The sequence below is a fragment of the Schistocerca gregaria genome, chromosome 2 (genome assembly GCF_023897955.1).
Source record: "Schistocerca gregaria isolate iqSchGreg1 chromosome 2, iqSchGreg1.2, whole genome shotgun sequence".
Classification (NCBI taxonomy): Eukaryota; Metazoa; Arthropoda; class Insecta; order Orthoptera; family Acrididae; genus Schistocerca; species Schistocerca gregaria.
This window is the reverse complement of record NC_064921.1, coordinates 809,636,445-809,924,802: the sequence shown is the minus strand read 5'-3', so window position 1 is coordinate 809,924,802 and position 288,358 is coordinate 809,636,445. Positions and strand designations below refer to the sequence as shown.

The window sequence follows — 288,358 nt, the reverse complement described above, 5'->3', positions numbered from 1 at the left end:
AAAAAAATGGTTTTAACCATTTAAGAAAAGCAACCATTAAGAAAAATAACCATTTAAGAGACATAAATTTTTAAAGCAAGCTTCGAATTATGTATGATTGCTTTAAAATGTTAAAGTCTACTTGATTCCACGATACTTAATAATATCTCGTAATTTCTTTCAGTTAAGAAACAACAACAAAATTCTTAAAGTATCAGTCATTTGAAAAAAAGAGAAAAAAACCTTTAGAGAGCCCGCGCCCAAAGCACACCTTCAAGGCAAGTTTTCAGTTATGTACTGTGCTTTACGTAACTCTACATTTCGTCAGTGTTCTTTAGCTTCAACTCATGTATTCCGTGCATTTCTATATACCGGGTGATCAAAAAGCCAGTATCAATTTGAAAACTGAAGAAATCACGGAATAATGTAGATAGAGAGGTACAAATTGTCACACATGCTTGGAATGACATGGGGTTTTATTAGAACCAAAAAAATACAAAGCAAAGATGATGTTCTTTACCGGAAATGCTCAATATATCCACCATCATTCTTCAACAATAGCTGTAGTCGAGGAATAATGTTGTGAACAGCACTGTGAAGCATGTCTGGAGTTATGGTGAGGCATTGGCGTCGGAAGTCGTTTTTCCGCATCCCTAGAGATGTCGGTCTATCACGATACACTTGCGACTTCAGGTAACCTCAAAGCCAATAATTGCACGGTCTGAGGTCTGGGGACCTGGGAGGCCAAGCATGACGAAAGTGGCGGCTGAGCACACGATCATCACCAAACAACGCGCGCAAGAGATCTTTCACGCGTCTAGCAGTACGAGGAGGTTGTAATAAAACCCCATGTCATTCCAAGCATGGGTGTCAATTTTTACCTCTCTATCTACATTATTCCGTGGTTTATTACGTTTTCAAATTTATACTGACTTTTTGATCACCCAGTATTTTGATATTAGAATTTGTAATGATTCTACGGCAGTATTTTTAAATTTAGCTGTTTCTGGTTACAATTCTCTGGTTAGTTACATTTCATTTTTGTCCTATGCAACCGTTTATCTTTCTATATGTAGTAAATGCACGTAGAATAGGTTTCTTCCTGTTAATATTTCTCTATGTCTAACCTATACTGTACTAAACTGCAGTCCGCCCTCGGTAGCTGAGTGGTCAGCGCGACAGAATGTCAATCCTAAGGCCCCAGGTTCGATTCCCGCCTGGGTCGGCGATTTTCTCCGCTCAGGGACTGGGTGTTGTGATTTCCTCATAATCCTCGTTTCATCCCCATCGACGCGCAAGTTGCCGAAATGGCGTCACATCGAGAGACTTGCACAGGCGAACGGTCTACCCAACAGGAGGCCCTAGCCACATGACATCATCCACTAAACTGCACATGTTTGTACCGCTCTTGGTCAGATGCTCTAAAAACACGAAAACAAATACTTGTCGGCGTATAACTGGAAAGTTGCACAAGTCACACCAATATTCAAGAAAAGTAGTAGGAGTAATCTACTAAATTATAGGCCCATATCATTAATGTCGATATGCAGCAAGATTTTGAAACACAGCTACGTCCTTACACATACGAAGTGTTGAATGCTATCAACAAGGGATTTCATGTTGATTCCCTATTTCTATATTTGCAGAACGGTTTTGACACTGTACCACACAAGCGCCATGTAGTGAAATTGGATGCTTGTAGAATACCGTCTCAGTTACGTCACTGGATTCGGGATGGCCTGTCCGAGAGGTCACAGTTCTTAGTAACTGACGGAAAGTGATCGAGTAAAACAGAAGTGATTTCTGCCGTTCCCCAAGGTAGTGTTATAGGCCCTCTGCTGTTCCTTATTTATATTAACGATTTAGGAGACAATCTGAGCAGCCTTCTTAGGTTGTTTACACATGATGCTGTCGTTTATCGTCAAGTAAACTCATCATAAGATCAAAATATATTGCAAAGCGATTTAGAAAAGATATCTGAATGGTGCAAAAATTGCAAATTGCTCCTAGATAATGAGAAGTGTGAGTTCATCAACATGAGTGCTGAAAGAAATCCGTTAAACTTCGGGTACACGATAAATCAGTCCAATCTGAATGTCATAAAATCAACTAAATACTTAGGAATTGCAATTGTAAACAAATTAAATTGGAAGAACATAAAGAGAATGTTGTGGGGAAGGCTAACCAAAGAGTGCGTTTTATTGGCAGAACATTTAGAAAATGTAATAGATGTACGAGTACTAAGGAGACTGTCTACACTATGCTTGTCAGCCCTCTTTTAAAATATTGCTGGCCGACCGGTGTGACCGAGAGGTTCTAGGTGCTTCAGTCTGGAACCGGACGACCGGTCGCAGGTTCGAATCTTGCATCGGGCATGTATGTGTGTGATGTCCTTAGGTTAGTTAGATTTAAGTAGTTGTAAGTGCTAGGTGACTCATGACCTCAGATGTTAAGTCCCATAGTGGTCAGAGCCATTTGAACCATTTTTAAAATACTGCTCCGCGGTGTCGGATTCTTACGAGTTAGGATTGACGGAGTTCATCGAAAAAATTCAAAGAAGGGCTGCACTTTTATTATCGCGAAATAAGAGAGAGAGTGTCACTGAAATGATACAGGATTTAGGGCGGACATCATTAAAACAAAGGCGTTTTTCGTTGTGGCGAAATCTTCTCACGAAATTCCAGTCACCAACTTTCTCTTTCGAATGCGAAAATATTTTATTGACGCTGACCGACACAGGGAGAAACGATCACTATGATAAAATAAGTGAAATAAGAGCTCATAAGGAAAGATATAGGTGCTCGATTTTCCGCGCGCTATACCAGATTGGAATAATAGAGAATTGTGAAGGTGGTTCAATGAACCCTCTGCCAGGCACTTAAATGTGATTTGCAGAGTATCCATGTAGATTTAGATGCAGACAATTACGTTTCCCTCGCTCTCTTTGCATGTGGAACAGGTAACGAAACGGCTAGTAGTGGCGCAGGGCAGCTTCCTCCATATACCACACGGTCGCTTGTGTAGTACGTATGTAAATGTAGATTTAAGACTCCTAGTTTTCTACTACAATGTCCGTAAATTCACATCCATCCAGCAACCTCACTGTCCACTCTTCGGCATATTGTGAGGCTATTTTGGTGTTTCGTTCTTTGTTGTAGGTGGTATCAGAGATTCTCGTTCGGTTCCAAACTCTCAGATTTCACGTGCTACTTAAGCCGTGAAAACGTCGTTTTACGTTCGTCGCACCAGATATTCACAATTTCAGACTTGTGAACGAGAGACTGGTTGTACCAGAAGACGAATTTTGGTGATAAGAATCTCAGTAAATTAGCTTACTATGCCTACTTTCATTCACTGCTTTCGTATGGCATCATATTCTGGGGTAATTCATCGTTGAGTAGAAAAGTATTCATTGCACAAAAACGTGTAATCAGAATAATTGCTGGAGCCCACCCACGGTCATCCTGCAGACATCTATTTAAGGATCTAGGGATCCTCACAGTAACCTCACAGTATATATATTCCCTTATGAAATTTGTTGATAATAATCCAACCCAATTCAAAAGTAATAGCAGTGTGCATACCTATAACACCAGGAGAAAGGATGATCTTCACTATGCAGGGTTAAATCTGACTTTAGCACAGAAAGGGGTAAATTATGCTGCCACAAAAGTCTTTGGGCACCTACCAAACAGCATCAAAAGCCTGACAGATAGCCAACTAACATTTAAAAATAAATTAAAAGAATTTCTAGATGACAACTCCTTCTACTCATTGGCTGAATTTTTAGATATAAACTAAGTAAAAAAAAAACTTAATCATTAGTGTCATGCAATATTTTGTGTAATGTAATTTCTTGTACAGACATCTTTTATTAACCTGACACGTTCCACATCATTACGAAGTGTCGTATTCATGATCTATGGAACAAGTATTAATCTAATCTAATCTAATCTACAAAGACGACCTTGCGCAGCTGGTCGATTTAGCCCTTGTAATCTCACTAAAACAACGCGTAGCTGTATCACCCACAGTCGCAGTTTCTTCCACGTTGCAACTTTATATGTAAATTGAAGGGGATCACTGCTGTCATCTGGAGTACGATATTACACGGAATCAGCGGCGACGCTCTAAAATGTATACTTGACCGAAATTCAAACCTGGGACCTCCTGCTTACTTGGCAGGTGCGTTAACCACTGCACCACTCGGGACACAGCGTTATCGAACTGCGCGGACTATCTCGACACGCTCAAGGCCTATCTACACTCCCACCGAGCGCCACCTATCCGTAGTGCCTGTTCGTTGACTCTTGTTCGCTGCTCTGAGATTCCCATAGGGGATCGGACGTATTTGGGAATCCGCACTGAAGAAAGTGAATCCACTGCCCAGCTAGGTGTATCATTAATTTTGCTTTTCACAATATGGATGTGTGTGATGCCCTTAGGTTAGTCAGGTTTAAGTAGTTCTAAGTTTTAGGGGACTGATGACCTCAAATGTTAAGTCCCATAGTGCTCAGAGGCATTTGAACCATTTTTATCGACGATCGTCTCCACAAACGTCAGCGCACCACGGACGCAGGCTGGTGGGAGCAGTATAGGAGACATTGGCCTGCGCTTGCATGGGACCTGTGGTACTAATGGTGATGGCTGCGAACCACCTGTCTCCCTTCATGCCTGATGTCTTCACCGTCGGCGATTCATCTTGCAGCAGTATAATTGTCCGTGTCTCCAAGCCAGATACGTGCTATTGTGGTTTGAGAAGCACTACAGTGAACACATGCTGATGTCTTGGCGACAAATTTCGCCTGATGTAAATCCAATAGAACCCATCCGCGTCGCTATTGCGCGCTATCACCGAGTATGCAGATCAGCGCCCCGTTATTTACGCAAATTACACGACCAGTGCTTAGACGTTTAGTGCCACATAACTGCACAAACCTACGAAGAAAAGATCGGATCCCCCAGCGGAGTGTTATGGGACCATTCCTTTTCTCTCTATATATATTAATGACCTAGTAGATAGTGTCGGAAGTTCCGTGCGGCTTTACGCGGATGATGCTGTAGCATACAGAGAAGTTGAAGCGTTAGAAAATTGTAGCGAAATGCACGAAGATCTGCAGCGGATAGGCACTTGGTGCAGTGAGTGGCAACTGACCCTTAACATAGACAATTGTAATGTATTGCGAATACATAGAAAGAAAGAGCCTTTATTGTATGATTATATGATAGCGGAACAAACACTGGTAGCAGTTACTCCTGTAAAATATCTGGGAGTCTGCGTGCGGAACTACACTCCTGGAAATTGAAATAAGAACACCGTGAATTCATTGTCCCAGGAAGAGGAAACTTGATTGACACATTCCTGGGGTCAGACACATCACATGATCACACTGACAGAACCACAGGCACATAGACACAGGCAACAGAGCATGCACAATGTCGGCACTAGTACAGTGTATATCCTTTCGCAGCAATGCAGACTGCTATTCTCGCATGGAGACGATCGTAGAGAAGCTGGATGTAGTGCTGTGGAACGGCTTGCCATGCCATTTCCACCTGGCGCCTCAGTTGGACCAGCGTTCGTGCTGGACGTGCAGACCGCGTGAGACGACGCTTCATCCAGTCCCAAACATGCTCAATGGGGGACAGATCCGGAGATCTTGCTGGCCAGGGTAGTTGACTAACACCTTCTAGAGCACGTTGGGTGGCACGGGATACATGCGGACGTGCATTGTCCTGTTGGAACAGCAAGTTCCCTTGCCGGTCCAGGAATGGTAGAACGATGGGTTCGATGACGCTTTGGATGTACCGTGCACTATTCAGTGTCCCCTCGACGATCACCAGAGGTGTACGGCCAGTGTAGGAGATCGCTCCCCACACCATGATGCCGGCTGTTGGCCCTGTGTGCCTCGGTCGTATGCAGTCCTGATTGTGGCGCTCACCTGCACGGCGCCAAACACGCATACGACTATCATTGGCACCAAGGCAGAAGCGACTTTCATCGCTGAAGACGACACGTCTCCATTCGTCCCTCCATTCACGCCTGTCGCGACACCACTGGAGGCGGGCTGCACGATATTGAAGCGTGAGCGGAAGACGGCGTAACCGTGTGCGGGACCGTAACCCAGCTTCATGGAGACGGTTGCGAATGGTCCTCGCCGATACCCCAGGAGCAACAGTGTCCCTAATTTGCTGGGAAGTGGCAGTGCGGTCCCCTACGGTACTGCGTAGGATCCTACGGTCTTGGCGTGCATCCGTGCGTCGCTGCGGTCCGGTCCCAGGTCGACGGTCACGTGCACCTTCCGCCGACCACTGGCGACAACATCGATGTACTGTGGAGACCTCACGCCCCACGTGTTGAGCAATTCGGCGGTACGTCCACCCGGCCTCCCGCATGCCCACTATACGTCCTCGCTCAAAGTCCATCAACTGCACATACGGTTCACGTCCACGCTGTCGTGGCATGCTACCAGTGTTAAAGACTGCGATGGAGCTCCGTATGCCATGGCAAACTGGCTGACACTGACAGCGGTGGTGCACAAATGCTGCGCAGCTAGCGCCATTCGACGGCCAACATCGCGGTTCCTGGTGTGTCCGCTGTGCCGTGCGTGTGATCATTGCTTGTACAGCCCTCTCGCAGTGTCCGGAGCAAGTATGGTGGGTCTGACACACCGGTGTCAATGTGTTCTTTTTTCCATTTCCAGGAGTGTATTTCAAGTGGAATGATCATATAAAATTAATTATTGGTAAGGCGGGTACCAGGTTGAGATTCAGTGGGAGAGTCCTTAGAAAATGTAGTCCATCAACAAAGGAGGTAGCTTACAAAACACTCGTTCGACCTATACTTGAGTATTGCTCATCAGTGTGGAATCCGTGCCAGATCGGGTTGACGGAGGAGATAGAGAAGATCCAAAGAAGAGCAGCGCGTTTCGTCAAAGGGTTATTTGGTAAGCGTGATAGCGTAACGGAGATGTTTAGCAAACTCATGCGGCAGACTCTGCAAGAGAGGCGCTCTGCATCGCGGTGTAGCTTGCTGTCCGGGTTTCGAGAGGGTGCGTTTCTGGATGAGGTATCGAATATATTGCTTCCCCCTACTTATACCTCCCGAGGAGATCACGAATGTAAAATTACAGAGATTCGAGCGTGCACGGAGGCTTTCCGGCAGTCGTTCTTCCCGCGAACCATACGCGACTGGAACAGTAAAGGGAGGTAATGACAGTAGCACATAAAATGCCCTCCGCCATACACCGTTGGGTGGCTTGCGGAGTATAAATGTAGGTGTAGATGTAGATGTAGATTCCTATGACCCTGCAACTTACGATCTTCCAGATGCGGAAGTCTTCTACCCTCATCACAAACACCCAGAAGACAGTGGAGCAGAGTTGGTGTGGGGGCTATTCATAAATTACCCTCTGGATGGATCTTAAAAATAGTCTAATGCTTGTAGCCCCCTGGCGCTTGCCTGACTGGAAAAACTTAAGATCTCTTCAGGTCAGTCGGTTCTCTGTATGTCAGGTTGTAAGCAGCAAGCGACTGAAATGGACGGGGTTATTGTGTCTGCCACCAGCTGCGAGGTATGGTCTCCCATTTGCTTCCTGCAGGCAGACGAAGTCAGTGCCGCCGAGATTCATCGTCGGTTACGTCTTGTGTTGGGGGATGGGGTCATGAGTGAATGCCGAAGAAAATTCAAAGCTGGTCGCACAAATGCGCAGGCTGAAGACGATCGAGGAAGACATTCAGATGTCAATGATTTCCGAACATTTGAATATGAGCCTCAGATTTCAATTGCTACCTTATTTAACAATGTCCCTGAGTGGTTTGGTGAGCATGATGGGTACCACAATATCTACCTGATGTTCAGAACGCCTTTGACGCTGACATTCCTTCAGAACTGCCATGAAAACAGGGAGAAATCTTTTAACAGATTTGGGACTAGACATGGGCGGAATAACGAACTCAAAGTAAGGAACAGTCCAAACAGTGTTTGCGCGCTTATTCTTCCAATAAGCCCAAAAGATGCAATCAGAGCCGGCCGGATTGGCCGAGCGGTTCTAGGCGCTACAGTCTGAAACCGAGAGACAGATACCGTCACACGTTCGAATCATTCCTCGGGCATGGATGTGTGTGATGTCCGTAGGTTACTTAGGTTTAAGTAGTTCTAAGTTCTAGAGGACTGATGACCTCAGAAGTTCAGAGCCATTTGAACAATTTGATGCAAGCAGACGCTTTCATAACGCAGAATGATGGTTACAAATTTTTAGCAACAGAAAAGAATTTTTGCAGCAGATTTCACGAGAGTAACGTGTAGGAATACTTTGGCGTCAACGGTTTATTATGGGACTATTTCCAAACTCCCAAGGTCCCTCCAAAAGAAACGGTGCGAGATCATTACAGTAGGGCCGATTCTTCTTCACAACATTGCGCGACCCTGTACTCAGAAGAAGGGAGTTCTCAGACTTTTTGGCATGGAGGTTCATACTGCTGTTTTCGCACCAAGAGATTCTCATCTCTTCCGCAAGGCAGAGGCCTGGCTGGTTCCTCAGCACTTCACGACCGACGATGACCTCAAGGATACTCCCAACAACTGGCTGAAGCACCAGGCGCACGATTCTTGATGAAGGGATACAGAAGCTGGGTTCACGGTATGACAGATGCTTGAATCGGAATGGTGGCATTGTGGGGAAGTACAGATTGCACATAGTGGATGAGATAGTATATACAGGATGACTGTTATTAAGCTATATGAGAAAAAAAAACGTAAATCAGTTACAAATTACGGCGTGCACAACCTTTATTCAACATGTAGACGTAACTTACAGATATTTGGATTTAGGTTATGACATGTTCGATATGCCTGCCATCATTGCTGATGATGTGGCGCAGACGAATAGGGAAATTCTGAATGACCTGCTGAATTGTCGGAGCATCGATGCTGTCGATGACCTCCTGAATGCCGTCTTCAGTTCAGTGATGATTTTGGTGTTATTGCTGCCAATCGAGGACTACGCCAGTGGCTTCTGAGTACCCCTCAGCCGGAGTGCGGTCCCCAGGACATCTAACACTCTCCTGCTTCGATAAGGCCGAGCTCCGTCTTGTATGAACGACATTTCGTCGACATTGGGGTCCCTTTCGATAATGGGGATGAAATCATCTTTCAAAACCTTCCCGTACCGTTCGGCAGTCACCGTGCCACCAAGGAATATCACAACGGTTATTCCGTGACTGGACATTGCACACCACACAGTCACCCTTTGAGGGCGAACAAAATTCTCAGTCCTCCAAACGCACCAATTTTGTTTATTGACGAAACCATCCAAATGAAAGTGGGTTCCTCCGCTAAACGAAACCATGATGCGCATACAAATCCCCATCATGCCCCGCGACCAAGCGTGCAGTTCCAACGTCCTAACACAAACTGAACAGACGTTATGACGATTTTATTTCATATGTTTCAATAAATGTCAACCTGTAGACATTTTATCCGTCTTTTTTTTCGTTTTTAACGCACAATAGGAGGTTAATTTTTGCATAACCGTCGTATCTGTAAGCGGACAGTTTTGCGGGCCGGAATGCCATAGACTCTCTTATGGACAGTTCTGTATAAAACATCAGTGTGGTACAAATCACTCCGTAGTACTCGCTCTAAAGCTACACGCCTGGGAGCAGTGGTGACGTGTTGCACTAATTCCTGCCTCGTGAAAAAGCAACTGTTACCCATCAGCTGCGGTCCCAGCCAAGTGTGATCATCTTCCAAACACGAGATGGGGCGAGAATCCCACAGAGACAGGGTTGTTTGCGACTTTAGCTAGATCCGGAGCGCAGCGCACTTGCGAAACCTGCAAGAGACCTCAGAGGCAGCCGTCCGTAACGCCTCCAGAAGCCGCAGCCCTTGTGTGGCCACTTGTGCGGATCTCTGAGCCTCCCATCTGCGCAGAGGTTGGCATCTGCCCCGCCCGCGATGACGTAGACGGCCCGTCCGAGCCGCGACCTCTGCTCCAGCTTTTTAATTGTCCCTCTCTCAGCACCTCCCCCACATCGTCTTCACACGGCCGGCTTTGACGCGCTAATTCCCGCCAATTAAGGCAGCCGCTCTGTGCCCGGGACAAACAATAGAGTCCGGGCCGAGACGCACTTAACGGCACGTGTTAGTGTGGCCAACCGGCACACACTCGTATCGCGTTGCCAGCAGCCCTGTCACACGCCGCGGTCCGTCCCATAAAACTGCTCGTCTTTAATGAAACTTCCTGGCAGATTAAAACCGTGTGCCGGACCGAGAGTCGAAATCGGATCTACATCTACATGATTACTCTGCAATTCACATTTAAGTGCTTGGCAGAGGGTTCATCGAACCACAATCATACTATCTCTCTACCATTCCACTCCCGAACAGCGCGCGGGAAAGACGAACACCTAAACCTCTCTGTTCGAGCTCTGATTTCTCTTATTTTATTTTGGTGATCATTCCTACCTATGTACGTTGGTCTCATCAAATATTTCCGCATTCGGAAGAGAAAGTTGGTGACTGAAATTTCGTAAATAGATCTCGCCGCGACGAAAAACGCCTTTGCTTTAATGACTTCCATCCCAATTACGTGATAATACAAAACGAACTGCCCTTTTTTGCGCCCTTTCGATGTCCTCCGTCAATCCCACCTGGTAAGGATCCCACACCGCGCAGCAATATTCTAACAGAGGACGAACGAGTGTAGCGTAAGCTGTATCTTTAGTGGACTTGTTGCACCTTCTAAGTGTCCTGCCAATGAAACGCAACCTTTGGTTCGCCTTCCCCACAATATTATCTATGTGGTCTTTCCAACTGAAGTTGTTCGTAATTTTAACGCACAGGTACTTAGTTGAATTGACTGCCTTGAGAACTGTACTATTTATCGAGTAATCGAATTCCAACGGATTTCTTTTGGAACTCATGTGGATCACCTCACGCTTTTCGTTATTTAGCGCCAACTGCCACCTGCCACACCATACAGCAATCTTTTCTAAATCGCTTTGCAACTGATACTGGTCTTCGGATGACCTTACTAGACGGTAAATTACAGCATTCTTTGCTTTTTGCAGGCAAGTGCTCTACCATCCGAGCTATCCAAGCACGTCTCACGCCCCATCCTCACAGCTTTTACTTCTGCTAGCACCTCGTGTCCTGCCTCCCAAACTTTACAGAAGGTTCGCAGGAGAGCTTCTGTGATGTCTGGAAGGTAGGAAACGAGGTACTGGCAGAAGTAAAGCTGTGAGGATGGGGCGTGAGCCGAGATTGGATTCTCAGATAGCAGAGCACTTGCCCGCGAAAGGCAAAGGTCCCAAGTTTGATGCTCGGTCCGGCACACAGTTTTAATCCGACAGGAAGTTTCATATCAGCGCACACTCCGCTGCAGAGTGAAAATTTCATTCTCCTCATCTTTGTTCCTTCTTTAATTGTTATTTTCCATCCTCTGCTGTCATGGTGAGGGTGCGCTGGCAGCGTTACAGCCCTGCTTTTCAATCGAGAGAATCTGAAAAATACGCAATAATACTTCCTAAAAATGAATGAAAATTTACGTGTGTTAAAAATGATTAAAACAGGAGCTTGTATCGTAAAGATGTCAAGTAAAATATTGTTGTGTCTTTTTTTTACTTCTAAATACAATTACTCGAAGACAGCCTTTATAAAAAAAAAGGAGGATTTAACTTTACCGGAAGGACAAATAGCAGTTCAAGGGGTGTTAAGTTATTTATTGTTACTGCTGGGTACCCAAGATCTAATGAGTTTATACGAAGAAATTAAAAATACTGACCCAGTAGAACATATGTTTCTCACTAACAGTCATTTTTCCACTTTGGGCTTCTGACTGGTTTGATGCGGCCCACTACGAATTCCTCTCATGTGCCAACATCTTCAGGTGTGAATAGCACTTGCTACTTACGCCCCCAATTATTTGATGGCTGCATGTCAATCTCTGTCTTCCTCTACAGGTTTTTCTGTCTACAGCTCTCTCTAGTACGATGGAAGTTAATCATTGCTCTCTTAACAAATGTCGTACCATCCTTCCCTTCTTCTTGCCAAGGTGCTCCATATATTTAGTTCCTCGTCGATTCTGTAAAGAACCTCCTCATTCCTTACCTCATCAGTCCACCTAATTTTCAACGACGTCTCAGAGGCTTCACTTCTCTTGTTTTCTGGTCATCTCACTGTCCATCTTGCACTACCATACAACGTCGTGCTTCAAACGTACATTCTCAGAAATTTCTTCCTCATATTAAAACCTATGTTTGATACTAGTAGACTTCTCTTGGCCAGGAATGCCCTTTTCGCAGGATGGATTTTTTTGCTGCCTAGATAGCATAATTCCTCAACTTCATCTACTTCCCTATTCATCAACCTTGATGTCAAGTTTCTCGCTGTTCTCATTTCTGCTACTTCTCATTACTCTCATCTTTCTTCGATTTACTCTCAGTCCATATTCTCTACTCATTAGACTATTTATTCCACTCAACAAGTTCTGTAATTCTTCTTCACTTCAACTGAGGATAGCAATTTCGTCAGCCAATCTTATCACTGATGTCATTTCACCAAGAATTTTAATTCCACTCTTTTTATTCCCGTCATCGCTTCTTCGACGTATAGATTGAACAGTAGAACTGAAAGACTACGTCCTTGTCTTATACCTTTTCAATGCGAGCACTTCGTCTTTAACTCCTATTGTCCCCTCTTGCCTCTTGTACATATTGTATAATATGCATCTTTCCCTATAGCTTACCTTTATTTTTCTCAGAATTTCGAAAGTCCTGCATCATTGACGTTGTCGACCGCTTTTTCCAGGTCGAAAAATCCTATGAACAGGTCTTGATTTTTCTTTAGTCTTACTTCTATTATCAACTGTAGCGTCAGGAATAGCTCTCTGCTGTCTTTATCTTTCCTAAACCCAAACGGATCGTCATCTAACACTATCTCAGTTTTCTTTTTCATTCTTCTGTATATTATTCTTGTCAGCGACTTGGATGGATGAGCTGTTTAACTTGATTGTGCGATAATTGTCGCCCTTGTCAGCTCGTTCAGGATTCGGATTGGTGTTGATGATATTTTCAGGAAAGTCAGATGGTATGTCGCCAGGCTCATACATTCTACACACCAAAGTGAATAGTCGTGTTGTTGCCACTTCCCCAGTGATTTTAGAAATTCTGTTGGAATGTTATCTATCCCTTCTGCTTTATTTGGTCATAAGTCCTCCAAAGCTCTTTTGAGTTCTAATTCTAATACTGTATCCCCTATCGACTCCTGTTTCTTCTTCTATCATGCCATCAGACAAGTCTTCCCCCTGACAGAGGCCTGTAATGTACTCCTCCCTCCTATCCGCTCTCTCCTCTGCATTTAACAGTGGAATTCCTGTTGCACTTTTTATGTTACCACCTTTGCTTTTAACTTCACCGAAGGTCGTTTTGACTTTCCTTAATCCTGCGTCAGTCCTTGCGACAATCCTTTCTTTTTCGATTTGTTCACATTTTTCACACAGCCATTTCGCCATAGCTTCCCTATACTTTCTACTTATTTCAGTCCTAAGTGACATGTATTTCTGTATTCCTGAATTTACCTGGACATTTTTGTGCTTCCTTCTTTCGTCGATCAACCGCAGTATTTCTTCTGTTACCTATTGTTTCTTCGCAGTTGCCTACCTTGTACCTATGTTTTTTCTCTCCAGCTTCTGCGACTGACCTTTTCTTAAAGATGTCTATTCCTCTTCAACTGAACTGTCTACTGAGCTATTCATTACCTGAAATAAAACGCTCCATTTCCGTCCGTGGCGTCACTCGTGATAAAGCATCCCTCTGCCCTCCGGCGTAATGAATAACGCACCCTTTGAAATATGCCCGGTTGTTGTACCTCCAGGGACGCATTGAAGACGCGACCCTTTAGTGTCCGTACATCATTGATTGGCGTGTCGTAGAGCAATTCCTTCAAGTGCCCCCATAACCAAAAGTGTAGGGGTTTAGGACTGGGGAACGTGCAACCGAAGGTTTGGGGACCTCCCAATCAATCCAGCTGCCATGAAATGTCTCCGTCCAATGTTCCCACACATTGTGACAAAAGTGTGCTGGTGCGCCATCACGCGTGAACCACATTTGTATTCATTGTTGGAATGGCACTGCTTCCAGAAAGGTAAATAATACATTAATGAGAAACTCCAGATAATGCGTCCCAATTAACCTTTGTAACAACACATATGGCCCTATTAATCTATCACAAAATACACCTGACCATACGTTGATTGACAATCGGTGTTGATGGCCTCTTTCCTCAATTGCTTGGGGAGTTACATCTGCCCATACATGCTGGTTATGGAAATTCACAACACCATCTCTTGTGAATCCTGCCTCATCGGTAAATAAAATCTTTGATACGAACAGTGTATTTGCAGCACTCTTCTGCAACAGTGATTGACAGAACGGCCGTCTACCATGATGATCCTGTGGTCTTAGGGCCTCAACGCGATGTAGATGGTACAGGTACAGCAATTGTTCATGAGGTGCCGCCCAGATAAAACAGTGAGACACGCCTGCTGCTGCTGTTAACCGTCGCACACTGGTCAGCGGGGTTTCTTCCACCTTACGTAGCACACACTCCTCCATGACAGACGTGCGGACTGTGCAGGGCCTTCCACTGTCAGTCTTCCGATGTGCAAGGTTACCTGTGTCCATCAGGCGCTGGAAAAGACTGCAGAACATCTTTTCAGAAGGCGCTCTGCGCTGTTCGTATTTCTCAGCGTAGAGAGCTGTGCTCGCAGGCTACATCCATTTGCTAAACCATAGCAGAATATCATATATTGGCGAGTAGAAGGCTTCCATTGCTAACAAGTAGTAGAAGAGAGAAAATGTAAGTATACTTCACCATTTGTAGTACAATCAGCTCAGTAACAATAAACGCATAAGTGAATCCCCGTGTAAAAGAAGGTAAAATGCTACGAGACGTACCGAGGGTTTACAGTACTGTACAGTAGGCACACAAACGCGAAGCAAATTAACGTAGCCTGCAACACGAATCGAACTACGCAGCCGACTGCAGACCACCTAATGGTAGGTAGAGTACGATGAGTAACACACAACACCCTGCCGACACCTCTGACGGAGCGCCAATGCTGCCACTGCGCTAATATCAACAACCAAGCGTCGCGCAGCCCTTCCTATAAACACAGACAGTATGCGTTTCCGAACCCATGTTTACTGAACTTATTTTTCTTGTTTCGTTGACTTAAAGCGCTTCTCAAAGTATTCGACTCTTTTTTTAAACATCCTGTATGCTTTCTATTATTATTGTTATTATTACCGTAATTATTATTATTATTATAAAAGATCGTACTTTACTAGGTCTCTGCGGGTTCACTTGATTCGCTGCGTGCTTCAATCCGGCACTGAGCCTTTTTATGGTTTTCAAAAATGTTGCGAAAGGAAAATTTTAAGGTTTGTAACAATCCGTTACACACATTTAGAATCGCGCATGCATCCCTATATATGCTAAAGAGGTCCTAAGAAGAAGAAACACGCTGTTAATAAAAGATTAAACTTCAATCAAGACTGTTTTCATTCAAAAACTTTTATTATTATTATTATAACACAAATTTCGGTTACTTACATTCTGGCCTATATACACTGAAGAGCCCAAGAAATTGGTACACCTGCCTAATATCGTGTAGCGCCCCCGAGAGGACGCAGAAGTGCCACAACACGACGTGGCATGCACTCGAAATTGTCACCATGAATCCTGCAGGGCTGACCATAAATCCGTAAGAGTATGAGAGAGTGAAGATCTCTTCTGAACAGCACGTTGCGATGCAGCTCAGATATGCTCAATAATGTTCATGTCTGGGGAGTTTGGTGACTAGGGGAGATTCTTAAACTCAGAAGAGTGTTCCTGGGGCCACTCTGTAGCAATTCTGGAAGTTTTGGGTGTCTCATTGTCCTGCTGGAATAGCCTAAGTCCGTCGGAATGCACAATGGACATAAACGGATGCAGGTGATCCGACAGGATACTTTCGTACGAGTTACCTGTCAAGAGTCGTGTCTAGACGTACCAGGTTCCCATATCACTCCAACCACACGCGCCCCACATCATTACAGAGCCTGCACCAGCCAGCTTGAACACTCCGCTTTTGACACGGGGGGTCCATGGATTCACGAAGTTATCTCCACACCAGTACACGTCCATCCGCTCGATACAATTTTAAACGAGACAATTGCGACCAGGCCACATGTTTCCAGTCATCAACAGTCCAATGTCGGTGATGACGGGCCCAAGGGAGGCGTAAGGATTTGTGTCGTGCAGTCATCGAGGGTACACGAGTGGGCCTTCAGCTCAGAATGACCATATCTATGATGTTCCGTTGAGTGGTTTGCACGCCCAGCATTGAACTCTGCAGTACTTTGCGTAAGCGTTGCACTTCTGACACGTTGAACGATTGTCTCCAGTTGTCGTTCGTCCCGTTCTCGCAGGATCTTTTTCCGGCCGCAGCAATGTCGGAGATGTAATGTTCTCCGGATTCACCTATTATTAAATGAAATTTACGCAAGCCCTAACCACCCTAGATATAGAAGAAAGGTAAACTACATCTTCGTAGTATATGCTTGCTAGCCTATAAACTGTGGAAGACAGGAACAGATGAAGGTATACATTTGTCACCCAAATGTGTTAAATATTGAGAGTCCCAAAACACTCACAGCAACAGTTCTCTCGAGTCAATGGAACCGACGGCACAGTCACAACTCATTATCACCAAAAAAAAAAACTCTGGAAAAACCTGCTAACATTACGCAGCGAAGATCCGATTAACTCTTGAAATTTAAGAGCACTTATGAACGCTAAATGAGCCGCTACAAACGGACTGGTCACTTGCTGTTCAAAAAATTTATATGATGGTACTTTTCGGGGGCTGCCCATCTTCAAAACGTCTACCAAACAAAATACAAAAGTCATAAGTAGAAGAGTCATTTACAAAAGTCATTAGGAGTAAAGTTACGGAAGCTATTACAAAAACGTTCAAAAATAATCCTACCAAATATAGCAGCCTTCATACAAAGAATGACATCGCATGCGTCCGCCCTCAACATCTCATTTCTAAAGACCCTTTTAGCTTTGAAATAAGCTGAAGAGCCGAAAAAACTGGTACACCTGCCTAATATCGTGTAGGGCTCCCGCGAGCACGCAGAGGTGCCGCAACACGACGTAGCATGGAAATAACTAATATCTGAAGTAGTGCTGGAGGGAAATGACACCATCAATCCTGCAGGGCTGTCCACAAATGGGTAATAGTACGATCGGATGGAGATTCATCTGAACAGCACATTCAAAGGCATCACAGATATGCTCAATAATGTTGATGTCTGCGGAGTTTGGTGGCCAGCGAAAGTGCTTAAAGTCGGAAGATGTTTGTCCTACTGGAATTGCCAAAGTCCGTTGAAATGCACAATGGACATGAATGGATGCAGGTCATCAGACAGGATGCTTACGTACGTGCCATCTGTCACAGTCGTATCTAGACATATCATAGGGCCCCTTTCGCTCCAACAACACACGCGCCACACCATTACAGAGCCTCCACCAACCCACACCATTACAGAGCCTCCACCAACCTGAGCGGTCCCAAGCTGAGATGCGGGATCAACTGTTTCATGAGGTTTTCTCCATACCCGTACACGTCCATCCGCTCGAAACAATTTCAATCGAGACTCGTCCGACCACGCAACATGTTTTCAGTCATGACCAGTCCAACGTCGGTGTTGATGGGACCAGGCGAGGCGTAAAGCTTTGTGTAGTGCAATCAGCAAGGGTACACGAGTGGGACTTTTGCTGCGAAAGCCCATATCGATGATATTTCGTTGAATGCTTCGCACGCTGACTCTTGTTGAAGGCCCAACATTGAAATCTGCAGCAATTTGTGGTTGGAGTTACGCTTCTGTCACACTCAACGATTCTCTTCAGTCGTCGTTGGTCCCGTCTCATTTTTCCGGCCGCAGTGATGTCGGGGATTTTACCTTTTACCTGATTCCTGATATTCGCGGTACACTCGTGAAATGCTCGTACGGGAAAATACCAACTTCAGCGCTACCTCGGAGATGCTGTGTCCTATCGCTCGTGCGCCGACTGTAACGACACATTCAGACGGTGCTGCCAAAGCAGAATTACTAAACACAGCCTTCCGAAACGCTTTCACGAAAGAAGACGAAGTAAATGTTCCAAAATTAGAATCAAGAACACCCGCCAACATGAATTACGTAGAAGTAAATATCCTCGGAGTAGTGAAGCAACTTACATCACTTAATAAATGCAAGTCTTTTGGCACAGACTGTATACCAACTAGGTTCCTTTCAGAGTGTACTGATGCATTAGCTCCATACTTAACAATTATATACAACCGTTCACTCTACGAAATATCCGTACCCAAAGACTGGAAAGTTGCACGGGTCACACCAATATTCAAGAAAGGTAGTAGAAGTAATCCATTTAATTATAGACCCATATCATTAACGTCGATACCCATCAGGATTTTACAACATATATTGTGTTCAAACAGGAACTGTGCGACTGCTACGGTTGCAGGTTCGAATCCTGCCTCAGGCATGGATGTGTGTGATGTCCTTAGGTTAGTTAGGTTTAAGTAGTTCTAAGTTCTAGGGGACTAATGACCACAGCAGTTGAGTCCCATAGGGCTCAGAGCCATTTTTTGTGTTCAAACATTATGAATTACCTCGAAGAAAACGGTCTATTGATGCACAGTCAACGTAGGTTTAGGAAACATCGTTCTTGTGAAACACAACTAGCTCTTTATTCGCATGAAGATGGATTCCGTATTTGTGGATTTCCGAAAGGCTTTTGACACTGTACCACACAAGCGGCTTGTAGTGAAATTGCTTGTTTATGGAATATCGTTTTAGTTATGTGATAGGATTTGTGATTTCCTGTCAGAGAGGCCACAGTTCGTAGTAATTGGCGGAAAGTCATCAAGTAAAACAGAAGTGACTTCTGGCGTTCCCCAAGGTAGTGTTATAGGCCCTTTGCTGTTCCTTATCTATATAAACGATTTGGGAGACAATCTGAGTAGGTTGTTTGCAGATGAAGATGTCATTTATCGACTAATAAAGTCATCATAAGATCAAAACAAGTTGCAAAGTGATTTAGAAAAGGTATCTGAATGGTGTGAAAATTGGCAGTTGACACTAAATAACTAAAAGTGTGAGGTCACCCACATGAGTGCTAAATGGAATCCGTTAAACTTAACTTAAACTTACACGATAAATCAGTCAAATCTAAAGAACATAAATTCAACTAAATATCTAGTAATTACAATTACGAACAGCTTAAATTGGAAGAAACACACAGAAAATTTTGTGGACAAGGCTAACCAAAGACTGCGTTTTATTGGCAGGACACTTAGAAAATGTAACAGATCTACGAAGGAGACTGCCTACACTACGCTTGTCCGTCCTCTTTTAGAATACTGCTGCGCGGTAAGGATGCCAATCCTTACCAGCTAGGGCTGACGAAGTACATCGAAAAAGTTCAAACAAGGGCATCACGTTTTGTATTAAAGCGAAGTATGGGAGAGAGTGTCACTGAAATGATGCAGGATTTGGGCTGGACATCATTAAAAGAAAGGTATTATTCGTTGCGACGGAATTCTCTTGCGAAATTCCGATCACCAACTTTCTCCTCCGAATGCGAAAATATTTTTTGACACCGACCTACAAAATGAGAAACGATCACTAAGTTTATTGTAATAGAGCTCGTACGGAAAGACATAGGCGTTCGTTCTGTTCGCGCGCTATACGAGACTGGAATATTAGAGAATTGTGAAGGTGGCTTGATGAATCCTCTGCCAGGCACTTAAATGTGATTTGTAGAGTATCCATGTAGTCGCAGATGTAGAAACTCACTTAAATTTCGATAACCTGCCATTGCAGCAGCATTGTCCGATCTAACAACTGCGCCAGACACGTCTTATGTAGGCCTTGTCGACCGCAACCCCGTATTTTGCCTGTTTACGTATGTATTTCAAATGGTTCAAATGGCTCTGAGCACTATGGGACTTAACATCTATGATCATCAGTCCCCTAGAACTTAGAACTACTTAAACCTAAGTAACCTAAGGACATCACACAACACCCAGCCATCACGAGGCAGAGAAAATCCCTGACCCCGCCAGGAATCGAACCCGGGAACCCGAGCGTGGGAAGCGAGAACGCTACCGCACGACCACGAGATGCGGGCTGTCTGTATTTGAATACGCATGCCTATAGCAGTTTCCTTGGCGCTTCGGTGTACTTCCCCCGTCTTGCTAACACTTTTGTGTCTACGTTTATTGTAACACGCAAAGTAGTAGCAAGTAATTTCGTTTGCGACTGCGGAATAACTTGCTTTATTTTGCATTGTAACGAATTTCAGCTCAGTGCTCGGTGTCGCCAATATTTTGCATTGCAACGAATTTCAGCTCAGCGCTCGGTGTTGCCAAGAAGCAAGTAGCGGGTTGCGAATAGTCGCGGAATCGCTATTCCTTCCCGGCGTTGTCACCCGATCCGGCAGAACGGTGGGCGCCGTATCTCGCTGGTGTGGCGACCGTCATCTGAGACTCGGGTCTGTCTCAGGTAGGCCTACCTGTTCTATCCTGCGCGGAGTACTGCTACAGTAGCCCTTTCTTCAGCCAGTTCTGTGTATCGCTCGAAAGTTCTGCACCCTGGCTGGAAATTAGTCTACACTCACTCAACAGAGGTACCGGACGTTCCTAAGGGAAGTGCAGATCACCAGCACCGCCAGTGTTACATGTTATTTTACTGAGTAGAGGATCCACCGAAAACTTCTCGGGAGAAAGAAAAAAAATGACAGTCGTGTGGTATTGTTGGCTAGGGAACCGCGAGGGCTTTTATCGTCGCCTAACTGGAAAACTCTTCCTTGCTCCGTCCAATAGCCCCTTTCCTTGCGTTGTGTGGGACTTTGAAATGGATCGCCATCGGTCAAAACGGTAGTCACCCAAGTGTGCACGTGCAGATGATTCGTTAAGTCTTCACAGCTGGCGCAGCAATCGAGTAACGTGTTCAGTCCCCAGCACACTGCCTATACGTAAGCATAAGGCAGTATCGATCGGTGAGACTTTCCTTCCGGCCGGTGTGGCCGAGCGGTTCTAGGGGCTTCAGTGTGGAAGCGCTCGACCGCTCCGATCCCAGGTTCGAATCCTGCCCCGGGCGTGGATGTGTGTGAAGTCCTTAGGTTAGTTAGGTTTAAGTAGTTCTAAGTTCTAAGGGACTGATGACCTCAGATGTTAAGTCCCATAGTGCTCAGAGCCATTTGAACCATTTAGACTCATGTTTCACATGAACAGGGGTGAATATATGCACGTGACAGTGTGGCAAAAAGATGCAGTCTGTTTGTTATAACATTTCATAGCATGTAACACTATATGAAGATGAGTCATTTCTTCTTATTTCGCTGCATCACGTGTGACTGGTTTGAACTTTTACCGAACCCTCGAAACTGATGCAGCTGACTATGACTTTAAAATCAGCTCCCAATCTCCACTATTACCTTAAGTTCGGTAACACATTATAATGTAACTAATCAATACATTAAATTACTATTATCACTGTCAAGACAACACATTTTTAACAGACGTAACTATACACTCAGAAGGTAAAGGGAAGAACTGTCACATCGCAGCTAAACCAAATTTCCATCTCTTGTTTCTTCCATTAAATACACTTTTCATCTTAAATTACAATACATTCACAACCTATTATGTATGCCATTACTGTCATTACCTAAGTTAGCAACAAGTTTAAACACAATTGCTTATCTGTGTATATATATTATTTGTTTTTTTTTCAATTTTTTTGGATAATTTTCAACAAAAAAGTATTTTTACGACGGAACATGTAAAATCACACAATGTATGATCTGCTATGTAATAACAGGCAGCAGGTCTTTAATTAAGAAATAAATAAGTGCATAAATAATAGGCGTGTTTGACCCTGTCCACGGCTGTAGGGCGTGTCAACTTGCTGGATGCGTTGGTGTTTCGCGGCGGACTGTTCAACGGTCTACCAGCCAGCAGTAGTGTAACACATGTTGCAAGAAACATGACGTCAGAATTGTGGTTGGACGACGATCCTGACTGAAAGTAACCGGAGACACGTTTCACGGCTCGTAATTCAAAATGGCATCCTAACTCCACAGGAATTGCTCCAGGCGGTGACTTCATATCCATCGCAACCTGCTAGAATGGAAAAATGCATGCAGTGAACATTTGGCGTCGGTCAACTCGCAGGAAGCCATTGTTCACTCAGGCAAAGTTCATCGGACAGCGAAGTTCAACGCACTGGAAGAATATGAAACTGGTTTTGTGGACACTCTCCCCACCCTACTGCACCTCGATTGGCCTGTAAAATCACTTGACTTGAGTCCCATAGAAAACCCGTGGGACATATAGGAACTGCGGGTAAAACGACTCATCATCATCCTCATAGTTTATTGGAATTGCGCGATCAAATCCTCAGCGAGTGGGTTAACCTGATTGCGACGTGCCTGTACTGCCTTGAGGATTGACTTCGTAATCGAATCCAAACGCCTGTCAAGTTTCAGGGTCGGAATTACACTGTATTACATGATGATTGCAATTATTTTTCCACAGGTGACTAAATTTGTCGGCTGAGCTCACCTACTGACTGTAGGTTAGTGTAACGGCTGCGGGTACAGTGTCACGTCATGTTTGTGCCGCTTGATGGGGGACAAGCGAGGGGGGTAAAACCCGGAGCCCTCACTCTGCGTACTGCTCTCGAACAACACCGAGGGGGACGCCGAGCTTCACGTCCCCATCCGACGGTCAGATCACCACCAAGTGTCACGCGACTTCACTTTACGAGGCAGAGACAGAGATTTGAAATTTTGAACAAAATGTTAGCTGAAAATCTTATACCACCAGCCCTCCTGCCCTTGCCGGGCCAATACCGGCGGGTGCAGTTTCTCCACCATTAGGGTTCGAAGCGGCTTACCACCAACCCTAACTCCATGGCACAGGCGTGCATTAGCGACCTCAGCTACGGTGGCCAGTACGTAGGAAAGAGCGCTATGTGCTTAAAGAAAGTTACTGATATCTATTAGATCCCGGCAAAAGATCTGTATGGTGTTAATACTTACTACTTTCCCTTATCGCCCTGTGACTTGCTAGGTATGTAATGAAACATAAAGTTGTGTGCTACATGCAACATGTTTACGAATATTTAGTCTCGTGGAAGCAGGAAGTTGTGGATATACACTCCTGGAAACTGAAATAAGAACACCGTGAGTTCATTGTCCCAGGAAGGGGAAACTTTATTGACACATTCCTGGGGTCAGATACATCATATGATCACACTGACAGAACCACAGGCACATAGACACAGGCAACAGAGCATGCACAATGTCGGCACTAGTACAGTGTATACCCACCTTTCGCAGCAATGCAGGCTGCTATTCTCCCATGGAGACGATCGTAGAGATGCTGGATGTAGTCCTGTGGAACGGCTTGCCATGCCATTTCCACCTGGAGCCTCAGTTGGACCAGCGTTCGTGCTGGACGTGCAGACCGCGTGAGACGACGCTTCATCCAGTCCCAAACATGCTCAATGGGGGACAGATCCGGAGATCTTGCTGGCCAGGGTAGTTGACTTACACCTTCTAGAGCACGTTGGGTGGCACGGGATACATGCGGACGTGCATTGTCCTGTTGGAACAGCAAGTTCCCTTGCCGGTAAGGAATGGTAGAACGATGGGTTCGATGACGGTTTGGATGTACCGTGCACTATTCAGTGTCCCCTCGACGATCACCAGAGGTGTACGGCCAGTGTAGGAGATCGCTCCCCACACCATGATGGCGGGTGTTGGCCCTGTGTGCCTCGGTCCTATGCAGTCCTGATTGTGGCGCTCACCTGCACGGCGCCAAACACGCATACGACCATCATTGGCACCAAGGCAGAAGCGACTCTCATCGCTGAAGACGACACGTCTCCATTCGTCCCTCCATTCACGCTTGTCGCGACACCACTGAAGGCGGGCTGCACGATGTTGGGGCGTGAGCGGAAGACGGCCTAACGGTGTGCGGGACCGTAGCCCAGCTTCATGGAGACGGTTGCGAATGGTCCTCGCCGATACCCCAGGAGCAACAGGGTCCCTAATTTGCTGGGAAGTGGCGTTGCGGTCCCCTACGGCACTGCGTAGGATCCTACGGTCTTGGCGTGCATCCGTGCGTCGCTGCGGTCCGGTCCCAGGTCGACGGGCACGTGCACCTTCCGGCGACCACTGGCGACAACATCGATGTACTGTGGAGACCTCACGCCCCACGTGTTGAGCAATTCGGTGGTACGTCCATCCGGCCTCCCGCATGCCCACTATACGCCCTCGCTCAAAGTCCGTCAACTGCACATACGGTTCACGTCCACGCTGTCGCGGCATGCTACCAGTGTTAAAGACTGCGATGGAGCTCCGTATGCCACGGCAAACTGGCTGACACTGACGGCGGCGGTGCACAAATGCTGCGCAGCTAGCGCCATTCGACGGCCAACACCGTGGTTCCTGGTGTGTCCGCTGTGCCGTGCATGTGATCATTGCTTGTACAGCCCTCTCGCAGTGTCCGGAGCAAGTATGGTGGGTCTGACACACCGGTGTCAATGTGTTCTTTTTTCCATTTCCAGGAGTGTAGGACGTGGAAAATTCATCTTTACTGGGTTGCGATTAGAACGAATCGCAAGAACGATTTATTGCTGGGGGGATTAGATACTTCACTTTATGTACGAAACATATTACTTACCATACATGTGTGGCCCAGATGTGAGTAATGCTCGAGAGTATGAAGTTGAATTAACATAGAACGGTGCGAATCTTACAAATTTTACTGACGGAAGAGCTATGCAGATGCCCTGACAAATCCCAAATGTCTGATATTGAAAATTCGCGAAAGACTAGAAACTGTGAAAGGGAGGTTATCAGGGAGGAACGTTCTAAAATTCATGGTGGTGTTTGTTCTATATTGTGTCTCCCTGCCACTTTCGCGCAACGACGCTATGAGCGTGTTTTTTAGGGAATTGATCAGTTTGAACCTGGGACCTGTTGCTGGTAAGGTGACGCCAGACCACACATGACATGTAGAATTCAGAAGAGTTCAGTGAGTCTAGCGAAGATATAACCAAATACTTAATGATTTCAGCGTCAGCTCCACTGCACTCCCTGTAAAAGAATCTTAATACTAAATACATTTAGTGGAAGGGGTTCAAGGCTTTCCTATTTTTAGTTAGATGGTAAAATAATGTCGAAAAAGCAGTTAAGTTTACCATTGGAAATTTTATTCTAGTCACAAAACATTGTTTATAAATTGCACTATTGATAAAAGGAAGTGTTTTAATACAGGTTGGTAAAAACCAACTGCGTTTAACAAAAATATGAACGAATATTCCCTGAGTGGGTTTCCAAGTTCTACAATGGATCGAAGGATGACCTATGCCATATCACAGCTATAATCTAGGTTTAAATTAAGTTTCACAAGAGAGAAAACTATCAAGATGGTTTACAGTGACCCTCAATTATCTTTAATAACTTATCTAACTTGTCGTAAATTACAGTGGCTGATGTGGCTTCTCAATAATTATATAACAGAGAAATCATCGCGTTTCAGATTTTTACTTCAAGTGGCAAATGTGAACACCATGAACTTTAATTGACGATCGACACTAGTATTACGCAAAAAGGGGGTGTAACAGATGAGACATCTGCAGTTCTGAGTGAAGCTTTATGCGCTCAAAAATGCGACATCGCGCGCGTTCATTACCTTGTCGGTGTTTAGGCAGCGTCAGGGCTCCGGCGGGCAGCACAGCTCCGCTCACCACGCCATCTCGGAAGCAACTCACTTCCTAACTTCTCCTTACGACCACTTACCGAAGTTGGTTTTAAAAAAAACTATCTGGCTGTCTTTTCATCTGACCAATCAGGGTCTCAATGTTAACCTTAAGCTCCGCCTACAAAAATTCTGTCTATCCAATGAGAAACGTTTACTTTTCGTGGTGGGGCAACGTAACAGAGACGCTAAAAAGTCTCACGCTAAAACCTGTAGCTGGTGTGGTCCTTTTAGCGTTATCATAAGATCTATACTGTTCTTCTGGAGGGCTCTATCTTTTAACATGGGCTGGGGGTGGTCCTAACGTAACAGACACGCGAAAAAGTCTCACGCTGCAACTTGCTGGTAGTGTGACCCTTTTTGTGTTATCGTAAGATCTATACTGTTTTTCTGGAGGTCTCTAGCTTTTAACATGGGCTGGGGGGGGGGGGGGGGGTGGTCCTTGACGTAACAAAGACGCGAAAAAGTCTCATGCTAAAACTTGCCGCTGGCGTTGTCCTAGTGGTTAACTAGCAACGTGGGTGTCCAGTCCGTCCCTTATCGTAGGGCCTTCTAGCTTAACACGGTTCTGCTCTCGGCTTCTGTTCTCGTTTCTCCCCTCGGAACTGCGTCTGTCTCACGGTGGGAAGGTATGACATGCATTTAGGCATTCTTGTGTTAGTCTGTGGTATTCCATTTGCTCACTCGTTACTCTTATTACTTTGGTTAATTTAATGTCACGATTTATTCGTAGCTATGTGACATGCTACTGGATTTGCTTATCATGTCAGGTTTTTCATGGAAGGTGTTGGATTTGCCTGACACCTTACAACGTGTCAGACTTCTTTCGTCCCCTAAGTGTTGCTTTGATAAAGACCCTAAAAACAGAGTAAGACAAATGCTATCTCGAGTAAAAGCTTCCCATTCCACTCATGAATGGAACGCGAGGAAGCTTGAAAACTAAAAAGTACCTTCTCGAACACGCTTCGTACTAATTCTAAGAGATTAAATTAATTTTATCGCGTTCCGTCCGACCATCTGTGCTAATGCTGTTTAGTTACTACACACAGGGAGAGCCTCCAATTATTAAGAAGATATTTTTGCGCAAAGTGCATTAAGTGTGGGCCAAGAGAACCTTAAAGTTTGCATTTGTAGGTCGAGGGGCTTTCACTCACAGTTTTCAATTTCCCTGGAGATCGTCTGGAAATGCAACTTGTGAAATATTACACGCCCTCCAGCAAATGGTCAATGAAGCGTTACATCAGTCAAATTGTATTCCTACCTAGCGTTCAATGAACGAATACTTTTAAAGCGGTCAATATTCTGAACCTGACTTACGGGATGGCTTCAGCAGCGGCCTACACAAAGTTCCCGAACTGACACTGCAGAACCTTCTGCTCGACGTTTTCTGGGCTGAGAAAATGCTTTGACATTGCTCTAAGTCTCCCTGAAACGCAGAAACAACTGCACGTATCCATCACTGCAACGCGTGCAGTGTGACACTACGAGGAGAACGATGTGCGTCGGCGGCAGAAAATTCGTATGTCTACCTCTGTACATACACAGATAGCGCGGGTAGGCACGAGCTCTTATATAACACACAGCCCCAAAATGCGAGGCGAAATGCGCTCTGTCCGGGCCGTCTCTGGCATCGACCCATGGTGGTCGTGCAGCTCTGCAGAAGGATAACGCCGGAAATTCCGTCCTCCGACCCAGAGGAGATGTGGACCATGGCCGCCCGGGGAGGTAGCTTGTGGTGAACTGGCAATGAAGCGGAGAGCTGTGAGGAGACAAGCTACGGGTAGAGATTTCTGGCTCTCTGCCAGATTTACACATCGCCTCACAGTCCAGCTCAACAGTACAACAATCTGCAGTGGCTATAAGTGCTAGAGACAGGATGCGCGTCACTTGGGCAGCAACTGACACTGACAATGGGATAACCCAGTCCTACTCTCAAATTTTTCGGTTAGGAAGAATACACCGAAATAAATGCACTGCCCTAACTTTACCTACTAAGGCGCACTGTAACTATTTTTTAAAAAAATTCTACAGGAAGAACGGCTTATAAATGGGGTTTGTACAGCCCTTCCCGTCTAGCGCACCAATCAGGGATTAAGCAAAGGCAGCCGTGACAAGATGACGTAGCGCCGCCGAGTCCAAAGTGCACACACACACACACACACACACACACACACACACACACACACACACACACACACACACACGAATTTTTGGCACCTAAATCGTACCACAAAGTCTCAAATCACGAATTTTTTGAGTAGCTTCCACTTCACATAGACATCTAAACTCTTGGAGCTGTGATTTTTACACAAGCGACTAGCAGAGGAAAGAAAATCGAGGCAGCGTATGATGTTCCATTAAGGACGATTTCCATCAATAGGGACTTCAATTTTTTGACATTAAATTTTTTATAACAATTCCTGCAGAACAGTTCTTACGACAGTATTTGAATAATGTGTATTTTGCTAACAATGAAACAGTGCCTTGCTTTTTCCCCATAGTCATCACAAAAATGCGAAGTGACTAGCGGATGACGAAAATAAACATTTTTCATACACCAGGCACCCCTGATAAAAGACAGATTAATGAATTCAGGCACTTCACTGTCACTGCAAGTTTTATTTAGACGTAGCTGGAATGTTGTACAAAATGGCCGCATTGGTTGTTCAGCATACTGTGCTGCGTATCAGGCATAGTTGACCAAATTCGTAAAATGTGATAATACAAACAGACAATACAGAAATGACTGAAGTTTAAGAATACTGTTCAGACCAGGCCAACAAAAGCGATGAATTATTTTCTGCAAGTAGACCTTACAGGTGTAACATTGAACATTTTTCTCTACAGATTTTCCATATTTCATTATCTTTAATTTTTTGTCCTAATACGCCTTGATATTCTTGAACATAGATATAAATCTGCGGAAACAGTAATCCACTGGCAAGTGCCATGGTAAAAGCGACACTGCCTTTTTTTCGCTCGAAATTCGGTTGCACGACACCAACTACCTGGCTTTATACGCGACATTTTAGGGGATGACTGACCTTTCGTCTTCATGTCAGCTACGAATTTGTCAACGCGGTGATTCAAAATTCATATCACCTGTTCTAGGGGTAGTAGAGGGGACTTAGTAGGTGAAGTTCTGATGAGGAACCCATGCCCGGAAACTTAGCATTCGGGTATGAAATAAGTTTGAAAATCGAGTAACTTTCAAATCTTCCACTTTGCGGTAGGCACACGAGCAGAGAAGAGGACGGCATCGTCAGTTTCGATAGTAGCTTTGATGTCACGCGATACTTTCATCCGTCTACAGCAATGGCTGCGAGAAACTGGTGTGTCCGAAACTAGGAGGGTTGGCTGTGGTGGCCCATGCACGCGCTGCACTTTTGACTATGGACGTCCTTCGTCTCGCAGAACAGAACCTGAGGTCAAGTTCTCAAAACACTGACCATGCCATGTGATCCTACAGCACGCAGGTCAGAGTGCACTGTCTCCGTTGTGTGCGTACCGTGAAGCGGGGGATTTGAACGCGATGCGGTCCTCAAACTGATTGTAAAGTCAAATGATACATTTCTGGACACAGGTTCCTCATCAAAACTACATCTACTAAGCCCCCTCTACAACCTAGAGGACTTTAATAGGGTTCTGAACCACCCTGTATAGCATTACCTCTTAATGACTTTTCCTCTACAAATTTACGTGAAGTTCAATGCGTAATTTTTGACTTCCTTCCTCCATATAATTTCCTGAATCTGTTAAACCAGGTCTAAGAAGACTGGAAATCAGTGATGTTCATCTCACTTGCAATTCAGAGCTCCAGCCTCGCAGATTCGCCTCGGTATCAGTGTATTGACTCTGTTCAGAATCTTTCCAATAGTTTTTATTTCACATTTCTGATAGTACCATTTTGGTACATATTTCGCGCGCCGTGTAAATTTTTCTTGCTCTTATACAATTCGTGCTCAGATTTTGCGAAACTAAACCGTCTTTGCACACAACTAACGTTTAATTGTTTTCTCTTTCCTTCGTTTAACCAGATCTACAGTCTTACTGGGTCACTGAAAGCTCTTACTGTGTTTGTTTTCTTTGGGATAGGGAGGTACCACATTTTTGTTCTGGGCTCTAATGAGCTCAACAGTAATGGTTCGAACCACAATCCATTGAATCGTCAGAGTTATTTCCCGCTTGTTCTCATGTTTCCACAGTTCCTAATTGATTGTCAACATCATTCAAACAAATTTCCAAGAAATTAACTAATATATAACAAACATGTACGTATTCAGGAGAAGTAGGTGATTTCGACTGCATAGGACGATCTTCATATTTCATTTTGCGAACCTGTAAACATTAATTATTTCACATTACTGTTAAACTATGGTAACTGCACAAAGACATATACTAGTAGTAAGTATATGTGAAGAAAATCACAGAGGAAATTAATTGAGTTTTATTACCATTCTTAACACTTAGGCATAACACAAAGGCGACAGCTAATTATTATGGATATTAAAGGAGTTACTAATTCGAGTGAATAGTAAGTGTGAACAATCAGAGTAACTATCAAGGGAAACTGGAATTCTCTTGACAAACAGCGATCGCATTGTGCCGTGCTATCTATTTATCCATGTGCCATCAATCAAGGATGTGTTCCCCCTAAATTGAACATGCTCTCTCTGCTACAGCCACAGCACGCGTGTACATTCTCCAGCTTCCTGGCGAGGTACGAAATTGGCAATTTTCAACATTTTTTAAATAGCACTTGTAGTGTGTCTTAGCAGCTAAAATTCTGCATTGTGTTTCTTCTGCTATATTCTTTCTGTATAAAAAAAAGTTAAGATAGGTTTCGACATGTCTAACAGGACTATTCACTTTGAGTGCCAGGTATTGAAACATATACCTCTTCAGACCCCTCACGTGTCTTATAAAGAGAGTGACTGCATATTACAATGCTAGATGGTGAATATTACAGAATTATTAAAATGTGATTTCTGACGTTCCACAAGGTAGTGATCTTTATCTTTTCCTGCTGTTCCTTATGTATATAAACGATTTAGGAGACAATCTGAGCAGCCGACTTAGGTTGTTTGCAGATGAGCGTATTGTCCAGTAAATTGTAAAACGACTTAGAAATGATATCTGTATGGTGCAAAAAATGGCAACTGACCCTAAATAACGAAAATTGTGAGGTCACTCACATGAGTGCTAAAAGGAATCTGTTAAACTTATGTTACACTTCGAATCGGTCAATTCTAAACGCCGTAAATTCAACTAAATATCTACGAATTACAATTACGAACAACTTAAATAGGAAAGAAAACATAGAAAATGTGGTGGGGAAGGTGAACCAAAGGTTGCGTTTTGTTGGGAGGACTCTTAGAAAGTGTAACAGATCTATTAAAGTAACTACCTACACTTCGCTCGTCCGTCGTCTTTTGGTATACTGCTGCGCCGTATGGCATCCTTATCAGATTGGATTAACGGAGTAAATCGAGAAAGTTCAAAGAAGAGCAGCGCGTTTTATATTATAGCGAAATACGGGATAGAGGTCACAGAAATGATACAGAATTTGAGGTGGACATCATTAAAACGAAGTCGTTTCTCGTTGCGGCGGAATCTTCTCACGAAATTTCAATCACCAACTTTCTCCTCCGAATGCGAAAATATTTTGTTGCCGCTTGCCTACATAGGGAGAAACGATCGTCGTAATAAAGTAAGGGAAAACAGAGCTCGCACGGAAAAACATAGGTGTTCGTTTTTCCCCCGCGCTGTTCGACACTGAAATAACAGAGAATTATTGTGAAAGTGATTCGATTAACCATCTATCAGACACTTAAGTGTGTTTTACAGAGTATCCACGCGTATCTTGATGTATATGTACATATACAATAGAGAATAGACCACCATCACAAAAACACTAGTGATCCCCAGGTTTCATCATGCTACCACCGTGTAATACTGCGTCTAGCATCAATAATGGCTTCATTTCAGCAATGAAGAAAGTCCTCAAGTTTCTCCAGGTGTTCCACATCCATCTGAATCCAACCATTAATGACACATGCTGTACCAAAACAACAGTACCAGGTCCACTGAAGAGCCAAAGAAACTGGTATAGGCATGCTTATTCAAATACAGAGATATGTAAACAGGCAGAATACGGCGCTGCGGTTGGAATTGCCTCTATAAGACAGAAATCGTCTGGTGCAGTTGTTAGATCGGTTACCGCTGCTACAATGGCAGCTTATCAAGATTTAAGTGAGTTTGGACGTGATGTTATAGTCGGCGCATGAGCGATGGGACACAGCATCTCCCAGGTAGCGATAAAGTGGCGATTATCCCGTACGACCATTTCACGAGTGTGCCGTGAATATCAAGAATCCCATAAAACATCAAATCTCCGGCATCGCTGCGGCCGGAAGAAGATCCTGCAAGAACGGGACCAACGACGACTGAAGGTAATTGTTCAGCGTGACAAAAGTGCAGCCCTTCCGCAAATTGCTGCAGATTTTAAGTGCAGGGCCATCAACAAGAGCCGGCTTGCGAACCATTCAACGAAACACGTCGATGTGGGAGTTCGAAGCCGAAGGACCACTCGTGTACCCTTGATGACTGCACGACACAAGGTCTTACGCCTCTCCTGGGCCCGTCAGCACCGACACTGGACTGTTAATTACTAGAAACATGTTGGCTGGTCAGACGAGTCTCGTTTCAAATTGTATCGAGCGGATGGACGTGTACGAGTATCGAGACGGCTTCATGAACCCATGAACCCTGCATGCCAGAAGGGGACTGTTTAAGGTGGTGGAGGCTCTGTAATGGCGTGGGACGTGTGCAGTTGGCGTGATATGCGACCCCTGATAGGTCTAGATACGACTCTTGACAAGTGACACGTACGAAATCATCCTGTCGGATCACCTGCATCTATTCACGTCCATTGTTCGTTCCGAGGGATTTGGGCAATTCCAGCAGAACAATGTGACACCCCACACGTCCAGAATTGCTACAGAGTGTCTCCAGGAATACACTTCTGAGTTTAAAGACTTCCGCTGGGCACCAGCCTCCCCAGACATGAACAGTATTGAGCCTTTCAATGTGCTGTTCAGTAGAGATCTCCACCCTCTCATACTCTTACGGATTTATGGACAGCCCTGAATGATACATGGCGTCAATTTCTCTCCAGCACTACTTCAGACATTAGTCGAGTCCATGCCACTTCTGTGGGCTCGCTGCGGTCTAACACGATATTAGGCATGTATATCAGTTTATTTGGCTTTTCGGTCTATGATCTGTGGGGTTGTGCCAAGATAGTTAGGCGCATTAACGCGACAATTCCGTGATCTGGTGAGGCAAATTTGCCCCGGACAGAATCCGCCTCGTGTGTTAATGACGGGATCTGCTGAGCCGCACAATTTGAATCCGGTTTTTAGGCTGTTTTCCACATCCAGATAGCTGAATACTGGGCAGGTACCCATGCACTGCGTCAGATCACGCTACGTGAACAATGTTAGTTCCCAGGACCTTCGTAACTGTTAATTAGTTTTCTAGCCCCTGCAGACTTATCATCAGTTGCACGTGTTACAGTAACATCATTACAAAATCAAAACACCGTTACGTTTTGTGTTACTTACACGACATTACCTCACAGTATCCGGGACAAACAGTCTGACGGTGCACATTTTGCCGGCGTGTTGCCAGTGGTAGGACTGCGGCGGCATTCACCTTGCCCGCTGGAGCAGCAAGGACGGTTTCTCCAGCTCCAGCTCGCGTGGCTCAGCTGATCTCATGGCCGCAGCTCGCCTCACACACCTGCGGCTGCGGCCAGATGCTGGCTAACGGCAACTCCAGCGCCGAAGTCCTGCAATGAAAAAGAAGAACGGCGCGTTTCGTCACAGGGTTATTTGGTAACCGTGATAGCGTTACAGAGATGTTTAGTAAACTCAAGTGGCTGATTCTGCGAGAGAGGCGCTCTGCGTCGCTGTGTAGCTTGCTCGCCAGGTTTCGAGAGGGTGCGTTTCTGGATGAGGTATCGAATATACTGCTTCCTCCGACTTATACCTCCCGTGGAGATCACGAATGTAAAATTAGAGAGATTCGAGCGCGCACGGAGGCTTTCAGACAGTCGTTCTTCCCGCGAACCATACGCGACTGGAACAGAAATGGAGGTAATGAGAGTGGCACGTAAAGTGCCCTCCGCCACACACCGTTGGGTGTTGCGGAGTATGAATGTAGATGTAGATGTAGATGTAGTACCCTCGAAACCGGCGGCAGCTACTTAGACAACGAAGACAATGCAAGCTGGAATCCCACAATGTTATGTAGCAACGGCGACTATTTACAACATTTATAAATAATAACATACCACGAATGTAGTCCAGTTACAGAAACAAGTAAACATTATCACCACAAGGCATAGAAAAAAGGTAACACTAAACAGTGAAATTACTGACCCTTCGTGACAATATAGAAAGTAACAATCGAAATATTCCGCGGTTACTTAATATCAAATATCTCGCTATGATGCTAAATCATCTACTCTTTTTGAAACACGATATCAACTAACAAAGGTGAAATGGCTCCAAATGGCAAAAGCACTTTTTCATTAGCACAGAACTCGAAATTTAAACAAAACTACGGCTGTTACTGTGCCACGCCTAAACACACATCATCTGTAAACGTTGTACTTAACACCTAGTTGACGACGACTTCCAGTCAGGTACGTACAACAGTTCGGATTGACCGAATGTAGTCCAGTTACAGAAACAAGTAAACATTATCACCACAAGGCATAGAAAAAAGGTAACACTAAACAGTGAAATTACTGACCCTTCGTGACAATATAGAAAGTAACAATCGAAATATTCCGCGGTTACTTAATATCAAATATCTCGCTATGATGCTAAATCATCTACTCTTTTTGAAACACGATATCAACTAACAAAGGTGAAATGGCTCCAAATGGCATAAGCACTTTTTCATTAGCACAGAACTCGAAATTTAAATAAAACTACGGCTGTTACTGTGCCACACCTAAACACACATCATCTGTAAACGTTGTACTTAACACCTAGTTGACGACGACTTCCAGTCAGGTACGTACAACAGTTCGGCTTGACCGTTTGAGTGTTCCCTTCCAGAGCTGTGAGACTCTACGAATTTGAATTACGTTAAAAAAGTAGTTGCATTAACTTTCTTCAAGCTCGGAAGTAGAAGAAGACAAAATTTCAATCGTTTTACCTATGACCAGTTCCAAAAAAGTTCCTTGCCTTCACAAGAATTAACAACTGGTTTATTATCTCTACCAGTGCTTTTAACTATCGATCGGTTATACAATTTATAGCGACCCTGCTTAGTCTTATTCCACAAAGAGATGAAAGAACAGGCTTCAGAAGACTATAATTATTTATTTTCCTGATCGCAAATACAAGACTGAAGGTAGAACGTCAAACTCAATGAACAAAACGATAATCGAACTCTCAATGAATAACGTAACTGTCACAGCAGAAGCTCCGAGGAATAAACTGCCGACGTTCACTGTGTGCTTTTAAGTCGCGTGACAGCAACTCCCACAAGTTCAAACATCAATAACTCCAAAATTCTCAACAATATTTATAAATTTATAAATTATAGAGCGCAGCAACCAGTCGTCCTTTTTTTGCAGGTTTTATTTGGCAAATCCAGAACTCGGCTAGTGCCTAGCCATTATCAATGCACTGTTTCCTAGCCTCGACGTATGACTGAACCCTGTTGTTTGGGCGTCAGCCACAGTTCTTTGAACAATACTTGATCATTAAAAAAATCAATTATAAAATCATATTCAGATTCAAATTACTGTTCCAGATATGCGTTAAGTTTAGAAAATCTTGATGGATGAACAAATAACTTGTCACTTCCACCGATACATTTCCAGACAGCGTAATTTTTACATGAACGTCGATGTTAGTTGTATGAGGTCAAACGAGAACTAATAAGTTGGTTGGTATGTGGGATTAAAGGGACCAGACTGCTACCGTCATCCGTCCCAACTAATAAATCATCATTACATTTTCCATTTACAACACTAAACGTCCATTATTATGTTTATTACAAACAATTAATCCCATTTAATTTTATGTAAAGCAGAGGGTGACAACAAGCCCACAGAATTCTCCTCCGGGCAATGGCCTTCACTTTGTCAACAACAGCGATCAGCTTTTTGTTTGGCGGCAGCACCGAATATGCTGATACGGTGTCTCTCTCGACGTGAAACAGACACAAAAAGACATTTAAATACACGGTTCATACTTTGCAGCCACACAAATAACATTGACAATAATGTCAGTAGATATTTGACGTCATATACGTGTAATACAGAGTGACAATTATTGCGCTGTATGAAATAAAGTCGTCATAACATCTGTACGGTTTGTGTTAGGACGTCCAAACTGCACGGTTGGCCGGTGGACATGATGGGCATTAGTACGTACATGCATTGTTCAGTTTAGCGACGAACCCCAGTTTCATTTGGATGCGTTCGTCAGCAAACAAAATTGGCTCATTCGGAGTACTGAGAATCCCAATTTCGCGATCGAAAAGTCTCTTCGCCCTCAATAGGTGACTGTGTGGCATGCAACGTACAGTCACGGAATAATCGGTGCGATACTTTTCCCGAGGGCATGCAGCTTTACTGTATGATTAAATGATGATGGCGTCCTCTTGGGTAAAATATTCCGGAGGTAAAATTGTCCCCCATTCGGATCTCCTGGCGGGGACTACTCAAGAGGACGTTGTTATCAGGAGAAAGAAAACTGGTGTTCTACGGATCGGAGCGTGGAATGTCAGATCCCTTAATCGGGCAGGTAGGTTAGAAAAATTAAAAAGGGAAATAGATAGGTTAAAGTTAGATATATTGGGAATTAGTGAAGTTCGGTGGCAGGAGGAACAAGACTTCTGGTCAGGTGACTGCAGGGTTACAAACACAAAATCAAATAGGGGTAATGAAGGAGTAGGTTTAATAATGAATAGGAAAATAGGAATGCGGGTAAGCTACTACAAACAGCATAGTGAACGCATTATTGTGGCCAAGATAGATACGAAGCCCATACCTACCACAGTAGTACAAGCTTATATGCCAACTAGCTCTGCAGATGACGAAGAAATTGAAGAAATGTATGATGAAATAAAAAAAATTATTCAGATAGTGAAGGGTGACGAAAATTTAATAGTCATGGGAATTCAGTCGTAGGAAAAGGGAGAGAAGGAAACGTAGTAGGTGAATATGGATTGGGGCTAAGAAATGAAAGAGGAAGCCGCCTGGTGGAATTTTGCTCAGAGCACAACTTAATCATAGCTAACGTTTGTTTCAAGAATAATAAAAGAAGGCTGTATACATGCAAGAAGCCTGGAGATACTGACAGGTTTCAGATAGATTATATAATGGTAAGACAGAGATTTAGAATTGTAAGACATTTCCAGGGGCAGATGTGGAATCTGGCCACAATCTATTGGTTATGAACTGTAAATTAAAACTGAAGAAACTGCAAAAAGGTGGGAATTTAAGAAGATAGGACCTGGATAAACCGAAAGAACCAGAGGCTGTACAGAATTTCAGGGAAAGCATAAGGGAACAATTGACAGGAATGGGGGAAAGAAATACAGTAGAAGAAGAATGGATAGCTTTGAGGGATGAAGTAGTGAAGGCAGCAGAGGATCAAGAAGGTAAAAAGACGGGGGCTAATAGAAATCCTTGGGTAACAGAAGAAATACTGAATTTAATTGATGAAAGGAGAAAATATAAAAATGCAGTAAATGAAGCAGGCAAAAAGCAATACAAACGTCTCAAAAATGAGATCGACAGGAGGTGCAAAATGGCTAAACAGAGATGTCTAGAGGACAAATGTAAGGATGTAGAGCCTTATCTCATGAGTGGTAAGATAGATACTGCCTACAGGAAAATTAAAGAGACCTTTGGAGTAATGAGAATCACTTTTATGAATATCAAGAGCTCAGATGGAAACCCAGTTCTAAACAATGAAGGGAAAGCAGAAAGTTGGAGGGAGTATATAGAGGGTCTATACAAGGGCAATGTACTTGAAAACAGTATTATGGAAATGGAAGAGGATGTAGATGAAGATGAAATGGGAGATACGATATTGCGTGAAGAGTTTGACAGAGCACTGAAAGACCTGAGTCGAAACAAGGCCCCAGGAGTAGACAACGTTCCATTAGAACTACTGACGGCCTTGAGAGAGCCAGTCCTGACAAAACTCTACCATGTGGTGAGCCAGATGTATGAGACAGGCGAAATACCCTCAGACTTCGAGAAGAATATAATAATTCCAATCCCAAAGAAAGCAGGTGTTGACAGATGTGAAAATTACCAACAGTCAGGTTAGTAAGTCACAGCTGCAAAATACTAACGTGAATTCTTTACAGGCGAATGGAAAAACTAGTAAAAGCCGACCTCGGGGACGATCAGTTTGGTTTCCGTAGAAATATTGGAACACGTGAGGCAATACTGACCCTACGACTTATCTTAGAAGCTAGATTAAGGAAAGGAAAACCTACGTTTCTAGCATTTGTAGACTTAGGGAAAGCTTTTGACAATGTTGACTGGAGTACTCTCTTTCAAATTCTAAAGGTGGCAGGGGTAAAATACAGGGTGCGAAAAGCTATTTACAATTTGTACAGAAACCAGATGGCAGTTATAAGAGTAGAGGGACATGAAAGGGAAACAGTGGTTGGGAAGGGAGTGAGACAGGGTTGTAGCCTCTCCCCGATGTTATTCAATCTGTGTATTGAGCAAGCAGTGAAGGAAACAAAAGAAAATTCGGAGTTGGTATTAAAATCCATGGAGAAGAAATAAGAACTTTGAGGTTCGCCGATGACATTGTAATTCTGTCAGACACAGCAAAGGACTTGGAAGGGCAGTTGAACGGTATGGATAGGGTCTTGAAAGGAGGATATAAGATGAACATCAACAAAAGTAAAACGAGGATAATGGAATGTAGTCGAATTAAGTCGGGTTATGCTGAGGGAATTAGATTAGGAAATGAGACACTTAAAGTCGTAAAGGAGTTTTGCTGTTTGGGGAGCAAAATAACTGATGATGGTCGAAGTAGAGAGGACATAAAATGTAGGCTCGCAATGGCAAGGAAACCGTTTCTGAAGAAGAGAAATTTGTTAACATCGAGTATAGATTTAAGTGTCAGGAAGTCATTTCTGAAAGTATTTGTATGGAGTGTAGCTATGTATGGAAGTGAAACGTGAACGATAAATAGTTTAGACAAGAAGAGAATAGAAGCTTTCGAAATGTGGTGCTACAGAAGAATGCTGAAGATTAGATGGGTAGATCACATAACTAATGAGGAAGTGTTGAATAGGATTGTGGAGAAGAGAAGTTTGTGGCACAACGTGACTAGAAGAAGGGATCAGTTGGTAGGACATGTTCTGAGGCATCAAGGAATCACCAATTTAGTATTGGAGGGCAGCGTGGAGAGTAAAAATCGTAGAGGGAGACCAAGAGATGAATACACTAAGCAGATTCAGAAGGATGTAGGATGCAGTAGGTACTGGGAGATGAAGAAGCTTGCACAGGATACAATAGCATGGAGAGCTGCATCAAACCAGTCTCAGGACTGAAGACCACAACAGCAACATTTCTTGATGACACGGTGGCTGCTGAATGATACGTGAAAGTTTTGGAAGATGATTTCATTCCCATTATTCAAAATGACCCTGATGTCAACAAGATATGATTCATGCAAGACGGAGCTCGACCCTATCTAAGCATTGCTGGCACGGTGACTGCTGAATGATACGTGAAAGTTTTGGAAGATGATTTCATTCCCATTATTCAAAATGACCCTTGATGTCAACAAGATGTGATTCATGCAAGACGGAGCTCGACCCTATCTAAGCATTAGAGTGTCTGATGTTCTGGGGACCGTATGCTGGCTCTGGGGTACCCAGGGGCCAGTGGCATGGGCCTCGATTGGCCGCCATACCCTCCGGACCTGAACACATGCGACTCCTTATTGTGGGGCTGTATTAAAGACAAGGTGTACAACAATAACCCCAAAACCATTGCTGAGCTGAATGCAGACATTCAGGAGGTCATCGACAGCATCGATGTTCCGACTATCAGCGGGTCATGCAGAATTTCGCTATACCTCTGCGCCACATCGGCAATGACGGCAGGTATATCGAACATGTCATAACCTAAAGTGTGTGCACGCCGTAGTTTGTAATTAATTTGCATTTTTTCATGTAGTTCAATAACTGTCACCCTGCATATGACTCCTCAGTGAAAGGTATTTCCTCGACAACTCAACTAAATAAACAGTCTGACGAAAGAAGTGAAACACCGAAAAGACACGGTTGGGTGTAAATGTAGCTTACACATCACTGGCAGGTAATAAAATGATTAGAGTTGCAATTCTTTATGACAGGTGTAAAGAGGAACAGCATTAGTGTTGTTGCCATGCCTGGAAGGCCATATAAGGGGGAATACAGCGTCACATATTGAGTGATCACTGTAGACGATACGGCGATGCCGTGTAAACGTGTGGAACAGCGTTACCAACAGGTCACAGAGTGTGAGACGCACGTTGTAGCCGCGCGGCCTGAGACACCTTGCCACAGTCCGCGCGGCTCCCGTTGTCAGACGTTCGAGTCCTGCCTCCGGCATGGATGTGTGTTTGTTTACAAATGAATCTTCTGCTAGTGTGATGATTTTTCTTTATCTTACTTTTCGCACAACGTGTTTGGGGAAATGATTCCCATTTTCAAGTGCGTTTTTGTCTCTATTTAGCCATTTCTGTTGATGTTGTCAATTTGTGAGAGTGTGCTTCATTTCGTTGACTTTTACTGCAATATTTAAAAAAACACGCGATTTTTTAGTTGGGTATCGATTCTTTTGGTGATGTTAGTGGCGAAATTTAGAAGAATTTGTACTTACAGATAAATAAGCTCTGTACAAAAGCATATCATAATCTGTGGAAGATCAATAATGTTATCTCTGAGGACTACCAGTAAGAAGATCCTTGTAACTGCTTTGTTTATATAAGATATTTTCGATGCGTAAAGTGTACAACAAGTTGTGTGTGTGTTTAGTGTGTGTGAGACTCTGCATAAATGGATTGTAACTACAAATTCTTCTAAATTTCGGCACTAACTTCACCAAAAGAATCGATATCCAACTAAAAATTGCGTGTTTCTTATATATTGCAGTAAAAGTCAACGACATGAAGCGAACTCTCACACATTAACAGCATCAATAGAAATGGCTTACTACACACAAAGAACGCACTTAAAAATGGGAATCATTTCCCGAAACGCGTCGTGCGAAATGTAAACTAGAGAAAAATAGTGACTAGTAGCAGAAGGTTTATTTTTAAACAAATCTATTGTTTTCACAATGCAGGCTTTCGAGGACCCTTTAAAATGGATCTAATCACATGGATGTTTGTGTTGTCCTTAGCGTAATTTAGTTTAAGTAGTGTTTAAGTCTAGGGACCGATGACACCAGCTGTTTGATCCCATAGCAACTTACCATCAAGACAGAGTTTGAAAGGGCACCATTATTGTTCTCCAGTTGCCATTGCTAGCCGAATCGTGCAGTGTCCGTCCATACTTGCGGGGCATTTGCAATGCCAGCGGCATATTCTGATGTTACACGGCTCGGGCACGTGAGGGCGGCAGTACTCCTCGTCGACATCCCCGTCAACTACGTCTGGCCATCGCAATGAACGATCGTCGTACTGGGCCCCTAGCAGCAACCGAACTAGAGAACTACCGTCGAAAGCGTAGGCTGCCGTTAACTCCACAACAGAAGCGGCTGCGTCTGGAGCGCTGTCGTGACCGGGAAGCATGGACTGCCGACGCACGGCGCCACATTGTGTTTAGCCATCAGTCGCTGTTCTGCGCTACATCGGTTAACCGACCCGTCTCTAATTATCTCGATTTCGGCGGGACGTTTACCTCTAGTCTTCCTTCCTTCCTTGGGAAGACTAGCGTCCGCGAGTATACCAACGGCCTGCGGAGAGGTCTTATTCGTCCAAAGCTTTGAAGAGGCGCCGTGGTGTTACTGCTGCCGTCACAGTGCGGGAACTGTCGGTTCTGACTTCAGGTCGCGGTTGGTACAGATCGAGGCGTCTACGGTCCGTCACGGACATCCTGCGTACTCGTGTGTCACCTCCCCATGCGACAGTATACTGATGCCACTTTTCAACAGGACAAGTATCGCCCAAAAGTGGCAGTTGTATCTAGGAACTGTCTGCATGATGTTGAGGTACTGCTTCGACCAGCAAGATCCCCAGACCTACGACCAGAGGAACATGTTTGGGACTGCCAGTATTGAGGATATCACGGAGCAAATTGCAACAGCTGTGGGCCAGTTTGCCTCAGGAGAGGATACGACGGCTGTATGAAACCCACCCCAACGGAATCAGTGCATGCATGCATGCATGCCAGACGGGGTGCAACGTCATATTGACAAGCACGTCCCTACTGGCCATTGTAAAACCATTGCATAAAAAGGGCGATACGTCGGATGTCAACAACTACCGTCCAATCTTTCTTCTGACAGCTCTATCAAAAATTTTTGAGAGAGTAATGTATTCAAGAGTAGCCTCCCATATTTGTAAAAATAAAGTACTAACAAAATCTCAGTTTGGTTTTCAGAAAGGCTTTTCAACAGAAAATGCTATATACGCTTTCACTGATCAAATATTAAATGCTCTGAATAACCGTACATCACCCATTGGTATTTCTTGTGATCTCTCAAAGGCCTTTGATTGTGTAAATAATGGAATTCTTTTAGATAAGCTAAATCATTATGGTTTGAGGGGGGCAGTGCACAAATGGTTTAATTCAAACTTAACTGGAAGAATGCAGAAAGTTGAAATAAGTGGTTCATGTACTGTTAAAACAACAGCTGATTCCTCAAACTGGTGGGCTATCAGGTACGGGGTCCCAGAGGATTCGGTCTTAGGTCCTTTACTGTTCCTGATATACATTAATGACTTACCATTCCACATTGATGAAGATGCAAAGTTAGTTCTTTTTTCTGATGATACAAGTATAGTAAAAACATCCAAAAATCAAGAACTAAGTGATGTAATTGTAAATGATGTTTTTCACAAAATTATTAAGTGGTTCTCAGCAAACGGACACTCTTTAAATTTTGATAAAATACAGTATATACAGTTCCGTACAATAAATGGCACAACTCCAGTAATAAATATAGACTTTGAACAGAAGTCTGTAGCTAAGGTGGAATTTCCAAAATTTCTTGGTGTGTCCATTGATGAGAGGTTAAACTGGAAGCAACACACTGATGGTCTGCTGAAACGTCTGAGTTCAGCTACGTATGGTATTAGGGTTATTGCAAATTTTGGTGATAAGAATCTCAGTAAATTAGCTTACTATGTCTACTTTCATTCACTGCTTTCGTATGGTATCATATTCTGGGGTAATTCATCGTTGAGTAGAAAAGTATTCATTGCTCAAAAACGTGTAATCAGAATAATTGCTGGTGCCCACCCACGGTCATCTTGCAGACATCTATTTAAGGATCTAGGGATCCTCACAGTAACTTCAATATATATATATATATATATATATATATATATATATATATATATATATATATATATATATATATTCACTTATGAAATTTGTTGTTAATAATCCAGCCCAGTTCAAAAATAATAGCAGTGTGCGTAGCTATAACACCAGGAGAAAGGATGATCTTCAGTATGCAGGGTTAAATCTGACTTTGGCACAGAAGGGGGTAAATTATGCTGCCACAAAAGTCTTTGGTCACCTACTAAAAGGCATCAAAAGCCTGACAGATAGCCAACTAACATTTAAAAATAAATTAAAAGAATTTCTAGATGACAACTCCTTCTACTCATTGGCTGAGTTTTTAGACATAAATTAAGGGGAAAAAACAACTTAGACATTAGTGTCATGAAATATTTTCTGTAATGTAATATCTTGTACAGACATCTTTTAGTAACCTGACACGTTCCACATCATTACGAAGTGTCGTATTCATGATCTATGGAACAAGTATTCATCTAATCTAATCTAATCTAATCTGGCAAGTTCTTTATAAATTTGACTCACAATTGTAACCACTAAAATATCATCAAACTCTTTCAACTCGTGACGTTTCATTTCGCGTTCCTCTCTCCTTCTGGGTGCTTGACTTCTTTTGCCACTAAGTAAAGTTCTCAGAAGTATTCTGGTTGCACGTGCTTGGGAAACATTAACAGTCATTTATGAGGCTTCAGACGAAAAAAATGCAATGAGCGTGTGGTATCGTTGGCCGGGAGGATCCTATCCGCGGAAGTTCGGCCACCAAGTGCAAGTCTTATTTCAGTCGACGCCACACTGGGTGACATGCGCGCCGGTTATGAGGATGCAAAGATGATGAGGACAACACGACACTCAGTCCCCGAACGGAGAAAATCTCCAACCCGGCCGGGAATCGAACCCGGGCCCGCTTGCATGGGGGGCGAGTGCGTTACTACCCAGCTAAGCAGGCGCACAAGGCTTTACATACTAGATGATATTTAAACAGCTATTATAAAAAACGTGGAAAAGCTGTATAACAAGACGAATTCCAGTATTAAATGAAATTTAAGCAATATCTAACCATCCTAGAAACAGAATACAAATGCCTCTTAGTATCATAGAAGAAAGGCAGACTAGATGCTCATAGTATATGCTTGTTAGCTGACAAAATGTGGAAGACACGAAAAGACGAAGGCCCACATTTGTCCTCCAGATGTGTTAAATAATGAAAATCCCGAAACACTCATAGCAACAGTTCTGTCGAGTCAAGGGAATCGACGGCACATCCACAACCCCCGACCGTACAAAAAAATCTCTGAACAAACTTACTGACATTGCGCAACGAAGATTCTGAGTAGATCTACAAATTTGAGAGCACTTATCAATGCTAAATGAGCCAATAGAAACGGACTGGTCACTTGCTGTTCAAAAAATTTGTATACTGCAGCGTTTTGAGGGCTGTCCATCTTCAGAACGTCTGCAAAATAAAATATAAAAGTCATAAATAGAACCGTCATTCACAAAAGTCATTAAGAGTACAGTTGCGGAAGGTTTTACAAAAACGTTCGAAAAATAAAGAAATCATATCAAATGTAATAACCTCCACACAAAGAATGACATCGCATGCGTCCATCCTCACCACCTCCTTTCTATCGACTCATTTAGCGTTGAAATAATAATTACTTTCAAGTTTAATCAAGGTCGGAGGCCGTCAGTTACCTCTTCAAAATTTTCGCTACGATAACGAGGCGATTCTTGCGGTCATAGTGGGTTATGGCGCAACATAAACTGAGGCTGCTGGTAGAGAAGCTGCGTGTGTGGTGCGGCCACAGTGCGCAGGTCTGCTCCGCTGCTAGGCTGCATCTGGTCGACACCCGCCGACACCTCGCAAGTAGTGTTTGGAGTGCTGCCTCTCGATCGGCTCCACGTGAAGCCGAAAGAGCCGCCATCTCGTGAGTAAAGGGAAAAGGATGTAACGTAAAGTGCAAGTGGAAGAAACTAAATGAATCTTTACGGGTCCAGAGTGTGTGTGATTTCCTTCGGTGGTTACAAAATCGAGTCAATTTTAAAAAGAACTTGGTAACTGAGCACGCTCCTCACTGTGACGATTCAGCCCCTCTGGCCTGGATGCACGCACTGATTCGATTGGGAAGGCTGTCACGAAACCGTTCCATACTCTACTGACGAACTCTCGGCCACAGCTGCTGTACCAGCTCGGAATTCCGCGCTTGTTACCAGCACGCGTAGTAAGCCCGTTTCTTTCACGCGGCGGACTGGGGTTTCCGCAGTGTGGATACCGTTTCTAAAAGCTAGCGTTTGATTTGTTTCTACGAGGGTCACTCCAAAAGAAATGCACACCATTTTTGTAAAAAAAATGCATGTGTGAAATTTTACAGCGTGTAGATCATCCTCCCGCTTGTTTTCAAACTTAATTCAACCTGTTCCAGTGAGTGCCGCTGTCACAGCATGTCTTCAAGATGGCTGCTACACTTGACGTTCGTCAGAAGCAACGTGCTGTCGTAGAATTCCTGTGCTGTGAAAACGAGACAATGGGAAACATCCACAAGAAGTTGAAAAAATTGTATGGAGATGCTGCTGCCGATCGCAGTACAGTTAGTCGGTGGACAAGCAGGTTACGTGATGAAAGCGGGCACAGCAATATTGACGATTGTCCTCGCAGCAGCAGGCCTCGTCCTGCAAACACTCCAGACAATGTGCAGAGAGTTAACGAATTGGTGACTGCTGACAGGCGCATCACAGTGAAGGAATTGTCATGCTACGTTGTGATAGCGGAAGAAAGTGTTTGCAGAATACTGAAAGTGTTGGCGTTAAAAAAGGTTTGTGCCAGATGGGTTCCCAGGATGTTGACAGTGGCTCACAAAGAAACAAGAAAAACTGTATGCAGCGAATTTGGAACAGTACGAGAATGGTGGAGATGAATTTCTTGGAAGAACTGTGACAGGTGGCAAATTCACTCAAGAAAAAAAAACAATTCAAAACCACACCTTCTGCTGGAAAAGTTATGGCTACAGGGTTTTTCGATTCCGAAGGACTCTTGCTTGTGGACATCATGCCAAGTGGAACCACCATAAATTCTGATGCATATGTGACGACACTAAAGAAACTTCAAGCTCGACTGAGTCGTGTTCGACCACATCAGCAAAAGCAGGATGTTTTGCTGTTACACGACAATGCACGGCCACATGTCAGTCAAAAAACCATGGAAGCGGTCACAAAACTCAGATGGACAACACTGAAACATCCGCCTTACAGTCCTGTCCTGGCTCCATGTTACTATCATCTCTTTGGGAAACTGAAAGACTCTCTTCGTGGAACAAGGTTTGAAAATGATGACTCCCTTTACCGTGCGGGTATACAGGCGCTGGTTCCAAGATGGCGTAAGACAGTTGAGAGGTATGGAAATTATGTAGAGAAATGAAACTGTTGTTCTAATGGATGTATCAACACACTGGAAGCTTTCAAACATGTAGAATAAAAGATGGATTTAAGAAAAATAGTGTGCATTTCTTTTGGAGCGACCCTCGTACTTGTCACGACTAAGTGGAATGACAAGTCTTTTAGCAGATCCTTAACAGACAGCGCTACTTCGTACTTCGGATTGTCTATCACGCAAGCAACATGCCGGGCAGGATGAGAAACTATTAACTCGTAATTTAAGCGTTTATTTTAAACACAAAGAACAAGAATACATTCCTAATTCATATAAAATAAAAGTGAATGCGTCATTGGACGTTGTTACAAGATGATAGGAAATAGCTTACGTATTTTCATTGTTCCTCAGATTACAAACGTTACTACTTCTGTAGTGTGTTTGTAAGTTTTCATATCAAGAGCACTAGACGTCCTTATAGTGAAACCTGGAAAATGAATTATGTAGTTAAAATGTAGAAGGTAGTGGCAGTGATTAACTGATTTCTGAAGTATATTTCGGTGTGCCCTGTCACGTGTGAGATGTCGTCGTCAATTTGTCTTTGTCATTGTGTTGTCGAAAGGAAAACTGTAGGTTGTCTAACATTTAAATCATTATCTTGTGGCCGGCCGCGGTGGTCTCGCGGTTCTAGGCGCGCAGTCCGGAACCGTGCCACTGCTTCGGTCGCAGGTTCGAATCCTGCCTCGGGCATGGATGTGTGTGATGTCCTTAGGTTAGTTAGGTTTAAGTAGTCCTAAGTTCTAGGGGACTAATGACCACAGCCGTTGAGTCCCATAGTGCTCAGAGCCATTATCTTGCAACGCATGGCACTGCTGACTACCTCAAACTGTCGCGGACGGGTTTATTTCATTACAAGATCCACAGAATTTTTTAACTGAAAGCACTTCATTCGGCTCACTTCTTTCTTTGGAAGATAAACTCCTGGCGAAAGAACGAAAGCCGACGCCAAGTCTGTCTCTTAAAAAATCTCATGGAAACTTCACAAGACATTTTCCAACACAATGCTACAATTTAAAACCGTGGATAAGCGGCAGCGTTGTAACGAACAAACATTTTTTAGTACTATACTGAAGAGCTAAAGAAACTGTTACACTAGCCTAATATCGTGTAGGGCCTCCGTGAGCACGCAGAAGTGCCGCAACACGACGTGGCATGGACTCGACTAAAGTGTGAAGTAGTCGGGATTTGATGTTTTACCGGATTCTTTACATTCACGGTACACTCGTGAAATAGTCGTACGAAAAAATTTCCAATTCATCACTACCCCTAGATGCTGCGTCCCATCGCTCTTGCGCCGACTGTAACAATACGTTCAAACTCACTTAAATCTTGATAACCTGCCATTGTAGCAGCAGTGACCCAGCTAACAACTGTGCCAGACCATTGTTGTCTTATATAGGCGTTGCCGACCATAGCGCCGTATTCTACCTGTCTACATGTCTCTGTATTTGAATATAGCATTTTATTTGGCGCTTCAATGTGTCTGGAATGGGTAATTACGATTCTGAATGGCATAACTGGGGAGTAAGCGAAGAGGGTCTTCAAAATTTCCTCTGGGAAGCTAAAAAGCATGAGTGTACTATTTCACTTGTCACAGCAGCTGTTGAATACAACCAGCTGGCACAGTAAGAATTGACCATGCTGTTTCAGAGAAACACGCCTGGAAGCTTTGAAACATAACGAGAAGGTTGACAGAAACAGAAGTATACTGAAGAGACTTACTTTGACTGTCTGCTTTTTAGCATGGCAATAGTAACCTCTTCGTGGTAATGACGAATCTGAGGAGTCAGCAAATAAAGGAAGTTATTTGGAACCTTTGGATTTTTTGGCAGAAGAAGAACCGTACATTAAACATCACTTAACATCCGATGGAGTATGTAAAGGCATTTCCTCTTACATACAGAATGAATTAATAGCTTGTATTACCGAGGTCGTTAAAGAACAAATTCGAGGTAAAGTTAAAAATAGTCGTTTTTTTATGAGTACAACCCGACGAAACAACGGATGTCTCAACTACAACTCAAATGAATGTAATTCTTCGGTTTGCAGCCAACCAATCGGAAGAAATACAAGAGAGATTCCTAGGGTTTTATGACGTATCCAAAGACCGGAGTGCACACGGTTGGTTGGTTGGTTGTGTGGGGAAGGAGACCAGACAGCGAGATCATCGGTCTCATCGGATTAGGGAAGGATGGGGAAGGAAGTCGGCCGTGCCCTTTCACAGGAACCATCCCGGCATTTGCCTGGAGTGATTTAGGGAAATCACAGTGCACACGGCATAGCCACTGTTTCCTTGCAAGTGCCAAGCAGTTGGAATATGGACAAAAACAAATTAGTATCACAAACATACGACAGCTGCAGCGCAATAGCAGGGAACATTATATGGTGTCCATTTTACTGTGAAACAAGCATATCCTCATACTCTCTCTATACACTACTACGCACATCAGTTGAATCTAGTCCTCCTCAATGCTTGCTAAAAAAAAAAAAAAAAAAAAAAAAAAAAAAAAAAAAATTACACAAGTAAAAATTTTTGTGACAAAACTGTCAGTATTTCACGTATTTTTTTGTCGTTCCAGTAAAAGAAGTGAACTTCTGAGGAAAAGGGTATTGAAACAATCAAGTCCTTGTGAAATGAGGTGGAATTTTCATTCCTGCGCATACAAATCATTATTCTCCACTGTACACACCTGAGAGCAGCATTTAATGATAAACAATGAATGGTGGGATGATAATTTTTTACGTCAAGCAATTGGATACTGGATGATCAAACTTTACTTTTTTCTACTGGAGCTGTACAATTCGATTCTCCAGCATATCAGTTTCTTGTTTGACATCTTGCAAAGTAAAACTGTGGAAATAAGACCGTAAGTTCGAAATTGGAAACTGCATTAAGGCTACTGAAAAATTAAGATGTGAGGAAATTATTCCGAAATGTATAGTGTAAGCTAAGAGTCTTATAAATTCAGCAGGAGTATCTAAAGTTAATTTTAACTGAACTCATGCAAGTGTTCATAAATTTAGAATGCAGTATTCGATATAATTGACACAACAGAATTAAAATTGGGAACTACAGTTCAGGACTTTCATGTAACAGATTTTACAGAAATTGTAAATGAGAGAAAGTTCTCGGGTAGGCCAAACAATTTTCCTATACATGAAGTTGAAAAATTACGTAGAATGTATTTTTTCTTTAACAGTGAAAAACCGGAACAAGAACTTACATTTTGTTACAGCAGCAAGGATAAACAGCCTCAGGACGTCATTAGATCCATTATAAACCACGGATTAAGAAATGTGTTCTCTGAATATGTGAAATTACTCTCGTTGATTTTTTGAATTCCAGCAACCACCGCGTCTTGAGAAAGAAACATGTGTATATTAAAAAGCACTAAAACCAACTTTCGCAACATAATGTTGGACTGTCCAATTTGGTGATTTTGCCTTTGTGGCGCAGTGGTTAAGAAACTAGATTCGCATTCGGGAGTGCGATGGTTCAAACCCGCGTCTGGCCATCCTGATGTAGCTTCCCCCTGATTTCCCTAAATCAGTTCACAGGCAAATTCCGGACTGGTTCCTCTGAAAGAGCACGGTCGACTTCCGTCCTCATCCTGCCCTAATCCGATAGGACCGATGACCTCGCTGTTTGGTGCCCTCCCCGAACCAACCAACCAACCTTATTTATAACAATATCTGTAGTAGTTTTAGTAGAAGTACGTAACTAAGTTACTTTTGCAGCGTTTCTATTTTACAAGTTTTTGTTTTTTTTCTCTTTTGAAATTCGTAATTCTTAGCGTACCCTACAAAAAATGCCGAGCTTGGCCTCTGGTGTCAAGAGAGATGAGACTCAGACACAGACACGTTGCTTCTCGCCATGTGTCAGGGAGAGACTGTAAATGGGTCACGTTTAACCGAGCGCTGATCCAGTGCACTGTCTGTAAGGACGTGGTCCATACCTATATTAACTGAATACAACCCATTTGTGACTGCGGAGCTAATAGGTAAGTACTGTTGGAAGAAAGTGGCGCTGTTGTAGCGACCAGAGCATCTTGCTGGGGAGAAGAAAAGAATAACTGTGTTCGATTAATAAATCCGTTTTGGTTTTTTTTCATTATTTTGTATCTTACCATATCGAAAGTGGTAGGAATGGAGTGGGGCGGCGGGTAAAACTCAAACGGCCTGAATTTTTCGTTATGTCATTATGAAAAGACTCTAAAATTGTCTGTGTATGCTATCCACCTACCTTTGTGGGCGGCCAGCTAGGAAGCAATGGAGAACATATCGACCATAATTTACAGTCTGCAAGTCCACATTACACTTTCTGCCCACTCGAAGAAAATGTTCCTGCTTCAAACTTCCTGGCAGATTAAAACTGGTGTGCCGGACCAAGACTCGAACTCGGGACCTTTGCCTTTCGCGGGTAAGTGCTCTACCAACTGAGCTACCCAAGCACGACTCACGCCCCGTCCTCATGGCTAAGCCATGTCTGCGCAATATCCTTTCTTTCAGGAGTTCTAGTTCTGCTAGGTTCGCAGGAGAGCTTTTGTAAAGTTTGGAAAGTAGGACACGAGGTACTGGCAGAAGTAAAGCTGTGAGGAGGGGGCGCGAGTCGTGCTTGGGTAGCTCAGGTGGTAGAGCACGTGCCCGCGAAAGGCAAAGGTCCTATGTTCGAGTCTCGGTCGGGTACACAGTTTTAATCTACCAGGAAGTTTCATATCAGCGCACACTCCGCTGCAGAGTGAAAATCTCATTCTGGATGTTCCTAGTTGTTGTTCACACAGCGGGCTCAAGAACTATGACTACATATGAAAGTTTTGAGTTTTAACTGATAGAGATATACTGTGAAAGTTCTCTTCTACAAAATATGTCTTAGTACTGTAACTAATATCGGAAACAGCAATATTAACAGTTCAGAGCCGATCTCTATGGGAAGTTCCAAGTGAAATGCTCTATCGCCCTGACTTCGAGTCACCAAAAGTTAATTGCTCATCTTAAAACTGGAAAATAATCTAGCCACTTGCCACTCTTTTTAAGTGTGAACTATACAACTGCTCACATCATTTCAGGTTAGTTGGACCAGCTGGCTGGCCAGTGCTGTCCAGGTTTAACGCGCCGATAAAGCAGTTGTATCGCATTATCGCTGAGTCTATGTGCGTGTAACGCAGCATAAAAAGTATCCTTATGTCCGTACTTGACCGTACTGGACACAGCTTGGCTTCCGCTCCAATGAGATTCAAGAAAACGCGGAAGAATACATGGTGTAGTGTTTACATCAGGTTTATTCTCATGATGAACACAGTGTTGTGTGGAACACCATAACCCTCACTATTCTTCGATGCAAGGCAATTGTATCGTCAGCGGAGCGTCAGCAGCTGGAGAGCACAGGACGTTTTAGGAGCTCCCGCAACGCCAGCTGCTGCTGTTACGCCAAGGGTTGCGAGGAGGCCGAACGTCAGCGCCCGAAGACGCAGCTGCGCCTGGCGAGCTGCTTCTACGCCCCGCGTGCTGCACTGCGGACGACAGATAGTTATCAGTTGTTACTCCGGCGGCTGTGTTTACGCATCGGCCGCGGTGTTGTGTCTGTGTGGCACGCCTGCAGCAGGAATGCCAAGCACGCGCCCGTCACTCGTCACGAACCCGGGTGCGCCCTGCTCCGGACAGCACCAGTTTGCTACGGCTGCGGCTACGGCTGTGACGTCACGGCGCCCACCTGCTGAATGAGCCAAGCGCGACGGTTATTCAGCTTAACGAGTGTGCTGCTTTCTTCCACACGTACGGTGCTACAAGGCGAAAAAGTCTCCAAAATTAATGTCGATGGAACTATGTGTTGCTGCTGTTGCTACATACTGTAGCTTTTTTTTTTCCGGCGAAGTGGCCGTGCGGTCCTAGGCGCTGCAGTCTGGAACCGCGAGACCGCCACTGTCGCAGGTTCGAATCCTGCCTAAGGCATGGATGTGTGTGATGTCCTTAGGTTAGTTAGATTTAAGTAGTTCTAAGTTTTAGGGGACTAATGACCTCAGAAGTTGAGTCCCATAGTGCTCAGAGCCATTTGAACCATTTTTAAACTCTTTTTTTTGTTTCGTCTACTATCATCACTAGACCGCGGATTTTAGGTAAAAACTTATTTTCTTCCTGAGTTCCTTTTGCATACAAATTTGTAATTATGCGTTTCATGACTATTTACTCTTAATAGCGGTAACTCTATAGGACCTAAAAAAAAGCCTATTTCGACGTTAGTGCCTATTTTTGCCTATTTCAGCTTTAATATTCTAAAAAGTGCCTATTTCGCCATATAAGACAGAGGCTCCAAGTTTTTCCACACCATACGACGGATGGAAAAAAAATATTTTCTGCCCAGCGTGCAGCAAGGTGGCTAGTTGATATGCGCTCATGCTTCGTATTTGCCTAACACTTCGGTCTTTTTTTATTTTTTTATATCGCTATCCCTGTTAATACCAAATATTCTTTATAGGTGTTTTATTATTCATATGTAAAAATAGATCACGGATTATTAGGTTAAGACCTAATTTTTTTCCTAAGCTCCAATTTGCATGTAAGTTGGTACTTATGCGTTTCATGACTAACTAAACTGAATGCCGTTAGTTCCATAGGACCTAAAATTGCGTATTTCGACGTTGACGCCTAATTTTACCTATTTCGGCACCAAAATCCGAAAAAGTACCTATTTCGTTAATCTGACATAGAGTTCTTGTGTTTTCAAAGATTAGAAAAAGTAAGTAAGCTTAGGGCTTTACGTCCCGTCGAAGGCGATGGTCGTTAGACTGTTTACAATTCCTTTGCTTGCCTTACTACCAACCGCATTCGGCACGGTTTAATGGTCATCCATCCAAGTACACGCCGAGCGCGACAGTGCTTAACTTCGGTTAGCGAATGGGAACCGGTCAAAGATTTGAGTTACACATTAGAATCGAACGTGGGAGTACTAAATGTTATATTTGAAAATATTTCGTTCGTAGGATTCTGTCCAGCTGTGTATTTTCGCAAAGAAACGGTTTCATAGGCATTAAGATGAGAACGGATTAAAAAATCACAATGTTAATAGTAGACGCCGTTCGCGAATTTTCTCACTGCTGTCTACAGGCAGTCCTATCAAACTACTCTGTTTCGTGAAAGGTACTATACGTGAATTTTCCGGTTGGAAAAATAATTTGCCAGTAGTGAGATGTTTTGATCTGAAGCACCAGTAGATACCATTCGCTTGTTCAGAATGGGCGGCCATCTGTCAGGTGCCATATGTCCAGCAACGAGTACGGTACTTCCCCTACCGCTCCCATGCACAGCAGTAAAAGGGGAAAAAGAAAACAGGTCATCGTTCACTTTTTCCCAGCGAACACAAATCACTACATTGTGTAGCAACCGACGTGTTAAGTGTTACTGACGTCCTAAGTGCAAAATAAATTCTTGTTTCTGTGTGAGAATACTACGCTATGCCGAAAACAGCTAGTTCAAAGTCTACTCATATAAGGCAGTGGCTGCAAGATCTTCCGCATTATGCAACAGATGGGAAAATTATTTTCTACCAAGCATGCAACAAGGAGGTTAGGTGATGTTTTTCTTAGACTTCTTATTTTCCTGTAACTTAGGATTCTTTTTTATTGCTATCCTTTAGTAATACGAAATACTCTTTATATGCGACTCTAAACTGCATTTCCCTTTTCTCTCGTATTAGGTTTCGAGTGTTAAGAAATCTCACTCAACTCAGCATGCAGATGGAATCGCACATAAAGCAAATGTTGAATAAAAGTCAAAATTGAAGCAAACTCTTTTAACCAATAAATCTGGTGAATCTTCCGAAAAAAACAAGTTCTGCAGTGATTTGTGTCATACACTTGTGGCAGCAAACATCCCCTTTCGGAAACTAGAAAACCCTATTTTCAGAGTTTTTCTTGAGAAGTACTGCCATCAGTCTATTCCTGCAGAGTAAACTTTACGTAAGAATTATGTGGATTCAGCTTACAATGCTGCATTGCACAGAATCCGAGAAGATGTTGGAGAATCTTGTATATGGATTTCTGTGGATGAAACTACTGACAGTCTTGGCCGTTACATTGGAAACCTGATTATTGGCACGCTAGATCCAGATGCTCCATCGAGGGTTCGTTTGATTTACTCAAAACAGCTTGCAAAAACTAACCAACAAACAATAGCATAGTTTGTGAACAATGGGATTAAGGTGCTATACCCAAACGGAGTGGATGAGAATAAGGTGCTTCTGGCCGTCGCTGATGCTTCTGCACATATGATAGCAGCGTTTCAACTATTAAAAGTATTCTACCCATTGCTGCTGCACGTAACTTGTGTAGTGCATGGGATCAACCGCATAGCAGAGCAAGTAAGGCTACAATTTCCAAAGTAAATAAAGTAATATGTATGGTGAAGAAAATTTTTGTTAAGGCACCATCAAGAACACAGGCATTCAAAGAACAGCTTCCAGATGTCCCACTGCCGCCAGAGCCTGTTGTGACCCACTGCGGCACGTGGCTGATAGCAGCAGAATACTATAGTACGCATCTCTCAGCTGTCCAGAAGGTGGTTGAAAATATACCGGAGGATGCTGCATCCGTAACTGCAACAACGAAATTACTTAAAGATTCTTCTTTAAAACGGGACTTATCTTACATTAGGGCCCACTACTCATTTATGGCAAGAATAATTTCACAATTAGAAGGCTCAGGGAGACCTATCTATGAGAATATTTCTTTGCTTGAAGAAGTCAAAATGAAAATTAATGAATCGCCAGGTGAAGTAGGGGAATAAGTACGGGCAAAAATGCAAACGGATTTGCAGAAGAACACTGGCCTGAAGGAGTTGTGTGCAGCTGCCGACATACTTAGTGGAATATCCAGCACTCCTGACTGCAGCACTCCTGTCCAACATGCGCCGAAAATTAAGTATTCCCCTGTCACATCTGTTGATGTAGAACGTTCTTTTTAAGCGTATAAATTGATTCTGACAGACAAGCGCCACAGTTTTTCACTAGAAAAACTAGAAAAGGTTTTGGTTATTTATTTTGAAGCCAACTATGGTCAGAATATGTGAAACTACGAATGTATTAATTAAACCATTGCCACATCTTTTTTATGGAGATATTTGTGTTGCAGGAACTCAAAAATATTTGGAGTTACGTTCAACATTAATGTTGTAGATTGCTGTGCTCTGTAACTGTGTGAATATTCATTTTCCTTGTTTTAATGACTAATAAGATGTTCATACTGTCAACACTGTGTATTTTAATTTATTTTATTTTCTCTGTATCATTTTTATTAGAGCCTATTTTAGGTTTTATATAGCCTAAATGAACTACTGAAGGAGCCTATTTTAGGTGCCTAAAACACACTTTTTTACGACCTAAAAATCTAATCATTACTTGTATTTTTCTTGAATGCAACCCACTATTTCTTCATCTTATCTCTGAATGGTCGCCGCGCGGAGTGACCGCACGGTTTGACGGAACATGTCACGGATTGCGCGGCACCTCCCGCCGGAAGTTCGAGTCCTCCCTCGAGCATGGGTGTGTGTGTGTGGCTTGTTCTTAGCATAAGTTAGTTAAAGTAGCGTGTAACTCTAGGGACCGATGACCTCAGCAGTAAGATCCCTTAGGAATTCACGCACACATCTGCGTGGTCTTTGTGACCGATTAGTTCCCGTTCACCATTTTTTAATTTTTGTCTTTTAGTTGAAACAAAGCACAGGGAGCAGACATTTACTCAGAATAGCTTAGATTGAGGGAGAACAAGCCACGTCCATGACAAACTGGTGTGCAACATATGCGAGCCAGATGAAATGACCTCCGACTTCAAGAAGACTGCAATAATGGCAATCCCAAAGAACGCACGTGCTGACTGGTGCAAATAACACCGCGCCATACGTTTAATACCTGTACGTCTTGACTGCAACATACTGCATAGAATTACCTGGACAAGGCAGGCAGAAGCCGACGCCTGAGAAAGATCAGTTTGTTTCCCGAATAAATGTAGGAACGCGCACCGCTTTTCGCAGTGTTCACTAGAGCAAAACCTTTGATATTCTGAGCGCAGATAAAATAGTGGGAGCGTCACATTATTTACAAGTACTATGGAAATCGGACAGCACTTCTGGGAGTCGAGGGACGTGGAAGGTTGGTTTGTTTGGGGGGAGGAGACCACACAGCGAGGTCATCGGTCTCATCGGATTAGGGAAGAACGGGGAAGGAAGTCGGCCGTGCCCTTTCACAGGAACCATCCCGGCATTTGCCGGGAGCGATTTAGGAAACTCACGGAAAACCTAAATCAGGATGGCTGGACGCGAGACTGAACCGTCGTCCTCCCGAATGCGAGTCCAGTGTGCAAGCCACTGCGCCAGCTGGCTCAGTGGACATGGAAGATAAGCAGGAGCCGATAAGGGAGTGACATGGAACTGTAACCTATCCCCCAGATTATTCAATCTATACTTGTATCGTGTCGTGAAACCAAAAAATTTGCAAAAGTTTATATAGAAGAACTAAAGAGTTTGAGATTTACCAGTGACATCCTAATCCTGTCGGAAAACGCAAAGTATTTTGAAGATCAGATGAACGGAATGGATTCATGAAAATAAGTTGCAAGATGAACGTCAACAACAGAAGAGCAAGACTAACGGAATGTAGTTGAAAAGTCGAAGTGAATCAGATGATGCTGGAGGAGTTACATTAGGAAATGAGACACTAAAATAAGTAGACGAGTTTTCCTATTTCCTCACCAAAATAAGTGACGACTGACGAAGCACAGGACGTACACAGTCCAGTCACATTAATGTGAATACCGTCTATGTTCGACATCAACGTGCAGAAATCACTCATAGACCTCAGGCGGCACCACTATCATTGGGGGGTATATAAAACGTGTCTGGGGGACGCAGAAAAAAGTGTAGTCGTTGTCGAAAACTGGATTTATCTGTCCTCCAAAAGGGGATGATCATTAGCTTTCTGGCTTAGAGTGGAAACATTATTGAAACGGCTAAGTCTGTAAACAGTTCGGGTGCCGCCGTGGTTAAACTACATCTACATCTACATACATACTCCGCAATCCACCATACGGTGAGTGGCGGAGGGTACCTCGTACCACAACTAGCATCTTCTCTCTTTGATCCACTCCCAAATAGAACGAGGGAAAACTGATTGCCTATATGCCTCTGTACGAGCCCTAATCTCTCTTATCTTATCTTTGTTGTCTTTCCGCGAAATATAAGTTGGCGGCAGTAAAATTGTACTGCAGTCAGCCTCAAATTCTGGTTCTCTAAATTTCCTCAGCAACGATTCACGAAAAGAACGCCTCCTTTCTTCTAGAGGCTCCCACCCGAGTTCCTGAAGCATTTCCGTACCACTCGCGTGATGATCAAACCTACCAGTAACAAATCTAGCAGCCTGCCTCTGAATTGCTTCTATGTCCTCCCTCAATCCGACCAGACAGGGATTCCAAACGCTCGAGCGGTACTCAAGAATAGGTCGTATTACTGTTTTATAAGCGATCTCCTTTACAGATGAATCACATCTTCTCAAAATTCTACCAATGAACCGAGGACGACAATCCGCCTTCCCCACAACTGCCATTACATGCTTGTCCCACTTCATATCGCTCTGCAATGTTACGCCCAAATATTTAATCGACGTGACTGAGTCAAGCGCTACACTACTAATGTAGTATTCAAACATTACTACACCGTGCATGGCAAAATGGCTCTATCCAAAACCGGCACTGAAGCAACTGTTGTGGACCATGGGCCAAAGATGACAGGGCTGAACGAAGGTTGCGCAGGAGTGTATGGGCGATTAGTCGTGCAACTGTTGAGCAAGTGACCGATCAGATTAACCAAGGGGCTAACCAACAGTGTCTGCTCAACGGCCGGTCAGCTGACGTTGCTGCACATGGGCCTCCGCAGCAGGTGCCTGGTTCACGAACACACGCTGATCACTATTCATGTACGACGAAGGCTGGAATTTGCACGCCAATACCACAGATGGACGGCCAATAAGCAACGACAGGTGGCATTTTAAGATGAATCACGTTTCTATGTTCGTAAGGACAGATGCTCGTTAGCGGGCACAACATGAAACATATGAAACCAATCATCCTGTAACATACGTGGAATGGGTCCAGGCCGGGATCGTTGGTCTGGGGAATGATTTCGTGGCATTCCCTGCGTGATCTCGTCATTCTGCGAGGTACAATGGATCAAAACAAGTATGCATTTACCGTCGAGGATCATTTCCACACCTACATGCCGTTTGTTTTTCCTCGTCACAATAAAATCTACCAGCAGGACAATGCAACGTTTCACTCACGTCGCAGCGTACGTGCGTAGTTCGAAGAGCAGCAGAATGAGTTTACCGTACTGCTCTGGTCACCAGACTCCCCGGATATAAACCCAGTCGAGAGTCTCTGGGATTACCTCGATCGTGCCGTTCGCGCCATGGATCCTCAATCAAGAAATCTGGCGCAGCTGGCCACGGCCCTGGAGTCGGCGCCCAGAGGGGGCAGGAGAGGGGAGACGTTGTCCGACCTCGAGATGAAGGGTCGCTCTTTCCGTATTCTGTCTAAGATGGATTGTGGTTCGACTCCTTGCTTAAAGATTTGTGACTTTTCCTCTAATTTAGGTGGTTCCTATGACGTCTCGTAAAGGAATTTTTAAAATACCCTGGCACTAAACAGCAGAACACGGAGGAGCAGTTAGCGGGAGTAGCGATTGCAATACCTGAATTCTGCTCCTTAAGCTTGAGAGCCACCTACATACCTTGCTCATACTGTGGCATCAAGCTGTCAGGCCTGCAAGACGAGTAGTCTGCCAAGCGAGTGGATTCATTTTTTATTTATCAAGTAACATGAGCTCTAGTACTCACAATTAAGTTACAAATTATTCTCCTGTTTGAATATTAACCAACGGAAAAGGATAACGCACATCTGACTAATAAAAATTTACACAACTCTGATTGTTCACTACGCAGTGGCAATGCCACATTTTCTTTCTTATTCAACGGCTTTGATCAACACCTGGCCATCGCACTGAATATGAATGGCGCACACATTATAAATTCTGGGTATCATTGACAACATACTATTCGAAGCAAAAGGCCACCAATCTTTTTATTTTCACTATCTTATTTATTCCAATAAATTCTAAACCCTAAACACACAAATTCTGTGACCTAGAACAATAACACATGAGAAATTCCGCCCAGTGGGCATGGCTTCACATTGGTGATTCTCTATCTTATGGTCTCGTAATTATTTAACGCTACAGTGCACTTTCTGGATAGGATGGTGGATCTTTTGCTATATCTCACACCTCGACTCTCACACCCATCATCACGAAACTTTCCTCCAGACCGAGCGGTACAAAAAGGAACATGCATAACCCACTGCCTCTGAAACTATCTTGTTACTCTCCCATGCCAACCACACATACTTAAATTTCATGAAATACATCACACTAGAAACATACAATACAAAACAAGGAATAGCCACAACGTTATAATCACATCACTTTCAACTTTCCCACTTCAACTAAAATTCATCCCAGTTTCACACGACACTGCCCCACTTCGTAACTTTTCTTTCCTACTACGAACTCTGGAGGATATATGCACGTCTTCCTGTGCAATGCAAGCCAAATGGCGTTGCTGGATAGACGGCTGACTCACCTTGCTTCTCTCTTAGAGTATTATCGTTTGAATCAAGTGTCACACGGATACATAACACGCAAAGTAATATTAAGAACATATTCATCACACACGCGAGTCCTCAACTGATACCATGGACGAGTACTTCTCTTTATCCTTTGTCTCATACACAGATTGAGACTCACACAGTACTCACCACGTGGAAGTACTCGTCTCTAATTTCAAAGCCTGCACACGCCATTTCTTAAATATTTCCAAGTCATAGTACACACGCTACTTATTCAGCTTAACTTAAGCACTCGGAAGTATTTCAACTTATTGCTACACGTGGTTTCATTGTGACCGTTGGTCACTTCCGAAGGTTACTACGATCCCCTTAATATTACCTGCCTGACATTTGATTCTCCCCACAAAAGTTCCTGAAATAGAGAAATTATTATTCCAAACTACTCTTAAGTATTTCACATGCATACCACGTCTCCACTCTTTTGTCTTTAAGGAGCACACCTAAGACAGGTCTTACCAACACAACATCCAGCGGAAGAGTGCTGAAACATGGCCGATCTCGCACCTCCGCCAAGGTGGGGGAGCACCATGCTACCGTATTGGTCAGCCACATTTCAGGCACCTCAAAGCTCAGGTAAATTTCATCTCTTTGGTTCCACCAAAGGTGACCAAAAGACCGTCTCAAAGAGGATCATATATTTCACATTCACTATCTGCAGTTAGCAGACGACCATACATTCATTCATTTCACAGATCTCACCAAATTGGATGTAGGGACTTATTTTGTGGGAGTGCACATGTAACAATTAAATAAATAAATTGTCATTCCTTCCTACACTGGTATCCGGCTTTGCTGTATTAATTGAAATTGAGTTATTATTAGAAAAAATATGTTGTTCTGCCAAGAATAACGAAGAATGTTGTACCTATTTTCAATGTCAGGTAGTACTGTACCCTTTCAAGCTGACTGGCTCAAAGGTACGAAGGCGGTTTTGCGGAGCTGCTTGGAGCTCGCAGGACTTTGAGTTGTTCCGTAGCCATCGACTGCGTAGGAGCCAGCTGAAGCTGCAAACCTGGCTAGGTCTAACTGAAGCCAATAATTGACGACAGAGTGCTGAAAATTTATGTGAAGACTCTTTAAAAAAGCTTTTTTAAATAAAACAAACTTGATTATATCTTTATTTTTCATGTCTATGTATTTACTTTTCAAAATAGTCATCCTGGCGACGAACACGTTTCTCCCAACGAGAGTTCAGTTTGTTGATACCGTCACTGTAGGGTCTTCGCTTCTTTGACTGAGCCACAACCCACCTCTGCTCCCACCGCTTCATCATTATCGATGTGAAGCTCCCGAAGTTGTTAGAAACAGCTGAAAATCGACTGGGGCCAAGTCGATACTGTACAGAGGATGATCGATGAGAGTCAACCCAAGGCGTCGGATTGTGGCTGATGCCGCAGCGCTCGTGCGTGGTCTGGCATTGTTGTGCTCAAGGAGAGGGTGCGCCATGTGCGAACGAATGTTTTCTGCGGTTAAAAACTTTTATTATCGCTCGCTATTTCTCACGCACCGTCATATTTGCGTTACACACCGTCATGTTATGCGCTACAATTTGGATCCCTCTTGCGACAGAGGGCTGTAACTTGCGTCATCGAAGTGGGAAAGTAGATCGAGTACTACCCATGACATGTAATACCGCAACGGACATTAAGAATAGAACAAGCCCTCGTACATTTCTTTTAGTGCACATAAAAACTGTCCTGTTTTTTTCTGTGTCTTTGACCTACTGACTTGAACTGCAATCCTATTTTCTTTTTATGAAGATTATTAAGCAAAAGTCTCTCTGTAGCAACCGACTAGAGGTGCTGTACTAATTTTCATGGTGTACGCTTTTCTGTCCATTGTTAAGATCTTGGAATCTTTCTGAATGCACTTGGGGCATCAATCGTTGTTATTGTGGCTCTGTTAAATTTAACTCTGTCTCTCCTATGAAAACTGACGATGCTTAGTACTACAGTGTCAAGAATTAATTTGATTGACGCGATTGCGCAGTGAGGCCATGGGGCGATACGTTTATAAGCGACTTCTTCCGCTGATGCATTAAATTTCCAAGGGATGCTTCCAACGAATCTTCCCCTGGAACATTACTTCTGAATGGGCTGGCCTACATTATCTAACAGTTGTGAAGAGTATTGGTGCTAGACGTGCTTCGCGTCCGCATAAATTCCGGTTCTTCTTCTAATATTCATATTTGTTGACGACACGTTAGTAGTGTCGCCTCATGGTGAAGATGGTAACCCAACTGAATACAGTCCATGGACATCGAAAAGGGGGTATGCCTTCCATTTATGGATGTTTTCGTTCGGCACAAAGATGATGACACTTTGAGACATGTACGTAGTATATCGGAAACAGACACATACTGATCTATATTTACATAGAAATAGCTGGCACCATCCTTCCCATATGATGAGTGTTCTCAGAGTTTTGGTTCACGGAGCAGACGTCATTGGTGATGAGAGCATTCTGCAGGACGAGCTCCAATACTTAAAGGAAGTTTCTGAAGCCAACGGGTATTCTCCACAGCACACAGGTAAGGGGCCACGAATGAAACCAAAGTTGAATATAAAAAATACCGAAGAAGACACAGAAGTATTTTAATCCATGGTTTTCTTGTCATATGTGGGAAGCCTTGAGCTGTGCTGCGGCTCGCGTCGGTGCTGTTTGTAGGTTTCCACCATCTCTTGAAGGCCAGACGGTATCGTTTAGTTGGCGTGGTTGCGGTTGTTTGTCTTCTTCTCGTGTTGACTGGCGCCACTAGGTTTCGCAAGCGTGTCCTGTCCACTAGTGTCAACAGTGACGGTTATCGGTATGTAATAACTGTTGCCCTATCTTTGGGGCAACGTCGTTGTTTTTACGGGTCATGTGAAGGTGCGAGTTTGGTTGGGGACTGAAGAGGAGCCAGGTCCGCACAGTATCAGAACACGCTGGGACCGCTGGTGGCACGCGCGGATTGCCAGATGGAAGGGCTGTGGTCACGAGGGTGTACGACCTCGTAAACCAGATCCAGGAAGCTTTCAGATGAGTGCATTTCAATCCAAGTAGAGAAACCTCCACCATTGTGATATCTCGCGATTCTCCACTGACTTGGGTTCGTGTTGCTGTTCGTAGTGTCTCCGAGGCGAAGAGCAGCGAGTGGAATGCTTTGGGAAGGCGGCTCTGATTAGCTTTCCTCGACTTCTTATTACTATTTACTGCGTTCATCTTGTTACAATTTGTTAAGTTCAACCAGCGGTAATTTTCTGCCCTGGTGGCCCCTAACGCCCCAATTACTTGCCCTGGGGGTTAGTGTACGTTTCCTCGCCTTGCCGTTGCTGTCGGGTAAGGCGTGTCGTTTTGACAGCTTTCTTGATTGTAGTCCAGTTGGTGATTCTTCTACTCTGGTGACAGTGATTCCTTTCTCGTTCTGGGCGCTCTAAACACAGTATTCTGGGGACGTAGTGCAGACCGCCGGTTCCGGCTTTGGCGTATTGTTCCATCGTTGCATTTGGTTTATCGAACGTCAGGTAGCTTCAACAAGATTATCATTAGTCATTCGTTAGACTGCCACTAGTCTGAGTTACCATATGAAGTGAATGCAACTCTTGGCTGCCTTTCTCATCACTCGCGAAAATGTTTGTTGCTGGACCTTCTCAGAGGTCAGTTTCCTGGAGCACCATCTGTCGCCCCTTGGTTCTTCTGGACATGTGTGTTCGAAAAGAAGGTCTGATGGCCAGTAGTTCAGTGTAACGCTCCTTCAGTCAACGCCTTCTGCGGGTATAATCTGCCTCAGTACCCTTTACGGAACTTATGTACCGGTCCTTGCGTTTTATTATTGTATTATTTATTGCAATACCTTGTAATGCCTGCATGAAAGGTTATATATGTCTAGTTAATAGTTCTGGTCGCCTTCTGGAACAAATCTAGCAGTGTAGCTTCAGTGGATGTTAAGGGTTGTGTTACAAAGTTTACGATCATCTTATTTCACCCGGTTTGTGATCAGTTGCTTGTTTTTTAAATTAACTTTTGCTGTTGTATTTGCTGTTTTACAGCTGGTTTCTAATTTTTTATATAATTATCGTTCCTGGCGTGTAAGGCCTTCAGCTGTGATTGTGGTCCTTCGCCTTAAAATTCTAATTTGTATTTGTATTTACACAGTAAGCCTTTAAAACCTTATTAACTGCCATTCCTGGCGTCTGATACCTTCTGCTGTGTTTGTAGCGACTTACCTTTAAGCTTTCAATACCTGTAAGTTGTAAATTGCAGCGATTTCTTAAGCAATGCTTAATTAATTGCCATTCTTGGCGTGTAAGGCCATCAGCCGTGATTGTGGTCATTTGCCGTAAAATTCTAATTTGGTATCTGTATTTACGCAGTATGCCTTTAAAACCTTATTTACTGCCATTCCTGGCGCCTGGTGCCTTCTGCTGTGTTTGTGGCGACTTGCCTTTAACATTTCAATACCTAATTTGTAAGTTGCAGCGAGATTTAAACACTTCTTAATTTATTGCCATTCCTGGCGCGTAAGGCCTTCTACCCAGATCACCGTGGCTTGCTTTTAAAACATTATCTGCTGTATCTGTATTTAATGGTGATTTGCTAAATTGTAACTCACTGAAAACACTATTATTTACACACTTGTTTATTCCTTCATTAATAAGTGTGGTATTTTTATTTATTGTTGAGTCTGGAATTAATGGTTTAAAATAAGTTGTGTGTAACTGTAAAAGGCAACCAGGCTGATTAAGGCCCCGTCCATAATCGTAACCGAATCGTGCCTTCCCTTGACTATCATGTTTCAAGCCTATCCTCGAAAATAGGATGAATCCGCAGCAAGCACAAAGTATAAGTGATTTATAGCTTCCACCGAAGGCAGCAGCACTCTTAGGCTCCGTTAAAGATGATTTGATGCTCCGGAAGGTTGGGATCTACAACAACCCCAGCGTGCGAGGCCTTTCAGGCATCGGGCAGTCTACTCGTACCGTCTATGAAAGACGCATCGAACACCATACGTATTCCCGGCTCCTGCAGCCCAATAAGAAGGTGGTGGCAGAGCACTGTACTGATATTGGTCACTGTATGTTGTCCGACAATGTCATATTTCCAGCGTCGACTTCATAGCGCTAGGAGTCGGTGGTGAAAGAAGCAGCTGAAATTCATTTGGCGACGAATTTAATTATAGTGCAGCTCATAGTCATACATCGTCTTCCCAGCTTGTATCGAGTGCGTAGCCACAAATCTAATTTCATGCAAATGTGTACTTCTTGCTCGCCGATCAGTGTCTATGGCGCTTGTGTATCTGTGGCGGCATGTGCAGTGGCAAGGTCCTCGAGTTTAAAAGAACGGAACGATCACTGGAACCTCAGTAATACAGCTCACTCTGAAGGTGGTTGAACGATATACGTTCGACATATTAGAAGAAGAAGCGGTGCGATTTATGCTGCTACACGCCCGAAGTTCAAAGCAACAACACTTGCATTTGATTGCCCATAGCGTTGTCAATCAAGGTTGTCGGTCTAGAAAATTTCGTTGTACGTGTTCGAGGTTAACATTCCATCCACAGAAGTCTCCCCATTTAGAACAACGTTATGATAATAATCAAAACATGTACAACCTAGCTTTCGTAAAACAAGCTACAATGACAAGTCAAAATCCAGGTTGTATCACAAAGAATCATCCGATTTGGCATGTCTGTAAACATATACAATTAATTTTATTTTTTGATGAACGGGAAACTCAAAAAAATTTTCATACCTTTTCGTGGGTGTGAGTGTTGAATATTCCTCCTTCGAGATGCACGGCGTATGTCAATGTGGTATTGAAATTGTTCTCACACTGCAGTTAGCACGTCTTCAGATACAGCTTCCACAAGCGCTGTTATGCGATGTCTCACTTCATTCATTGTTGTTGGTAACGGAAGCAATTAAACAGAGTGTTTTGTAAATCCCCACAAGAAATAATCACCTACGGTCAGGTCCGATGACCTTCGAGGTAAGGCTGAATCAATCGGTCCAGTACCACGGATCCATCGTTCAGTAATCCTTTGACTTAAAAATTCCCGCGCTTCCAGATGTGGCGGTGCCCCATCCTGTTGGTAAATGAAGTCGTCCTAATCAGTCTCCAACTGTGGGAAAAGAAAGTTCTCAAGCATATCGAGGCATGTGCTTCCTGTGATCTCGCCAAAGAAAAATGGACCAACACCTTTTCCAATGAAACAGCACAAAACACACTAAACTTCGGAAAGTCCCTCTCATGTTGTACAATTCATGTGGCTGTTCCGTACACCATATCCTCACATAATGATTGTTCATCTTTCCATTTAAATAGGGTGTTGCTTCGTCACTAAACACTAAACGTAGAAGAAAACTGTCATCCTCCATCTTGACAAGGACGAAATTACAGAACTTCACACGCTGTTGTTTGTCAGCTTCAGGGAGAGCTTGCATTAGCTGAATTTTGTATGGTTTCACGAGTAAACGTCGAAACACACGCCAGACGGCCATCAGGGGCACGCTGAGCTGTCGATCTGCGCGGCGAACGAATTTCTGCGGACTCCTTGTGAAACTACGGGCGATGCGTTGGACGTCTGTGTTAGACACTAGGGGACGGCCCGGCGATTAGCCTTTACACAAACGACCTGTTTCTCAGTATTGTTCATGCCATCGTCTAATGCACTTTGCAGTAGGAGGATCCACACAATACCCAGCACGAAGGTCACGCTGAACAGTTGTTATTGACCCGCACTGCGCAAAACGTAGAACACAAAACTCTTTCTATTGTCCCCACACCATTTTTACTCGAACTGAAGTGGCTGCACACTGCTGCTACCTAGCGGGAAGCATGGAAAACTCGAGAGTTTATTCTTTCCAACAGCACGTTGTTCAGGCACATGTCTCAAATAACACAATAGTTACGATTTTTTAAAACTCGGATGATTCTTTTTGATACACCGTATATTATGGCATCCTGATTCACACTGTGATGGTCCATCTTTAGAACGCAGTAAAGCAGTAGTCCTGCGTGGCATGGATTCGACAAGTCCTTGACAGATTTCTAGAGGTTCAAATGGTTCAAATGGTTCAAATGGCTCTAATCACTATGGGACTTAACATCTGAAGTCATCAGTCCCCTAGACTTAGAACTACTTAAACTTAACTAACCTAAGGAAATCACACACCATCCATGCCTGAGGCAGGACTCGAACCTGCGACGCTAGCAGCAGGGCGGTTCCGGACAGAAGCGCCTATAACCGCTCGGTCACAGCGGCTGGCGTTTCTAGAGGTATGTGGTACCAAATGAATACGCGCAGGTCACGCAATTCCCTTAAATTACCTTCCGAAGGTTTGTGGACGTGACGCCCCACAGCATACCAGGTGTGTTCCATTGAGTTCAGATCAGTCGAACTCTATGGCCAATGTAAATTCACTATCATGGTCCTAAAACCAATATAGTATCACTCTTGCCTTGTGACATGGACAACAACTCCGCTGGAAGATGCCATCAGTACTGGCAAAGGCGTCAAGCGACAGGGGCTGGAGGTGATCCGCAGTAACGTTAATTCAGTCAATGCCTGTCACGGTGCTTTTTACTACTGCCACAGGTCCGTTGGAAGCCCAGGTGAACGTACCCCTGAGCATAATACTGCCTGCATCCGTTGCGAGAAACATTTTTCGAGCAACTGTTTGTTTGGATGACCATCGACCTGCTGCAACAAGAAACACAATGAATACGACAAGCCGACTCGTTTCTATCAATCCATTGTACAATCACGATGATCCTGTGTCTACTGTAGTCGTAACTGACAATGTCGTTGGGCCAACAACGGAATACATGTGGGTCGTTTGCTGTGAGAACCAGTGTTGAGCAATATTCTCTGAGCGGTGTGCTGTGAAACAGTTGTGCACTCGCTCTGTCGGGAGATCAACCACAGATCGTCGTCTATCCTGCTTTACAGAGCGTTCGAGCCCCCGACATCCGCGTTCCGTGATGATCCATAGATACCCACCAACTGGTCACCTCCTCGTGCTTTCACCGTCCTCCAATCACTTTACCTAGATGTTCGCGACTGCAGCACGCAAATAGCCGGCCAGGTACGCCGTTTCATCTACATCTACATGACTACTCTGCAATTCACATTTAAGTGCTTTGCAGAGGGTTCATCGAACCACAATCATACTATCTCTCTACTATTCCACTCCCGAACAGCGAGCGGGAAAAACGAACACCTAAACCTTTCTGTTCGAGCTCTGATTTCTCATATTTTATTTTGATGATCATTCCTTCCTATGTAGGTTGGGCTCAACAAAATATTTTCGCATTCAGAAGAGAAAGTTGGTGACTGAAATTTCGTAAAAAGCTCTCACCGCGACGAAAAACGTCTATGCTGTAATGACTTCCATCCCAACTCGTGTATCATATCTGCCACACTCTCTCCCCTATAACGCGATAATACAAAACGAGCTGCCCTTCTTTGCACCCTCTCGATGTCCTCCGTCAATCCCACCTGGTAAGGATCCCACACCGCGCAGCAATATTCTAACAGAGGACGAACGAGTGTAGTGTAAGCTGTCTCTTTAGTGGACTTGTTGCATCTTCTAAGTGTCCTGCCAATGAAACGCAACCTTTGGCTCGCCTTCCCGACAATATTATCTATGTGGTCCTTCCAACTGAAGTTGTTCGTAATTTTAACACCCAGGTACTTAGTTGAATTGACAGCCTTGAGAATTGTACTATTTATCGAGTAATCGAATTCCAACGGATTTCTTTTGGAACTCATGTGGATCATCTCACACTTTTCGTTATTTAGCGTCAACTGCCATCTGACACACCATACAGCAATCTTTTCTAAATCGCTTTGCAGCTGATACTGGTCTTCGGATGACCTTACTAGACGGTAAATTACAGCATCATCTGCGAACAACCTAAGAGAACTGCTCAGATTGTCACCCAGGTCATTTATATAGATCAGGAACAGTAGAGGTCCCAGGACGCTTCCCTGGGGAACACCTGATATCACTTCAGTTTTACTCGATGATTTGCCGTCTATTACTACGAACTGCGACCTTCCTGACAGGAAATCACGAATCCAGTCGCACAACTGAGACGATACCCCATAGCTCCGCAGCTTGATTAGAAGTCGCTTGTGAGGAACGGTGTGAAAAGCTTTCCGGAAATCTAGAAATACGGAATCAACTTGAGATCCCCTGTCGATAGCGGCCATTACTTCGTGCGAATAAAGAGCTAGCTGCGTTGCACAAGAGCGATGTTTTCTGAAGCCATGCTGATTACGTGTCAATAAATCGTTCCCTTCGAGGTGATTCATAATGTTTGAGTACAGTATATGCTCCAAAACCCTACTGCAAACCGACGTCAATGATATAGGTCTGTAGTTAAATGGATTACTCCTACTACCATTCTTGAACAGTGGTGCGACCTGCGCAATTTTCCAATCTGTAGGTACAGATCTATCGGTGAGCGAGCGGTTGTATATGAGTGCTAAGTAGGGAGCTATAGTATCAGCGTAATCTGAAAGGAACCTAATCGGTATACAATCTGGACCTGAAGACTTGCCCGTATCAAGCGATTTGAGTTGCTTTGCAACCCCTAAGGTATCTACTTCTAAGAAACTCATGCTAGCAGATGTTCGTGTTTCAAATTCTGGAATATTCCATTCGTCTTCCCTGGTGAAGGAATTTCGGAAAACTGCGTTCAATAACTCCGCTTTAGCGGCACAGTCGTCGATAACAGTACCATCGGCACTGCGCAGCGAAGGTATTGACTGCGTCTTGCCGCTTGTGTACTTTACATACGACCAGAATTTCTTCGGATTTTCTACCAAATTTCGAGACAATGTTTCGTTGTGGAACCTATTAAAGGCATCTCGCATCGAAGTACGTGCCAAATTTCGAGCGTCTGTAAATTTTAGCCCATCTTCGGGATTTCGCGTTCTTCTGAACTTCGCATGCTTTTTCCGTTGCCTCTGCAACAGCGTTCGGACCTTTTTTGTGTACCACGGGGGATCCGTTCCATCTCTTACCAATTTATGAGGTATGAATATCTCAATTGCTGTTGCTACTATATCTTTGAATTTGAGCCACATCTCGTCTACATTCGCATAGTCAGTTCGGAAGGAATGGAAATTGTCTTTTAGGAAGGCTTCTAGTGGCACTTTATCCGCTTTTTTAAATAAAATTATTTTGCGTTTGTTTCTGATGGATTTGGAAGAAATGGTATTGAGCCTAGCTACAATGACCTTGTGATCACTAATCCCTGTATCAGTCATGATGCTCTCTATCAGCTCTGGATTGTTTGTGGCCAAGAGGTCAAGTGTGTTTTTGCAACCATTTACAATTCGCGTGGGTTCGTGGACTAACTGCTCTAAATAATTTTCGGAGAATGCATTTAGGACAATCTCGGAAGACGTTTTCTGCCTACCACCGGTTTTGAACAAGTATTTTTGCCAACATACCGAAGGTAGGTTGAAGTCCCCACCAACTATAACCGTATGAGTGGGGTATTTATTTGTTACGAGACTCAAACTTTCTCTGAACTGTTCCGCAACTGTATCATCGGAGTCTGGGGGTCGGTAGAAGGAGCCAATTATTAACTTAATTCGGCTGTTAAGTATAACCTCCACCCACACCAATTCGCACGGAGTATCTACTTCGACTTCACTACAAGATAAACCACTACTGACAGACACCAACACTCCACCACCAATTCTGCCTAATCTATCTTTCCTGAACACCGTCTGAGACTTCGTAAACATTTCTGCAGAACTTATTTCAGGCTTTAGCCAGCTTTCTGTACCTATAACGATATCAGCTTCTGTGCTTTCTATTAGCGCTTGAAGCTCAGGGACTTTTCCAGCGCAACTACAACAGTTTACAACTATAATTCCGACTGTTCCTTGATCCAAGCACGTCCTGTAATTGCCATGCACCCTTTGACATTGCAGCCCATCCCGCACTTTCCCGAGGCCTTCTGACCTAAAAAACCGCCCAGTCCACGCCACACAGCCTCCGCTACCCGTGTAGCCGCCAGCTGAGTGTAGTGAACTCCTGACCTATTCAGCGGAACCCGAAACCCCACCACCCTATGGCGCAAGTCAAGGAATCTGCAGCCAATACGGTCGCAAAACCGTCTGAGCCTCTGATTCAGACCCTCCACCCGGCTCTGCACCAAAGGTCCGCAGTCGGTTCTGTCAACGATGCTGCAGATGGTGAGCTCTGCCTTCATCTCGTAAGCAAGACCGGCAGCCTTCACCAAATCAGATAGCCGCTGGAATCCAGAGAGAATTTCCTCAGATCCAAAGCGACACACGTCATTAGTGCCGACATGTGCCACTACCTGCAGCTGGCTGCACCCTGTGCTCTTCATGGCATCCGGAAGGACCCTTTCCACATCAGGAATGACTCCTCCCGGAATGCACACGGAGTGCACACTGGATTTCTTCCCCTCCTTAGCCGCCATATCCCTAAGGGGCCCCATTACGCGCCTAACATTGGAGCTCCCAACTACCAATAAGCCCACCCTCTGCGATTGCCCGGACCTTGAAGGCTGAGAATGATCCTCTGAAACAGGGCAGGCAGCTGCATCTGGCTCAGCCAGAGACAGTGCCTGAAACCGGTTTGTCAGACGCACCGGGGAGGCTTTCTGATCAGCCTCCGGGGACGCCTTTCGCTGCCTGCCACGCCTTGGAACGACCTCCCAATCAACCACAGGCGAGGGCTCAGCCCCACTGCGGGCAGCAACCGGGGCAACCACAGCGGCAGACCGATCTGGGGACAGACGGGATGCGGTTGACATCCCCGTGATACCCGAGTCCGGCTCCCCACAGTGGTGCCCATTGGCAACAGCCTCAAGCTGCGCGACCGAAGTCAGCGCCGATTGCAGCTGTGAGCGAAGGGATGCCAAGTCAGCCCTCATCCGAACACAGCAATCGCAGTCCCTGTCCATTCTAATTAATGTTTAACAACAGTTACTGAAACACGAGTCCGTGCCTAGATAACGCAAGCGGAACACACAAAGAATGTATCAACTAACCTGTACAAATGCCTAACGACTGTGCTACAATCTGCTGAATTTACGATTACAGTAACTAAAACTCGAAATTGCACCTCCTATACGAAACTCACACGCAATTTAAATAAGAATCTACGAAGTAAACACTAAAGCGCGATGCTACAACTGTCAAATACTATAATACGCCCGAAATATGTGAATTAAACAATGCAAGTACCCAAAAACACGCAAAGAAATTAATTAAACTATCTAACAAATAAGTAAGCTAGGGTTATACGACTTGCTGCAGCAGCTGCTTATCCAACGGCGGCAGGGAGCACACTGACTGGCCAACCGACACTGGCCGTTCACAACAAAAACAGAAGACAGACGACTACGCGAATTTGCACTATTCAGGTACTAAGGCGCGATGCTACAACCCTCAAATACTATAATACGCCCGAAATATATGAATTAAACAATGCAAGTACCCAAAAACACGCAAAGAAATTAATTAAACTATCTAACAAATAAGTAAGCTAGGGTTATACGACTTGCTGTTTCCGAGACGTTCGTTTCCGGTCGCCGGGCCACAACAATCTGCACTTCGTCAAAGTCGCTCTTTCCATTAGATTTCCCCATTTGCGAGCTGCTGTCAGTGAACTTTACCATTTGCATCCCATATCGTCTCTAGACTGACTCCACACTCGTCTCTGCTCCGCTCACACGCTTTCGTTACCGATTCAAGTGCCCGCAACAGCAGCAGGTGGCATCCAATCTCGATGTGGACAGTCGTCATAATGCATAACGGCTCACGGGGATCTACGTGAACACACATACACATATCGAACGATCACAGGCCCTGCATAGCACGCACTGCTTCCACGACCTGCCTCTATACCTTTCCGTTTTGTGCTCGGTTCCTCCAGGTGTCTTCAACCCTCAGGTTTGCCAGGTCCTTCGCCAGGTCATCCAATCAGCGCTATATTCGTCGTCCTGTGGCGGCTCGGTTGTTTGGTTTCTCGTAAAGTGCTGTATTCGCCTGTCTGCCTTCTGTAATACCGGCTGCATGGCCCACCCATTGGATTCTTTTGTGCAACAGCTTCTGTAGGATTGTTGCTTGTTGCATCAAGGGATGATTTCCTCATTCTTCCTCCTTCCCCGTTCTTCCATATCTAAAATGGGTCCCCATAGTTCCTCATTGCTCTTCTTTCAAATATTAATAGCGAAGTGAACTTTGAAACGTCTGCCAAAGGACTATATAGAGGAGGTAGGAAGTAGGGTGGGCACTGCAACGAAGAAAGGATCGTTAGGATTTGTGGTCCCGTCGACATCGAGAACATTAGAGACATAAGCTCTCAATCGTTCAAGAATGGGGAATGAAACCGGCCGCCTGGGGCGATTTATGGAAGTAACTGAAAGCCTAAATTTGGATGGCCGGACACGGGTCTGAACCGGCGTCGTGCCGAAGGCGAGTCCAGCGTGCTGCCCACTGCCGTAGCTGGCCACATCGCTCGGTGTGGGGCGTTCAGTGGTGAGGGCGACGAAGGATTGGGTGGAGACAAGGGGAGGGGGGGGGGGGGGGGAGAGTCTGTGATTGCTGTTACTCGATCTGTCAGCGCCTGTCGACTGTCCGTGGACGACCACAACCTGACCTCACGATTGGTGCCAAGGGCCTTTTCAGTTCGCCTCGCGGAAGAGTCGTCTGCTGACGAGCCTTCAGTTGTCTCTTTAATACAGGAAATGCAGTTTCCCACCAACTTTTTCACGAAATTTACTACTGGTCACTTTACAAATGATTGTGCATGGTGATATTACAACAAAAAGTTAAAATTAGAAATAACATTTATAAATATTGAATTGTGATATATCTGGGGTTTCTTCCAACATGTGAATGAAAGCTTATAACGGTGGAACACTTCAGTCGTAACGGAACATTGTTGTAGCCCCCTTTCTTTCGTTCTTCTTCTTCCTTTTTTCCCTTCTTATTATTACTTATGGTGGTCTTATTATGTTTTCAGTCAACTGCCAAATAATTCTGTATAATTATTGTTGAATCTTAGTGGCTGACGTTCTGATTACATGTGTCAGTAATACCAACTGAAAAAGACAGAACGGCTATGAATTAAGTAAGTAGCCTTGTCTGACCGTCTAGTTGCGGCGTTGTTTTTGGATCGTGGTGATCGCAGCTTTCGCGGTCTGACCATTTCCATTATATCAGTCCAGTTTGGAGTAGCGCAATCTACGATCGCAAGTCTCCGGATTTAAGACTAGACCTGCGGGTAATAGTAACAATGGGACTAAATTATTTACATATGAAAGTTGTGGTGAGGTGGATGTTGCATTATTTTTTATTGACTGCTATTCTTTCTTTGACGATCATTTCCTTTACCTATGTTTCAGTTCCACTCCATTTCTTTACGTGTTATTCCCATAAATTACTGTTACCACAGTGGCCTCATCTGTAATTCACTGATCCTGCACGCAATGGCTACTACATTTTTACGTTTTGTGAAGTGTCCAGCCGTGCATTATTTTGCATAAAGACTTAATTAACAATCTGCTAACCAGGTGGATAATTTCTTTCGTTATAACTGTTGTTGTTGCCATGTTCAACCCGAAGACTGCTACTCCATCCTGCGGAAGCTTCTTCATCTCTGAATAACTATTGTAACCTACATCCTTCTTAATCTGCTTACTATATTCTTCTCATGGTCTCCCTCTACGATTTTTACTCCCCACACTTCTCTCCAATATTAAGCTGGTTATTCTACATTTAGTCTACATTTTATATCCTCACTACTTCGCCATCATTTATTTTAGTGGCCAAATAGCAAAACTCATCTACCGCTCTAAGTGTCTCGTTTCTTAATCTAATTGCCTCAGCATCGCCTGATTTAATTCGATTACATTCCGTTATCCTTGTTTTGCTTTTGGTGATAATCTTTATACCCTTCTTTCAGGACGCTGTGAATTCCGTTCATCTGCTCTTCCGAAACCTTGGTTGTACCTTACAAAATTACAATGTCGTCGACAAATCTCTTACTGTATATGCAATAACATTTGCTCGTATTTAACGGCCTTAGCTTAAAAAAATCTCATTGGTTATAAGACAATTACTCTGGGGAGTTGTTAATATCCTACCGAGCGCGTCCACAGGTGGCGGATAGGGGGATGCTCACCACATATGGTGGGTACAGGGGAAGAAAAGCACCTGGTGGACCGGAACAAGTACCAAGGACATGACAGATCCATATGTCAGTGGTGGCTGATTGATTTGCTCTGTGGCTAACAACCACAGTTGTAACACAGAGCTTGGTTCACTCGAGATTGATAACGTCTGACTTTCACACATGAAAAGTTCTTTTAGAAAAAAAAATCCATCGTCCAACCCAGTAGAAAAAATTCCACCCCCTAACCCAGTAGAGAAGGAGAAGGCCACATCGGATTCAGTAGGTAGCCAACTAGAAGACTCAAATGAATCGGAGCATTTGAAATCACTCAACTTGTTTAGGTTTTCTTATTGGTAACGCCACATAGCGCTCTGTATGAAAAATCACTGGCTGTGCTGTGCGCAGTCTGTGGCTAGTTTGCATTGTTGTCTGCCATTGTAGTGTCGGGCAGCGGCAGCTGGATGTTAACAGCGTGTAGCGTTGCGCAGTTGGAGGTGAGCCGCCAGCAGTGATGGACGTGGGGAGAGAGATGGCGGAGTTTTGAAATTTGTAAGAATTGGTGTTATGAACTGATATATCTATTATGACTATAAAGGTAAATACATTGTTTGTTCTCTATTAAAATCTTTCATTTGCTAACTGTGCCTATCAGTAGTTAGTGTCTTCCGTAGTTTGAATCTTTTAGTTAGCTGGCAGTAGTGGCGCTCGCTGTATTGCACTAGTTTGAGTAACGAAGATTTTGGTGAGGTAAGTGATTTGTGAAACGTATAGGTTAATGTTAGTCAGGGCCATTCTTTCGTAGGGATTTTTGAAAGTCAGTTTGCGTTGCGCTAAAAACTATTGTGTGTCAGTTTAAGCACAGTCTTGTATAATTGTTCTAAGGGGACGTTTCAAACTCTCATCAATGCATATGCCAAAATAAAACATAAACACGTTAACTACATTGCAACACATAACATAATGTCTTTACTGAAAACTGCAAAGCTCAATAACTACACTAATGAATTGGACAGACAAAACGTCATAATAGCAGGAGACCAAGAAATGAGAAATACTACAGAAGATTTGAATCTCAAGGTTATAGAATTTATAATGGAAAACCAAGACAAAGAGTTGTGAAACAGAGCCCACAATTCAGGACAGAATTTATAGTAAATTTGAAAAGTATAGGCTCAATAACTTATTTTGAAGCTATTTCTCAGCGAATCTCAACTTTAACTCTGAAAACCACAAACAAGATCTGTACTATCATAAACGCCTATATCCCTAACAGAGAGGAAAATTTGCTAACAAGAACTAGGGTAGAAGTAGGAAAATTCTGGGACCTTTTAGATCAGACAATAAATCAAGTCAATAAAAATAACGTAAAGATCTTAATACAGGATTTTAATGCCCAACTGGGAAAGGAAAAGAATTACAATTGGAAAATGGGCTCCACATAAACAAACTAATAGAAACGGACAAAGGCTTATTGAAATTTGCAAAACAAGTGCGCTCATCTTTAAATCTAGATATTTTAAAAGAAAACCAAGCAAATTTATGACATGGAAACATCCAGACTGGACAAGAGAAGAGTGGCAGCTGGACCATGTCTGCAAGGACATAAGGAAATTCGAAATGTTAAAGTAATGAGAGGAACAGACACAAGTTCAGATCGTTATCCGGTCAAAATCAAATTCACTCCATCAAGGAAAAAACGACAGAGAACAGTTGGAGAGAAAAGAAAGTATGACCGACATAAGTTAAACAAAAATTACAAGAATCAGCAATACACACAAAATATAATAGTAACAGATAAGCTTGAGTAACTAATACCAGTTTTAAAACAACGTGCTGAAAAATCGGCCCCAGTAAATCAACGTAAAAGACATGCATGGTGGACTACGGAATGTGACGAAATTCGTGATGAAACACATCAAGCTTCGGCAAAATCAAAGTTACAAAGTAAAAGAGAATGAAACTAACCTCAAAACCATCGGAAAATAATTACCTCGAATTATCAGGAAAACAAAGCGATAATATCAAAAGGATTTACTGAATTCAATTGAAGAAAACTACTACAAACCAAGTACAGAGATTATTTTAAAGCCTCTAATTATTTTAAAGCCTCTAATAAACAGTTACGTAATTACAACCCTCCCACACTATTGCAGAGAAATAAAGATAGAAAAATAGCCCAGAATAACAAGCAAAACGCAGAAATCAATGGCAGAAGCAATCAACAAGCTCTTGAATTGTGATGAACCTGAAAATCTTTTAACAATTGTCACAGACACCCCTGTAAAAACCAAACTAGAAAATATAAACCTACCTACAGTATAAGAAATAGAAACTGCACTTAAATAAACGAGAATCTACAAAGCTTGTGGTGAAAATCAAGTATTTGCGGAAATTTGGAAATTTGCTGGTAAAAGAAATCAGACTTCTGTACATATTATTTTACAAAACATTTTGGGCAACAGAAAAATTCCCAGAAGGATGAACCACAGCTATAATTAACCCACTTCATAAGAAGGGAGACAAAAGAGATCTAGACAACTACAGAGGAATCTGAACCTACAAGATATTTTTTCCAAGATTTTACACAACAGGATCAAAGAACAACTGGATAAGGAACTGGGGAATACCAAGGAGGCTTCAGACCTTGGAGAAGCTGTACCAAACAAATAATTACTCTGAAATTAATCAAGGCTTATTACTGCAAACGAAATAAGCCTCTCTCAATTACATTTATAGGTTTTAAGAAAGCTTATGATTCTATCCGTAGACCCTCACTGTTAAAAATTTTGAGAGGTTTCAGACTTCAGGCAAAATTAATTAAACTGATAGAGTTTACCTTAACAAATACATTCGAAAATTAAGTTCACAGAAGAACTTTCTGGATCATTCTGGGTAAACACTGGTTTAAGGCAGGGAGACGGCCTGTCACCACTTCTTTTTAATTGTGCCCTTGAGAACATAGTGAGAGAATGGTACAAGGACAATCTGAAGAACATTAAGTTTGGAACACAAAAAGATGGCATAAAGTTGAACTGTAAACAGTTCAACTGCTGCTGACCTCGCTCTTCTCGCCAACAACATTCAAAGAATCAAACTACAATCACTACAGAAAATAGCCAAGAGTATTGGCCTTAAAATATCATTAGAAGAAACAGACATAATGCTAACGGAACCGCCACCGGCAAACAAAATTAGAATTGGAGAACACGACATAAAAATTCATGAAAAATTTAAATACTTTAGCGAAATAATAAGGCACAACCTGAATGAGAAACCATCATGACAGAGTAGAATAAACAAATTGATTAAAACATATCATGTTACCGAGAGCACATATAACAAAAGGTGTCTCTGAATAGCCACAAAACTGAAACAACACAGAACAGTGACACAGCCGCAAATAGCATATGCCCCGGAACTATATTTAAAACAACCAACACGATCTCAAAGAATGATAAACTATTGGGGCAACAAAAGAAACAGAAACACCTTATTCATAATATGGACTAAAGTGATCCAGTGTTGGCGATAAAATAAAAAAATAACGCTAATAACTAAACATTAACATTCTACCAGCTGGGGCGCCTTTTTTCTAGATTTTCGCTATTTTTCATTTTTTTATTTGTGTTTCCTTTCTTATGAATGAAAAACTGTAACTAACAAAGAGGCAAGGCGCCTTAGATAATAAAAAAACCACAGCAAACAGCTGTAAGTTAACCAGAGACATGAACCAGAAAACGCCATAACGTCCTTAAATTGTTTCTTTTGTAGAAACATAAATGTGACGAAACAGTGTAGAATCATTCACTTCTCCTCTAGCGATTCCTATGAAAGTTGCCGTCTTTATTATTTGTTGCTGATTCATGTAAGCGTATTTTAGTTGAAAAAGTAATTTCAAAGGCAAGTAATACTTAGATTCGTATGCGTTATTGTGATCCTGAGTCATATTCCACTTTTAAATAACGGCGTCGTGAGGTCTGCGCCAAGTTAGAAGCCTAGCATTAGCTCTTACCAACTGAAATCGGGACTTATTCGACCAGATCACGGTTTTTCAGCAGTCTAGAGTCCAACTGATTTGGTCTCGAGTCCAGGAGGAGCGCTGCAGGCAATGTCGTGGTGTCAGCAAAGACACAGTTGTTTTCTTAAGAGTAGAGCAGTAATTCATTTTCAGATTCCAACTCTAGCATTGCATTCCATATCACATAACATTCGTGGGGTACTTCGCTACTGAGTTTTAGTTATATGCTTTTCATGAAGCACACAGTCAGTTTCCTTTGGCATTTAATGGATTCATTTTCTTTATTTCAAATTTTGCATTCCGTTAAGTTTTAAGGGCCAACCGACACCCGGTTTCACTCAGCAATTGAATACCTAAAATACACGTTACATGAGAAGAAACTTTTTGAAATCAGTATATACAGTTCTTTCTCATACAGATAATATTTTATATAAAGCTTATTACACAATGAAATTCCAAAGAAACTGGTATAGGCATGCGTATTCAAATACAGAGATATGTAAACTGGTAGAATACGGCGCTGCGGTCGGCAACGCCTATGTAAGACAACCAGTGTTTGGCGCAATTGTTAGATCGGTTGCTGTTGCTGCAATGGGAGGTTGTCAACTTTTAAGTAAGTTTGAACGTGGTGTTATAGTCAGTGCACGAGGCATGGGACACATCATCTCCGAGGTAGCGATGAAGTGGGGATTTTCCCGTACGAACATTTCAAGAGTGTAACGTATCAGGAATCCGGTATAACATCAAAATCCCAACATCGCTCCGACCGGAAAAATATCCTGCAAGAACGGGACCAAAGACGACTGAAGAGAATCGTTCAACGCTTCCGCAGATTGCTACAGATTTCAATGCTGGGCCATCAACAAGTGTCAGCGAGCGAACCATTCAACGAAGCGTCATCGATGTCGGGTTTCGGAGCCGAAGGCCGAATCGTGTACACTTGATGACTGCACTACATAAAGCTTTACGCCACGCCTGAGCCCTTCAACATGGACATTGGATTTTTGAGGACTGGAAACATGCTGACTGGTCGAACGAGTCTCATTTTAAATTGTATGCAGCGAATGGATATTTACGAGTGTGGAGACAACCTCATGAATCCACGGACCCTGTATGCCAGCAGCAGACTGTTCGAGCTGGTGGAGCCTCTGTAATGGTGTGGTTCAAATGGTTCAAATGGCTCTGAGCACTATGGGACTTAACACTTGAGGTCATCAGTCCCCTAGAACTTAGAACTACTTAAACATAACTAACCTAAGGACATCACACACATCCATTCCCGAGGCAGTATTCGAACCTGCGACCGTAGCGGTCACGCGGTTCCAGACTGAAGCGCCTAGAACCGCGTAATGGTGTGGGGCGTGTGCAGTTGGAGTGGTACGGTTCCCCTGACACGTCTAAATACGACTCTGACAGGTGACACGTACGAAAACAGCCTGTCTGATTACCTGTGTCCATTCATTTTCATTGTGCATTCCGACTGGCAATTCCAGCAGGACAATACGACACCCCACACGACCAGAATTCCTACTGAGTGGCCGGAGGAAGATCCTTCTGAGTTAAAACACTTGCGCTGGCCACGAACCTCCCCAGGCGTGAACACTACTGAGCATATCTTGGATGCCTTGCTACGTGCTATTCAGAAGATATCTCCACTCCCTCGTATTCTTACGGATTTATGGACAGCCTTGCAGGATTCATGGTGTCAATTCCCTCAAGCTACTTCAATCCTTAGTTCAGTCCATGCCACATCGTGTTCGCGCTGCCCCTACACGATATTATGAAGAGCCAAAGAAACTGGTACACCAGCCCAATATAGCGCAGGAGCCCCGCGAGCACGATGTGTGTGTGTTTTACGCAATAATCGCTTTCTTGTTGTTATTGTTGTGGCCTTCAGTCCAGAGCCTGGTTTGATGCAGCTCTCCATGCTACTCTATCCTGTGCAAGCTTCTTCACCTCCCAGTACCTACTGCAACATACATCCTTCTGAATCTGTTTCGTGTATTCAGCTCTTGGTCTCCCTCTGCGATTTTTACCCTCCACGCTGCCTTCCAATACTAAATTGGAGATCCCTTGATGCCTCACAATATGCCCTACCAACCGATGCCTTCTTCTTGTCAAGTTGTGCCACAAACTTCTCTTATCCCCAATCCTATTCAATACTTCCTCATTAGTTATGTGATCTACCCATCTAATCTTCAGCATTCTTCTGCAGCACCACATTTCGAAAGCTTCTATTCTCTTCTTGTCTAAACTATTTATCGTTCACGTTTCACTTCCATACATAGCTACACTCCATACAAATACTTTCAGAAATGACTTCCTGACACTTAAATCTATACTCGATGTTAACAAATTTCTCTTCATCAGAAATGCTTTCCTTGCCATTGCCAGTCTACATTTTATGTCCTCTCTACTTCGACCATCATAAGTTATTTTGCTCCCCAAATAGCAAAACTCATTTACTACTTTAAGTGTCTCATTTCCCAATCTAATTCCATCAGCATCACCCGAATTAGTTCGACTACATTCCATTATCCTCGTCTTCCTTTTGATGATGTTCATCTTATATCCTCCTTTCAAGACACTGTCTATTCCATTCAACTGCTCTTCCAAGTCCTTTGCTGTCTCTGACAGAATTACAATGTCATCGACGAACCTCAAAGTTTTTACTTCTTCTCCATGGATTTTAATACCTACTCTAATTTTTTCTTTTGTTTCCTTCACTGCTTCCTCAATATAGAAATTGAATAACATTGGGGATAGGCTACAACCCTCTCTCACTCCCTTCCCAACCACTGTGTCCGTGTCATACCCCTCGACTCTTATAACTGCCATCTGGTGTCTGTACAAATTGTGAATAGCGTTTCGCTCCCTGCATTTTACCCCTGCCACCTTTAGAATTTGAAAGAGAGTATTCCAGTTGACATTGTCAAAAGCTTTCTCAAAGGCTACAAATGCTAAAAACGTATGTTTTCCTTTCCTTAATCTATTTTCAAAGATAAGTCGTTGGGTCAGTATTGCCTCAATTGTTCCAACATTTCTACGGAATCCAAACTGATCTTCCCCGAGTCGGCTTCTACCAGTTTTTCCATTCGTCTATAAAGAATCCTTGTTAGTATTTCTCAGCAGTGGCTTATTAAACTGATAGTTCGGTAATTTTCATATCTGTCAACTCTTGCTTTCGTTGGGACTGGAATTATTATCGATAAACAGCGTAAAAAAGTTGTCCTGTCGGGTAATGCTGTTAGCAGTCGTCTGCTACTGGCTGAGCTTTCCGTTTTTAGCCCTTGCCTGCCGGGAGATGCCACTCAGAAACGCTGCGCCCCCGTCCATTGACCGACTGTTTGACGGGGTCAAGACGGCTCTGCACCGAGGCATCCGCGTCCAGGAGGCCGGCAGAAGGATGCGTGACGTCGGCTCGTTAACGGTCGCCACATCAGGGAACAAGTGTTTCCGGACCTATCTGGATCGTTCCTCTTACGAGAGATGCGCGCCTTCCGTCCAGCGCCGCCGCAGGCGTTCCAGTTGCTGCCATTGTCCCTGTTCTGGAGGCAAAAGTAGACCGGCGTCGCTGCAGCCTCTAGTGCAGCGCCGAATCGCGAGAGGTTAAGATGCCTCGCTTCCCACAATGAACTTAACTGTCTGATCTAATGCGTGCAGACTCGTTAACTTCTCAATCTTTGACTTCATTATGTACTGTGCCGTCATATTTTGGAGCACCTTAGTGCATATTCTTAGCTCTAAAAAGAGCAATCGGAACGACGAACAGTGTCAGTTGGCGAGCCTCGTGCTTGCTCTGGATTGTGACTGATACCTCTGAACACACCGACCGTCCAAGTCTTTGTAGATAATAACGTGGACGCATTCAAATCGGGCTGCCTCATTCACTCTGTCAGCACTGGCGACAAAATTACCAACACCTGGAAAACAGTTCTGTAAGCAACGTACAGAGTTATACAGGGTGGGCTATTGATCGTGACCGGGTCAAATATCACACGAAATAGGCATCAAACGAAAATCTACAAAGAACGAAACTCGTCTAGCTTGAAGGGGAAATCAAGATGGCGCTATGGTTGGCCCGCTAGATGGCGCTGCCATAGGTCAAACGAATATCAACTGCGTTTTTTTTTTTTTTTTAATAGGAACCCCCATTATTATTACAAATTCGTGTAGTACGTAAAGAAATATGAATGTTTTAGCTGGACCACTTTTTTCGCTTTCTGATAGTTGGCGCTGTAATAGTCACAAACGTATAAGTACGTAATATCACATAATATTCCGCCAGTGTGGACGGTATTTGCTTCGTGATACATTACCCGTATTACAATGGACCGTTTACCATTTGCGGAAAAGGTCGATAACGTGTTGATGTATGGCTATTGTGATCAAAATGCCCAACGGACGTGTGCTATATATGCTGCTCGGTATCCTGGACGACATCATCCAAGTGTCCGGACCGTTCGCCGGATATTTAAGGAAACAGGAAGTGTTCAGCAACATGTGAAACGTCAACCACGACCTACAACAAATGATAATCCCCCAAGTAGGTGTTTTAGCTGCTGTAGCGGCTAATCCGCACATCAGTAGCACACAAATTGTGCGAGAATCGGGAATCTCAAAAACGTCGGTGTTGAGAATGCTACATCAACATCGACTGCACCCGTACGATATTTCTATGCACCAGGAATTGCATGGCGACGACTTTGAACGTCGTGTACAGTTCTGCCACTAGGCACAAGAGAAATTATGGGACGATGACAGATTTTTTGTACGCGTTCTATTTAGCGACGAAGCGTCATTCACCAACAACAGTAACGTAAACCGGCATAATATGCACTATTTGGAAACGGAAAATCCACGATGGCTGCGACAGGTAGAACTTCAGCGAACTTGGCGGGTTAATGAATGGTGTGGCATTATGGGAGGAAGGATAATTGGCCCCCATTTTATCGATGACAATCTAAATGGCGCAATGTATGCTGATTTGCTACGTAATTTTCTGCCGATGCTACTGCAAGATGTTTCACTGCATGACAGAATGGCCTTGTACTTCCAACATGATGGATGTCCGGCACATAGCTCGCGTGCGGTTTAAGCGGTATTGAATAGCATATTTCATGACAGGTAGATTAGTCGTCGAAGCTCCATACCATGGCCCGCACGTTCACCGGTTCTGACGTCCCCATATTTCTTTCCGTGGGGAAAGTTGAAGGATATTTGCTATCGTGATCCACCGACAACGCCTGACAACATGCGTCAGCGCATTGTCAATGCATGTGCGAACATTAGGGAAGGCGAACTACTCGCTATTGAGAAGAATGTCGTTTCACGTATTGCCAAATGCAATGAGGTTGACGGACGTCATTTTGAGCATTTATTGCATTAATGTGGTATTTGCAGGTAATCACGCTGCAACAGGAAGAGTTCTCAGAAATATAAGTTCACAAAGGTACATGTATCACATTGGAACAATTGAAATAAAATGTTCAAACATACCTACGTTCTGTATTTTAATTTACATAACCTACCTATTACCAACTGTTCGTTTAAAATTGTGAGCCATATGTTTGTGACTATTACAGCGCCATCTATCACAAAACGAAAAACGTGGTCCATCTAAAACATTCATATTTCTTTACGTACTACACGATTATGTAATAAAAAATGGGGGTTCCTATTTTAAAAAACGCAGTTGGTATCCGTTTGACCTACGACAGCGCCATCTAGCGGGCCAGACATAGCGCCATATGGTTCCCCCCTTCAAGCTAGAGAAGCTTCGTTCTTTGTAGCTTTTTCGTTTGACGCTTATTTCGTGAGATATTTGGCCCAGTCACGATCATTGGACCACCCTGTATACGCTGTTGTGTAAGCTGCTATCCCCGCTCTGACGTGTATGTCATCTTCATTAGAGGTTGCAATTTCCATTAAGGGAACCGAAATCTAACAGCTGTACCGTGTGCCTAGATCACTTCCAATGGCGACGTTTCGATCTGAAACTTGATTTCAATTTTGTTAGACAACAATAGTGCGCACGCTTTATAGAGGTTCCTGTCACAAACTTATAGGACTTGTAGAGGGGGGCAGCACATAACATTTTGATTAGGAACCCAGGTCGGGAAATGTACCGTTTCCGTGATATAGCCGTTTCAAAAAATGGTTTTAGGTAGGTTCGCAACAGGGTAGTCATGGAGGTGGTGCTGTTCGCTCTGAATATCATGATGTTCGTAAGTTCCCGTTACGAAATTGTAGAACTTGTAGAGGGGAGTGAGTACATAACATTTTGAATATAGATCCATATCTGGAAACGTAAAGATTCTGTGCAACACCCGTTTGGAAACATGTTTGCTAGATAGGTTTGCAGCAGTGTAATTATGGCGGGGGGAGGGTAGATGCTTACGTCGGATTGGCTGAGGTCATCTGACGTCCATCCTACCTTTCTCATTTGGTTTCAGCCTCATACACATGTCTGTAACCGTTAGAGGTGGTCTGGAATGTTGTAGGTGGCATGGGTATAGTTGTTGCACATCCATAACATACCAGATGGTGCTGGTTCTGCTACCCAATGCACTTGCAATTGCTCGTGTGCACATTGACTGGTTCCCTTCGACATGATGGAGTACGGTCTCTTCCATTTCGGATAAGTAGCATCTTCTTGGAGCACCACAAAAGCTTTGAATAACAATGTTGATAAAGGCAACGAGCAGCTCTTCCGTTATCCGTAAGCTTTGCCGTTCAGGAAGATCGTGTCAGTGTGTTCTCCAAACGTGTACTGAACCATGTTGCTCTAAAACGCACAATCGCTTGAATGAGGCTCGAGCCAGATGAGAGAGGAAGGATAGATGTCAAATGACATCAGCCATGCCGAGGTAACCACCCCTCCCCCCCCCCCCCACCCCCCATAATTGCCCTGTTGCAAAATTACCTAGCAAACATGTTTCCAAACGGGTGTTGCACGAAAGGTTACGTTTCCGGACATGGATTTCTATTCAAAATGTTATTTACTCACTCCTCTAACCAAGTCCTAGAATTTTGTAACAATAATTTACGAACACCATGTATTCAGTCATCCAGAGCAAACAGTATACGTAAATGTAGTTGCTGTTGATTCGACAAGCATTTTACCACTAACAGTTCCAGTTAAAACTCGCATTTGTCAGTATTGTTACAATTCCATTTCCACTATCGTCAATGTCATTTTGGATTTTCCCCCATTCAACCCACAAAAATTTAGATTAAACATTGTACTGGGGGACAATTGTTGAACTATATGAAATGAAATCGTCATAACTCATGAACGGTTTGCGCTAGGACGTTCAAACTGCACAATTGATCGCACGGCGTGATGGGAATATGGTTTGATTTAACGATGAACGCCACCTTAATTTGGATGGGTTCGTCAATAAACAAAATTGGCTCATCCATCCTCAGCGGGACACTGTGTGGTGTGCAATGTCCAACCACGGAATAATCGGTGCGATATCCGATGATGGCATGGTGACCACCGAACGGTACGTGAAGATTTTGGAAGATGATTTCATTCCCATTATTCAAAGTGACCCTGATTTCGACAAGATGTGATTCATGCAACACGGAGTTTGCCCCCATCGAAGTAGGAGTGTGTTTGATGTCCTGGAGGACCACTTTGGGAACCGCATTCTGGTTCCGGGGGAACTCTGAGGACACTGGAAAGGGCCTGGATTGGCCGCCATATTCTCCGGATCTGAACAAATACCACGCGTCTTTTTAAAGACAAGGTGTACAGCAATAACCCAAAAATCATTGCTGAGCTGAAAACAGCCATTCAGGAGGTCATCGACAGCATTGATATTCCGACACTTCTGCGGGTCATACGGAATTTCGCTGTTCGCCTGCGCCACATCATCGCCAATGATAGCAGGCACATTGAATATGTGATAACCTAAATTCGAATATGTGTAACGACATTTACATGTTGAATAAAGTGTGTGCATGCCGTAGTTTGTAACTAATTTACGTTTTCATTCATATAGTTCAATAATTTCTACCCTGTTTATGACAGCCACTATTTCGCACCACTCACACGCGTTTGTTAGCTTTAACCACATCAGTCGCTTTAAATCAGAACTCTACTTTTCATCTCCACTACCAGTTAAAATCGTTCCTTTCATCGAGTTCCCCCTGATTTACTTATCGTCTACATCAATTGCACATTCTGCTTTCATTAATGTCTCGTGCCAAATCGTTCGTGAAGGTTCTGACCACATCCGCTAGTCTCCAGCGACAGACTAACAACATGGAAACTCATAAGCGTTCCAATCAAAAACAAGAGCGTGCGGTTCGCGTCGCCCTACCAAATCACTTGGTCCCCATAGGCATAGGAGGTTCCATTGGCAGTACGCTTGCAACATAAACTCCAGATTTTCATATCTAAGCTGAAATTCAATCTTGTGGCACACTACTTCTATTCTGTATTTTCACACAGTAGTTTACAGCTTTGCACTGTAACGTATTGTTTAATCTTTCACATACCCGCGTCCGGAATACTGGGAGGCGTGCCGGCCCCGGATCCAGTCAGGCCTATGGATTAACGACGAGGGTCGCTGTGCCGGCCAGCCAGCCTGGATGTGGTTTTTAGGCGGTTTCCTATATCCCATTAGGGGAATAGCGGACTGGTACCCACGTCCCGCCTCTATTTCACGATTTACAAACATTTCGAATACATTCTCACACTTTCCCAAGGGATAACACTGGATAACACTAGACGCAGACAGATGGGGTACACACATTTCATCCCAGGAGAAAGGGGAGGGTAGAAGGGAGGGGGGTGGGATGAGGAACAAAGTGTATCCGACCATGCTGTGTCAAAACAAACATTGGAAAATCCAGAAAACAACATGCTGACCCTGTGAAGATACGGAGTAAATCCAGGAAAAAAGGAAAAAGGAGTCTCTTCTATAGTGTTGTAAACTTCTGTAGTGTTTTTAATCTCTATAGCCTTCTTGTTTAGTTTTTAATTTTTTATCAGGCTTCTATGAATTACACTGCTATTTCCCCGTCCTGTGTCTAATTCACGATATAATCGTACAATCTGTCAACGGATGTCGCTATGATCGTTTTCTGCACGGAAGATGGCATTCCTATCAACGGACAACCACGCCAGCAATATCAGGACAATTATCAAGTGGGTTAGCGTTCGCAGGTTAGTCCTACATCCACAGTCGCTGTGTACACAATCACAGACGGTTCAGTATGGCAGAGAAGGCGCTTGCAGACTCACTGTTGTGGAGGGCCATGGGAAGAATAGATCAGGAGAGTCGCAAAGTGATGTAACCCGATGGCTTAATGTGCATCGCGTTCTGTTGTTTCTCGGATGAGACGACAGTTTATACAGACCGAAACTGTATCCCAGAGACCAGGACAGGGCCAACCACATGTGACATCAGAAATTGTGGACCGCTTTTGGCTGTATGGGCACGACAGTGCCTCCTTAGTACTATACTGCAACTTGCATATGACCTCGCAGCATCCCCTGGACGTGTTCTGGCGAGGCAAACGGTGTACAGAAGCCTTCAGCAGATTGGACTCTATTGTTGGAGATCTGCTGTCTGTTTACCTCTGGCGTGTCTTCACAGAAGGGAAGGCCTAAAGTGGAGTCGTCAACATACCACCAGGATTGTCGAACGATGGGCCAATGTTCTTATCACAGATGGGTCCCGATTTGGTCTGGAGAGTGGTTCTCGACGGAACAACATCTGAAGGGAACGTGTAAGGTGTCAGGCAAATCCAACACCTTCCATGAAAACCCTGACATAATAAGCAAATACAGTAGCATGTCACATAGCTCCGAATAAATCGTGACATTAAATTAACCAAAGTAATACAAGTAACGAGTGAGCAAATGGAATGCCACAGACTAACACAAGAATGCCTAAATGCATGTCGTACCTTCCCACCGTGAGGCAGACGCAGTTCCGAGGGGAGAAACGAGGACAGAAGCCGAGAGCAGAACCGTGTTAAGCTAGAAGGCCCTACGATAAGGGACGGTCTGGACACCCACGCCGCCAGCCTACCTGTACGACTACCACCCACACGTTTTAGCGTGAGACTTTTTCGCGTCTCAGGTACGTCAAGGACGACCCCCCAGCCCATGTTAAAAGATAGAGCCCTCCAGAAGAACAGTATAGATCTTACGATAACGCTAAAAGGACCACACCAGCTGCAGGTTTTAGCGTGAGACTTTTTAGCGTCTCTGTTACGTTGCAAACTTTAAAAACATAGCCCCACCACGAAAAGTAAACGTTTCTCATTGGATAGACAGAATTTTTGTAGGCGGAGCTTAAGGTTAACATTGAGACCCTGATTGGTCAGATGAAAACACAGCCAGATAGTTTTTTTAAACCAACTTTGGTAAATTGTAGTAAGGAGAAGTTAGGAGAGTTAGTTCCAGGACGGCGAGCTGGATGGCTGTTGCGCCGGCCGCTGTCGCCCTGACGCTGCCTAAACACCGACAAGGTAATGAACGCACGCGATGCCGCATTTTTGAGCGCATAAAGCTTCACTCAGAACTGCAGAAGTGTCATCTGTTACACCCCCTTTTTGCGTAATACTAGTGCCGATCGTTAATTAGAACTCATGGTGTTCACATTTGCACTTGAAGTAATAATCTGAAACGCGATGATTTCTCTGTTATATAATTATTGAGAAGCCACATCAGCCACTGTAATTTACGACAAGTTAGATAAGTTATTAAAGATAATTGAGGGTCACTGTAGACCATTTTGATAGTTTTCTCTTTTGTGAAACTTAAATTAAACCTAGATTATAGATGTGATATGGCATAGGTCATCCTTAGATCCATTGTAGAGCTTGGAAACCCATTCAGGGGATATTCGTTCACATTTTTGTTGGACGCTGTTGGTTTTTACCATCCTGTATTGAAACACTTCCTTTTATCAATAGTGCAATTTATAAACAATGTTTTGTGAGAAGAATAAAATTTCCAATGGCAAACTTAACTGCTTTTTCGACGTTATTTTACCAGCTAACTAAAATTAGGAAAGCCTTGAACCCTTTCCACTAAATTTAGTTAGTATTAAGATTCTTTTACAGGGAGTGCAGTGGAGCTGACGCTGAGATCATTTAGTATTTGGTTATATCATCGCTAGTCTCACTGAACTCTTCTGAATTCTACATGTCATGTGTGGTCTGGCGTCTCCTTACCAGCAACAGATCCCAGGTTCAAACTAGTTAATTCCCTAAAAAAACCCGCTCAGAGCGTCGTTGCGCGAAAGTGGTACGGAGACACGATATAGTACAAACAGACACCACCATGAATGTTTAGAAAACCTGGACGGTCGAACGATGGGCCAATGTTCTTATCACAGATGGGTCCCGATTTGGTCTGGAGAGTGGTTCTCGACGGAACAACATCTGAAGGGTACGTGGAACACGATTCCGGGAACCAAACATTGTGGAAAGAGACCGATATCGAGGAGGATCCCTAATGATGTGAGCAGGGATTATATTGACCAGACGAAGACTTCTTCATGAAACTGTGCGGATGAATCAGCAGGATTTAACTGCTGTCAGGTATCTTGAGCAGATGTTGGAATCTCAAGTGCGATTGTTCCGAGGTGCTGCAGGCCCAGACTTCGTATTGATGGACAATACTGCTCGACCTCAAAGAGCAGAACATGTCTGAGATTCACTAGGGAGATGGGTTACATCACGTCACCATCCACCAACCACTCTCCAAGACTTTTGCTCTGCAGGAAGAATGGGCGTAATTGCCTCAACATGAGATTGAAGACATCATTCGCAGCATGTCCCGTCGTTGACAGGACTGTATTGGTGCCATGGGTGGTTACTCCCCATGCTGAGAGCATTAACCACTTGTCGAAATGCGTGTAAATCCGTTAAGTCGGAAAAAATTAAGAACATTTTTGTCCACCGTTATGCATGTTGCAGTTCATAACGTTCTGTATTCATTACGTTGTTTCCACTTCAGTACCACCTGTTTACACTGTTCTGAAGCAAAATAAATTTCCGTTTGATGCTTTAATTTTGGACACCACTGTATGTACTGATTCGTCTCATGATTAAGTAGCTTTGGCTAACATGAACTCAGGGAACTTGACGATCAATGAATTAAACTGAGCAGAAGAGACCTGGCAGTTCCGAGTAAAGTCGTCACGTGCAGTGGTTTGTAAGCGGATTAGGGTCTCAGTACGAAGTTCCGAGCAAATGGCCAAGTATTTGGCCATAGTTTATATACGTAACATTTCTGCCTGTCACGAAATACCCTCCTGGAAATTGAAATAAGAACACCGTGAATTCATTGTCCCAGGAAGGGGAAACTTTATTGACACATTCCTGGGGTCAGATACATCACATGATCACACTGACAGAACCACAGGCACATAGACACAGGCAACAGAGAATGCACAATGTCGGCACTAGCACAGTGTATATCCACCTTTCGCAGCAATGCAGGCTGCTATTCTCCCATGGAGACGATCATAGAGATGCTGGATGTAGTCCTGTGGAACGGCTTGCCATGCCATTTCCACCTAGCGCCTCAGTTGGACCAGCGTTCGTGCTGGACGTGCAGACCGCGTGAGACGACGCTTCATCCAGTCCCAAACATGCTCAATGGGGGACAGATCCGGAGATCTTGCTGGCCAGGGTAGTTGACTTACACCTTCTAGAGCACTTTGGGTGGCACGGGATACATGCGGACGTGCATTGTCCTGTTGGAACAGCAAGTTCCCTTGCCGGTCTAGGAATGGTAGAACGATGGGTTCGATGACGGTTTGGATGTACCGTGCACTATTCAGTGTCCCCTCGACGATCACCAGAGGTGTACGGCCAGTGTAGGAGATCGCTCCCCACACCATGATGCCGAGTGTTGGCCCTGTGTGCCTCGGTCGTATGCAGTCCTGATTGTGGCGCTCACCTGCACGGCGCCAAACACGCACACGACCATCATTGGCACCAAGGCAGAAGCGACTCTCATCGCTGAAGACGACACGTCTCCATTCGTCCCTCCATTCACGCCTGTCGCGACACCACTGGAGGCGGGCTGCACGATGTTGGGGCGTGAGCGGAAGACGGCCTAACGGTGCGCGGGACCGTAGCCCAGCTTCATGGAGACGGTTGCGAATGGTACTCGCCGATACCCCAGGAGCAACAGTGTCCCTAATTTGCTGGGAAGTGGCGGTGCAGTCCCCTACGGCACTGCGTAGGATCCTACGGTCTTGGCGTGCATCCGTGCGTCGCTGCGGTCCGGTCCCAGGTCGACGGGCACGTGCACCTTCCGCCGACCACTGGCGACAACATCGATGTACTGTGGAGACCTCACGCCCCACGCGTTGAGCAATTCGGCGGTACGTCCACCCGGACTCCCGCATGCCCACTATACGCCCTCGCTCAAAGTCCGTCAACTGCACATACGGTTCACGTCCACGCTGTCGCGGCATGCTACCAGTGTTAAAGACTGCGATGGAGCTCCGTATGCCACGGCAAACTGGCTGACACTGACGGCGGCGGTGCACAAATGCTGCGCAGCTAGCGCCATTCGACGGCCAACACCGCGGTTCCTGGTGTGTCTGCTGTGCCGTGCGTGTGATCATTGCTTGTACAGCCCTCTCGCAGTGTCCGGAGCAAGTATGGTGGGTCTGACACACCGGTGTCAATGTGTTCTTTTTTTCCGTTTCCAGGAGTGTAGAAGCAACTGCGGTTACTTTGAAAGCTATGAGAAACTCCCTTAGAATACGCCAAATGGCAGTATCTACAGTTACTGGGGTGCATGCCTTTTCTATCTACATTACTATGTAAATAACGATTAACAGGGAAATAACTGTACCATTAAAACACACACAACGTTGGATTTTGTGCTAGACGACGAAGAATGGTGATGTCTGGACACAGTGCTTCAAAAGTCTGCAAATACATGATTATTCCAAGTGATGGGAATAACCCCACCACTTCTGTTGACTGCATTGACATGTACTATAGATGGCACATTGTTTAACATATCAGAAATAGTTATAGATGAGCTAATTTTTCCCAGCGGAAGTGTTTAAACTCAGAAGAATGTTCCTGGAGCCACTCTGAACAATTGTGAACGTCTGGGGTGACGAAATTGTCGTGCTGGAATTGCCCAAGTTCGTCTGAATGCACAATGGACATCAATGGATGCAGGTGATCAGACATGATGCTTACGTAGGTGTCATCTGTCAGAGTCATATCTAGGTGTATCAGTGGTCCCATATCACTCCAACTACACACGCTCCACATCATTACAGAGCCTCTGCCAGCTTGAACAGTCCCCTGAAGACATTCAGGGCCCATGGATTCACGAGGTCGTCTCCTTATCCATACACGTCCATCCGCTCGATACAATTTGAAACGATACTCGTCCGACCACGCAACAGGTTTCCAGTCATCAACGATCCAGTGTTGGTGTTAACGGACCCAGGCAAGGCGTAATACAGTCATCAAAGATACACGAGTGGGTCTTCGGCTCCGAAAGCCCAAATTCATGACGTTTCGTTGAATGGTTCGCAAGCTGACACCTGTTAATGGCCTAGCATTGAAATCTGCAGCAATTTGTGGAAGTGCTGCACTTCTGTCACGTTGAACGGTTCTCTTGTCGTTGGTCCCGTCGTTGCAGATTTTTTTCCGGCCGCAGTGACGTCGGAGCTTTGATGTTTTAATGGATTCCTGATATTCACGGTACACTCGTGAAATGGTCGTACGGGAAAACCCTGCTTCATCGCTACCTCGAAGATGATGTGTGCCACCGCTCGTGCGGCGACTATAACACCACGTTCAACCTCACTTAAATCTTGCTAGCCTCCCATTGCAGCGGTAGTAACCGATGTAACAACTGCCCTAGACACTTATTCTCTTACATAGGCGTAGCCGACCACAGCTCCGTATTCTACCACTTTACATTGTATTTGAATACGCGTACCTATACCAGTTTCTTTGGAGCTTCGGCGTGTATCTGGCCAACGAGCTTTCTGTAGACATTGAGCTTCCAACTTACACCAAAGCTTTCCATCGGATAGTGTGATTCATCTATCCGAACCAGTCGTTTCCAGTGATCCAATGTCCAGCGACGTCGCATTTCACATCATGTCAGGCTTCGCTTGGCACAGATTACAGAAATGTGTGGCTTTCTTAGAAGCTAGATTAAGGAAAGGAAAACCGTTTCTAGCATTTGCACACCTAGGGAAGGCTTTTGACAATGTTCACTGGAATACTCTCTTTCAAATTCTGAAGGTGGCAGGGGTAAAATACAGGGAGCGAAAGGCTATTTACAATTTGTACAGAAACCAGATGGCAGTTATAAGAGTCGAGGGGCATGAAAGGGAAGAAATGGTTGCGAAGTGAGTGAGTCAGGGTTGTAGCCTATCCCTGATGTTATTCAATCTGTGCTTTGAGCAAGCAGTAAAGGAAACAAAAGATAAATTTGGAGTAGGAATTAAAATCCATGGAGAAGAAGTAAAAACTTTGAGGTTTGCCGATAATATTATACTGTCAGAGACAGCAAAGGATTTGGAAGAGCAGTTGTACGGAATGGACTGTGTCTTAAAAGGAGGATATAAGATGTCTATCAACAAAAGCAAAAGGAGGACAATGGAACGTAGTCGAATTAAATCAGGTGATGATGAGGCAGTTAGATTAGAAAGTGATACACTTAAAGTAGTACATGAGTTTTGCTGTTTGGGGTGCAAAATAACCTGGCTATGGCAAAGAAATCGTTTCTGAAGAAGAGAGACTTGTTAACATCGAGTATAGATTTAAGTGTCAGGAAGTATCTTCTAAAAGACCATTGTATGGAGTGTATCCATGTATGGAAGTGAAACATGGACGATAAATAGTTTAAACAAGAAGAGTATATAAGCTTTCGATATGTGGTATACAAAATGATGAAGATTAGATGGGTCGATCACGTAACTAGTGAGGAGGTACTAAACAGAATCGGGGAGAAGAGGGATTTGCGGCACAACTGGACTAGAAGATGGAATCAGTTGATACATGTTCGGAGGCGTCAAGGGATCGTCAATTTAGTGTTGGAGGGCAGCGTGCAGGGTAAAAATCGTAGAGGGAGGCAAAGAGATGATTACACTAAGAAGATTTAGGATGATGTAGGTTGCAGATGAAGAAGCTTGCTCAGAATAGAATAGGACGAATAGCTCCATCAAACCATTCTCTGGACTGAAGACCACAACAACATGAGAAGCTGCTCGACAATTGTACCCCATTCTTTTCAACTCCCTACGCACAGTCATTGTGCTAGCTGGATTAGTGGTAGCACTTTGGAACTAACGAGTGGTTGCTTCCACTGATTACGCATCATAGCAGCCGAAAGCGGGACTTGCAGTCACACAAACAATATCGTCGCCACTCCTACAATGTATCTGCGGAGCTGGACTAATGTGACAATAACACCGCGACGGCGCTCTACGAACTCGTCAAGGGCAGACCCACTGTGAGCAAGCCAAACTGAGTTTGGGTTGTCTGGTGGCGCTGAGCTACGTCTTCTACCAGCGACTCGCGACCCCGCAGTCAGCAACATCCTCGAGGCTCTCCGAATCGTATTTGGAGTTGTACATCGTTACCGAACAATCAGTTTAATAAGCCACAGCTGCAATATACTAACACGAATTCTTTACAGACGAATGGAAAAACTAGAAGAAGCCGACCTCGGGGAAGAATAGTTTGGATTCCGTAGAAATGTTGGAATGCGTGAGGCAATACTGACTTTACGACGTATCTTAGAAGAAAGAATAAGGAAAGGCAAACCTACGTTTATAGCATTTGTAGACTTAGAGAAAGCTTTTGACAATGTTAACTAGAATACTCTCTTTCAAATTCTAAAGGTGGCAGGGGTAACATACAGGAAGCGAAACGCTATTTAAAATTTGTACAGAAGCCAGATGGCAGTTATAAGAGACGAGGGGCATGAAAGGGAAGCAGCGGTTGGGAAGGGAGTGATAGAGGGTCGTAGCCTGTCCCCGATGTTATTGAATCTGTATATTGAGCAAGCAGTAAAGGAAACACAAGAAAAATTTGGAGTAGGTATGAAAGTCCATGGAGAAGAAATAAAAACTTTGAGGTTCGCCGATGACATTGTAGTTCTGTCAGAGACAGAAAAGGACTTGGAATAGCAGCTGAACGTAATGGACAGGGTCTTGAAAGGAAGATATAATATGAACATCAACAAAGGCAATACGAGGATAATGGAATGTAGTCGAATTAAGTCGGGTGATGCTGAGGGAATTAGATTAGGAAATGAGACACTTAAAGTAGTAAATGAGTTTTGTTATTTGGGGAGCAAAATAACTGATGATGGTCGAAGTAGAGAGGATATAAAATGTAGACTGGCAATGACAAGGAAAGCGTTTGTGAAGAAGAGAAATTTGTTAACATCGAGTATAGATTTAAGTGTCAGGGAGTCATTTCTGAAAGTATTTGTATGGAGTGTAGCCATGTATGGAAGTGAAACATGGACGATAAATAGTTTGGACAAGAAGAGAATAGAAGCTTTGGAAATGTGGTGCTACAGAAGACTGCTGAAGATTAGATGGGTAGATCACATAACTAATGAGGAGGTATTGAATAGAATTGGGGAGAAGAGGAGCTTGTGCCACAACTTGACTAGAAGAAGCTATCGGTTGGTAGGACATGTTCTGAGGCATCAAGGGGTCACCAATTTAGTAATGGAGGGCAGTGTGGAGGGTAAAAATCGTAGAGGGAGACCAAGAGATGAATACACTAAGCAGATTCAGAAGGATGTAGGTTGCAGTAAGTACTGGGAGATGAAGAAGCTTGCACAAGATAGAGTAGCATGGAGAGCTGCATCAAACCAGTCTCAGGACTGAAGACAACAACAAACAACATCAACCGGAATAGTTCCACTACCTATCCTCCAATCCTCATAAGAATAAATCTCATATTGACAAACAGAAGCGCAATGATTCGTCAGCAGCCGTAATCCTCGTAAACTGCTTTTGTTCCGCTTTTAGAAGAAGCTCCAACTCATGTATTAGATACCTTATTGGTATGTAACTCTAAATGAAACTTTAAGACTTTCTGATGTATTAACAGCCATCAACGTTTTTCTTAAATATATTTTCAGCTAAGTAATTTTTATTTCAAAAACCGTGTACAGTCACAGTCTGCGTAAACGCTACTTGTGCTCTCATTATCTAGCTGTTAATACGTGCTGTGAAAATGGATGACACAGCTTCCTGCCTCGTAGAGAAACATGCGAGCGAGAAACAAGATGTCGTTGATATTTTTCAGAGCTTACAGAGACAAATCAGCTCTGCCAAAAAAAAGTTCAAATGGCTCTGAGCACTATGCGACTTAACTTCTGAGGTCATCAGTCGCCTAGAACTTAGAACTAATTAAACCTCATACACATCCATGCCCGAGGCAGGATTCGAACCTGCGACCATAGCGGTCACGCGGTTCCAGACTGAAGCGCCTAGAACCGCACGGTCACACAAGCCGGCTCAGCTCTGACATTTTTCGAGAAAAAATACGTAATAAATAATAAGTTATACTTAAATCGTGTGCGCGGCGCTATCGACAACGTCGTAGAATGACAAACATGTATGCTTAGGGGGCGACAGTTCGAATCTCTATGAACTCTACAGTTTTTTTCGTTTTCAGTCCCTAGATGAGTTAAAAGCGAAATACATCAAATATATGTTAATTAACTACTACTTAACTACCATTTTTCAAGCAAAATGCACGTCTTCCAGATTCTGATTACATATCGCACGCAAAATTCTGGTTTTCATCGCAAATATGAATTCTTAAGTATCAACATTTTATAAAAGACAATTAAAGTTTGCTGAAGTTAAGAATTCCTTTGGAGAAAAGTGAAAAATCAAATGCTCTTTATTTGAATATGCCCATTGTTTTGTAGGATAGAAGTGGTCACACAAGAACCAATCATCGTAGAAAGATGGAAAACAATTTTTATGGCCTCGAGCACACTGTACAAATGCAGTGTATTTACAGTTGTCATCGTATCACTGCAATCTGAACCCAATAGAACTGATCTAGAGCCAAGTTAAGGGAATTTCGGTGAGAAATAATAAGACATTTAACCTGCCAAACGTACTGGAACTAATGCACCAAGTTTTGCGATACGTCACTGCTGAAAAATGGTGAAATGCAGAACACGTCTTAAAAGAGGAGGAGGAAATGTGGATTTTTTGGCGGCTTGGGATTTTGTTGCTGATCGCCTTGTTATCAACGTAGCAGTACTGAATTGTATTCCTCGGAGTCCGACATGGAAGGAGTTCAGTAGTTAACTGCATGGGAAAACAGTAGTATGTTTTTACGCCTCACATAGCTCATGCAGCAAATTACCCTTGCTTAAGTCAGAAACTTTCATCATTCTTGTTTTTCATTACAATACTATGTTAGCAAAGATCGAGGACAAGTTGTTTTCCGTCAGGTCACCTAAGAAGCATATCGACCGGTTTTTGCCATACATAATTTCCTTCTGTCTAAAAATTAAATGAGATTCAAAGGTATATTATTCTCTGCTCGCATCTTTTTACGTCTTCACTGCAGCTGACCACAACACTGCAGGTTCGTTGGATCACTTGTCTGGCCAGTGCTGTCCAAGTTAAATGCTCTGGTAAGCTGATGCCCCATATCGTAGTTGAATAAATGTGTAACGTACAGGATAAAACATTTCCTCATCCACATGCAACGAATTCCAACGATGTTCCATCAATCGCCGAAGAATACATAGTGTTATGTTTACATTAGTGTTCATTCTTATGATGAACAGAGTATAGTATAAGCGTCATCTGATAAATGTCGCTGGGGTTCCTGTTGTGTGAAACAATACTTTCGTCAATGAAGCAGAGACGTTGTTCAGACAAGAGTAAGCATGTCTAAGCATGCATCATCCTCGTCTTTACGCGATGAAAAATGGTTCAGATGGCTCTGAGCACTATGGGACTTAACATCTATGGTCATCAGTCCCCTACAACTTAGAACTACGTAAACCTAGTTAACCTAAGGACATCACACACATCCATGTCCGAGGCAGGATTAGAACCTGCGACCGTAGCGGTCGCGCGGTTCCAGACTGAAGCGCCCAGAACCGCTCGGCCACTCCGGCCGCTTTATCATGATTTAAGTGAGTTTGAACGTGTCGTTATAATCGGCGCAAGAGCTATGGGACACATCATCTCCGAGGTAGCGATGAAGTTGGGATTTTCCCGTACGACCATTTCAGGAATATCAGGAACCCGGTAAAACATCAAATCTCCTACATCGCTTGCAAGAACGTGACCAATGACAACAGAAGCGTAAAGTTCAACGTGACAAAAGGGCAACCCTTCCGTAAATTGCTGCAGATTTCAGTGCTGGGATATCAACAAGTGTAGGCGTGCGAACCATTCATCGAAACTTCCTGAAGATGGGCTTTCGGAGCCGAAGACCTACTCGTATACACTTGATGACTGCATGACAGAGATTCTCGCCTCGCCTGGGCCCGTCAACGCCGACACTGAACCGTTGATGACTGGAAACCTGTTGCCTGGTCGGACGAGTCTCGTTTCAAATTGTATCGAGTGGATGGACATGTATGGATAAGGAGACGATCTCGTGAATCCATGGACTCTGCATGTCAGCAGTGGACTGTTCAAGATGGCGGAGACTCTGTAATGGTGTGGGACGTGTGCAACTGGATATGGGACCCTTGACACGTCTAGATACGACTCTGACAGGTGACACTTATGTAAGCATCCTTTCTGATAACCTGCATCCATTCATGTCAGTTGTGCCTTCCGACGGACTTGGGCAATTCCAGCAGAACAATGTGACATCCCATACGTCCAGAATTGCTACGGAGTGACTCCAGGAACACTCTTCTGAGTTTAAACACTTCCGATGGCCACCAAACTCCCCAGACATGAACATTGTTGAGCATATATGGGATACCTTGCAATGTGCTATTCAGAAAAGATCTCCACTTCCCCGTACTCTTACTTATTTATAGACAGCCCTGCATAATTCATGGCGTCAATTCCCTCCAACACTACTGCAGACATTAGTCGACTCTATGCCACATCGTGTTGCGGCACTTCTGCGTGCTCGCGGGGGCTCGACACGATATTAGGCAGATGTACCAGTTTCTTTGGTTCTTCAGTGTATATGAGGAATTCAGGACCTTATCTGGATCGAGAGAGGATAACAGTCTTATCATTCAGTATATTCTTGGCGTATAGTAGTGGCCATTGTGTGGCAATGCAGGTAAACGGTGGTTTGGAACAAGATACCCGGTAGTTAGTATTTATGTTTGTCACCTACCAGTTCTGACGTCTTTGTCTATGTCTGTTAAAGTGAGAAATGGCGAGTTGCACAGTGTTTCGGAGCCGAAGTTAAACTGTAGGTCTCCCTCCTACTGGCTGGGTAAATCAGGCCACAAGTCGGAAGAAGGCACGGCTTATCACCTCCAACACGACAGAGTCTAGTAAAGTACTGTGGCGTCAAACCAGTCTTCGGATTAAGGCGAGCTGTACCTTAAACATAGGAGACGTAGACGTTATTTCAATAGACAACGTGAGTTTCCTTAGAAATGTGACTGCTGCCTTTCCAGTAAGCACACCCACGTCCATTTCCGGTGTAGACGAGATTTGCGTTTTCGTCATTGCACATGACTCCCTGCTAATTAACTGCGTCACTTCTGCCACTGCTCAGCTGCCGGAACTGAGCGGCAGGTTCGGTCCAGTTCGCGGCAGACGGTCGTCGTGCACAGTGGCTGCACTAACGCAGACGGTCGCTGGCTGCTGGGCAGAGAGACCCAATAAACACAGACAGCCGGGGCGCCGCCCGTTGCCACACCACTGCTGCCTGCTGACGGGGCGGAAGCGACAGCACTCAGTCGTCCAGAAGCACTTAGCAAAGTGTGGCTATTTGTGGGGATACGAGACGCAATATTCGCATAGGTTCAGTCGTGGGTGACGCAGGTAACAGACTTCCTGTAATTTGTAGGATACTGGGAAAATACAAACAGTCTACAAAGGAGACAGGCTACCAAAAATCGGATTAAAATTCACTTGAAACCTTCCTGAGAGACAATTTCCACTCATTCCAAATGAACAATGTAAGTTTAGACCAGATGTGGCTTCAATACAAAGAAGTAGTATCGACAGTAGTTGAGAAATTTATACCAAATAAATTAACAAACGGCGGAGCTGATCCCTCTTGGTACACAAAACGTGGCAGAAACGACGAAGAAAGCATGTCAAATTTAAACGTACCAAAAATCTCCAAGATTGGCGATATTTTACAGAAGCTCGAAATTTAGCACGGACATCAATGCCAGATGCTTATAATAGTTTCCACAATGAAACTTTATCTCGACATGTGGCAGAAAATCCAAAGTGATTCTGGTAGTATGTAAAGTATGCTAGCAGCAAGACACACTCGATGCCTTCTCTGCGTGATGAAATGTAAATACTATCGACGACAGTGCTGTTACTAAACACAGTTTTTCGAAAATCCCTCACCAAAGAAGACGAAGTAAACATTCCAGAATTCGAACCAAGAACAGTTGCCAACATGAGTAACTTAGAGAGAGATTTCCACGGAGTAGTAAAGCAACTTAAAACAATTAGTAGAGACAAGTCTTCTGGTTCAGAGTGGATACCAGTTGGGTTCCTTTCAGAGTACGGTGTTGCAATATCTTCATACATAAGAATCCTATGAAACCGCTCGCTCGACGAAAGATCCGCATCCAAAGACTGGAAAGTTGCACAGGTCACACCAATATTTGAGAAAGGTAGTAAGAGTAATACACCAAACTACAGGGCCATATCATTAACGTCCATATGCAACAGGATTTTAGGACATTTATTGTGTTCGAATATTATCAATCACCTCGATGAGAATGGTCTGTTGACACAGAGTCAACACGGATTTAGAAAACATCGTTACTGTAAAACACAATTAGCTCTTTGCTCACTCGAAATGTTGAGTGCTATTCACAAGGGATTTCAAATTGATTCCGTATTTTCAGATTTCCAGAAGGCTTTTGACACTCTACCAGACAAGCGGCTTGTAGTGAAATTGCGTGCTCATGGATTATCGTCTCAACTATGTGACTGGATTCGTGATTTCCTAACAGAGAAAAAAATGGTTCAAGTGGATCTGAGGATTATGGGACTTAACATCTGAGGTCATCAGTCCCCTAGAATTTAGAAATACTTGAACGTAACTAACCTAAGGACATCACACACATGCATGCCCGAGGCAGGAGTCGAACCTGCGTCCGTGGCGGTCGCGCAGTTCAAGACTGAACCGCCTAGAACCGTTCGGCCACACCGGCCGGCCCTATCAGAGAGGGCACGGTTCGTAGTAATTGACGGAAAATCATCGAGTACAACAGAAGTGATTTCTGGCGTTCCCGAACGTAGTGTTATTAGGCCCTCTACTGTTCCTTGTCTGTATAAACGATTTAGGAAACAATCTGAGTAGTCCTCTTAAGATGTTTTTGCAGATGATGCTGTCGTTTATCGTCTTGCAAGCTCATCATAAGATCAAAACAAATTCCAAACCGATTTAGAAAAGATATCTGTATGATGCGAAAATGGGCAGTTGACAGTGAGTAATGGAAAGTGTGAGGCCATCCACATGAGTGCTAAAGGGAATCCGTTAAACTTCGGTTACACGATAAATCAGTCAAATCGAAGGGCAGTAAATTCAACTAAATTCCTAGAATTACAGTTACGAACAACTTAAATTGGAAAGAAGACGTAGAAAAGTGTGGGGAAGGCAAACCAAAGACTGCGTTTTGTTGGTGGGACACTTAGAAAATGTGAGAGATCTACTAGAGGCTGCCTACACTGCGCTTGTCCGTCCTCTTTCGAAGTACTGCTGCGTGGTCTGGGATCCTTACCAAATAGGATTAACAGAGGAGATCGAGGAAGTTCAAATAAGAGCATCAAGTTTTGTAGTACCGCAAAGTAGGGGAGAGAGCGTTACCGACATAATACAGAATTTGTCATGGACGCCATTAAAACAAAGGCATTTTTCATTGCGACCCAATCTTCTCACGAAATTTCAATCATCAACTTTCTCCTCAAATTGCGAAAATATTTAGTTGATGCCGACTTACATAGGGGGAAATGATCATCAAAATAAAATAATGAAAACCAGAGCTCGCACGGAAAGACGCAGGTGTTCGTTTTTTCGCACGCTTTTAGAGTGTGGAATAATAGAGAATTATTATGATGGTTGTTCGATGAACCCTCTGCCAGGCACTTAAGTGTGATTTGCAGAGTATCCATGTAGATGTAGATACGAACCATCCTCAATTATCGTCCAGACCCAGACAAATAGGACTAAATGGGGATATTGAACTTATACAGAGAAGGGCCGTATGGATAGTCGGAGGTCTCTTTGGTCCGTGTCATAGAGAGAGAGATGCTGAAAACATTGAACTGCCTGAAGATAGACAACTATTCGCGAAAGCCTGTTTACAAAGATTCAAGAACCAACCTTAGCTAAGCATCTAAAAATAATATTAAGAGCACTAGGCATTATCCCTATAGAAGCCGCGAAGACGGCATTAGACTGACTACAGCTCCCACAGAGACATTTAATAAATGAGACTATCCACGTTCCATACGCGAACAGAACACCAAGAGGCCTTACTTAGCTGTACAGTCACAACTACCCTCTACCATGAGCTTCACATGCTTTGAAGTGTATGGATGAAGATATAGATGTAATTGTAGAACCACTGAGATACATCTCACGAAAACTGTAAGTGGCGGAGGCGAATAACAGCGTTCTTCATAAAATTATGAAGAAATAAATTGGGTGCAGCCTCATATGTATGGTCAAAACCCTCATAACATAGGTTGCATATCACCCTCAGTCCCACATGCATCGATGCATCGAAATAGTGTTGCTCAGTACAGTTAGGATTACTGGCGAATGACGAATGAACTGCTCCAACAATTTAAGAAATGCTGGGGGTGGGTAACCGGCCATAATCATTGCTCCAGTACAAAGCGCATTGACTCCACAGTTTTAAAATCTCGCTATTTTTTAAACTCGGAGAGAGCTGACGTTTCGTCGAAATGCTCAACAAATCGCTTTAGAACAATCCTAGTGGTCGAAGGTGAGGCATTATCGTCACCGAAAATGTAACTTCAAAAAGAAAGAAACAGATAGAGTTTAACGGCTTGTTGATGAAGTGGTCATTAGAGATGGAAGAAAGCTCACATTGCTGAAGGTAACCCCTTCCAGAGGTACCATCCAGACATTTCCTTTAAATGGAGGTCTTCATAGATCGAACAGCAGCAGATTAATCAAGAAATATTTTACTGTGCGTTAAAAAAAAGGAAAGAAGCGTTAAAAAAAAGAGGCTCATCTTCCAGAAAACGGCGAACGTAAAAACAGATAAGACGACCGGAGTCGGCTCTATTCTGAGGAATTCCGAATCCGACAAATGCCACACACTGAGAGAAATGTCTCGAGTAAATAGCCAACTCAACTAATTTTGGCAAGAAAATAAGAAAAATACTGTTCCGCAGTCTTAGATTTTTAGCTGTAGTAATTGACCAATTTCTCAAGTCACAGATAGGTCTTCTACCTACACTCCTGGAAATGGAAAAAAGAACACATTGACACCGGTGTGTCAGACCCACCATACTTGCTCCGGACACTGCGAGAGGGCTGTACAAGCAATGATCACACGCACAGCACAGCGGACACACCAGGAACCGCGGTGTTGGCCGTCGAATGGCGCTAGCTGCGCAGCATTTGTGCACCGCCGCCGTCAGTGTCAGCCAGTTTGCCGTGGCATACGGAGCTCCATCGCAGTCTTTAACACTGGTAGCATGCCGCGACAGCGTGGACGTGAACCGTATGTGCAGTTGACGGACTTTGAGCGAGGGCGTTTAGTGGTCATGCGGGAGGCCGGGTGGACGTACCGCCGAATTGCTCAACGCGTGGGGCGTGAGGTCTCCACAGTACATCGATGTTGTCGCCAGTGGTCGGCGGAAGGTGCTCGTGCCCGTCGATCTGGGACGGGACCGCAGCGACGCACGGATGCACGCCAAGACCGTAGGATCCTACGCAGTGCCGTAGGGGACCGCACCGCCACTTCCCAGCAAATTAGGGACACTGTTGCTCCTGGGGTATCGGCGAGGACCATTCGCAACCGTCTCCACGAAGCTGGGCTACGGTCCCGCACACCGTTAGGCCGTCTTCCGCTCACGCCCCAACATCCGTCTTCCGCTCACGCCCCAACATCGTGCAGCCCGCCTCCAGTGGTGTCGCAACACGCGTGAATGGAGGGACGAATGGAGACGTGTCGTCTTCAGCGATGAGAGTTGCTTCTGCCTTGGCGCCAATGATGGTCGTATGCGTGTTTGGCGCCGTGCAGGTGAGCGCCACAATCAGGATTGCATACGACCGAGGCACACAGGGCCAACACCCGGCATCATGGTGTGGGGAGCGATCTCCTACACTGGCCGTACACCTCTGGTGATCGTCGAGGGGACACTGAATAGTGCACGGTACATCCAAACCGTCATCGAACTCATCGTTCTACCATTCCTAGACCGGCAAGGGAACTTGCTGTTCCAACAGGACAATGCACGTCCGCATGTATCCCGTGCCACCCAACGTGCTCTAGAAGGTGTAAGTCAACTACCCTGGCCAGAAAGATCTCCGGATCTGTCCCCCATTGAGCATGTTTGGGACTGGATGAAGCGTCGTCTCACGCGGTCTGCACGTCCAGCACGAACGCTGGTCCAACTGAGGCGCCAGGTGGAAATGGCATGGCAAGCCGTTCCACAGGACTACATCCAGCATCTCTACGATCGTCTCCATGGGAGAATAGCAGCCTGCATTGCTGCGAAAGGTGGATATACACTGTACTAGTGCCGACATTGTGCCTGCTCTGTTGCCTGTGTCTATGTGCCTGTGGTTCTGTCAGTGTGATCATGTGATGTATCTGACCCCAGGAATGTGTCAATAAAGTTTCCCCTTCCTGAGACAATGAATTCACGGTGTTCTTATTTCAATTTCCAGGAGTGTATATGTCAGACGTCCCGGGGAAAACCTTTCAGCTCGGTGCTGCAGGGAGTAAGAAAGCGTCTATACTTCCTTCAACATAAGAATAAACCTGATGTAAACAAACACAAACGCGATGATTCGTCAGCTGCCGTAACTTTCGTACACTGTTGTTGTTCCGCTCTTGGAAGTAGGGACAACTTATGTATTAGTTATCATATTACGATATCACTCTACATTAAACTTTCAGACATTCTGATGTATTAAAAGCCACCAATGTTTTTCTTAATCATACGTTAGCTACGGTATTTTTACTTAAAAATCCTGACCGTCACGGTTTCTGTAAACGTCACTTGTGCTCTGATTATCTCGCTGTTCATACGTTCCGTGAAAATGGAGCACTCTTCTTCCTGTTTCGTAGTGAAGCACACAAGCGGAACACCGTTAATGGCGAGAAACAAGTTGTTAACGTTTTTTACAAGATTACAGCGTTGACGTTTTTTGAGAAACACCATATAATAAAAATAAGGGAAGGAATTTTAATTACATGCATGGAGTAGTCGGCAGCGTCGTGTGTGCTAGCGGGCGACTGCTCGACACTGGTTGTGGTCCATAACTTTTTTTGTTCCTTTTGAATACCTAAATCATTTAAATATGAAAGTCATCAAATATACGATAACTAACTCATAATTAACCATCATTAATAAAGAAAAATGCACCTTAATTATCGATATTTTATAAAAACATTGTTAAAGATTCTTGAATTTAAGAAACATTACACAGTTTATTTTTTGGAAATAAATGAAAAATCATATACTCTATGTTTAAATACGCCAATAGTTTTGTAGGTCAGATGTGGTCTCACACGAGCAAGAGTGATAAGCCTCGTAGAAACATGAAAAACTAATTTTTACTGCGTTAAGCACACTGTACAAATGCTGCAGTTTTATAGTTGTCACCTTATTACTGCAATCTGAACCCAACGGAAATTATTTGGAACCAATTTAAGGGATTTGTCACGAGAAATAACAAGACATTTAAGCTGCCAGACGCACTGGAACTGATGCACGAAGGTTTGTGACACGTCATTGCCGAAAGATGGCGAAATGCAAAATGGTTCAAATGGCTCTGAGCATTATGGGACTTAACATCTGTGGTCATCAGTCCCCTAGAACTTAGAACTACTTAAACCTAACTAACCTAAGGACGTCACACAACACCCAGTGATCACGAGACAGAGAAAATCCCTAACCCCGCCGGGAATCGAACCCGGGAAATCGGACGCGCGAAGCGAGAACGCTACCGCACGACCACGAGCTGTCGACGGCGAAATGCAGACAGCACGTCTTAAAAGGGGAGGAGGAAATGTGGATATTTTGATGGCTTGGGATTCTGTTGCTGATCCCCTCGTCATCGACGTAGCAGTACAGAAATGCATTTCTCGGAGTCGCATGTGGAAGGAGTTCAGTGATTACCACACGACTGACCGTAATATCTTCAGTGGCTTCAATACTTAACAACATGGTGAAATCCCTGCAGTGCGCTTTTATGTCACACATACCTCATGCAGAAAAATTATCCTTGTTAAAGTCCAAATTTTCATTACTCTTTTTTTATTACGATGCCACGTTGGCTAAGATGGATAGCATGTTATGTTTTCCGCCCGGTCACCTAGGAAGCGTATGGCCTGAGTTTTACCATATATAATTTCCTTCTGTTTAAAAATTAAATGACAGTCAGAGCTACATTCTTCTCTGCTCTTCGCTTTTTACGTCCGTATTGCAATTGTTCACATCACTGTAGTTCAGTTGGATCACTTGCCTGGCAAGTGCTGTCTAAGTTAAATGCGTCGGGAAAGCTGTTGCCCGTACTATCGCTCAATCGATGTACGCGTAAAGCACAGCACAAAACATATCCTCATTATCGTACTTGACTGTACTCGAGACAGTTTGGATTCCGTGAAACGAAGTCCAGTGAGGTTGTATAGCCCCAGTTCATCTAAGCATCTCTACTTAGCACTGAACTGGTAAGTGTTACTTCCTGTACCCTGTCTAAGCTCACAGAACCTTTTATGAGGGTGGTTAAGCCAGCTAAGATTGCAAACCTCAACCAGAAGAACCGGGGTCGCCACCATTATTGCTCTTCCTAGATTTTCTAGAGCGAACTGGAACTGATCAGTCAATCTGACTGTTGATTGAGTACTTATTACAATTTAGTAAAGATCATTTACTGAACCTAAGATGCATGTAATATTGCATAAATGGGACTGGTGATAATTAATAAATAGGCGGGAGACGAAAGATTACAATTGACATCATTTACTTCTAAGTTCACTCGTAAATGGGGAGTACGTGTGAGCTTTACACGCTAGTGCCTGCTCACTACTAGCGTGAAGTGCAACTAACATTTATTGAAGTCCAACTGGAACGAAGGAACGGAAATTAGGGCACATTCACACACTTCATACAATTACTATAATTTACTACATAATCATGAGAGCAAGTCATGGTGCCTCTCTTTAGTCTCAATAAGTCTGCACAGCACGCGACTACTATTTGATCTAGAGCTCCCAGGAAAGTGGCACAAGGACAAGAAAATTGCGTACGGTCAGTTAATCATGAGGAAAGCAGTTTAGTTAAATCGAATCACACCCCAGTGTAATGAAAGATATCAGACTCTGACACGATACATAACACGAAGGGAAACAAGTGTTTCAGTAACAGAATTTTCTACAAGTATTCAACGGGACAAGGGAAGGTAATACACGTACAAGAATTCATTCGCACCACACTCACACCTAATCGAGGTAACTGCTAATACACCAAGCCCGCCTAACCCCAGGTGTGCTGCAGGGGAGTGTCGTAGGACCGTTGCTATTCTCAATATACACTCCTGGAAATTGAAATAAGAACACCGTGAATTCATTGTCCCAGGAAGGGGAAACTTTATTGACACATTCCTGGGGTCAGATACATCACATGATCACACTGACAGAACCACAGGCACATAGACACAGGCAACAGACCATGCACAATGTCGGCACTAGTACAGTGTATATCCACCTTTCGCAGCAATGCAGGCTGCCATTCTCCCATGGAGACGATCGTAGAGATGCTGGATGTAGTCCTGTGGAACTGCTTGCCATGCCATTTCCACCTGGCGCCTCAGTTGGACCAGCGTTCGTGCTGGACGTGCAGACCGCGTGAGATAACGCTTGATCCAGTCCCAAACATGCTCAATGGGGGACAGATCCGGAGATCTTTCTGGCCAGGGTAGTTGACGTACACCTTCTAGAGCACTTTGGGTGGCACGGGATACATGTGGACGTGCATTGTCCTGTTGGAACAGCAAGTTCCCTTGCCGGTCTAGGAATGGTAGAACGATGGGTTCGATGACGGTTTGGATGTACCGTGCACTATTCAGTGTCCCCTCGACGATCACCAGAGGTATACGGCCAGTGTAGAAGATCGCTCCCCACACCATGATGCCGGGTGTTGGCCCTGTGTGCCTCGGTCGTATGCAGTCCTGATTGAGGCGCTCACCTGCACGGCGCCAAACACGCATACGACCATCATTGGCACCAAGGCAGAAGCGACTCTCATCGCTGAAGACGACACGTCTCCATTCGTCCCTCCATTCACGCGTGTTGCGACACCACTGGAGGCGGGCTGCACGATGTTGGGGCGTGAGCGGAAGACGGATGTTGGGGCGTGAGCGGAAGACGGCCTAACGGTGTGCGGGACCGTAGCCCAGCTTCGTGGAGACGGTTGCGAATGGTCCTCGCCGATACCCCAGGAGCAACAGTGTCCCTAATTTGCTGGGAAGTGGCGGTGCGGTCCCCTACGGCACTGCGTAGGATCCTACGGTCTTGACGTGCATCCGTGCGTCGCTGCGGTCCGGACCCAGGTTGACGGGCACGTGCTCCTTCCGCCGACCACTGGCGACAACATCGATGTACTGTGGAGACCTCACGCCCCACGTGTTGAGCAATTCGGCGGTACGTCCACCCGGCCTCCAGCATACCCACTAAACGCCCTCGCTCAAAGTCCGTCAACTGCACATACGGTTCACGTCCACGCTGTCGCGGCATGCTACCAGTGTTAAAGACTGCGATGGAGCTCCGTATGCCACGGCAAACTGGCTGACACTGACGGCGGCGGTGCACAAATGCTGCGCAGCTAGCGCCATTCGACGGCCAACACCGCGGTTCCTGGTGTGTCCGCTGTGCCGTGCGTGTGATCATTGCTTGTACAGCCCTCTCGCAGTGTCCGGAGCAAGTATGGTGGGTCTGACACACCGGTGTCAATGTGTTCTTTTTTCCATTTCCAGAAGTGTACATAAATGACCTTGTGGATGACATCGGAAGTTCACTGAGACTTTTTGCGGATGATGCTGTGGTATATCGAGAGGTTGTAACAATTGAAAATTCTACTGAAATGCAGGAGGATCGGCAGCGAATTGACGCATGGTGCATGGAATGGCAATTGAATCTCAATGTAGACAAGTCTAATGTACTGCGAATGCATAGAAAGAAAGGTCCCTTATCATTTAGCTACAACATAACAGGTCAGTAACTGAAAGAAGTTAATCCCATAAATTATCTGGGAGTAGGCATTAGGAGTGATTTAAAATGGAATGATCATATAAAGTTGATCGTCGGTAAAGCAAATGACAGACTGAGATTCATTGGAAGAATCCTAAGGAAATGCAATCCGAAAACAAAGGAAGTAGGTTACAGTACGCTTGTTCGCCCACTGCTTGAATACTGCTCAGCAGTGGGGGATCCGTGCCAGATAGGGTTGATAGAAGAGATAGAGAAGATCCAACGGAAAGCAGCGTGCTTCGTTACAGGATCATTTAGTAATCGCGAGAGCGTTACGGAGATGATAGATAAACTCCAGTGGAAGACTCTGCAGGAGAGACGCTCAGTAGCTCGGTACGGACTTTTGTTAAAGTTTCGAGAACATACCTTCACCGAAGAGTCAAGCAGTATATTGCTCCCTCCTACGTCTATCTCGCGAAGAGAGCATGAGGATAAAATCAGATAGATTGGGGCCCACGCAGAGGCATACCGACAATTCTTTCCACGCACAATACGAGACAGGAATAGAAGGGAGAACCGATAAAGGTACTCAAGGTACCCTCCGCCACACACCGTCAGGTGGCTTGCGGAATATGGATGTAGACGTAGATGTAGAAAACCGACGTTCACCCAACGCCGGAACCAGTGAGGCACAAATTCCTCGACGAACTTGACAACAGCACCTGAAGCTTTAAAGCGGCTGACCTCTCTGTTCAGAACCGAGAGATTGAGAGACTGAAAGTTGGCCAACCTGCACCAGAGCAGCAGACAAGCAGCTTCCCGTCACTCTGGGTACACGACTCTGTATTCACAACCACTACTTATTACGGCTACCAATAACTTCAAAATGGCTCAAATGATTATGGGACTTAACATCTGAGGTCATCAGTCCCCTAGACTTAGATCTACTTACACCTAGCTAACCCAAGGACATCACACACATACATGCCCGAGGCAGGATTTGAACCTGCGACCGGAGCAGCCGCGTGGTTCCGGACTGAAGCATATGGAACCGCTCGGCCACAACGGCCGACACCAATGACATCAAAACACACAATGAACTAATTATTCATTCTCAGGCCATACATACCTACTAACACTGAGAGAGGAGGGTGTTGTGTTGGCAGAAGAGCCAACACCGTGTTACGAAGGGAGAACGCAATGCACACGTTTTAGCTCACGCAGGCTGGCGTGAGGAGGGAAGAACTATACTGACGTGAGGTCTGGAACATGAAAAGGAATTAGAATTCAGAAAGCGGACGTAATTAGTTTGATACTTAACTTTAATCCATTAATGATTAACGTCGCTCTTGACGGTACATGATTCACAATATCAATACCAATAGTAACTGAATATGGCGCCTTGCAAGGTCGAAGCAAACGACGTAGCTAAAGCTATGCTAAACTGTCGTCTCGACAATTGAGAACGTATGTAGACAGTTAACCATCGCTAGCAAAGTTGGCTGCACAAGTGGGGCGAGTGCTAGGGAGTCTCTCTAGATTAGACCTGCCGTGTGGCGGCGCTCGGTCTGCAATCACTGATAATAGTGACACGCGGGTCCGACGTACACTAACGGACCGCACGGCCGATTTAAAGGCTACCACCTAGCAAGTGTGGTCTCTGGCGGTGACACCACAGATGGAACATATATCTACATAATGTAATTATAATATGAAATTTCAACTTGATCATTGGGTAACGTTCAGAGACGGCAACATATACTGGCGTCAAACATGTACAGTCTCATCTATTGCGTCCTGCTGAGCCTCCTCGAGGCAGTGCGAGAAAAATTCAGTGAAATAAGACATGGAAGGTGTCCGTGACACATCGTCACAGTCAATAGCTTCATGGAGCGAGTCCATTGAGTCGTTTCAAGGTTCCAGCAAACGCGGAAGAAAATATATTGTAAATGTTAAATGAGGTTCATTCTTATGACGAACAGAGTATATTGAATGCTGGTCTATCCGTTTTATTACGTCTACGTTGTTCTCGACACTGCGCGGTCGAGAAACAGTTGTCGAGATCGCTTATCTTTTGTGCCGATGGCGATTGTCCTCGCACTTGTTTCGTCACGCAAAGGCGGCGCCGCCGCCGCAGGAGCCAGATAGCCATCAGCAGCAGATCATCCGGAGCAGAACCGACATCGGCAGTCGCGCGCGTGCCAGACCAGCCGTGAGAAAGGAGCGGTCGCCTTTCTTTGCGTCACTGCGCGTTAACCTCCGGAAATTGTTTCGACCTAGGCTCGCAGACGTGGCGTGCGCTCTATTGTGGGACCGCGGCCAAACAAGACGCCCTGTGAGTCGTAAGTCTGTTGAAGTAGAGACGCCGAAGCACCAGGGATCAGAGTTGACAAATATGGTGGTGCTCTCTCGCGAAACAGAACTTCCCCACTACAAAATACAACAGGGATCGTAAGATGACCCTAGTTTTATCTAAAGTGGTCAAAGAATATAGGTTGGAAACGTATCTAAAACTCAAGCAAGCTTAGTCCCTAACAAAAAACTTATTGCTCTTCGTTGCAAAAACTCTCCTTCACCCGTAATCGTAAAGGAACCTACTGATAATTCTGCTCCAACGCTTGCACACAACCGCCAGAGCCACTTCATTGAATGCAGAAATACACTCCTGGCCATTACAATTACTACACCACGAAGATGACGTGCTACAGACGCGAAATTTAACCGACAGGAAGAAAATGCTGTGATATGCAAATGATTAGCTTTTCAGAGCATTCACACAAGGTTGGCGCCTGTGGCGACACCTACATCCTGCTGACATGAGGAAAGTTTCCAGCCGATTTCTCGTACACAAACAGCAGTTGACCGGTGTTGCCTGGTGAAAAGTTGTTGTGATGCCTTGTATAAGGAGGAGAAATGCGTACCATCACGTTTCCGACTTTGATAAAGGTCGGATTGAAGCCTATCGCTAAAGCTGTTTATCGTATTGCGACATCGCTGCTTGCGTTGGTCGAGATCCGATGACTGTTAGCAGAATATGGAGTCGGTGGATTCAGGAGGGTAATACGCAACGCCGTGCTGGATCCCAACGGCCTCGTATCTCTAGCAGTCGAGCATCTTATCCGCATGGCTGTAACGGATTGTGCAGCCACGTCTCGATCCCTGAGTCAACATATGGGGACGTTTTCAGGACAACAACCATCTGCACGTACAGTTCGACGACGTTTGCAGCAGCATGGACTATCAGCTCGGAACCATGGCTGCGGTTACCCTTGATGCTGCATCACAGACAGGAGCGTCTGCGATGGTGTACTCTACGACGAACCTGGGTGCACGAATGGCAAAACATCATTTTTTCGGATGAATCCAGGTTCTGTTTACAGCATCGTGATGGTCGCATCCGTGTTTGGCGACATCGCGGTTAACGCACATTGGAAGCGCGTATTCGTCATCGCCACACTGGCGTATCACCGGGCGTGGTGATATGGGGTACCATTGGTTACACGTCTCGGTCACATCTTCTACGCATTGACGGCACTTTGAACAGATGTGTTACTACCCGTGGCTCTACCCTTCATTGGATCCCTGCGAACCCTAAATTTCAGCAGGATAATCCACGACCGCATGTTGCAGGTCCTGTACGGGCCTTTATGGACTCTGCCCTGGCCAGCACATTCTCCAGATCTCTCACCAATTGAAAACGTCTGGTCAATGGTGGCCGAGCAACTGGCTCGTCACAATACGCCAGTCACTACTCTTGATGAACTGTGGTATCCTGCTGAAGCTGCACGAGTAGCTGTACCTGTACACACCATCCAAGCTCTGTTTGACTCAATGCCCAAGGCCGTTATTACGGCCAGAGGTGGTTGTCCTGAGTACTGATTTCTCAGGATCTATGCACCCAAATTGCGTGAAAATGTAATCACATGTCAGTTCTAGCATAATATATTTGTCCAATGAATACACGTTTATTATCTGCATTTCCTCTTGGTGTGGCAATTTTAATGGCCAGTAGTGTATAAAAACGTATTTCGTCTCGAACTTAAAATAAGCAGGTAGGGACATTAATACTCCCCATCCTTGATTGTAGGGACCTTGTAATCAAAGGACCTTCGTATGAGACCTCACGACGGCTGCAACTGGGGATGAATGCTTGTTTGCGGTACACTTCTGATGTTCGCTAATTCGACCACACACTGAGGTCACAAAAGCCACGGGATACCTCCTAATATCATGTTGGACCTCGTTTTTCCTCAACGTAGTACAGCAACTCCTTGGAACCAACAAGTCGTTCGAAGTCCTCTCCATAAATATTGAGCCATGCTGCCTCTGTAGCCATCCATAACTGCAAAAGTGTTGTCCGTGCAAGATTTTGTGCACAAACTGACCTCTCGGTTATATTCCATAAATGTTCGATGTGATTCGTGTCGCGCGATTAGGGTGGCCGAATCATTCGCTCGCATTGTCCAAAATATTCTGACACGACGCATTGTCATCCACAGAAGTTCCATCGTTGTTTGGGAAGACGAAGTAAATGAATGGCTGCAGATGGTCTCCAAGTAGCCGAACGTAACAATATCCAGTCAATGATCGATCAGTTGGACCAGTGAGTCCAGTCCACTCCATGAAGACACAGCCCACATCATTATGGAGCCACCACCAGCTTCCAGAGTGCCTTGTTGACAACTCGGCTACATGGTTTCGTAGGTTCTGCGCCACACTCAAACCCTACCATCAGCTCTTACCAACTGAAATCGGGACTCACCGGACCAGGTCACGGTTTTCCAGTCGTCTGCGGGCCAACTGATATGGTGACGGTCCCAATAGAGGAGCTGCAGACGATGCCGTGCAGTTAGCGGAGGTGCTCGTGTCGCTCGTCTGCTGCCATAGCCCATTAACGCCAAATTATTCGCACTGTCCTAACGGACACGTTCGTTCTACAACCCACATTGATTTTTGTTATTTCAAGCAGTGTTGCCTCTGTTAGAACTGACAACTCTAAGCATACACCGCTGGTCTCGCTCGCTTTAGTGAAGCTTGTGCTTGTCGGCCACTGCGTTGTCCGTGGTGAAAGGTAGTGCCTGAAATTTGATATTCTCGGCAAGCTCTTGACAGTAGATCTCGGATTATTGAATTCGCTATCCTGAAATAGAATGTCCCATGTGTCCAGACCCAACTACTATACCGAGTTCAAAATCTGTTAACTGCTGTTGTGCAGCCATAATTATGTCGGAAACCTTTTCACATGATTCATTTGAGCGCAAATGACAGCTCCGCCAATGCACTGCCCTTCTATACCTTTGTGTACGAGCTGCTGCAGCCATCCCGTGACTTTTCTAACCTCAGTGTACTTAACTATAGAGAACCTACTCCACTTTCGCACGAGAGCTTACGACAGCTGGAACGTTCGCGGTTTCGACCATATCTCTCCTACCAACGAACAACTATCACGAGTACGTGTCACTGTGCCCATAGATTATCATAACAAGACTTTGCTCTATCGTCGTCTTAGTCATTAGACTCTCTCTAATTTATCTTCAACTCTTACACTGCTGTCTGAACAGCGCAGAAGAATGTTTTCAGAAAAGTAGAATTCTCTCTGTACCACTACACAATACAGTCATCTTCACAAAATAACTTTCTGTGTCAAGAAACCGACTTTGGAAGGACCTGCCTAAGAATGTAAGAGAAATTTATTTCCTATCTTCAAAAGACAGCGAAATGCCCACTTTACATCACAAGAGCTAGTTCTTCCATATACTTGTCTGCGGCTCACTCTCGTTAACCCTCCAAGCCACTCCCCCCACCCCCTCTACTTTCCGTGTTATCTACAGAGTCCTCTAATGAAACTCTGTTGCTCATTAACCGCTGTCGTCACTGTCATTTCAGCCTTCTCCTTTTTAATTATCCTTCTGTTTCTGATAATACTTAAGACGGCTTTAAATGTGGTAAACTAACCAATAAAGTGAGAAACTTTGTTACTTGAGTATCAGTTCCTGATAACAGCTTGTTGTGGCTTTCCACTCCTAAATACTGTCGGGTCAACGTTGAAGATATGGTTCTGTTGCAGTTTGTTTTGGCATGATGCTGACATTAATGGTGGAAGCTGCAAATGCATGTATCACACTTGAGCTGCCCACAGACCCATTTTTCTCGCACATGGAAAAACCTGTTTGTAGATTAATTAGAAACCTTCTGCTACTGCTGAAAGAGTTTGAAGAGCTAACGGAAAGTAAGTTGATATAAATAAGTTATATGCGCAGACAAGTCTACATAAGCGTTAAACTTCAAAAAAAATTTCTTCAACCATTGGAAAGCAAAAAAATCATTTCCGTGTATTATTAGGATAACTCTGTTACAGCACATATAACTGCAGAAGTAAGAGTGGCAATTCAAACTGTATAAAAAGTCTCATTAATAAAATTAGGAACATCTGTGAATAATTTGGTAAAAACAACTAAGTTTTATTTCGTTTTATAAGTTTGTTTTCAAATGTAACATACAGTTGCTCGCAATATTGCATTAAATGTGTTATGACTTCGGTTTTCTCTTACGACTGAACTTATAAGTTACATTCCTCACAGGATATTGTGTTAAAATTAAGTGTTGTGACCTGTTTTTTCTCACGCGTTTCCGCTGAACAGGTGCGTAAATATGTCTATAAAAGTTTTATTTAACTACGTAGCTTAATGCAGTTTAGTTTTTCTCAATCTCATTTTGTTTCAGTGAAGACAGGTCTGTAATTACTTCCGTTTTAAGAAAAGTTCAAAAATAAATCTCAACAAATTGGTTAAGTTGGTGACAAATGTTTTTATGTTTATTGATAAAGCAAAACTCAGAAAACTGCAAATGTTTAACGAAGCTATAATTCTGTGTCATAAGGAAACACTAGGTGACCCCATGGCTTTGAAGATGACCTTAACCCCACTTTCAGTGTGCTGGGAGTCATGACACAATGTTTCTTGCGCTGGGAGTAACTTTTTGACAGTCCGTATTCCATATTCCGAACACGTCACGCCTAATAATTTTATGCCATAAAAATTAAAGCATGAAAGTTATAAAATTTCGTGTCGTTGAAAGTTAAATGCTGCAGTACATATCTTATAACGTTATGTTGCAAAGAGCGCTAAAAGTATCACAATATTGAAGCTTTAAACATGGCTGCGTTGTCTGCGACCGTAACAAGGTAAAATTAAAACAATTGCAGCCCTCGGTCGCGAAAATGAAGTCTTTTTTACTTCGGTTTCGGCAACTTCTAAGAGTGTCTTCATCAGAAATAAAACATTTAAAACTGGCATGTCACGTATAAAATAAATATGGAGCGATAACGCTTTAGTCACAAAATATTAAAATAGAAAACATAGACGCAGGCCACTAGGGCTGCACCATACGTCAAGCTGCGGTAAGAGTCTGATGCCACCGTAGCTCGACATGGGGTGCAGCCCTTAGTGGCCTGCCTCTATGTTTTCTATTTAAATGTTGTGTGACAATGAATCTAGCCCAAAAAAATTCTATTCCTTTCTTGGAGCCCATCTCCTGTCAGATCCAACGCCTTCTTCGTAATAAATACAACTGCAACGTTGCTTTTCTACCAATAATAATCTAAAAGAAAACTTCATTTAAAATTTAAAATCGACTCGCTCTCCTTTAGAAAGTTCTGGCGTCTATAAGATTTTCTGGTCTTCTTACTACATAGGACAAACAGGACGTGCCTTTACAACCAGATATAAAGAACACCTTTTCAGAAAAAAATGGCATTAACACGCAAAATTCGTCTTTTGCCGACCATCTTCTGATTACAGGTCACGCGCCTAAAGCTATTTACGATATCAATATTTTGCACACCGAGAAGAAAGGGCGTAGATTCAATATTCTTGAAGAATTAGAGATTTTTAAGCATCTTTCTCGAAATGATATCCTCATTCTCAATGAGCAGCTGCAGTTCCGTAACAAAAGTTTCAACAGTATAAAACCGTAACTTCTTAATTTCAGGTTTCCTCGTGCAGTTACCGAAATGTTTTTTTTTCCGTCTAAGTCAACTCTTTTTTTCCCCTTTACTGTCATTTCCATTCCCCACCAGGGGCGGGCTGGCAGCTGCATAAGCGCTACTCTTCAGCCAGGAGACATAAATAGACAGGAAGACATTTAAAAACAATATAAAGGAGATAACATGGCAGAATATAGAAACAAAAATGGCGGAACAGAAGAAAAGAAGGCATACAAAGCGGTGACCGTAAATCGGAGACAAAAATCTAAAAAAGTATGTTACACAAAAAAACGCACACAGTAGATTAAAAGGGACCAGGGAAAGTACGGCTGGAGCATGAAAGTTCATAGAACGAGTAAAACAGCCACGTGACGGACGGTGTAGCAAGGAACTGTCATGGACGAAAAACAGGTCGAACACACAATTCAACCCACATCACTAGATGCCACTGTATAACGGCACCAAAACACAACACTAATGCAGCACACTGCTAATGAATAAAAACCTGGGAGGATCTGCAAGTGGGAGGGACAAGGGAAATGGGAAGAAGGGAAAAGGAGGCGACGAGGAGGGAAGAGAAATGGGGATGAGGGAGGCGCGCCGCAGGAGGGCTGGAGAGGGAAGTGACGAGAGAGCAACACAGCCAAGGAGGGGGTGCAGGAACTCAGGGAGGCAAAGAGGAAAATCCGCTCTGGGAGAGGAAAAATGGGGGCTGGGGAGGGGGCGAACAAGGCCAGGTTACAGGTGGAAGGAAGGGTACATGTCACAGTGAAGTTCAACATCCTGGAGGGGGAGGTGCTGGAAATCGCCCTGATGAAGGAGATGGAGGGTGCGGGGGTGAAGAGAGAGAGAGAAACAGCGATAGGTGCGAGGCACCGGGTGGCGGTGGAGAGGAATGAGGAAACCACGAGGTGGGGGGAATCAAGCCTGCGGACAATGTAAAGGATGCGGAGATGTTGGAGGAAAAAGAGGAGATGGCGGAGGGGGATGAGGTCATAGAGGAGTTGTGTTGGGGAAGGAAGGTGGATATGGAAGGCAAGGTGCAGTACATGGTGTTCAAGGATTTGGAGGGCCTTGTAAAAGCGGGGGATGGGGGGGGGGGGGGGGGGGAGGGGTTGGAGATCCAGGCACACAAGAGTTTCAGGAGGAGGCGGATAAGTCAACTAATAATTTTTCATTTATTAAGTGGTTTATTGGCTGTATTTCATTTTATGTCGTTTTCTACAGGCTGTGTCACTCAGCTCTTTTTGTATTTTCTATAGTGATGTTTTTATACCTCAAACTCTACTTCTAAACTCTGATGTAGACAAAATGTTACTTTATCTGTCACTGTTAAACAAAATATTGCCTTTTACATAAAGTAGCGAATAACGTCCATCATAATATTCGTCTGCCCACATTTGAATGTTAAATAGCCAAGTTGTACTTGCAGCTACCAGATGGCACTCTTGGTGCAATGTTCACTTGCCCACAGTTGTTAACGCGGGCGCCTCAGTCTGAACCACGACATATGTGAGCAACCGGCATTGGCTCACCTTCAAAAAATTTTCTTTAAATTGTGACTAAAGCTGTTTTGCTTTATATTTATTTCATACGTGACTTTAAGTACTGCTCTGTTTTGTACTCTTAATCAGTTTTCAAACTGTATTTCTATGCTTTTACCGTGTTACCATGTCTGCTGTTGTCATATAAAATTTTGCCTTTGAGTTCAAGTACTAAGTACTGTTCATTTTAACATTCAGCTGTCTATATTTTAACTGTTAAGTAGCCTACTTATATTTACAGCTACCAGATAGCATTCTTGGTGTCATGTTCACCTGCCTGCACTTGTTAACGCGGGCGCCTCAGCCCGTTGCTACCTGGGTCTTTACAAATATGAGCAGCACATAGTGGCTCGCCTACATACATTCTTTTTTTTAAAAAAAAATTGTAATTAAAGCCCTTCTGGCCTGTTATTTATTCTATACGTAGCATGTAAGTAATATCTCTGCCTTGTATTGTTAGTCAGTACCTACACTTTTATATAAAAACTTTTCTTTTCCCATAAATTTGTAATTATGTTATAGGCGACTTTAAACATTTAAATTCTGATGAAGGCACTCTTAGAACTGTTGAAACCTGGTTAAAAGACTAAAAATTGTGACCGAGCGCTCATTTGTTTCAGCTTTAATAAAATATTATCTTTCACACCTCACCGTGCTGCTTGAAAGGCAGTTGTCGCAGCCATGAGTTGCCGGCGAGAGGGTGATCTGTTGAGTGACAGATGCCGCAGACTGTTGGCTTGGGGGCCGCGACCGACGCTGGTATTTATCGCGCCACTGTAGCCGACAACCGGCGTGATGATTCGTAGCGGTGAGGCGGCAGCTCATACCTCGTAGACATTCCGTATGCGTCCATGGATTTTACCTACAAATTATGACAGCCTTGATCAATGGGACGCTCCCACCTACTACTAAAGGACTTATGCTTTTACACGATCATCTTTTTCTTCAACATGGAGATGTACCTCTCTGTACGAGCTAAACGTTACACCTCACACGCCACACTTTAATTTGCTCCAAATTAAATTTATAATAGTCATATACTGAATAACAAACTCGAATTTCTGCTATAATGTGCGTGTCAAACCAATGTATTGTGGTAGTCAACAGGCGACAGTATTTCCAGCACGAATTCTCGCAAAAAATGGCGACTGCCTGTGCATATTATCTATGACCTAAGGAGCATTGGCCACTGTATGTATATAGACTTTCTAATGTGACCAGTAAATGTCGCTGTGCAACATCTGAAGAGTGAAAGTGGAAAGCGTCCCAAGTATCATCAATCTATATCCACAGCTACATAGATATTCTGCAAATCACACTTAAGTGCTTGGCAGAGGGACCATCGAACCACCTTCACAATAATTATCTATTATTCCAACCGCTAACAGTGTGCGGGAAAAACGAACACCTATACCTTCCTGTACGAGCTCTGATTTCCCTTATTTTGTTCTGATGATCGTTTCTCCCTTTCTAGGTCGGCGTCAACAAAATATATTCGCATTCGGAGGGGAAATTTGGTGATCGAAATTTCGTGAGAAGATTCAGCCGCAACGAGAAACGCCTTTGTTTTAATGATGTCCATCCCAAATCCTGTATCATGTCGGTGACAATCTCACCCATATTTTGCGGTACTACAAAACTTGCTGCTCATATTTGAACTTTCTCATTGTACTCCGTTAATCCTATCTGGTTAGGAGCCCACACAGCGCAGCACTATTCGAAAAGAGGACGGACAAGCGTAGTGTAGGCAGTCTCTTCAGTGTATCTGTTACCTTTTCTAAGAGCTCTTTGAGTAAAACGCAGTCTTCGGTTTGCCTTCCCCACAACATTTTCTATGCGTTCTTTCCAACTTAAGTCGTTGTAATTTCTAGGTATTTAGTTGAATTTACGGGTTTTAGATATGATTGATTTATCGTGTAACGGAAGTTTAATGGATTCCTTTTAGCGCTGATGTGGATGAACTCACACGTTTCGTTATTTACTGTTAATTGCCAATTTTTGCACCATGCACATCTATTTTCTAAATCGTTTGGCAATTGTTGTGATCTTCTGATGACTTTACTAGACGATCAACGACAGCATCATCTGCAAACAACCTAAGACGGCTGCCCAGATTGTCTCCTACAGAGGTTATATAAATTAGGAACAGCAGAGGGCCTATAACACTACCTTGGGGAATGCCAGAAATCACTTCCATTTTACTCTATGACTTTCCATCAATTACTACGAACTGCGCCCACTTTGACAGGAAATCACGAATCCCGTCAAATAACTGAGACGATATTCCATGAGCATGCAATTTTACTACAAGCATCTTGTGTGTTACAGTGTCAAAAGCCGTCTGGAAATCTAGAAATACGGAATCAATTTGAAATCCCTTGTCAATAACACTTCGTTTGAGTAAAGGGATAGTTGTGTTTAACAACAACGATATTTTCTAAATTCCAGTGTTTTCTTACTCAGGAGTATATTTTTTACATCTTTTTACAAGAAAACAACAAAATTAAGTCCATGAAGAAGTCCTTCATTATTGACTTCTGCTTCTTACACAATTCCATTCTTGGGATCAGATGTTGCAAAGTTTATTGTAAAATTCTATTTGCTGTTGAATAAGTGGCAACAACATCTACAGATTTCTTTGTTTTGCAACTGATACACACAACTGGCCTTTCAAATGAAGTACGGCACAGCACACATCTACCATGATCTTTCCTCTTTTAAATACTCGTAATCCACATTTTTCGCAGGATGTCATTCACTTACGTCACACTGAACACAGTGCCATGGACACGCAGTAACTGTGATTGGTGGTTGTACTCAATAGCATCCCACACCATAAGGCCTCCAGTTGGCGCTGAATGTCTTGCTCGAATTCAGTCACTGTGATGGCGCTCCTCCTGTCTGCGGTGAACCAAAATGCGGCCATCATTTTCAAACAAACAGCACCCTGAATATTCCGAAAACACTAGCTGATATCATTCCTGACCCCAGTGACGTCGTTCCATACACCATCGATTTGTAGCATGTTTCTGCACACTCGTTAAAGGTAGGCGAATAAGCGGACGATGTGCACGTAACCAATGTCGTAAAAAACGACGACGGATTGTCACCCCTGATGTGTAACATGTGTTACACTGTTCCACTGTTGCGAGCTGTAACACCCCAAATATGGAACCCCTAATGAAAGCCCTTTGGTAGCAAAATAAATATAAAATTATTTATCCTGACGCTGACGGGAGCTACTGACAACAAAATTAACACTATTGCAAGTTTGACTAACAGGAATATTGTGTAACAAATAACGTTTATTATAAAGAAAGGACTAAATGAAAGATTATCAGATGATACGAAGTCTGAAAGTTTAAAAAATAATTCGAAATACATTCTTCACCAAGGTCAAAGCCCGGACCATAAACAGAACAGAGATAACATTTATCCAAGAAGAGAGTTGTAGCCGCATCGAGCTGTAAGTTCGCTGCGACTACAATGTAATACTGTAATGGAGATGTTAATTCAGTCTCTCAGTAGTAATCGTAGTGAACGCTACTAGATTGTTTCGAACCGATCTAAAGTTATAAAAGTTTTCCAGTTCCGACATGACGTACTAGTCAGAATTTCGAACTGAAGTAAAATAACATTTACGGTTTAGCCAGGCAACGGAGCAGCTATTATATGTGAAAGAAAAGTAAATCCTGTGATACCTGATTAACGCTGGGACTTAGCCCTCGTCATCAGTGATTGTCATGAACATCAAAGGACGCAGCAATATAGCAACCGCAGACATAAACTCTATTATTAGCCTTGAGTACGAAACAGCTACACGTGATCACGAACAACTTACAGTTACGCCGTGTTGTCGGAAGCTGTGGTCAATGTCAGAATCGCTGAAGCAAATAGTTTCAAGACCCTGAATGTCAGATCTGTGTGTTTTCAGGGCAGGTTTAAATAATTACGAAGTTCAAAAACGGCTAAAATGGCTCTGAGCACTATGGGACTCAACATCTGAGGTCATCAGTCCCCTAGAACTTAGAACTACTTAAACCTAACTAACCTAAGGACATCACACACATCCATGCCCGAGGCAGGATTCGAACCTGCGATCGTAGCGGTCGCGCAGTTCCAGACTGTAGCGCCTAGAACCGCTCGGCCACTCCGGCCGGCAATTGCGAAGTTCAATAGACTCCAATATAACCTTAATGCTTCGTGTCGGCTGCGTCATTTAATGGAAATTCACAGTGTAATTATGAAATTAACAATTTCTTGAGAGAACGTAGAATTTAAAGGTGATTTAGTGATTTTATTAACAGTGAACAGCAAGTTTACACCAAAATACGACGCTTTATGTACGATGTCCGAAGAGTATTTTATCTCTGGAATTACGTCGTATTAGTTGCTGACGATGCTATATTAATTAATAAATCAACATCATCGCGAAAACTATGATGTCGCATCGGCTTGAGTGATGGACTTTATAATTCAAGATATCCTATGATCTGAGTCTGAACACACATTCGCAAACCGGGCATAAGAACTACAGTTATTAAGTTCGCGTAAGCTTATCAGCCTGTTGCGAACACACGAAGCATATTTGGTTAATTGTTTCAAATCAAGGGAGTAGTTGCGGTGCCGAGTGGTGCAGTCGCTGTGGTTTCGAAGTAAAGAAGACCGACTGACTTTGAACACCAGTGCTTCAATTTTAAACAAGGGCTCCTTACACTTTGCGGCGCGCTGCTACATCTATACGCTGATATCAGATAAGGAGATAGTGTCTGAAACTAATCAACCAAGGGAGGAGTTTGTTTTTAACAGTTACAGATCGGAGTCGTCGCGATCGACGGACGCTGTTCCATGTCAACCAGACTGGGACAACCATCACCATCGAGTCGACACAAATAAAAACGCCACAGAGCAGAGAAGGAAGCAGATTAGCCTCGGGGGGGGGGGGGGGAGGGGGGGGTCTGGGTGGTGCTACCTGACCCATTGGCCTTCCGTGAATCATTCTGCAATCATCCGTTGCACTGCCAAGACACTTGGTCCTACACGAGCAGCAATTTCCCGGATGGATGCATCACATTCCCGCAAGCCAGTAATGCGCCCTCTTTCAAACTCACTGATCTGACGGTACAGTTCGCACATACGTCTGCGAGGCATCCTGCACCTCTGCTCAAGTCACACTGACCCATTACCTTCGGTTTATAGCGACAACGAGAGTGCCAGGCACATATTACCGGTAGGTGATGTTGCGCTGAAATATCGATGTTGATCTTGAACCCGCAGGCTACATGGTTCAAACACTAATCATTTGTGCAGAGCATACTAATGTACTTGTCATGTGACTGGAATGGATTGGATTGTTTGGTGGACGAGACCAAACAGCGAGGGGGGAAGGAAGTCATCCGTCCCCTTTGAAAGGAACCATCGCGGCATTTGCCTGGAATGTTTTAGGGATATCACGGAAAACCTAAATCAGGATGGCCGGATGCGGCATTGAGCCGTCGTCCTACCGAATGCGAGTCCAGTGTGCTAACCACTGCGCCACCTCGCTCGTTTTGTCCTGTGAATATGAACATCCTGTCTGTAGCCGCTGAACGTATTCCGTTTTGTTTTTTTTTCTGAACGGCATTTTACAAGTAAAATTACATTTCTGCTGTTATGTGTACATCATCTGCATCTACTTCTATACTCCACAAGTCACCTAGCGGTGTGTGGCGAGAGTACGTTGTGTACCACAGTCAATGCCCCCCTTTCAAGTTCCAGTCGCGTGTTGTTTGCGGGAAGAACGACTGCCGGTAAGCCTATTTTCGTGGTCTTTTCGCGAGAAACATGTATGACGAAGCAGTATATTGGTTTACACTTCTGGGAAAGTACGCTCTCGGAACTTTACCAGTGAACCACACTGCGATGCAGAACGCCTCTCTTGCAGCGTCTGCCACTGGGGTTGGTTACCATCTCTGTGACGTTTTCGTTTTAACTATATGAACCAGCAACGAAGCGCACTGTTCTTCTTTGGCTCGTTTCTATTTCCTCTGTCAGTCCTACCTGTTACGGATCCCATACTGACGAGCAGTATTCGAATATTGATCGAACAAAGGTTTTTTAAGCCACCATCTTTGTTGGTGGACTACGTTTCCTGAGGATGAAGAATCCTCAGCCTGGCATCCTCCTTTTCTGTGGTCACTTTAATGTGGACTGAGCCGTGCATGGCTCGTGTTCCCTCCATCATGTATTTTACACCCTGTTTTTAACGTACTTCCAACTCACTACGTTAATTTAAATTACTACTGTCTCTGAGTTACTGCTTTGTCTGACCGTGGCTCTGAGCACTATGGGACTTGACTTCTAAGGTCATCGGTCCCGTAGAACTTAGAACTACTTCAACCTAACTAACCCAAGGACATCACACACATCCATGCCCGAAGCAGGATTCGAACCTGCGACCGTAGCGGTAGCGCGCTTCCAAACTGTAGCGCCTACAAACGCTCGGCCAACCCGGCCGGCTTTTGCTTGACCGTGAGCGACGTTAACAGCGCGTATTGATATTTCCCCTCTCGTAGTATTTTTGCTCGACTGCTATGACTTCCCGGTCGTTGTCTGTCGTAAACCAGTTGGGGTCGCGAGTTCGGGTCTGCCAGTCAGTTGGAACCCGTCTAGAGCATAGTCAGGACCTGCCAATCGGGGAGTTGCAAGGCGTCACAAGTGCAGCTGGGTTGGAGCAGCAGTGAGGTCTGCGTCGACATGGTTCGCCCGACCATTGCCGCCACGCATCACTTGAGGCGGGCCGTGGTCTTGGTGGATCGTCGCTCGGTCCTACTGGAGACGCGTTTTGGCTCGCCGATCGTTCATGGGTTGACTGTGTGTATGTGTGCATCGACTCCCGATTTGTCTTGATGCGTGCTTAGTTACTGTTGTGTATCATTCAGGTCTTCGTGCAAGTGTTTGCCAGGTTGCGTGTGTAGCTGGCGTTATATCCACTGACGACGATTTTAGATGTCGACATTCGGGAGTGATTCGATCGGTTGCTGCGGACCAGGGAAGTTATCCCCGCTCGGTGCAGTTTGGCTGGGTCCACTGGGTGGTCCCTGCACAGAGTCGGAGCGTGTGTGGGGCTGTCCGATCGCTACGAACTTCGTGGTTCACCGAGCCAGGATGTCAAAGTTGAGCAGTGGTTTCAACTACCCAAGCCACGTCCATTCATGTTGTGGTGGTTAGTTTAGGTGGCTCGCTGTTGGGTAGGTTTTTCTGTGAGCAACACCGAGTGTTTCTATTGCTGAAATTTAGCCGCCATGCGGTGCAATTAACTATTTTGGTTGACTACTACTCTAGTGCACCAGCGCAATTTTCTGCCTTGTGGCCGTTAGTGTTCCGATTACCTACCCCGGCCACTAACGTTATTTCAGGCAGCGTATTCCTCACTGTTGTCACTGTCCAACATGGTGTGTAAGTTTGACAGCTAATACGTACTTCATTGTGGATTATCACGTTCGTGACCTTTTGTGTTTGAGTTCTCATGTACAGATTGACGGCAAGCAAGTTGTTGTGTCGGTCCGACCGTGGCTGTCCCCTGGTTGGGTTCCGACGGATAAAGTGTAGTTGGGCTCACCACCTGTCTCACCTAAATGAACGAGGGCAGACCGACCTCCCTAAAGTCTCTGAGTGTCATTGTCTTTATTGTCTTTCCCACCGGTGTTTAATTATCTGTTTTCAGCTACTTAAAATTTAAGGCCAATGGTTATAATTTTTTTTAAATGTTGGAAAATTAATTGTGAGCTTTCAGTCTTGCAACTTATTCTTAAAATTATCTTTGAAGCTTAAACATTGCGGCCTTCTGCCTTTAAAGGATTATGGAAATATTTTTTTAAATTTTGAAATTCAATTGGGGCCTTCAGCCATTGGTATTGCACCTTGCATATGTTTGTTCTATCTACTTGCCTTGAGGCTTTCCACCTACCTGTGATATATGTTTTTTTTAATTATTTTATCTGCTATTTTAACTGCATTTTTATTTGGTTGAGTTTTAAGATTTCTTGTTTGGAGGCCTTCAGCCGTGAAAGAGTTTCATTTGATAAAGGGTCGGTTATGTGCCGCTTTGGTTTAATGGTGTTATTAAATTAGAATAAATTACAGAACACCCACGTTTTCAAGAAGGGCCATGAGACAGACGCACATAATTATAGGCCTGTGTCGTTGACGTCAGTCTAAAAATGGCTCTGAGCACTATGGGACTTAACATCTGTGGACATCATTCCCCTAGAACTTAGAACTACTTAAACCTAACTAACCTAAGGACATCACACACATCCATGCCCGAGGCAGGATTCGAACCTGCGACCGTAGCAGTCGCCCGTGTCTTGACTGAGCGCCTAGAACCGCTAGACCACCGCGGCCGGCGACGTCAGTCTCTCCTAGGATTATGGAACATGTTTTATGCTCACATATTATGACGGTTCTTCTTCTCTGTAAACATCTACATAGACTCCAGAAACAGAGATATACAGAAACGTATCTCGCCCTGTTCGTCCATGAGATCCAGAGTGTCACAGACAATGGCGCCCAGGTTGCTACCGTGTTCCTTGCCCTTAGGAAGGCATTTGATACGTGACAGACCTCTCAGTCTTGACTATAATACTGATTTTGTTTCTTTCATCCTTACGCCTTTCGGCATTACGCCATTTTTAAAGGAATGAAATCCTGTTGAAACGTACTGCTTCCGATTTTATCGTATTAAGCTAACTGCAGAAACCCGTACGAGTGTAAAAAATACTGTGGTGAAGACGACAATTTTATTGCGACCACTCTTCAAAAAATTCCAGTACTTGATTCACAAAATTTTTCTATTCTTACCTTTTACTTATTGTGTATGGTTCCCTTCGAAATACTCTCCTTCACAGCTGATAACCGCTCCCAGTGCCGTTTCCACTTTCGAAAGCAGTCTTGGTTCGCCTCTTGCTGGGTCGCGCGAAGCGCCGTCTGCGAATTTTCTTTTGTCTCGTCTATCGTTGCAAATCTTCGTCCTTTCAACGGGCTTCTCAACTTTGGAAATAAAAAAAGTCCGCAGGAGCCGGGTCAGGAGGGTGATTTCGTTTTTTGTACAACAGTCACGCACCAACGGGGACGAATGCGCGAGCGCGCTATAATCGTGCAGGAACCATGGACTGTCTCACCACATTTCAGGCCGTTTCCTTCCCACATTTTCCCGCAGGCGTCGCAACACGTTCCGATAGTACCATCGATTAACAGTTTGTCCCTGTGGCACAAGTTCATGTTGAACTAATCCTTCAAAATCAAAGAAAACTTTCAGCATGGCTTTGGCATTTGATCTGACTTGACGAGCATTTTTTAGTCTCGGAGAACCTTTCCCGGCGCATTGTGAAGATTGAAGCTTGGCCTCAACATCACAACCGTAGATCCACGTCTCATCACCAGTTATGATTCTCTTAAGGAATATCTCGTTCTCATTTGCGCGATCTAAGAGCTCTTCATAGATTGCGAGACGAAGGTCTTTCCAGTCTTGACTCATATGTCGTGGGACGAACTTGATAACAAAACGGTGGATTCCAAGCTGCTGTGTCAGGATTTTATCATTCGGCTGACAGGTTACATTCTTCCGCAGTCTCTCGGACAGTCAGTCTTCGATTGGCGCGCACAATTTCGTTGACGTTCCTGACATGAGCGTAGTCGGTAGACGTCGAAAAGCATCCTGAACGAGTGTCATCTTTAACTTCCATATAGCCATTTTTAAACCGTGTCAACTACCCGTGACACTGAGTACGGCTTAAGCATTCATCAGCGTAGGCTTTCTGCATAATTTGGTGTGCGTCTGTAAAGGTTTCCTTGAGTTTAACGCAAAATTAAATGTAGACGAGTCGCTCCTCTAACTCTGCCATTTCGAAGATCGCGAGCCGGCTGCGGTGGACGAGCGTTTCTAGTACCTACAGCCTGGAACCGCGCGACCGCTACGGTCCCAGGTTCAAATCTTGCCTCGGGCATGTATGTGTGTGATGTCCTTAGGTTAGTTAGCTTTAACTAGTTCTACGTTCTACGGGACCGATGACCTTAGAAGTTAAGTCACATAGTACTCAGAGCCATTTGAACCATTTTTGAAAATCACGAACTGTCCGGCACAACGTTCTACTCAATACAGCACTGAACAATAACTAGCACGCATACAACAATGAAACTTCCCGCAGCCTCACATCAAACACAGGCGTGTGCAGAGATGCCAACCACATTTCGTTCCAGCACACCGCTGGCGCGAGATGACGAATGTTCCAGAATTCCTTCAACAGACGTCGTATAACTCAAGAATATGACCGCCACATTTCCTAAAGCTATTATGCAATATGTATGTAGCATTTCATATATGAATCATCTGCACACAACCGAGGCATGGAGATTAAATTTTGTTTAGATGGGAATCTCTTTAATCTGCTAAGACTTCGTTCGCAAAGACGTATCAAGGTTACCCGGGTGACAGAATTATAGTATGCCGATAACAATTCATCTCCAGCTCTGCCACTTGCAGGTTGAGAACATTTTATATTTTTGAAACATCTTGTGCACCAGCGAACAGGATGTTGATAAAAGAATTGGGACTGTCCGTGCAGCATTTGTACGGTTCATACACAGAGTCTTCATGAATAATGACCTAAAATTACACACCAAACTCATGGTGCACAGACGACTGTGAAATTTGGTCACTTTATCGCCGTGGTATCAACAAGCGTGAGCGCTTCCACCAACAAAAAATCAGATACATCTTGAACATTAAGTGGGAGGATCGTGTGGCCCACACTGCAGCTCTCGAGAAAGCGGATCTAAACGGCATTGAGACAACCATCATGGATCATCAACTGTGATGGCAACGCCACGTTCATCGCAAGTCATAAAATGATTCCCCTTTATGGCGAACTCTGCCCTGGCAGTACCTCATGGAGGCCCTCTCAAGCGCTTTAAGCAGTAGCTAAAACACATCATGAAGACTACTGGCATAAACATATAAACATGGGAAGAGTGTATTGTGGACCGCTTTCTGTGGAAGAACTCTACATCCACCGCTGAAGGAGAACCCCGCAGACAGCAACAGGTCAAGCAGAAAGCAAGAAAGCTCAGTTACTTACAACACCGCCCTCCTCCAACCAATCAGGCGATTTGTGTGGACGCATGTTTTGTGCCAGGATTGATCTTTTCAGCCGCCAGTAACACATCCAAACGTAGAGCTGAAATGCTCATTATTTGCAGGAAGAAGCTGTCCGTACTCGGAATCGAGCTGCAGCCGACGACGACGACTTCCACACTGTTCAGTGAACGAAATACGAGCTACGGAGTATCGGACTGGTGCCACCTACTTTCTATCTTAATCAATCTGTGAGGATGAGTTCTTAGTCTTTGCCGCCCGATGGTGCGACGGGCTCACATCGCGCAAGCATGTGCTAGAGGATGAATTGGCGTGTGGAGCGTGGAGGACGAAGGTGAACGGTTACGGGGTGGCAGCGAACTTGGGTGGACTATCGACTGTGCGGTGTGCCCTTACTGCCGGTCTCTGGAATCATGGGCCCAAGCTGCCTATCAGCTCCAAGAACTGAGTGTGACTGTTGTACTCGGAGGAGTGCATTAGCCCTAACCGAACTGATATTGATTATTCGATGGGGCACTCTGTCCCCCTTCAGACTTGTCAGTGGTGGACGTAAGTCATAGTGGAAACACAAGACGTGTCGGCAGTTGTGTGGCTTCTTTGTGACACAACTGGTACGGACATGCTATGATTGTGTGGCTGTGAGATTAACTTGGCCTCTTATCAATCTTATCAACGCGCAGAGAATAAGAGAAGATAGGGTTTGCCTTTTAAATCTTAGGGTACTGTTTTAGTGTACGCTTGTTGTGCAAGGTCCAATTCATGAAGTGCTCAAGGTGACGATGTATTGGACAGAATCATTTTAACGTGCCTGTGATATTTGCCTGTCATGGATTCTTGAAGGCAGAGTATTTCAACGTGTTGGTAGCAATGAACGAATATTTGGCTGAGGCTGATTTGTGGAGTACTTCACATGATGATTTTCCTGTCAGAGTATTTCTAATGCATTGAGGTTCATTATCAGTTTTCCACACTGAGAATTGCTACATTTCAAACGTTTCTTTAATCCATTTCTGATGCTTATGAGAGTAATGTTGACATGAGGAATGAGCAATGAGCCGTGCTGCGGCTCGCGCTGGTGCTGTTTGTAGGTTTCCGCCCTCTGTTGGAGGCCAGACGGTATCGTTTAGTTGGCATGGTTGCAGTTGTTTGTCTTCTTCTCGTGTTGATTGGCGCCACTCGGTTTCGCAAGCGTTTCCTGTCCGCTAGTGGCAGCAGTGGCGGTTATCGATATGTAGTAACTGTTGCCCTATCTTTGGGCCGAATTCGTTGTTTTTCCGGGTCGTTGTAGTGGGCCGGTTCGATCGGGGACTCAAGAGGAGTCAGGTCCGCGCAGTGCGTGAACACGCCGGGACCGCTGGAGGCACGCATGGATTGCCGGATGGAAGGGCTGAGGTCACGAGGGTGCGCGACCTCGTCGTAAACCGGATCCAGCAAGCTTTAAGATGAGTGCTTTTTAATCCAAGTAGAGAAACTTCCACCATTGTGATATCTCGCAATTCTACAGTGACTTGCGTTCATGATGCTGCTCGTAGTGTCGCCGAGGTGAAGAGTAGCGAGTGGAGTGCTTGGGGAAGGCGGATCTGATTAGCTTTCCTCCACTTCTTATTACTATTTACTGCGTTCAAATTTTTAAAATTTGTTAAGTTCAACCAGCGATAATTTTTCTTGGCCGGTAGCCGCTAACGCCCAAGTGACCTGCCTTGAGGGCCAGTTCGTGATGCTTGTACTCTGGTGGTAGTGATTCCTTTCTCATTCCGGCCTCTCTAAGCACAGTATTCTGGGGACGTAGTACAGACCGCCGGTTCCAGCTTTGGCGTATTGTTCCATCGTTACATTTGGTTTATAGGACGTCAGGCAGCTTCAGCAAGATTATCAGTAGTCATTCGTCAGATGGTTGTGGTCTGAGTTACCATCCCGTGAAGCGAATGCAACTCTTGGCTGCCTATCTCATCGCTCGCTTAAGTGTCTGTTACCGGACCGTCTCAGAGGTCTATTCCTGGAATATCGTATGTGACCCTTTGGTTCTTGCGAGACATGTGTGTTCTAACAGGAGGTCTGATGTGGCCAGCAGTTCAGTGTAATGCTCCTTCAGTGATGCCTTCTGCCGTGTTTGTGGCGACTTACCTTAATATTTCAATACATGTAAGTTGTAAATTGCGGCGAGTTCTTAAACAATTCTTAATTTATTGCCATTCTTGGCGTGTAAGGCCTTCAGCCGTGATTGTGGTCATTTGCCTTAAATTCTAATTTGGTTTTTGTATTAACGCAGTAAGCCTTTAAAACCTTATTTACTGCCATTCGTGGCCTATGATGCCTTCTGCTGTGTTTGTGGCCACTTGCCTTTAATCTGTTAATACCTGTAATTGGTAAGATGCAGCGAATTTTAAACAATTCTTAATTTATTGCCATTCCTGGCATGTAAGGCCTTCTGCCCAGATCACAGTGGCTTGCTTTTAAGACATTATCTGCTGTATTTGTATACAGGCTGTTATAAAAAGGTACGGCCAAACTTTCAGGAAACATTCCTCACACACAAATAAAGAAAAGATGTTATGTGGACATGTGTCCGGAAACGCTTAATTTCAATGTTAGAGCTCATTTTAGTTTCGTCAGTATGAACTGTACTTCCTCGATTCACCGCCAGTTGGTCCAATTGAAGGAAGCTAATGTTGACTTCGGTGCTTGTGTTGACATGCGACTCATTGCTCTACAGTACTAACATCAAGCACATCAGTACGTGACATCAACAGGTTAGTGTTCATAACGAACGTGGTTTGCAGTCAGTGAAATGTTTACAAATGTGGAGTTGGCAGATGCCCATTTGATGTATGGATTAGCACGGGGCAATAGCCACGGCGCGGTACGTTTGTATCGAGACAGATTTCCAGAACGAAGGTGTCCCGTCAGGAAAACGTTAGAAGCAATTGATCGGCGTCTTAGGCAGCACGGAACATTCCAGCCTATGACTCGCGACTGGGGAAGACCTAGAACGACAAGGACACCTGCAATGGACGAGGCAATTCTTCGTGCAGTTGACGATAACCCTAATGTCAGCGTCAGAGAAGTTGGTTCAAATGGCTCTGAGCACTATGGGACTTAACTTCTGTGGTCATCAGTCCCCTAGAACTTAGAATTACTTAAACCTAACTAACCTAAGGACATCACACACATCCATGCGCGAGGCAGGATTCGAACCTGCGACCGTAGCAGTCGCGCGGTTCCCGACTGAGCGCCTAGAACCGCTAGACCACCGCGGCCGGCTCAGAGACGTTACTTCTGTACAAGGTAACGTTGACCACGTCACTGTATGGAGAGTGCTACGGGAGAACCAGTTGTTTCCGTACCTTTACAGCGTGTGCAGGCACTATCAGAAGCTGATTGGCCTCCACGGGTACACTTCTGCGAATGGTTCATCCAACAATGTGTCAATCCTCATTTCAGTGCAAATGTTCTCTTTACGGATGAGACTTCATTACAACGTGATCAAATTGTACATTTTCACAATCAACACGTGTGGGCTGACGAGAATCCGCACGCAATTGTGCAATCACGTCATCAACACAGAGTCTCTGTGAACGTTTGGGCAGGCATTGTTGGTGATATCTTGATTGGGCCCCATGTTCTTCCACCTACGCTCAATGGAGCACTTTATCATGATTTCATACGGGATACTCTACGTGTGTTGCTAGAACATGTGCCTTTACAAGTACGACACAACATGTGGTTCATGCACGATGGAGCTCCGGCACATTTCAGTCGAAGTGTTCGTACGCTTCTCAACAACAGATTCGGTGACCGATGGATTGGTAGAGGCGGACCAATTCCATGGCCTCCACGCTCTCCTGACCTCAACCCTCTTGACTTTTATTTATGGGGGCATTTGAAAGCTCTTCTCTACGCAACCCCGGTACCAAATGTAGAGACGCTTCGTGCTCGTATTGTGGACGGCTGTGATACAATACGCCATTCTTGAGGGCTGCATCAGCGCATCATCAGGGATTCCATGTGATGGAGGGTGGATGCATGTATCCTCGCTAATGGAGGACATTTTGAACATTTCCTGTAACAAAGTGTTTGAAGTCACGCTGGTACGTTCTGTTGCTGTGTGTTTCCATTCCATGATTAATGTGATTCGAAGAGAAGTAATAAAATGAGCTCTAACATGGAAAGTAATCGTTTCCGGACGCATGTCCACATAACATATTTTCTTTCTTTGTGTGTGAGGACTGTTTTCTGAAAGTTTGTAACACCCTGTATAATGGTGATTTGCTGAATTGTAACTCACTGAAAACACTATTATTTACACAGGTGTTTATTCCTTCATTAATAACATGTGGTATTTTTATTTATTCTTGAGTCTGGAATTACTAGTTTAAAATAAACTGTGTCTAACTGTAAAAGGCAACCAATAGTAATTGATTACGGCCCCGTCCAAAATCGTAACCGAATCCTGCCTTCCCTTGACTACCAGGTTTCTAGCAATTTTATGGCCTATTGGCTAGTTTCTTGTTAATGCCAGTTTATGTTTAATTGTCTCCTGCTACTGGCGTCCCTCAGAGAGTTTATGATTGACACAATGACAGATCGTTTGGATCTGCTATATCAGTGGTTATTACGAGGGAAAATTAGAAAGTCTTTGGCCCTATTTTGTATTACCCGAAGTAAGGTATATGCAGCTAATGACAAATATACATACTATTCTACGTATCTTACACTATTTTTCCACATAGTTCCCACACCGGTTCATACATTTGTCCCACTGCAGCACTGTATATGAGATCCCCCCAAAGTAGAACTCGTCCGGCTGACCATAGAAACACCATCGGACTGCCGTCTTGGCTTCATAGTTGCTAAGCCGTGGCGGCATTAAGTTAGTAGGCTGTTCTGTCTGGCGCCACTAGCTCAAGGGTTATATCAACTATCTCTCTTGCGGACCCTTTGCCGGATGGCTGGCCTGAGGGAGGAAGCACCAAGTTTGGGGATTGGCGGTAGCGTCGCGACAAGAGGCGGTCATGAAGTCCGAGAGACCGAAGCCACGAGCTACGCAAGGAGGGCCTGCCCAGAGGAAGGATACCGGAGTACTTCACCGGGGTCAGAGTCGACCACAAGCAGCAGGCCGACATCCCGTCTGTTGGTTGACAACATTCGTGCCGGACGACCACCCGTGGCTGGCTGCCCCCTTCTACCTGGTTGTCATCGGCACCACTCAGCAACCGCGGCAACGCACCGTGGATCCATGGAACTGATGGCTAATAAAAAGGGAGTAACACTCTGTAAGCCTCGTGGTGATTGGTGTCGTTGTTTACCCGACATCCTAATTATTTTCTAGTCTGTACCCGACCCTCGGAGTTTTACTCGGCCGGCTCTTTGGTCGCAAATATAGACCGTAGTATTGTACTAGACGCTATTTGTCGTTTGAAAATTTGTTCTGATATTATATTTCCCTTCCTTTATAGTTCATACCCGATCATTAATGTTTTAATAAATCAGCTCCTGGTCGGAAACACAGTCGGAACAATTGTACCAAGGCACAGGTTGCCGTTAAACAAACAGGTGTCTTGTGGTTAAAAAATGGTTCAAATGGCTCTGAGCACTATGGGACTTAACATCTATGGTCATCAGTCCCCTAGAACTTAGAACTACTTAAACCTAAGTAACCTAAGGACAGCACACAACACCCAGCAATCACGTCTTGTGGTTAAATTTAGATGTTAACCGGTTCAATTCCTTGATTGTAATTTTATCTGAGATAATTTTAACAACCTGTTGTACTAAGCTGTGGGTTTCTGCCTTTCAAATACCGGGCCATTTTTAACGGAATGTTGTGGTTTCGACGAGTGAGTTCTCTTGTAATAAGTGCTCATACATAATTTTTTTAATTGTTCCTTCAGCGCAGCCTTCATAACCGACAAGCAAGTTAACTTTTGACATATTAACAGCCAACTGTGATCAGGGCTTTAGTCAGAATCAGAGTTTCAAAAGGAACGGGTTGGGATCCATTCGCTCCCGCGCCCGGGTTCCCGGGTTCGATTCCCGGCGGGGTCGGGGATTTTCTCTGCCTTGTGATGACTGGGTGTTGTGTGATGTCCTCAGGTCAGTTAGGTTTAAGTAGTTCTAAGTTCTAGGGGACTGGTGACCATAGTTGTTAAGTCCAATAGTGCACAGAACCATTTGAACCATTTTTTTATCCATTGGCACCATGCTGCTGATTGAAATGACAAGGTTGCTCGCTTTGAAGCAAGCCTTATCATTGTCTACCTTTCGACATAGAGTTTATATGATAAAGAAATTACTTCATTTGTTTGAGTAATTCAAACACTCTTGTCATCAAGATTGCTTATATGTTTCATGTGCTCCAGAAGGGCATTTAAAGAAGAGAAACTGTGTCCAGCGCGGTTGTAAACACCGCTGTTTCACCCGATAACGAACGGGCTGCAGGTCACGGCCATTGTAAGTACTGTCATGTTGTTCTTGTTTTGATTTCTCTTGTAAAAGCGTATTCATTTCACAAATTCGTTAGTTTTTAAAGAAAACAAATTTATGATTATATATTGTTAAATAAACAGGTTGTGTGAAAAGGAAATTATATTGGTGGGTCCTCCCTTCCACGTTTTCCTTAATACCAGTAAATACCACGTTTCAGTTACCTGTGAACTGCAGGCCAGCCAGGAACTTCTCCAGCAGTCCTAAATCACTAGGAGCGAGATCTAGACTGTATGGTGAAGTTTACGGAGCTCCCAGTGAAATTTCCGGAGCTTTCCGGCGGTTCTGATGGCCGCATGTGGTCTCGCACTGTCGTAGAGCAAATCACATTGTCCACATCGAGAATCGCTCAGCGCCGTCACTTGATGGCAGCGGTCAGACGTAACAGTGTTGGACAATAACTGTCTGCATTGATGGTTGCACCCTGCGGCATGAAATCCAGCAGGAGGAGTCCACGTCTATCCCAAAAGGCCATTAACATCACTTTCCCACCAGATGGTACTGAATGGCATTTTTTCTTCACAGATGAATGTGTTTGTTTCCATACCACGCTCTGCTGCTTAGATTCCGGATTGAAATGCAGAATCCACGTCTCACCGCCAGTAACAATGGTCCAGGAAGCCTTCACACTCCTTGGAGAACCATTCGAGATGTATCAGTGAAGACATCATTCGCTTGCCTTCCATCACGTCTTCCAAGTGCTTAGGGGCCCAGTGACATGAAAGTTTCCGGTGCCATATGGACCTGTGAACGATGTCGTAAGCACTCCCATGCCATGTGCCAAGTTCCGGGAAATAGCTGTGATATGCACACGCCGATCTGCTTTCACTATTGCATCCACGCGGGAATGAAGTCAGTCAGCGACGAACAACCCCGACCGCACATTGTCATGCAAGACTTCGTGTGAGTCGAACTCAGAACACCAAAACCTCACAGTTCTGAAATCGAGACAGTTTTCCCCATATGAGGGCTGCATTTCCCTGTAGATCTCGATGGGCTTTCGTCCCGTGCTCCTTAGAAAACTAATCACACTTCGTTGCTCTAACGCCGTTGTAAGAGTTGTTGTTGTTGTGGTCTTCAGTCCTGAGACTGGTTTGATGCAGCTCTCCATGCCGCTCTATCCTGTGCAAGCTTCTTCATCTCCCCATACCTACTGCAGCCTACATCCTTCTGAATCTGCTTAGTGTACTCATCTCTTTGTCTCCCTCTACGATTTTTACCCTCCACGCTGCTCTCCAATGCTAAATTTGTGATCCATTGATGCCTCAGAACATGTCGTACCAACCGGTCCCTTCTTCTAGTCAAGTCGTGCCACATACTCCTATTCTCCCCAATTCTATTCAATACCTCCTCATTAGTTATCTGATCTACCCATCTAATCTTCAGCATTCTTCTATAGCACCACATTTCGAAAGCTTCTATTCTCTTCTTATCTTAACTATTTATCGTCTACGTTTCACTTCCACCCATGGCTACACTCCATACAAATGCTTTCAGAAACGACTTCCTGATACTTAAATCAATACACGATGTTAACAAATTTCTCTTCTTCAGAAACGCTTTCCTTGCCATTGCCAGTCTACATTTGAGAACCTCTCTGCTGCGACCATCATCAGTCATTTTGATCCCCAAATAGCAAAACTCCTTTACTAAGTGTCTCATTTCCTAATCTAATTCCCTCAGCATCACCCGACTTAATTCGACTACATTCCATTATCCTCGTTTTGCTTTTGTTCATGTTCATCTCGTAGGGTAAAAGCAGCCTCGCACTTATGTATTAGTGTTATAGCAAGTCCCATGTAAATGTTTCTAAAAAAATCCCTTAATAATAATCTTTCTTATAAAAATTAACTTTTGACAATCATTCATCTCAATTTAAAAAATTTACTGATTTCTCCAATCCATGGACATCACTATTATTGTAAAGAAAAATCAGTTGTTTCTTTTTATACAAGACAAATCTATCGGCCAGCATTGCACTGAGCTGTGCCAGAAAAATTTCTAATAGGAGCTGATATATACTCGTTATCTGGAGACCTTATTGAGGTAAGAATTTTCAATTTATTCAACATGAATTTTCAGGGGCCTGACGCAGCACTGCTGACGTCCAAAATTTACCAGTTTAAATTCACAGTCAGTTATTGGAAGGTTATAAGTTAGCCACATTTTTATTAGGAGGTTAGTCACATTTTATTATTGGTAGGTTACGGAACTTATCTGTTGGGAGGTTATACCAAATGTGAATGTCATACCTATTTTTTACTGCTGGATGGTTACACTAAATGTCGTGCTACATACATAAATATTTTAACTGTTGGGGGGTTACACCGTGGACGTGTGAATCACAATCGCCGTCTTTAACAACTGACAGCAGCGCCGTGTGGTGGAGCTACCGGAAGATACGGCCAGCACGAACCAAGAAACGTCCAATGCTGGGAATGGATATGTTGACTTCGCATTTACGGCCATAGTTTGGCTAAAAAATTACGGGCAAAGACATTGTAATTTGCCTTCGCAGTTACCGTATTTTTATATCTTATATTAGTCTTTTCGGGTCGATTCTGTTTTTATAAAATGTGGCATTTTATTGGTGTTTTCCTAAGGTTGTATCAACTTGGTATATGTAATAAACTTATTTCAAAATTGTTTTCCACCTCAATCAATCACTCCGCGCTTTTACATCCACCTTTCTGTTACAAAATGATCTAGTGGATCACGTCCGATTCCTCATAAGGGTGTCCACAGACGATGCGGTTGTCTAAAAGGCAGCAGCCCCAAAAGATTGTAGCGAACTCCAGAAAGACTTGCAGAGGATCGATTGTTCGTACCCCGACTGGCATTATACCTTGGCCGCAAATAAGTGTAACGTTTTAATACAATCCATTATGGAGTCGAGGTAGCAGTTGTCGTTATACTGGTTATCACTGTTAGCATTCAACCGCGATTCTTATACATATATTTTAACAACGCGTTTCAAGAGACAATGCTCCCATCATCAGGTTGGAAAGTCTATGTCATGAAATTAAACGGACTAAAAAAAACAAAATACCATCACCAATAGTTGGGAAGTCCATAGAGTAAAACAGAATTAAAAGTATAAGGGACTGTGGGTCCTCGTCTTATATTGAAGTTGTTGACACAAGTCGATGGCCGTCCCATAGCTACCAAATATACTGTCGCACTGCGCCGGCTCCGGAGCTGTTGTGGACTGACGTGCCTAGGTGTCGTGGCGTGGTTACAGCCATGTGTTTGACGGTAACGCTATGCTATTGGGCGCCTGATTTCCTTATTGCATTAGTCTGCCATCGTTAGCCTCTCGCAACTCCGTCAGTGACATGCTACAAGTTTAAAGTCGCATACCTGCCCTGAAATAATTCTAAAAACCCGCTAAAAAATCTCATTTCTTTAAAATTATCTTGTGCATTTAGAATATTGCTTTGTTTCTTTTCATGGATAGCTATCTCGAATTCCTTTAGTAAATCAAGTTTCCTCCCTTTCTTTTCTATATGCAATATTTCTACGTTGTCTTCTATGCTATTAAGGGGATGGCCTGTTTCATATATATGGTTCGCAACAGCTGATTTGTCATTATTTCCTAACCTGAACGCATCTTTATGTTCTTTATATCGTATCGCGAATGATCTTCCTGTCTGCCCTATATATTTTGCATCACAAGTTCTGCACTGAATCTTATAAACTCCCGATCTTTCAAACTTATTTCTCTTCTCGCCAATATCGTGCTTAAGGCTATACCTCACTAGGTTATTAGTCTGAAAAGCTATTTTGACATCGTATGGCTTAACAATATTTGCTATCTTTTGTGAGACTGTTCCGTAGTATGGCATCGTGATAATTATCATTGGTAGCTATGGGACGGCCATCTACTTGTGTCAACAATTTCAGTGTAAGACGAGGACCCACAGTCAATATACTTTTAATTCTGTTTTACTCTATGGACTTCCCAACTATTTGTGATCTTATTTTGTCTTTTTAGTCCGTTTAATTTCATGACATAGACTTTACAACCTTATGATGAGAGCACTGACTCTTGAAACGCGTTGTTAAAATATATGTATAAGAATCGCGGTTGAATGCTAACAGTGATAACCAAGTGTAACGTACTGCATATAAATAGGCGAAGACGTATATAAATGTTGGACTGCACACAGTAACTACCGTAAAATACCCACAAGTAACCATTTGGAGCTATCTAAACACAACTGAATGTAGAAAAAGCAGATCTGATATTCGTTGTAGGAATCTTAAAGGAATTATAAATCATCCTCGAAAAAAGAGTCTTACAAAACACTTCTTAGATCGATTCTAGAGTATGACTGAGGAGCGGTACGTCTCGTCACAGGATCGTTTAGTCGAAGTGAAAACGTTGAGGGATGATCAACAAAATCCACTGTCAGATGCTACGATAGAGCCTTTCTAGAATCACGGAGAGGTTTACTCTTCAAATTACGAGAAGCATGTTCCGGAAAAAGTCGGTCAATATATTAACTTCCTGCCACACATGATTCCTGCCACACAATGATTACGACGAGAAATTAGAATGTGGAGGTTTAGCGACGCGCCATTCGTGAAAGAAGCAAGGTAGAAAGATCAGTGTTCAATATTCCGTCTACATCGAGGTCATTAGAGACGACGCACAAGCTATGAACGTTCCAGAGACAGGGAAGGAAATCGACCGTGCCCCTTCAAAAGTAGCCCCCCTGCATTCGCGTGGAGTGATTTAGATAAATCACGAAAAACCTACATCTGGGTGACCGGACAATGTGCTAAGCGTCACCTTTCTCGGTTTCAAAAGAGCAGGGAAGGGGGGAAACGATCGTGCTACCACAAGCACCCTCTGCCACACACCGTCAAGTACAGATGTAGATGCATGTATACAGACTGAACCGCAAATATTGCGGAAGTGGAAAGTGCTGTTGATGCGCGGTTTTCACAGAATGGATTGGTAGTCAGGGGCTCGTATTGTTACCAATACGCAGATCCCAATAAAACTTAGAAAGTCTATTTTTTGCACAAACATACACTTTTAAATGGAACAACGCCTATTGACGTTAACAAACTGAAAGTAGGAAATGCCCGTGGTTTTTGTCACAGGATTCTAGTGCGAGTCGTTCAGGAAATAAGGTATTTTGAGAAGTTCCTACACAGACACTTGTACAGTGCGCGTGGTAGCACATACAAAAGAACAACACAAATGCATACCCCAGTTATTTGGACTCTGGTCAGTAACGAGGCATCTAATCAATACAGGTTGTGTTCAAAATGACCACCGATTGCGACAATACACGCTTTTAGTATGTTATGGAACGACTGCTGCATACGTGGTAGTATTTGATCGGAGATGTGCGAACAGGCTCACTAACACGTCGTTGCACATCGTCGGGTGTAGTTGGTATCTTCCTATAGACAGCGTCTTTCAGCTTTCCCCAAGGAAAAAACGTCAACAGGCGTCAAATCCAGGGAACGGGCCGGCCGAAGTACAGGTTCTCTGAGTCCAAACCGATGATTCCTGAAAACATGCTATAATACTTCGTGCACTATGTTCTGGAGAGCCATCAGTTGTTATCACAGGTTCTTCCTAGTCTGCATAGGAACGTCTTCTAGCATCTGTGGAAGCCGGTCTGTTAGAAGGCTGCGATACTTGTGCGCATTCAGTGTTCCGTCTATGAAATATGCGCCTTTGAGCTGATGGTTCCTATCCCACACCACAAGTTTACACTCCATGGACGCTGGCGTTCCACCTGAGGAAGCCAACTGGGATTGTCAGCAGACCAATATTGGATGTTCCGGCGGTTTACATGGCCATGGTTGGTAAATGTGGCTTCATCACTAAACAAAATGTATAATATATCTGGAGTTGTTGTTGTTGTTGTTGTTGTTGTTGTCTTCAATCCTGAGACTGGTTTCATGCAGCTGTCCATGCTAATCTACCCTGTGCAAGCTGCGTCATCTTCCAGTACGTACTGCAGCCTACATCCTTCTGAATCTGCTTAGTGTATTCATCTCTTAGTCTCCCTCTACGATTTTTACCCTCCACGCTGCCCTCCAACACTAAATTGGTGATCCCTTGATGCCTCAGAACATGTCCTACCAACCGATCCCTTCTTCTAGTCAAGTTGTGCCACAAATTCCTCTTCTCCCCAATTCTATTCAATACCTCCTATATTAGTTATGTGATCTACCCATCTAATCTTCAACATTCTTCTGTAGCACCATATTTCGAAAGCCTCTATTCTCTTCTTGTCCGAACTAATTATCGTCCATGTTTCACTTCCATACATGGCTAAACTCCATACAAATACTTTCAGAAATCACTTCCTGACGCTTAAATCTGTACTCGATGTTAACAAATTTCTCTTCTTCAGAAACGCTTCCCTTGCCATTGCTAGTCTACATTTTATATCCTCTCTACTTCGACCATCATCAGTTATTTTGCTCCCCAAATAGCAAAACCCCTTTACTACATTGTCTTATTCCCTGATCTATTTCCCTCAGCATAACCCGAGATAACTCGACTACATTCCATTATCCTCGTTTTCCTTTTGTTGATGTTCAACTTATATCGTCCTTTCAAGACACTGTCCACTCCGTTCAACTGCTCTTCCAAGTCCTTTGCTGTCTCTGACATAATTACAATGTCATCAGCGAACCTTAAAGTTTTTATTTCTTCTCCATGGATTTTAATACCATCATCATCATCATTTAAGACTGATTATGCCTTTCGGCGTTCAGTCTGGAGCATAGTCCCCCTTATAAAATTCCTCCATGTTCCCCTATTCAGTGCTAACATTGGTGCCTCTCCTGATGTTAAACCTATTACTTCAAAATCATTCTTAATCCAATCCAGGTACCTTCTCCTTGGTCTGCCCCGATTCCTCCTACCCTCTACTGCTGAACCCATGAGTCTCTTGTGTAACCTTGCTTCTCCCATGCGTGTAACATGACCCCACCATCTAAGCCTGTTCGCCCTGACTGTTACATCTATAGTTCATTCCCAGTTTTTCTTTGATTTCCTCATTGTGGACACCCTCCTGCCATTGTTCCCATCTGCTAGTACCTGCAATCATCCTAGCTACTTTCATATCCGTAACCTCAACCTTGTTGATAAGGTAACCTGAATCCACCCAGCTGTCACTCCCATACAACAAAGTTGGTCGAAAGATTGAACGGTGCACAGATAACTTAGGCTTGGTACTGACTTCCTTCTTGCAGAAGAGAGTAGATCGTAGCTGAGCGCTCACTGCATTAGCTTTGCCACACATCGCTTCCAGTTCTTTCACTATGTTGCCATCCTGTGAGAATATGCATCCTAAGTACTTGAAACCGTCCACCTGTTCTAACTTTGTTGCTCCTATTTGGCACTCAATCCGTTTATATTTCTTTCCCACTGACATTATTTTCGTTTTGGAGATGCTAATCTTCATACTATAGTCCTTACATTTCTGATCTAGCTCTGAAATATTACTTTGCAAACTTTCAATCGAATCTGCCATCACAACTAAGTCATCCGCATATGCAAGACTGCTTATTTTGTGTTCACATATCTTAATCTCACCCAGCCAGTCTATTGTTTTCAACATATGATCCATAAATAATATGAACAACAGTGGAGACAGGTTGCAGCGTTGTCTTACCCCTGAAACTACTCTGAACCATGAACTCCATTTACCGTCAACTCTAACTGCTGCCTGACTATCCATGTAGAGACCTTTAATTGCTTGCAAAAGTTTGCCTCCTATTCCATAATCTCGTAGAACAGACAATAACTTCCTCCTAGGAACCCGATCATATGCCTTTTCTAGATCTATAAAGCATAGATACAATTCCGTGTTCCACTCATAACACTTCTCCATTATTTGCCGTAAGCTAAAGATCTGGTCCTGACAACCTCTAAGAGGCCTAAACCCGCACTGATTTTCATCCAATTGGTCCTCAACTAATAATCGCACTTTCCTTTCAACAATACCTGAGAAGATTTTATCCACAACGCTGATTAAAGAGATACGTCTGTAGTTGTTACAATCTTTTCTGTTTCCATGTTTAAATATTGGTGTGATTACTGCTTTTGTCCAGTCTGATGGAACCTGTCCCGACTCCCAGGCCATTTCAATTATCCTGTGTAGCCATTTAAGACCTGACATTCCACTGTATTTGACGAATTCTGACTTTATTTCATCCATCCCAGCTGCTTTATTGCACTGCAATCTATTGACCATTTTCTCCACTTCCTCATATGTGATCCTATTTCCATCATCATTCCTATCCCATTCTACCTCGAAATCTGAAGCATTACTGATCGTATTTTCACCTACATTGAGCAACTCTTCAAAATATTCCCTCCATCTGCCCAAGGCATCCACAGGATTCACCGTCAGTTTTCCTGGCCTGTTCAAAATACTTGTCATTTCCTTCTTACTTCAGTTTCGAAGTCTGCTAATTACACTCCAGAATGGTTTTCCAGCAGCTTGACCCATAGTCTCCCACCTGTTTCCAAAGTCTTCCCAATATTTCTTCTTGGATGCTGCAATTATCTGTTTGGCTTTGTTTCTTTCTTCAACATAACTTTCTCTGTCTACCTGAGTTCTAGTATGTAGCCATTTTTGATACGCCTTCTTTTTCCTTTTACAGGCTGCCTTGACTGTGTCATTCCACCAAGCTGTTTGCTTCATCCTACATTTACACACTACTGTTCCAAGACATTCTTTAGCCACTTCTAGTACTGTGTCCCTGTACCTTGTCCATTCCTTTTCCAATGACTAATTGACTACATTCAACTAACTGGTACCTTTCTGAGATCGCTGTTATGTACTTGTGCCTGATTTCCTTATCCTGAAGTTTCTCCACTCTTATCCTCCTACATATGGACCTGACCTCCTGCACTTTCGGCCTCACAGTCCCAATTTCACTCCAGATTAAATAATGATCAGTGTCATCAAACAATCCCCTGAATACACGAGTTCCCTCACAGCCTTCCTGAATTCCTGATCTGTTATTATATAGTCAATGACAGATCTGGTTCCCCTGCCTTCCCAAGTATACCTACTCCGAATTTTTCTTTTGTTTTCTTAATGCCAACATAAAGAAGTAAACAAGATGCCCATAATCGTATCCAAGCAGCTCTTGATGGAGAGAGATGTGATAGGGCTGGAACCTATTTCGAAGTGTGAAGCGTAGGACACTTGCCTGGCTCTTGCAACTCCCTCATGCTATTGCGCGGGAGCTAACGTGCGAATCAAACTGCAATAGCAGCAAGAACATTAATTTCCTCCTCTTCTCTCGTCACTCGTTTCTTTCTGTTGTGTTGTCTAGATATTGCATTACCACTTTCAAGTACTGGTTAAAGTGGATGATAAACAATTGTCAAGATGGCTTGCGTTTATTGGGATATCTTGCCGCCTGCACCGCACAAGAAAGCACTGCATTCTTCCCATACCGTCCATACAGGATGAGTATGTCAGCTTTTTTTTTTCTGCATTGGTAAACCCCACAAATAAAAAATAAAAGTAAGGTATTTTATATTATTATTGGTTACATAGATATGAATTAATTAATTAAAATTGAATGTTAATAGTTTTTATCTCTGCTAATAAACTTGACTTTTGAGAAAGCATTGAATAATTGGTAAGTTCTGGTTGAGAGCGCTACATGAACGTTTCTCGCATTGCTGGAGGCAGTACTGTAGAAATGATAAAACGTGCCACAGAAAAAATTTTACTCCCTTTTATAATTAAACTAAACTCTGCCTCCAGCATCGTCATTACGTCAGACCGGCGAGTGCGTTGGCAGATGATGTTATTTGGAGGGAAATGACCGATCTGAATATTACATAGTTCGTGTAATAACATTACCCGGATTTTGAGAGTAAAAATTATCTCAGGGACGTATGAATTATAATCTGATGGATTAAAGTGTTCGGCCGAGGCCGCCAAACAATGCGCCAGCAACTTCTCTTCGATGCAGCCTGAAAGCGGACTATAAAAATGCACAATAAAATCGCATATAATATGAATAGCAAGGGAAAAATCTTCAAACGAAACACGGCTACTTAACATCAAATTAACATAATTATTCAAGAAAAGTGTACAAGTGACACTTACACAGCTTATCTCGATAGCGGAAGACGAAAGAATGAGAGAGAGAGAGAGAGAGAGAGAGAGAGAGAGAGAGAGAGAGCGAACGAGCCGCGTTTCGCTTTTTTATATCGTTAGACAAACGAATGTACCTACAACATTTTGTTTCACGGAGTCTCCTTTACACTCTTTAATCCAAAGATAATTCTTTACAAATAAGTCATAAGTAATTAAAAATACATCATCTCATTGGTAGATCGTTTATTTAAGTACGTGTAAAATTATTTGTAATATTTTCAAGCATTAATACAAATTGGGACAACTTTTTTGTACATTTATAATTTAACAATTCACATCGACCACTTACGATGTAGCCTACTGCTTGGATTGTCACGCAGTAACTAACTGCAACTCGCAATGCACTCAAGGAACACACAGGCGCACTGTAAGCAAACATTAAAACATCGTACCTAGCAATTACGCATGTTGAATGGCACAAACAAGTTGCGGTGTGGAAACTTTTCAAAATAAGGTGTGTCGTAAATGAGTCAGAAGAGAATCCTGCAACAAACACCGACGACATTCTAATTTACCCCACTTTTAGTTTCTTAGTGTCAATAAGCATTTTTACATTTGAAAAAGTGTATGTTTGCACAAAAAATACATTTCTAAGCGCTATTATAATCAGTTTATTGGCTAACAGTACGAGCCCCTGACTACCAATCCATTCTGTGAAAACCGCACACCAATAACACTTTCCATTTCCGCAATATTTTCGCTGAAAGCTTCAGGTGGTTCACTCTGTATATATTTTGTGTTGCCGTGCGATGTTATAATGACACAAAACTTATTAATAGGATTCAACAGACAGTCCTCCAGCTCCGATTATCCGTAAGATTTCGATGCAAATCTGCAAAAGGCCTCTAGTAATTAAAAAAATAGTTTACAGAAATTCGAAACAAGTAATCAATTGATACGAGGACCTCATATACAACAGAATACAGCTCTTTATGAAGAGACATCAGAAGCAAAAATAACGTCCAGTATAAATCAAGCAATGTCACAGGACTGTTGCTGCTAACGATTATACAGCATGTACAGTAAAAACATTGCTCAATGTAGCTGCTTCCGTAATGCTGGCAGAATCAATTACCTTTCCGCGGCATAGTGTGCACCGATTTGGAATTTCCTGGCTGATTAAAACTGTGTGCCGCCTCAGGATTCTAAGGTGGGACCCTCGTCTTTCAGAGGCAAGTGCTCTGCCGGCTGAGTTATCCATGTACGTCTCACGACCCGCCATCCAAAGGTCCCAGGTTAGAGTCCTGGCCCGCCACACGATTGTAATCAGCCAGAAAGTTTCACTAAAACTATATATTAAGGCGGAGACCCCCCCCCCCCCCATGAACCATGGACCTTGCCGTTGGTGGGGAGGCTTGCGTGCCTCAGCGATACAGATAGCCGTACCGTAGGTACAACCACAACGGAGGGGTATCTGTTGAGAGGCCAGACAAACGTGTGGTTCCTGAAGAGGGGCAGCAACCTTTTCAGTAGTTGCAGGGGCAACAGTCTGGATGATTGACTGATCTGGCCTTGTAACATTAACCAAAACAGTCTTGCTGTGCTGGTACTGCGAACGGCTGAAAGCAAGGGGAAACTACAGCCGTAATTTTCCCGAGGGCATGCAGTTTTACTGTATCGTTAAATGATGATGGCGTCCTCTTGGGTAAAATATTCCGGAGGTAAAATAGTCCCCCAAATTTAATAGTCATGGGTGACTGGAATTCGGCAGTAGGAAAAGGGAGAGAAGGAAACGCAGTACGTGAATAGCGATTGGGGGTAAGAAATGAAAGAGGAAGCAGCCTGGTAGAATTTTGCACAGAGCACAGCTTAATCATGGCTAACACTTGGTTCAAGAATCATAAAAGAAGGTTGTATACATGGAAGAAGCCTGGAGATACTGACAGGTTTCAGATAGATTATATAATGGTAAGACAGAGATTTAGAAACCAGGTTTTAAATTGTAAAACATTTCCAGGGGCATATGTGGACTCTGACCACAATCTATTGGTTATGACCTGTAGATTAAAACTGAAGAAACTGCAGAAAGGTGGGAATATAAGGAGATAGGACCTGGATAAACTGAAAGAACCAGAGGCTGTACAGAATTTCAGGGAGAGCATAAGGGAACAATTGACAGGAATGGGGGGAAAGAAATACAGTAGAAGAAGAATGGGTAGCTTTGAGGGATGAAGTAGTGAAGGCAGCAGAGGATCAAGTAGGTAAAAAGACGGGAGCTAGTAGAAATCCTTGGGTAACAGAAGAAATATTGAATTTAATTGATGAAAGGAGAAAATATAAAACTGCAGTAAATGAAGCAGGCAAAAAGGAATATAAACGTCTCAAAAATGAGATCGACAGGAAGTGCAAAAAGGCTAAGCAGGCATGGCTAGATCACAAATGTAAGGATGTAGAGCCTTATCTCATGAGCGGTAAGATAGATACTGCCTACAGGGAAATTAGGGAGACCTTTCGAGAAAAGAGAACCATTTGTATGAATATCAAGAGCTCAGATGGAAACCAAGTTCTAAGCAAAGAAGGGAATGCAGAAAGGTGGGAGAAGTATATAGAGGTTCTATACAAGGGCGATGAACTTGAGGACAGTATTATGGAAAGGGAAGAGGATGTAGATGAAGATGAAATGGGAGATGTGATACTGCGTGAAGAGTTTGACAGAGCACTGAAAGATCTAAGTCGAAACAAGGCCCCAGGAGTAGACAACAATCCATTAGAACTACTGACAACCTTGGGACAGCCAATCCTGACAAAGCTCTACCATCTGGTGAGCAAGATGTATGAGACAGGCGAAATACCCTCAGACTTCAAGAAGAATATAATAATTCCAATCCCAATGAAAGCAGGTGTTGACAGATGTGAAAATTGCCGAACTATCAGTTTAAGAAGTCACGGCTGCAAAATACTAACGCGAATTCTTTACAGACGAACGGAAACACTAGTAGAAGCCGACCTCGGGAAAAATCAGTTTGTATTCCGTAGAAATAATGGAACACGTGAGGCAATACTGACCCTACAACTTATCTTAGAAACTAGATTAAGGAAAGGCAAACCTACGTTCCTAGCATTTGTAGACTTAGAGAAAGTTTTGACAGTGTTGACTGGAATACTCTCTTTCAAACTCTGAAGGTGGCAGGAGTAAAATACAGGGAGCGAAAGGCTATTTACAATTTGTACAGAAACCAGATGGCAGTTATAAGAGTCGGGGGACATGAAGGGGAAAAAGTGGTTGGGAAGGGAGTGAGACAGTGTTGTAGCCTATCCCCGATGTAATTCAATCTTTATATTGAGCAAGCAGTGAAGGAAACAAAAGAAAAATTAAAATCCATGGAGAAGTAATAAAAACTTTGAGGTTTGCCGATGACATTGTAATTCTGTCAGAGACAGCAAAGGACTTGGAAGAGCAGTTGAACGGAATGGATAGTGTTTTGAAAGGTGGATATAAGATTAACATCAACAGAAGCAAAACGAGGATAACGGAATGTAATCGAATTAAGTCGGGTGATGCTGAGGGAATTAGATTAGGAAATGACACACTTAAAGTAGTAAAGGAGTTTTGCTATTTGGGGAGCAAAAAACTGATGATGGTCGAAGTAGAGAGGATATAAAATGTAGACTGCCAATGGCAAGGAAAGCGTTTCTGAAGAAGAGAAATTTGTTAACATCGAATATAGATGTAAGTGTCAGGAAGTCATTTCTGAAAGTATTTGTATGGAGTGTAGCCATGCATGGAAGTGAAACAAGGACGATAAATAGTTTGGACAAGAAGAGAATGGAAGCTCTCGAAATGTGGTGCTACAGAAGAATGCTGAAGATTAGATGGGTAGATCACATAACTAGTGAGGAGGTATTGAATAGAATAGGGGAGAAAAGGAATTTGAGGCACAAGTTGACTAGAAGAAGGGATCTGTTGGTAGGACATGTTCTGAGGCATCAAGGGATCACCAGTTTAGTACTGGAGGACAGCGTGGAGGGTAAAAATCGTAGATGAATACACTAAGCAGATTCAGAGAGATGTAGGTTGCAGTAGGTAGTGGGCGATGAAGAAGCTTGCATAGGATGTGTAGCATGGAGAACTGCATTAAACCAGTCTGAGGACTGAAGACCACAACAACAACAACAAGGCGGAGAATAAAACGATAACAGAAAATAAATAGCTCATAAATTACAAGACCAAATTGGCAAATCACACTAGCACGCACTCATACATGCACACACACCGGCACACACACACACACACACACACACACACACACACACACACACACACACACACACACACGCATGAGTACGAAAGTATGCTTAAAACATTCGATCGCGAGGTTGGCAGCACTCTGAATCCACACGAAAAAGAATTGAACAGACAAAAGTATAGTGCTGAATACAAAGCAGGTCAAGCCGCTGCCAAATTTGAGCGAAGATAACTAGGGTGTGAAGTTTTACGTAATAGTAGTGAAACGCAGAGATCACAAATGCAAAAAAAGAAAAACCAAGAAAAACACAAAGGATGAAAGTTCAACCAAGTTTTTTCGATTTTAACTTCTGCTTACAAGAAGTGGAAAAACCTGGCGACCTCAAAAAACGTAAAAAGGAATATTAAGTACCATTTGTTAATTCACAAGGAAAATCTATTTTAATGTATACGCAGCAAATTGTAGAATCGTTTTGTGTGTGCTGTCGTGTATATTTACAAAGGCACTACTGATGATGCTTTGAAAATAAAAGCGAGACGCATCTGGTATAAAAGTCTCAAACTGCAGAACGCTGAAGAAGAGTTGGAATGCCCTATGTCAACCATTTTAAATTTTGTTAATTTCTGCCTGTATTTCAGAAACCAGTGTAGCAATGGACATAAAAGTTTTACTGGACGTCACACGTTGTGTTCTTAGTGCGCTGTGCCAAAATTGTAACATTTCAGTCTCTGAGTTGGTAAACAAAGTTTTTTAACTACACAGTTAAAATTTTGTATAATTCAACGTACTTTCTCCAAAATAAGTTTAGTTATACTTTACATTACGTTTTTATTTAAGTACAGAAGACTCTGCATATGTATGTTGCAACTTGCTAAAAATATGAATACTCTCCTCTAAATAGTTTCTAAAATTAGGGGAAAAATACTATTGAAAACGTATATTTTGAGAAACAGCTACCAATATTTGAATGGCTAATACATTTGTCCATCCGTTGAAGTTCACTGGTGCATTTTGCTCCAGTGTTAATTCCCATAACAGTGTTGCTCTACCAATGTTGCTATAATTAAAAGCAATAACATCACCACAGACCAACATTTTAGTGTCTTCATAAAAAAAAAGTAATCGAGTAGATAAGAGACTGCTGAAAGACCCATTTGGATTCTAAGTCTGTCCATGTAGACACTTCCTCAACAAGTCTGAATGTGTTAGGTCTCAGTAAATGGCCTTTCTGAGTTTTATGGCTACTGTTGGGACTGAATGTTTAAAATTTGCTATACTTGTACCATGAATCTGATCTGGGAGGGCAAAGTTGACGTCTTACAGCGTTGTTGTGTACGCCTCCGTAGCGTAGCGGTCGTCTGTCACACAGGGGGCACGGGTTCGATTCGCGGCAGGGGACTAGGTGTTGCGTGTTCATCATCATTCACCCGCAAGTTGCCGATGTGTCGTCACCTAAAAATGACTTGCAGTACGGCGGCCGAACTCCCCCGAGTGGGGCCTCCCGGCCAGCAACGCCATACGATTATTTCATTGCAGCGTTGTTGTAATTCATTAATAATTTCGTCTGTCAGCTTGCCTCTTATGGTTTTACCATCAGACAGATCTTCAATCTGGTGTCCATCTTCTGGATGAGGCCCATAAATTACAGATTTGTGCTAATCGTATCACCATAAGGTCCAACAGCTCCTATGCTGTTTTTTGCTTTCGAGTCCCCATCACCCAAGAACTCAGTACAGAACCAAAAAATTTCAACAGCTTCAGAGGCCTCCATTCCGACACCTCTTGCTTCATGCTTCATACCCCAAGTATGTTCTGCTTTGTTTTTTAACATATCTTTGTACGTGTGTTTATATTGTGAAACTCTACGATGTTGTTTTCGACAGTGGTACCAACAGAAACAAGGAAATTTCGTATCTGAAATATTGCAATCGACAAACGTCTTTATACAAAGTTGCCGACTTTATTTGATCTTAAAGTGATGCATGTAAAGAACTTAACATTTGACACTCATGCAGACAATGTTTTAGAAATTCAGTACGAACTTATAAATGATTTACATACTGTTTTATTAAGAAAACTGCACATTTTATAACGGAATAAAATGCAAGTGCAAAAAATTCTTTGTTTAACTCCCCTTAAAACTGAAAAATACAAAAAGTAACTATAACGGGCAGTCAAATGAAACCGCACACCCGCCGCAACGGGACCATGGAATGGTTACATTCAAAACTAATCATCACACGTGTTAAGACACTTATCCCACAGAGAAACGAGACGATCAATTTCTGTATCGCAGAAAGTGGTCGGCTGCTGACGGACCTACAGTTGCTCTTCCTCGTCTCACTGAAACCGAGGTCCACGCTTATCTTTCTTCAGGTCGCCAGAGATGCAAAAATAGCACGTTGAAAGATCCAGGATAAAGGGAGGCTGTAGCAATGTTTCCCAACCAAATCGCTGAAGCGTAGCCTTCGTCCGATCGACAGTGCGGGGGCGGTCGTTATCGTGCAACACGACGATTCCGACCAACGGCATTTCGACACCCCGAGGGCAGACGGCAAAGCCAACACTGGAAACACATAATCTCTCCCGCCAAAGAAATCCAGAGCTGTTCATATAATCTCCAGTAACATCGTGGTAACCTCCTTCTTCGACTGCAAGGCTCCCTACTTGTCGATTTCCTCGAGAGCGAAACCACAATCAATGCGCAGTGCTGTGAAGACACTTTGCAGAAACTGTGACGTGACTTGAATCCAAACGTTCAGGATTGCTGTCGGACGGAATCATTTGTCGCACAATAACGCCCACCTCCACGCTTCTAGTCAGACGAAGGCTATGCTTCAGCGATTTGGTTGGTTCAAATGGCTCTGAGCACTATGGGACTTAACATCTGAGGTCATCAGTAAGGACATCACACACATCCATGCCCGAGGCAAGATTCGGACCTGCGACCGTAGCGGTCGCGCCGATCCAGACTGTAGCGCCTAGAACCGCTCGGCCACTCAGACCGGCGATATGGTTGGGAAACACTGCTATATCCTCCTTACGGCTCAGATCTTTCACCTTTTGATTTTCACATCCTTGAAGACCTGATGAAAGAGATGTGTGGACGTCGGTTCCAGTCGGTCGTGGAAGTGTGCGAGAGTCGTGGGTCTGTCAGGAGTCTACCGCCTCCTACGAAACAGGAACTGACCTTCTCTTATCCCAGTGGAATAAACGTCTTAACGTGTGCGGTGATTACTTTCAAATGGAACCATTCCACGGTCCCATAGTAGTGGGTGTTTGATTTTCAGTTGCCTTCCCACCATCGGTAAGACTATTTATTCATATTTATTAATATTTTATCCTCAGTCACCTGCGGGTATTGTTTTTTGACCGTTTGGAATCGATTTCAGACCTCAAAGACTTCATCTCCAGACACATAGCGTAATGATCGATGTCTTATTCATGATAAAGTTCATTTGGTATGGCCACGTTGTGACTCAATATCAGTTAAAAGATAACTAAAGCCATGGAGTAGCCATGCCGTATAATGCTATCTCAATATGACCTGATGCATTTGTTGATGAGTAAGACGTCAGGTACCAGCTATGAGTCATCGTATGTTTTTGGCAGAACGGAAATACTGAACTATGGTTAAGTGTTCAAAACTCCTGTCATATATACAGTAAATTTTTCAATACCGCACAATACTACAGTTCACACAGGAAAACGTAACAACGGCAGAAAATATACTTCGTCCTAAATACACACGACAGTGTTGAAAAAATTCCAAGGCGAAAATACGGTACCTGCTTGTAACTTTCAGATCTGCTTCAGTTTCTGCGGATGTTGCATGGTGTGTAGCATTTATTGTTAGGAAATCCCTCGACTTTTAATTGAGTAGCAGCTCAGCAGTTAACGTCAACTTAGCCCTATGGAAACAGTTATTCGTTAGTCGCGTACCTGCGGATCTTGTAACGCTGTCGAGAACGGTACTGCACTGGTACACAACGTAACTACACTACAGGCCATTAAAATTGCTACACCACGAACATGACGTGCTACAGACGCGAAATTTAACCGACAGGAATAAAATGCTGTGATATGCAAATGATTAGCTTCTCAGAGCATTCACACAAGGTCGGCGCCGGTGGCGACACCTACAACGTGCTGACACGAGGAAAGTTTCCAACCGATTTCTCATACACAAACATCAGTTGACCGGCGTTGCCTGGTGAAACGTTGTTGTGATGCCTCGTGTAAGGAGGAGAAATGCGTACCATCACGTCTCTGACTTTGATAAAGGTCGGATTGTAGGCTATCGCAATGGCGGTTTATCGTATCGCGACATTGCTGCTCGCGTTGGTCGAGATCCAATGACTGTTAGCAGAATATGGAATCGGTGGGTTCAGGAGGGTAATACGGAACGCCGTGCTGGATGCCAACGGCCTCGTATCACTAGCAGTCGAGATGACAGACATATTATCCGCATGGCTGTAACTGATTGTGCTGCCACGTCTCGATCCCTGAGTCAACAGATGGGGACGTTTGCAAGACAGCAACCATCTGCACAAACAGTTCGACAACGTTGGCAGCGGCATGGACTATCCGCTCAGAGACCATGGCTGCGGTTACCCTTGACGCAGCATCACAGACAGGAGCGCCTGCGATGGTGTACTTAACGACGAACCGGGGTGTACGAATGGGAAAACGTCATTTTTTCGGATGAATCCAGGTTCTGTTTATAGCATCATGATGGTCGCATCTGAGTTTGGCGACTTCACGGTGAACGCACATTGGAAGCGTGTATTCGTCATCGCCATACTGGCGCATCACCCTGCGTGATGGTGTGGGGTACCATTGCTTACACGTCTCGGTCACTTCTTGTTCGCATTGACGGCACTTTGAACAGTGGACGTTACATTTCAGATGTGTAACAACCCGTGGCTCTACCCTTCATTCGATCCTTGCGATACCCTACATTTCAGCAGGTAATGCACGACCACATGTTGCAGGTCCTGTACGAGCCTTTCTGGATACAGAAAATGTTCTACTGCTGCCCTGGCCAGCACATTCTCCCTCACCAATTGAAAACGTCTGGTCAGTGGTGGCCGAGCAACTGGCTCGTCACAATATGCCAGTCACTACTCTTGATGAACTGTGTTATCGTGTTGAAGCTGCATGTGCAGTTGTACCTGTACACGCCATCCAAGCTCTGTTTGACTCAATGCCCAGGCGTATCAAGGCCGTTATTACGGCCAAGGTGCTTGTACTGGGTACTGATTTCTCAGGATCTATGCACCCAAATCGCGTGAAGATGTAATCATATGTCAGTTCTAGTATAACATATTTGTCCAATGAATACCCGTTTATCATCTGCATTTCTTCTTGGTGTAGTAATTTTAATGACCAGTAGTGTATCAAATGATGGCGAGAATAAGCGGCTTTCTGTAGCCGTAGCACATGTCAAGGAATGTAGAAGTGCTGCCTGTGTCTCTTCCTTGCGCTGGCGGCTGATGGACTGCATTACTGTTGTATTTATGGTACTAAGCACAATCCGAAGAAACACTAACGTCACAGCTCGTAAGTACCGACACGCGGCAGCGCCTGAAATATGCATTTCCAGATAAAAATTCCTTCTCGAAAAATGGCAAATTTGCATCCCGCACAACATAGCGTGGTTTTGAATACGCCCTATATGTAAATGATCTAGCAATGACTTTTTCGGACGACCTATCGATATACTGGAAGGTCGCGTGGTTAAGAAATACAAAAAGAAACTTTATGACCACCTCTTAGTGCAAACACTGGTACCTAGTTCTTAATATGAGTACGATTAACCTACGAGCTTAGGAAGTAAGAAGGAGTCATATTTTTTGATTACGCAATCAGCGATTAGCAGCTAGAGTCAATCCCAGTCGTCAAAGAGTTTCTGTCCGTAGCGATTTAAAATGGAACGACCACATAGATGTAGGGGCAACGGCCTTGCAACACTGGATACACCGGTTCCCGTCAGATCACCGAAGTTAAGCGCTGTCGGACGTGGCTCGCATTTGGAAGGGTAACCATCCGGGCCGCCATGCGCTGTTACCATTTTTCGGGGTGCACTCAGCCCCGTGATGCCAATTGAGGAGCTACTCAACCGAATAGTAGCGGCTCCGGTCAAAAAAAAGCCATCATAACGGCCGGGAGAGCGGTGTGCTGACCACACCAAACGCCCCTCCTATCCGCATCATCACCTGAGGATGACACGACGGTCGGATGGCCCCGGTGGGCCACTTGTGGCCTGAAGACGGAGTGCTTGCTCGCTACATAGATGTAGGCGTGAGCAAGGGCTTTATGGCAGCATGGGATTTATCGGGGAAAAGAAATTTTACATCAAAACACCTAAACGTTTTGCGAAATAATTCTTGCAGAAGTAAGAAATAAAATACATAACAGAAACATTTGATGTGACTTTCAATGATGCTCGAAATCATGTACAGCAAATATGGTGCATCTAACGTTTCCCTATTTTATTTCTTACTTTTAAACAAATCACTTCAAGAAGTATTTGACTGGTTTTCCCGAATTTTTATTTTATTTTCAAGTTCTTTTCAGAAAGCATGAAATGCTATATATTTAGGTATCGATCGGTATTATCATTATTAAGAATATACAGATCAAGAGAAAGCAGAGAAGTTTCAATTTATTCTGTAATTTAATATCTATTTCATTTTTGCAAGTTGAAATAAAAATTTGACACTTCATTTTCATAGTGTTGTTTGTGTAATATATAAATTTCCCATCAAATCGCTAATTAAATTTTTCTTTATTACGTTACTTGTTTTCGAGCAGTTACATGTTTCTTTGCAAAACTAGAACACGCGCTGATCAATTTTATACTTCATTTATCCATTTACCAATCTTCGTTTGGCTATGAAAATTCGGAAAAAAAATCCATTATGTAATTCCATGGCAGTCTTGTTTGAGGGCACCGACTATAAACAAGAGTGTGAAATTCACACAAGAAGTAAGTAATATGCGAAACCACCGTTAGAGCAGTTAATTAATATTATGTCTTTGGTACACTTACCATCTCAGATTGGTTTAAGATATAGAGAAGGCTCAAAGAAGAACCAGCACAAATTGTTAAGAGTTTTTAGTCGGCGCGAGAACGTCTTACAGATGCTCAACAATTTACTCTGGGAGACGGGTTGCGTTAACGCACAAAATTACCACAGATCACGATCAGATGCTATGGATGGAACAAATCACTTTCTTTAACTTACATATACGTACTGAACATGAAGAAAGACGTATGCAGCGGGTTACCGACTATGGGGAGAAAATAATCCTGGGGCACCGTGCACCCTCTTTTCCAATCTGAACAATTCCTTGGAGATTACAGAGTACCTGACGGCTAAACACAAAAGTTTTGTCTCAAGTACAGATAGTGTTGAGGATCAGTGGCCAAAGTTCAAAACCATCGTACAATATGCGTTAGATGAGTATGTGTTAAGCAAGATCGTAAGAGATGGAAAAGAGCCACCGTGGTACAACAACCGAGTTAGAAAACTGCTGCGGAAGCAAAGGGAACTTCACAGCAAACATAAACATAGCCAAAGCCTTGCAGACAAACAAAAATTACGCGAAGCGAAATGTAGTGTGAGGAGGGCTATGCGAGAGGCGTTCAATGAATTCGAAATTAAAGTTCTATGTACTGACTTGCCAGAAAATCCTAAGAAATTTTGGTCTTATGTCAAAGCGGTAGGTGGATCAAAACAAAATGTCCAGACACTCTGTGACCAAAATGGTACTGAAACAGAGGATGCCAGACTAAAGGCTGAAATACTAAATGCCTTCTTCCAAAGCTGTTTCACAGAGGAAGACTGCACTGTAGTTCCTTCTCTAGATTGTCGCACAGATGACAAATTGGTAGATATCGAAATAAACAACAGAGGGATAGAGAAGCAATTAAAATCGCTCAAAAGAGGAAAGGCCGCTGGACCTGATGGGATACCAGTTCGATTCTACACAGAGTACGCGAAGGAACTTGCCCCCCTCCTTGCAGCGGTGTACCATAGGTCTCTAGAAGAGCGAAGCGTTCCATAGGATTGGAAAAGGGCACAAGTCTTCCCCGTTTTCAAGAAGGGACGTCGAACAGATGTGCTGAAATATAGACCTATATCTCTAACGTTGATCAGTTGTAGAATTTTGGAACACGTATTATGTTCGAGAATAATGACTTTTCTGGAGACTAGAAATCTAGTCTGTAGGATCAGCATGGGTTTCGAAAAAGACGGTCGTGTGAAACCCAGCTCGCGCTATTCGTCCACGAGACTCAGAGGGCGATAGACACGGGTTCACAGGTAGATGCCGTGTTTCTTGACTTCCACAAGGCGTTCGATACAGTTCCCCACAGTCGATTAATGAACAAAGTAAGAGCATATGGACTATCAGACCAATTGTGTGATTGGATTGAGGAGTTCTTAGATAACAGCATGTCATTCTCAATGGAGAGAAGTCTTCCGAGGTAAGAGTGATTTCGGGTATGCCGCAGGGGAGTGTCATAGGACCGTTGCTATTCACAATATACATAAATGACCTGTTGGATGACATCGGAAGTTCACTGAGGTTTTTTGCAGATAATGCTGTGGTGTATCGAGAGGTTGTAACAATGGAAAATTGTACTGAAATGCAGGAGGATCTGCAGCGAATTGACGCATGGTGCACGGAATGGCAATTGAATCTCAATGTAGACAAGTGTAATTTGCGGCGAATACATAGAAAGATAGATCCCTTATCATTTAGCTACAAAATAGCAGGTCAGCAAGTGGAAGCAGTTAATTCCATAAATTATCTGGGAGTACGCATTAGGAGTGATTTAAAATGGAATGATCATATAAAGTTGATCGTCGGTAAAGCAGATGCCAGACTGAGATTCATTGGAAGAATCCTAAGGAAATGCAATCCGAAAACAAAGGAAGTAGGTTACAGTACGCTTGTTCGCCCACTGCTTGAATGCTGCTCAGCGGTGTGGGATCCGTACCAGATAGGGTTGCTAGAAGAGATAGAGAAGATCCAACGGAGAGCAGCGCGCTTCGTTACAGGATAATTTAGTAATCGCGAAAGCGTTACGGAGATGATAGATAAACTCCAGTGGAAGACTCTGCAGGAGAGACGCTCAGTAGCTCGGTACGGGCTTTTGTTAAAGTTTCAAGAACATACCTTCACCGAAGAGTCAAGCAGTATATTGCTCCCTCCTACGTATATCTCGCGAAGAGACCATGAGGATAAAATCAGAGAGATTAGAGCCCACACAGAAGCATACCGACAATCCTTCTTTCCACGAACAATACGAGACTGGAATAGAAGGGAGAACCGATAGAGGTACTCAGAGTACCCTCCGCCACACACCGTCAGGTGGCTTTCGGAGTATGGATGTAGATGTAGATGTAGATATTACAAATGTGACATACATTCCCATAGCATCTCTTGCTTCTAAACGCATTCCTGGTATGGACTCGACTAATGTCTGAAGTAGCACTGGAGGGAATTGACACCATGAATCCTGCAGGGCTGACCATGAATCCGTAAGAATAGGAGGGAGTGGAGATTTCTTCTGAACAGCATGTTTAAGGCATCCCAGATATGCTCAATAATGTTCATGTCTGGGGAGTTAGGCACTCTGTGGGAAATCTGGACGTGCGGGGTGTCGCATTTTCCTGCTCGAATCGCCCAGGTCCGTCGGAATGTATAATGGACAAGAATGGATGCAAATAATCAGACAGGATGCTTACATACGTGTCACGTGTCAGAGTCGTATCTAGACGTATCAGAGGTCCTATATCGCTCCAACTGCACACGCACTATGCCTTTACAGAGGCTCCACCAGCTTGAACAGTCGCCTGCTGACATGCGGGGTCCATGAATTCATGGGATTGTCTCATGACACGTTCTTCCGCTCGATACAATTTCAAGCGAGACTCGTCCGATCAGGCAACATGTTTCCAGTCTTCAACAGTCCAATGTCAGTGTTCACGGTCCGAGGCGAGGCGTAAAGCTTTGTGTCGTGCAGTCATCAGGGGTACACGAGTGGGCCATCGACTCCGAAAGCTCATATCGATGATGTTTCGTTGAATTGTTCGCACGCTGATACTTGTCGATGGCTCAGCATTGAAATCTGTAGCAATTTGAGGAAGAGTTGCGCTTCTGTCACGTTGAACGATTCTCTTCAGTCGTCGTTGATCCCGTTCTTGCAGGATCTTTTTCCGGCCACAGCGATGTCGAAGATTATGTTTTACCGGATTCCTGATATTCACTGCGTACTCGTGAAATGGTCGTACGGAAAAATCGCTACTTCATCACTACCTCGGAGATTCTGTGTCCCATTGCTCGTGCGCTGACTATGACACCAAGTTCAGACTCACTTAAGTCTTGATAACCTGCCATTGTAGCAGCAGTAACCAATGTAACAACTGCACCATACATTTGTAGTCTTATGTAGGCGTTGCCGACCGCAGCGTCGTGTTCTGCCTGTTTACATGTCTATTTGAATAAGCATGCCTATACCAGTTTCTTGGGCGCTTCAGTGTATAATTACTCCACTTCAAATCGCTGCGTACGCACACGGCTAGATATTTTGTGGAAATAACGTCTATCAATGAACGTCCTACAATCGTGTAATCATACGATAATCACTCTTTCTGTCTATTTACGAGCAATACGTTACTCGTGTTTGTGTTGAGGGTCAACTGCCACTCCTTGCACGATGCACCGATCCTCTGCACGTCCTGCAATTCGCTACAATTTTCTACCGTTGCGACTTCTCTGTATACAACAGCGTCACCAGCGAAAAGCCTCGCGAACTTCGGATGTTGTCTGCTATGGTCAAAAGCATTCTTCCTATAACACTCCCTTGAGGTACGCCCGAAGTCATTTTTACGCGTGAAGACTTTTCTCCTTTGAGGATGACATGCTGTTTTTTGTTTGCTACAAAATCTTCACTTCAGTCACACAGTTGAGCTGGTATTCTGGACGCTCTTGTTACGTGCTGTGCTCTTACTGTTGTTACATTGTTTCATGTTTTCAATGTTCTCTGCTTGCTGAAGCCGGTATTATGACGTTAAGTATCTTTTTCTGACGTTTTCAAATCAGCCAAAGCGTTTCTTTTCAGGTTAAATAAAGTGTATAACATGTGAAGTTGTCACAATAGACACTTTTCAACTAGGAAGATGATCAATGAACGAAACCGGTTGTGAATAAAAACATTGTAAGACAGCGCAGTGTGTACCAAGCATTTCTCCCGGTGTATCGATGCTTTTGATAATCGCCTGAAAAGAAGTTTGATACTACAGCATGACCAGGAAACTGACATGAAATGTCCTCCAAGTTTTTCCTCAAATGTTCCGCCGCTACTAAAACAAAATGGCTCTGAGCACTATGGGATTTAACTTCTTAGATCATCAGTCTCCTATAACTTAGAACTACTTAAACCTAACTAACCTAAGGACATCACACACATCCATGCCCGAGGCAGGACTCGAACCTGCGACCCTAGCTGTCGCGCGGTTCCGCCGCTATAACACCTGAGGCAGAGGCTAAAAGCATCCGTTGACCGTATACTATCTACCTTTAACTAGCAGTGTTTCTAGCAATTTCAAATCTGCAGGAATATTTACACTATGTTTACATTTTATTACTAATAATGCTTGGAAGCACGTAGAAAAAACTCTTCTCTCTCGAAATATGAACCTTGTCAAATTTTCTGTAATCACAAAATTCATGAAATTTGTCTCATATTGTAGAAAATAACACGAAAGATGACTTCCCCCGAATGCTTAGCTCGGAAATAAGACATCAGTACTCATAAAACAAAAGAAAGTTGTTTCGCTGCCCTTCATCCACCAAACTAACAGTAGCGGAAGGAATGAAAATAAATGGAATGCTAAATCTGTGTGGATAGGATTTCGTTGTAACTTGTTTATCAAATACTCGTATTTACGATTTAACATCGAATTTTAACCATACCCTAAAGGTGCGCAGTAGTTCAATTTAGTTAACAAATCTGAGGTTACTGTTGTATTAAAATCATCGCTTTTACTCCGTTGTACCAGTCTGCAATTTGTGTTCATCCCTTGTTAGAATACGCCCTGCCCGTGTGCGTTGCAATCGCTTTCATTAAACAAAAGGACATAAACGTCCTTCCAGTAACATAAACGCAATCGGTTCGTACATGTTGCGAGCGAGATGGAACCGCTTAATGCTGCCCGCGGATTACGGCGTGGTGTTTGGATAACTACGATGCGGATAGCGGCATTAAACCACGCAAGAAGCCAACAGCCGGGACAATAAACGAAGGTTGCAACTAGGCGAGGGGTGGCGGAAAAGAGCGAAAAAGGACGAAGCAGGCTGGTCGCTGCTGACCGGTCCGTCTTCCCCCACCACCGCGGTGGCGTCGCGGGAGGGGGGAGGGAGTCTCGCAAAGACGGGAGATACTTAATGCCCGAACCTGTCCGGATGCTACACAGTTCTGCGTGCCCCATCGCCGACGACCATCGCGAAACCGACGCACGCGTGACGTCTCTGTGAAGAAGCGGCCCAGAGGCTTTGCTCTCTTTCCTCAGCTGCCTGCACCTCCAGCGTGTGTCGCGCCCTCCCCCGCTGGTCGTTACCTCGGTCCGTTTTTCTTGCGCGTTTCCTTACGAAGGAGTAACAAAAGAAGCGGGTTATCGCGCCCTATTTTTTAAATTTATTGTCTTTACTCTCCTTCCAGCTAAAAACATTATTTCGGCTAGCCCTTTTTGAGGCAAGCACGTGAATGATCGTGTTTCAAGTTCCCTGACATAAGTTTAGTTTTAGAAAGTTATAGACACCAGTTTTTCGTCTCTCAAGAGGTTACCCGTCCAAGACCTACGTGAATGCATTATAAAGAGTTTGCCAGCTGCAAAGAGACGACTGACAAGATCCTGTGGTAAGTTTCGATTGTTTTTCACTCATTCTAAGTTAACAGAGTTTTATAAATCTTTGGTTCTTATTTTCAACATTAAACCATATTAACTTCCATTCGGTTATTTAACTTCGCCTTGGTGTGGTGTTTTGAATGGTAGAGTTGACCATCCGCTAAAATCTTCGAAAATCAGGACGGTGCGAAGTAAAAACTAAACGGATGAGATAGGTCATGTATTTCAGGACTCGAAAGTACGAACTAACATTCCAGCCAGTCTTCTGTTTTGGAAATTTTGTGTTCGGTCTACATTCTACATCGCATTTACGTCAACACAATCATTCTGAGGTGAGTGGCTATGTCGCTGTTTATTGTAGCACGAATTTAAGATTCTCATCTATCGGTTCACGGAATAGGTATGAATAAAAGCAGTATATGCTTCTGAGACACTTGCCACTGATCTAATTTTACTAACACGAGTTGTACGTATAGAAAAAAGTGGTAGATTCCCCGCTAAAACTCGGTCTTCTAGTTTTGTGAGAATGAGTCCGGAGATATTAGATTAGACAATCCTCGAATATCTGCTAGGCTGCGATTTCTCTGAACTGTCGTTTGGCTTTTCCGTGAAGCAAACGACCAGATGGGAGATCGTACCTCCGAAAGTCTTACGTGGCCAAAGCCCCGTGTAAGTCCTGCCTGCAGTGTGAACAAACACACTAGAGCACAAACCAAGTATACAACGTGCAGTAACACCATTCCAACACAAAACGCAAGTTTTTTCAGTGTGCTACAGTAAACTAGATTCTGCTGTTTCCTTTACCTACAGCTGAGTACAGGTGATCGATACACTTCACATCGTACTGTTAATCCTTAATAATTTGCACGACACCGTTAACTCCTATTGGGGCTGTTTAAGCACACATTTTGTTCAGAAAAAAATGTATCAGGGATGTTTTTTTTTTTTTTTTTTTTTTTTTTTTTTTTTTTTTTTTTTTTTGTGCCATTAAACGGTGCATTCACTCGCACGCCGAAATATCTACAACTTCATCGGACTCGTGAACAAAACTAGTTTAACACTGCAGTCAGGGTCTACTACAGTTAACATTTCCTCCGAACTGATAATGATTCTAGATCCGACAGCATGTTACTACTGTTTCAACGGATGAAGCTTTCTCACGAATTATCTGCAAATCTCAATAATTGCACCTAATACTGCCGTCCAAGTCATTTTGACAATCCCGCTCCTGCTCCGGTGGGCTATTTACATCTACATCCATATTCGGCAAGCCACTTTGAAGTGCAAGGCAGTGGGTACTTCCCACTGAACTTCTTAGAGTTCCTTCCGGTTCCATAGTAAGTAGGATCCCGCGGGACAAGTGATATATTTCTCTGCCACATAATGTCTTGCAGGACGTCAGTGATGCTTACCATGGGCCAGACAGACCTGCAAGCATTCGTGATGCCATCCTTCATATGCCTTCGATATCGCCTGTCTGTCCAATTTGGTATGAGTCCCACAAGCTGTACTATGTTCTAGGATGCGTCGAACTAGTGTTTTGTAAGAAATGTGCTTTGTCTACTGTGTTTCTGCGCTGCCTACCACTGAGACGAATCAGCCATCTATGTTAAAAAATGGTCCAAATGGCTCTGAGCACTAGGGGACTCAACTGCTGAGGTCATAAGTCCACTAGAACGTAGAACTACTTAAACCTAACTAACCTAAGGACATCACACACATCCATGCCCGAGGCAGGATTCGAACCTGCGACCGAAGCGTTCGCGCGTTACCAGACTGTAGCGCCTAGAACCGCTCGGCCACTCTGGCAAGCCATCTATGTTATCTACGACTGAGTATATGTGGTCATTTTATTTTTTATCCATACGTATTGTTCGACGCAGCTATTTCTACGAGCCGACAACAATTGTAACTCAATGATATTGTGATTGTAGGATACCAAGATTTTCGTTTTGTGAAGCCCAAAAAATTTATGAACGTTTAAATAGTCAGTCTTTGCACCACTTTCAAATCGTAAGAACATATACCTTAATTTCTTGCAGCTTTTTTAGACACTACTTCATCGTTGATAATAGTAACACCTCCAAAACGTCTGTGGTTATTGTTAACATGGTGCCCCTGGTCACTGATATACAGTGTGAACAACAAGGATGTGAACACATTTCCCTGGGGCACACGTGAAATTACTTCTAAATTTGTCGCGACTCTCCAGCCAAAATAATACGCTGCGTCCTTCTCAGTCAAAACACGAATTTCGCTTGTTGCCCCTTGTGATCATGCTTTCAACATTAAGCTGAAGTGTGGCACTGAGTCAAATGTTTTCCTGAAGTTGAGAAATTCTACATCCACCTGATTTGCTTTGTCTGTAGGTTCCAGCATATCATACGAGAAAAGCGAGAGTTATGTTTCGCACTGTCGATGTTTTCAGAATCCTTCCTGGTCGGTACGAGGACGTCATTCTGTGTGAGATACCTCATTACGTTTGAGCTCAGAAAATGTTTAAATATTCTACAACAAACGCAGTTCAAGGATATTGGACGGTAGTTTTGTGGACCAGTTCTGCTACTCTTCTTGAACACTGTGTGAAATGTGGTTTCCTCCAACCATTGGAGGATCTATGGTACGTTACGTATAAAAGAGGACCTAACTCGGCCGCGAATTCTGTGCAACATCTGACAGGTATTCCATCGGGTCGTGGATCTTTACTTATCTCAGTGACATTAAATGTTTCTAAACGCTGCTGAGACTAATATAGTTATCACTCACCTTTGTACGGGTGCGACAATTAAGCCGGACGACTCAGAAGATTCAAATGGTTCAAATGGCTCTGAGCACTTTGGGACTTAACATCTGTGGTCATCAGTCCCCTAGAACTTAGAACTACTTAAACCTAACTAACCTAAGGACATCACGCACATCCATGCCCGAGGCAGGATTCGAACCTGCGACCGTAGCAGTCGCGCGATTCCAGATTGATCGCCTAGAACCGCTCGGCCACCACGAACTCAGAAGAAATCAAGTAGATTCGTTGTTTCTAGATTTTATAAAAGTTCTCACCAGAATTGTGTGCTAAAACTGAGATAAAGTGTCGATGGATCCCGCTGCTATGGAGGAAACACCCGCCGGTGGTGCTGTCACGTTGGCGTTCATCGTGGTGTGAAGCCTTCCGTCTGTTTACGTCTTCGTTCTGAAAAAAAAAGAAAAAAAAAAGGTTCAAATGGCTCTAAGCACTATGGGACTTAACATCTGAGGTCATCAGTCCCCTAGACTAAAGAAATTGTTCAAATGGCTCTAAGCACTATGGGACTTAACATCTGAGGTCACCAGTCCCCTAGACTTAGGACTACTTAAACCTAAGTAACCGAAGGGCATCACACACAACCATTCCCGAGGCAAGATTGGAACCTGCGACAGTAGCAGCAGCGCGGTTCCGGACTGAAGCGCCTAGAGCCGCTCGGTCACAGCGGACGGCCTTATTTCTGCATAATTAGCAAGAATCGTGCCGTGTATCGACGTACCGTGCATCACATGATAGCTCATTAATGTCTGAAAGTTCTCTCCGGGCAGACATGTACAACAAGAACGAGAAGTTAGGTATGCTACTTGCGTAAACTGGTTGTCAGAGAAATTGTGTCAGAACAGTACGAGGGTGTCCAGCGCTCCAGGCACCTGCACACACTATCAGGGCACTAGTGTGACGTGCTGGATGACGTCAGAGGACGAGCAAGACGACTGCAACAGACACGGAACACTGAGGACATGTTGTGTCTTCGTCGCTTATCGATGCGCACTGTGGCTCGAGACGTTTCGCCAAGGAATGTGGGATGAGCCAGCATCTCCATCTACACTCCACCAGCCGCTGAGTGGCTGAGGATACTTTCTGCATCTCCCTACTTCGTGGCTTTCCTGTTCCAGTCGCTTCTTGTACGCGGGAAGAACTCTCGTCGGAAGCCTCTTTACCAGCCCGAATCTCTCTTAATCTCGCCTCCGTGGTATTATCGCGAAATATATGTAGGTGGAAGCTATACATCGGTTGACTCTTTTAAGAACGCACGCTGTCGGAATTTTAACAGGAACAACGCCGTCATGTACAAATCTTCTGCTGAAGCGTCTGGCGGTAAAGTCCCTTGAGTATCTTCGTGCCGCTTTCACGCTTGCTAAAAGAACTCGTAACAAAACATGCTGCTATTCTTTGAATCTTCTCTGTTTTATCTATTAATCCAAACTGGTAAGGATCCCATAGCGACGAGCCTCGTTTTTTTTTTTTTAGTAACCTTCTTCTTGAGTAGACTACAAAATTTTTCCAGTGAATATCCTTTTTCTATGATTATTTTTATGTGGTCCTCCTATTGTAAATCGTTCGGTGTGCATAGTCCGAGACATTTAATTAAGGTAGGAGGTTAAAAATGACTTGCAACGGCCTTGCCGCAGTGAATACACCGGTTCCCGTCAAATCACCGAGGTTAAGGGCTGTCGGGCGTGGCCGGCACTTAGATGGGTGACCATCCGAGCCGCCATCAGCTGTTGCCATTTTTCTGGGTGCACCCAGCCTCATGATGCCAACTGAGGAGATACTCGACCGAATATTAGCGGCTCCGGTCAAATAAAACCATCACAACGACCGGGAGAGCGGTGAGCTGACCACACGCCCCTACTATCCGCATCCTCATTGAGGATGACACGGCGGTCGGATGGTCCCGGTGGGCCACTTGTGGCCTGAAGACGGAGTGCTTTTTTTAAAAGTAACTGATCGGCAACTGCTTAATCATACAGTACGGGTCACACTGCCTGTTTATCCGCAATACGCTGCGTTTGATTATGTATGGGATTAGCAGTCAGTCTCTGTACCTACTGTGGACCCTCTACAGTTCTTCCCAGAATTCGCTATAATTTTCTACCGTTGTAGTTTGTCTGTATACAACAGCATCGTCTGCGAAGAGCTTCAAGGGAGTTCCGACGTTATCTACGACGTCATTTATATAGGGTGTCCCATAAATGCTGCGGCAAACCTCTAGGGGAGGTGGAGCACATCGTAAGAATTGACTATTGCACAGCAACCCATGGCTGCAAACTTCAGTGGTAACTGGTAGGAAAGGTCGAAGATCGCAAAGGAAACGGGAGAGCGATGCATTTGAAACATTTTTTGGACATAATGAGTACACATGGTGTACGACAGGAAGCTCAAAGTCCGCACCACCAGACGCCACACAATACCTGTCACCGACGAAGCATTGACTGACGGACACGCTCGAACACTCCGGGAGGTTCTTTGATTGTAGCAGCTGCAGCTGTGCAGACGACTATTGCTACGAGATCCGTTCCAGACTCGACTCGAGAGATTCCATAACTCCCCACAGAAACAAATCAGGGTACGGCAAACCGATTAGTGAGGGCGCGTCTTCCTCTAGAACTCTCTTGCACGGCACCACCCGACGGTGCTCGTCGTCGTTTCCGGTCATGGGTTTCTATGCTGTTCTCATCCTTATGACGTACCCCACCTTCCCTAGAAGTTAGACACATTTCTGGGACTATCTGTATACAGCGTGCAAATTTTAAGTTGATAAACCAGAATAACCCGAAAAATAAGCTTCAAACGAAAAAATGTGTAGAATCCAGAGTTGATTATTGTCGAGAGGGACATCTACTGGTGCTAAACCCCAGCCCCCTTGGGGTCGGACGGGAGACAAATTTAAAATTTCAAATGGGAACGCCCATTTTTTATTGCACAATCAGATTCTACATAGAAAAACTACGTACATTTTGTCTTAAAAAAATTGTTTTGATTCTTGGTATCTGACGTCGTATTTCAAGAAATTCCATGTTCTCATTTTTGCTTGTAAAATGGTTACGGATAAATAAAAATGAGTTCACTCGTTAGTAAGTAGGATGTCTGGTTAATTAGTTAGCTAGTCAGATGATTTGTTTGATAATTAAAAGCTGTGTGGCCACATGATCACGAAACAAAAAAAAAAAACTTACCCGAATCTGCGGAGGCTCCCGGAATGGCCGAGCGGTTCTAGGCGCTGCAGTCTGGAACCGCGCGACCGCTACGGTCGCAGGTTCGAATCCTGCCTCGGGCATGGATGTGTGTGATGTCCTTAGGTTAGTTAGGTTTAAGTAGTTCTAAGTTCTAGGGGACTGATGACCTCAAAAGTTAAGTCCTATAGTGCTCAGAACCATTTGAACCCCGCCCCCTTTTTTTTTTAATCTGCGGAAAAAAGTAATACAGTATTTGGGTTTGGGTCAACATTTGTAAAACTCTAATTCCTCTCTCTCAAACCCACCCTATGGGGAGAGAGGGAGAGTTTTAGTTTTAGTGAATCAAAATTTACGAAGTAAACAAGTATTTTTTATTTATCCATAACCATTTTCCACGCAAGAAAGAGAACATGGATTTTCTTAAATTAAGCGCCAACTACCAAGAATCAAAACAATTTTTTAAGACAAAATGTACATAGCTTTTTATGTATAATCTGATTCTGCAATAGAAAATGGGGGTTCCCATTTAAAATTTTAAAGTTGCCTCCCACCCCAACCCCGGGGGACTTAGGTGGCAGCCTTAATTTAGCACCAGCAGTTGCCCCCTCGAAAAAAATCAACTTCGGATTCTACACGTTTTTTCGTGTGAAGCTTTTTTTTCGAGTTATTCTGGTTTGTCAACTTAAAATTTACGTCCCTCCGGGGGACTTAGGTGACAGCCTTAATTTAGCACCAGCAGTTGTTCCCCTCGAAAATAATCAATTTTGGATTCTACACATTTTTTCGTGTGAAGCTTATTTTTCGAGTTATTCTGGTTTGTCAACTTAAAATTTACGCCCTGTCTATTGTAAACGGAATGAGTTCTATTACACTTCCTTGAAGTACACCCGAAGTTACTTTTACGTCTGATTGGACACATTCCTCCGTTTCATATTTTAATGCGCCAGGTTTTCAAAGGTCGGGCTTTCAAACGTATAGAGTTTTTCGATATGGGGCGCTTGAAAGGCGGCACTCCATTTTTTATGCGTGAGCTCTTTACCGATGAAGCAACACTGACGAATCGTGCTAATGTAAATTTACGCAAACTACATTACTGGCTTTGTAACTAACCCCTCATCAGGTATGAGTACATCGCGAACGGTCCTGGAGAATAAACGTGGGGTGAGTCGTCGAAGAAACTTCCGTTGTGGAACCTTCCATTATCCCAGGAATGTTAAATTTAAATACACACGCTGATAGTCCTACAAACATTTAACTGGGATGTAACCGGTTCAGATCCTGGAGCGCATTTCACAGATAATTTTGTGGAAAATTTCAACACCAGAATTAACATGTGTTAAATCACTACTTTTGAACAATTTTCGAATGCTGTTACATTAGCTGTAGAGTTATATTTTTCTTAAACGCGTCAGTGGCTTTAATATCTGCGTTATTATAAGATTTAAGAGTATTAATAAGATACATCATACGAAGTGTATTCGGAAATACGTAAGTGCCTCAATGAATGTTTGACTAATGGACTCCAATACGTTATACAGGACGGCGCACGTTCCGCAGAAACGAAACTAATATCGGATGTGGCGCAAATAAGTATATCATTACTTCTGATGTCCTCATTATGTATGAATGATTCATCAGAGAAGATCAGCAGCACTGCGACATTGTTCGCTGACGATCCCGGTCTGTTCACGAAAGTATCGTCCTTGGACCATCGTAAGGAATCTCATGTGGGCAAAATTTCCCCGTCATAATGAATAGCCATTCAGTTTAAATATGGATATATACTGCATAAGGCAATGCGTAAAACATAAAGAGCCGTACGGCATCTGATTACAAGATTAGCAGTGAACACTTGAAGTGCCTCACGGCGTATAAGTATTTAGGAATCTTAAGAAGCGACATGAAACAGGGCAATCACCCAAAATCACTACTATGGCGCTCGGAAGACTTCGATTTGTCAGAACGGTTCTGCGAAAATTCAATGCGTCTGTTAAGCAAGAAACACATATGTTTCCAGAGCGACAAATCGTACAGTATTTTTCCAGTGTCTCGAGTCTTTATCAAGTAACCATGACAACAAACATCGAATGAATTCCGAGACGCGCTGCTAGGATCGTAACAGCTCCTAGTGGACCATCCGAACGTGTAGCATAAATGCTCGGGTAACTTAATTGGGATCCTTGGAAGAAAGACGGCGCAGTTCTCGCTGAACCGTGTTGACTAAATTTCGCGGAACTCTTTTGGAGTACGGCTCTGTAACCACTATGCTTCCATGATCATATACAATGCATAGCGATCATGAGAATAAGAAACATCACACTGCGTAGACAGACATACAGTCAGTCATTTTTCCCTCGCCTAACACACGATCGGAGTAGGACATGAAATCTATAATATTGATACGATAAACAAAACGCAATGCACTGTACAATGGTTTGCGGAACAGATGTGTAGAACCATAAAACAAAATTGTGTGCCCCACTCGAAATGATTCAAATGGCTCTAAGCACTGTGGGACTTAACAGTCCCCTAGAACTTAGAACTGCTTAAACCTAAATAACCTAAGGACATCACACACATCCATGCCCGAGGCAGGATTCGAACCTGCGACCGTTGCAGCAGCGCGGTTCCAGACCGAAGCGTCTAGAACCAGTCGGCCACAGCGTCCGGCGAGATTTGTTTCACAGCATCGAAGTTCAAGAACTGCTCGTAGCTCTTAAGCTACCCGGTTTAGAGCCCATGTTTACTTGATTTTTTTTTTTCGAATGATCATTCCTTTCATATTACTGAATATTGACCATCACTTCTAAAAACGCTGTATAACAGCTATTTAGGTCAATTATTTCATGAATGCGTGGTGTCCGAAAGAGCAGGCACCACGCATTCGTACAACTGATTCGCGTCGATGGACAATGAATGCAGAACCTTCAATGCGGATGTACAATATCGTTCGACTTCCAGTTGGAATCTAAAATTAGCAATCATGGAGAACATGGCCGGGGAGTGCGGATAGGTAGCGCTGGATCTGGAATGTGGGTCAGCAGGGGATCGTGCCGAGATTGTCCGCGCATTTGCGGTAAACACTGTGTCCTGTGTGTCGATGGCACAGTGGTTAACGCAACTGCGTAGCAAGCAGAAGATCCCGCGTTCATTTTTCACTCCCCCCCCCCCCCAATCTTCATATTTACAGAACACAGCATGTTGTTCTCAATGGAGAGACGCCATTGCTTTTCACAATACACCGGATGATCAAAAAGTCAGTATAAATTTGACAATATAATAAACCACGGAATAATGTAGATAGAGAGGTAAAAATTGACACACATGCTTGGAATGACATGGGGTTTTATTAGAACCAAATATAAAACAAAGTATTGCTAGACGCGCGAAAGATCTCTTTGGTGATGATCGTGTGCTCAGCCGCCACTTTCGTCATGCTTGGCCTCCCAGGTCCCCAGACCTCAGTCCGTGCGATTATTGGCTTTGGGGTTACCTGAAGTCGCAAGTGTATCGTGATCGACCGACATCTCTAAGGATGCTGAAAGACAACATCCGACGCCAATGCCTCACCATAACTCCGGCATGCTTTACAGTGCTGTTCACATTATTCCTCGACTACAGCTATTGTTGACGAATGATGGTGGACATACTGAGCATTTCCTGTGAAGAACATCATCTTTGCTTTGTCTTACTTTGTTATGCTAATTAATGCTATTCTGATCAGATGGAACGCCATCTGTCGGACATTTTTTGAGCGTTTGTATTTTTTCGGTTCTAATAAAACCCCATGTCATTCCAAGCATGTGTGTCAATTTTTACCTCTCTATCTACATTATTCCGTGATTTATTCGGTTTTCAAATTTATACAGACTTTTTTATCACCCGGTATATAAATGACCTAGTAGATAGTGTCGGAAGTTCCATGCGGCTTTTCGAGGATGTTGCAGCATTAGAAAATTGCAGCGAAATGCAGAAGATCTGCAGCAGATAGGCACTTGGTGCAGGGAGTGGCAACTGACCCTTAACAAAGACAAATAATATGTACTGCGAATACATGGAAAGAAAGAACCTTTATTGTATGATTATATGATAGCGGAACAAACACTGGTAGCAGTTACTTCTGTAAAATATCTGGGAGTATGCGTACGGAACGATTTGAAGTGGAATGATCAGATAAAATTAATTGTTGGTAAGGCGGGTGCCAGGTCGAGGTTCATTGCGAGAGTCCTTAGAAAATATAGTCCATCAACAAAGGAGGTGGCTTACAAAACACTCGTTCGACCTATACTTGCGTATTGCTCATCAGTGTGGAATCCGTACCAGGTCGGGTTGACAGAGGAGATAGAGAAGATCCAAAGAAGAGCGGCGCGTTTCGTCACAGTGTTATGTGGTTTGCGTGATAGCGTTACGGAGATGTTTAGCAAACTCAAGTGGTAGACTCTGCAAGAGAGACGCTCTGCATCGCGGTGTAGCTTGCTGTCCAGGTTTCGAGAGGGTGCGTTTCTGGATGAGGCATCGAATATATCACTTCCCCCTACTTGTACCTCCCGAGGAGATCACGAATGTAAAATCAGAGAGATTCGAGGGCGCACGGAGGCCTTCCGGCAGTCGTTCTTCCCGCGAACCATACGGGTCTGGAACAGAGAAGGGAGGTAATGACAGTGGCTCGTAAAGTGCCCTCCGGCACACACCGTTGGGTGGCTTGCGGGGTATAAATGTAAATGAAGATTACATAAGGGGTGATTTTGGCCGACCGTTCTGTCTTCTATGGGACGAACCCATTTACTCATTATTTTTCCTTGCTTTTTGAAGAGCGGTCAGTGTTTGTAGGAAATTACGTGCGTTGTTCAAAACTGGATCGTACTGTTCTTCATACAGCTGACGCCCACAGCATTTCTCTAATGGAGGCGCTTGCTCCACTCGCGGCACCGTACAGCCGTAGAGAAGCGATACGCCGCACCTGGCCGCTACCTGCCTGGCTGCGTTCCGGCGCGCTCTTGAACTGGCCTCGACTCCTCACGCAGGCGCGTGCCTGGTGCGTGCGCCAGCTGTTCGGAACGTGTGACGAGCTGTCAGCAGCGCCTCTGCGCGACCTCGCTTCACCTTCACTCAGCCTGCTGGCACAGATTAACGTACTTCAAACGTCCCATTCGTGCAAAAGTCAATGATCACACACATCTTCGAAACGGTTTAGCCCGTTTTACATGAGCGACTTTCTGGTCAAAATCGCCTACTCGAAGTGCGTGCGACTTTCGTGCCCGAGTGTAAAGCAGCAAGTTAGTTAGTTAGTTAGTTACTTGTTCCATTGATCAATAGCACGGAAAAACCGTTATGATGCAGAATGTGTCAAATGCACAAGAAATGCTCACAGGAAACAAGTTTTTTTTGCATTATAGCCTTAAACTTAAATATTTCTACTATCTATCCCATTCCCTTAAATGGCACAAAATGCATATATTATATCTCCAGATTTATTTACTCATATTCAAGAATTCATCTATAGTATAGAAGGAGTTGTCAAGGAGGTATGCTTTCAATTTGTTTTTGAAACTATTACTGCTGTCTGTCAGAAATTTTATTTCACCTGGTAATTTATCAAAAAGTTTTATAGCAGCATATTTTACCCCTTTCTGTTCCAAAGATAGGTTAAGTAAAGGATAGTGTAGGTCTTTCTTTTTTCTGGTATTGTAATCATGAATGTCGCTGTTGATTTTAAATTGGTCCATGTTGTTGAGAAAAAAGTTCATTACAGAGTAAATGTACCCTGAATCAGTCGTAAGAATTCCTGACCTTTTAAACAGATGCCTACAAGATGTGCGACTATGAACCCCACACATTATTCTAACTACTTTCTTTTGAGCAGTGAATACCTTTTGCCTAAGTGTTGAGTTGCCCCAAATATTATTCCGTATGACATCAGAGAGTGGAAGTATGCAAAATATGTTAGCTTAATAATTCCTACACCCTCAAAATTGGCAATTATTCTGATTGCAAAAGTTGGTGAACCTAGTCGTTTTAGGAGATCCAAAATATGACTTTTCCAACTAAGATTCTCATCTATATGTACACCCAGAAACTTAGTATGCTCTACCCTGGCTACTGACTTCTTTTGATGTGTTATGTTTATTGAAGGAATTATACTTTTTGCAGAAGAAAATTGGATGTACTGTGTATTTTCAAAGTACAGAGTAAGCCCATTCGCAGAAAACCAATTAATGACTTTTCCAAAGACCTTATTTGTTTTCTATCGGACTTTCTTTTACTGGATTAATAATTATGCTTGTATCAGCAGCAAACAGTGTCAGTTCAGCATCTTGTTTCACATACGAAGGGAGGTCACTCACATATATCAAGAACAGGAGGGGACCCATGATCGAACCTTGTGGAAGTCGTAATGTAATTTCACCCCAGTTAGATGAAGTGACAAACTCCTTTGAATCAAATAAAAGACTGAAACGCCATATTTTATTTAATGGACGATCGCGGAATTCCCATTAAGACAATCATGTGTAGTTTTTACATCCTTTGAATCACTTGAAGCATATAAAGAGACTTTTTGCTTGCTGTTCTGTAGATATGACTTAAACCCCTCATATGCTGTTCCATTTATACCATAGAATTGTTATTTATCTAACATAATGCCATGGTTCATACAATCAAATGCTTTGGATAAGTCACAGAATATTCCTACTGGTATCATTTTACTATTTAAAGACTCTATTATGTGGAGAGTGAAATTGTATATTGCTGCAACCAGCTGCGACGCGAGTGTGTTTGTGACGTCAATGAACCGTAGATCGTGCCGAGTGCGGAGTTTGCTGCACGCTGCGCATGCGCAGGACTATAGCGGCGTCTGCTAACATGGAAATTTATAACCTATTCTGGTCGAGCTCATTCGATTTATAGAAATGATTTGTTACTTTCGTCTCGTCTTAATCTTGGTTATGTTGTTTGATTTGTTTTGGTGCCACATTAAAAAGTTACACAAATTTTTTCCTACCTACTAGTGTTCTCCTAAAAGAGAGCCGAAGTATCTGGAAACAAAAAGCATTTCCGCTTTACAGATGAAAAAACCTACATTATGCACGAATAAAAACGTAAATATATAAACGTTTTCTTGTAAACATTATTTCAACTGTGAAAAAGTCAGACTTACTGAACGAGAAAAATTATTTTCGTTGTCATTTGGTATTTAGCAAGAAAACAAGATACAAAAATGGTTCAAATGGCTCTGAGCACTATGGGACTTAACATCTGAGGTCATCAGTCCCCTAGACTTAGAACTACATAAACCTAACTAACCTTAGGACATTACACTCATCCACGTCAGAGGCAGGATTCAAACCTGCAATCGAAGCAGCAGTGCGGTTCCGGACTGAAGCGCCTAGAGCCGCTCGGGCACAGCAGGTGGTAACAAGATACAGATGATGAAGAAAAAGGACACTATTTACAGCGAACTACATATAGTATGATGTGTTTGTAAGTGTACATTTTCTCGAGAAAATATATATATATATTTTCTAAAATGGTTGGGTGACACATTTCCTATTCTTTCAGTTCTCAGGAGTGTATAAAATTGAAGAAACGAAATGAACGTGTGGTTTTTACAGCCGGGAGGCCCCAACCGGGGAAGTTCGGCCGCCACGTTGCAAGTCTTATTTCAGTCGACGCCACATTGGACGACTTGCGTGTCGGTGATGATGACGAAAGGGCGACGAGGACAACACAACACCCAAATGTTCAAATGTGTGTGGAATCTTATGGGACTTAACTGCTAAGGTCATCAGTCCCTAAGCTTACACACTACTTAACCTAAAGCATCCTAAGGAGAAACACACACACCCATGCCCGAGGGAGGATTCGAACCTCCGCCTGGAACAGCCGCACAACACCCAGTCGACGAGCGGAGAAAATTTCCAACCCAGCCGGAAATCGAACCATCGCCCGCTGTGCGGTAGGCAAACATGTTACCACGCAGCTAAGCAGGCGGGCAAGGCGATAGAGAATTTACCACACGACCTTCGCCACGAACGTCCTCTATGAATTCTGCTTTGCTCATTAATAAACTCTATTGTCATTATTCATTCCTACGTTTTGTCACTATATTTCGATTTTTTCCTAAAAAATATAGCCTCTCGTAAACTCACTTTCACCATTCAAAGCTCTCACAATTTTGACGCTGACGTGTAAAAGAAAATGACCACTCAAAACAGACGAGAGTCGGTACGGGAACGACACGCTGCAGTAGACGCTCTTGTCTCGAGCAGTCAAGTCGGGACAAGCAAGTTGATCGTGTTAAAGGAGCTTTACTGCAGCTAGTGACCCGTGCACTCGCATGGATTGCCGCTGTAAGTCACTCAAGCATCGCCAGTCGCACGGAACATCTCCTCCCACTCCTCACGCGTAATGCGTGCGCGGCGCGAACGACACGCATCTCGAGACGTAAACAAAGCAATTGAGGCCAGACGCGCTGGAGCAGGGCACACGCATTTCCACACGCGCTCTGTCCGGTTGGCGCTCTGTGTACGTCAGACCCACATCTCGCTTCCTTTCGTCATTTTCCCTGCGTCCACCACATCAGCCGTATTCGGATCCTTCCCACATGCGACGGCAGTCTTCACCACAGCATTTCGTCAGAAAAGCTCAGACTATGTCTGGATCTGCATCTATACTCCTCAAGACACCTTACGGTGTGTGACTGAGGATACTTTGTGTAGTAATGTCGCCTTCCCCACTTTTCGTTTTCCATTCGTTAAAGGTGCGTGCAAGTAAGCCACCGCATGAGTTTTAACTTTTACGAATTTCTCGTCGTGAGCATTCCGAGAGCCATATGTACAACAATGCAATGAGTAGCCCAACTCTTCTTGCGATATGTGGAATTCTAATAGTAAACGTCTCTGCAATGCACTACAGCTCTCTTATAGCATGTCCCATTGCAGTTCGTTGAGCATTTCTGTGACGCTCTCCCGCTAACGAAACGATTCCAAGAGGAGGCGCACCGCTGTTCTCTCTCTCTCCCTCTCTCTCTCTCTCTCTCTCTCTCTCTCTCTCTCTCCCTCTTCCATTAATCTAATCTGGAAGAATCACAGATCGACTAGTAAAAATCAGAAATCGGCCGAACCATTGTTTTCTAAGCCACTTCTTCCATCAATGTATTAAATACAATTCTTATCGCAGCATATCTCAGTCTGCCACCTATAGCGAGAAACAGAACTCCTCCGACAAAATTTCAGAAGTTGTTGAGGGATATTTGCTCAATATTTTCGTGTGAGGGACCTATCGTTTACCGTGGTTCTTTACAGAGTAATTCTGTAATTACGATGTATTCGACTTTGTTACCATAATTATCTTTGTTTCTGTGAAAATACTTTCGCAACAGCGACAAAGTCTTTAGGCAGCCATCCAAACGTAATTACACGAAAGGGTATGGTTATTCGTGGGCGCCCATGTACAGACGCAAAACTACTGTGACGTGTCCAGAATGAGATGTTCACTCTGCAGCGGAGTGTGCGCTGATATGAAACTTCCTGGCAGATTAAAACTGAGTGCCCGACCGATAGTTTTATATCACCGCACACTCCCCTGCAGAGTGAAAATCTCATTCTGGAAACATCCTCCAGGCTGTGGCTAAGCCAGGTCTCCGCTATATCCTTTCTTTCAGGAGTGCTAGTTCTGCAAGGTTCGCAGGAGAGCTTCTGTAAAGTTTGGAAAGTAGGAGACGAGATACTGACAGAAGTAAAGCTGTGAGTACCGGGCGTGAGTCGCGCTTCGGTAGCTCAGATAGTAGAGCACTTGCCCGCGAAAGGCAAAGGTCCCGAGTTCGAGTCTCGGTCTGGCACACAGTTTTAATCTACCAGGAAGTTACTGTGACGTGATTGCCTGCGGTAAGAGCTGAGCGTAGCACCACTGCATTCAGTGAATTGATAGATAAATGCGTATCGGCCGGTTCTTTATAGGTAAACCGACCCGTTCCGCTGTGTATCACTGTTAACGTGTAACTAACACTGTCAGAAAATCAAACCGGAGATGGGACCGAGCCGTAACGAATGCGGGCTTAACGACCAACACTAAAGCAAGCCTTACAGTTATGAAGAGCAAGTACCGTAACAAGTTTCTTTCCGAACAAACGCTCAGAGCATACCGTCGACATTTGCACTTCTGTACGGATACAATGTTTTCAATTCAATGCCGCAGCAAGTGGGAAGAATCAAACTAAATGCAATTCCTCTGTAAAGAGCCACAAGAACAAGCGGGTCCCTTGAACCAAAATACTCAGAAAATATCGCAGAGCAATCTCTCACATTTTGCCAGTGGAGTTCTTGTTTACCGTGCATTTTTATTATGATTAGTTTTATGTGATCACTCAATTTGACGTCACTTTGGACACTTACATCTGCGTATTTTGCTGTGGTTTCTATTTACAGGGATTTACCGTCGGATCCCTTAGCCTATACATGCGCAGTTCGGTACTTTTATTCAGGTTCGGTGTCAGCTGGCAATCCGTGCACCAGTCTTCGACCCTGCAGACAACAGTATCGTCTGCGGAAACCCTCGCGGAATTACCACGTTGTATATAATATATCCTCTCGTTATGAATGACGTCTTGAGTCCCATCTCCATCTGCTAGGAAGTTTTGAATCCAATTATGGTTCTAAATTCGGTAAGCTCGTATTTTATTCGCCAAACAGCAGTGCACCTCTATATAGAATGCCTTCCGAAATTAAAGAAACACGGTATAAATTCAGAACTGATGGGGCAGCTAACAGATGATTTACTTCACACTTACACAGCGACCATCAGACTTGTTAATCACGGGTTTTGATGAGTCGTAGGTATGTTGTTGATAAACCTGTCCCGAGTACCTGACTAGCGGCTTTTCATGCGACGCCATCTACTTTTCAAGAAAATCGAGGTTGAATTTTTATGCATGTTTCCTATACCCGTACCGTTAATCACAAACTGAGGTGACAAAAGTCATGGGACAGCGGTATGCACGTACACAGATGGCGGTAGTACCGCGTACACAAGGTATAAAAGGGCAGTACTTTGGCGGAGCTGTCATTTGTACTCAGGCGATTCATGTCAAAAGGTTTCCGACGTGATTATGGCCGCACGATGGGAATTATCAGACTTTGAAAGCGAAATGTTAGTTGGAGCTAGACGCCTGGGACATTCTGTTTCGGAAATCGTTAGAGAATTCAATATTCCCAGACCCACAGTGTCAAGAGTGTGCCGAGAACACCAAATTTCAGGCGTTACCTCTCACCACGGACAACGCTAGTGACAATATCGCTTGGACCCTAGACAATCGGAACAAGTCACTGTGCAAGATGGTGGTGGTAATATGATATTAGTACAGTATTTATCCTGCGCCAAACACTGCACGATAATTGTGGAATGCAGATGTAGACGTAGATGCCGAAAGTCCTGTGTGTGTGTGTGTGTGTGTGTGTGTGTGTGTGTGCGTGTGTGTGTGTGAAATCTTGTGGGACTTAACTGCTAAGGTCATCAGCCCCTAAGCTTACACACTACTTAACCTAAATTATCCCAAGGACACACACACGCCCATGCCCGAGGAAGGCTCGAACCTCCGCCGGGACCAGCCGCACAGTCTACGACTGCAGCGCCCGAGACCGCTCGGCTAATCCCGCGCGGCCAAACTTCTGTAAATGAGGTGTTATATACACCTGTGAGATGCTATATACCGGGTGATCAAAAAGTCAGTGGGTTATTTAAAACAAACTTCATGTGGGAATAAGTACACTGTTAAGCAGTAGTCCGAATATCCAACTCCTTAAACAGGTCGACAAGACGATCGTGAGTGAGCACCACGTGTTAGTCTTACAACACGCCTCTGGGCACTTCAGACTTTCTTTTTCCGAAATGAGTACACCAAAACTTTTTCCATATGACATTACTGAATAATAAATTCGCGATTACAAACGTGATTAGCCAGCTCAGAGGTATAAGAAGTAAGAAAAGCCAGGATTCAAAGCCTTTTGCTAGTCGAGACAGTGCAAAACGCGATCGTTCGCTATACTGAGAGCCACACTTGAGCTAACCAGGTGAATACGACTTCTGTAAAGTTTCCGTAGCACATTAACATCTGATAAAGAAAATACGTTCTCGTTTAATTTGTGCTGTACAATGAAGAAGATAGATAAACGTGTATGTTTAGTTTTCAAAATATCGCGGATGCTTTTCGTTATGTGTTACAAACTGTTCTCCAGTATGAGACAGAGCAAGGCACCATGGGGCAGTGGTTAGCACGCTAGACTCGCATTCGGGAGGACGATTTTTTAAAACTCCGTTCGGCCACCTAGATTTAAGATTTCCGTGATTTCCCTACACCCCTCCTGGCAAATACCAGGATTGTTCCTTCGAAAGGGCACGGCCGATTTCCTTCTCCATCGTTTCGTCATCTTAGTTTGTGCTCCGTCTGTAATGTCCGCGCTGACTACGGAACGTTAAATTAATCTCCGTTCCTTCCTTTAAAAAATGGCTCTGAGCACTATGGGACTTAACTACTAAGGTCATTAGTCCCCTCGAACTTAGAACTACTTAAACCTAAGGACATCACACACATCCATGCCCGAGGCAGGATTCGAACCTGCGACCGTAGCGGTCGCGCGGTTCCAGACTGTAGCGCCTTTAACCGCTTGGTCACCCCGGTCGGCCTTCCTTCCTTTAAAATTGTAGCACTATCCAAGTCAAAAATGGTTCAAATGGCTCTGAGCACTATGAGACATAACTTCTAAGGTCATCAGTCCCCTAGAACTTAGAACTACTTAAACCTAACTAACCTACGAACATCACACACATCCCTGCTCGAGGCAAGATTCGAACCTGCGACCGTAGCGGTCGCGCGGTTCCAGATTGTAGCGCCTAGAACCACATGGCCACTCCGGCCGGCGATCCAAGTCGACATCTACAAAATATGGTTTGGTACAAAAGCGCAAAAGTTTGATGCAGAGAAATCCAAGCTGAGTTTAGGTCGCACCTCCTTGACTTTTGAGCAGAAAAGTTTGTAGTATTCTGTTGAATTTCAGTAGGATAACCTTAGCAGTTCTCCTCGTACCTCCACGTCTAAACTGAAGTATTTCCTCGTAGCTCACTCCATCAATTATGCCAGAGACTTCCGGGACGAAAAGTAAGCTAACTCCTGCCTCAAATTTTTAATTATGCTGGTATACACTCAGCATCATGCTGTCTGTATTGCATTCGTGTTCATTTTATTTTATGTAATATTAACTTTTCTGGTGTTAATTTCATGTACTGCCTTTTTGCATGACCATGGACATGTGTTACTCAGTTCTCTACTACAGAAGTAAACATGTAAAATAAAACAGCACCGGAGGGGTCACCGGGGTTAACGTCCCCATTATCCGACGGACGGATCACTGTCGCCATTGTCACGTGCTCTTACACTGAGGACAGGTTGGGAACTTAATGACAAATATGGAGTCGTCAGGGACTTGATGCCCCCGGCTCTCTTCCCCTCGCCGGACAAATACCGAAAGTGAAAAATTTCTTGCCCTTCCAAGATTCGAACTGGCCGCCACCGACTTGAATGCCACGGTACAAGGGTGCGTTACAGACCTAGGCTATGGTTTGTGGTGAGATTAGACTAGCAGCACTGGCACGTAACCATTCACTCTTCTCATAATTCACACGAAAGTGGAAAATTACGGAATACACAATTACTGGGACCAGAACAAGTATCATGTGCCACTCCCTTGAGAGTAACTAGTGTATTAATACTCGACAGTAACTGGCAGAATAACTGTAGATATATGAGAGCTACAGGCGATACTTCCAGTACGGAAACCATATAAAGGTAACACCAAAATACGAAAATATAACAAATAACTAACTTGTCACTTAGCCCCTGTTCTAGCTGCAAAAAAAAAAAGAAAAATGGTTCAAATGCCTCTGAGCACTATGGGACTTAACATCTATGGTCATCAGTCCCCTAGAACTTAGAACTACTTAAACCTAACTAACCTAAGGACAACAGACAACACCCAGCCATCACGAGGCAGAGAAAATCCCTGACCCCGCCGGGAATCGAACCCGGGAACCCGGGCGCGGGAAGCGAGAACGCTACCGCAAAATACTTCTAGCTGCAGTTCCATCCCTGGGCTGTTGGTACTTAACTGCACAAGCATAGGTCTCCGCAATGTGCAGCAAGAGGGCACTCTTCGCCCCTGCCGCACACTTGGAATATGGAATCCAGAGTTTTTATTCGTTACTGAATCTACTACGTACATTGCTAAGGACTCTCCGCCAGCGCAAAGCTGGTGGGTTTGTTGTTGACAGTCGTGGACAAGGTGAGGACGTCCGGCGAGGCGGAAGCTTCAGACAGACATCTTGTTTACAGTGTGGGTCGCAGCAGAGTTGCGCAAGATGGCGCCTGTCGTTCAGCTTAAAGGCAGGGCAAGTACGGAAGAACGATCTGACTACAGTGTGCCAGGGCAAAACCTCTGAAGAAATTCGGACCTTGATACTCTGTAGAAATATTACACAGCATGGACACTCCATCCTAATCCAATTACGACAGTCATAGCAGCCTGCAAGTGGGCAGTGCATAAGGCAGAGATCTGACAAGAATGCTGGATCGAACGCTGTCGCAGAGATCTCGCCTTGAATGGTCAAAGTGGAATCTGGATAGCCGTAAATCTATTTTGTCCAAACTGGTAAGTACTTTATGATGCTGCCACACAGACGCGTTGGGAACATCGGCTGTGGTGTTGCTGTGAAGTGTGACAGAATGTTGTTCAGCAGTTTGGTATAACAGGCCCATGTAGCTAGTAGAGTGGATGTCTCACTAAGGGAGTTAGTGAGAATAATGTGACCTACACACTGCACATGGCTTCCTGGCTAAGGATACGTCGAACCTGCTGAAGTTTTGAGAGCCTTACAAGCAGCTAAAGTATACACTCGTCAGCCTGAACATTATGGCCACCGACCTACTATCGATACAAGCCCGTCCAGGAGACAGCAGCGTCACGTGACGAGAAATGATTGCTAGTCAGACACAGGCACGGTGCAAGTAGTACTAGTGAGCGCGGTGTCCGTGTGTAGAATGGGGAAGGTCTGCAACCTATCTGAGTTTGCCAGAGATCGGATTGAGATACCTTGGAGGCTCAGCAAGAGCATTTCGGAAACTGCACGACTTGTCGTATGTTCGAGGACTACTGTGGTGAGTGTCTTCAACACGTGGCGAAACCAAGGCGATCTTGACGACGTAGCTTGGGCGGCCACCCGTCCTTGCAGATTTCGGACATCTAGGCGGGGAGAATGATAAAATAGGACAGTCAGCGAACTGTGGTGGAACTAAAATCGGACTCTAATACTGGACAGAGTACGAGTGTGTCTGAACACACAGTGAACCGAACACTCCCAACGATGGGCATCCGCAACAGGCGACCTATACAAGCGCCAATGTAATACCATGACATCGGCAACTCTGACTTCAATGCGGATGCGACCATCGGCACTGGACGTTGGTCCAGTGGCAGAGCGTTGCATGGTCTGCTGAATCCCGATAACTTCTTCATCGTACCGATGGGAGGGCGCCAATCCATTCTCTTCCAGGGGAGCAGCTCCTTGACACTTTGCTGCGGCACGGAGACAAGCTGGCGGCGGCTCCATTATGCTCTGGGGAATATTCACGTGCGTATCCCATGGGTCCAGTGGAGTTCATGCAGGACACCATGACTGCCAAGGATTATCGTACACTGATTGCAGGCCACGTACACCCCTTCGTGAAGATCATGTTTCCCGACGGCAGTGGCATTTTTCAACCAAATAATGCCCAATGCCGCAAGGCCAACAGTGTGATGGAGTGGTTCGAGGAACACAGTGCAAGTTCCAATTCATGTGCTGACCCCACGTCTCGCCAGATCTGAACCCAATCGAACACATCTGGGATGTGACTGAACGTGGGGTCAGAGCTCATCGCTCCGCAATTGACTGGACTTTTGACTGCAGATGTGGTGCAAACCCCTTCCAGTAACCTACCACGGCTTCATTGGTTGAATGCCACGCCTCATCGCCGCTGTTATCCGTGCCAAAGGTCGACACATCGGCTATTAGGAAAGTGGTCAGTGTACAAGAACTGCTCTCATCCTCCCATACACCTGGACCTCTCATGCGCCGACAGCCTCAAATCCAGGTCTGCTCTGTGGTGGACATGCGAGCAATAGAGAACTTTCAATCTCCTGTTCCCTTCGCAGAAACACTAATTGTGTGAGATTGTTCATCTAAATGCACATTTGTCGCGTCCTCATTGCTCCTCTTCATGCTAGTGAATCATGCCTCTGTGTCCATGGAATTTAGGCAAACTGAAATATTGGCCAAGCACGCCGATATGGACACCTTTCAAACTTTGACACAAGAGTGAGATGAACCATGACCTAACGCATAGCCAGACATTGGACTAATATGCTGGTCGGTCCAACTTATAAGAAAGAAGGCTTCAACCTCACTGTAAAACTATGGATGGCACTGAATGGGGGATCCCCATTTTATTCAGCTTTTCAAATTTTTATTTTGTACTTTGTGAACTATATGGAGGGTTTTGTGATACTTTGCGACTACATAAATAACAATGCGAAATATTGCCATACTGGCGGCTAGTGTACTGGGTAGGACAAAATAACAGCAACCTTCAGCCATTGTATGAAAGCACGATACAGGTGCAACAAAAAAGAGTCATCCACCTAAAACACAGTTGCGTGACCCTAATAGTATACAGAGTACGAGAAAAACAACGGAAAAATCCACCTAAAGTGCACAGAAGTCGTCGTCATATTATACAGTGTGAGTTAAAGTAATAGCAACATCGAAATAATGGACTACAGGAAAACATATAGGACAGATCACAATAACATGGTAATTCGAGGTGATACACGTTCGTCTGCACATTCCGTTGCCCTGCACTGTGACAGTGTTTCCAACGGTTCAAAATGCACAAGACGAGATTTTTCTAGATAAACTTTTGTCTGGAATCTGGATGAGGTACCGCATAACCATAAAAGGCCTCTCTTTTCCGACAGTTTTTTTGTAATGTTAAGATTTCAGTGATTTATTAATAGCAGCTACCAAATGGAGGTGAAAAAGCAGCTTCTTTATTCCAAGATACAGATTTTCAGATTTTATTTTTGTATTTTTTCGCCTCATGTCACGTCCGTGCGTCCGTGCGTGCGTGCGCGCGCGCGCGCGCGCGTGTGTGTGTGTGTGTGTGTGTGTGTGTGTGTGTGTGTGTGTGTGTGTGTGTGTGTGTGTGTGTGTGCCGCTGTATACGCCTGCGAGCGCGAGAGCAGGCAGCGGCGCGTAGCGTGGCAGTAGTGTTGGTTGCCTACCGACCAGGCGCTGAGCAGTGGTGCTTACGTGTGTGCCGTGTTGCAGGAAGCCGGAGAGCGTGGCCCCGCAGCTGAGCGCGCCGTCGCCCGCGCTCTTCACCTCGTGGCGCATCTCCTCATCTGACCGACAGCGGCGGAGAGACTGCCAGGGCCGCTAGGCATGCTGGGAGCCGAGCAGTCCACCATGTCCAGCTCTGAGGCGGGAGCTTCCGCCATGCACGTAATGTCGCACGCACTTCACTGCTCTGCATCTAGACCATAAGAACACTTGCCTGCGACGTGATTTCCGTGCTACTGTTACCTGTCTTCAACAATCTACTCTAAAAATGTTTTGCGTGTGTGGGCATAAACAGGTGGGGAATAAGTCTTAAAAAATAACTTTACTCTAAGATGAAAAGGAAAACAATTTTAAGCAAGTACGATGTGGAATCTGTTTTCAGATCCACCACGAAAATAAAAGAATGATTAAGATCCGCAAATGACAAATGACATCCTCTAGCTACACCAGTTGTCTATAAAATTCCGTGCAGTTGTGGAAACGTCTATATAGGCACAACAAAAAGAAACGTAGACACCCGTCTGGGTGAACATAAAAGGAACTGCCGCCTCGGAAAGAGTGATAAATCGGCTGTAGCGAAACATGTTTTTCGGGAAGGTGATAATGAAATAAGGTTTAGTGAGACGACCGTCATAGCAAAGACGTCGCATTATTATGCGCGAATGTACAGAGAGGCCATTGATATTGCCAAACACTGCAATAATTTTAATAGAAAAGATGAAGGCATTAAACTGGATAAGATATGGATGTCAACATTGCAGCAACAGCGTACAATCGATTAATTTCAATTGAGAAAGTTGGCAATATCAGAGATCATATCACAGCCTACGTCACGTGATTGACAGCGCCGCCCTCTGGATGGTTTATATATACGGCGCCCACTCTTGCTCTCGTTGCAGTTCGCCGATTGTCCTCGGAGGATGCCTTCCACAGTCAAAGGCGAAACGCCAGGGGGAGAGTTATGTATGGACCACGGTATCTCAGCCCGGAAGTGTTAAGTGATGACAACACCTGCTGTGAAAGCCTTCATTCTATGATCAAACAAAAACCAGAATAAAGACAGTCTGTTCGAAGAAGCACGCCCTTCATCAAATGTGGAATCAAAATCTGCTACTGGTTAACATTCAGCATTGTATTCCTCTGCTCCGTGCGTTGCAACATGTTTGGGTTCTCCTTGGCATACCGTCCAGAAGCTGTTCAAGGTGTTGCAGATCAAATCTACCCCATTCTCCTGAAATCATTCACTGTGTGAAGAACGCCCCTGCTATGATGTACAGCAACTTTCACCAGGTCGCAGGCATACTCAGTCTTATTCGCATCAATAGATGCCGTAGACCACACCATTTGGTTTACTGATGCCTCCTACACGCAGATATTTACAAAGTGGGCGTAGTAAATTCATCCTTATCATCTAAAGAAAAAGTCTAACCCAAAATGTTCGGTATCGGCTGGACAATAGGCCTGAGGATGTTGTCCCACTATTTAACAGCTCTTAAATAACCCTCGATGCATAATGGAGGCTTAGAAGCGAAATTGTTCGTTTGGAGACTGTTGCAAGTTGTCTAGTCGACAGAAATCTCCTAGTTGCCTCCAAAAAGGCAGCACGCAGTTCTGTTCCATTCTGCTGGGGGTACCTATGAGCCATAATTTGTAGGTTGCAGTCGTCAGCTGGTTTTTTTGACAACAAGTCAGCCTTCCAATGCCATGTGTCTCACAACGGTCGTCAAATAAACGAATGACGTCACTGTGGTGTCCACCCAATTACGAGGCAACATCACTTTCTGATCACAGTTCTTGCCATAAAGTAACAATACGCGCATGGTCTGACCTTTGAATGACATTTCAAGGTGTTTTGGCAGGCCGAACAGAACACAAACCGCAATGTCCCGTTCATGACTGAAGATAGTCTGCTGCACAGAATTACGTTGAGAATGTACGTTTACATTCATTGTCATTACCCAAGTGGTTGCATGTAGCAGTTTCATATAGTCAATAAAGTACTCAGGAAGAGATTTCTGATCAAAAGAATACGGACTATGCAAATTATGAGGCTGACTCGAAATATTTTTTAGTTCATTGTATTTCTCAGATGAGAAACAGAGGTACTTGCAGCGTCATACATGGGAATCATACCTATGCCTAAATTACACTTATGAACAACTGCAATACCTGTTTCAGTTGTATATTGAGAACTAAACTCCGTTTTGCGAAAACTATATCGCCTCTCTTCCAAATAACCCTATTTAAGTTCCCCGAGCGCCTCTGTTTCACTTTCAGATGGATCATAACGTCCTATTACGTTCCTAGCAGCGTATCCCTCATTTCATTATATGTGTGATGTCATGCCTACTTTATATGGGCTTCGAATGCTTGAACAGTGAGATGTAATTGGTAACATTAGTCTTTTGCATACTACTTCGCCGGCCGCGGTGGTCTCGCGGTTCTAGGCGCGCAGTCCGGAACCGTGCGACTGCTACGGTCGCAGGTTCGAATCCTGCCTCGGGCATGGATGTGTGTGTTGTCCTTAGGTTAGTTAGGTTTAAGTAGTTCTAAGTTCTAGGGGACTAATGACCACAGCAGTTGAGTCCCATAGCGCTCAGAGCCATTTGAACCATTTGAACCATACTACTTCCTTTAAAGATCTACAACATTTTTCCAGAACCCTTCCAACAATCTTACATCTCACATTCACCTTTCGTAAAACAAACTTTCAGTGATCATCCCATTTCAGATGGCTCCTTGGCATTATTCTTAAATACTTTCATTATGTGACATGCTCAAACTATTCACAACTAATCTTGTAAACAGATACTACTGTGCTAGCTTTCTTAGTAATGTAAACAGTATTTTAGTGTCTTGTACTTCTTTTTGCCTGAAAATGAGCGCCAAAGGATCAGAATACATCGCAATTAAATTAATGTAATAAAATTAGCAGTCCATAAAAATGACTTCTTGTGGTATTACGGAGGGGCTTTAGAAAGTAAGTTTCACATGCCATCCCTCTCTAAGAACATTGCGCAACAGCAGTGACGTATAGTCAGATGATAGTACACGTTCCCAGTTTCCTACAGACACAGTTCTGCTGCGGTATGGATAACAGAACAGGTAGATCGTAGTGTGGCCTGGCAACTGGAAACGTACTCCAGAGTTGAAATAAGCGGTATAGTACGATTCCCGTGGGCATAACGTTTAAACTGTACACAGATTCGCTGTGAAACTGTGGCGGCGAATGGAAAAAGTGAGCTGCGTGACCAGCAGTAGTGAAATGGTGCCAACAATGTCACCAAAGCCGAGAGTGATGGTCGCCGGGAAGCCCAGATCTTGCACATACGCGTTCTATCTTTTTGGCAAGCTAAATGAACATCTTGAGAGAGAGAGAGAGATATTCCAATGACGAGATATGTTAAAACAGCTGTTGTCTATGCTCATGATGACGAACAGAATTTTTATGGTCGAGATATTAAACGATTATAGAAAGTCCTGATCGCTGCTTGCGGAGACTTGGTGACAATGCTGAAAAGTAGTGTCACTATCTGTGTCATTTTGAAGAGTGTTGCAGCATTCAATAAAAGCTACTTGGCGTGCCATAGTTATGGATAATTCACTTTTTGTAGTGCCTTCTTAAAAGTGGGGTGTTTCAAAAAAGTGTCACCTATATCTTCAAGAGGAAATATTGGTCACAATTACGAGAAAAATCCATAAGGTGTTAAGTCCGGACACCAGTATCTGTTCAGAAATGAGACGTTTTACTTATGGCCGGTAGGGTGTGGTATTTACAGATGAGGCAGAATGCACATGATGTAGCATCGTAAATAACCACAATACGCACGTGTAGGCAAAAGTAAATCCTGCTGCAAATGTGGAGATACGATGAATTATTACCAGCATTACTAGAGAAGCCTTAACCTTGCAGAAAGACGATGACTGTGGTTTATTCACGACGGGGCACCATCCCGTTTCCTACGGATCCTGCTACAGCCCCTCACCACAACTTTCCAGTTCCAGGGACGATGGATAAATCAAGGAGGTCCGGTGGCCTGGCCTCCCATTTCACCGGCCTTGAATCAGTTGGATTTCTGGTTGTGTAGACATTTAAAGGCATTGCTGTATGCCAAACGCACCGTCAACGTGCAGACGTTACAGAAGCGTACGAACAATGCATGTGATGCAGTCCGCATGGACCAGGTATATTTGAAAGAGTGCGTGATTCAATGCGAAGAAGAGCTGAAGTGTGCGTCAGGATGGATGGTAACCACACACAGCAATGTGTAGACTGCCTGTTTCCACACAACAGATCGATGGGAATGAACTGGCAAACTGGCTCATATCCCAATGCGTATTGGTTTACAGACTCATCATCATAGGAACTTTTCTTCTAGACTTGACCAACACTATCTCTCTTAAGACAGTGTGACACTTTCTTAAAACGCCCTAAATAAGTTTCATATGTTTGTATTATAAACTGATTCTAAAATTCAAGTGAGTATTGTTTTTGTTGGTTTAACTTCTGTCAAAGCCATTACTGCTTAGTACAAAGTCTATTATTTTTTCAGACTCTGATCGGTCACGAAATTAAAACCACAGTGGAACTTCGGTGAAGCTTTGCGCAGATTTGTTGCAGAGTGTCTGTAGTCTGCCCATCTATCGCGTCACGCCACAGTTTACAGTTCTGGGCGCACAGTAAGCACGTAAAGATGCCTACAACAATAGTGTCTCCCACCAAGTACGAAGCGTGTGCTGAGGGGTTTCGCCTGGTTTCATGCAACCCACATAACGCTACTGTCATATGTCGCCTTCTTCACGAAAATTCTCAGCCGCACTTGCAGGTGCAAGAATGACACTCCTGCAGTGTTTTTGATGGTAAGTATTTGATCACCCACCATACGTCCTGGACTTGGCTCCCTCTGGTTTTTACCTGTTTGCGCTGGATATTAGAGTAGCATTTAGGCACATACAAAAGGCTGCAGACCAGTGTAGGGAAGCATTCTGTGATGGCCTCATGATAAATTTGCTAAAACCATACCTGTAAAGAAAAAATATGAGTATATAGAAAATTATATTTCAAGTAGAGTTTCTTAATCGTGAAACTCGATCGAAAATGAGGAATAAGGCAAAAAAATCCGCAATATTGTAAAAATATGAAAGTAGTAAATGATAATGTTGTAGGGCTTAAAAAGATCTATGAATTGATTTTTTAGAAGTGTCGACTAATTTGTTACGTTTCGAGATGGGCCGCAAAAACTGTTAAAAATCTAGTTAGCTTCACTTTCCCATACTTGCTATTTACTGTAAGTATAGGCCGCAGTAAGTCAAAAACGAACCTGTTTGAAAAATTAAAAAATTAATTATTTTTTGCGATACATAGTTTTTTTTAATTGCGCTGTCAATAACTGGCTAGATCTTCTCGACAAATGCCCCTACAGTGACTATTTTAAGCTTATTTTCTTTGTGCCATTTGCCCTCCTTCTTCCGCCCACTGCAGGTGGCGTACTGTGCGCTTGTACGCTTCACTCTATTACTAAATTAAGATCAGTTAAACATCGTAGTACTTTTTGCTTGAAAATATAAAGCATTCAGTATTAACCGCTTTCAAACACATCACTGTAAAATGTTGACTGTATTCATTAGATATTTTGAAAAAAAAGTTATCTTGGCTCCTGAAGGTCATAGAATTTTTTTTAATCCGTGAAAGAATGTCAGCTATTTCCTTATTTCTTTAAAAGTAATTTCCATAAAAACAAAAGCGCATTTTTTCGAAGACTTTTTTGATCCTTACAAATAATGAAATGGTAAAAATTATTTACTAGTGCGATACCATAACTCTTTGCGAAGAAAAAAGACTAAAACCACTACTGTAAGCCAATCTGCTGAGATCTTTTAGTTTTCCAAACAGCTTCCTCTCTTGACTTACCACGGGCTATACTTAAAGTAAACAGCAAGTATGGCAACGTGAACGTTAACAAGACTTTTAAGGTGAACGTTAACGAGATTTTTAACTGTTTTTTCGGTATACGCCGAAACGTCACAAATCAATCGTTACTTTCAATAAGTCAGTCGATAGATCTTTTTAAACCCTTCAGTATTCTCATTTAACGTTTTTCGATTGTAGCTATAGATGATTACGTATCTGAGAAAAACAGTTTTCTACAACTTTGGTGAATTTTTTGGCCATGTTGGCCATCTTGCATCGAGTTTCATGAAACAGGAACTCTATTTAAAATTTAATTTCCTATACGCCCATATTTATTTTTATTTACTGTTCAGGTAATAAGTTTTGCAATCACTTCTCCGTAATGCTTGGACTAAGAGGCAGCTGCTTTGTATGAGGATGGTGTTGAAAAGTTAGTACAAAGCTACGATAAATGTCTGAGCGATGACTATGTAGAGAGGTAGGTGGGAGGTGTAGCTAAGTATTGTAAACAAAATATTTTTGATTTTGACTGTGGTTTCCAATACGTGATCGATCGGAAGTTGAAGCCTTATTGCGCAGAGCCTTCTGGGAGCGCACAGCCGGCTTACGCTCCGTCGTGTCCCCAGGTGCCGGCCGGCCACGAAGGCCTGGGAGACTGGCCGGGCCCCGGGGGCGGCAGCTGCGGGGGCGACGAGGGCGACGCGCTCTTCTCGTGGCAGGACTACAGCGTGCTGGCCACCGTGCTGCTCGTGTCCTGCGCCGTCGGCATCTTCTACGGCGTGCGCGAGTGGATGCGCAGCCGCCGCCAGCAGGCGGAGGCGGATGCGGGGGCGAGCGCTGGCGAGAAGGGGGCGGCGGGGGCGGAGGCGGGCGCGGGCGACGCGGGGCAGGCGGCCGCCGACTTCCTGCTGGGCGGCTCCTCCATGCCGCCGCTGCCCATGGCCATCTCGCTCGCCGCCAGGTTCGTGTGCAACACGACAACTTCTCTGTCCGACAACACGAGACCTCAGTTAAACACCATTCACCTCATCACACATTTACTCTGTCCAGTCACATTACACCTGTCAGAACCCTTCGCAACCACCTTTTGCACTGCGGACCGCTTTTAAATGTTCAGGTAGACAGTCAGTGAGGTTCTGGAAGGTACGTACAGCGATGTGGAAACTTTCTGACTCCAGCACCTTGGCCAGCTGCGCTGGATTTATCGGTTGAGGGCTCATGGCACGAACAGTTTGATCGAGGCGGTCCCTTAGATTTTCGATTAGGTTTAAATCTAAATCTGAAGATGTTACTGGTCAGGAGAGTACGGTAAAGTCCGCAGCTCGTGGTCGTGTGGTATCGTTCTCGCTTCCCACGCCCGGGTTCCCGGGTTCGATTCCCGGCGGGGTCAGGGATTTTCTCTGCCTCGTGATGGCTGGGTGTTGTCTGATGTCCTTAGGTTAGTTAGGTTTAAGTAGTTCTAAGTTCTAGGGGACTGATGCCATAGATGTTAAGTCCCATAGTGCTCAGAGCCATTTGAACCATTTAGTACGGTAAACTCATCCTGGTGCTCTTCAAACAACGCACCTACTCTGCAAGCTGTGTGACACATTGCGTTGTCGTACTGGTAAATGCCGTCATGCCAGGGAGAAACAGACTACATGTAGGTGTGGACATGGTCCCCAAGGACAGATGCTTGCTTCTGTTGATCCTTTGTGCCTTTCAGAATGACGACACCTGCCTGGGAATACCACGAAACATTCCCACCTCCCTCCTCCGGCTTGGGTGTTTGTATTCTTACCAGAGCGTCTCCGGAGTCTTCTGACTGAGTAATTTCAAAAGCGCAACAATTTTGTATAGTTGAAAAATAAGTGTTGCTGACAAATGTTTTCGAAAATAAAAGCCTTCATTATCTTATTTTCGTCACAAATGATTCCACATCTATACACGTCAAACAAAATCTGAATATGATAATTAACAACAAATTAAACTTTCGTATGTTAACTAGCTACATTAACGGCCAAGACAAGGCACCACGGTCTTCTCAAGTAGCGTATATGCACAGTTAATACAACAAACCGTAATTCGTAAGAAAACAAAAACATATATATCTTAGTATTACATTATTGACGAACATCCAGACGATAGTCAAAGTCGTTCCATGCTTTTGAGAGCACGTCTGGAGTCAGTGCCTTTGCCATGCGGTGCCCCAGCTAAGCCAAAGTTGTTGCAGGGTGGAGCCAGGTAGACGGTTTCGTCCACTCACAGTGACATTGGACACCACTGGTTAAAAGCGGAAACCATACATCCCTTACGGCCTGTCAGTAAATGAGGCATAGAGAAAGTGCAGTGCAGTACTCTCGGTGAAAATCAGCCGCACAGTTCTAACTGAATTGCATCTATTGAAACGTAGAATGCAGGACGCCTGTTGTTGCTGTTTTATCGTCGTTCTGACGCTTCGCAAGTTGGGTAATAAACGAGCGAGATAGGGAGTGCGATGTGCTATATAGAACGTAACCTGCAATCACATGAACCGGGAGCTTAATAAAGGGTGTTGGTTTAGATACGCAAGTCAATATTCATGCCAAGTGACTCTTCGTTCATATAGAAGACATACCCTTGTGAAACTGAATGGATCTTTACGAACCACTGTGTATTTTTGCAGGGCAATGACACGCTTTATCGTCAGAACCACCGCACGGAGAGCCTAAAATTTCGTTCGACTGACTCTCGCACTGGTGGCAGATAGGATCAACCACCCAAGTCACTTTCAGAATCAACATTCACATAATTGCATCCGCATCCAAAGTAATACTGTGACGTCTGACGTAACATTAAGGAAACTTTCATGTGCAAGGACGTACTACACACTCCATTCAGGTAACATATTCAAGCAGTGCTCTGAAAACCATTACAATTTAAATCACTGGTTCTATAAAATAAAACTGGCAACAAAAAAGAAGAATCCATATACTCACGCATTTGTGTGAGTACAGTTACTCATCATTCATAGTCACACAAAACACCAACACACACAAGGTATCAAACTTCAAAATTTCAATAAATTTCCTTAAAGAATGGTGGTTGGCAGAAATGGTGTATTGCTACTGTTTCATTTATTATCGAAATAGCTATTAAGTACAACGCAATAAATAATAGTTTTAGAGACATCATAAATTTTACAATGGATTTTACACTCAAAGGCGAAAAACAAGATGCACCGCGAAGGAATTATCCGAATAGAATGGAAATCAGTGGATTGCCGTACATATGCAGGCAAACAAAAGATTACAATTTCAGAAAAGTTAGATGATTTGTTCAAGAGAAACAGCTTCCTAAACCGAGAAAGTCACCCACGCAGAATGGCCGCGCGGTTAGAGGCGCAATGTCACTAATAGAGCGGCCCCTCCCGCCGGAGGTTCGAATCCTCCCTCGGGCATGAGTGTTGTCCTTATCGTTAAATTAGTTTAAGTAGTGTGTAAGTCTAGGGACCGATGACCTCAGCAGTTTGGTCCCTTAGGAATCCACACACATTTGAACATTTTTTGAGCAAGTCTACCTCTGGCCCTTATGCAAGCAATTATTCGATTTGACATTGATTGATAGAGTTGTTGGATGTCCTCCAGAGAGGAATCCTGCCAAATTCTGTCCAATTGGCGCGTTAGATAGTCAAAACACCTAGATGGTAGGAGGCTCTGCCCATAATGCTCCAAACGTTCTCAAATCAGGAGAGATCCGGCGACCTTGCTGGCCAAGGTGGGTTTGGCAAGCAGGAAGACAAGCAGTAGAAGTTCATGCTGTGTGCGGGCGAGCATTATCTTGCTGAAATGTAAGCCCAACATGACATCCTATGAAGTGCATCAAAGTAGAATATTGTAGACGTACCGCCGTGCTGTAAGGGTGCCGCAGACAACCAAAGGATAGAAATTATAGCCCAGATCATCACTCCTGGTTGTCGGGCCGTATGGCGGCGACAATCAGATTAGTATCCCGGCGGTGTCTGGAACGTCTGCATACGCGTCTTCGTTCGTGATCGGGACTCAGTTCAAAGCGGTATTCATTACTGAAGACAGTTCTACTCCTGACAATGAAATTTCAGGCCAAAGACGTGTCTGGAGATGCCCTGGACAGCGGTGGAATACCAACCTGACTGTATCCCCCCATACGACCCAACAACAAGGAGTGATGTTCTGGGGTGCCATTTCTTTCCACAGAAGGACCCTTTTGGTTGTGATTCACCGTACTCTTACAGCCCAACGGTACGGCGACGATGTTCTCCTCCCCGATCTGTTTCCCTTCATGGCAAGCTGTCCTGGGCTCACCTTTCAGCAAGATAACGACCCCCTGCTCACGGCGAGCGTTTCTACTGCTTGTCTTCGCGCTTGAAAAACCCTACCTTGGTCACCAAGGTCTCCGGATCTCTCCCAAATTGAGGACATTTGGAGTGTTATGGTCATGGTCCTCCAACCAACTCTGGATTTTGAAAATGTAATGCGCCAATTGGACAGAACGACGTTCTCCTCACCGATCTGTTGCCCTTCGTGACAAGCCGTCCTGGGCTCACATTTCAGCAAGGTAACAGCCACCCACTCACGGCGAGCGTTTACGCTGCTTGTCTTCGTGCTTGAAAAACCCTAATGTTGTGTATATACACTCCTGGAAATGGAAAAAAGAACACATTGACAGGTGTGTCAGACCCACCATACTTGCTCCGGACACTGCGAGAGGGCTGTACAAGCAATGATCACACGCACGGCACAGCGGACACACCAGGAACCGCGGAGTTGGCCGTCGAATGGCGCTAGCTGCGCAGCATTTGTGCACCGCCGCCGTCAGTGTCAGCCAGTTTGCCGTGGCATACGGAGCTCCATCGCAGTCTTTAACACTGGTAGCATGCCGCGACAGCGTGGACGTGAACCGTATGTGCAGTCGACGGACTTCGAGCGAGGACGTATAGTGGGCATGCGGGAGGCCGGGTGGACGTACCGCCGAATTGCTCAACATGTGGGGCGTGAGGTCTTCACAGTACATCGATGTTGTCGCCAGTGGTCGGCGGAAGGTGCACGTGCCCGTCGACCTGGGACCGGACCGCAGCGACGCACGGATGCACGCCAAGACCGTAGGATCCTACGCAATGTCGTAGGGGACCGCACCGCCTCTTCCCAGCAAATTAGGGACACTGTTGCTCCTGGGGTATCGGCGAGGACCATTCGCAACCGTCTCCATGAAGCTGGGCTACGGTCCCGCACACCGTTAGGCCGTCTTCCGCTCACGCCCCAACATCGTGCAGCCCGCCTCCAGTGGTGTCGCGACAGGCGTGAATGGATTGACGAATGGAGAAGTGTCGTCTTCAGCGATGAGAGTCGCTTCTGCCTTGGTGCCAATGATGGTCGTATGCGTGTTTGGCGCCGTGCAGGTGAGCGCCACAATCAGGACTGCATACGACCGAGGCACACAGGGCCAACACCCGGCATCATGGTGTGGGGTGCGATCTCCTACACTGGCCGTACACCTCTGGTGATCGTCGAGGGGACACTGAATAGTGCACGGTACATCCCAACCGTCATCGAACCCATCGTTCTACCATTCCTAGACCGGCAAGGGAACTTGCTGTTCCAACAGGACAATGCACGTCCGCATGTATCCCGTGCCACCCAACGTGCTCTAGAAGGTGTAAGTCAACTACCCTGGCCAGCAAGATCTCCGGATCTGTCCCCCATTGAGCATGTTTGGGACTGGATGAAGCGTCGTCTCACGCGGTCTGCACGTCCAGCACGAACGCTGGTCCAACTGAGGCGCCAGGTGGAAATGGCATGGCAAGCCGTTCCACAGGACTACATCCAGCATCTCTACGATCGTCTCCATGGGAGAATAGCAGCCTGCATTGCTGCGAAAGGTGGATATACACTGTACTAGTGCCGACATTGTGCATGCCCTGTTGCCTGTGTCTATGTGCCTGTGGTTCTGTCAGTGTGATCATGTGATGTATCTGACCCCAGGAATGTGTCAATAAAGTTTCCCCTTCCTGGGACAATGAATTCACGGTGTTCTTATTTCAATTTCCAGGAGTGTAGTTCTGCGTAGTCAGAACGTACACAACTTTCCCACTAGAGCGCGCCCCGCTAAACACAACAGCGCAGGCACAGCGCTTGTCCATCTCTGCACTACAAGATGGCGCTGCCTTAGAGACGGACCAAATTCTGCTTCCGCCAATCCGCGTATTAATATGTAACACAGCCAATGAGGTTGCTGCTAAAGTAGAACCTTTTCTCCTCGCGGATCACACTCGCGCAGTGATACCTGAACGTGCGAGGTATTATAACGAGTGTACAGACCTCTGATTAGTCAGTCTGTATTTAGTCTGGACCAGTCTACATTAGTCTGTACCAGTCTCTAGTCAAGTTTCAGTCTGCGCCTAATAAGATTACCATATTCCTGTACATAGCCATGAAGAGAAATGAATAGACACTTTGTCAAGTATCAGAAATATGTGAGAATAAGATTAACGTTCCAAGACCAAAGGAACTTCAGATTGTCGATAGTAAATAGTATCCAGAATCAAGTTATGCAAGGTTTATGGTTGTTACTATTTTAGTAAATGTGTGTGAAAATTAATGAAGTTCTGTTCAAAGCTGGTCACCATCGATCTGCTACTCTAAGTGTGCAAGTGGCATTTCTATCATCTGACCTAATGGCAGAAGATAAACATGCCACGATAAGACCACGAGACATATTGCTGACACTCGCCTGCTCCGTTAGAGCGACAAGTCAAATAATCTGATGGCGTGTGTACCGAAGGTCTACAGTACGCACACCACACATACCTTGGTCACCAAGGTCGTCGGATCTCTCCCAGATTGAGGACATTTGGAGTGTTATGGTCATGGTCCTCCAACCAACTCTGGATCTTGAGAATGTAACTCGCCAGTTGGACGGAATTTGGCATGACATCCTTCTCGAGGATAGCCAACAACTCCAGTAACCAATGCCAAACCGAATAAGACCCAGACGTGGACCAATGCTCAATATGTGAACCTCTTTCTGTTGAATAAATCATCCAGTTTTTTGAAATTGCAATCGTCTGTTTGAACATGTGCAGCATACCTACATATTTCCATCTCATTCGGATAATTACTTCGTGGTGCGCCATTTTTTCTCTTATAGTTTATTTGTATAAGTGTAAACGTAAGCCGTGCGGTGTGTGAGCGTTTGTCGTGTGGCCGGCTGGCCGCCGCAGCTTCGTGACAGCGGTGGAGCTGCTGGGCAACACCTCCGAGATGTACCTGCACGGCACGCAGTTCTGGATGTCGTGCCTCGCCTTCCTCATCGTCGTGCCGCTCACCTCGCAGCTCTACCTGCCCGTCTACCGCGCAGTCGAGGTCACCTCCGCCTACGAGGTTCGTACTTTGCATCTCCAGCTACCTGTATCTACACTGACCTAACCAGTTAGCGTGATGGTACCTAGAATCTCAGAAAAAGCCTTAGATCAGTCTGCATGTGTACCACACCAAACACGCGGCTGAGGGTATGTAAAAGCTATCACAACACTGCGGAAAAAAAATCTGTCACTATATGAATTTCGTGATCTCAAGAGGCAATAACTGTAAGAGGTCTTACGATAAGATTTTGCTACGATACTCTTTTGATTGCCAAACTAGTTTCATTCAGCATCTTACTATGACCTGTATGCGAAATGCCGATGGCGAACACGCGCTGTGTTGATGACCGGTGTCTGTAATGTTCACGTACCTCATCTGGTGCGTCTCGCTCAGCCACGCACTCTTCTTCCGCCTACAGCGTGTTGTTGTTGTTGTCTTCATTCCGAAGGTTGGTTTCATGCACCTCTCCATGCAACTGTATCCTGTGCTAGCCTCTTCATCTCCGAATAACTACTGCAACCTTCTTCCTCCTGAATGTGGTTACTGTATTCATCTCTTGGTCTCCGTCTACGATTTTTATCTCCCACACTTCTCTTCTCTTAGTAATCCCTTGATATCTCAGAATGTGTCTTATCAACCGACCCTTCTTTTAGTCAAGTTGGCTCCCCAATTTTACTCAACGCCTGCTCATTAGTTACATGATCGACCCATCTAATCTTCAACATTTTTCTGCAGCACCACATTTCGAAAGCTTCTATTGTCGAAACTGCTTATCGTCCATTTTTCACTTTCATACGTGGCTACACTCAGTACAAATATATTCAAAAAGGACTCCCTAATACGTAAATCTCTATTCGAATTAACAGATTTCTCTTCTTCACGAACACTTTTCTTGCCATTGCCGGTTTACATTTTATATCCTCTGTAATACGGCCACCATGAGATATTTTGTTGCCAAAATAGCAAAACTCTTCTGCTGCTTAAAATGTTTCGTTTCCTAATTTAATTCCCTTAGCATGACCAGATTTAATTTGACTACATTCCGTTATCCTTATTTTGATTTTGTTGATATTCACCTCATACGGATGAATTCTTCTCGGTTTATCAGCCGATTGGTGGCGTCGTCTTGTCGCAACGTTTTAATGAGTTTCGTACCCATCATCTTCTGGCGAAGATGACGGGTACGAAACTCATTGAAACGTACCCATCATCTTCGCCGGAAGATGATGGGTACGGAACTCATTTAAACGTTGCGACAAGACGACGCCACCACTCGACTGATTACCCGAGAAGAATTCATCAGTGGAATACGCCGAGAAAGACTGAAATCACACATAGTCACCTCATATCTTCCGTTCAAAACACTGTCCATTTCGTTCAACTGCTGATCCAAGTCCTTTGCTGTCTCTGACAGATTTACAGTGTCATCTGCAAATATGAAAGTTTTTATTAGTTCTCCATGGACTTCAATTCTCATTCCAAATTTTTCTTTGGTTGCCTTTACTATTTGTTTTATGTACAGATTGAATAACACCGGGGACAAGCTGCAGTGCTGCTTCACTTCCTTCAGCATAATTTCCTATAATTACTTAACGTCTACAAGTCTGGCGGAAGCCCTTACTACAGAATAAATCACATGAACCGCTAGTAAACTCCCACATATATTAAGACCCAAAACATACACAGAAAGGAGGCCTGGAAAATTCACACTCTAGTGTCATTTGTTAGTTGGCCTTAATGATCGCCGTTTTCTAATAACAACTGATAGCAAGTAGTCATCTCTCCTGATGTATGCAGTTCACAGTACATATGATTATTTTTCGTCGAGCTGGACACCGTTCACAGTAGTTTTGTTCACGAGAACGCACGTGTCCGGCGCGACGGGGATGAATGTAGGCTCCACGACCGATAATGAAGCAAACGTACAGCCAACCGCGAAATGTCATCATTTAGCTCTTCTCTCCCACGGATGACACAATCTCGACGACATGGCACACGTACTCGAAAGTCAATAATATTTCTCATTAATAAAAAAACAGAGCGAGGCTTGTGTAATATTCTACATAATTTATTATTTAACTAAGCGCTTTTCATCTGTCACGCTATCGTAGGTTGTATCGTTGTAAATTTTGTGAGAACAAAAATTTTAAACTAGGTGCATCTAAAGAGTCTGTCAATTGGCTGTCAGAGATAACGGTTATTAACTTTAAATGTAAGAGTGAAGTGAGAAGAATTACTTCCATAATACACAATTTGATACTGAAAGATCAAAGACACTTCCCTTACTCATAATTTCTAAGCGCGGATACTGCAAATAAACCCATATAGACTAATTTCAAAATTATGCTTTCTAGTTATATGGCCCATATTTGACTTTATTGGAGTTACTGTGATTTCACTAACCCTGTAATTTTACTTTCCAGGCTTAACACTGGTTTATTTACCAATTTAGTTTCATCAATTGCCTCACCTGTAATATCCTTTCTTAACTGACTGTTATCTTTTGTAATATCCTCAAAACACGTCACTGAAGTTTACTCTGTTTTGCTCAATGTATTTTTATTCTCTGAACAAATATTGCAGTTTGTTGCATACACTGTCTGACGAAAGAAGGCAAGCAAGCATAAGTAGAGTTGGAGGCTAAATGAAATTTCACTCCGAGCCGGATTAGCCGAGCGGTCTGAGGCGCTGCAGTCATGGACTGTGAGGATGGTCCCGGCGGAGGTTCCAGTCCTCCTTCGGGCATGGGTGTGTGTGTTTGTCCTTAGGATAATTTAGATTAAGTAGTGTGTAAGCTTAGGTACTGATGACCTTAGCAGCTAAGTCCCATAAGATTTCACACACATTTGAACATTTTTTTTTTTTTTGAAATTTCACGGTTTTACACGGAATGTGATCTTCTTTCATTGATTAGGGAATCGAGTCAAATTACGTAGTAATTGGCTGTGTGACCGCACTGATCACTAGACGTTGCACGCTCTCTGGCCGGTTCGAAAGAGTGCCGAAAAGCCATTCTAACTTCTCCTGAAGCTCGCAACTATTGTAACTGGTGCTCCTCGATACGCTGGCTATTTGCACTGACGTCCGAGCTGGTCCCACACGTGTTCTGTAAGGGACAGATCAGGGAATCTTGCTGGCTATGGAGTACCTCTACAATAAGTAGACAGTTCATAGAGATACAAACCATGTGCGAGCATTGTCCTGTTGAAAAATGGCACCACGATAATGTCGTATGAAAGGATGGGCTTGACGCCGAAGTTCTCTCAGTCACTACCAGCCGTGACCTGACCTCATACCCAATGGGCCCCTACACCATGACGCCATAAGTAACAACGCTCTGCCTCTACAAAACACTGGAAGAATGAACATGTCTCCAGGGCCGCCGTCAAACTCGCCGACGCTGATCATCCAGGATAGTGTAGAACCGCGACTCAACGGTAAATACAGTGGACGTCACTCATCAGGAATCCATGCTTCCCGCTCACGACATCACTCCAAATTCAGCCGTGTGTGTCGTTGAGTTAATGGCAGCCGTCCCATGGGACGGTAATTCCCTGGTCCGGCTGCTACTCGCCTCCGACTAGAGGTGCGGGGTGACACAGAACGTCGCTGAGTGCCCATTATGAGTTCTCAGACGGCAGGCGCAGATGAGAAGACGTGATGTGCTAGGTGCTCTGTACAGCGATCGTCCCTTGTGTGTTGCTCAGACGTGGTCGACCAGAACCTTGGCGACGAGTACGCCTGCCCTAACGCTCCCAGGCAGTCCAGAATTGGGCTACTATGGCCCCACAAATCTAGATGTTGTACGATTCGACCAGCTGGACAAATGGAGACCCGCAATGAACCCCATTTGAAACTGAGTGAGATGCTGATAATACTGTCTCACACGAGTACCAGGCACCTTTGTGTCCTTCACAGTGATCACTCAACATCTGACACTGTTCAGTTCTCTTACATTCTCTACCAGGCCTAGTGACAGCACTAAACACGAACCACATGGAACGCTATTTCTATTTAGAACTGCAATTTCATTATCCTTTAATATAAAGGGAGTGGAAGGTCTTGACCCATACAGTGACCATTTCATTTCAACATATTTATTTGCATCATAGATAAATCATTAAGAGAACTACAATCATAAATCAGATAATAATTTCTTTAAGAAACGCCATTCAGGTAAACTTTACAAACTGCTTGTTATATAAAACCACAGATGAATTAATCTCTTTGCAAACACTTAATAAGAGGCATGAAATATTACATCACAGTCCTTGCAACGCTTTTCTGCCTTAAGAGCAATTATATTTCACGAATCGTTGGCAGGACTTGAATTACTTAACTTGATGCCAGCTGCTGGATCGATGAGGCGAAGACAGCAGACGTTGCTTAGTCCGATAGTAACAGCGTGTTCTTTCACGGAAGTGAGCATATGCATAGCTTCACGAGGTTGCCAAGAAGCCACAGCGCCGGCCCGCTGCTACTGACCTCAGTACGATCAAGCGCTAATTGACGCCCGTACTCAGGCACACCGTGCTCGCTGTCGTCTCTCCAACGTCTCGCTAATACGGGCACTTCAGCGTGCCGTGCCCAACGTTGTTCTCCCTTTTCCACTCTGTACTGCCCTCTATACCCTGAGTCGGCCCAGGCTCCAAAGACAAACATCTGCCAGAGGGAATCGATAGTGCCTAACCAAAGATAGCCCTGGCACCAGTCCCGCCACGGCTCACCTCACTAATCTACTGTGAAGGCAGTCCTACCTGTCACAGAGAACTGCAACTCTAATCACTCAAATACCCGTCGATCGTGTGTACTTGGACGAAGCTACATTGACATCGATGTCTTGCGCGAGCTTTACTTTTGTCAGCATCCACGGCCGCTATCTGCGATATTGCTGTTATTTTATTCACGGGAATAGGGCCGTGGTCCAAGGCAGAATTCTCCGCCTAACGTTTGTAGCTGTTTTCTGAGCCGTTGAAGCCTCTGATGAAGTCTCCAGTAGAGGACGACGAAACGTTAGGCAGAGGGCAGAGAATTATGCCTTGCACCATGGCCTTGTGTCATAAATCAGATATCAGAAATACAGTTTCACTTTTTTGTGTCCCGCAGTGTATTTAAGTATCAGTTACCCGCCCGGTTGGCCTGTAACCTCCCCCTCACTTATCGACCTTAATGACTGTAAAAATTAAACCACGTGTACCTAATGGAAATTTGGGAAAAGCAATCGTCACCGAAGTTAATCTATCGGTAAAGAGGGAGGAATGGGTTACATCTAAAGGAAAAAAAATGCAAATGAACTTGGTGGAAATAAATTTTGAAAAGGAGTAATGTTAATAAAGGAAGTAAATGTGCGGTCGTTACGTTAACAATTAATTGGCGTTAATTAGATATTTGACACTTGCGGAAAATTACGGTCGCCAGTCCTATGGACAACTACTGTAATAACTGAAAATGAAAGATTAATTCACATACACTCCTGGAAATGGAAAAAAGAACACATTGTCACCGGTGTGTCAGACCCCCCATACTTGCTCCGGACACTGAGAGAGGGCTGTACAAGCAATGATCACACGCACGGCACAGCGGACACACCAGGAACCGCGGTGTTGGCCGTCGAATGGCGCTAGCTGCGCAGCATTTGTGCACCGCCGCCGTCAGTGTCAGCCAGTTTGCCGTGGCATACGGAGCTCCATCGCAGTCTTTAACACTGGTAGCATGCCGCGACAGCGTGGACGTGAACCGTATGTGCAGTTGACGGACTTTGAGCGAGGGCGTATAGTGGGCATGCGGGAGGCCGGGTGGACGTACCGCCGAATTGCTCAATACGTGGGGCGTGAGGTCTCCACAGTACATCGATGTTGTCGCCAGTGGTCGGCGGAAGGTGCACGTGCCCGTCGACCTGGGACCGGACCGCAGCGACGCACGGATGCACGCCAAGACCGTAGGATCCTACGCAGTGCGGTAGGGGACTGCACCGCCACTTCCCAGCAAATTAGCGACACTGTTGCTCCTGGGGTATCGGCGAGGACCATTCACAACCGTCTCCATGAAGCTGGGCTACGGTCCCGCACACCGTTAGGCCGTCTTCCGCTCACGCCCCAACATCGTGCAGCCCGCCTCCAGTGGTGTCGCGACAGGCGTGAATGGAGGGACGAATGGAGACGTGTCGTCTTCAGCGATGAGAGTCGCTTCTGCCTTGGTGCCAGTGATGGTCGTATGCGTGTTTGGCGCCGTGCAGGTGAGCGCCACAATCAGGACTGCATACGACCGAGGCACACAGGGCCAACACCCGGCATCATGGTGTGGGGAGCGATCTCCTACACTGGCCGTACACCTCTGGTGATCGTCGAGGGGACACTGAATAGTGCACGGTACATCCAAACCGTCATCGAACCCATCGTTCTACCATTCCTAGACCGGCAAGGGAACTTGCTGTTCCAACAGGACAATGCACGTCCGCATGTATCCCGTGCCACCCAACGTGCTCTAGAAGGTGTAAGTCAACTACCCTGGCCAGCAAGATCTCTGGATCTGTCCCCCATTGAGCATGTTTGGGACTGGATGAAGCGTCGTCTCACGCGGTCTGCCCGTCCAGCACGAACGCTGGTCCAACTGAGCCGCCAGGTGGAAATGGCATGGCAAGCCGTTCCACAGGACTACATCCAGCATCTCTACGATCGTCTCCACGGGAGAATAGCAGCCTGCATTGCTGCGAAAGGTGGATATACACTGTACTAGTGCCGACATTGTGCATGCTCTGTTGCCTGTGTCTATGTGTCTGTGGTTCTGTCAGTGTGATCATGTGATGTATCTGACCCCAGGAATGTGTCAATAAAGTTTCCCCTTCCTGGGACAATGAATTCACGGTGTTCTTATTTCAATTTCCAGGAGTGTATATTTAGCACTAAAAGCCTGGCAACTGAAGGTTGACACGTGTTGTGTGAAAAACTGAATGTTTCTCAGAAGTAATAAATTTCGCTATACTCTGACTTAATTTAGCAAAAGAATTAATAAAACCGGAAAATTGAATATTAATTTAGTGACTGAAAAAAATGGTTCAAATGGCTCTGAGCACTATGGGACTCAACTGCTGAGGCCATAAGTCCCCTAGAACTTAGAACTACTTAAACCCAACTAACCTAAGGACATCACACACATCCATGCCCGAGGCAGGATTCGAACCTGCGACCGTAGCAGTCGCGCGGCTCCGGATTGAGCGCCTAGAACCGCTAGACCACCGCGGCCGGCTTGGTGACTGAAATTAATAGTGAACTTTGTTTCTGAAGCACTACGAAATTCAATAAAATAATGTTAGTCTTGGGCTACCTCAACAATCTTTGCAAAACCTACTTGAATATAGGCAATTTAGAAATAAGAGATTTAACTTTGAACTTGAATTAAATGATTCTGAACAATTAACAATACTAAAATTTAGTACGTACCAAGCTGAGCTGCAGTCACAGGTAAGCTAAAATATGGTAACAAAACTCGCACTCTTAATTTGTGCTTGTGTAATCTAAATATTGTAGCCAGTTATGAATACCTTAACTGAACTTTGAAATTAAAGCAGTGAAGTGGAATGATATTACTTTAATGCTGGCGTTTGAATTTCAACGACACTCGGGTTCATTCCGGAAAAGAAAGGGGCCCTGCTTGGTAATGCAATTGGACAATGAGCAACAAAGGTTAATGCTAAGGTGCTGTAAATTTTTCTGCCAAGTGGATCAGTTTTAAAAGCTGAGGTCTGCCGTACAGTTCTAAGACTTAACGTGCTTCCAGTCTTCCTTGTTGGTTGATTGAAGGTTTGAAGTCGTCGATCGAGGAGGTGGCGACAGTCACTCATTGTCAGCCGTCGCCGTTGCAGAAGCTGGATGTTGGCGCGCCTTCTTCTCGACACGGTCACCAGGCGAAACGGGTTCTTGATGTGCATCAGCTAATGCTTCCCGTCCGCGACACCGTATCAGAAACTATCATCGCAAGTTGAGCGCAATTACATGCTGCCAAACCCCGAAAGCGCGGCAACTCCCGGGAGCGTCGCACAACACACTTGCTCAACTGCACTACTCCAGCCAGACTCTGTCTGCTCTGCCCGCGCTCCACGCGGCAGAGTTAACACTACCACAGAACCTACACACTTTGGTTCTTCACACTACCTATCGATGTAATCGTTCGATAGCATAGTTTTCCCTAGGCCAGACCCAGCATATATATATATATATATATATATATATATATATATATATATATATAGTAAAACAATTACAATATATAAAGACACATAAATGTCATATGTTCAGGTAACAAAATAAGGAAAAAAATTATAGTACAATATATAGAAATAGGAGGACATGCATTTCCGGCGTTACAAGCCGTGCGGTCTAACGCACGGCTTTCCGGGCAGGAAGCAGCGCCTAGTGCCGGCACGATTGAGCTCGGTGGATTAGTGTCGAGGTCCGGTGAACCTGCCACCCTGTGGATGGTGTTTAGACGGTTTCCCGTCTCCCTCGGAGAATGGGGGCTGGTTCCCCTTATTCCGCCTCAGTTACACTATGTCGGCGATTGCTGCGCAAACAAGTTCTCCACGTACGCGTACACCACCATTACTCTACCACGCAAACATAAGGGGTTACACTCGTCTGGTGTGAGACGTTCCCTGGGGGGTCCACCGGGGGCCGAACCGCACAATCACCCTGGGTGGGGCGGCGAAGGGGTGAAGTGGACTGCGGTAGTCGTCGTGGGGTTGTGGACCACTGCTGCTGCGGCGGGGACGGAGCTTCTCCGTCGTTTCTAGGTCTCCGATTAACATACAATACAATACAATACAATACAATACAATACAATACAATAACAGTTCACACATTTATTTCAGACGGATGGTGGTGGTGGTTAATGTTTAACGTCCCGTCGACAATGAGGTCATTAGAGACGAAGCGCAAGCTCGGGTTAGGGAAGGATTGGGAAGGAAATCGGCCGTGCCCTTTTGAAGGAACCATCCCGGCATTTGCCTGAAACGATTTAGGGAAATCACGGAAAACCTAAATCAGGATGGCCGGAGACGGGATTGAACCGTCGTCCTCCCGAATGCGAGTCCAGTGTGCTAACCACTGCGCCACCTCGCTCGGTTTTCAGACGGAGCACGCACATCCAGTAATTGAATGTGACATCCCTTCGCAACGATTCGATCGTTTGGAAGAGATCGCGTTGGACATAGCACCTGAGGCGTTATCACGTCCGGTCGTTGTCATGCCCTAATACTCATTACTTTATAACCATAACTGCTGCTTTCAACAATTCAGTTCGCGTTTGCAGAGGGAGTACGGTACCTACACGGACATCGTGCACTGATATGACTGTGCGCTTGTAAGCCCTATGTTGTTTTACACATGTGTCTCTCCAAGTCTGATTCCAGAGACTGTAAAGTGTGGCGTGTTGCAGTACCTGGAGATGCGGTTCGGGCGCGGCGTGCGCAGCCTTGCGGCCGCCATGTACGTCGTCCAGATGACGCTCTACACCTCCGTCGCCGTCTACGCACCCGCTCTGGCCCTCAGCGCAGGTGAGATGCTCTTTGCAACTCGCGCACAAGGCACTGTGCGGTTACAAGAGTCGAAGGACGTGAAGGGGAAGCAGTGTTTGAGAAGGGAGAGAGGAAGCGTTGTAGCCTACCTCCTGTGTTATTCAGTCTGTACATTGAGCAAGCAGCAAACGAAACCAAGGAGAAATTTACGAAGTGAATTATAGTTCAGGGAGAACAAATGAAAACTATAAGGATTTTCCATGATACTGTTAGTCCGTCAATAGAGGGTAAAGGTCTAGATAGATCAGTTGATCATGATGGATAGCGTCTTGAAATCGAAAAAAGTAAAACAAGAATAACTGAATCTAGTTGAAGTAAATCATACGATGCTGAAGGATTAGATTAAAAAATGAGACGCTATAAGTAGCAGATGAGTTTTGTTATTTGGACACCAAAATAACTAACGATGACAATGGGCAAAGTAAAATGGATATAAAATGCAGACTCTCAACAGCAAGAAAAGCATTTCTGGAAAAAAGGAATCTGTTAGTATCAAATATAGATACAAATACAGGAAGTATCTGTCTGCAAGTATCTCTCTGGAGAGTAACCTTATATGGAAGTGAAATGTGGACGATGAACGGTTAAAACGGAAGATCATAGAATCATTTTAAATGCAGAAGCCGCGCGGGATTAGCCGAGTAGTCTTTGGCGCTGCAGTCATGGACTGTGCGGATGGTCCCGGCGGAGGTTCGAGTCCTCCCTCGGGCATGGGTGTGTGTGTTTGTCCTCAGGATAATTTAGGTTAAGTAGTGTGTAAGCTTAGGGACTGATGACCTTAGCAGTTAAATTCCATAAGATTTCACAAACATTTGAACTTTTTTTTTTTTAATTGCAGAGGACTGTTCAACATTTGATGGGCAGATTGAATAACTGATAAGAAGATAGAGAATGAAACTGCAGAAAACAAAAAATTATGACATAATTTGACTAAAAGTTGGGACTGGTTGATGTGACACATAATGAGGCACCAAGGAGTCGTGAATTTGGTAATGTCCCGGTGGAGGGGGGGGGGGGGGGGGGGGAGGAAGGTGGCGAGGTATAAAATTTGTAGAGGGAGACCGAGTCTCGCATACGCTAAGCAGGCTCAGTAGTTATGCTTAGATGAAGAGACATGCACAGGATAGACTAGATAGACTAGCTAGGAGAGCGGTATCTAACCAGACTGACGCGACGACATCTAGATGCAGCATGTGTCTTTCTTGTGCATATCTCACAAAAAAACCTAGAAAACGCGTTCGGTAGCGTAAAATGATGTAAGATAGACATACAGAAGCACGGGTAATATGCAGACAGCTACAAGAGCCAAGAGGGGGCAACAAGAATAGAAGACCAAGTAATTTGTGCATCTAAGAAACAATGAATCAAATGAATCAAATGTTTAGAAATGCGACTGAAAGCCAGGGTGAAACGATACAAATGATAAGATTTACTGATGACATCTACATCTACATCATACTCCACAAGCCACCAAATGATGTATGGTAGAGGGTTCTTTTTGTACCACTGAGCCCTCCAACCCTGTGCGTGGGAAGGATTGTCGGTAAGCCTCTGTATTGGGTCTAACTCCTCGGATTTTCTCCTCATGGTCTTTAAGCGAGACGTATGTAGGAGGAAGTAATATGCTGTCCGACTCTTTCCGGAAAGTGCTCTCTCGAAAATTCAATAGCAAATCTCTACTTCATCCACAACGCCTCTCTTGTAGCGTGTGCCAATGGAATTTGTTGAGCATCTCCGTAACGCTCTCTCGCCAGCTAAACGATCCCGTGACGAGACGCGCCGCTCTTCGTTGGACCATCTCTATCTCTTCTACACTCCTGGAAATTGAAATAAGAACACCGTGAATTCATTGTCCCAGGAAGGGGAAACTTTATTGACACATTCCTGGGGTCAGATACATCACATGATCACACTGACAGAACCACAGGCACATACACACAGGCAACAGACCATGCACAATGTCGGCACTAGTACAGTGTATATCCACCTTTCGCAGCAATGCAGTCTGCTATTCTCCCATGGAGACGATCGTAGAGATGCTGGATGTAGTCCTGTGGAACGGCTTGCCATGCCATTTCCACCTGGCGCCTCAGTTGGACCAGCGTTCGTGCTGGACGTGCAGACCGCGTGAGACGACGCTTCATCCAGTCCCAAACATGCTCAATGGGGGACAGATCCGGAGATCTTGCTGGCTAGGGTAGTTGACTTACACCTTCTAGAGCAAGTTGAGTGGCACGGGATACATGCGGACGTGCATTGTCCTGTTGGAACAGCAAGTTCCCTTGCCGGTCTAGGAATGGTAGAACGATGGGTTCGATGACGGTTGGGATGTACCGTGCACTATTCAGTGTCCCCTCGACGATCACCAGAGGTGTACGGCCTGTGTAGGAGATCGCACCCCACACCATGATGCCGGGTGTTGGCCCTGTGTGCCTCGGTCGTATGCAGTCCTGATTGTGGCGCTCACCTGCACGGCGCCAAACACGCATACGACCATCATTGGCACCAAGGCAGAAGCGACTCTCATCGCTGAAGACGACACGTCTCCATTCGTCAATCCATTCACGTCTGTCGCGACACCACTGGAGGCGGGCTGCACGATGTTGGGGCGTGAGCGGAAGACGGCCTAACGGTGTGCGGGACCGTAGCCCAGCTTCATGGAGACGGTTGCGAATGGTCCTCCCGATACCCCAGGAGCAACAGTGTCCGTAATTTGCTGGGAAGTGGCGGTGCGGTCCCCTACGGCACTGCGTAGGATCCTACGGTCTTGGCGTGCATCCGTGCGTCGCTGCGGTCCGGTCCCAGGTCGACGGGCACGTGCACCTTCCGCCGACCACTGGCGACAACATCGATGTACTGTTGAGACCTCACGCCCCACGTGTTGAGCAATTCGGCGGTACGTCCACCCGGCCTCCCGCATGCCCACTATACGCCCTCGCTCAAAGTCCGTCAACTGCACATACGGTTCACGTCCACGCTGTCGCGGCATGCTACCAGTGTTAAAGACTGCGATGGAGCTCCGTATGCCACGGCAAACTGGCTGACACTGACGGCTGCAGTGCACAAATGCTGCGCAGCTAGCGCCATTCGACGGCCAACACCGCGGTTCCTGGTGTGTCCGCTGTGCCGTGCGTGTGATCATTGCTTGTACAGCCCTCTCGCAGTGTCCGGAGCAAGTATGGTGGGTCTGACACACCGGTGTCAATGTGTTCTTTTTTCCATTTCCAGGAGTGTATCAGTCCTACCTGATAGGGATCTCAGGCAGATGAACAATACTCAATAATCCGTGGAACAAGCACCTTATAAGCCACTTCCTTCGTGGATGAGTTACATTTCCTTAAGATTCTTCCGACGAATCTGAGTCTGACCTCTGCTTTTCCCACTGTTTGTTTTATATGGTCATTCCACTTGAGGTCGCTCTGGATAGTTACGCCTGAACGCTTTACGGCAGACGTTGTCTCCAGCTGTTTGTCATCAATAGTATAGCTGTACAGCAGCGGATTTCTTTTCCTTTCTACGCGCAATACGTTACTTTATTTACATTCATAGTCAACTGCCAGAGTCTGCACCATTCACCAATTCTCCGCAGATCATTCTGTAGATTCTTACTATCTTCTGGTGTTGATTCTTTGGTATAGACAACTGCATCATCTGCAAATAGCCTTAAACAGCATCCTACGCTTTCTACTAGACCATTTGTATATATTGTAAACAGCAACGGTCCTATCACATTTCCCTGTGGCACTCCGGTTATTACCTTTACATCTGTCGATTTTCTCCCGTTATCATCGCTATCCTCAGCGAAAGCGAAGAAGAATTAATGGGCCGGTTGAATGGGATGAACGGTCTAACGTGCACAGAGTAAAGATTGAGAGCAAACCGTATGGAGACCTAAACGTTGAGGAGCAACAGCAATGAGATCTGCGACAAACTTAACATTAAAATTCGGGACGTCGTAGTACACGAAATGAATAATTTTACTACCTTGAAAGTAAAATTACACTTGACGGACCTGGCAAGGGGAACATGAAGAGCAGACTAACATAGGCAGAGAAGACATTCCTGGCCAAAACAGTCCATTAGTAACATACATAGGCCTTAATTTGAGAAACATTTTTCTCGGAATCTCCGTTTGGAGCAAAGCATTTTATGCAAGCGAATCATAGACTGTTGAAAAACGGGAAAAGAAGAAGAGACTCGAAGCGTTTTCGCTGGGATGCTACAGAAGGATGTTGAAAATTAGGTGGACTGATCAATGAGGAGGTCCTCCACAGACGCGGGATCAAAAGAAATAAGAACAGACAGGAAGATAGAAACTGAGTGTAAACAGTCGGAAGTAACTTCAGTGGTTGTAGAACATGCTGCAGAGGGAATAACCTTTAAGGGAACATAGAGATGCTAATATATCCAACAAGTACTAGACGACGTTTGGTATAAGTGCTACTTTGAGATGAAGCGGTTGGCACAGGAGAGAGAGCTGTGACGGGCCGCATCAAGCCAGTCACAACACTGAAGACTTCAAAAAAATAAATTGACACACAAACCTTCTAACTAGCTTTTAGTACGGGATGTTCAAAAAGTCTCTCTGCGGTGGTGTATGATTGTTAGCCGCGCGTGCTGTATGCCGCAGTGAATATACCGAAATGAAACTCAGTGAAATACAAGTTATTAATTTATTGAATATTCATTTTTACTTACAAATTTTCACATTAAGTTTTGAAACTGTCCCACCTGTTGTTGAATACACAATTCAATTCGTCTAATCATGTTTCCAAACACAAGTTGTAACATTTCTTCTGTAACAGAAGCAGTGAAGTGGATATTGCAGTTTTAAATTCACCGATAGATTTTGGACGGTTTTTATATACAGTTTCTTTCGCTGCACTCCAGAAGAAAAAGTCGGGTGGTGTTAGGTCAGGCGATCGTGGAGGCCAAAGTCCCTGTGAAATTAAGCGATCACCAAAAACATCAGCAGGTAGCGACATTGAAACGCGTGCTGTATGCGCGGTTGCACCATCTTGTTGAAAATAACCGTTCAGTATTTCGCTCAACACAAGTTCTCCTATGAATGGGTACAGAATATCACTGCAGTATCGTTGTGCGTTTATTGTTTCGCTCAAAAATATGGGACCCACAATCCGACGTCTAGAAATTGCAATCCAAATTCCTATTTTCACAGAATGAAGTGATTCCTCATGAATACACAATGGATTCGCAGTACTCCACATACGAGAATTTTGCGAGTTCATGTACTCGGATAAATGAAACCACGCCTCATCAGTGAAAAACGTTTCATTAAGAATATCCCTTCCATTTTGTTGAACGAAATTTTTGGACCATTAGCAATAATACAGTCTCTTGCCATTATCAGTATTCTTCAGTTCTTGCACGACTGTCACTTAGTATGGGAAAAGTTCTCATTTTTTCCTTACAGATGTGTGGGCCGTTCCGACAGAAACATCGAATTCGTGGGCGAGTTTTCTTACTGACTTGTTCGGACTCATGGACATTTTATCGGAAATATCGAGTAGTTTATCCTCAGAAAAAACGCTAGGATGACCACTTCTCGGTGCATCTGTCACTGAACCCGTACTTCGAAATTTGTTAATAAAATCTCTCACAGTATCGCGATGCGGGAGTTTTGTCTCCGAGAAAACTGAATTAAATGTTTGACGAACTGAAACTGTGTATTTACCGCCAGTTTCGAACACACGTTCTTCAATGGTTAGCATTTTAACAGTGACAAAAACGAAACCAACGAACAAAGGAACTAAACTTAAAGGTTCATGTCAACACGTAACGACACACACCAACGATACTACTGACGAAACAGTGGAATGTTGGAAGTGTCCACTTGAAGGGTAGTAACCCAGACATGCTAACAATCATATGGCACTGCGGAGAGACTTTTTGAACACCCCGTAGAATCAGTCTTATCAACTGTACCGTTCCTACATCTACATCATACCCCGCCAGCTACCTAACGATGTGTGGCGGAGGGTTCTTCTGATACCACTAAGTGATCGTCCCTTCCCTGTTCCACTTGCGAATAGCGCGTGAGAAGTGAATGTCGGTAATCCTCCTTTTTAGTTCTAATTTCTCGAATTTTCTCGTCGTGGTCGTGTCTTGAGATGTATACGGGATGAAGTGGCATGTTGTTCGACGCTTACCGGAAGGTGCTATCTCGATCTGTCAATAGTAAACCTCTCCGTGATGTAAAACTCCTCTTTTGTAACGTCCACCACTGGAGATTGTTGAACATCTGTGTAACGTTCTTGTGCCAACCAAATGAACGCGTGACGAAGCGTGCCGCTCTTCTTTGCATCTTCTGCATCTCTTCTAGCATTCCTACCTGGTTAGGGTTCCATATTGATAAACACTGCTCAAAAATCGGTAAACAAACGCCTTGTAAGCCACATCGTTCGTCGATGAATTACGTTTCCTTCCTACGAGTGGCAGTCTAGCATCTCCTTTTCCGTGCCAGCACCGACAGAACGCCTCAACTTGTCCATGACAGCTCTACACCCCCTACAATACTGAGGGACTGCTCAAATACGTGTATACCACCACACCTTTCTCCTGAGCACATTAAGATTTTTTCGTGTCCCACAAGTAACATTCACTCTCAACAACGCAGTGAATGATTTAATTAGCCCCTTATTTAGACGCCATTAATATAATAGTGGGTTTGAAAAGGACCCACGTTTGAGGCTAACTAATGTTGATTACGTTCATTAGTTGTGGCATAATAGCACATGGATGCGGTACATGCAATTATCTCTATGTATAAAAGATAATGTCCTGACTGACTTGGCATCCCCCAGGCCAAATCGCTAAGGACAGAAATTTGCAATTTAGAGAGTCTATTGATCTTACACCGTAGGCATCGTTTAAGAAGCTATTCTTCGTAATTCCAACACTAAGGTGGGGAAACACAGAAGTAAAGGTTTTTTTAAAAAATGCCGTTTTGAAGCTAGAAGTACAAAAATTGATATTTGGTTTCTGAGTGTTTCGGCATTTTTGGAAAATCAGCTCCTCAGGCGTCAACGGCCTTGCTGCAGCGGCAGCACCAGATCCCGTCAGATCACCGAAGTTAAGCGCTGTCGTATGGGTTACCATCAGGTCTGCCGAGAGCTATTGGAAAGTCGGGTGCACTCAGCCCTCGTGAGGCAAACTGAGGAGCTACTTGATTGAGAAGTAGCGGCTCCGGTCTGGGAAACTGACATACGGCCAGGAGAGCTGTGTGTTGAACACATGCCCCTCCCTCCATATCCGCATCCAGTGACTCCTGTGGGCTGAGGATGACACAGCGGTCAGTGGGTACCGTGGGGCCTTCCAAGGCCTGTTTGGACGGAATTCAACTCCTAAGGCCGTGAAATACAGAGTGAAATTTTTTAAAAATAAACCATTACTAAAGAATTACTAAAGCGTTTTAAAGCTACATCTATGAAAAGTAGTATTTGCCTTTTCAGCCAAAAATTAAAAAAATACGTGTTTTAGCGTTTTTGGAAATTAATTCGCTAGGAGGGATGAAATGTTTTATGATAATATTTCATTTTTATTTGGCTTCTCACTTAGAAATACAAAAATTCTTGTTTCATTGTTTTTGCAAAGTTGCTCCCTGGAAGGGTTTTTTGAAATCCACATCTAAGGAAGTGAAATAGGGGATGAAAGGTTTTTTGAAAAATGAATCATTATTAAAGAAACACTAAAGCATTTTTAAGCTACATGTATGAAATTTGGTTTTTAGCTTCTCAGCTAGAAATAAAAAGATACGTGTTTCAGTGTTTTTGGGAATTTATCCCATAAGAGAGTGAAATAGGAGATGAAAATTTTCATGAAAATATTTCGTTATCTCGTTTAGAAATGAAGAGCTATTACGAAGGTTGACTGAAAAGTAATGCCTCCATCTTCGTAACTCTTCAACAGTTGGCAGCATTAGTATGTTGCAGGTACTGGCTTGTTCCGTAGCCTCTTCTCTACAACTCCAGTTGACGGGAAGCCTTAGCATTGAACGGTTGTGTTGTTACAGTGTAAGGTATAGAATCCTGCGGAGGCGGTCGGTCAATGCGACTTAAGCAACCTGCAGTCATTGAATTCTTAACAGCAGAAGGTGTCACCCCAAAAGAGATTCATCAGGGAATGAAAGCAGTTTACGGTGATTGTGTTGATGTGAGTACTGTGCGTCATTGGGCGAGTAAGTTTAAAGTTGTTGAGGCGGGAACACCTGACCTGCGTGACAAACAAAGAGTTGGACATCCCCTGACAGCAACCACCAAGTTTCACAAGCAAAATGTTGACAGATTGATTGAGGACGATTGCTGTATCATTCAGAGAGAAACTGCAAGCACAATCGGCATTTCACAAGAACGTGTGGGTCACATTATTGCTTTGCTTGACTCTCGGAAGATCTGAGCACGCTTTTCATGCCACCACAGCAGAACGTCAGAGACTGAATCTCACCACCGTACGGCATCCTCCATACAGTCCAGATTTAGCGCCGTCTGACTGCCATCTGTTCCCGATAATGAAAGACCATCTGCGGGGACATCATTATGCTTCTGATGAAGACGTTGAGAGAACTGTGTTGCGGAAACTGAGTGTCGACTTCTTCCGCGACGGCTTCAGAAAAATTGTTCATCGTTGGCAGAAATGTATCCAATTGGCTGGTAATTATGTGGGAAAGTGAATATTGGTAATTTGATTTATTACAATATTCCCATCCAAACCCAATTAACGAAGGTGGAGGCATTACTTTTCATTCAACCCTTCTCTATTGTAGGCATCGTTTAAGGAGAGATTTTCCGAAATTAAACCCGTAAGGGGTGAACAAGGGGATGAAAGTTTTTCTGAAAATATGTCGCTGTTTACGCAATTTTGAATGTAGAACCTCGAAAAATGGTATTTGATTTCTCGGTCAGAAAAAAAATGTATTTCATCTTTTTGGAAATTCAACCGCTGAGAGGGTGAAATAGGGATGAAAATTATCATGAAAAGATTTCGTTATCTCGCTTAAAGGTAAATAAATGTGTTGTAGGGGATGAATGTTTCATTGGAAATATGACCAAATTATATCAAAAGGTAGGATTAACGAAGACGTCACACTCCGCCTACCAGAATCGCTTTTTGGTGAAAAGTGCAGTCGGTAAAGATAATCCCTCAGTGGCCTTAATTAAACCATACCGTGTAAGCAAGCGAAGCAGCCGGCCCTAAGCTAGTAACAAATGAAAGAATAATGTGCACAAGCTACACACATGGAAACAAAACAAACACATTACAAGCTGCAGGCATATCAATAGAGTGTATAATAATTCTTTTGTTTCCAGCCGATATGTCTATTCGGAATACTCCGCGATTGAATGCAGCTCTCTTTTATATAGCAGTGGCTAGCACACTGGACTCGCATTCGGGAGGACGACGGTTCAATCCCGTCTCCGGCCATCCTGATTTAGGTTTTCCGTGATTTCCCTAAATCGCTCCAGGCAAATGCCGAGATGGTTCCTTTGAAAGGGCAAGGCCGACTTCTTTCCCCGTCCTTATCTAATCCGATGAGACCGATGACCTCGCTGTCTGGTCTCCCCCCTCAAACAACCCAACCCCAACCCAACCCTTCCCTTTATAAAATTTAGTCTCGCACAATTCATATCTTTCAATCACACACAATTTTTTAAAAAAGGAAAGAATAATGCGCCCATTGTAAAAACGCAAATCTCAGGGTAACTTCCCAGAGTTTTATTTATTACTTTGAGAGAAAGAGTAGATTGCTAGAGAGACCTTTATTGGAGTCATTAAGGGAATAGCTTTAATAGGCGCGACAGTTCATCTGTCAGCGGCACTCTTTGTGACCATGAGAGAGGCGCGTCTGTCAGCAGTTTTGCGCTGGCTGCTGTCATATACGTCAGTCACGGATTACACGCACCATCAGAGTCTTGCTCAGCCTCCCAGAAAACACAAAAGTGCCTTACATCAGGCCTAGCAGCAAAATGAAGCCTAGCATCTCTCGCCTACCGTTCTGCAAAATTTTGCTATTTGCATGTCCGTGAATCCGGTGGGCCAACGGCCTTTTCGCAGTGGTAACACCGGTTCCCGTCAGATCAACGAAGTTAAGCGCTGTCGGGCTGGGCTAGCACTTTTATGGGTGACCATCCGGTCCGCCGAGCACTGTTGGCAAGCGGGGTGCACTCAGCCCTTGTGAGGCAAATTGAGGAGCTACTTGATTGAGAAGTAGCGGCTGCGGTCTCGAAAAATCACATACGGCAGGGAGAGCGGTATGCTGACCACAGACCCCTCCATATCCGCATCCAGTGACGCCTGTCGGCTGAAGATTATACGGTGGGCGGTCGGCACCTTTGGGCCTTCATGGTCTGTGCGGAGACGAGTGAATCTGGAGGGTCAGCTGGGATTCTTCTTCTCGCCAAATGAATTATTTGTTATAAACTTTTGTTGCTTTTGCGTGAAATTCTCTTCTCCCACGCTAAAAGATCCACACTTGCCCATGAATATCTCATCCAAAAGCGTTCCTATGTAATATTGTTTGTGTTTACTTTCTGCGACACCTACAAAAGAACAATTCCTGGCTGGGACTTCAATTTGTAAGTTCCCTTCAACAGTCTCCATAGTACAGATGTCGCCAGCAGGACAAGCCCCGTGTCGGCTCCCTCACACCTGCATCTACAGTAACCTAACCAAACAGCATTACTGTCTAGCGAGGGGAGACTGTTTGGGACGGTATTAATCTGTCAAGAGGCTTTGTCTCCCAGTGCCTTGGCGGCACAACTAAATTTTGTAAAGGGAAGCTGCATCTAATCTAGGCGTATTCCGAACAGATATATCGGCTGGAAATAAAACAATTATAATGCACTCTATTGATACTGCAACCTATCGATTGAACAAAAGTTGTTCAGACATATTAAAAAAAGGTAATGACAAGCCATTTATTGGGCTCTAAAACAAATGATTCTCACTATTCAATAAATCATCTGTCACATATAATGAAGTTCTAAAAGCAGAGCCCAAAGAGATTTCATTTGAAAATACTTTTTGGTGATTGTCGAATAATTTATTTCCATGAGTAGTTTCTTAAATTGTTTTACGGATGAGTAAATCACTTCTTTCTGGGCATAAGCTATGTCCGTTGGAGGACAAGAATCTTTTTTCCATCAACTACCGTATTTATGAAAACTTATATAATCTTAAAATTGAATCAATTGTTGCCAACAAATTTCATTAGTTAATAAAAGTACCTTGAGGTTGTTACAGACATTCCCGGCTGTTGGCAAACAGATGTTTACACATTCAACTTGTGTAATATACTTTGATCCTCGCAATGACTACTATTTCCCTAAGTATGTCCCATCTAGAAATATTGTCTTTTTAAAATCAGTGAATCAAATAATACAACTACATTAACTTGGTACTGGTTCCTACGTCCACAAATTTTAAGAGTTAGTCTTATGACACAATCACTTGAGTGTTAACGTTTAGGCAGGTTTGCTACACCGTTCATCCAAATTTTCATCAATAAACGCGCCAGAAACGGCACTTGTGAGTCGTCGTAAAAATCATTAAGCAAACGTCGGCCGGAAATCTCAACACGAAAGCCAAGAAGGGTCCACGAACCCCTCAACAATTTGTGATGCGCAAATGATTTAGAAATCTGATCCGCAAGTAACTTAGACATCCCTACCTTGTTTGCTCTTTATTGCTGGAATACTACATTAATCGAGATTGTTAAATTTTTGCCTGAGCAAAACTTCACCAGCCGGTCATTTTAAAGCCTAAAACAAAACCATTTTCTTAAAACTAGTTGGTAACTTTCACAAAAAGAGAAAAAGAGAACTTACTACTTTTCTCTGTAGATGTTTGTTTTCTCAGTCTGACGACGTAAGTTTGAATCTGCTCTTTGGGGTGCTCTGGCCGCTATATTGAATAACATCCGGATCTCAATCTGGCAAACAGTTTTTACTCGTCCTAAATTATCTATATCGAGAGTTTTTAGTGACCTCGTTGGGAATCCTAATATCGAGATCCTCGGTTTTCCAAAATTCTTGCAAAGACCAGCGATCTATCGCCTATCATGTACTTATTCAGTCTACTGTGTCTTTTATAGCAGGCGTAAGAGAGAAAAAGGGAAGGAGGCAGATGAGAAAAAAAGATTAGAATCATAGAGAACTACATCATTGGAAGTATGGACAGACGAAAAAGGGGTCATGTAGAAGTAAGGTGAGGGTCACGAAAAGCAAGAGGAGGAGAATGGAAGAAAAGAACAGAAAAGGAAGCGTTGAAAGAGAACAGGCATGGAGAGAAAGAAGAAATGGACGGATATAGGGAGCAGGCATCGATGTAAGAGAAGAAAAGACAGTAGGAGAAGCAGAAGCGTCGAAGAAAAGAAGAAAATGGTTCAAATGGCTCTGAACACTATGGGACTCAACTGCTGTGGTTATCAGTCCCCTAGAACTTAGAACTACTTAAACCTAACTAACCTAAGGACATCACACACATAGGCAGGATTCGAACCTGCGACCGTAGCAGTCGCACGGTTCCGGACTGCGCGCCTAGAACCACGAGACCACCGTGGCCGGCGGAGAAAAGAAGAAGAAAAAGGATTAGCTGTCAGGTAATGAGGTGTAACAAAAGACTTGTTAGGGACGATGAGGGAGAAGGACAGATAGAAGATGAGAATAAAAAATAGTAGAAATAGGGAGGAACTAAGAGTGCGAATTAGGAACAACAACGTAATATGAGACTTGCATTCTCGGAGGCTGCAAATGTTGGTCCCCTCAGGATAGACTCAAAGCTCCCATTTGATGTTCATGGTTTGTTGTTTGTGATGAACTGGGAGGAGTTCTTGACGCACCCCATGTTGCGCCTATACGGTAGCTCTGAAGTGATCCTGTTCCAAAGTACACCATGTAGCAGTAATTACGAGAACTTTACATTTTATGGAAAACTGCTGCTTGCTGGGTATCAACGCAACAGTAGATATTTTTTTTTTGTTTTATGCTATGTTACTGTACAAGTTTGGCTGGGCACACTTCCTTACTAACATGGCGGTGTCCATGTGTTCCAGTGACTGGACTCAACGTCTACCTGGCCGTTACCTGTGTCTACGCAGTATGCATCATCTACTCATCTCAGGTCAGTCTATGTATCAATGTATTTAGGCTGTAAGTGCAACAAAATCTGTTTGCTCCTTTTCTTTTCTCATTTTCTTCCTCATATACTCAATCTCTTATTCTTCCGCTACAACCTGCCCCTCTATCCTTCTCGTCGTCCACCTCTCCTTCCTGTCATTTTTCTCCACTATTTCCTCTTGCCTTCAGCTCTTACCTCGTTTGTTCTCATCATCTATAGACTATTCCATATCTTTTATTTTTTTCTTCTAATCAACACCCTACTTGCCTTCTTACACTTTCGCACCAACTGTTTGGTCAGAGACGACCAAGCTGATTTCGAATTGTCTGCAAATACCACATAAATTATCACTACATCATGTTACTCTTACAAATTACTGCCCAAAGATAGGCTAGTTTCTTTAATTAAAGTTTATCCGTATGCTGGTTTACATTAACAGGATAGCATTCAGTCCGATTTTGCATCCACGTGTATTCATTGCTTGTTGTTAAATTCTTTTGAGTTGAGCAGAAAATCCATCTTTTATATCAACAGCGTCACACACACTTCTTGAACGTTATTAATACCTTCAAAGTAAATCTTGTCTGTTTTAACTGTCATATGTGTTCTGTTACTCAGAAACAAAGAATTTTTTCTAAGAGTCTTTCCGCAATGAAATCAACAGCGCTTTTTAATTGATGGCCAGTTACTAATGACAAACTTCATAAACAAGTAAATTTATTTTGTAGCTCTTGCTATATGTCTAGTTAGCTTCAGAAGATCAAGTATAATTCTCACATTTTTTGTCCAATTAATATTTTTGTTTAAAGAGAGAATTATCACAGAATTTGTTCTCTGTAACGTTACTAAATGAAAGTATGTAAACTAAACTTACGTTCTCACGTAGTTATTGTTAAATTTAGTAACTCCAAAAATGGACTACTTCATTGGACCTAAGAACGCACAGTTTTAAATTCCAGTCCTTATCGTTATATATACTTTGAAATTTTGAATATGTATTCCTATTTCTACTGTGTTCCAGTTAATTTTTAAAAAAGCAATTATAATTGTGCTTTTTTATGTGATATTAACAGCTATAAAATTGACGCGGTACACTACGTTTATTGACTATATTTTTCTAAACTGAGGATTTTTCAGACACGAAAATGTATGTTTCACAGAGAATTAGCCGCGAGGAAGTTAATAAACAATAGAGATCCGGATAAGTATACTGTATAATCCTACGAAATGAAAACAGACCTCAACATGCATGCACAGATTAACTATTCATGTCAGAAAAGAAGCACGTTTGTAATGTTGTTCAATTTACAGCATGTAATTGTATTTCTCTTCAGTAATGAATTACTCGATAATGTGACTTGATTTGGATAAATCCGTCGTCATAACAACAAAAACTCGTAATAAGTTTTTCGTAGGACTACTGAAACTCGCGATTGGCCGTCCAACCAGATGGAGAATCTCCGCTGTTCTTCAGTGTTGAAAGACTTTGTTCGTGTTATTATATCCAACATCGGTACTTTGTGATGCGCTATTGACTGCCAAATCGGCAGGTATCATACACTGAAGAGCGAAAGAAACTGGTACACCTGCCTTATATCGTGTAGGGCCGCCGCGAGCTCGCGAAAGTGCTCTACTAATGTCTAAAGTAGTATTGGATGGAATTGACACCATGAATCCTGCAGGGCTGTACATAAATCTGTAAGAGTACGAAGGGGTGGAGATCTCTTCTGAACAACACGCTGCAAGGCATCCCATGTATGCTCAGTAATGTTCATGTCTGGTGAGACCGGTGGCCAGCGGAAGTTTTTAAACTCAGAAGAGTTCCTGGAGCCACTCTGTAGCAATTCTGGGTGTGTGGGGTGTCGCATTGTCCTGTTAGAATCGCCAAGTCCATCTAAATACACAGTGGATATGAATGGATGGCGCGTGTCACCTGTCAGAGTCGTATCTAGACGTATCAGGTGTCCTATACCACTCCAATTGCACACGCCCCACACCATTGCAGGGCTTCCACCAGCTTGAACAGTCCCCTGCTGACAAGCAAGGTCCATGGGTCCATGATGGAAACCAGACTCGTCCGACCAGCCAACATGTTTCCAGTGATCAACAGTTCAATGTCAGTGCTGACGGGTACAGGCAAGGCGTAAAGCTTTGTGACTTGCAATCATCAAGGGTGCACGAGTGCGTCTTCGGCTCCGAAAGCCCGTAGCGATTATGTTTCGTTTAATGGTTCGCACGCTGACGCTTGTTGATAGCCGAGCATTGAAATTTGCGGCAATCTGCGGAAGGGTTGCACTTATGTCACGTTGAACGATTCTGTTCAGTCGTCGTTGGTCTCGTTCTTGCAGGATCGTTTTTCGGCGGTAGGGTTGTCGGAGATTTGATGTTTTACAAGATTTCTGATATTCACAGTATACTCGTGAAATAGTCGTATGGGAAAATCCTTACTTCATCGCTACCTCGGAGATGCTGCGTCCCTTCGCTTGTGCGCCGACTATAACACCACATTCAAACTCAGTTAAATCTTGATAACCTGCCATTGTAGCAGCAGTAACCGACCTAACAAGTGCGCCAGACACTTGTCTTATATAGGCGTCGCCGACCACATTGTCACATTCTGCCTATTTACATATATCTGTATTTGAATACGCATGCCTATACCAGTTTCTTTGGCGCTTCAGTGCAAAAGGCTTCAAATTGGCACACGAGCTAACTGCCACCGCATTTTCACATCAGTGGAAATATATTTGGCGTAACTCATGATACGAGATAAGTGTGATGGGTTTGTAGGAATGTAGAGTTGTGTTGGAGTTGCTGCAATGGTGCACACTTGACAAGTGACAGAATGATGGAACCACAACATAGCCTTCTCCTCGGGGTAGAAAGAGGGATTCGTCTGGCGTCGTTCGTTGAGAGGCACCAAGAGACAGGACCAGCCACCTAATTGGTTAGCGTTCCTGCCACGGCACAGAATGGCCCACTCCTCGTGCTGTGTGAGAGTTGAGTTTTTAGCGCATCTGTTGAGTGAAGATGACAGCGATGAAAGTATGTACAGTATGGTGAGATGTTGTTGGATGATGATGAGAGAAGGGAGAGCAGTACATAATCCATTCCTCTAGAGTGACATCAAGGAAGGTGCCGGGCTTACCGCTCTCATGCAACGGATCACCATCAACAGTGGCACATGCCCTCACGTCATGAGACATTATGGAAAGGTGTGGAACTTCTTCCCGGACTTTGACACAGACCCTCTTTATAAGAAACTGTAGGCGACGATCTCTCCTCTTTCCGGCGGAGTAGTACTAAAACCCGCTGCATCTGAGTAGAGCGCCACCACACAGCATCTGTTAACGCGCTCAGCTGCGGGGGCAAGTTCCTCCTTTAGCAGAACCTCCAAAAGATAGCGGGCCAATCAGGGAAGAGTTTGGTTAGATCTTGAAACAAAGCGGAGAGAGGTGGCAATTACTGCACGACACTGGAAGAACAGTCTCGCAGTCAGGAGGCAGAACTCGCTAGGGTTACTAATGCACCGGACAAAATCCACTTATCGAGATTTCAGATTTAGAAGCAGATCCTCCAGAGCCAGGGCTACCGTGCGGTGACGTAGCGCTCTGTGTTGCAGGGCGGGATGCGCGCCGTCATCATCACGGACACGTTCCAGGCGGCCGTGCTGATGGGCTCCATCTTCGTGGTGCTGGCGCTGGGCAACGACCGCGTGGGCGGACTCTCCGTCGTCTGGCAGCGCAGCTCCATCACCGAGCGCCTCGAGTTCTTCAAGTGAGTCCTGATCGCGCGCGGCCCGTCGCCTTAGCTGCTCTTGACTAACACTGTTCCCCACCGAAATTCGAACTGTGTCTTCTCCTTTTTGTTTAACATCTTCCTCCTTCCCCATGCCTTCCACCTCCATCACATTCTCCTCTACCTCCGCCATTTTCTCCTGCATCTCGCGTTTCACGTACACTTCTACCTCCACTGTGCCTACCGCCAGTACTGAAACACATCACTCTGCCGGCAGCCTGAACCCGGACCCGACGGTGCGGCACAGCTTCTGGTCCGTGGTGGTCGGCGGCAGCTTCTACTGGGCCACCATGTTCTGCTCCAACCAGGCCTCCGTCCAGAAGTACATGTCTGTGGCCACCATCAAGCAGGCCAGGACGTGAGTACAAGCTTCTGCATTTAATCGACTTCATTGTGGTCATCTCCGAGCGTAGCAACTGTCTTGTGATGCAGTGCTCAGTAGGGAACCACATACATTGCTACAAGTAAATGTATTCATCATTTGCAGTTCCAATAAAACAAGGAAATAAAGGGGATGGAAAATTGCATTTATGGGTAAAAAATTCGATTTCTTGATTCTACATACAAATTATAATATGGAAACTGCTCCTTAATTTTGCATGCGGTTTACTACTTTTGCTTAGCTAAAACTACGTTTAATCAATCGTTTATTATTATGATGCACAATGAACTTTTTGATGGAAAATCACCTTTGCTCACTTAAAACGTTTTGTCTCTGGTGCCACGTAATATACAAGGCTGTACTTTCGCAAGTCATTTATGTGCACATGTTGACACCCTTTTAAGTGGTTGTTTGTCCTCTGTTGATGCGAATATTGGCGGGTTCTGTATACCGCCATTTCCTCAGAACTTTGTACAATGCTTATTACTTTCTTCTTCCTCAATAACGGAAATTAACGGCATTTTCATTGTAAGACCACTATGACCAAAGTATTAAGAGCAGCCAAGCCAGACTGGATGCAACCTGGATTCAGGTCCCACGGTGTGGCACACCAAATGGCCCCTGGTACTCGAGTTTTATAGACGACATGCTTGCACAAAACGTCTATTGATCAGCATCCTCTTCACAACTTATAACCTACAGATGCTGGATTGGAGCTAATGCAACCCGTTTATAGAGCAAACCCTGATCCGTTTAAAAAAGCCTGGCAGGAAAAATTCACAAAGTCTTTGATTCTTTCAGGGACGTTATTTAGTCACGACCCCCAAGAGCGTATCTGTTTCATATCAGACACTCGAGAATGAAGTACACAATACTACCATCGCCTTTAACGAGACAATTGGATGAGAAAAAAGTTTGATGGAACAACTACGAGCAAAGGTTGCTTGGAATAAAGCAATATTGCTTGACAATTGGGAATCAGCAATCAATAACAAGAGCAAAGCTGCTAAACTATAAAATATGATCTAGTGGGCAGTGCCCACGGACAGGAGGAGACGATTTTGTCAGCGCAGAACACTAATTAATAGATAATGATGAGTAAAGTGGTGCTGCATTTTAGCTGTTTCTGATTCTTGTAACTATAATTTTTATTTTTTCAGTTGCTATTTCCGGAAAATTGTTTGTATTTGTTAACTGAATCGTTTTCTAGACATATGACTATTTTACCACAAGTTATGAGCATTACTGCGTCACTGTAGGCGAAGAACACTATGTATGCTGTGCTAGGTATAGCATCTACTAACAAATAGTCACATATGAAAATTTGTACCGGACCGGGTCTCGAACCCGGATTTCCCGCTTGTCGATAGCGGTCGCCTTAACTATACGCCACTATTTGGTAGTAGATCTATACGTAATATAGCTGAAGTCAAGGAATTCAGAGTCAGCGAATTAATTTCGAAAAATGTTTCGTACAGCTATGGATCGACAGTGTCTGTTCTTTCAGACCCGCATCTGAATAAGTACACTGAAGAGCGAGAGCATTATGCCCACTGCCCGCCGCGATATCGAATGTCGGCTCGTGGCACTGCTAGCATGCGACGTGGTAATGGAAGAATCGAGGCCTACGAGAAAGACACGCCCCGGTCACGAAGATAGGCATGATCTCGCTAGCTCGCTCAACTCAACAGACAAACTGCGTTTCTGCACCTGTTAACTAGTTACTACGTGTGTAGTACAAACTATTACGGAGTCGTATTGTTATTAGTCCTACAATGATCGAAGTCCATAGGCGTACTAATAATTTGTCACGGCTGTGCTAGGGTATTGTCATGGCTTGTGCAAGGGTACAATAAAATTAAAATCGTGCCAAAGTGATTATCAGTTGCGTAAAGCGCCATTTCTTGTATGAAATGAAGAGTGTTAAGCACAAGAGACTAAATGCTATAAACAAGTCGTTATACCATTAATGTCGAGCATTGATCTTAAATTAAATTTTGTTGTAGTGCTGTTAATCAGTAAGAATTACGAAATGAGACGCTTAAAGTAGTAAATGAGTTTTGCTATTTGGGGAGAAAAATAACTGATGATGGTCGAAGTAGAGGGGATATAAAATGTAGACTGGCAATGGCAAGGAAAGCGTTTCTGAAGAAGAGAAATTTGTTAACATTGAGTATAGATTTAAGTGTCAGGAAGTCTTTTCTGAAAGTATTTGTATGAAGTGTAGCCATGTATGGAAGCGAAACGTGGACAATAAATAGTTTAGACAAAAAGAGAATAGAAGCTTTCAAAATGTGGTGCTACAGAAAATGCTGAAGATTAGGTGGGTAGATCACATAACTAATGAGGAGGTTGTTGTTGTTGTGGTCTTCAGTCCTGAGACTGGTTTGATGCAGCTCTCCATGCTACTCTATCTTGTGCAAGCTTCTTCATCTCCCAGTACCTACTGCAACCTACATCCTTCTGAATCTGCTTAGTGTAGTCATCTCTTGGTCTCTCTCTACGATTTTTACTCTCCATGCTGCCCTCCAATACTAAATTGGTGATCCCTTGATGCCTCAGAACCTGTCCTACCAACCGATCCCTTCTTCTGGTCAAGTTGTGCCACAAACTTCTCTTCTCCGCAATCCTGTTCAATTGAGGTATTGAATAGAATTGGGGGATAAGAGAAATCTGTGGCACAACTTGACTAGAAGAAGGGATCGGTTGGTAGGACAGGTTCTGAGGCATCAAGGGATCACCAATTTAGTATTGGAGGGCAGCACGGAGGATAAAAATCGTAGAGGGAGACCAAGAGATGAGTACACTAAACAGATTCAGAAGGATGTATGTTGCAGTAGGTACGAGGAGATGGAGAATCTTGCACAGGATAGAGTAGCATGGAGAGCTGCATCAAACCAGTCTCAGGACTGAAGACCACAGCCACAACAATCAGTAAGACTTCATATTATCAGATACCAGTTGAAGATGCAACATTCGCTAGTATGTACATGCCCAGCTGTGAGTTAACAGGTGCAGAACGTGGTTTGTCTGCTGAGCTGAGCGATCGAGCGAGACCAGTGGGGACTCATTCTTGCTGTTACGGCCCGGCCCCTGGTTACGACCAACGTGGAAACAGAGAAAATTGCTGGTTGTTCGCAAGCAGCTGTAGTGAACACCTACGGCAATGATTGATGTACGGCGAAACCACGAACGGACGACAAGGTTTCGGAAGCCCGCGCCTCTTCACAGAGCTTAGAACGCAGAGGCTTGCCCACACCGACAGGCAGCGATAGGGGCACATCCAATGACCGACTACAGTGCTGGTACAGCCACAATTGCTTTGGGGCATACAGATCAGTACACACTGTGCAACAGACACTCATACGATTGCTATGGTGTCCCAACGACATAGTTACGATTTCAATGGGCAAGGGATCACCGAGACTGAACTGTGCTTCAATAGAAAGTATCGCTTCGTCGGCAGAATCATGCTTTTGGTCACATCAGATGGATGGCCGTGTCCGGCTATGCCATTCTCCAGGCTTACGGCTGCTCGAAACATGCACCACGCCACGAACACAGGCCGGTAGTTTCAGTAGCATGTTATGAGGGGCATCCACTTGGCATTCCACGTGACCTGTGGTAGTAACCGAAAGGACGCCCCAGGGGTATGCACTGGATATACACCATAGTGGTTAGACCTAGGATTTCCTATGGGGCCGTAGTGTGGTGGAAGAAGGTAGAACAGCGGGTTGCTGCTAAAGAGCTTACTAAGGTGCAGAGATTGGCCTGCTTAGCCATAACGGGCGGAATTAGCAGCACACCAACCGCTGGAATGGAAGCCATGCTGGATATGCCTCCACTTCACCTTTGGGTTAAGATGGAGGCAGCAGCTGGGGCATACAGACTTAAAACTGGCCAAAACTGGGTCTCATTCGGATATCCAAAATCACACACTAACATACTGAGTGAGTCAAATATAGGTATGGCTGGAGAAATGACCGCTGACTATACAATAACTCCGAACTGCTTCGACAAGCCTTACAACATAATAATTGGAAGTAGGGAGCAGTGGGAGAAAACAGTTCGACACCGTATGGGGGACATCGCTTGGTTCACCGTTGGGTCGAAAACAGATCAAGGCGTTGGGGCAGGGCTGCACGGGGTTCAGCCAAGACTGGAGAGCAGCATCTCTCTAGGGAAACTGGCCTCTGTATTCCAAGCCGAAATTACTGCAATCAGGGCATGTGTGGAGGAGAATATGAGTGTGTGCTACAATGAGCGTAGCATCTACATCTATTCAGAAAGACAGGCAGTCCTGAAATCATTGGCAGCCACCGCAACAAGAGTTCGAGTCTCTGCCTGGCAGACAGTTTTTATCTGCCAGGAAGTTTCATATCAGAGCACACTTCGCTGCAGAGTGAAAATCTCATTCTGGAAACATTCCCCAGGCTGTGGCTAAGCCATGTCTCCGCAAAATCCTTTCTTTCAGGAGTGCTAGTTCTGCAAGGTTCGCAGGAGAGCTTCTGTTAAATTTGGAAGGTAGGAGACGAGGTACTGGCAGAAGTAAAGTTGTGAGGACGGGGCGTGAGTCGTTCTTGGGTAGCTCAGTTGGTAGAGCACTTGCCCGCGAAAGGCAAATGTCCCGAGTTCGAGTCTCGGACCGGCACACAGTTTTAATCTGCCAGGAAGTTTCAGCACATAGGATATTGGACCAAGGTCCATAACCAAAAACATGGTAAGGTAATGATGCCCAAGCCATGTTTTAAAAGAAGCTCTGTAATCCTGGGATTGAACAGGAAAGAGATCAAACTCAAGACTGGACCGATGACCGGCCATGGGAACTTCAAAAAACACCTAAACACAATGGGTATAATGGAAGAGGAACCTAAATGTAGGATCTGTGATGAGGGTGAAAAAACTGCGTCACACCTCATCTTTGAATGCATGGCATTGGAGAGTAAAAGATACAGAATCTTCGGCACAACTAGACCTGAAGAAATTTTGTCTAACAAAAAACTGGTAGAGGGACTCCTTGCACTATTTAAGGGCACTGGTTGGCTTTATTAGATATACAGGGAGCGATACCGCAAAATAAATCTGGTTTCGGTGCGGGCGGTGGCGGATTAGACGTAATCTTTAGCTCTCCTGTTAAAATCAATCAGTCAACCATGAGATCTGTTGACTATTTCAACGTCAGTTCGGTCTCTTCGTGCTTGATGTCTTTTCGACGGTGATGGCATCGTCAGCCAGGGTAAATGTTGGGGCCACAAGGCCAGAATTGTGCTACAGTGGTTCCAGGAGAATGACAATGAACTCAAGTTGACCTCATGTCCGCCTGATTTCAACCCAATGGAAGACATCTGAAATCCTATTGGGCGCCAGCTCCGCGCCCACAAACCACCTGCGCGGAATTAACGGGAATTTTGGGACCTGTACAGAGATAGACATCTCTTGCCACATATCTTAGAAAACCTACCGCCACATAGAATCTACGCTGTGTTCTGCTGCAAAGGGACATCAACACTCTGTTAATCATGGTTTATCGGTGTATATTTGATTTAGCTCATTTGAAGGGAACAAAAATTTACCACAACCGGGAAAAAATAGTTTAAAAATTTATCTCATTTTCTGCAATGTAAATCTTTAGAAAAGTAAGTCAATAACAATAAGAAGCTTAAATGTACACCATCCACATCTTTCCGGCCTCTACTTTTAACAGATCATGAAATAATGGGGAGGAATATTGCTTTTTAACAGTGTCTCCAAACGTTATTTACACTACCCTTAACAATTATCTGGTACACTCAGAGTAACTTGCCCTATGTGGGGTATCAACTTGTATATTAATTATTCCGTAAGAGCTCGTGCATAGTTCCGTGATACACGACTTATGTGTGTCGTGCAGATCAAAGCGGTGTCACCACCGGTGAAAAGCCATTATGGTATCAACAGGTAGCCTTCATTGTCCGCCACATCGTTAGTGTGTGTGTGTGTGTGTGTGTGTGTGTGTGTGTATGTGTGTGTGTGTGTGTCTGTGCGTGTGTGCGCGCTTGAGTTTGCTTTTATGGCGCTGAACCGTATGACCGTATGAAAATTATTACGCACGAACGTGCTTAAAATGTCCAAAACTTCATGAAACAAGTAAGAGTAAGTCCGACACTATTACACTTACTCGGTCCCAACCCTACCCACTGTCACCCGTACAACCAAATTACGTCACATATTTTAAAAGACGTAAAAATGGGCAGATGTTCTAAAACTGGCAATGCAAAGACATGTAACACAAGTGGAAAACTGAAATAAGGAAACAGGAAAATTTGACTGGCGGATCACTTAGAGAAAATCATGAATGAGTGAGTCACCGTGATAAAACATTAAAAACTCCCCGCTCAAATTTTTGGGAACAAATCGGACATTTCACAAAAGATTAAAATACTACCACATATGCCGGCAGCTGTGGCCGACCGGTTGTAGGCACTTCAGTCCGTTACCGCGCTGCTGCTACGGTCGCAGGTTCGAATCCTGCCTCGAGCATGGATGTGTGTGATGTTCTTAGGTTAGATAAGTTTAAGTAGTTCTAAATCTAGAGGGCTGATGACCTCAGATGTTAAGTCCCATAGTGTTTAGAGCCATTTTACCACCACATATGTTTAATTTCCTTTTAAGTCAGAGGGCAGGTCTGTCCGTAAATTAGCTCCTCCTCTCTTGTCGGAAAACAAAAGACGTGACACACTGTAATTCGTACATACCATACAGTGGTTTGCCCTCCCACAGGAACAAGAAACTATGCGTCGTAGGGCTGCGTCCAGTTCGAACACGTCTACATGCATGACTACTCTGCAATTCACATTTAAGTGCTTGGCAGAGGGTTCATCGAACCACAATCATACTATCTCTCTACTATTCCACTCCCGAACAGCGAGCGGGAAAAACGAACACCTAAACCTTTCTGTTCGAGCTCTGATTTCTCTTATTTTATTTTGATGATCATTCCTACCTATGTAGGTTGGGCTCAACAAAATATTTTCGTATTCGGAAGAGAAAGTTGGTGACTGAAATTTCGTAAAAAGGTCTCGCCGCGACGAAAAACGTCTATGCTGTAATGACTTCCATCCCAACTCGTGTATCATATCTGCCACACTCTCTTCCCTATAACGTGATAATACAAAACGAGCTGCCCTTTTTTGCACCCTTTCGATGTCCTCCGTCAATCCCACCTGCTAAGGATCCCACACCGCGCAGCAATATTCTAACAGAGGACGAACGAGTGTAGTGTAAGCTGTCTCTTTAGTGGACTTGTTGCATCTTCTAAGTGTCCTGCCAATGAAACGTAACCTTTGGCTTGCCTTCCCGACAATATTATCTATGTGGTCCTTCCAACTGAAGTTGTTCGTAATTTTAACACCCAGGTACTTAGTTGAATTGACAGCCTTGAGAATTGTACTATTTATCGAGTAATCGAATTCCAACGGATTTCTTTTGGAACTCATGTGGATCATCTCACACTTTTCGTTATTTAGCGTCAACTGCCACCTGACACACCATACAGCAATCTTTTCTAAATCGCTTTGCAACTTATACTGGTCTTCGGATGACCTTACTAGACGTTAAATTACAGCATCATCTGCGAACAGTCTAAGAGAACTCCTCAGATTGTCACCCAGGTCATTTATATAGATCAGGAACAGTAGAGGTCCCAGGACGCTTCCCTGGGGAACACCTGATAACACTTCAGTTTTACTCGATGATTTGCCGTCTATTACTACGAACTGCGACCTTCCTGACAGGAAATCACGAATCCAGTCGCACAACTGAGACGATACCCCATATCTCCGCAGCTTGATTAGAAGTCGCTTGTGAGGAACGGTGTCAAAAGCTTTCCGGAAATCTAGAAATACGGAATCAACTTGAGATCCCCTGTCGATAGCGGCCATTACTTCGTGCGAATAAAGAGCTAGCTGCGTTGCACAAGAGCGATGTTTTCTGAAGCCATGCTGATTACGTGTCAATAGATCGTTCCCTTCGAGGTGATTCATAATGTTTGAATACAGTATATGCTCCAAAACCCTACTGCAAACCGACGTCAATGATATAGGTCTGTAGTTAAATGGATTACTCCTACTACCCTTCTTGAACACTGGTGCGACCTGCGCAATTTTCCAATCTGTAGGTACAGATCTATCGGTGAGCGAGCGGTTGTATATGAGTGCTAAGTAGGGAGCTATAGTATCAGCGTAATCTGAAAGGAACCTAATCGGTATGCAATCTGGACCTGAAGACTTGCCCGTATCAAGCAATTTGAGTTGCTTCGCATCCCCTGAGGTATCTACCTCTAAGAGACTCATGCTAGCAGATTCCGTGTTTCAAATTCTGGAATATTCCATTCGTCTTCCCTGGTGAAGGAATTTCGGAAAACTGCGTTCAATAACTCCGCTTTAGCGGCACAGTCGTCGATAACAGTACCATCGGCACTGCGCAGCGAAGGTATTGACTGCGTCTTGCCGCTTGTGTACTTTACATACGACCAGAATTTCTTCGGATTTTCTACCAAATTTCGAGAGAATGTTTCGTTGTGGAACCTATTAAAGGCATCTCGCATCGAAGTACGTGCCAAATTTCGCGCGTCTGTAAATTTTAGCCCATCTTCGGGATTTCGCGTTCTTCTGAACTTCGCATGCTTTTTCCGTTGCCTCTGCAACAGCGTTCGGACCTTTTTTGTGTACCACGGGGGATCCGTTCCATCTCTTACCAATTTATGAGGTATGACTATCTCAATTGCTGTTGTTACTATATCTTTGAATTTGAGCCACATCTCGTCTACATTCGCATAGTCAGTCCGGAAGGAATGGAAATTGTCTTTTAGGAAGGCTTCTAGTGGCACTTTATCCGCTTTTTTAAATAAAATTATTTTGCGTTTGTTTCTGATGGATTTGGAAGAAATGGTATTCAGCCTAGCTACAATGACCTTGTGATCACTAATCCCTGTATCAGTCATGATGCTCTCTATCAGCTCTGGATTGTTTGTGGCTAAGAGGTCAAGTGTGTTTTCGCAACCATCTACAATTCGCGTGGGTTCGTGGACTAACTGCTCGAAATAATTTTCGGAGAAAGCATTTAGGACAATCTCGGAAGACGTTTTCTGCCTACCACCGGTTTTGAACAAGTATTTTTGCCAACATACCGAGGGTAGGTTGAAGTCCCCACCAACTATAATCGTATGAGTGGGGTATTTATTTGTTACGAGACTCAAACTTTCTCTGAACTGTTCCGCAACTGTATCATCGGAGTCTGGGGGTCTGTAGAAGGAGCCAATTATTAACTTAATTCGGCTGTTAAGTATAACCTCCACCCACACCAATTCGCACGGAGTATCTACTTCGACTTCACTACAAGATAAACCACTACTGACAGACACAAACACTCCACCACCAATTCTGCCTAATCTATCTTTCCTGAACACCGTCTGAGACTTCGTAAAAATTTCTGCAGAACTTATTTCAGGCTTTAGCCAGCTTTCTGTACCTATAACGATATCAGCTTCTGTGCTTTCTATTAGCGCTTGAAGCTCAGGGACTTTTCCAGCGCAACTGCAACAATTTACAACTATAATTCCGACTGTTCCTTGATCCAAGCACGTCCTGTATTTGCCATGCACCCTTTGACATTGCAGCCCACTCCGTACTTTCCCGAGGCCTTCTAACCTAAAAAACCGCCCAGTCCACGCCACACAGCCTCCGCTACCCGTGTAGCCGCCAGCTGAGTGTAGTGAACTCCTGACCTATTCAGCGGAACCCGAAACCCCACCACCCTATGGCGCAAGTCAAGGAATCTGCAGCCAATACGGTCGCAAAACCGTCTGAGCCTCTGATTCATACCCTCCACCCGGCTCTGCACCAAAGGTTCGCAGTCGGTTCTGTCAACGATGCTGCAGATGGTGAGCTCTGCCTTCATCTCGTAAGCAAGACCGGCAGCCTTCACCAAATCAGATAGCCGCTGGAATCCAGAGAGAATTTCCTCAGATCCAAAGCGACACACGTCATTAGTGCCGACATGTGCCACCACCTGCAGCTGGCTGCACCCTTTCCACATCAGGAATGACTCCTCCCGGAATGCACACGGAGTGCACACTGGATTTCTTCCCCTCCTTAGCCGCCGTATCCCTAAGGGGCCCCATTACGCGCCTAACATTGGAGCTCCCAACTACCAGTAAGCCCACCCTCTGCGATTGCCCGGACCTTGAAGGCTGAGAATGATCCTCTGAAACAGGGGAGGCAGCTGCATCTGGCTCAGCCAGAGACAGTGCCTGAAACCGGTTTGTCAGACGCACCGGGGAGGCTTTCTGATCAGCCTCCGGGGACGCCTTTCGCTGCCTGCCACGCCTTGGAACGACCTCTCAATCAACCACAGGCGAGGGCTCAGCCCCACTGTGGGCAGCAACCGGGGCAACCACAGCAGCAGACCGATCTGGGGACAGACGGGACGAGGTTGACATCCCCGTGATACCCAAGTCCGGCTCCCCACAGTGGTGCCCATTGGCAACAGCCTCAAGCTGCGCGACCGAAGTCAGCGCCGATTGCAGCTGTGAGCGAAGGGATGCCAAGTCAGCCCTCATCCGAACACAGCAATCGCAGTCCCTGTCCATTCTAATCGATGTTGAACAACAGTTACTGAAACACGAGTCCGTGCCTAGATAACGCAAGCGAAACACGCAAAGAATGTATCAACTAACCTGTACAAATGCCTAACGACTGCGCTACAATCTGCTGAATTTACGATTACAGTAACTAAAACTCGGGCCAGAAGCGGCTCATTGAGTCTGCGTGGCTGGAAGGAGTCACTTGTGTTGTGGACTTCACTAGGTGCAACTTCTTCTCTGTCACTTCCAGCCACTCATCTTCCCGTCTACCGATAATGCTGCACCTGAACAGTTAGGCCTTAGCTTGGAGGGAGGGATTATCACAACACGCCGTCTTAGCTTTTACATCCGCCAGTTCGTTTCCCTTAAGACACATGTGCCGTGGTACCCAGCAGAAAGACACCTCCTTCTCCAGCCTATGTGGGTGGGGAAGGCTCCAGGATATCCTGGACTACTTTACCTGCTGGCTACAAATGTCATAGAGAGTTTAGTGCACTCATTGAGTCAGAAAAGACGAGAAACTAGGCAGTCGCCACACATCTCATCTGCTGCAGTTCACTCAGGATCCCATACAATTCGATATCAAAAATGCTGAATTGCTGATGGAATCGGATCTCGAGGACCTGATCAGCGAAAGCAGAGCAACCAACGTAGTCCCCTCCTGTGTAGAATCTCCGTGAGTACAGCTGTACAGCTGTAGCGTTCATTTAAAATATCATAAAATATTGTATTGGGCATAGATGCAGGAGTGCAGCGTCCGCTGTCTAAATGTACAGTGCGCCTCTGCAGCAACTTGGGTTGCAGCTGAACTCGTCCCCCACCAAGTGAGTCCAGCACACACACTGCAAGCGGATCCCAAACGGTTTTTTCCTCGTGACCGACTGGAGGAAAGGCGGCCCATAGCTGGATGGACAACAGTACGGTATGCTGCTGAACTGGAAGCAGCGAGGACTTGTACCGTGAGGGTTTACCGCCGGATGGTGAGTGACAGTTCCCCAGCCGCAGAACAAAAAAAAATGGTGCTAATGGCACTGAGTACTATGGGACTTAACATCTGAGGTCATCAGTCCCCTAGAACTTAGAACTACTTAAACCTAACTAACCTAAGGACATCGCACGTATCTATGCCCGAGGCAGGATTCGAACCTGCGACCGTAGCGGCCGCGCGGTTCCAGACTGAAGCCACCACGGCCGGCCGCAGCACAAACACTGGGTATGGGCCTGGTCCTGTAACCACCAGCGTAGATACCATCAATGATCTTCAAGTAAGAAGGTCTCGCTGATCCGTATACCGTGCACCCATGGTCCAGCCGCGATCTCATGGTTGGTCTATACAACTGGAGCAGACGTGCGCTGTCCACTCCCCAACACCAATGGCACTTTCTATGTCCAGTGCTTTCTCGATCCTCATCTTCAGGTCCTTCAGGTATGGTAACCACGACAGTTTGGAATCAGTAATCAGGCTCAAAAACCGCCCCGAGTCTTTCAAATAAAGAACGATGTCGCTCATATGCAAGTGACGTATATTAAAAATAAGACAGATACGATTAAAATTAAAACACACACACACACTTAACTGCAGCAAAAGTTAAAACACGTCTTTGGAGCCCACTTCTCCAACCTCCTCATTGTAAGTTGCAATTGACGAGCTGCTGCAGCGGTGGAGGAGGGACAGAAAACTGAAAAATCTTCCACAAGTAAGAAGCACTGGACAGGACGCCTTACCGTAGACGTTATGGCGTTACCGGCTGCGGCAAAGAGGGTGACACTTAAAACATTCCCCTGAGGAGCACCACTCTCCTGCTGAAAACTGTCTGACACGTCGCTGGAATCAGCCATGATGTCGTAAAGCCGTCAGGCCGAAGATCACCCATCGCTCTGTCTCTCCACTATTTGTAAGTCCACAGAGCATGACAACACGCAAGGAACTGCTAGTGGCTGATGATGCATATAGTCTTGTTAGATGACTGTGAAGATTACGGATGAGTCATGTCAGGCACGTCATTTCATTACGATCTCTCTTCTTTTGTGTGTAAAGCCTCTTAATTATTCAGTTTTCCAATTTGTGCACTTTCTGGGACGCCACTATTCATCGTTTCTCTGCCACTGGTCAGAAACAGTACGTTATTACAGCAGACATCAATGGTGCAAGTTGTAACTGGCGCAATTTATCTTCGAATCTCTTTCTCAACCCCCACCCCCTCCGCCAGAGTTTCAGTTTGTTAGTTTTCCCATAGATAACAAAAATCAATGGTGCAAGTTGTAACTGGCGCAATTTATCTTCGAATCTCTTTCTCAACCCCCACCCCCTCCGCCAGAGTTTCAGTTTGTTAGTTTTCCCATAGATAACAAAAATCACTCTAGTCGGTTTCCCAGTCTAATCGGTTTGCATAGGTTCCCAGCGTCAGTTAACTTGTTTTACACGAAATATGGCCTGGTCCACAACAGGTCTTTCATTGCATCACGTGACATATGACGTCCACACAGGTGCTTACGGCAGTGTTTACTTAGGGATGCACTACTTTGAAAGATTTCAGTTTGAGTTTGTGGATAGCTTTGTGAGCAAGAGCTGCTGACACTCTAGTCTGAAGTACGAAATAACCCGGCGATTTTCTCGCACTTCTTTCCAAAGCCCCTCTTAATACGTAGAGTTGGGTTATAACAGGTGCGCCACTTGCCACAGTCTCAAGAATGGGCCAAAGCGCGTGTGACAGCGGGAACCTGCCTGCCTCTGCCTCCCTGGTACTGCCCCATGAGCAATACAAACGCTGCGCTTGCAAAACACATGAAACACTGCATATGAAAAGAGGGAGTAAATTCTTAAGTTCTGTACTTATTATTATTACTAGCTCACAAACCCAGCATTGCCGGGTATTCATTTTTCCAATTTCCTATTAGCAACGAAAACAAAAAAATGAACTGTGTTTGTAGCATAATATCGAAAAAATTTAATTTCCATGTATTCGTGATAATCCCTTTGAAATTATGGAACAGTCGTAAAAACAAATATGCATAAGGTACAAATGTGTAAGTCCAGTATATACGAGGGTAAGCCAATTATTATCCGCAAAGAAGTCATAAAATTTTATTGTAATCAAATAGGAAACTTCCAAGAACATCATTTTTCGACATAATCACTTGGTCGCACCTTGTACAAGCTTCCTGATGCCCTCAGAAAAGAATATTATCGGTTGAGATGCGAGCGAGGAATGCACTACTTCTTTCACTGCTTCGTCCGAGGCAAATCGACGGCCCCTTAATGCCTGTTTGAGTGGACCAAACAAGCGATAGTCAGAAGGGGCCAGATCGGGACTATATGGAGGACGATCCAGTACTTCACATTTGAGTTTCTGGAGCGTTTCAGCCGTGTGGGCAGCAGTATGCGGACGGGCTTTGTCGTGTAACAACACAACACATTTTGATAGCAATCCTCTGAGTTTGCTTCGAATTGCAGGCTAAGCATCTCACTGTAACATACACTGTTTATTGTTGTGCCCCTTTCTCCATAATGTTCCAGTACTGGACCTTGTGTGTCCCAGAAAACCGTAAGCATCAGTTTTCTTGCAGACGGTTGGATCCTGGACTTCTTGCATGGCGAATTTGGATGTTTCCATTCCAAACTCTGCCGTTTACTCTCCGACGCGTAATGATGGATCCATATTTCGTCACCAGTAACGATCCCGTCTAAGAAGTTGTCCCCTTCGTTGCCATAGCGATCCGAATGTTTTTTGCAGATGTCCAAACGCGTTTGTTTACTTAACTGTGTGAGTTGTTTTGGAACCCATCTTGCACAAACTTTATGAAACCCAAGTCTGTTGTGGATGGTTTCGTAGGCAGAACCGTGACTAATTTGCAGACGATGTGCCACTTCGTCAATAGTTAATAGTCTGTCTAAGAGAATCATTTCATGTGAACGCTCAATGATATCTTCATTTGTGACGGTAAACGGTCGTCCGGCTCCTTCACAGTGCGTAATACTTGTGCGCCCAATTCGGAATTTTTCAATCCATTCGTAGACACTCCGTTGTGGCAAAACACTGTTCCCGTACGGTAAAGAAAGTCTTCGATGAATTTCGGCCCCTGATACGCCTTCCGACCACAAGAAACGGATCACTGAACATTGCTCTTCTTTGGTGCAAATAGACAGCGGAGTAGCCATGATTAACAGCACGGCAGCGATAACGAAACTAACCTAGCAGCTTGAAATTTGCAAAGATTTAACAACAAGTAAACAAAGCATTCGTCATCAACGTGAAACGACAGGCTACCAAAATAAAAAAAATTTAACAAAATTGCGGGTAGTAATTGACTTACCCTCGTACATTAAGAAACAATGTATGCAAAATACAAATTCCCTGTAATGTTTATTTGACTCAGAACTTGATTATACACAATACTTGTAGCTACACGTCCAGGAGTTACGATGAATAGAGTTAGTAGCAAAGAAGTAATAAATTTAAACGTCATGCATAATGCAACAGTTTTTTACGTATCTCATTGTTTATGACGTCATACTTCCTGAAGTATAATAAGTAGATGGTTCTTACGCCGACATAAATTCTTGACCAACCCTAACAGATATGTGTACCAGGTCTGGTTGAGATCTGTCTAGTGGTTTAGGAGCAGATGTATAACACACACATACACACATTAATTGTTATAAGTATTAATATTACGAGGAGCATTCAGGAAGTCATGCATCACTTTTTTCTCGACCAGTTTCAGTTGAAAAAAAATGCGCAATTTGATAGGGGACATCGTGGAATATTCCGGCTTCAGCCCCTGTAGTTTCATGAAGTTCCGCTAGCTGACGGCTGCCCCGCGGGATTAGCCGAGCGGTCTCAGGCGCTGCAGTCACGGGCTGTGCGGCTGATCCCGGCTGAGGTTCGAGTCCTCCCTCGGGCACGGGTGTGTGTGTTTGTCCTTAGAATAATTTAGGTTAAGTAGTCTGTAAGCTTAGCGACTGATGACCTTAGCAGTTTTCACACACATTAGCTGACGGCTCTATACGTAGCCTTCAAAATGTCGTCTGTAACGGAGGTGGGTTCCAATCAGAGAGCTGGGATTGGGTTTCTTTTGGTGAAAAACCAGAGCATCGCAGATTTTCATAGGCGCTTGCAGAATGTCCATATGTCTATGGAGACCTGACAGTGAACAAAAGCACGGTTAGCCGTTGAGCGAAGGGTCTGTCATCATGGCAATGAGAGCGTGCAAACAAGCGGCGGCCGGCCGCACTCATCTGCGACTCCTGCAATGCTGGACTTCAGCGTGTTCGCTGGCATAAAAATGCAACCTAAGTTCCTGTTCTCCATGACAACATAAGGCCTCACACAAGTATGCGCTCCTCACAAAACTCCATTGGACGGATCTTCCTCATCCACCCTACACCACGGATTTCGCACCTTCCGACTTCCGTCTGTCCGGTCCAGTGAAGGATGCATTCCACGGGATGCAGTATGTGGATAATTGGGAGGTTACTGATGGAGCAAGACATTGGCTCTGACGTCGACCAGTAGAGTGGTACCATGCGGGCATGTAGGCCCTTCCAGTAAGTTGGTGTAAGACTGGCGCATTGAACGGAGATTATGTTGAAATATAGGGTGTTTCAAAAATGACTTTACAACTTTGAAAATTCATATAAATTAATTCATAGTACCCACAGAGGTGATTGTAGTGTCGATTTGTAGGGAAATACATCAAGTTTTGTCTCGAGTAGTTCGCTAGTGCCGAATCGCACCGTAAGGAGCGCTAGCGGCAGTTGCGTAAAAGATGGTTGCCTTCACTGGATCCTAGCGTGCTAGCTGTGTGTTTTGATTTGAAGAATCGAATTCGGAGACAGCAGCTCAGCGTAATTTCCGTACCAAGTATGCTAATTGTCCTCCTAGTAGGCCTACAATTTATGAGTGGCAAAAATGTTTTGTAGAAACAGGATTCTCGGTAAGACATGGGCAATCATCAGGTCGTCCAAGCACATCTGACGACGTCGTTGAGGGAGTGAGACAACGTTTTGTCAACAGTCCCACGAAATCGTCCCGGCGTGCATCTCGCGAACTTCAAATCTTACACGCGACTGTTTGGCCTGTGTCGAGAAGCCGTTTGTATTGGAAACCGCACAGATTGACGATCGTACAAGCAATAAAAGACACTGAAAATTGCTCGCAATAACTTCTGTCCGGATATGTTAAACAGATTGTACGAGGATGAACATTTCTTGGACAAAATCATCTTTTCTGACGAGTCGACTTTTCACTTAAGTGGCAAGGTTAGCACACATAACTGTGGAATTTGGGGCAGTGAAATCCATATCAAACATTTCAACATGTTAGTGATAGCCCTAAACTGAGCGATTTTTGGGCATTGAACAAAAATAAAGTGTATAGCCCCTTTCTTTTCCGCGAGGGAACCATCAACGGGATAATGTATTAGGATATGTTACAACAATTTTTGATACCACAGATCGTTGAAGATGACTAAGAACGAAATGTTTACTTCATGCAAGATGGTGCACCACCCCACTACTTAGCTGACGTCCGGGATTTTCTTAGTGACCGCTTTCCAAGTCAATGGATTGGCCTTGATACGCCTAATGCTTAGCCCCCACGTTCCCCAGACCTGACACCACTCGATTTTGTTTTAATGGGGATTTATCACGATATCGTGTTTGTATCTCCTGTGCCGCCTTCTCTACCTGAACTTAGAGCAAAAATTTACGCCGTCACTGAGCAAGTTTGCCTGCAATCCTACAGGGAGTTTGGGAAGAAATCGACTTTCGATGGGATGTATGCAGGATAATCAACGGAAGCCAATACAACATCCTTAGATTAAAAAAAAACTTCATGGGTTTTCCTACAAAATAACACTAAATCCAGCTCTATATTTTTTTAATAAATTTATATGAATTTTAAAGTTGTAAAGTCCTTTTTGAAACACCCTGTATATGATTTTGTAGCCCAAAGAGTGGGGAATAATATGGCGTATTGGAATCCTGAATAAAACCAACTCGTTTTCAGAAAAAAGTGTTGAATTACTTTTTGAACGCCCCCCACGTATTATTAGTATTATTACTACTACCAGTATTATTATTATTGTGTTATTTACGTATTTTTATAGCTCAAAGTTGCGTCACTCAATTCTGTACCTATAATGACTGTTTCTATGATACTGTGTCATCGATTCCAAGACGTAGAAACAAATAAACAACTACCTAACACTATGACGCAAGAGATTTAACGAACTATTGCTGTGAATGTTACTCTTGGCTCTTTGTTTCTTCAGGGCTTTGTGGGTGAGCTGTGCCGCCTTGGCCATCATCTTCACGGCCAACTTCTACACTGGTATGGTCATCTATGCTGACTACCACGGATGCGATCCCATCAAAACTGAGGTGAGTCTCATCTGAATCCGGAATATAGTCTACAGGCTTTCTCCTGCTTCCAGCTTAATAAGCACATGAGAGCGTACAAGAGACTGTGCTACCTAAGGTCAGTGCAATTCTAAGCGAGCCTCTGTAGACGGGTTAACAGAAACAGCATGCTGTGTCGGTGTTGACCTCTACAAGAATATTGATTCACCAAAGATCATGTGAGGGTCTCGAGAAGATGCCGACTGTATCTGCACGATGACAGTAATTACCACCACTGAATAACGCTGGACAACAAAGTTCAGCTAGCCACACTTGGAGACAATTTTTATCTGATCACAATAACTGTTAGTACTTCATGCGTGCTAAGAAATTTAGAAGCAACCCAACCACAGACAGAAGTGCACGATATGTATATATCTGGAACACTCGTCCTGAAGCTATTAAGAAGTATTGGTCCATTCCTCCCCAGCGCTATTGTATAACTCAAAGTCTCAGAGATGATGTACTTTTCAACTCGCCTTCCATGCATGGCCGAGAGAAATCGTCTCTGTTCTCTTTCAGTAATGCTGGTGGTAGTGTGAAGCTGACCGTTAATGCCCATGAAAATAAAACAGATCCCCACCTTCCACTGAATCATGGAATCTTCGACCATTACGTTCCATTATCTCTGAACCTTTAGCTGTGAAGATATGTCTGGATATTCTTCCATTGCATAGATACCCAGTTAGACCATGGCTCTGTGTTGATCTCAGCTGTCTTGTTGCAGACCATTTTGGGCAAGGTCAAACATCCCACATTCTGTTGACGTCATCTGATGCTGGGATAAACGTACATGGACTTCTGAGCTCACAGCAGTCCTTTGCGGTGCAGTGCCCACAGAAGCGTTGTGCTGATGATGCTGTTCCCTGACGAATCATATTCTCCCTGACACGTGAGCTCTGTCAGCGATATTGCATGCACCGCTGCCAGTGGCTCCGTGCAAACATTTCACGGCAGAGTGAAACATGGCTTGTCTATCTCTTTGTCCCCAGTATCTGTAGCTCTACTATTCCGTGCTGACGGACTTAAATACATTTATTTTTTAATTATATTTTTTTACGTTTATCACTGACGGACCCCTCTTCCGACGCAGGCCATCTCCGCCAGCGACCAGCTGTTGCCGTACTACGTGATGCAGCACATGGCACATCTCAAGGGCGTGGCCGGCTTCTTCGTCGCAGGGATATTCAGTGCTTCTCTCGGGTAAGTTTCCCATCAATGTCACATCTGCACATTAGCTGGAATGGATGGAGTGGCGCAAGGAAACAAAAAAAATTCATCTGATAATTTGTTGGGTGACTTGTATAGCGGCCCTATATTCTTACTTAAAGAGCCATAACTGTTCGTCACCCATGCAAAAAAGGAACAAAAAGTTAGGACATTTTTATTTGATATATTTAGTAACCCAAGAATGTATAACACAAGCAGTGATTGATAATGATTTTGTGTACTCACAAAGAGAGAACGCTGACTATATAAACATAACAAGTTGCGTGAAATAAAAATAATACAGGAAAACATAGGTCCACCAATTTCAAGTCTGAATACTGTGCTTGCGCAGCTCTCACAGTCAGACAATGATAAGTGTCACAGGTTTTGTTACTCTAGGGTGCACGACGTATAATGGCGGGCAGCAACTATAGAAATATTTACTTCGCTAAAAATTTCAACCTGACGATTTTGTAATTTGCACTAAATAAGATGTAGTGGGTGTGGCTTCTTTTATAAAAATTATTAGAAAAATTCTATTAAACGCAAGAGTGAAAACATTAAGTTCGTGATGGGCTTTGGTGGTGTAGCCCGCAATAATACTGAGAGTTAATTAGTATCAGTTTGGCCCCTGATTGCGACACTAAATTATTTTTAAATAATGTGGAATGTTGTCGTATTAATTACGAAATCACACACCATTATCGATTTATTACAAAAGAAACACTGTCTGTGTTTAAACAGAGAACAGTTACTACACAATTTGAGTATATCACAGCTTGCTTTCCATAAAAAATGTCACACCAGTTTGGTTGCGTTTTACCTCGTGGTTGGGTTCCAGTGTTCCGTAGTCGCAATGGCTGCCGATTCGGTCATCTTGAATTTGAAGATAGCGAGTCGAAATTCTTTACGCATCCGCCTGTTTCAGGTAATGTTGCAACTATTGCCCCATTGTTATTGTCGTCCAAACTTCTGCTTTCAAGGCATGCTCAGCGTGACCATAAATTAGGCCATGTAGTTAATTATGGAGTCTGATTGTGCTTCTATTCCCACTCCGCAGCACTCACGAAACGCCGTTGGTCTACTTCCGTAACACAGTTCACATCACGTAGGGAAAAAGACACCACCATCGCCTTTAACTGCATCCATGACACCTAATGTCGACAAATCAGTACCGGAAGTTGTCGAAGCCACAATGAATTAAACGCCTAGTCTTACTGGCCTTCCAAAAACTGTTCAAATGAGTGTGAAATCTTATCTACATCCATACTCCGCAAGCCACCTGACGGTGTGTGGCTGAGGGTACCCAGAGTACCTCTATCGGTTCTCCCTTCTATTTCAGTCTCGTATTGTTCGTGGAAAGAAGGATTGTCGGTATGCTTCTGTGTGGGCTCTAATCTCTCTGATTTTATCCTCATGGTCTCTTCGCGAGATATACGTAGGAGGGAGCAATATACTGCTTGACTCTTCGGTGAAGGTATGTTCTAGAAACTTTAACAAAAGTCCGTACCGAGCTACTGAGCGTCTCTCCTGCAGAGTCTTCCACTGGAGTTTATCTAACATCTCCGTAACGCTTTCGCGATTACTAAATGATCCTGTAATGAAGCGCGCTGCTCTCCGTTGGATCTTCTCTATCTCTTCTATCAACCCTGTCTGGTACGGATCCCACACTGTTGAGCAGTATTGAAGCAGTGGGCGAACAAGCGTACTGTAACCTACTTCCTTTGTTTTCGGATTGCATTTCCTTAGGATTCTTCTAATTAATCTCAGTCTGGCATCTGCTTTACCGACGATCAACTTTATATGATCATTCCATTTTAAATCACTCCTAATGCGTACTCCCAGATAATTTATGGAATTAACTGCTTCCAGTTGCTGACCTGCTATTTTGTAGCTAAATGATAAGGGATCTATCTTTCTATGTATTCGCAGCACATTACACTTGTCTACATTGAGATTCAGTTGCCATTCCCTGCACCATGCGTCAATTCGCTGCAGATCCTCCTGCATTTCAGTACAATTTTCCATTGTCACAACCTCTCGATACACTACAGCATCATCTGCGAAAAGCCTCAGTGAACTTCCGATGTAATCCACAAGGTCATTTATGTATATTGTGAATAGTAACGGTCCTATGACACTCCCCTGCGGCACATCTGAAATCACTCTTACTTCGGAAGTCTTCTCTCCATTGAGAATGACATGCTGCGTTCTGTTATCTAGGAACTCCTCAGTCCAATCACACTATTGCTCTGATAGTCCGTATGCTCTTACTTTGTTCATTAAACGACTGTGGGGAACTGTGTCAAAGGCCTTGCGGAAGTCAAGAAACACGGCATTTACCTATGGCCCTCTGAGTCTCGTGGACGAATAGCGCGAGCTGGGTTTCACACGACCGTCTTTTTCGATGGTATTTAATTAATGAATGAAAAGACAAAATTCTCGCCGTTAAATTATCTCCTTCCCACAGTGGAATGAAATGACTTCCGGACTGATGTGAAACAACTGAAGCTGCTAATGCCTCCAAAACACTCATTTTAATCATTCCCATGCACGTCTATTATTAGGGGACTGCCGAAACTATACAAAAAATTACCTCGGTGGCTAAACGACGAAAAGCGCAGCCTGTTATTCCTATCAGTCACACTCCATCTTCCATTTTAGTATGCTCCCTAACCCACCACCGAATGAACCCCTTAGTAATCACAAAGTTTATGACCGACCTCCCGATTCTTCTCCCTTAGAGGATTTCAACGCACATAATATGCTATGACGCTCCACTAGCACGTGCCCTAACCGTCAAGTGGCTGAGAATCTTCTATACAGGACGACATACGTCTTTTGAACACAGAAGAATAAAGCAGTTTAGCTTAGCAACAGAATCGTCAACAACCCCGCTTTCTGCTCCGCATCCCTCACAGATAACGTAAGAAATTTTAATTTTACTGCAACCTCCTTGCTCGCAGTTGAGGATCTTCTGTCCTTGACATTTGGCTATCTGATCACTGTGGAAAGATTATCTGTAAAAAGCAAACACGAGCGCAAAAGTGAGAAGTCGATAGTTCTGATACACGTCAGTCATCCAGTCGTGCCGCACGGAATTAGCCGAGCGGTCTCAGACGCTGCCGTCATGGACTGTGCGGCTGGTCCCGGCGGAGGTTCGAGTCCTCCCTCGGGGCATGGGTGTGTGTGTTTGTCCTTAGGATAATTTAGGTTAAGTAGTGTGTAAGCTTAGGGACTGATGACCTTAGCAGTCAAGTCCCATAAGATTTCACACACACATCCAGTCGTGTCCATTTCTGTCCCAGCAGGCCTTGGGTGGTCCAGGCACCTTGCGGCCTGGTCTGACGTGACGCTCATGCCACCTCATACACCCTCAGCTGCGTTCTCACCTCTTGGTGTGTGGGTGGGAGTTTATGTAGCGCCTCTGGATCTTATTTAACTTGACATTCGTTTCTACACAGAATATTTCTGCATTTGATAAGGCGTCCTAAATAAGATCCTAGTGGAGCAACGTTGTACAGTCCAAGCAATACTTTTGTTTTCCAAAACGACTGTGAGGCAACAAAAACCAACAGGCAGCATTACTATTGGACACATGATGGCCTCGTTTTCCCAGTAGCTTTCCTGACAAGGGAATAGGCAGAGACTTCCTCTTCAACACCTGTCTCTCCCCCTGAAGGCTCCAAAAAAGGCGCCAGGAGGCTAATCTTGACTTTAAACAGCCACCTTCAGCCTTCGTTGACTCTCTCTGCCCTCCTATATTCAGCAGTTAAACTTGGTCACTTACAAGACGCGTAACAGTCTCCTCTATGCCCTCTAAGCTGATTCAATTCATGAAGATACTACTTAAAATTTACAATAGGACTCATATTTGAATAATTTAGCTAGAAGCTAAACCTCTTCACAGTTCAATTCAAATGGCTGTTATATTATGAAGTAATGAGGTAAATCCATGTAGACTTTATACGAGTGGGCGTTCTGTATTAGCATACAGAGAGAATACCACGTGATATCAGCGTTCTACATTATATGACTTATCTCGTGCAAGCCATTATTTGCTATACAAAGTCCGTCCAAAAAGTTCTGAGACTGATTTTATTCCCAGCGTACAAGCGACGTCAGCGCAGCAGCTGCTCTGGCAGGCTGAGCCACCAACTGTGAACAAGAGATGCGTGTTCGACCACTCAGCTGTTTGTGGGGAGTGCTAAGTAGTCAAAGTGCAGCTGAGGTGTGTCAATGTTTTTGTGGCATAAATCGCAATGGAGCAACATCTCTAAATCAAGTGTTCCGGACATTCTCCAGAATGTTTTGAGAAATAGAAAGCTGTGCCCAAAGTTTGCCCCACACACCTTGACACCCAAACAAAAACGAGGCGTGGACACCTGCCGTGACTTCATTGAAATTCAAATGCAAAAAAAATTATTTTCTGGATAAAACCATCACGGGTGATGAGACTTCGTGTTATCAATACAAACCTATCACAAAATGATATTGTAGAAATTCAGGTAAGAGATCCATATTTTGACGACATAACCGACGATCAACCCAATGTGACACGTGAGTTGAGCAGCATCTCAAATAAGGACCTTTCTGACAGTTTCACTTTGTTGCATGAACGTTCTGCACATTATACACAAGTGGGGGGGGGGGGCAGAGAGAATCTGTAGAACAACTGAAGCAGTAAAATCATATTAACTTTTCCCTATTCTTTATTAACCCATTCTCGACGCTTCTTAAACTGATGAGGTATACTCTCACTCTGTGAAGTCCGAGATAGAGAAATATATAATGGAGACTTTACCTTGTACTGGAAGGTCTTTCGTTTACATCCATAGATGGTGTCAGCATCATTGGCATCCCCTGTGCCACCCAGCACCACACCACAACACACCACACCATACCCTACCACATCACAACACACCACACGTCACACCACATCACACTGCACCACACCACACTGCGCTACATGACACGACACCACATTGCACCACATGACACCACACCACACCACACCACATCACACCATGCTGCACCACATCAGACATGTATTGGGGAGGACAGAGATTCAAATCCCAACCCAACCATCATGATTTAGGTTTTCCGAGATTTTCCTAAATCGTTTAAGGTAAATACCAGGATGCTCCTTTTCAAAGACCATAGCTGATTTCACTATCCATTCTTTCTCAGTCTGAGCTTCTGCCCATCTCTAACGACATCCTCGTCCACGGGACATTGAACCCCATATCTGAGTCTCCTCAGCCAGCATCACAACTTCATAGCACCACTAACGCCGTGACACAATAACCCCACATCACATACCCAACATCACGACCCCATGTCAGTGTGTTCCCAGATAACACCTCGAAACAATGTGTCTGTGTCCCCATCTGACACGACGACTCCATGACCCCATGTTCATGCCCTACAACACTACTCCATATCTGTTTTCTCCGGCCACCACCACCATGACATCCCTCTTGTCCCCAAGCAACACAACGATAAGATGTCTTTGTACATCCCGCAAACACCACAATTCCGTATCCCCAACAACACGAGGCCGTACCCTCACGCTCCAGCCGGCAACAAGGCACGACAGCTCTGCGTCTCCAATCAACACCATAGCCGCATAGTCGTGGGTTCCCAGCTAACACCACGACACGACATTCCCTGCCAGTGAGACGGCAGAGCCCCGGCACTGCAATGCCGGTGTGTTGCAGCACGGTGGCGGCGGCGCTCAATTCGCTGGCGGCGGTGACGGTGAGCGACTTCATGCTGGGCGCCTTCCCCGCCATCAGCATCGCGCCAGAGAAGGCCGGCACCGCCGCCAAGTGGGCCTCGGCCATCTTCGGAGCCATCAGCTTCGCCCTCGTCTTCGTCGTCGAGCGCCTCGGCGGAGTTCTCCAGGTGAGTCCAATCCTCCCCGTGTCCAGCTTGGACTTAATTCTAGTCTCCAGTTGCAAATACATTTCGAAACCCACTGTACCTGCGTGGGACGAAGAGTTCTTCGTATCAATATAAGCTTCTTCCATTCCCACATTGAGCTAGGGAAATTTGATTCTCCAAGTGCGTTATCTGTCTTTTCCCATCCTCATGATCGAGACTTCAGATGGTGGCAGCACAATGTTGCACAGTCTTCCTCAAATACGGATTCCATAAATCTATCCAAGAAGGTTTCGCGACAACTATGTCGCCCTTTACAATGTTCCCTTTCCTACGGTTTACTGCAGTATAAATACTTTTCTAAACATGCCGTTAAAAACACATACCTTTTAACAACAGACACGTCTCCTACAGTACATTTATAATATTATCGGAAAGGTGGACGTTACTAACAGTTCATAATACAGTTTCTACGAAAAAATGTTGTTGTACTCATCCGTAGAACAGTTCCAGATACGAGGCTCAATTCTTCGATGTGTAGAAGCGATAGATAAGTCCAGGTTTCGATGATCCATGGCAAAGAAGCTTTCCTTCGAGCTGAAGATTTGCTGATTTATTTCACATATCTGATTCTTATCGCCATTCGTGCATTTCTGACGAAAAGCTCTTTTCACACTGTTGACAACTTTTACATTTTAATATCTGTTCGCAAAATCACACATATAAACATGAGAAGAAATCTTTTCACACACATCTTTCCAGAGAACTATGTGAGGCAAAGAGAAAACGCTTCGCGCACTTGTCTCATACCCCAACAACGACTGCCGATTGTGGCGCGCAGTTTATTTTGTGTCTTAGATCATTACTTTCTGGAATGTTACAGAAATGGTAATGATTCAAATTACAGTATACTGTCATTTCCTGTTTTTCAGTAGTGAGTAATTTAAGCGAAGCTAAATTTTTTAAGTGTATTAAAATGCAAGGATTAATTTAGTGACACAGTTTGCTTTAAATTAACTAAAAGTAAATTTAAATAATTCAAAATATGTCGCGTGCTTAAGACAATGAATATTTGTCTTTTTCTACGGTGTTATTGTATTTATGAGAAATTAAGCCCGTTTCGAGTATATGATAACAATTTTATACTCTATGAATAAATCATTTTCATGAACAAATACGTAATTGTCCATTGTCAGTAATCTGAAATAATGTACGTGCCTTTTGGTATCTCATGTGAAGTGGAATTTATAGGATAACTAATTTTCTTAGCCCGAGATTAGTCCACAGAAATGTGTAGAATTATCGTTATGTTGTGTGCCAATTTGGAAGAATGGGAAGTCTCGTAAGATGTACCAATATATAACGTAAATATTTGTAAAATGTGAGTCACATAATTTGTAGCTGAATTGTAGTTAAAGTATTACTACAAAAGAAGGTGGTATCGTAAATTTCGGTTATTGTTAGATGTCCTGTAAATATTAGTGTATTATGCGTTCACTCAAGAATTCACATTCCAGTTTCTCAATAATTTTTGTTATACTTTCGTATGGGCGGTACCGGCCAGTTACGATTCTCGACCCGCAACTCAGAATTCGTTTGATTTCAGCTCTCTGCCTACTTGACAAGGAATCTAAACGCTGGAACAGCACTGGAGAATTGGTCGAGCTAGGATTTTGCAGACGATTTCTTTCACAGATGCACTGCACGTTGTCAGGAACCTCCCAACTCCCTCGGGCGTGGGTGTCTGTGTTTGTCCTTAGGATAATTTAGGTTAAGTTGTGTGTAAGCTTAGTGACTGACGACCTTAGCAGTTAAGTCCCATAAGATTTCACACACTTTCTTTTTAACCTCCCAAAAAATCCAAGTCTCACATTTGTCTTCCCTTAGTACAGTTTTTTTTCTGCTCGTCCATGCGTATCACTTCTTAGTATTTGTTCTCAACACTGAAACGATGTGACGTGCTCCAGATACTCTCCACATATGCTGTAGTCGTGCAATGGCCGATTCCTTTTTTTTTTAATTTTCGGCCTTATTTTGCACTTAGACCATGTTTAAACGAAGCTGTCAGCCATTACAGCAAGTAGAAATTTTGTGCCACTGCATTTTCTTACGACATTATTTTCCTGTAGACAATGGCATAGGCAGCAAACTGTCTGACACTGTGCACTGCACATCTCTGTGGCGTGCTGTTGTGGCGCCCTGCGTCAACCAGGGTATCTCAGCAAGCCGGCTATGCTCGAGGGTCCGCCGTACACGAAACATGCACTCGTAACCCACACACATCAGAAACGATTTTATGTAACAGTGGATGAAGGGGTGCAAGTTAGACCATGCCATCAGTATGTGCGTATACGCGCGCATGTGTGTATGCGTGATGAGTGTGGGAGGGGAGCAGCGTTGCCTATGTCTTTCTAAATTTTGGAACGATACGTTTGTTACTCTTTCTTTTTAATGAGAAGTTTAACAGTTTGTCATTTCTAAGCACAACAACCTCAAGCAGCGTCCATGAGACCACGATGTCGATAGTGATTTATAAATCGATAGCGAAAGTATTATTTTTTATGTTACTGTTAAACAACAGAACAGACCTTCTACATGATTTATTAATAAGAAAAAAAATTCATTAGCGCAGTGTATACAGTAACTACCGCGAATATATAAAAGTCTGTTATACTGCTTTCGTTAATGCTGCTAGATGCTACTCTGAGTAAAATTTGTTAATACTGATGTTCTTCAAAGCATGGCAATTTCTGATCAACGTGCAACATTCTTCTTTCTGTACATCTGATCAGCAGAAGAGAAGTGAAATGCTTGTAAATCGGCCGTCGAGTTTTATAATTTATATTCCTTGACTGCTAAGGACTGGTGACCACAGGCAAAAGGCAAACACACATTGAAGGAGGACAGTTCTTTAGTGTGTCTTGTTTCGAAAAAAAATCATTCAGACTAAAAAGATATATAATATAATCAGTGCTGACGGAGGTGTGATCAGTGATTTACAAAGAGATCTACGAATCCCTTTTATTTGTATAATACGTTTCATAAAAAATAAACTGCCTGTGTTGAAGAACCACATTCCCACATATGCACACTACAGTGCCATAAGGGAAAAAAATACACATAAATGTAAAATTTCTAGCAAAATTATCGAGAATGAATTATCATTCCGCCACAGTCCCTATAGTGCTAAGAAATTACTATGCTGGGTTTTTCATTCAGATTAATTGCCATATCTATCACGTGAAAGAAAAGTACTAACTTTTTCTACTGAACTTTAGTACTAATAACAAACAATCTCTGCACGAAATTCTTAGTTTTATTTTACAAAATCTATTCGCAACTTTCAACAGCTAAATTTCCACAGATATGTCAGTTAAATTCAGTTGTATGACTTCACTCAGAATTTCGATCACTTTTAGCCACTTTTTGCTGGAAGTGCAGTCGTGCTGATGAAATAATCTTGTTCTCTATTTGTCTGTAATGAGCAAATCGTCTAAATAGCACATAAATTCACATTGAAATTCTGGCGATACGTGGACCAAATACAGTATAGCGTCCAGCCATAGTGGCATGCCGTCAAGATGGCCAAGACTGCGCAGATGTGAGTGATGCTGGTAAAAAAGTTCAGATCTCGCACCGTGTGTTGTATCCCGCCTACTCATCAAATATGGGGTGCCTAGGAAACCTGCTTCCTCAGATCGCTAGACAACAATTAAAGCAAATCGTATAAACGAATTTTATTACAGAAAATAAATGACAATACTTAACGTTGAGAAATACATAGATGTGTCGCAAACAAAGGGCGATATGCAATATAATCAGTGTCCTTCAGTATACCGATTCCAATACAGGTGAAGCAATACAGTGGATGCCTTTATCCAGGTCGTTCGTCTTGAGGCTTCTGTAGAACTGGGCTGCGACCAGTCGGGTGCAGCGCTTATGTTCTCTTCGCACAGATGGCGCTGCCGTCGTGTTGTCGTCCTGGAGAGCGGGCGGTCAGCGTGCAATTTGCTGACGTCATCTTCTAAGCCCTCTCTGCTCTAACGTTTCCGACGAAAACGTTCCGACCTTTGTTTACAGAGACTTGGTCACTACGTTGACATGTATCTGCATCACTTTGACGTGTACCACAGCATGGAATAAAAGTTACTTGGCCTGCCTTACTAACGAGTAACTCCCTTTCTGACTTCCCCTCGCAATTCTCTCTGCTACAATGTTTTTCTTATCTCGGCATAAATTGCACGTTCTCACTTTCTCCCTAAAGTTACAGCTGGAAACATGAGGAGCCAAACACTTAAAAGGACAGTCTGAAATGCTGGTACATTTTACTCATTTATTCATTTCTAGGCAAATCACAATGCATAGAGAGACCTGGCCTTCGAAAATGCTACTTAGCTGTGCCGCCGTTCTATACGCTATCGGCGTCCACAGCAACGCAATGAACCGTTATGAATCGGCTACTTCAATGACGGCTCCGAGCAAGACGCCCTGTAGTGTGCATTCCACTGACCGCAAACCACCGCCGTTTGCAACTTCGATGGTGTCAAGCGAGAGCTCATTGGAGGGCGGAGTGGACGTCTGTTGTTTTTACTGATGAAAGTCGGTTCTGTCCCGGTGCCAGGCATGGCTGGGTGTTGGTTACGAGAACACCAGGCGACCGCCTATAGCCAGCCTATCTACAGCCTAGACACAATGAACCTACAATTAGAGTTAACGTCTGAACTACGACTTCGTATGAGAGCAGGATCACTCTTGTGATCATACCATGTACCCTGATTACTGATTGTGTACGTCAGTCTGGAGATTCGACCTGCTGTGCTGCCACGCTTGAACAGGATTCCAGGAGGTGTTTCCCAACAGGATAGCGCTCGACCATATAGCACTGTTGTAACCCAACATGCTGCACAGAGTGTCGACTTGTCTTGGACTGCTCGATCATCAGATCCGTTTCCAGTCGAACATGTATGCGACAGCATCGGACGACAACTCCACAGCAGCATTAATTTATTTATGTGGTTGTTTAACAGCGCTCGCTATGCTGACCGATCAAGAGCAACAGACATTGAACTACATCCCACACACTGACATCGGCACCTGTACGACTCCATGCATGCATGTTTTTATCCTTGCATTCAACATTCTGGCCCTTTATTGCGGTTATTAATGTACAAGCATTTGAAATTCGCAGTGGCTCTTCTCTCGCCCTTACATTTTCCTGTCATCTTGCAATGGTAATCACAGAAATATGTCACCTGGGCAAATGTATTCCTGAAGTGCCATTACCCTACATTAATTATTTCTTGGGATTTTTTCCCACAATGTATTTTGTACACTGCCACGGTCTCAAAACGTCGGTCCTCGACTAAATAGAAGAGAAAATGTTTTTGTTCCCGGAGCCATTTACGCTGTGGCATTACGTCTTACTTGCTATAATACAAGTGCAGAAATACAGCATTGCATTTTTAAGTTATAGAACTGTATCAACAAAAACTGCGTCTCATATCTTTAATATTTTGGAACTCCAGAGGTAAGGACATCTTGGCGCAAAGACCAAGCACCATCTGCTAACGCATATTTGGAAGAGTTCCTCCGTGGATTGGCACCAGAGTCAAGTCCAGGGACATGTAAGAGATTACCGAGAATCCAGGACCAATCAAAATGCGATTTGTGACAAGATGGCGCTTTTCATACACTACTGGTGAAAAACAGAATATTATTATTTGTATAAATTACACACAAAGCCCCGTTCTTTTGACAAATCACTTAAATCTGGCGCTTGATTAAGATTTTCACTGCACAGTGGCGCATATACTAAGGCAGGTCAAAGCCAAGTGTACAATAAATTAAATAACAAGCTAGTCTATGTACACATACTGACAATTTACTGTGTCGTTACACGGTGCACGGGGACAGGTGGAGCTGCTTCGTACAGCAGTAACACATCAATTTCCATCGATTCGAATGCTCCGTGTAAACGAGTAGACGAGCTGGACTGAAGCTTTAGCCGGCAGTGAAAAGGCACATCATTACTCCAGGCTGGACCATTGTCTGGTCATGTCACTCGTCACTGGAAGCCGATAAGGTCACTGTGTGCTCTTGCCAGCTGGGACAATAAATGTGAAACACCTTCTTTTGTCCAAACGTGAGCGAATTCTGACACGTAAAAGTGATATTCTGCAGCCTTGTACAAAGTTGGTACTGTTTTGCAGCTTACTGTTCTCCGTCTGTTGTGACAGGTGGCGCTGAGCTTCAACGGCATGGTGGGTGGAGTGACGCTCGGCATGTTCTCGCTGGGGATGTTCTTCCCGTGGGCCAACAACAAGGTAAGAAGGACCCCCTGCGCGCCCGACTGAGGCCATCCATCTAATTGTCTATTTACACTCGCAGGCTCTACAGAACCGTTTCAGTAGAACTGCAAAATGCCGCAAAGGAATCCCTCTACAGAAACAATATGTATTTAAATAAGTTACTGTAATGCAGCCGGTTGGCGCCTTCGGCAACCGCCGATATTTGAGCAGGTGAAAACCTCCCCATTTTCGAGTCACAGCTGAAGTGAGAGAACATTGTGCCTTGTGATTTAAAATCTTCGCAGGAGGGGCTGCACGAACCACGAGACCAATGGACAGGGTATACAGAAACATACCATACGCTGTGGACAACTAGCGCCACAACACACCAAAAGATGACTGACATCAGACGACGCGATAACGTAATATTAATCGTCAACGGGTGTCCCTCTGTCGTTTGATCAGGGAGAGAGCATGATTCCAAGCAGAATCAAGGTCAAAACCTCCCCCTTCTAATTATAAGATCACTTACTACTTTTATGTCAACAGCTTGCTTGCTAACACTATCCCGATGGAAATGAGCGTTTGGCGTCATTGGCCGGGAAGCCCCTTGCGGGGCAGGTCCGGCCGCCTTGGTGCAGGTCTTATTACATCCGACGCCACATTGGGTGACCTGCGCGCCGGATATGGATGAAATGATGAAGACAGCACAACACCCAGTCCCTCAGCGGAGAAAATCCCCGACCCAACCGGGAATCGAACCCGAGCCCGTAGGACGGCAATCGGTCACGCTAAACCACTCAGCTATCGGGACGGACCACTATCCCAATAACTGGAAGTGCACTATAGAACCTCTCAATTGTTATATTCGAGCAGAAGATGGGTACCGAGAGAGGTGGTGCGATGGTCAGCACACTCCACTCGCATTCGGAGGACGACGGTTCATCCCCGCGCCCAGCCATCTTCATTTAGGTTTTCCGTGATTTCCCTAAATCGCTGCACGCAAATACCGGATTGGTTCCTTTAAAAGGGCACGGCCGAGTTCCTTCCCCATCCTTCGATCAGTCCGGACTTGTGCTCCGCCTCTAATGATCTCGATGTCAACGGGACATTAAACTCTAATCTTCCTTCCTTTCTTCTCTAGAAGATGGGTAGCAATGAAATGTTCTGCAATAGCAGATTTTCTCGGCTTCGTAAACATGTGTGACGCTTATACTGTATGCACTGGTCCTCCGTGGTCCTTATGATTTAACTGATGTATGACCTGCCACAACTGCTGGAGATACTGCAGAGACTGACCTTAACGCGAAACAAGATCGCCCTTTGCACAATCTGAAAGGGCCCAAATACTAGATGGTGGTCCAAACAAAGACACTTCACACCGTGTTTCCTCAGATTACGGCCAATCTTGTTGGAAATGCTACCTACATAACGCTTAAAGGCCGTAGACTTAAGTTCCACTTCGTTATTTTCATCATTCAACCGACGCACGGTTGGTCAGTAGGACTGCGCACGTCTTGTTTGTATCGTATTACATCCATTCTCGTGAAAGGTAACTTCAACGTGAGTTAAAACAGATGGCAAACTTTCAGGGTCTGAGATGACGCGCACACTCTATGAAGGAAGTCACGAGGTCCTCCCATCTCATGAGTTCGATCCTACAAACGGCAAATGTCGAAAACATTATCTGGCTGTGCTCACTGAACTTATTTGAAGCTCAAATAGTGACTAATACTTTGGTTATAGCGCCCAAAGTATAATTTAGACACGCGGTTTAGTTCAGCACCAAACTTTGGTACAGCGATTTTTAACCCAATTCGATGTTTCACTATATCTATGTAGGTGTTTACGCTTCAACAGTTCCACAGCTTTGATAAACGTCAAAACAAGAAGGCCCATAAGTTCCCTTGTTTGCTGTGTAGATTGGCATTTATTGCTGATACGTCTGCAACACGTAACACACAATAAACCTGTACCTTGTTGCCATACAGTGGTTGACCATGGTCCATAAATTTCTATATCCACAATAATAAGCACATGGGTTAAAAAAATTTAAAGCACTTCGAGGATTGGTCACAATATCTTTGGGAGAACGTTGTGCCCGGTACTGCTAGGAATATATTTCCTCACGAAGACAGAAACTGCGACCTTGCTCACCTATGCACATCAGCTACACACATGACTTGATTGTGGCATTGTTCAACTACTGGAACTTTGCGAGTCCTCTGTACATGGGGCTGCCGTTCACTGCGATATGAGGAATGGCGACAAATTCTCAACAATGTATTTTACCGGAATTTGTGCCACTCTTAACCCATCTGTCAACGACTGAGGAGTGTCTCAGAGCGTAGTTCAGTGACCAGGGATGCACTCCAAACAATGGGATAGTGGTCGTTAAGGTGTATCTGCGTCCCTTTCTAGTATACTGCGTCCATTTCGCTTCAAGAACCACGGGTTAGTCAGGCATCTGCGTTGTGGCTACACATACGGTATGGTTATCCATATCGCCGAGGCACGCAAGCCTCCACACTTCAACAACGTGCATTATTCATGGAGAGTAAACGGTCTGTTAAGCTGTATGAAAGAAACTTTATGGCTCTGAAAATCGCATTTGTACTAGAGACCTTGCGAATGTAACCTGTCGTATTTTGGAAAGACATAAGAACTGTTTAACAACAGTTACACCCTTCTCGAACGGCTGACTAAATCAGCTGATTGAAAAAAGAGTCGTATTTCGGAACAACGAAGAAGTACTGATGAAATAAACATTCATCCAGTACCAATTTTGATCAGCGAATCATGATCATGTGGCATAAAATTATTTACACAGACTGCGCGGGAAAGTTCTTACCGTGGCATCAAAAATAAAACAATGGAAGGTTATTTCATCAGTAGTTCTTAGTGGTTCTGAAGTATGAGTTTTCCAAATGATTTAGAGTTGTGGAGCTTTAATCAGTTCTCGCCTCACCTATGATCATGAAATAAAATACTAAGATTCCAACTTCTTGACGCAGGCACCAAACTTCTGAGTCAGTGTAATTAAGGGAGGCAATGAAGGTTAGACAGGGGGATAATTTAATTGATACCAGACAACATATTAATGCCAAGAACATACCCAGGCGACTCATACCACTTCCACGCTGAAAGACAAAACAGGTTTGAGGTTTCACGACAAATGGCACTGGGTACACTTACTACTGGTAGGTAGCCTTCATATGTCCTATGTTTCTCCAGGCTGAATTGATACGTCTGCCTGTCTGACAGGGCGGAATGTAAGTTCGGTTTGAGAAGATTTTTGTTGGGACGGGGGGGGGGGGGGGGCGGGAGCATCACTGATACTCTTGATCAAAGCTCTCTCCCTACTCATAGATAGTCGCATATTAAGCCCTTTTTGTGGAGGAACATTTCCTTTACTTGTAACTTATTACAGTTCGGCACAGGTTTTCTGTTAGTTTTGGATTTTTGTTGAATGTTTTACTGTTTAATGGCCCCAACAAAAAATCAGTACAGTGGTGCGCAACGTATCCTGACCACAATTTGGTTGGTGTCCAAACTGCGAGCAGTGGAAGCTTTGTTCGACTGCTAATGATGACTGCCAGGAGCGACGTATAAAATAAAAATGTCGTGTGACTAGGGCCTCCCGTCGGGTAGACCGTTCAGCGGGTGCAACTTTTTCGATTTGACGCCACTTCGGCGAGTTGCGCGTCGATGGGGATGAAATGATGATGGTTAGGACAACACAACACCCAGTCCCTGAGCTGAGAAAACCTCCGATCCAGCCAGGAATCGAACCCGGGCCCTTAGGATTCACATTCTGTCGCGCTGACCATTCAGCTACCTGGGGCGGATAGCGTTGTATAAATATCGTGTAAAGAGAAATGGCAACATGAATTTTGCTGCCTGCTGCAGACGCAGGTTTATGGGAGGGTGTGAGGGAGCGTTTCGCTGCATGTTGTGGTGGCCGTCCTCAGGGCGCACTGCTCGGGGCGCTGACGGCGAGCGCTCTGGTCGCCTGGATCGGCGTGGGGGCGCAGGTGTCGGGCGCCAACCAGGCGAGCGATGCCACCAAGTTCACCTCGGCAGACCTCTGCCCCGCCTGCAACCTCACCGGCGACGCGGCGCTCAACTTCACCACCGCCTCCAGCATCACCACCGCCGCCAGCACGATGTCGCCCGCAGCGCCAGAAGAGCCGTAAGTGAAACTGCATGCTGAACAGCGGCAAACCCACGCCTCGAATACAGCGTGTCCATACTCTTTCCCTATCATTTCCAAACTATTAGAGGCAGAGAGCGTCGTGATTTCTTGAAAAAGTTTAGCAACTCTCAATGCGGTTTTTTTTCTGTTCTGCCACACTTTCAATATGTGCCTCCCCACCCCCCACCCCACCCCACCTCTCTCTCTCTCTCTCTCTCTCTCTCTCTCTCTCTCTCTCTCTCTCTCTCTCTCTCTTTTCGTTCTACATGTCTAAAGAAACAAATGCTGTAAAAAACATTACAGTCTCGTACATGGACGAAGCGATAAAAGTAACATCGAAAACGCAGTTTTTTATTTTTTTATTTATTTATATCATGCTCCAATACATTGCTCCATTACATATTTCCAATACTACATGTATGTATTGTGTGTGTGTGTGTGTGTATGTGTGTGTGTGTGTGTGTGTGTGTGTGTGTGTGTGTAGCGGAGTGTAATGTTGATCATCATGATGACATCAGTGATAGTAGTGGTAGTGATGGTGGTGGTGGTGATAAGAGGAGGGAGAAGGTGAAACCTGGTGCCAGCACATAGCCTACTCCTCAAGAATAGCACCAAGGGAGCCACCAAGCTTAATATCCCCATCCGACAGATGGAGCACCATCAACACTGTCATATGCATTCACTTCATGAGACAGTGTGGACGTGTTTGGTGTTTAAACCAGGACATTGGCGCAACGTCTGGTGATCAGGAACTTTACGCCATCACTTTTCCTCACCTTGCCGGCCAAATGCTGGCAGTAAAAGTTTTTCCAGCGCCAGGATTCGAACCTGCTGAACCCCAGGCCGAGTATCACCACTCAAGCGTGCGTTAACATCTTCAGCAATGAAGACGAGTGTAAGACGTAATCTCGTTCTCTCTACTGCAGGAATACAATGTAACGCAAGCGTTAAGGGATGTAGGCTGTATGGTACATGGAAGTCTGTATCGGTCTGAGGAGCGTGCAAGGAGAGCTGAAGTGGTCGAGACGTCCACATACAGTAACAGACCTACATCTATACCTAATAAAGTTCATGACAAAGTATATTGGGTCAGCGAATAAATTTCGTAATGCGCTCCATTCCTTGCTCACATAATGGCCAGCAAAAAGTTTCTATTCAAAGGCTGTACACTACAGAATCAGGCAAAACTGCCGTGAGCATTGATGCAATCACCCCACTGATGCACCAGGTTGAAGATAACCATTTGGTGAAACACCATATCCTGCTGCACGAAGAAGTCCATAACTGCCAGTTGCACATCCTTTTCCGATTTGAATCGTCGACCCTTCAAGACCTTCTTTAAGGGACTGAAGGCGTGATAATTGTATGGAAGATACCAAGACTATAGGGCACCTTTTCGAGCGTGTCCCATTTTAGTTGGCATAGCCTGTCCGTTACGACATTTGCAATATGGGGACTTGTTGTCATGAAGCAGTAGCACCGCTTGTCGGAGTTTTCCCAGGCGTTTCGCCTTCATTGCACGTATTCTTCAGTCTCTACATATGATTGTCGTTCGGCAGCCAAGAAAAGAATAACAGCATGTTGGTCCTGTTTGGATGCATTTGGTACTAATATAGCCATAATTCACATTTCCCTATTAACCACACACACACGCCCATCGGAAATATACGAATGCCTCAGTTTCCTTATCTGCATGTCTGTGCTTTTATAACCGAATCGGAATCGCGCTACATTGCATATACGCTGCAGCAACGTCCTCAGACAGAAACATTTTGATCGGCCCTCATAGAAAATGAAGGCGATGTCCGAGTTCTGCCCGTGTACTGGTCAGAATTGCTACACTGATTCGTGGACAAAGAGTGGCAATGTCATTGACAGGTGCCGTGTGCACGTGATCCTTGTCGTAACCTCACAAAAAGAAGTCTAATGGTGTGACAGCGGGAGAGGGTGCGGGCCATGTGATGGGACCATCCGGACCCATCCACTTCTCAGTAAATGTGTCATTCATCACATCCTGCACGCTCATTCTCCAATGTAGTGGAGCAATGTCATGCTGGAAGATGATGCACGGCTGCAGTTCTTCGATCTATGGTAGCAGGAACTGTGCAAACGTGTTCAGGTAAATATTTCCCGTTATGATGCTCTCTGCGAAGAAAAATAGGTCTGTCACCACATCGTGCAATGTGCCACAGCAAACATCAGGCTTGCCGACGGCCTTACCACAGTGGTAACACTGGTTCCCATCAAATCACCGAAGTTAAGCGCTGTCGGGCCTCGCTAGCACATGGAAGGGTCACTGTCCGGGTCTGCTGAGCGCTGTTGCAAGCTGTGTGTGCACTCACCCCTCGAAAGACCAATGATGGCGACTCTGGGCACGAAAACTGACAACGGTCAGGAGAGCAGTGTGCCAAACACATGCTCTTCGATATCCGCACCCAATGACGTGTAAGAACAGAGGATGACACGGTGGTCGGTTGGTGCCGTTGGGCCTTACGAGACCTGTTCCTACGGAGAAAGAGAGAGAGAGAGAGAGAGAGAGAGAGAGAGAGAGAGAGAGAGAGAGAGAGAGAGAGAGAACATTAGGCTTAGTCTTCCGAGATACTGTGTTGACGATCGTTGTTATTGGTCTGGTGAATCTAATAAAACATGTCCCAGACGTGTATCTGCTGTAGTTTTCCACAACATTCAGCGAAGCAAAGCTTATTATACAAGTACCTTTGTTTACTTTCCATTAAGAATATAGAAACGTTTAAGTCATGTTGACAACCGTTACCGAGTTGTTTCAGTCGTTTCCTAACCTTGTAACGAGTTAGTTTTCTGCATTGTTCAATCAAAGAACATAATAACAGTTATTTAAGTGAAACCACATAGTAACTGTTGTAGTTTGTAGATCATTTATGTAATAGAGATGCCTTTCATATTTACGACAGAGGAATACGCCGATATGGTGTTTATATATGGCAAATGTGATGGTAATGTTACGGCTGCAGCTAACGAATATCGCGAACGTTATCCAACTCGGAGGATTCCGAATGCACGAACCGTTAGTGGAGTATTTCGAATGTTAAGGGAGACAAGTTCTCTACCTAGCGTTCATAATCAGTACGAGCGCTCGACACGTGACGACGATAATGAGGATATTACGGATGCTGTTCAACGTAGCCCAGGTACCTGAACACGACGTATCTCTCAACGATTAGGCATTTCAAAACCTAAGATTGTGATGAGCCACAGTTTACTCGAGATGGTATAAACAATTTAGATAACGAGCACGTATGGTCTGAAGCAAACCCACATGCAACAGATCAACGCAATTTCCAGCAGCAATTTAGCATAAATGTGTGGTCTGGTATAATCAACACACGCTTTATTGGACCATTCATTTTCCCAGGACGTCTAATTGGCGGGACATACAATTCCTTCAAGAAGAAATACCCCGCTTGCTCGAAGATGTTCCACTTGCTACGCGATTTCAAATGTATTTTCAACATAACGGCGCGCCTCCACATTTCACCAACGCCGTTACTACACATTTTCACCAGAAATGGATCGGTCGTGGTGCTACAGGTCTGTGGCCGCCCAGATCGCCCGATTCAACACCAATGGATTTTTGGGAATGAATGAAAGACATAGTTTATGAGGACAATGTCGATACATGTAAGGCATTACTTGTTCGCATTATGAATTCAACAAGAACAATCCTGTGAAACTGAAACGAGCAACAAAATCTGCTCATACACGTGCACACATTTTTGAACATTTATTGTGAATGTATTGTGAAATTGTATGTACACTGTGCAACTTCCTTTCGCTGAACTTTTTTTTTGACATGAATTCACGTGTGCTATGGTATTAATAAAAGCAGATTATCTGACACATTCATACAGTTTCAGTTAACGTTATTACCATCATTTTTCCAAAATTAAATTCTCTACAACTTCTCTTGAAAACTTTGTGAAATTGTCTGGAATAAAAAAAAGAAAAACAGGGCCAAGTAGTTAATAAATTAAAAATTTTACGAAATTACTTATTTGCTTCTGTGGATGTTCTGGAAAACTACTGCAGATACACGTCTGGGATATGTTTTATTAGATTCACCAGATCAATAACAACAAAATAAATGGAAATCGTACTTTACTTTAACCTTGTACGGTTTTCTGATGGATTCATATTAGCGAAGTTGCTAAATTCCAGTCAAAATCATTTATTTGCAGTAGCTTCGTAACCAAACATTTGCGGACCTATGTTTATATGAACCTTTTTCTTTAGTTTTACTTGTAGAATAACATATTAAAATATTTGCATATCTTCGTGAATCACCCTGTATATGGAAACGTATTACCAAAAATCTCAAAAAGTTCTTGTCTGACTTACTTCAAATTTTTACACGCTACTCTAACAGCCATTTGGATGGACATAAACTACATATTTTTAATATATATAGTATATAAATACTGTACATAGGTTAAATATACAATAGTGAACGTTCTTAGCAAACAGGAAAGTTGTATATATGGCTTATTGCCTTATGGTTAGTATACTATTACAGAATCTGAATATGCAATAACAATTAAGAAGGCTCGCCGTCAGAGAAAGAGGAGGAGGAGGAGGGGGGGGGGGGGCAGGACACAGAGGTGGGAGGAAATGAAGACAGAAGCCGGAAAGCAGGGGACTGACTGACACACACACACACACACACACACACACACACACACACACACACAGAGAGAGAGAGAGAGAGAGAGAGAGAGAGAGAGAGAGAGGAGGGAGGAGATATGAGGGAGAAGGTGACGAGCAGAGAGAGGGAGTAGGAGCAGGAGACTGACAAATAACGGGGGTGGGGTGATGGACAGAAAACGAGGTGGGGGGGGAGGGGGAAGGAGATTACAACGTACGTCCAATTCCCATAGATGTTAGAAACGTATGATTTCAGTTTCCTTTCTTTTCCATTTAACCAGATTGAGCCACAGCAATAAATGGCTGGGAATAGATTAGTAGTCATAGTAGTAGTAGCAGTAGTAGTAGTAATATACTTCACTTTTGATAGGATCACCATCACCACTAGAGCTGACGTAGCCCATTAAACCAACAACTTCACCTACACCAACAACTACAACACCATTAATACCACCGTAACTCTTACAACTACCTACGAGTCATCTTCACAAAATTTGTACAGCAATTTCCCTTGTATCCAGGTTAGTGCAGACCTGAGAATGCACGGATAACCATAAAACTTGGGTACTCCAAAAAAGCACATTTTTACTCGGACCTGTTGTCTACTGGATTTATAAAACATGCTAGATGCCACATTTGAAAGCCCACTGCAATACTTAACGCATTGTTTGCCGAAAATTGAGAATTTATTCGCGAAATTAATCTTACATCAAGCTTTGATTCGTTTCACCTGCTGTTAGTTCATTTTCGGGAATTTACTCTGTTATTCGTTCACTTCTTTTTTCTTCCACCGACGGTTCTCATTTTCCCTGGAGAGTCAAAATATCTGTAGCTTCACATGAACTTTGTCCTGCACACTCTGAGAATAGATCGACGCTTCTCAGGGTCGCGATGTGCGTGGTAATGGGTTCCTCGATAGCCTAGTCCTCACGTTCTTCCTCTACCGAACACAATTTGTTCACCATATGTGCCCTTAGTTACTCAAATCCCCGTTCATGGGCATCACTATTCAACCACTCGCAAGTATTTTCGTCATTTACGTCTTCACGACCAGAAGACTAGACTCTGCATGAAAGTATTCGGTCGAATTATAACAGAGTAGTTCAGGCTTGGATTCTTTTAATTTCTTTTTCAGTCCTCAAAGTATGTGCGGATAATCAATCAGCTGGACAATCCAAAAGCTGGATAACCTGTACATCGATAGTCTGGGGCGTGGTGTATTGTTGTTTCTACTTTCAGTGTGTGAAACTTTGTTTCTCAGCTCAAAATGTACGGTATTTATTTCTCCGCCCAAAAAGCGCCGTACCATCCGTTATTTTGAAAATATCAAAGGATATATTTCGGAATGCTTTCCACTCTGCAGCATTATTTGCGCTGATTTGAAACTTCCAGGTAGATTAAAATTGTGTGCGGAACCCGAACTTGAACGTAGGATCTGAGAGAAATTTCTTCTGTCTAGGGCACTTCTTCGTAACATCCTTTCTTCCAAGAACATTTGTCCTCCATATTATGAGGGGCACCCAAAAATAACGGGAATTTTTATTGTTTTTCATATTTATTGAATTGTACATTCATAGTATTTTAGTCCTCTTCAAAGTATTGTCCATGTGCATTACTGCCCTTGTCTCAACGCTTTTGTCACTACTGAAAACTGTTCTAGAAATCCTGAGGCACGATACTGTTCGAAGCTGGTACTATGTTTTCTTTGATGTCATCCAAATCACTGACCCACTTTCTTTTCAGAACTTGCTTCATTCGTAATCCGTGAAAATAAAGAGTCAGATGGAGCCAGATCGGATGAGTAAGGTGGATGATGCACAAACACATGTTTTCCGCCATGAACTGTCGGACCGTCAGAGCTGTGTGGGGAGCATTTTCGTGGTGGAGCAACCAGTTCCCATTTCTCTGGGTTATAGCCGTTTTCGTCACACACTCTCTCGTAACCTTCTGAAACCATTCAGATAAAAATATTGGTTCACAGTCTGTCCTGGAGGGAAGAACTCCTTGTGGACAATGCCAATGACATATAAAAAAACAAATCAACATTGTTTTCACATTAAACCATACTTGATGTGTTTTCTTGGGTCGTGGTGACGTTTGAGTTTTCCACTGGCTCGACAGTTGCTTCTACTCTGGAGCACCCGTAGCACCAACTCTCATTGCAATTTCTTTAAGAAAATTTGGATTGTTCTGTACTTCACTCTGCAAGTGGCGACAAACATTCATGTTGTTTTCTCTTGGATCATGTGCGAGTATGTGAGGCATAAATTTCGCCAACACTCATCTCATGTGCAAATCTTCGGTTAAAGTTGGCTGGACGGTGCTCCACGACACTTTCGTTTCCCCAGAAATTAGGTCAATGGTTCTTCGACGATCTTCCTCAGTTGTGCGTTTTATTGTGGCAATGTTTTCGTCATTTCTTCCTATCGAATGACGATTGGGGCGTAGCATGTCTTCAGTTATCATTTTACCAGATTTGAAACGGGAAAGCCATTCGTAGACCTGTGATTTCCCCAAAGTGTCATCATTAAAGGCTTGTCGAAACATCCCAATGGTCTCGGCTGCAGTTTTCTCTAACAGAAAACAAAATTTTACACAGACTCTTTGCTCCTTCTTGTCCAGCATGTCATTAACTACCTGTGTTGTTTGCAGAGTGTTCGTGCTGTACCGGCTGTCCTACCTGTGGTACTCGGCCATCGGCTGTGTGACGACGGTGGTGGTGGGCCTGGTGGTGAGCCTAGTGACGGGTCCACGTGACCCCACCACGGTGGACCCGGCACTGCTGTCACCACCGGTGCGCGTCCTGCTCGACAACCTGCCCAAGAGCCTGCGCAACCGCCTCAGTCTCAGGGTGAGTAGCCTCCTCCTGAGGGCGCCAACAAGGGCACACCAGGCGAGGGATTAGTCACCCTAGGAGATAGCCCCCAAATACTGCCTCTAGTCCTGATAATGACCCAGTGAGAAGAAGAGACGCCAAAATTTCTTCAGGTATGCCAGTTCCAGATGAGGCCCCTCATTGATGAGTGAGTTCTGTGAAGCTACCAAGTTGTTGAGATGTTGACTGCTAAGTCAAACACACTGCCCCAAATACAATTTCGGAAAAAAATCGCAACACAAAAAATAATTAATGTAGAGTAAAGAAACTGCAGGAATACATTTGACTACGCATATTATTCAACTGATTAACACTGCGACATCACTGTTTAATGTAAGTGAAAGATAAGCCATTGCAAATTTGAAATAGTGTTACATTAATAACAAAAGTACTGGCTAGAATGTTGAATACGGGCAAGAAAATATGCATGCATTGTGTTGTACTGGTGGCAGATGTCAGTTTCTTGGATGAAGTTCCATGCTTATTACATTAATCAGTCAATACAGGGACGGTTAATGCTGGTTGTGGATAATGCTCGGTTTGTCATCCAATGCTGTCCCTTACGTGCTCGACTGGAGATGGATCTGGTGATCGACCAGGCCAAGGTAATATGCCGATATTCTGTAGAGCATGCTGAGCTACAACAGCGGTACGTAGGAGAGCGTTATCCTGTTGGAAAACACCCACTGGAATGCTGTTCATGAATGGCGGCACAACAGGTCGAATCATCAGATTGCTGCACAAATTTTCAGTCAGAATGCATGGGTAACCACGTGAGTGCTCCTGTTGTGATGCGAAATTGCACCCTAGATCATAACTCCAGGTGTAGGTCCAGTGTGTCTAGGTCACATAAATGTTGGTTGCAGGCCATCAACTGGCCTCCATATAACCAACACACAGCCATCGCTGGCACCGGGGTAGAACTAGCTTTCATCAGAGAACACAACAGATTTCCATCCTGCCCTCCAATGAGTTCTCGCTTCACATCACTAAAGTCGCAAGTGGTGATGGTTTTGGGTCACTGGAATGCACGTTGCAGGGTGCCTGGTTTGGAGCTGTCCTAGAAGTAACCGATTTCTAACAGTTTGTTGGGTCACTGCGGCACCAAGTGCTGCTAAATTTGCTGTTCAGATGCCTGAGTTAGACTGGAATATGCATAGTTATAATTATGTTGGGTCTATATGACTGCTTATAACGTACTAATGATAGCTGCACTATCAGTTGAAATCTAGATCTGCACTGAAATAAAACAGGCAGATGAAATTACGACTGATGCTGACCTTTCTGTCCTGGACTGCATCATGATCGTGCGGTACAATCATTCCTGTAGAACTGAACATGACATTGCTAAAATATTTTCATCATTGGTTGTAGGGATACTTTACACAGGGTTGTCGTAGCGAGATTGAATATTGTAATCCCCAAATCGTCGAAAAATATACCTATTCAAAAAACCAGATAAAAATTCACTTGACGCCTTCCTGAGAGACAATCTCCACTCATTCCAAATTAATAATATAAGTGTGGGCCAGATGTGGCTTAAATTCAAAGAAATACACTCCTGGAAATTGAAATAAGAACACCGTGAATTCATTGTCCCAGGAAGGGGGAACTTTATTGACACATTCCTGGGGTCAGATACATCACATGATCACACTGACAGAACCACAGGCACATAGACACAGGCAACAGAGCATGCACAATGTCGGCACTAGTACAGTGTATATCCACCTTTCGCAGCAATGCAGGCTGCTATTCTCCCATGGAGATGATCGTAGAGATGCTGGATGTAGTCCTGTGGAACGGCTTGCCATGCCATTTCCACCTGGCGCCTCAGTTGGACCAGCGTTCGTGCTGGACGTGCAGACCGCGTGAGACGACGCTTAATTCAGTCCCAAACATGCTCAATGGGGGACAGATCCGGAGATCTTGCTGGCCAGGGTAGTTGACTTACACCTTCTAGAGCACGTTGGGTGGCATGGGATACATGCGGACGTGCATTGTTCTGTTGGAACAGCAAGTTCCCTTGCCGGTCTAGGAATGGTAGAACGATGGGTTCGATGACGGTTTGGATGTACCGTGTACTATTCAGTGTCCCCTCGACGATCACCAGAGGTGTACGGCCAGTGTAGGAGATCGCTCCCCACACCATGATGCCGGGTGTTGGCCCTGTATGCCTCGGTCGTATGCAGTCCTGATTGTGGCGCTCACCTGCACGGCGCCAAACACACGTACGACCATCATTGGCACCAAGGCAGAAGCGACTCTCATCGCTGAAGACGACACGTCTCCATTCGTCCCTCCATTTACGCCTGTCGCGACACCACTGGAGGCGGGCTGCACGATGTTGGGGCGTGAGCGGAAGACGGCCTAACGGTGTGCGGGACCGTAGCCCAGCTTCATGGAGACGGTTGCGAATGGTCCTCGCCGATACCCCAGGAGCAACAGTGTCCCTAATTTGCTGGGAAGTGGCGGTGCGGTCCACTACGTCACTGCGTAGGATCCTACGGTCTTGGCGTGCATCCGTGCGTCGCTGCGGTCCGGTCCCAGGTCGACGGGCACGTGCACCTTCCGCCGACCACTGGCGACAACATCGATGTACCGTGGAGACCTCACGCCCCACGTGTTGAGCAATTCGGCGGTACGTCCACCCGGCCTCCCGCATGCCCACTATACGCCCTCGCTCAAAGTCCGTCAACTGCACATACGGTTCACGTCCACGCTGTTGCGGCATGCTACCAGTGTTAAAGACTGCGATGGAGCTCCGTACGCCACGGCAAACTGGCTGACACTGACGGCGGCGGTGCACAAATGCTGCGCAGTTAGCGCCATTCGACGGCCAACACCGCGGTTCCTGGTGTGTCCGCTGTGCCGCGCGTGTGATCATTGCTTGTACAGCCCTCTCGCAGTGTCCGGAGCAAGTATGGTGGGTCTGACACACCGGTGTCAATGTGTTCTTTTTTCCATTTCCAGGAGTGTAGTATCGGCAGCAATTGAGAGGTTTATACCAAATAAACTAACAAACGACGGAGCTGATCCTCCTTGGTACATAAAACGGGTTAGAACACTGTTGCAGAAACAATGAAACAAACAAGCCAAATTTAAACAGACGCAAAATCTCCAAGATTGGCGATCCTTTACAGAAGCTCGAAATTTAGCGCGGAGTTCAATGCGAGACGCCTATAACAGTTTCCACAACGAAACTTTGTCTTTTGGCAGAAAATCCAAAGAGATCCTGGTCGTATGTGAAGTATAATAGCGGCAAGAAACAATCCATGCCTTCTCTACGCGATAACAATGGAGATACTATCAAAGACAGTGCTGCCAAAGCAGATTTACTACACGCAGCCTTCCGAAACGCCTTCCCAAAGGAAGACGAAGTAAATATTCCAGAATTCGAATCGAGAACAGCTGCCAACATAAGTTATGTAAAAGTAAATATCCTCGGAGTAGTGAAGCAACTCAAAATCATTTAATAAAAGCAAGTCTTCTGGTCGAGACTGTATACCAATTAGGTTTCTTTCGGAGTATGCTGGTGTATTAGCTCCATACTTAACAATCATATAAAACCGTTCGCTCGACGAAAGATCCGTACCCAAAGACAGGAAAGTTGCACAGGTCACACCAATAATCAAGAAAGGTAGTAGGAGTAATCCACTAAATTACAGTCCCATATCGTTAACGCCGATATGCAGCAGGATTTTAGAACATATATTGTGTTCGAACATTATGAATTACCTCGAAGGAAACGGTCTATTGACACACAGTCAACATGGGTTTAGAAAACATCGTTCCTGTGAAACACAACTAGCTCTTAAATGAAGTCTTCAGGGGTTGTCAGCCGAGTAGCATCGTCGTCTCGTAGCTACTCGGCTGACAACCCGTGAAGATTTCATATATGAAATTCGCCTAGAAAGCCTGCACTCGCATACAACTAGCTCTTTATTCACATTAAGTGCTGAGTGCTATTGACAAGGGATGCCAGATCGATTCAGTATTCCTGGATTTCCGGAAGGCTTTTGACACTGTACCAGATAAGCGGCTCGTAGTAAAATTGCATGCTTATGGAATATCGTCTCAGTTATGTGACTGGATTTGCGATTTCCTGTCGGAGAGGTCACAGTTCGTAGTAACTGATGGAAAGTCATCGAGTAAAACAGAAGTGATTTCAGGCGTTCCCCACGGTAGTGTTATAGGCCCTTTGCTGTTCCTTATCTATATAAACGATTTGGGAGACAGTCTGAGCAGCCGTCTTCGGTTGTTTGCAGATGACGCTGTCGTTTATCGACTAATAAAGTCATCAGAAGAGCAAAACAAACTACAAAACGATTTGCCGGCCGGAGCGGTTCTAGGCGCTACAGTCTGGAGCCGCGCGCCCGCTACGGTCGCAGGTTCGAATCCTGCCTCGGGCATGGATGTATGTGATGTCCTTAGGTTAGTTAGGTTTAAGTAGTTCTAAGTTCTAGGGGACTGATGACTTCAGAAGTTAAGTCCCATAGTGCTCAGAGCCATTTTTTTGCAAAACGATTTAGAAAAAATATCTGAATAGTGCGAAAAGTGGCAGTTGACCCTAAGTAACGAAAATTGTGAGGTCATGACTAATAAATGGAACTCGTTAAAGTTCGGTTACACAATAAATCAATCTAATCTAAAAGCTGTAAATTCAACTAAATACCTAGATATTACAATTACGAACAACTTAAATTGGAAAGAACACACAGAAAATGTTGTGGGAAAGGCTAACCAAAGGCTGCGTTTTATTGGCAGAACACTTAGAAAATGTAACAGACCTACTGAGGAGACTGCCTACACTACGCTTGTCCGTCCTCTTTTAGAATACTGCTGCACGGTGTGGGATCCTTATCAGGTAGTACTGACGGAGTACATCGAGAAAGTTCAAAGAAAGGCAGCAAGTTTTGTATTATCGCAAAATATGGGAGAGAGCGTCACAGAAATGATACGGGATATGGGCTGGAAATCATTAAAACAAAGGCGTTTTTCGTTGCGAAGGAATCTTCTCACGAAATTCCAATCACCAACTTTCTCCTCCGAATACGAAAATATTTTGTTGACACTGACCTACGTAGGGCGGAACGATCACCACGATAAAATAAGGGAAATCAGAGCTCGGCGCGCGCTATACGAGATTGGAATAATAGAGAATTGTGAAGGTGGTTCGATGAACGCTCTTCCAGACACTTAAATGTGATTTGCAGAGTATCCATGTAGATGTAGTTGTACTTATTCATGTATCTTTTTCGCCTAATTTATCAAGAAGTTGGTAATCATGTATATGTTTACATATGAATGATGGCAACAAAATCTCAAGTTCCTGATAATTTGTAACTAGTGCAGTCTTGAGACTAATGAGCTAGCTCATGACCTCCTGATAGCCAAAGGACTGTAATAAGTAATAAAATTAATTTCGATAAGCTGTGGACCAATAGCAGAGATTTTTAGGTATTGTGAACATGCCATATAAATGAAAATACTGAAGAATTTTTGGAATGTAGGGTCTAAATGATTTTGTTATGTTATTGGCAGTGATAATGGCAAAATTCCAAGACTTGCAAGAATGTTTTAATTTCAAGTTTTAAGTAGGATAACAAAGGACAACAGAAATATTTTTTTCATGTTGAATAAGCACCAATATACAGCCTTTTACTTATACTGTGAAACTTTTCTTCTTGCCCAATTTTGTGATTCTAAACTGATGGGAATACCCTATAGGTTTTGATGAGTGAGTTTGTGAGTACCAAAATACGTGAAATAAATAGCTGTATCTTCTGATTGCACTGACTTAGAACTGAACATTTATTACACCAGCAAGCGATGATAGATCTCAGTACGTGAAATAAATTTCAACTTGATACGTCTACCGGTTCCCAAAACAAAGAAGAAGAAGAAGAAGAAGCTTTGAACAGTCGATCAGACAGACATACAACAAAGTGATCCTATAAGGGTTCCATTTTTACCAACTGAGGTACAAAACCCTAAAAAGGTGCAGACTAAGTTCTTAAGTATGCAGATGCCATCTGCACTGTAGTTAAGTGTCAATGTATATCAAAGTCACAGCCATATCAAATATCTTTTCATATATATTTGACCTACTTGAAGAATTTTTGACCTGTACAAAACCCTGAGATATGAGAGGTTAGGGAGAAGCACAGGAAGTAGGACAGCTCTTGTTCTCAGTACTTGGTGTAACAAAAGCAGCTTTATAAACTCTGGGCTGCATTCCTCATAGTAACAAAAGATAAAAAGCCCATGTAAACAAATACCAGAAAATGCATGATTTTTGAAATATGAATGAAATATCACTTTTCTGAAGGTTCTGAATTTAATTAATGAAAGGAGAAAAATATAAAAATGCTGTAAATCAAGCAGGCAGACATCTAAAATACGAGACTGACAGAGAGGGCAAAATGACAAACAATGAATGGCTAGAAGGTATGTGCAAGGCTGCAGTAACATATTTGAATGTAGGAAAGATAGATGCTGTTTATAGGCAAATAAGAGAGAGAGCTTTGGAGGAAAGAGGAGCAGCTGTACGAACATCAAGAGCTTAGATAGCACGGCAGTATTAAGCCAAGAAGGGAATGATGAAAGTTAGGAGGATTATATAAAATGTCTGTACATAGGAACGAACATGAAGACAGTATTATGGAATGAGAAGAGGATTAATAGGAGATGGGGGATATGACACAGGGAAAAGAATCTGAGAGATCACTAAAGCATCTAAGTCAAAATAAGCCACCTGGAGTAGATGAGATCCCCTTGCAATTATAAAGATCTTATGGAGAACCAACCATAACAAAACTATTCCTCCCAGTGTGTAAGATACATGATACATGCAAAATATCCCCAGATTTCAAGTACAATGTAACAATGCCAGTTCCACAGAAGTTAACTGCTGACAGGTGTGAATATTACAAAACAATTAATTTATCACTGTAGCAAAATATTTACAGAACAATATGAAGGGTAGCAGAAGTCAACCTCAGAGAAGACTATCTTGGGTTCTGGAGAAATGTAGGACAACAAAAAAGTGAGACTGACAGAAAGTGCAAAATTACAAAGCATGGATGGCTAGTAGAAGCCAACCTCAGAGAAGATTACTTTGGGTTCTGGAGAAATGTGGGTCAACATGAGGCAATAGTGACCTACAAGTTTTATTAGAAGTTTGACTGAAGGAAAGCAAACCTACATTTATTCCACTTGCAGTTTCCCTTGCAAAAAGCATTTGACAATTTCAGCTGGACTACAGTCTTTCAAAATTCTGAATGTATCAGGGAAAAAGTATAGGGAGCAAAACATTATTACATGATTTTTATAGAATCGAGACCCCTGTTATGAATGTCGAAGAACCTGAAAGGGAAGCAACAGTTGAGAGCATAGTGAGACAGGGTTGTAACCTATCCCTGAAGTTACTGGATCTGTATATTGAGCAACAGTAAAGGAAATGAGGCAGATATTTGGAGATGGAATTATAGGTCAGGGAGAAGAAATAAAAACATTGTGGTTTGCTGCTGACACTGCAGTTCTCTAGAAAAAGGCAACATATTTGAAATATCAGTTGTACAGACTAGATACTGTCTTGAAAGGAGTTTATGTGATGACCATCAACAAATATAAAACAAGGGCAACTAAATTAAATCAGATGATGCTGATCAATTGGATTATAAAATAAGCTACTAACTGTAGTATTTGTTATTTGGGTAGCAAAATAACTGTGGCTGGTGAAGACCCTAAGTGCAGACTGGCTATAACAAGAAAAATACTTCTGAAAAAGTGAAGTGTTTCAATGCCTAATATAAATTTAAGTGTTTAGAAGTCTTTTCTAAAGGTGTTTGCCTAAAGTGTAGCCTTGTACAAAAATGAAATGGGAATGGTTAACAGTCCAGACAAGAGGAGGATGGAATCTCTTGAAATTCAGTTTTACAGAAGAATGTTGAAAATTAGGTGGGTAAATTGGCTAACTAATGAAGAGGTAGTGAATTGAATTTGGGAGAAAAAAGTTTATGACAACTTCGCTGACAGAAGGGATTGGTTAATAGAACATACACTGACACTTTAATTAATCATCAGCTTGGTGAGGAAAGTGTTACAGGTAAAAACTGCAGAGGGAGACATGAATACAGTAAGCAAGTTCCAGTGGAAGTAGGTTACAGTGGTTAAGCAGAGATGAAGAGAGTTGCCGAATATACACTGGTGTGGAGAACTGCATCACACCAGACTTCAGACTGATGACCATAACAACAATAGAACATGTTTTGTGGTTAAATCAGAAACTAGCAACAAATATTTCAGCTGTCCTCCGTGTACTTCACCCTTGCGTACGCAACAGGATCATGGACTGTCACACCCCTTAGTCACCAATGGATGTGGCTGACTGATTTTGCAGTCTTCCACGACATATTGAAGAAGTGTAACTGCCTAGGACTGTCTACTGAATAAACCAATTGTTTACCTATGGAAGTAACAACAAAAACGGTTAAAGTCTGTGAAACATGCACACCACAGAACAGGTGGTGCCCTCCATACGTATCATTACAACAGGTAACATAATAGTGCATTTCAAACAGCGCTGGAGTCACATCAGACATGAATCACATGCTTCATGTTATTTGCAGGGGCACACCCTTTTGTGGGGTGCAAGCTTGTGTAGATGCTGAGAAGGGTATATGGAACATTTGATATCAATTTCTAACTTGAGAAATCAGTAAAATATTCATTCATTATTAAGTTGCAAATCAGGTACCAGTACCTCCAGAGATAGTTTATATAATTATTTTCCTTGTTTTGGAAAGAGTAAATCATACTTATGATACAACCTGTATACAACATCCAACATAGTGTGCACAAAAACTCAGATCATTTGATGACAGTTGAACTGTATGCACAAACGTAACATTCTTAACAAGGCAGTTTTTTATTTAGCTGTGAGTGCATTGGAGACACTTTATGCAGAATGTTCAGCCAGTAAAATAAAGAGCAATTTACCTTATAGAGCATCACACCATGACAATAAGGCCAGTGGCAGTGTGCATAAATATTCTGTGACATGTATGTGTTGTGTTATTCTTTGATTTTTCAAGTTAGTTTAGTATTCTGTGCCTCATGTATTAAGAAATCTGACATAACTATACATTAATATAATGTAATATGTGAAAATAAATTATTAACACTCAGATGTTAACTAAATATTTCGGTGACCCCAACATTATTTTACATCATTACACTGGCTCCGACACACCTTATCACATCACAATAAGTCAGCTGCATCACATTTATTTTTACACTCAAAATGCGAAACTCAACAATAAATGCAGCACCAGCTGCAAGCAGTGGGATCAGCAGAATTGTGATCAAACCCCCATGATTCTGGCAAAATAACCCTGTATTACAGTTCGCACAACTGGAAGGCCAGTTCATGTTATCACAGATATCATAACATAAAACCAAATACAGCTATGCCATCACACCACCAAATGAAGATCTAGCTGCAGAAGTGCAAAACATCCTCGCTCCACCCCTGAACACTGAACAATACATGTCTGTAAAAAGTGCTTTACTGACATGGATATATCAATCAGCAATGAAGTAACTGGAAAAACTTTTGTGAAGGAAAAACTCTGTTATCATGCCCATTGCAGCTCCTATGACACCTATCCACACTGGCGAGTAATACAGTCAGTGACGACGTACTATAATACATCTAGTTGTCCTCACTACCTACCGATACACAGAAAATTTTAACAGTTTGCACTGCTGATTTGAATGTGCTAGCACAGACAGCAGACAGCAGACAGCAGACAGCAGTGGAAATGTATCCATCTGCAAGCATGTCCACATTAGTTTCACAATAAGATAACATGCCTGCACTGACTCTTCCATCCCTGCAGTTGCAGTTACCTGAACTGACTACACAAATCACTACACTGCAAACGACACAAACTCATCATTGGCTATGTCATCGATCATTGCGAAGCTGCAATCAATCACCTGTCATGACAAATAACTGCCAGTACCATAAGAAGTTTGGCAGCAATGCCCAGAAATGTACGCCACCATGCAAATGGAAACATGATACAGAGTGCATATCTGCAGCAGCTACACCTGACAATAGCAGACATTGCCTTTTCATCATGGACCATGACACAAAAACACATTATTTGGTACACACAGTGGCAGAACTGTCAGTGCTCCTACCAACCCAACTACCACACCTTAACTGCTTATTCGCCGCCAACAACTCCAAGTTCAGGACATATTAGGGAATCTGACATATCTATATATGCAAGTATTAATGTAATGAAATATGTGGAAATAAATCATTAACTCTTAGAAGTTAACCACAACCTCAGATGTGGATGAATGCAAGAAAATCCAAATGACATTAGCAAAAACTCCTTAGTTTTTGAGTACAGCATTAGTAATATGAATTTGGACTCCAACACATCTGTTGTACATGTAGAAGTACAAGTCAGCAAGAAGTGAGACAAGGATATAAAATCAGTTTTATGGACAAAAGGGCACAAATAGATGATTTACGTTTACTAGAGCACTATTGCGAAGCAGTACACATACAGAGGAAACTGTGTACCAGAACCAATCAATTCTTTAGTGTTGCTCAAGTACTTGGGGGTCTTAACCAATTTCTGGTCCCTTTAATCCCCCAAACCAACCAACCAACCAATCTTAACCAATCCAAGTTAAAAGAATGAATCAAATAGATTCAGAGGCCCAATGCAGTATTCATAACCACTACATCCTGTCAATGTAAGATTGTTACAGAGGTAACAAGGGTATTGTACAGGATCACTGGAAGAAATGACTTCCTCCTCATGAATTCTCTTTGGAAAGATCAGACAAACTATAGTTGAGACAGGCCAGCAAACTACTGAACTGTTCTCCTACCACTAGAATATACCTCATAAAATGATGGTAAAAACAATACAGGAGAAATTAAAACCCATATGAAAGCACCACGAAGCAAGAAAGTAAATAAACTCTATTGTGAAGTTATAACTACAGTAAAACATGTTTAGATATCTACTAACATTAAACTGTGTTCTTGCTGCTAGGCATATCCTGTTGATCATTATTTTCTGCAAGCACCAGAACAGATTGTAATAGTCCAGAATGATTCTATTTTTCCCATACTCCATTCATGAATGGAACAAATAAGATTCATGATGAATTATACAAGGTGTACTTGGTCACCATTGCCCAGTGGCTCCAGAGTGTGTGTGTAGAGAAAAACACATGTTTTGAAAAAGACACATATTCTGATCACCAAAACTCCACAATTATCATCACCCATTTAATATGGTGCACTGCCTATAATCACAACTTATTAAACTCTGATTTTGTCACACTCCTTCTAGTCACATTATTGTATATCTTTATTTCTTGATTTTGACAATGTAACTTTCTCTTATAGGACATGTCCAAGCGCAGATTCTCCACTGTGCGACCGCCCTGCGTCTCATCCATATACCGTGGTGGCATCATCAACGCTGGTATCTCTCTGGATGATGAAAAGCCAGTGGCGCCACCCTCAGCGACTGTAACTTCTTCACAAGCACCACCACCAGCTTCAATGGGAGGTGGCAGTCAGAATGGAATGCCACAGCAAATGCAACCAGATGGTTCGCCACAAAAAAAAGTATCATCTTCCAATGACAACAATGGGATGTACTTTGCTAAACTGTAGCACTAAATTAAAATGATGGTGGATGGAATCATATACCCCAAGTATTAGAGGGCTAACTGTAAATCCACTATCTGTCATGCCAACCATGTATATAATTGTGAGAAATCTCTGCCACTGAGAAGAGAATACTCTCTCTCTTGACATATAAAAGACACACGACCACTGAGAGGGAGAGGACACACTGAACAGGGCACTGGCTTTATTGTGAGCACACCTGTAAACTGATAATTAATGAAACTCATTAATTTCTACTAGGTAGCAATTCCATTGTACCATGAGCATTTGGCTCTCCCTCTACAGTTCTTGATCGTTCTCATCAGTGCCAGTGGTAATGGTTCATAGGACAATTTTTGTACTTTCTGATCCAAATTAGAATGTTTGACAGCAATTTATTTGTATTCATTCATGAAAACGTACTGTCTTTGTTTTCTTGTAATTACTGCTTTACTTAAAACTATAATTAGAACACTCATTCATAGTAGGTTTTATTCTGCAAGTTCTGTTTCACTGGGAAAGAATTATTTTTGTTGTAATTCTTTTCTCATCAAGAGGTAAACCAATTGTCTATTTCAGATTCAACTCTGTGCCTCTTAGATCTATTTCTTATTTTGAGTACCAGCAATTCACTTTCCTCATGAATGGTAACGGAGGATTGTTTTAGGTTACCTTCCATTGGGCATCTATCATTTTGTTTACAATCCATCACTTAAGTTCATAATCACTTTTGTTTACAATGTTAGATGTCAAACTCTGTAGTTGAGCTGTTCCATTTCACTAAATTTCTCATACTAATGCTTCTCTTGACCACTAGAATCTCTGCTTGTGCCCTTCTTTATTAGTACCCATTGTTCACTGCCATATGGATAGCACAATGAAATGATAGTTTCATATCAATCATTATTTTTGCTACTTCCCTTTACTTTATTTTAATTTCTAAGATTATTTTAAGGTTCTTATAGATATAACTGAAATTTCTTAGCTTACAGTCGATATAGATGGATGATTTCTAACAACCAAGAAACTTGGTCAGTGGTACTGGTTCCTAGCATTTTGTAGTAATAGAGTTAGCTAAGTTCATCAGTGGATAACACTGCTAGCTTCACTGTTGTTACTCATATGAACTGCTATGTAAAAGAGGGTGGACACATGTCAATGATGTCATGATAGCTGCAAATAGAATGTCAAAGAGATTCATTATAAAATTGAAAGTTATCATTTCATATCTTTACAAAGAAATAAATACAAATATCTCATGAGTATACAAATGGAAGAAACTGAACTTACAATAAGTTCCGAAATCAGACATATTAAACAATTTGAGAGGGTAAAATTAATTCATTGTCTATGTCAGTACGTAGGCACTTTACATTTATACAACAGTTCTACTTATTTCCTTGGTCTCACTCATATAGCTGCTCAATTTCAAATTGTGAGCATTCTTTGTAAATTGAGAAAAACAGTTCCAAAAGAAATGAAACATAAACTCATCAAAATACTTTCTGTTCTCTTCCTATGAAAGATTTTATTAGTTTGTTAAAAATATTATTGCAGAATAGACCAAAGAACTATCTCTACAAATACACTTGTCACTCATCAATGTTACCATATGTGTATCTTAGTGAAGTACTGCCTTTTTTTAAATACAAAATGAAAGTAACTATCAGCTGTACAGTTTGAAAATTTTCTGAAATTTTTTATCGCACCTGAGCTTTCCATTTTTTTTTCCCGTCCTTGTTAAACAATGTTCATTCATCATTAACAATTCCTCAAACATACACATATATTACCAAAGAGTGTTAGCCATGTTATAAAAACAAAGTAACACAACGTAATAAATTGTTTGGGATATTAAGTTATAAAAAGATCATGTTTATCTTTGTGTCTCTTCCAAGACAAACAGTGAGAAATTTTATAAATACTATAATATTTTCTTTCTTTGTTTATGAAAGAAGAAGTTAATATGACACTGACTAGTTACAGAAACATATATACTGTACTTTACGTATTGATGTGGAGATCTATATGTGTTTGATATGTGAAGCTGTCTCTGTAAACAAAGGGAACAAAATGGAAGGTATTAAGTTACATGTAATTATATCTAGAAGATTTAGAAGTGATTTTGTGCATTTAGTAGAATGCTTGCATTTCAACATATGTAGCATGTAGCTGTTACATTAGAACATTCACTGTGTCTAGAAAGACTATATCAACTGCATAGCTTAGATAGCCAAGAGTACAAAGCAAATAGAAATAATATTATAGAAATGTAAACAGTAATAGACAGTGAACTTAAAGTTTACACACTCTTTTATTGTCTTGCCATTTAGTATCAATATATGTATGCATGAAACTATATAAGACAATGTACAATCATAAAGATATGTATCAAAAATTAATTAATAAAATTAATTTAGAGAGCATCAGTAAACACTGTTCATTTAATTGTGATTCCCAGTAAAAAAAAAAAAGTATCTGCTGCTCTTTTATTGTTATGATACTCCCTACACTACTCAGTAGTGCTGGTACGATAATCACAGAGGGATGACACTTTCCTGTGGCCAATGGCATTAATGGCAAATAGTCTAACTGTGTCGCCAATTATATCTTACTAAACATTTATACACGGTGTCACTCATAAAAGTCATCAGGCTTATTTTCTCTCGTGTTTCAGTAGATATTTGCAATTTATCTTTTGCAGTGTGTAGCTGTAGTCAGCCCACACAAATACTGCTTATCACGCTCTTCATGCAATGACCTGTGTCGACAGAGAGCATCAGTTTGTTTTCCATTGTGAACAAAACAATTTTCAGAGTGGAATTTAATGTGCCCATTCAATAGAGTGGCCTGAAATTAATCTAGTGTGATATTAATTTTGTCATTGTGAATTAACAAGAACAGAAAAACATGAAAAATAACCAGCACTCCAGCAGCGAACAAACAGTGTGCTGTTGCATGTCAGTAGCAGTCGGGGGGGAGAGGAAGGGGAAAGGGGGAAAGGGGGGGGGGGGGGAGCAGGGCAATGCTGTTGCTGCTGGAGTACTGGGTATGTGTCTGAAAACTTAGGAAAGAGATCCTGTATATATTCAGAAAATTGTTAATAATAAAGTTCATGCAGTCAAATACTTGCATAAATCCTTTAGTGGCTAAGTATGTTTCAGCTGATAAGTCACTTTCAATAGTCGATAGATATTTCTTATCCAATCCCTTCTACCAGAACATGCAGAGAGTTACGTTTCATGTGACGCTACCATACACAACTTTTAACTTCTTTCTGAGAACCACAACCCAGTCACACTGGTCGTCCTATAGTTGCTGACTTCAAAGTACCCACTGAACAGATCTCTGCTTTAGTTGATCAACACCTGCAACATCTAGAATAAAGATAACCCTCCTACATTAAATACACCAACCACTTCTTAGATCGTCTGAAATCCATGTCTGTCCCACTTTCACCGCACACCTTCCTGCCACAACTGATGCCACCTCCATCTATACTAACATCTCCCATGCACACAGCCTGTCTGCTGTTGAACATTACCTCAACCCGCACCTAACTGATTATAAACATATGACATACTTCCTGCTCAACTTACTCAACTTCATGCTTACAACAACTACTTTATCTCTGACAGGTATTCATACAAACAGATCATCATCACAGCCATGGCAACCAAGATGGCTCCTTCGAATGCCAACCATTTAATGAGTTGCCTGGAGAGGGCTTCATTGGGATCCAAAAGCATTCAGCCTCTGGTTTGATTTAGATACACTGATGACCTCTCTGCAGTATGGATTCATAAAGAGGCTGATCTGTTAAAATTTTTGGAATCTCTAAAAACATTCTCCCATTATATTTTGCATGGTCCTGTTACGAATTTCACATCACTTTCCTTGATGTTGACCTCTTCCTCACTGAGGATCAGCTACACACTCCTGCTCACATCAAACTTACAAACAAACAACAGTACTTATACTTTGACAGGTGCCATTCTTTCCATGTAGAACGTTCCCTCCAATATAGCCTTAGCATTCAAAATAAACATATTTGTTCAGATGCAAATTCGTTACAGTAATATACCACCATTCTCACCTCAGCCCTCACTTTACGTAACTATCCCACTAGCTTAGTTCAAAAGCAGATTT

The 288,358-nt window shown here is 43.9% G+C and overlaps 1 protein-coding gene across 1 annotated transcript; it reads left to right on the top strand.

The window, feature by feature from the left end:
• The first annotated feature begins 165,352 nt into the window (after positions 1-165,352).
• On the top strand, positions 165,353-286,635 carry LOC126335106 (sodium-coupled monocarboxylate transporter 1-like). The gene is made up of 15 exons (XM_049998044.1): positions 165,353-165,801; positions 189,182-189,355; positions 195,731-196,065; positions 202,321-202,480; positions 211,895-212,012; positions 225,103-225,170; positions 228,790-228,944; positions 229,183-229,323; positions 247,244-247,352; positions 248,464-248,573; positions 254,300-254,486; positions 260,699-260,785; positions 264,721-264,941; positions 272,274-272,472; positions 283,943-286,635. The coding sequence occupies exons 2-15, from the start codon at positions 189,296-189,298 to the stop codon at positions 284,213-284,215; spliced, it is 2,223 nt and encodes a 740-aa protein (XP_049854001.1). The 5' UTR covers positions 165,353-165,801; positions 189,182-189,295; the 3' UTR covers positions 284,216-286,635.
• The last annotated feature ends 1,723 nt before the right edge of the window (positions 286,636-288,358 follow it).

Bases quoted from the DNA above. Each gene is read 5' to 3' on its own strand.
- LOC126335106 (XM_049998044.1), top strand. From the start codon at position 189,296: ATGCTGGGAGCCGAGCAGTCCACCATGTCCAGCTCTGAGGCGGGAGCT. The intron at 196,066-202,320 runs GTTCGTGTGCAA...TGGCCGCCGCAG, and splicing joins GCCATCTCGCTCGCCGCCAG to CTTCGTGACAGCGGTGGAGC. The intron at 229,324-247,243 runs GTGAGTACAAGC...TTGTTTCTTCAG, and splicing joins ACCATCAAGCAGGCCAGGAC to GGCTTTGTGGGTGAGCTGTG.